This window comes from Gobio gobio, assembly GCF_949357685.1.
Source record: "Gobio gobio genome assembly, chromosome: 8".
Lineage (NCBI taxonomy): Eukaryota > Metazoa > Chordata > Actinopteri > Cypriniformes > Gobionidae > Gobio > Gobio gobio.
Window position 1 is genome coordinate 25,589,204 of NC_137114.1, and position 254,104 is coordinate 25,843,307.

Genomic DNA, 254,104 nt, shown 5'->3' on the forward strand with positions numbered 1-254,104 from the left:
CTAACATTTTGAGGGATATGATCGGTAATTTGATTAGTCGGTATAAAGATTTTGAGATGAACAAGAGCAAACGCTGTAAGCAGCTCCGCTCTGAAGCCCTAACTTCAAAGGAAATTGGTGGACCAGTGAAGGAAATGGGCAGAAATGTTTTTATTGTAATTGGAAAGTTGATCAGCAACTTGACTGGCTACAAACAAAGAGAGAACAAGAAAATTCCAATTTCTAGATTTTTGTGTTTATTCATTAATTTGTAAAATGGGTTAGGTGCAGTACACCCGAAGGGAAAATCCCAGAAGTGACTGAGATATACAATTGAGTAACTAAAAGTGATGTTGGTGAAAAAGCAGATAGCACCATAAATTGCAAGCCATTGTCTGTTTTATTGGACCCCGAGTGAGCTCTGTTGTCAGACAGACTGACACTTTTGGAGCACACAGGTTGCTGAACGTTGCTCCATAAGCTAAAGATGAGAGTGTTTTAATTGTGGTCAGCAGGGCTATCTTGGACGTAATTGTGTTCGAACACCCATAAGGCGTAGAAAGTGTGGCAGATCAGGCCACCAGACTAAATTCTGTAAACGAAACGCATGCAGTAAAAAGAAAGAAACAGAGATTTACACTCTAAGAAAATGAGATAACAATAAGGCTAATAAAGTCTTTGGTGATTATTTTTGAAGGAAGGATTTGAGATAATTTTAATATGAGGTTAAAATTAAAAATAAAGATGATAAAACGTGCTGCAAAGATATATAAATCCTGATTAACTGAGTTTTAAATGAAACCTATATAACAAATATGTTCTTGCTCTTCTCACTTTTGCAAAACTCTGATAATGATGATTTGATAGAATATTGGGTTGTTGAAGTAACTATAGGCAAGTTAAAATGTTGAAAACCCTAGAAGCTGATGTTTTTATCTTTTGGTTTCAAAAGATAAGCTTGTGCTGAGCTAATAAACAATTTGTTATCTGAATCTAGCCACCACGTATATATTGCCATCTATGTGGGGACATTTTGTCCCCTTATTCCCGAACCACACACACACAAACACACAGAGTAGGAACAAAGCAGCAGAATGACAGTAAGCTCAGTTTGAACAGAATTAAATAGAATTTGTGTTGATCGTGGTGACAGATCCGAGGAAGAAAAAAAGCAAAGCTAGTGAATCACACTCATTTAAGTTCCTTTGTGAATTTGATTCTTTTGTTTTGAAGTCTCTTTTCAAACAAAGCACATAAGGATTCTTTTTTATTTTAGTGCATCCTAGTTGATGTGTGAAAAATGTCAGCCTTTGATATTTGAACATTAGATGAAGAGTTTTTATTGCCTTTTGCCTTTTTATTGCGAGTCAAATATTCTATATCATCTATAAACATTTATATCAGTTAGTCTAGATGTTCATATTTTGAAATTACATTTAGATGTTTATATTTTCTCAACCCATTTTTCTTCCATAATCTAACACAAGTAAATGTAGTTATAAAAAAAAAAGAAGAAAAAAAATTCCAGGTGGCTAAAAGTACCATGTAATGCTTTGAATACTTCTTCCGCAGTTTTAAAGGGTTAGTTCACCAAAAATGACATTTCGGTCATTAATTACTCACCATCATGTCGTTTCTTACCCGTAAGACCTTCGTTCATCTTCGGAACACAAAATAAGAAATTTGTTGATGAAATCCGAGAGACTACAACATAATTGCAACATTCAAGGTCCAGAAAGGTAGTAAAGACATCGTTAAATTAGTCAATGTACCTACAGTGGTTCAACCTTAATGTTATGAAGCAATGAGAATATAAACAAACAAAAATAATGGGTGCGTCTCATTCAGTTCCCTAGCTGCTGAGCTTGTGAATCAGTATATTGTGTACACGAATTCGGGCACTGGTAAGGACACTGGCTCTCCACACATTGGGACACTGATGACTCTTATTTGTACCATATCATTACTGGTATTTTTTTATATAACATCGGAGCTGATCTTTCTGACATCACTTGTAGTGTTCTTTAAAGTACATTAGGATAAATACTTGATGTATACGTAGATACCTTATTAGCGCTTGTACGGATCAATAGAATTAGGCATCTACGATTGATATATCTATGACCACGATCGTATTTTGACCTCACTTAGCGGAAGTTATGGCTGATCTCAGAGATGATCACGTTCGTCTGAAAAGAGGTAAAATAATAGCATAAATACTGCTCGGTTTCTTGCAGAAACTGATCGTTTCGCTAGATAAGACCCTTATTCATCGTCTGGTATCGTTTAAAGCCCTTTGAAGCTGTACTGAAACTGTAATTTTGACCTTGAACCGTGTGGGGCCCATTGAAGTCCATTATATGGAGAAAAACCCTGGAATGTTTTCATCCAAAACCTTAATTTCTTTTCGACTGCAGAAAGAAAGAAAGACATGGACATCTTGGATGACATGGGGGTGAGTAAATTATCAGCAAAAGTTTATTTAAAAGTTGTAGCAATTATGGACGCAGACATATAGATGAATTAATCTTTCAAATTATTCGATCAAATAAACATCCCCTTCACAAAAGCCCAATTCAGCTCTACATTGTGACATATACAGTATCAGAGTGAAATGGCTTCTCAAACAAGACAAAGTGTAGGGTGGGATTTGATTTTGTTCATCGGGAATTGATTGGATGTTTGTGGTTTTTTATCAGTTGATCTCATGTGAGTGACAGGTTTTTCCAACTTCGCGCCAGCACACGCCTCTTATCATCAGAGAAGAGAAGAGATGTAACTGCAAGAGGGAGGGGAAGTCATTTCGATTAAAGAACATGAGAGGATGCACATGAATTAAAATAATTAAATAATGATGTGTACAGATAAATTATTTATAATAAATACTGCAATATAATGTAAAAATATTTGATTTCATGGTGACTAAGTTTTAGCAGTACTAACTAGGATAAACCATGGCAGTTGATCCAGTTTAAACTGGCCTTTTCAGCTGGTAGGGCTCTTTGTATAACGATTGATACATAGCCAATTAATCTGTCAGACTAACTGAAGTACTCTTTCTAAAAGCTAAAATGCTGACAGTAGAGAGCAGCTCAAACATCTGTCTAGCCTCAGTCAGTGTGGGCAGCACTTTTTCTGGACAGAGGTAAATTTGTCTCGGTGATAGGCGTGGGTTTACCTGTTCCTATAGAAGAGAGGTACTTCTGAAGCACATCTCATTCCCACAGACGGAGTGGGTGGTTCACCTCAACAAAAAATTATGCTGATTTGCATTTTTATAGTGTTGGTAAGATAATTATTTCAGACCTGAATGAATGACCATTTAGTTCTCCTTGTGGTAATTTATTGTGAGAACCACTGGAGAAGATTCTTATAAGATATAGACTGAGAAATCTACTACTGTCACAGAATATCCTGCTTGGTTCATTGTAATTGATGGAACCAGATCTTGTATTAGCAATGTGCATTTGTGCGATAAATTATAGTTTTGTGAATAATTGACCATTTGATTAAACATGAGTTTCGAGACTGAAAAGAGATTACTGATGGGCTTCATTGTCATTAGATTGGCAGGTAGAAATAAAGCATATCCCTGGATTCCCTTTCAAGGGAACTCGCGCTGTGTCGAATTGATGCTGTCGGAACGCAGTGTCAATTCGACGCAGCATCCTTAGGATTTTGTATTTAACATTTCTTTCTTTTCTGTTTCATGCATAGTGAGCGTTTTACACTGTTAAAGACTTGGATTCCCATGCTAAACATGGACAAAGTTTCTGTGCCAAAAAAACTCCTTCAGGTTACTCATAAGTTTCAGAAAGTTTTTTCCGAGTATCGGCCAAAATGACCCCGACAAGGGCGGAATGTCCTTGTACGGGCCGTACGGGCTCTTCTCCCGGAAGGGTGCGAGTGACTAGAGCAAGAGAGCAAATGCATGCCCATTAACGCGCGGTGTTCGGCTCTAGGGAAGTCATCAGCTGCGCTGCAGTCACAGGACTTAATGAAATCAACAATGTCACCAAAGATTTGTTTTTGGTTGTCAGGGCAAGACAACCCTGCACGGCTTCCCAAAGAACCCAGCATTAATGGGACAGTGGATGGAGTTTGTTTTTCCGGAGCAGCAACGGAGTTGTGCAAGTGTTTTTGATTGTTCCCTGAATTTCGGCGACGATGGTTAATGAACAAGCCCAGGGTCACAACGCAACCATACAGAAACACCCTGCAAACACAAACATTTCCAATTGTGACGTGACATTTGTCTTTATCTACAAAAGGTGCGTTTTTTTATTTTTATTTTAAGACCCTGGTCGTATGTGTAATGTTGCATTGTGAGTATTGTTTGTTTTGTTTTTTTAAACACATGGTTGAACACATTGTTACTTTAATTGATTTTGAAAAAAAAATGACACACATAAAGAAGGTTTTGACTTTCAGATACAATTTGAGGTGCTTTCTAGGAAAGAATATTAGCTACACTACTACACTTTTATTTAGTTTTTGTTCTTTTACGGTTTATGAACCATATTTGCTAAAGTCTTTGGTCTTGATGTCCGACATTAGTGATGATATAGAGCTATAAAAAGATTTTCTAAACCCAAGACTGCCATTAAAAGCCAGGTTGAGTAAAGTGGCAGCTTGCATGTTTTTCTTTAAGACTTTGAACTTTTCCTCATGGAACATCATTAAATATTCTGTTCTGTTTCTCGGATAGTTAGTGTAGGAGTTTATGTGTCCCAGAGTTTCATCATTCACTGATGGCACCTCAGGGAGCAAATCCCTCAAACCACAAAGTGAGACATTTCAACTTCTCCACACAGTCTCTGATCCCCAATGTGTGAACTCTGAGTTCTTACACTTCATTCCGTGTCACTTCCTGTTTGATATGTCAAAGGGTGTTACTGCAGCTATAGTCACCAATGACTGGTTTGTTACTGAGAAAAACAGATAAGCTAAAATGAATAGATATTGTATCTGTTGTGAAATGACACCACTTTGAAGATCTGGAAAACAGCAGAATGTATATGTAACCGTTAACTGCAAACATGGAACAAGTCCAAAGCATTTCCACCTTACAATTATGAGAAATCCCAAACAGTTAGGTTCAGGATACAGGAGAGCAAGATGTTTTTTTAATCATCTGCTAGTTTATTTTACAGAGCAGTCTCTGGGTAGTATCATTTAAAAGGAATCTCCTGCTGCAGGTTGTTTTATGATTCAGTCATTCAAGCAGATGAAAGTATCTCAGGAACAAGATGAGAGATTCACTGCCATTGTGAAGGCTCACTTATGTAATATAACCTATTGTTTATGGATAGAGCAACTTCAGCATAATGTTGTATGCTGCAAAATGGTGACAAGCTTGTTTTAAGAAATGACAGTTCATTTTAAAATTGATTAAGTTTAAACAGTGCCAAGTGAATACATAGAGAATTATGTGAATACTCATTCTGATTGGTCAGTAACTTATGCCACCCAGCTGACGTATTATTGTCACCCATGACAATTGTGCTTATCCACAGTGCCCACCCACTATTACAGTGGCCTTGTTTCCGAAAATAGTTTTCCATTCATTTTTTTTCCCAGTAGGGAAACAACCAGCTACGAGGGGACTCACAACATTACAAACTTTGATTTGTACTAGATGTACTAGATTGTGTGCTTAATGGCTTTAGTGAGGGAAAGAACTACAATCCCATGAAGCATTGCGAATGACATAACCAAAATTAAAAAAGATTGATATATAACTAATGATTTAAAGATTGATTTAAAGAACTATTAATTTAAAGATGATATGAAACAATAATGAAAAAATATATTTTACGTTTACATTACGTGTATTTTATTGGACTGTAATACGTCTACCCCTTTGTGAAACTTGTTTTATTTTTTGAAAAAGTTTTTACCCAATTAAATCAAAATTTACTCTGGTTTTTAGAAGAAAAAATAGTTTTTTTAACTAATTTAGTTATATTTTTTAATAACTAAGTCTCTTGCCATGAACATTGCCATAGAATCTGGCATGGTGTTAAAAAGTAAAAAAAAAAAAATGTTTATTGCAAAATATGCATATACTGTGTTTTTGATTCTCTGAATGGTGGATTTTTTTTTATTTATTTTTTTTACAATTATTTAAAAAAATAAGTTATAATAGTGCAAGCTGAAGGCCTTAACAGAAGCATATGCCATGTACTGTAGCTGACAGTACGCCTTTCTTTACAGGTTTATAAGTTAAAAATCTATTCCCCTATGGGGAAAATGAGAGGGATTTTTACTTACGTAACTCAACTGTTGCACTGTATAGTCATGTCTCTCGTATAACACAGATGACTCACAACTGTTGTCATCTTGCGTCTCAGTAATCGATTGAAGTGAAAAAGACCTCAGAGGACTTCACGATTAATATTACTGTAATATTGTTGCAGTGTTCATCTTGTTGTTGGGATGATTGTTTTGTACATTTAATGGCATATTTAAGATAATGTAGGTATAATTCTAAAATAATTGTAATTCAAATCAATTTATTTATTTAGTGAGTAGCCCTGTAATAAGTGGGTTAGTGATTCTATGTCTTTGAAAAATTGCTGTCTTGCGCACATCATAGGAAATAGCTTCATCCTTTTAAAGCCGCTGTTGTTAGCCAGAGAACTCTCTTTACAAGGAAACGTTGACATGTTACTGCTTTGACATTGTACCTTCCTGCTTACACTGCCTGGTGAGTTTGCTTAAAAAAGACACTGAGTAAAACAAACCACCTGTTCACAGTATCAGTAAAATTCTTAGGTACATTTGTAGATAAGTCTGTATTTAGATTTTTTGTTTTGTTAAAAATAACAAAGCATTCCTAATGTTTCATAATAAGTTGTGCAGCATGGCTCCTGCTCCCACATGACTGCTGTGTCTACAAAGAGCCAATAAAACTGTTAAAGGGGACATAAAACACACAGTTTCTGCCAGTCTCATGTTAATCTTGAGTACCTATAGAGCAGTATTGCATCCTTCATATCTAAAGTCTTTAGTTTTATCAGATTTATAAAAGACAGATACGCTGTACTGATTCTTTCTGAAAACAGCAGTGGGTGGAGCTAAAGAGACATGAGCACACGCACAAAATACATCATGGCATTATCCCTGGATAACTCAACGTTCGTGTTGTTTACATTATATGCACTTACGCGCCGATTGCCAACAAAACAAAGACATTTGATGCAGTTTCACTCACCACCTGTGGTTTCGACTTGTGACCGCGAACAAACAAACACACTTCCAGAACTTTGTTGCTGCTCCGGAAACACAAACTGCATCCACTGTTTCCTTAACGCTGGGTTATTTGAGAAGCTGAACAAGGTTATATTTCCCTCATAACCAAAAACACACTTCTTTAGTGACATTGTTGATTTCGTGCTCCAAAAACAAAATGACAGCGCTGCGGACGGCTACTGTAACCGAGCAAAGCTTGTTGATGGGCGTACTCGTGCTCTCGCTCTGGTTGATGTGTGTGTGTGTGTGTGTGTGTTTGTTTGTTTGTGTGTGTGTATGTGTGTGTGTGTGTGTGCCCATACGAGGAATTCTGCTCTTTATGAAGTCATACAGGGCCATACGTGAAAAAAACTTTACAAAACTTATTCTAATCCTGAAAGAGTGTATTTGGCACAGAAATACGTTGTACATCTAACTCGTTTTTTGAAACGTGACCATGTTTACCATGAGAATCCAACTCTTTAACAGTGTAAATAAGTCAGAATGCATGAAATTGCATTTTTTGGTTGAAAATGATCCAAAATCTATTTTTGAGCAAGTACACAACAAGCCAGTATTCAAAACTATCTCTTTACCTTAGCCCCATTCACAACGGCTTTGTAACAATGTGTTATAATTAGAGTGGTATGGTGGATTTCCATGGGAAATTCAAGCATGTCTTTGCATCATTACGTCTAGGGTTGCCACCTTTGGTGTGGCAAAATAAGGGACGCCCATTCACGACCCCCCCCCCCCCCCCAAAAAAAAAACACGTCATGAAATGATTATTACATATAATGATTATTTTTCATTTGATTATTTTATTTATTTCTAAAGAACTCTAGTAGCCTATTTGGTGCACTTTAAAGGGACAGTTCAGCCCAAAATGAAAATTCTGTCATCATTTACTCGCCCTCATGATGTTCCAGACCTGTATGAGTTTCTTTGTTCTGCTGAACACAAAAGAAGATATTTTGAAGAATGTTTGTAACCAGGCTTCTTTGGGGGCACCATTTACTTCCATAGTAATCTTCCTATGTGTTCAACATTAATGTTATTTGTTTATATTTGCTATCAGTATTCTCCACACTGCAAAATCCTTGTGTGTTTATTGAACTATGTGTGGACCTATGTAAAATACGGAACAAATCGCGTCCCGTATTGGAGTCACGTCTGTATACATAAAGAAAGAGTCCGGCTGGTAGTAATGCATGTGAGGAGCGGATCATTTATAGCCTTGTCTCACAGCAGCTGGAATAAATACAGTCGCCACATGTGGAGACTGTAATGTTCCATTTTGTAATATCTTTTGCTATTTGCTAATAAGGAGCTATCCAATGGAACTCTCTCCCTGCTGAGATAAAGACTCTTACTAAACTGTCTACTTTCAAAAAACTGACAAAATCCTGGCTCGTACAGCAACAATAGTGTGACCATGGGCGTCGGAACCATTGTATGTGGGTGGGACAAGACCCTCCCACATTTTACGATCAATGATATTGGACCCACTCACTTTTATCGTCTCTAACATTCAGCACGTCTGTTTACCTACCCCCTAAATAAACACTTATTATTAAACTCATGTTAGACGCTTTATTTCCACTTTTCTAATATTTTCGTCATTTTTATTGAAAATAAATGCCTTTCCGATCTGATATGTGATGGGAAAAGGGAGAAGATTGAACTCGGCGAAAGGCGGACTCGAACCGCGGGTCGATTTGTGTCAAAACTAGATGCCGTGCATCTTACCACTACTGCCGCTCTCAATGTTATGGCGATTTCCGTAATTTTGTATTTCCGAACTATTTGCTTAGCAAGCAAAGCAGTATATTTGTACTTATTGGCATCTACTCCAGTAAAAAAATTCTGAGGACCCACCCCCATTTTTTTTGCTTCCGACGCCCATGAGTGTGACCATGTGTGATCACACTTGTCAAATCATGTTAATTTGTTTTTCTTTCTTTCTTTTTTTTGACCTTTGTTTGTATTCCTTTCTCTCTTTTTCATTTACATCTTAATACAAAAAGCCCTTCTAGGGACAGGTATTGCGAATTAGCCTTTGGCTATAAACACTATGATACTGGCATGGGATTGCTTAAAGAAGATAATCTATGTTTACTGTATCTGTCCTAAACGTATCATTTTGATGGCAGATTGTAATCCAGAAAGGTTCAAATGACAATCATCGGTGACAACTGGAGATTCGCCCGTAGTCAAAAGCAAAAGATTAGACTGTAACGTTACAGAAATTGAAATCTGCAGGTAACGCTAATAAACACTAAATACATGTAGGCACGCAATGCTAATGCGGTTAACATGAACAATTTGAGAACAAAGTAGGCTATAACAATAATAACAATTTGCAATTTGCAATTTGCAAAGTGTGATGTTAGCCTATAGCCTACGAGTGATTGTTAGATTTAATCACCGTTGGTAGCACGATTTATTGTAATGTTTTGTGTTCCCAAAAGTGGCTGACATGTTACTTAGGCTACTTGTTCAGACATTTTATGGTGAAAATTCTTATTTAGGTTACACTCCAAGACGTAGAATCTGTGATTCTGAAGTATAGTCATCCACACCAGTGCGGTGAATGAATGACACCCACACAAACTCAGCAAAACATTAAATTCATTAGGAGCCATGCTGACGCACATATTGATAACTCCGCAAATAAATGCAATTGCGGGTTTCAAACAGAGATTACATAAAGACATAGGACTCAGTTTGAAGGATGGCTAAGGCCGTTGACCTTTTGAACCAAGTAAACATTTGGTTTCCTGAGAACGTTGTTGTTAATTGTTAACTGCTGATTTAAATGTCACTGGGGTAAAGCAATGCATCATGCAGTTTTCGGTAGTGTTTTGCACTATATGCCATTGTTTTCCAATGATACAAAAAAATACAGTTTCTAGTTCATTCCACTTTTTCAACCATTTAGAATTTGATTACTAATTAAATGTTAAAACTTTGAAAACTCTTAAAATCAAGTATATTACAAGTATATGTAATTATTTGTATACTGAAGCAGATTGTAGAGTAGCCTATGTGCTGTATGTAGTGAACATATATATATATATATATATATATATATATATATATATATATATATATATATATATATATATATATATATATATATATATATATATATATATATATATATATATATATATATATATATATATATGAAGAGTTTCGTTGCAAAACGAGATATATCCATTTTGAGAAATGTTGGATTCATCTTAACATTGTCAAACATGGTTAAAAAAACAATGCATCATTAATATATGGAATAGTACATACAAAGATTGATTAATAATAATAAGATTCCGAGTTAGTTTTGGCCAGAACATACACAACGTAACAACTTTTTATATATACATCTGAACATCTCTCTCTCTCTCTCTCTCTCTCTCTCTCTCTCTCTCTCTCTCTCTCTCTATATATATATATATATATATATATATATATATATATATATATATATATATATATACTCACCTAAAGGATTATTAGGAACACCTGCAATTTCTCGTTAATGCAATTATCTAATCAACCAATCACATGGCAGTTGGTTCAATGCATTTAGGGGTGTGGTCCTGGTCAAGACAAAACTCCAAACTGAATGTCAAAATGGGAAAGAAAGGTGATTTAAGCAATGTTGAGCGTGGCATGGTTGTTGGTGCCAGACGGGCCGGTCTGAGTATTTCACAATCTTTTCACGCACAACCATTTCTAGGGTTTACAAAGAATGGTGTGAAAAGGGAAAAACATCCAGTATGCGGCAGTCCTGTGGGCGAAAATGCCTTGTTGATGCTAGAGGTCAGAGGAGAATGGGCCGACTGATTCAAGCTGATAGAAGAGCAACTTTGACTGAAATAACCACTCGTTACAACCGAGGTATGCAGCAAAGCATTTGTGAAGCCACAACACGCACAACCTTGAGGCGGATGGGCTACAACAGCAGAAGACCCCACCAGGTACCACTCATCTCCACTACAAATAGGAAAAAGAAGCTACAATTTGCACAAGCTCACCAAAATTGGACAGTTGAAGACTGAAAAAATGTTGCCTGGTCTGATGAGTCTCGATTTCTGTTGAGACATTCAGATGGTAGAGTCAGAATTTGCCGTAAACAGAATGAGAACATGGATCCATCATGCCTTGTTACCACTGTGCAGGCTGGTGGTGGTGGTGTAATGGTGTGGGGAATGTTTTCTTGGCACACTTTAGGCCCCTTAGTGCCAATTGGGCATCGTTTAAATGCCACGGCCTACCTGAGCATTGTTTCTGACCATGTCCATCCCTTTATGACCACCATGTACCCATCCTCTGATGGCTACTTCCAGCAGGATAATGCACCATGTCACAAAGCTCGAATCAAATTCAAATTGGTTTCTTGAACATGACAATGAGTTCACTGTACTAAAATGGCCCCCACAGTCACCAGATCTCAACCCAATAGAGCATCTTTGGGATGTGGTGGAACGGGAGCTTCGTGCCCTGGATGTGCATCCCACAAATCTCCATCAACTGCAAGATGCTATCCTATGAATATGGGCCAACATTTCTAAAGAATGTTTTCAGCACCTTGTTGAATCAATGCCACGTAGAATTAAGGCAGTTCTGAAGGCGAAAGGGGGTCAAACACCGTATTAGTATGGTGTTCCTAATAATCCTTTAGGTGAGTGTATATATATGCATTTATTATAATGGGTTTTTGTGAAGATTGGTTTGAGTTCAATTGGAATTGATATAGCTTTTATTTATACTGTAATGTTGAATGTCTATCATTAATGTTTAAAAAGAAAAAAAATTCAGAGACATCAATAGCAGTTTTAGTATCAGTGATACTAGCCTTCAAAAAATATGTCATTACAACAAATGTTTCAATAATACTGTATTTAAGTTGTTTCTACATTAATTTAGAGTGTAACTGTGAAATTATTACAATATAAAAATATTAAAAACGCAGATGTTGAATGTGCGATTATATATATATATATATATGCAGGGGTATGCGGGGGGTTCCACCCCTGCATCTACACTGTAAAAAATTTCAAGTGCTTTCAACAAATTATTATTTAGTAACTAGTTCCACAGATTTTTTACTCAATTTCATGCTACAAATTGTTACCTGAATTAATATTTTTTAATTGGCTCAAACTTGACTTAAACTTTAAAATGTACGTTTACTCAATTCGTTTTAAAATTACTTGAATTAATTATTTTTAATTGGCTCAAACTTGACTTCAACATTAAAATGTACGTTTACTCAATTAGTTTCAAAATTACTTTAATTAATTATTTTTAATTGCCTCAAACTTGACTTCAACATTAAAATGTATGTTTACTCAATTAGTTTTAAAGTTAGTTGAATTAATATTTTTTAGTTGGCTTAAACTTGACTTCAACATTAAAATGTACGTTTATTCAAATTGTTTCATAAATAATTCAACTAAAACGTTTTAATTAGGGTTTTCGTCATTTTTAAATTGTTTTAATCATTACTATAAATTGCTGTGGAACTAATTACAAAATGTAGAATCATAACAATAAAACAGAATTAATAACATACTACCCATATAAACCTCCCACATAATATCAATGAGTTAAGCCAATATATGATGACTATATTTTTATCATCAATCAGCTTGCAGCATCTGATTATATTTTCTCTTGCTGTTCTCGCCATAACAAACAGACACAGCTGTCAAGAGAAAAACTAATGTTAAAAAGTCAAGAGCCGGACTAAAGCACACACTGATCGCCACAATGGTAACATCAAATCAAACTATTACTTTCAAATAAGTAATCAACATCTAAGCCTCTTCTTAATTCTTAATACGAACTTCTGTAGATGTCTGACATAAATAAAGTCAGTCTGGTTAGTAATAAGTGAAGCTAATGTTGTTTGTGGAGTTGTTTAATCAGATCTTGAGAGGTGTAATGTATTTTATCTTCAGTTGATTTCATCCAAGGCTGTGGCTGGAAGTAGTTCTTGTGTTTCTCTTTCCTTCAGTGATTATGCTTGTTAACAGCAGGTGTTCTTCACTAATACAAAATCATTATTCAATCACTTAATTATCTCATTACCTCCAACACTGATTAAGTGATACATTAAACAGCCTGTAGTGTGCACACTAAGCAGTGTTCATTTCATCTGGGCCAATCCATGTGGGGCCTACATGGAAACTGGGTGCAAAACTGGCTGGGTCCCAGTTAGATAGCCCAGGTCAAACCCATTTGGGCCCCACATGGCTCTGTTGGCTGGGATGGTGGGGGTCGGGTGGAGTCGGAATCCCCTGGGGGAGAAATTCTGTGTTCTAAATGTTTATTAATAATGTACTGCTGTCAGGTCAATTAAAAAGTACAGTATGTTTACTGGAAAAAGTTATCATTCATGCTAATACTGTCAAATACACGCAAGGTTTACATAAACACAGTTGGTTATATCTAAAGTGAAAAGTAAATAATACAAGTCTTAACGCCATGGGATCCCTTTAAGAAGAATTAATAGCACACAACATGCTGAGATTAAGACTAAAATACATTATAGTATTACAGTTTTTTAACACTAACATAAGTTGTATTACTTAAACGTGGTTAAAGACCACGTTAACGTAACGTAAAGCCGCGTTTCCACCGCAGTAACTTTCCCCAGGAACTAGGAACACTCGGTGTGTTTCGACCACAGGAACCAGGGTCTAAATTAAGTTCCTGGTAAATATTTCCCCCTCCGAACGGCCCTGCTCCCGAGGTAGTACTTTTTCAAAGTTAGGGAACTTTCGGTGGTGAGACTTGAGCCGCGTTTCCACCGAAATTACCCGGAACAATTTGTACCAGTAACTTTTTTTACAGGAACTTTTCCCCCCCAGACCTGCTACTGTCTGCGTTTCCACTGCGGTCTAAAGTACCGGGAAGATTAGGAAAATTAGTCTGGTGATGTAGGACTGCGCGCGGCTGCTGGTGGAAACGCGGCTTAAATAACGTTCGCTCTCATTGACATGGGACATATCGTTAACGTTACCTCATAAAACGCTGATAAATACTAAAACATCGAATGCTGACGAGACTTGTTTCCAAGTGCTCTAGGGATGGCTGTGAGAAGGAGGATTAATCTTCTCAGCCATCCCGACTGTGTATGCTAAGCCATTGAATGTTATGAAACGCGCTGCAGGCGGGCTGCGGCCGCTGTATTGTTGCGTTAGAGGAGAGATCGCTCATGTTGGAATAAACGATCGTTCTCTCCCCAGCCATAATCATTGGCTCAGTTGGGCTTTCATTCCTTCCTGATCTTCCTAATTAGATCGAGAGGGCATGGAATAACCTATGTTCGGTTCAAGTTCACTGATATCAGCGGTATGACATCAGCAGTATGCCGCTGATGTCGGGAGGATGGTAGAATATGGGTATGTGTCGTTGCCTCCGATTAATGGGATGTTTATCTCTGGGAAGCTGAGCGCTCCAACCCTGCCACTTAAACGATGTCATAGCAGCGGGTCAGCCCGGTGCTACTTCTTACACCATGGCGGTGTTTCATGTGCACCAGGCCGGTTTGCTGAGGGATCTCGATCAGGGAAGGTTTTTTCCTGATGCGGTGGTTGCGCAACAGGCGGAGTATGGGCCTGAGGGCCAGCATCGCCGAGGAATAGCGAACATTTGGCAGCGTCTGAGGACCTGCATGCCACTGAGATCCAGGTCCCAGGCAGGCGGGAGGCGTCACGGTCCGAGGACCGGAGACAGGGCCCAATGGCCAGCAGTGCCTCTTGTGCGCCCCCACAGTCGGGGGTGGGGCACAGAGAGGCGGACTCCCGGGAGAAGTAGGAGCTGTGTATCACAAAACGCAGTCAGCGTTCATGATGGATCTCCTCCCTGAGGGTGAGATGAGAAATTACATTGACCCTCACTCCTCTTCTTATAATAATACATTTAATTTGTAAGCGCTTTTCTAAGTACTCAAAGACACTTTACAGAAAATTGTAAAACAGATGTAACAACATAGAAAATTGTAAAGCAAGATTAAATTAAACCTTAAAAGCAATTTTAAAAAGATGAGTTTTTGTCAAGATTTTGAATTTTGGCAGATCGGTGCAGTCACAGATTTTTTTGGGGTAGAGAGTTCCAGAGGGTGGGGGCGGCGACAGAGAAGGCTCTATCCCCCCAGGTTCGGTGCTTGGTCCTGGGAGGTAAAGTCAAGAAGTTTGCATTGGAAGAGCGGAGGCAACGAGACGGGTTGTGGCGGTGGAGCAGGTCAGTGAGGTAGGAAGGGGCCTGGTTATATAGTGCTTTATGAGTGAGGAGAAGGATTTTGAATTGAATTCGTTGTGGCACCGGGAGCCAATGAAGGTTCTTATGGACTGGGGTGATGTGGTCACGGGTGCAGGTGTGGGTGAGTAGACGAGCAGCAGAGTTCTGAATGTATTGGAGTTTGTTTAAGCTTTTTAATGCTGTGCCGTACAGGATGCTGTTACAGTAGTCGATTCTGGAGGTGATGAAGGCGTGGATGAGGGTTTCTGCAGCGGAGAACGAGAGTGAAGGACGAAGTCGAGCAATGTTTTTTAAATGAAAAAAGGCAGTTCTAGTGATTTGGTTTATGTGCTGTTCAAAGGAGAAGTTATTGTCAAAGATGACTCCGAGGTTGCGACTATGAAGGGATGGAAACAGGGTGGAGTTATTGACAGTGAGAGAGAAACTGTGAGTGGTCTTGGTGATGGATTTGGGACCGATGATGATCATGTCTGTTTTTTCACAGTTAAGTTGAAGGAAATTAGTGTGCATCCAGGATTTAATGTCAATGAGGCAGTTGGAGATAGTGGAGTGGGTAACGGGGGTAATGGATTTGGTGGAGATGTAAAGCTGAACATCATCGGCGTAACAATGAAAGTTTAGACCATGGTGGCGAATGATGTTGCCAAGGGGAAGCAGATATAATATGAAAAGGAGAGGGCCTAGCACCGAACCCTGGGGGACACCTTGAGACAGCGGAGCAGTGGAGGAGGTGCAGTTGTTAATAATAATAATAATGTAATAATAATTAATTTATTTGTCATTGTTAGTACAACGAGATTGCATAAGTGCATCAATCGACAGTGCATTTTCATAAAGTGCCAGAGATAAACAGTAGCACATATCACAACAAAATCAGGGCAATTGTCATACAGTAGATCAAGAGTGGGGAATATGAATGAATACTGCAGCGATGCAAAGTCCAGTTCTCAGGTATTGCAATTGGTGGATAGTGTGCATAGTAAATGGGTTAAGTTAGAGGGGAGCTGTGTGCATTCAGCAGTCTGACTGCCTGCGGATAAAGACTATTAGCCATTCTGGTGGTCCGGGCTTGAAGAGACCTGTACCTCCTCCCTGATGGTAGAAGACGGAACAAGCTGTTTGCTGGATGGAACCTGTCTCTCATGATGCTGTGTGTCCTACGTAGACAGCGGGAGGTGTACACTGTTGAAATCTCCGGGAGGACAGTCCCAATGATTTTGCCAGCAGTTTTTACCACCCTCTGGATCCTTTGCCGTTCAGCTGTAGTGCAGCTGGAGAACCAAACTAACAGCCCATAAGTCAGTACACTTTGGATTGCACAGTTGTAAAAGTTTATCATGAGCCTCTGTGGCAGTTTCACTCTTTTCAGTTTCCTCAGGTAAAAGAGCCGCTGCTGGGCTTTCCCTACCGCTGAAGTGATGTTTCTGCCCCAGGACAGATCCTCTGAAACAGTCAGACCCAGGAATTTAAAGTTGGTCACCCTCTCTACCTCCTCCCCATTAATGATGATAGGTGACTGGTCAGGATGGTTTTGTTTGCGAAAGTCAACTATGAGTTCTTTTGTCTTCTTTGTGTTAAGAACCAGGTTGTACTTTCTACACCACCCTGTCAGAAGTTCGATCTCCTCCCGATATGCTGTCTCATTGTTGTTTATTATGAGGCCGAGCACGGTTGTGTCGTCAGCAAATTTAATGATGTGATTCGTGGGGAAGGAGGCAGAACAGTCATATGTGTAAAGTGTGTAGAGTAGTGGGCTGAGCACGCAGCCCTGGGGGGCACCAGTATTGATGTTTATAAAGTCTGAAACGTGCTCACCTATCTTCACACATTGTGAGCGGTTGGTTAAAAAGTCCAGTATCCAGCAGCATAGTGACTTGTTTAGTCCAATATTACACAATTTCAGCAGGAGTGTATTAGGCCGTATTGTGTTAAAAGCTGAACTAAAGTCAATGAAAAGTAGCCGTGCATAGGTACCGTGCACATTCCATGTAATGTGAATGAACTGTTGTCTGTCAGTGAGATACGATTGGAGCCAGGAAAGGGCGGTGCCAGTGATGTTGAGGGAAGATTCGAGGCGGGAAAGAAGAATGGAGTGGTTTATAGTGTCAAAAGCTGCTGTGAGATCCAGGAGGATGAGAATGGTGAGATGACCAGCATCAACGGAGAGGAGAATGTCATTGGTGACTTTAAGGAGGGCTGTTTCAGTGCTGTGTTGCGAACGGAACTCGGATTGAAAAGGTTCGAACAGGTCATTTGAGCAGAGGTGGGTTTTGAGTTGTTTGGCAACAGTGCGTTCCAGTATCTTTGACAGAAAAGGGAGATTGGAGATAGGCCGAAAGTTTGACAAGATGTCGGGGTTGAGTCCAGGTTTTTTAAGGATGGGAGTGACAGCAGCCAGCTTGAGTGAAGGGGGAATTGAGCCAGTGCGGAGAGAGGAGTTAATGATTTCAGTAATGAGGGAGGAAATAGCTGGTAGACAGTTCTTGATGAGATATGTTGGGATGGGGTCCAGGACACATGTAGATGTTTTCATTCCAGTGATGATTTTGGACAGCTCCCCTGCCGACACAGGTGAGAACTGGGACAGGGACAGAGAAGTGAAGGGGACAAGAGCAAGTGATAGGATGGGAGTACAGACAGTATTGACAGAGGAAGAGGACAGGTTGTTATAAATGGTGTCAATTTTGGTCTGAAAAAATGAAAGAAAAGAGTTACATTTTTCAGTTGTGAAAGAGTTGGCGGTATTATCACTGGGTTTGAGAAGTTTATTTACAGTTGAGAAAAGAGCCTTGGGGTTGGTGGAACCAGAGTGTATGAGGTATGAGTAGTAAGTGGATCGGGCAGTGTTGAGAGCTTCTTTATACTGCTCGAGGTAATCCGTATATGCTTGTAGATGAACAGATAAATTGGTTTTCCTATGAAGCCTTTCAAGCTGACGCTTTCTCGATTTCATTTTGCGCAGATCCGAGGTGTACCAGGGAGCAGAGTGAGTGAATGAAACAGTTTTGGTTTTAATGGGAGCCAGCTGATCGAGACAGATGGAGAGTGTTTCATTGTAGTAGTCAGTGAGATCGGAGGGGTTATCAGTCTGCAGTGGGGGGATGGAGGATATTTTGCTAACAAAAGAGGCTAAAAGAGCAGGAGTAGAAATGGATTTAAGATTTCTGAAGGAAATTGACTGTTTATTCTTAGTGGTCATAATGGGGAGATCGATGTTCATGGTGATTACCAGATGATCGGAGATGTTGAGGTTGAGGCTGGAGAGGTGAGATATGGTGAGACCAGTAGAGCAGACCAGATCCAGGATGTGGCCCCGGCTATGAGTAGGAAAGTTAACATGCTGGGTAAAGTTGAAGCAGTGTAGCATTTCCAGGAATTCAATGGCAGATTTGCAGTTAGTATCGATGTGAAAATTAAAATCTCCCAAAAGCAGAACAGAAGGTGAAATGGCAGATAGCTGAGACAAAAAATCAGATAAGTCAGCGAGAAAGGAAGGATTTGGTTTGGGGGGGCGGTAGATTATGGCAGTGACCAGAGGAGTGGGACCTGAGAGTTTGAAAGTGATGTGTTCAAAAGACAGCAGGGATGGAGATGATGGATGTTTTAATGTCCTTTCTGTACACTGCAGCGACACCGCCTCCCCGCCCCTCAGGTCGGGGTTTGTCCATGTATGTGTATCCTGTGGTTGTGGTTTCGTTGAGTGAGAAATAGTCCAGGGGTTTATGCCAAGTTTCAGTGATACAGAGGAAATCCAGGATATTGTCAGTTATGAATTCGTTTAAAATGAGACTTTTATTGTAGAGTGAGCGGGTGTTAAACAAAGCCAGTTTCAGGTGAAGTTGCTTTGTGATGGGTTGAGAGGAAAGAGGAAGGGGTCGGAGATTTGATAGGAGCGCGTGTTCTTCATCATCTCCCCAGGCGCTTCTTACATCCGGCCTAGGTGGGTCCACGATGATGTGCTAGGGCCCGCCTGGCTGGTTTGTGAGTGCGCCCCCTCAGGCCCGTGGTAGTGGTACACCTAAGCATACATGTGAATTAAGCTTGTGGGTGGATATCATGGCGCGCCGCAGGCGAGCGGGTAAGTCCCCTATAAGAGGAAAAAATATTATATATTTTCTGACTTATGCTCCCTGTAGAGGGCTTCGGGGGTCGCTGTGGATCGTTGGATATTTTTCTAGGGCCTGTAGTTCCCCTGTTAGGTTGGCTAGAACGATAAAATATTATTTACCAGTTGCTTAAGCTTGGTATAAGTGAGCTAGTATTGCTAGTGGAAGCCAGCAAACACTATATATGGTACACGCTGTGAGAGCTGTACAGCCCTTTTTTATTCCCAGACCTAAAAAGCTAAAATGCGCTAGAATTAGCGCTGGGAATGCCACTCATTTCCTGCCGGTGTGTAGCGGTTATATATATTAAAAAAAAAAAAAAAAAAAAGGTTTTTTTTGTGTTAAGGGAAGGCTAGGCATTTTTTCCTCCTAGTATTAAGCCGCTAACTGGTAGCCGCCTCAGGGTAAGGCGGTCTGTATCTTTTCTCAGTGTAAATTTCTGGAGAATACAGGATCAGACCATGCTAGAACTACAGTTAGATCTAGAGCCAGATCTATTTAACGACTGGCACTTCTACCCGAGTGCCCCTTTTGCATGGTGCAATAGTAGCGGCCCTTTCTTGGACCTCGGGTATAGATCTAGATTGGCCTAGGCTTTCTGGGGATTATGGAGTCGCACGCCAAGAAGCGGTCGCGCTCCGGGTAGCTGTTCCATTTTTTGAACTTAGCTTTATTATTTGTCCCTAATGTATTCTCCTCTTATGCAGAGTAGTCCGGCCAAGGCCCGCCCCCTTACCTGCGTTCTGGGGCCTTTGCTAGTAATGCAGGTTGGTGCTGTGCAGAATTGATAGCGACTTAGCCAGTAGTCGTGGGGCAGGGTTAAGGCGTTTTTCATGCAAGTACGAAAATTCCGTATGCATAGCTCAACCCGGCCCTCCAGAGCTAGTTCTAGAGGCCGCCAGTTTTTTGGCAGGCGCTGGCCTTTCTTGTATATGCCCTGGCCAGTTGGTCGTACTCCCCTGACAAGGCAGGGTAGATTTGAGTACCTCCACATCCAGCTCTGTATCATTCTGCCTCACCCATCTGCCTGATCGATTGCTCCTGTCTGCCTGCTGTGTCTGTTGCTCTGTAGCTCAAGTCTGTAGCTCTGTAGAGCCTTGCTTACGTTTGAATCTTTATTTTGATATTTCCTCTTTCTTCTACTGCTAAATATAACTTACTCATCACCATACATTGTTTAAAAATTGCCTATCACGATAAATTTGACATCGCTAGCTTTTAATCTAAATCACCATCACACGTTAGCATTTTGCTAGCCTGTTAGCTTGTTATCTCTGCACCCGGGCCTCCCTTTTTCTGAGTTCATAACTTGGATTAGTAAATTGTGTCCAGCAAACGATTGTGGTAAGTGGTAAATTGGATTAATCAACAAACACGGTAAGTCATGTCTTCTCCTGTCATTATCACCTGCAGTGCATGTCGCATGTTTAGTGTAGGCTTCTCCGCTGGCGAACAGGGCTTCACATGTGATAAATGTAAGGAGATAGTTAGGCTGACGGAGAAGATTTCAGAATTAGAAACACGCATCCATACTTTATCTGAGAGTAGTGAGGATGTAACAGCTTTAGACACTGATTTGGATGCGAATAGCTTTGTGAACTGTACATTCTTCGGTTCCGGCTGCAGGGCCCTCGCAGCAGGGAAACTGGGTAACAGTGAGGCAGCATAGTCGCAGACCAATGAACCGCTTTTCCGTTCCGGTTAGAACATCAAACAGGTTCTCCCCTCTCAGTGAAGCACCCACTGAGTATCCTGTTGAAAGTGCCCTAGTCATTGGCGATTCTATTACACGGAACGTGAAGATAGAGACACCAGCCACCATAGTCACTTGTTTACCGGGAGCCAGAGCACCTGACATCAAAGCAAATTTAAAAGTGCTGGCTAAAGCTAATCGTAAATTCTCTAAGATTATTATTCACGTCGGCACTAATGATGTTCGACTTCGCCCGTCGGAGATCACCAAAATTAACATTAAAGAGGTGTGTGAACTCGCTAGTACGATGTCTGAGGCTGTTTTTTGTTCTGGACCGCTCCCGGCAAAAAGGAGTGATGAGATAGTTAGCAGACTATCATCACTCAATGGCTGGTTGTCTAAGTGGTGTCTGCAAAATAACATCGGGTTCATAGACAATTGGAAAAGTTTTTGGGGCAGACCTGACCTGTTGAAGAAGGATGGCATCCATCCCTCTTGGGGTGGTGCCGCTCTTCTCTCTAGTAATCTGGCACATAGTCTTAGAGCTAAACCTTGACTCACTAGGGCCCAGGTCAGGAAGCAGACAAACTGGCTAAACCGACCGTCTGCTAGCTGTCTCACGTTACCGGAGTCAGATAAATCCCAGCACATAGAGACTCTTTCACCTAGATATTATCATATAGAGACTGTGTCTGTTCCCCGAATTAGTAAATACAAAAAAACATCAAAACCATTCAACAGTAAAAATTTAATTGACGTCCAACAAATAAACAAAATATATAATACAGATGAACAATTGATAAAGCTTGGGTTGCTGAATATTAGATCCCTTTCCCCAAAAGCGCTTATTGTTAATGATATTATTACAGATAATAATCTAGATGTGCTCTGTTTGACAGAAACCTGGCTAAAACCTGACGACTACATTACCTTAAATGAGTCCACCCCCCAAGATTATTGTTATAAACATGAGCCGCGTCTGAAAGGTAAAGGGGGAGGGGTTGCTGTAATTTATAATAATATCTTCAGTATTACTCAGAAGTCTAGTTTCAAATATAATTCCTTCGAAGTTTTGGTGCTTTATGTAACGCTATGTAGTGTACATGATAAAACCCGTTCAACATTTGTGTTAGCTACTGTATACAGGCCACCTGGGCATAATACAGACTTTATCAAAGAATTTGCTGATTTTCTATCAGAGTTAGTACTGGCCGTAGATAAAGTACTAATTGTTGGTGATTTTAATATCCATGTTGACAACGGAAAAGACGTATTGGGATTAGCATTTAAAGACACACTAAACTCTATTGGAGTTAGGCAACACGTGTCAGGAGCCACTCATCGCCATAATCATACTTTAGACCTAATATTGTCACATGGAATAAATGTTGATACCGTTGAAATTCTGCAGCAGAGCGATGACATCTCAGATCATTACTTAGTATCATGTATACTTAATTTAGCTAAGGTTGCAAAGCCGCCCCCTCGCTTTAAAAATGGCAGGACAATCACTGCCGCTACTAAAGATTGCTTTTTAAATAATCTCCCTCATCAGTATCATCTGCTCAGCATCCCAGATAGTATAGAAGAACTCGATGTTGCAACAGAAACTATTGACTCTCTCTTTTGCAGTACTTTAGACACAGTTGCTCCTCTGCGCTTAAAGAAGATTAAAGAAAATAGTCCAACGCCGTGGTACAACGAGCACACCCGGGCCCTTAAAACAGCAGCCAGAAAAATGGAGCGCAGCTGGAAGAAAACAAAATTAGAGGTATTTCGTAATTCGTGGAAAGAGCACATGATCACATACAGAAAGGCTGTAAAAACTGCTAGATCTGCTTATTTCTCAACTCTCTTGGAAGAAAACAAACACAACCCAAGGTATTTATTCGATACAGTGGCTAAATTAACCAAAAATAAAGCTTCAACTTCTGATGATTGTAAACAGCACAGCAGTAATGACTTTATGAACTTCTTCACATGTAAGATTGATAATATTAGGAAAGATTTTTTAACCATGCAGCCGTCTAATACAGCATCACATCAGACAGAGCATTGTAGTGTCACTGAGGAAAAATTACACTCATTCACTGCTATAGGAGAAGAAGAATTGGCTAAACTCGTTAAATCATCAAAATCGACAACATGTATGCTCGACCCTATACCGACTAGGCTATTAAAAGAGATGCTACCAGAGGTCATAGATCCTCTTCTTAATATCATTAATTCATCTTTGTCATTAGGATATGTACCGAAAACTTTTAAGTTGGCTATTATTAAACCACTTATTAAAAAACCGCAACTTGATCCTACAGATTTAGTCAATTATAGACCAATCTCAAATCTACCCTTTCTGTCAAAAATACTTGAAAAGGCAGTGTCTTCACAATTATGTTCCTTTTTAGAAAGAAATGGTATCTGTGAGGATTTCCAGTCAGGATTTAGACCGTATCATAGCACTGAGACTGCTCTCGTCAGAGTTACAAATGATTTGCTCTTATCATCCGATCGTGGCTGTATCTCTCTATTAGTGTTACTCGATCTTAGCGCTGCATTTGATACTATCGACCACAACATTCTTTTGAATAGACTCGAAAATTATGTAGGTATTAGTGGAATTGCATTATCATGGTTTAAATCATACCTATGCGACCGTTATCAGTTTGTAGTAGTAAATGAAGATATGTCACACCGATCGCAAGTTCAGTATGGAGTACCACAAGGCTCAGTGCTAGGACCGCTACTCTTCACCCTGTACATGCTACCACTGGGAGATATCATTAGGAAGCATGGCGTTAGTTTTCATTGTTATGCTGACGATACTCAGCTCTATATTTCTTCACGCCCTAAAGAAACTTACCAATTCACAAGATTAACGGAATGCATAGCTGATATAAAACATTGGATGACTGGTAATTTCCTGCAACTCAATTCAGAAAAAACTGAATTTTTAATTATTGGACAAAAAAGCTCCACAAGTAGTAACCTAGAATACTGTCTAACACTTGATGGCTGTTCTGTCAAGTCCTCGTCGTCAGTGAGGAACCTGGGTGTGCTCTTTGATACCAATCTTTCGTTTGAAAGCCACGTTTCTAGCATCTGTAAAACTGCTTTCTACCATCTTAAAAATATATCTAAATTACGGCACATGCTCTCAATGCAAAATGCTGAACAGTTAGTTCATGCGTTCATGACCTCAAGGTTAGATTATTGTAATGCTCTACTGGGTGGTTGCCCTGCTCGCTTAATAAATAAACTCCAGCTGGTCCAAAACGCAGCAGCTCGAGTTCTTACTAGAACCAGGAAGTATGACCATATTAGCCCAGTTCTGTCAACACTGCACTGGCTGCCTATTAAACATCGCATCAATTTTAAAATCTTACTTATTACTTACAAAGCACTAAATGGTTTAGCTCCCCAATACTTGAGCGAGCTCTTAACATATTATACTCCATCACGTCTACTGCGGTCTCAAAATTCTGGCCAGTTGATCATACCGAGAATATCCAAATCAACTGCAGGCGGTCGATCGTTTTCCAATTTAGCACCTAAACTCTGGAACAGTCTTCCTAACATTGTTCGGGAAGCAGACACACTCTGTCAGTTTAAATCTAGACTAAAAACACATCTCTTTACTGTGGCATACACATAAAACACTTTTTCAATGAAATGATTGTTAGGCTGCATTAACTAGGTCAGCCGGAACCGGGAACACTTCCCATAACACCTGATGTACTCGTTACATCATCAGAAGAATGGCATCTACGCTAATGTTAGTCTCTCTGTTTTATCCCGAGGTTTATTGCAGTTAGCTGGATCCGGGCCGTATCCAGATCAGATGGTGGACCTGCGCCCAGAGAAGACCAACACAGGAACCCGAAGTGTCTGGGAGACCGTGATTAGACTCCCCCTGAAACTGCCTCATCGACACGGCATCTCAATAAACCCGTCTCCAGCGTGTTGCCTCCGATCATTCGAATATTGCACTTTAATAATTATTTAATCAACATCATCCTCAATAAACCCGTCTCCAGCATGTTGCCCCCGGTCCCTCGAATATTCTGATCTATTATGACCTCCGAGCTGTAAAACTGCCAGAATAATAATAATAATACGCTGTTTGTTAATTGGCCAGAGGAGAACTGGCACCCCGACTGAGCCTGGTTTCTCCCAAGGTTTATTTTTCTCCATTAGGTCACCTAATGGGGTTTTGGTTTCCTTGCCACTGTTGCCTCTGGCTTGGCGTGCTCAGTTGGGGACACTAAATTTTTCAACTAAACATCGAAATACATCTAAATAATAAACTAAATTAACCATTTAAACTAAATTACTGATCAAATTATTGATCTAAAGCCCACACTGTCACTGTATGATACTTGAAATTTTTCCAGAATGGCTATACAGCTGAATAAAATTATGCTGCATTATTTTCCTGTTTAACACTGTAAAGCTGCTTTGAAACAATCTACATTGTTAAAAGCGCTATATAAATAAAGTTGACTTGACTTGACTTGACCCATGGCTCGGGTTGAGCAGCACTTCACAACCTTTTGGTTTATGTAGGTTTGGTTGTGAGCTCCCTTGTAGCCAGAGCATTGCCATGGCTGACGCCCTCACACGGTATGATAGGCGCTATTAAAGCTAGGACCTTCATGAGGTGGGTGGCGTATGTGGTACTCCCCCCGCTTAGGGGGTACAAGGCGTTTGGTTTGCCGAGTACCCTGCTATGGACAAGGTGATTAGGTTCCAGTGTTTGTAGGCGCTGCCGATAAGACTGCACCATTGTACAGTTGGCTCCAGAAGGAATTGGAGGCCTCCGGGATGGGTCACCCAGCTAGGCTGGGATGATTTTTTTAGGCCAGCTGGCTGTGGGTAGCCAGCTGGGGCAGTCTTGGCAGTAGACTCCAGGTCAGGTGGTAGGCCTCAGATTTGGGCCTCCTTGCGAGTGAGTCCCGACGTTTGGGGAGGTTGGCAAATTACTAGCTGCAACCTTGAACATAGGTAGTCAGCCTTGGTAGGCCTCTGCAAAGTTCGGCCCCTTGTGTATTGCGGTATATATTACTCCCCAACGATGTAGGCTTTCAAGTAGCAGTTTTTCCCAACTATAACCCTTGTCAGCAGTTGGATGTTAATTTTTGTCAGCCAGCAGAGAAGCTACTGTCAGCCCAAGGTTATAACATCACAGTTTTTCACTCCTGTCACCAGGTAGCCGTCCCTGCAGGCCTGCTGTGAGATGGTAGGCCCCATTAGGCCTCCCTGAAAGCAGGCTCTCATTCGCCAGTCGCTGTGTCAGCTAGCATGGGCTGCTAAGCTGTTGATGGGTGGTAGGCCGCACCAGGCCTCCCTGAAGACTCGGCATGAGGTAGCAGGCCTCACCAGGCCTCCCTTGAGGACGCATTCTTGGGTTCAGTCACTTGGCAGGTTGTGATGAACTGCTGGCAGGTAGTAGGCCTCACCAGGCCTCCCTGAAGGAGGGCTCCTGTTTGCCAGTCGCCTTGTCAGCTAGCACAGGAGTTGCTAGGCTGTTGCTGGGTAGTAGGCCGCACTAGACCTCCCTGAAGACTCGGCATGAGGTAGCAGGCCTCACCAGGCCTCCCTTGAGGACGCATTCTTGGGTTCAGTCACTTGGCAGGTTGTGATGAACTGCTGGCAGGTAGTAGGCCTCACCAGGCCTCCCTGAAAGAGGGCTCCTGTTTGCCAGTCGCCGTGTCAGCTAGCACAGGAGTTGCTAGGCTGTTGCTGGGTAGTAGGCCGCACTAGACCTCCCTGAAGACTGGTCGTAAGGTAGTAGGCCTCACCGGGCCTCCCTAAGGGCATGTTCCTGGGCTCCAGTCACCTGAGAAACAGCTAGCACGAGTCGCTAGCAGGTAGCAGGCCGCACTGGGCCTCCCTGCAGGCCCGCTATCAGGTAGTAGGCCTCACTAGGCCTCCCTTGAGGGCGAGTTCCTGAGTTAGGATGCTCGGGTAGCTAGCATAGCTTGCTATCAGGTAGTAGGCCCCTCCAGGCCTCCCTAAGGCTTGCTATCAGGTAGTAGGCCTCACTAGGCCTCCCTGAGGGCGAGTTCCCGAGTCAGGATACTCGGCTAGCTGGTGTAGCTTGACTTTCAGGTTGTAGGCCTTCACTAGGCCTCCCTGAGAAAACGAGTTTCCGTTTTCCAGCTACTTTGACAGTCGGCTTCAACTGCTATCAGGTAGTAGGCCTCACCAGGCCTCCCTCTAAGCGAGTTCCTGAGCATGACCTCTCAGGCTTCTCTGGCATACACTGGGCCTCACTAGGCCTCCCTAATGGGTCTTTGGTTCTCAGTACAAAGACTATTAACTGGCATGATGCTGACAGCTAGTGGTCACCCTAGCGCGTCTGGTGTCGCTTCTGCTACTTGGTCCCCAAGGAGGGGATTTCAGCCTGCAACCTGGTTTACCTACCGGGCAGCCCCCTTTAAGCTCCCCTCCTTTCGGAAGGGTCATATGTGAGCCAAGGCTGCCTGGGCCTGATCGGGTGGTCGTAGGCCCCTAGGGTGGCCTCCCAATTAGATCAGTTTTTAGGCCAGTCTGGCCTCCTGAGTGTTTCTATCTGATAATAGCTCAGTAGATCCCAGGATTGAGCAGATTACTCCCCTCGCTGGCAAGGGTAGAAAGCGCTATGCTGAGTGCTGCTCTCCGGGATTCCCGTCTCTGAGATCCGGTCCGAGGAGGCCACTGCCATTCTGCAGTCCCTGGGACTGGATGCCTCTTCAGGAGGCGAGTGTCCAGAGGCTCTGTTATCGAACAGACAGGGATGGCCCGGCTGAAGTGCCCGTTAAAAAAGGCACCAAGCTAGGCCTCCTTGGTGGCGGTAGTGGCTGGCTGGGGCGCCCTAGGGCCCCCTAGCCACATTCCCTTAAAGGAGCCCCCTTCTTTCGAATGGGTTGGATCCAGGCCTTTGAGCGGCCTGGGTAGAACTTCTCTAAGTGTTCGAAGCTTCCTACTCAGGCTTATAGCTTGGGCTATGACCGTAGGGAATGCTGTCACTGACAGCCTTATGTGACCAGAGGGGGAGTGGTTCAGGCATTTCAATTGAATTTGCTTGTTCTGACAGTTGTCACTGCCAGTAGGCATGCACTCCCCTCGGCATGGCGGCGTTGGTATTTCGTTCCCCGTAGCGTCAAGCTGACGCAGTGCGAGTTCCCTTTCGAAAGGGAACGTCTCCGGTTACGTATGTAACCTAGGTTCCCTGAGAACAGGGAACGAGACGCTGCGTCGCTTTGCCATGCCTCAGGGTTTGCCTGCCAAACAGTCCCTTCAGACGAAGGGCGGTGTCATGTTGGCAAGGCGCCCTTTTATACTTCCTGGTCGCACCTTGATGACATCATAGGCTGTCGCCGGTCAATAGGATTGCCGTGATTCGATAGTAGTTCAGACACCTGTCACGCTGGAAGCGTTCCCCGTAGCGTCAAGCTGACGCAGCGTCTCGTTCCCTGTTCTCAGGGAACCTAGGTTACATACGTAACCGGAGACGTTTTATATGAGCATTTATTCGGTGACGAGTGAACTTGACATATGGATATATAACTTACAAAACACTTCTAACGTTAAATATCCACACAAATATCATTAAATATAGTTTACGCTTTTATTAACACATTATGCTGCTGAAATGCTGTCTCCTGGTGAAAGAAACCTGCGAACTGCGCAAAGTCCTTTGATCTGTAACAATCCTTCCGCGAAGTCAAACGAGCAATACAGATCCTTCCGCAAAGTCAAACGAGCAATACAGATCCTTCCGCGAAGTCAAACGAGCAATACAGATAATTCCGAGAAGTCAAATGAGCTCTTGTACGTATTTATTCATTAAAATTAGGCAGATTAAATAAAAAAATTAACTACATATGTTAATGAACTATATATTTATATTAAATAGGTATATAGAAGTGTAAAGTGTTATCCATCTTCTCATCATAATGCAGATAAGCCTACCATCATAAAAAAAACATCAAAAATACATCTAATTTCACAAATGTTGTTTTGATATATTATCAAATATTTCTAACAGCCCATTTAAACAGCACAAACTAAAATATATTTTCCATAGTAAAATATTGTGTGTAAAATATTGTGTTGGCCTTAATAGCCTACTTTTATAAAATATTGACTGGATTTGCGTTTTTTAGTCCAGTCAACATTTGCAATTCTAAATGTTAACTGGATTTGAAAATATCAATTAATTGAATGTTTTTCAAATATATTTCTGCAGACTTAATATAATATGTCTTCTTAACTAAGCACAAGAAAGAAAATTAGTTCAACATATATTTTTTTGCTCTTCCAACATTTTATTAATTGGCGTTTTAGAGTGTATATTCTATATTTTAGCCACTCAATAGTCAACAAAAAAAATAGTGAAAAAAAAATATACCTATAGCCTATAATTTATAAAGATTCTGACAGCTTCTTATACTGCAGATCCCATTTTCATTTATCGTGGTTTCACGTTAGCAATTACTGTGATGACGAACTATTGTACTTATAACAGTACACTGTAGAAAAAAAATTTGGGGGAAAAATTGTGCAAATTGATCATTACATATTGGCCCAATAAATGACTTCCAAATAATTATCGCCATGCAAAAAGAGGCATTGTACTAATCATAGATTAAGGTCTTCACTCAAAATTAAAATTGTATATTCACCGAACATATTTAATTGTGCTCAGTCAATCTATGAAGTCAAAGTGAAAAATCCATGTTGGCTGAACAAGTCCTATGTCCGAAAAAACGGTATACGCATGCGCAAAATGCACTTGAAGAAAACCGTTCATGTGGAGATTTCAAATGCGGAGCGCGGGAGCGGCAGCGCAAGCGGAGCCGAACCAGCAGGTGCTGAAGACCGAAACAGACATTCCCAAGAGAATAGAGATATTCATCTCACAAAGACGTTGGTGAGTATTTAGCACTGAAATTATTCTCCAGAGTTTTGCTTTATGACCGGGTATGAAGTTTAAAATACATTTTGTAGAATCACGAGTTCATGCATTCATTGGTTTCATGAGTGTGTTCTCGTTTACCACATAATTATCTAATGGTAGCCTGTAGCCAATAGTTTTATTTTCCTCATGTCTTATGTGTCTAAAACAATAGGTAATAAGGAAATTAAGTCATTTGTGTGATATGTGCGGCATGCGACTGTTGAACAGTGCGTTTGGCGTCTGCCTCTTTCAGGGCTTGAGTTATTGCCTTTTAATATCAAACACGTCAAGCTCGTGATTTTCTGATGTCCATTCATTCGTCTCATCCTCATTATATAATGAAGAAACTTCTGTTCTGTCTCTTGATGTGATGCAGGGGAGCTTTATCATTAATGTTTTTATTTTTATTTGCAGGTTTTTAGCCTGCAGTGCCGCGTTTTCTTCACCACATTAAGACATCCTGTTATGCAGAAGACTTCTTGAATGTATTCAGAGTTTTTCCTTATTGAAAATAAGGTATTTTCACCCAAATATCCTGTGTTGGAATTTACTTGTTAATAAAGTAATGTGATAAAATGTCAACCCTGTTGTCTGTTTCTGTATTTTGCTTAATATATTTGTTTTTAGTCATTTTTGTCTTTTGGGACCGTGAGAAATAAACAATTGTTACTACAATTAAAATATTTAATTGGACCAACCACACAGTTTCACTGTAAAACATTTCTCCAATTCAAAATTTTCTTAAAATTTTCTTACATTTTTTAGTTGGCCAAATTGAAAAATTTAGATGTGATCGGTCACTAGAACATTTTTTATTGGAGAGGCCTGACATTTTTTACAGTGTTGGTAAATTACATTTTTCCATTGGCTCAACATATTATTTCTAATTGAACCCATGTTAACAGACTGTTGCCACAATGGATAAAATTGAATTCACAGAAATTAAATTTGGCCAATTGAAAATTTTAGATGTGACCAGTCACTAGAAAATTTTGAGTTGGGAAGATTATACATTTTTTACAGTGTAAAGGCTCTTCAGTAGATTAGTCATAATCACTGGAGAATGGAAATGGACAGGATGGGAGTATCCCATGAAAAAATGACAATCTGATTCATCTGCTGCTCAATTAAGCTGCTGTTTGGCCAGTTCACTTGAGGTCAAATACTGTTTAGTTTGCCTGATTTGCTTGTTCTTTAAACACCTCTTTTTGTGTTCAACAGAAGAAAAACTCATACAGGAGCAACTTGATGGTGTGTAAATGATGACAAAGTTTTCATTTTTGGGTGAACTATCCCTTTAAGGCTTTCATTCCAGTTGTTGTTCAGAACAACAGCTCAAAACCAGCAGCTGTAAACAGAGAAGATTGGATTATATTCAATCTGACATGAAATATGAAACTAGAATGAGGTTAAAATTGATGTCTGTATATATGCCACTTTTATTGTATTTTCAATTGCAAGCTAATATACATAATACCCACAACAATCCCACATCCTGTATTTAAAGAATGACTTTGGAAAGTAAAGTTAAAATCTTTTTTTTTTCCTTCTAGTAATGCAATGTTTTGTGGTGTAGGCAGTGGGAAATGTGCCATTTTTTTATTAGAGCGCCATCTAGCGGCACATAAATGTTTCTCCTAAATTAAACTCTTCTTCTTGGTATTATTTTGAATAAAAGAGAGCTATTAAGAAGATAGTAAGTAGTCCTATGATTTATGGGTTTATTAGATTGCATTTTGTTTCATATCATTAAAACAGGTGCATTAGAACAAGGGTTTCTATAAATAATTACTTTTAATCAGTTGCATGTCTGTAAAGTAGGCACAAGGGGGCAGTTCATACCTATAGAGTGGAATCAAATGGCACATTCACACCTGACCTGGAGAGGGACAATGTATTATTGCTTGTACTTAAAGAAGGTTTGCATGACCTGAGTGTTTTTCTTACAGACTTATAGCAAATATAAATAATTGAGACAAGGTGATTAATGCTTTTTACAATTTAGTAGGCTTAGAATGACATTCCTATAAGTTACTTTTTCAAGAACAAAGTAGTGATGTAGCAGGATTGAGAACTGAGGAAATCTCTCCAACTTGACTTTCTGTCAACCTACCCAGCAATGAACGATCATATTTTAACAATCCAGACTTACATTTACCTGACATGATTAGCCCTGGTTAAAAGTAATTGCCAGTGGTTTAAATGTGAGTTTTTGTTGATTATGAACAGTGAATATGAGTTAAGGGTGTAAGGTATTCTGAATAATTCCGTAAAACATGAGATACCGGTAATAATCCACTCAACATAAAAATAAAAAAACTTTTTTTCGGACTATATAGTGTCATACCTACTGTTAAGTCTAGTGGAAAAAGCGTAACTTTTGGAACTTTTGAGAAGCTCAATGAAAGATTAACGTTGCACTTAATTAATGCCAATCAGGGAACAGGGGAAATATTTTTGTCAACCCCAAAACAAAGCAACATTAGCTGCCATTGATGTTAACCTTTAGCAGGCAGTTTGACAGCTCTCTGAAATAATTACATTGTAAGAACCCAGAACCCATTGTGAGTGTTTCTTTGTGCACTCAGTATCAAATCTGTTATGAATGTCATACAGTAGCTATATATCGTCATTTGTAGAATGATACACTTAACGGAAAATACATCAGGCATCGTTTTTTTAAAGGATGTGATATGCTGTATTATGTCGAATTTTTGTGGTATAATTTACTCTTCATTCAAAAGTTGTAATTAATTCCAAACAACACTTACAGACCTTGGATTAAAAACCTTTCTGAGATGATGGCATTTGCAAAATGTAATTTCCATTTTTAAGGGGGGAAAAAACAACTTTTTACAGGGAAGCAAAAGACACCAAATAATCTAAAACAAATTCTTCACACTATTATGCAATGTGAAATAAACCACTTGAAATGAAAAAAATGCGTTAAAAGACATTGTAGGCTTTCAAAGCGCTATAATATGAAACATAATTCTGCTAAATAATTTTCTTTCCACAATGTGCAGCAGAGGGTATACACCATGTGCCAGCATGAGGGTCCATCAGGCAGAAATTGTATCGTGCTGGGTGTGGATGCAGATTTGGCCCAAAGCAGGATTAGAACAGGTGACCCCTAATGCGTCTTACTGACCACTGAACAGCTGGAGGCCCTGAGACTTATTAACAACTGTTTAAAAGTTTAGGGTCTGAGGGGTTTCTCCTGAGCGAGCTTGTTTAATAACTGAGTAACTTCTGATGTTAATGATCTATGACTAATTTATTTCTAAGCGCCTCCTCCGGCACATCTTTAATATGAATTTATCTTTCTGCTCATTACTATTTCAGCATCAGTTATAGTTTTAGGCCAAATTTGTCTCAAAACAAGATAGACATGTAGATAAAGCTCATTGGGTATAATATAATAAAAGTAAACTACTTGGATTATCATAACAGTGTTAATTAGAGAATGTGTGATGTACACTCTTATTCAAATATTGGGGTCATTTTTTATACAGCAAAGATGCATCAAATCGATTATAAAAGACAATAAAGAGATTTATAATTTTACAAAAGACTAAATATTACGCAGCACAACTGATTTTAGCATTGATAATAACAGGAAATGTTTCAAATCAGCATATTAGAATGATTTCTGAAGGATCATGCGACACTGAAAATTCCGCTTTGCCATCACAGGAATAAATTACTTTTTAAAATAGGAAATCAACACTTTACAATAAGGTTAGTTTATTAAACATTATTGAATGTATTAACTAACATGAACAACCCAGCAATACATTTGTTACTGTATTTGTTAATCTTTGTTAATGTTTGGTAATAAAAAATACAGTTCATTGTTTGTTCATGTTAGTTCACAGTGCATTAACTAATATTATCAAGATTTTAATAAAGTAGTAAATGTTGAAATTAACATGAACAAAGATTAACAAATGCTTTATAAGAGCAGTTCATTACTTCATGTTAACTAATGAACCTTATTGTAAAATGTTACCCAGTTATTTAAAACTGTAATAATAGTTCGCATATTGCATGATTTACTGTATTATTGATCAAATAAATCAAGAGACTTCTTTCAAATAATAAAAAAAAAAATCGTACCAATCACAAAGTTTGGAACGATAGTGTATCTTCACCTCTAAGTGCATGTAATGGCTGTTTAGAAGCAGATGCAGACGAGAATATGAGTTATATCTTAGCCTAGAAGAATGTAGCATCTTTATAGAAAATCACAGAACAACTCATTAAAGTAATTTTAAAAGCATTTTATGCAAATGCATATGTCTTTATAGCATTTTTGCCGTAGATCTAAAACTATCTTCATAATTATAGATTATACTTTCTGTGATGTTTTCACTCCAAATCCGTTTTCTCAACCCTTTTCTTATAGACTCGAAGACAAGCCCAGACATCTGCACCGCTGACACATTCTGTTTTGACCTCTGTTTGCCGACCTGAACTCGTCTGCCATAAAATTGTGTTGGCATGTTTTAGCAACAAGCTTCCCTCATCCGGCCGGGGAGCATGTCCAATCAAAGACAGAGTGCAGTAAAGAACTAAAATAGCACTAATGAGATATGTGGGCTGCATTGTCACAACCGAGTGCATTTCATGCAAAAAATAGACCTGATAAGCTCAGCAATTGTTGCAGTGGAAAGGCAGAATGACAACTGCGAGGCTGGCCAGCTTTGAAAGTTGAATTCCACATGGTAAATCAGCAGCATCCAAGAGCAGCATGTTTTCTTTATCCAAATGATGTCATAGCTATTCAATTCTCCTGTTAAGCCACTTTAAATTAGGATTTTGATTCCATCACCCAGTTCTGAATGATGCAGGGTAGTGTTTGTGTGTCTTAGACAGAACCTGATGCAGATGATGGCATTGCTGAAAATGGTCTGTAAACCCAGTCAGTTTTAATCTTTTTTTTTTGCTTGATGAAACTCCAAAAATGTATGAAAGGCATTGCGCTAGAGTTATCCGAGTTGCTTTGTTGCAGTCTGTTTGCATGGTTTAATATTTTATGAACCCTAGCCTATAGAAAACAAACTGCTACGTGCTACATCTGTTTAAAATAGGCTACTAAAACAGTCAAATATTAACTTAAAATTGTTTTTGCAGCAAAAGGGGGACCAACACAATATTATGACGGTGGTCATAATGTTATGCCTAATCGGTGTATATGCTATATATATATATTTGAATAAGATCTCTTATGCTCACCAATGCTGCAATTTATGTAATCTATTCCAGTGATGGAAAAGTCACATGATCCTTCAGAAATCATTTTAATATGCTGATTTTCTGCTCAAGAAACATTGTCATTATCAATGTTGAAAACAGTTGTGCAGCGCTGCTTAATATTTTTGTGGTAGCTACATTTTTCTTTCAGGATTCTTTAATCAATAGAAAGTTCAAAAGAAGATAATTTATTTGAAATAAAAGTATTTTGAAACATTGTAAATGTCTTTAATGTCACTTTTGATAAATGTAATGCATCCTTGCTGAATAAAAGTATATATTTCTTAAAAAAAAGAAAGAAACAATCATACTGGTATTATGTGGCGAAGTCTAAATGTTATGTGCGTTTCCAGTCATATTGCAGTAAAATTGATCTAAATGCATGAAGTGACCAGGTGTAAGTACCCCCTCAGGGAACAAATGCCCTGAATAACAATCAACCAACACGTCAAGTCTGGGCACACAACCATGTAATGTTCAGGAAAACTATGCAGCAAAAAGATGATGAACCGCTACTGTCTGGTGTCAAAAGCATGTTACTCATAATAGCAAGGAAGGGGTAGGCCTATTCGTAAATCAAGCCTCGAAGAGAACATAAAATCCTAAGTGGAAAGTCCCCTAGAGGAAGTGCTTTAGATTTGAATGGAGCCCAGGTAATACTGGGTTTATACTCTATAGATAAAGATGTAGAGAGCTCATGCTGTAATTGTCGAGTAGGATCAGACTGAGGTAATGACAATAATCTGGGCTCATGCGAGAGGATGTAGGAGGTATCACAGTCTCTTACATTTTCTTGTTCTGCATGACTTCATCGCCATGATTAAGAGTGCATTTCATGAAAAATTATCAAATTAGCTGTTTTGAATGCACATGAAACTATAGGCAGACTAAATAACGCTCTAACTGCTGACTATTTCACTGCTGTCTTTCATCATTTGAGAACATCTGCAGCTTCCTACACATCCAATAAGACCAAAATAACCATTATGTTAAATACAGGGCAGCAGCAAGACGATGATAAACACTCATAGAGCTTTCACTTTGACCATTTCCCTGAAGTCACAGTTGGAAAACCTTTTTCATTCTTCCTGCAAGTCACATGTGAGAAAACACTATGCCAGATAAAGTCTTGTATAGATTGTGCCATATACAATTAAGATCCTTACGCATACCTTGGGTCTTTAGTGACCCGGGATGCCATTCACTCCCCTCCTCCACATTATTTTGTTTTTAAAGTTAGACATCAACCTTCTTATTATTCCTCATTCAATTCATTGTAAATAATATAATAAGAAAAATATATAAAATGATAAAAGAATGCCTGTTTTCACATTCATTTTTTGGTAAAAACTGTATAGGGTCACTAACGACCCGAGGTGTGTCACAGTGTAAGTATATTTTTTCTGCACAACAATAATTGAATCTTTGATGACTGAATAAGTGCAATACACATTTATTCCACAAGGTGGCAATGTCTGATACACAATGATGAAGTGATGTTTCACTTATTTACCTCAGGCAGAAAACAAAAGAATAGGAAGAGTCAACAGCAAAACTTGAAACGGCTCCACAATTTACTGCAGAGCAAGAACTGAACGCAAGCTAATATTAGTTGATGGATTTGGCGAAGAAGCTGTCAGCAATCAAAAAATGATAGTTTTGAGAATTTGTTTGAGATTGCGAATATGAGCCAGATGCTGAATGTACTGGGAAATTAGCTCTGAATCTTGTTTTCAAGATAACAGAATGACTGGCTTTTATTTGGCCGAAATATATTAAAATAATATGTGGAAAATATTGATTTTATATTAAATCAATGGGGTCTTTTCTTTCCAATGTTAGATTAAAACTAATTCACCTCAACTAACTATATTGCAAAGAACAGAAAAAACTGTTACAATAAGTGTAGTGGTACACTCGCGGTAAAAAAGAGTACAAAAAAGTGGCCGTCACTGGGGTGGTACCCTTAAGGGTACATTTTTGTACCTCTAAGGCCCTGTCCCAAATGGCACCCTAAACCCTTGCGGTCTTCCTACGAGCCCGCACTTTCATGACGTAACGCCGCTTTGACTGTCGTGAAGAAGTCCGCTGCTCGGCAGAAGTGCGCATCGAGGGCGCATTTCGACCGCAAACGGGGCACTCGCGAGCACCCTTCTGAGACCTATAATGACAAATGGGACACCCTACGGCAGGGGCAGGCAATTCCAGTCCTTGAGGGCCACTGTCCTGCAGAGTTTAGCTCCAATCCTAATCAAACACACCTGAACCAGCTAATCAATGTCTTCAGGATTACTAGAAGGCTACAGGCAGGTGAGTTTTATCAGGGTTGGCGCTAAACTCTGCAGGATAGTGGCCCTCGAGGACAGGAATTACCCATCCCTGCCCTACGGTCTTGTGGACTTAACGAAGACCGAAAGTGCACATGAAGTGTGCCATTTGGGACAGGGCCTGAGTCAGGGGTAGGCAAGTTCGGTCCTGAGAGCTGATGTCCTGCAGAGTTTAGCTCCAACTCAAGCAACCATAGTACATAAAACTCATGGTTCCCAGCATGCATTACAGCATTAAGTATGTCACCATTGTTGAGATTCATATGCTAATTCTTGAAATCTGTGTGTGAAAATCAAAATGTAGAATATCTGATTTGTGGCAAGAAAGTATTGCTGGTGAATATTATTTATTAACATTTTTAGTCAAGGAGTTTAGTCAAACATTTTTTCTTTAATTTTGTTTTTGTTTATGGCTTCTTTTGATTTGAACAGATTATGTGTTTTGTTAAAACTGTACCTTTTGAAGAACACAATGAAATTCATGATTTTATTTTTCACCACCAGAGAGAGCTGGCACAATGCACAGGAGCTATAATGCATATTTGAGCGTTATATAAATTAAAAAGTCTAAAAGTGCTGAATGTACTGGGAAATGAGCTCTGACAAGGACAGAGATGATATAAAACATCTGCTCAAAATGAACCCTTCCAAGCTCCAAAAGGTAACAAAATATACTCTTTTTCCCTTCTTTTTTTTTTTTATATCAGGAGAGTTTTATATTATCACGACATAGAGATCCATGCATGTTGCTAAAGACCCGAATATAATAATGATTGGCAAAACATTTATTCAACATTCATGTCTCAAGAATGGGCAATAGGTCCATAAATCAGCACTAGACACCTCTAATCTGATGTGTCTGATTCACACTGGGGGTGTTGACAGGGCTGAATTCCTCTGTGATGTGCATAATTTTAAGCCTTACTGGAAACATCAGCCAAACAGCAGGATGCCAGAATAGTTGGCTGTGTTTGTGTGACTTGTGTGTGTGTATGGAGCATTTATTACACTTCTATTTACTATAGGAGCTGTGTCTATTTTCAATAAGAAGTGTGCAGGGATGTTTAGAAATAAAATTGGTCTTAAGGTTTTTTTTTGTTTTTGTTTTTTTGCAGAATTTTTCATTTGACTTTGCACAAGCCTATGTTGGATGAATTGAAAAGTGTATGTCGACATTTTATATAAATCGGTTTGTGTCTGCAGTATTAATAAACCATCTTAGATGTATGTTTAAGCACTTCAAATGGTGATTACACCTATATAATTCACCATGCAAGCATTACTGTATTACAAACTGTATCACATTGATTGAATAAAATATAAAGATATGGTTTAAGGCCGCTGTTGAGTATGTTCTCTTGTCTTCCTCTCTCTCCAACACCTGCTTTGTTCTCTCACATCCTTTGGCAGCTGCACAGAAAGATGTGCACGTCTTATCAGTCAATAAAACCCATCGCATGTGTGAAATAGAGCTATGGTCCCAAGGAACATTTGACCTAAATAACTGACATGCCTGATTTAGAGTCTTATTTAGAGGGTATCATAGCTGGAGTAGAACAATACAATATTTGATTCACAGAATATATCACCACAGGGTTTTCTTTACATGTTTTTTAATGCTAAGGCAAATATGAGAGACCCCATTCTTAAAATATAAAGGCTGCTGAATATCTTCATGTATTCAGACCAAATATATTTAAATGATATGTGGAAATATTTATTTTGTATTAAATCAATCGGGTGTCTTTGCTTTCCAATAGAGCAATGTTAGATTAAAACTCATTCACCTCAACTAACTATATTGCAAAGAACAGAAACAAAACTGTTACAATAAGTGTAGATACTCAGTGAAGAACACAATGAAGTTCATGATTTTATTTTTCACCACCAGAGAGAGCTGGCACAATGCACAGCAGCTATATATTAGTGCGTTATAGAAATGAAAAAGTCTTTACATCATCATGAAAAAGTCTTTACATCATCTTACATCATTTGTTTTCTGCTTTCTGACTATTTTTCACACTATTTGTCATTGCCTGCCAAAGCAAACTGCATTGCCTCAAAATGAAGAGCACCAGGTATTTATTTATTTATTTATTTATTTATTTAGTTAGTTAGTTAGTTAGTTAGTTAGTTAGTTAGTTAGTTAGTTAGTTAGTTAGTTAGTTATTTATTTATTTATTTATTTATTTATTTATTTAGTTAGTTAGTTAAAAAACCTTTCAATTGTTCCAGAATTAAAATGGTAACATTTTATAAAAAGGATTATAGGTTACACTTTATTTTAAGGTGTCATTGTTAGTGTAATTATGTACTGAGTAATATGAACTACATGTACTTACTATAGGGTAAGGGTAGGATTAGGGTTTGTTTGAGGGTTAGTTGCATGTAATTATGCATAATTTTCTTTTATTACTATGGTAAGTACATGTAACATATAAGGACACTGTAAAATAAAGTGTTACTGGATTTTCTAATAAGGTCTTATTTGTTAACATCATTAACTAACATGCATGTGTTTTCATTGAAGCAATGTGTTTACATCAGTGTATTTTTTACAACATTCATTAATATTTGTTAGTGTTAGTGAATAAAAATAGTTGTTCATTGTTTGTTCATGTCAATGCATCAACTAATGTTAACAAATACAACTTTTGATTTAAAAACGAATTATTAATAAATGTTGAAATGAACATCAAGAAACCTTATGAAACCTTATTGTAAAGTGTTACCAATGTTATTTCAACATATGAGTACCTGTCCAGTGCAAATAGTAATGACTGTGCCCATTTCTGTCCAGAAGACTACACTGTGGTAAAATGTGTTACTGAATGTTTTTATTCTTTCAGTTTTTTGTAGAATAAACAATATAGGCCTAACGTTTACAATTATAGGCTGTTACAATTAAAATAAAGAATATATTCATAAGTGCTTGATTTCATGTAATTGTTATTTCATTTCAAACCTTTAGCACAGGATTCAAATCTATACATTAAGAATGGGCCTTACACTTTATTTAATTCAGATTTTCAGATTTGGACAGGAGGCCATGGGATTCTATAGTGGTATAGTGCTCTAAATGAACCCAGGTGAAAAACTTATTGTAGGCAACAATACAAATATATACTGGCTTAAATGAAGGAATGCTAAAACGGCTTGCCATAATACGCCACAACAAGTCATACCTTCTGAATACATGCCGATCTGTCCCCGCTTGCCTTTGTGTGACAGTGTGTGCGACCAATCAGAGCTTTTCAAGCGAATTCCATCGTAAAGTTCCTCCAATAGCGTGAGAGTGGGATGTGTTTTCCCTCGCACGGCTCCGCGAGCCATGAAGTTTATTCAGAGAGCGAGCTGCTCAGGGAGAATGATGCACCTTTGCGCGGATGCGAATGGGAGATTTTTCTATTGTGCGCTTTAACTTTTCCCACTTTATCATCTTGCCACGGATTGTGCCGAACGTGCAGTATTAATTCTGGCTCATATTACAAATGGCTTGGAGTATAACAGAGCAGCGGCAACGTAGAGCGTGTCATGTGCACTTGTTTCTCTTTATATTGACTTTGATTCGCGATGCATCTACACAGGGATTTGAGAGTTTGGGATTAACCTACGGTTTAAGATCTGAACTTTCAGAGGATGCTATCCTTGTGGCCAATAATGGAATACGGGTTCCCTTCGGCAGATCTGTTTATATTGATCCAATCAATGATCTGGTTATCCAAGTTCAGCCCGGAGACAAGTGCACCGTAACAGTTCTGGAGAATGACCCACTGTCACAGAGACCGGGACAGCTGTCCCCGAAAAAGTTTCCTTGTGAATTTGGTCCCAATGATGTAAAGTACTCGCATTTTGGATCCAGGAGCCCCTCAAAAGACAGAGTAAGACTTCAGCTCAGATATGACACTCAGACCGACACAGTTATCATTCCCTTTATGATGGAAGTGGAGGTGATTTTCACTCAGCTTGAGATTCTCACCAAACACATGCCTGTCGTTGTAGAGAAACTGCTTGGAATGAGTAATCCCATTGATAAGAAAATCCTGGAGTTTACTTATGATAGAAATGCACATTTGTGTAAAGTTACATCTCTGGCCAGTGGCAGCTCATTACCCAGGTATGGAAAGCTGGTTGATAACGGAAAATTAGGGAAACCAGTGAACTGTGATGAATTTGTCAGACTGGACATCCGCTATCAGCACACTTTTGCACATCGCTCTCCAAACCGAGATTATATTCCCATGTATTTAGAGTTACAAGACAAAGAAGCGAATGTACTGAAGCAAGAGTTTTTCCAAATTGTGGTGCTTATAAAAGAGGGCGAGGAAAACACAGCTCCTAAACCGAGTTTTGTAGCAATGATGATGATGGAAGTCGACCAGTTCGTAATGACAGCTATAACCCACGATATGCTTGCTGCTGAGGATGTGGAATCTAATCATGATGATTTAATCTTTAACATCACTTCCCCGCTGTCCTTTGAGGAGGGCTACATTGTAAGCACAGATGACAGGAATTTGCCCATCACGTCTTTTTATCAAGCAGACCTGAAAGATCTTAAAATAGCCTACAAGCCTCCCTCTGTTGATTCAGATGCAGAGAGAATTTTCCAAATTGAATTTGAAGTTGTAGACACTGAGGGGGCTATATCAGACCCTTTTGCGTTTATGATAGTGGTTAAGCCCATGAACACTCTAGCACCGGTTGTGACCCGTAACACTGGTCAATTGCTTTATGAGGGTCAGTCCAGGCCACTGTCCAGCTCACAAAACCTACAAATTAGTGACGAGGACAATTTAGACAATGTCCAAATCGCAGTTATTAATGGGCTCCGCCACGGCGAGCTCACAGTTCTGGGGTCCAAGCGAAAATTTTTCACCCCAGCAGATCTTGATGTAGGTAGCGTCATCTACCAGCATGATGGCAGCGATACGTACAGCGATAATATAATATTCAGAATGACTGATGGCAAAAATGAAGTTGAGTTTCTATTTCCCATTACAGTGGTTCCAACTGATGATGAACCTCCCATAATCAATGCCAACACAGGTTTAGTTTTGCTTAAAAACCAAATGGTGCCCATTTCTCCTTTAATGCTTAGTGCGGCAGATATAGACTCTGAGGATTCAACTATTAAATTCATTATGGTGCCTCCCTACTCTAATATCGGAGAAGTGATACTTCGTCAGTCAGATGCACCAGAGGATCCATCCACATGGAGGTTCAATGCTGAGGACGAGATGTATGAGAAAGTAGTGACCGAGTGGTTCCAGCATGACATCACAGAAGGAAAGCTGTTTTACAGACATATCGGACCACATAATACAAAAACCATCATGGATCAGTTTGTTTTCCGTGTGCAAGATGACAATGACCCACCGAACCATTCAGGTGAGAACACTTTCATCATCAAAGTTCTCCCCATTGATGATATTCCCCCAGAGTTGTACCCCGGGACCACTCTGCAAGTGACCGTTCATGAGTACCATCTCACCTATTTTCGAAAGAAATTCTTGCGCTACACAGACTTGGACTCGGAAGACAGGGACCTGAAGTACACAATTACCCAGCCACCCACTGACACAGATGAAAACAGCCCTGGCATTCTGGGAAGCATCGTTCTAACTGAGAGTCCAAACTCAGAGGTAAACGAGTTCACCCAGGCACAGATAAACCATCACAAGATAGCCTACAAGCCTCCTGATTTAGAGCTCGGAATAACTCCACATGTGGTGCAGTTCCATTACAAAGTTGAGGATATGGCGGGAAACAGCGCCAATGGAGTTTTCACTATATTTTTACAGCCTGTTGACAACAAGCCTCCTCAGATCACAAACACAGGCTTTACCGTGCAAGAACGAGGGGTGCACGTCATCACACGCGCTGAGCTGGACACCACAGATGCAGACACGGACAGCTCACAGATTCTGTTTACAATCATCCAGCCTCCAAAGCATGGTCAGGTTAAGTACACATTCACTGATATGACTAAAGGGAATTCGTTCAATTTGGACGATATATCTAATGGCAGAATATCTTACATTCATAATGGTGATGAGTCGACCAGCGATTTCTTTCAGCTTGATGTCAGCGATGGTGTCCACATTGTCACAATCACAGTCAGAATCAATGTGAAGCCTATTGATGACGAAGCACCGATCATCAGTCTTCCAGAGGGCACTATTGGTTCCTACATAGACGTTTTGGAGAACGGAGCGACAGAGATCACCACCAATGTCATTCAGGGTCGAGACGAGGACACTGATGACCTCAGGTTGACCTTTATCGTAGAGGATCCCCCTGTGTTTGGTGAAATATTAGTGAATGGTGTGCCATCCAATAGGTTCACTCAAGCAGACATCATTAGTGGATTGGTACTATATACACATAGCACTGGAGAAATTGGCTTGGCAACAAAACACGACTTCTTCAATCTGACGCTCACTGATATGTCTGATGAATGGACAGTTGGGGGAAATAAAATCAAAGGGGTTCGTGTGCAGGTCACCATTCTGCCGTTGGATAGTCAGGCCCCGGAGGTCTTCGTGGGCCCCCAATTCGTTGTCGTGGAGGGTGAGAAAAACGTTATCGAAATTTCGCATATTAGTGCTAATGACATTGACACCCCTAATGATGACCTTCTTTGCACAATTATTGTGCAGCCCACCTCAGGATACGTCGAAAACATCTCCCCTGCACCAGGCTCTGAGAAATCCAGATCAGGGATCGCAATTAGTGCTTTCACCATCAAAGACATTCGGGAAAACCACATTTATTATGTGCAAAGTATTCATAAAGGCGTCGAGCCAGTTGAGGATAGGTTTACTTTCAGGTGTTCAGATGGGATAAATTTTTCAGAGAGACACTTTTTTCCAATCGTGATAATCCCATCCAATGATGAAAAGCCAGAGATCCATATGAGAGAGTTTGTTGTGATGGAAGGCATGAACATTGTGATTGACACTCCAATATTAAATGGCGCTGATGCTGATGTTCCAGCGAATGAGCTCACTTTTATTATTTCAAAACCTCCGAAACATGGATATATCCTCAACCAGCTAACCTCAGGCACTATTCCTGTCACAAACTTCACTCTTGATCAGATACGAGAGGCTTCAAGTATTGTCTACGAGCATGATGATTCAGAAAACACAGAGGATAGTTTCGAAGTTCTTCTTACTGATGGCAAATTCACAGTGGAGAAAACCGTCATGATTATGGTCATTTTAGTTGACGATGAAACGCCAAGGATGGCGATTAATGATGGCCTTGAAATAGAGATAGGAGAGGTGAAAATAATCCACAATAAAGTATTAAAAGCAACTGATCTGGATACGGAAGACAGCATTCTGACCTACATCATCCGTTATGGCCCAAATCAGGGGTTTTTACAAAAGCGAACACCATTTGGGACACTAGAAAACATAACCGTTGGAATGAACTTCACACAAAATGAGATCGACCAAGATTTGATCATGTACATTCACAATGGACAAGAGGGAGTCCGTGACCTTATCAAATTTGATGTTACTGATGGCATTAACCCCTTGATTGACAGGTACTTCTACGTAACTGTTGGTGGAATAGACATGGTGTTCCCTGATGTAATCAGCAAAGGTGTTTCTCTGAAAGAAGGAGGAAGGGTGACTCTAACCACAGATCTGCTCAGCACCAGTGATCATAACAGCCCTGATGAGCATTTGGTGTTCACCATCACTCGTGCCCCTATACGAGGACACTTAGAGTGCACTGATATACCAGGGATGCCCATTAGTTCGTTCACTCAGCTTCAACTAGCTGGGAATAAAATATACTACATCCACACTGCTGATGATGAGGTGAAGATGGACAGCTTCGAATTTGAGGTGACTGATGGTTACAACCCTGTGTTCCGCACCTTTCGTGTGTCCATTACAGATGTGGACAACAAAAAGCCTGTGGTCACCATTCACGGACTGGTTGTTAATGAAGGCGAAAATAAGCTAATCACTCCTTTTGAGCTGACGGTGGAGGACCGTGATACAGTCGACCATCTTCTAAAGTTCACGATCACCCAGGTGCCTGTCCATGGCAAGTTGCTGTTTAACAACACCCGACCTGTCACTTCCTTCACCAAGCAGGACCTTAATGAAAACATGATCCGCTACAAGCACGATGGAACTGAGTCTTCTTCCGACAGCTTCTCATTTACTGTCACTGACGGAACTCACACAGACTTTTACGTGTTCCCTGACACCGTTTATGCAACTCGCAAACCCCAGATGATGAAAATCACAATTTTTTCGGTGGACAACGGAATCCCGCAGGTTGTGACTAATAAGGGTGGTACAACCTTAAGAATTATCCCTACTGGTCACCTTGGATTCCTAATCACTAGTAAAACATTAAAGGCAGTGGACAGAGACAGCCCTCAAGGAGCAGTGACTTTTAAAATTACTTTGGGTGCTGAACATGGCTATCTCATTAACATGGGAAAAGGCAATGCGACCATCACCACATTCACCCAAGGTAAGTTTTGTGATGTTAATTTAATGCAATATGTTATATTAATAAAAAAATTAATGGTAGATTAATGCTTCAGAATAGTATGTGAGAGAATACCGGATTAACATAAATGTGAGAATACTATATTAAAGAGATCATGCAAAAATGAAAATGCTCTGATCATTTATTTACCCTCATGTCATCCCAGACCCGAAAGACTTTCTTTCTTCCACGCAACAAAAAAGGTGAACTTTTTGAAGGATGTCTTGGCTGCTCATTTCCATATAATAAAAGTGAATCGGGAATGAGTCTGTAAACCCCTTCATGAAAAAAAAACAAAAAACAAACTTAAACCAGACAAAGTTGTTTGTCTTTCAGCTTGACCAGAAGATAAATGCCCACTAAATTACAAAAATGCACAGTAAAATTATCATACAAATAGTAGAAGCAGACTCAAATTTAAGCAGCTTTCCCCCCAAAAAATAAACCCTTACTTTGTGAGCAAGTCTTTATGGATGAGAAAAATCAGCGCTTTGGATTGTCTCATGACCAAACAACATTGACGTCAATGGTTTGAGTTTGATTTGAGAGCTACTGCAGATTGCAGAGGATTAAAAAAAAAAAAAGTTCTGGCACCTTTTCCATTTTGGAGCTTGACAGCCTAAAGTTTCTTTATTTTTATTATATGGAGAAGAGCAGCCTGGATAGGAGGGTAAATAAATGATGACCATTTTTTGTTGGGTGAATTGTTATACTGTATACTGTCTTATAATATTCTGAACAGCGTTATGAGGGATGATTGTCCTTACAAAGCTGGAATCTGGAAAAGTGCACACATTGCCAAAAAAGAAGGGCATCAGTATCTGTTGTAAGAAGTTTTTGGCATTGATTAAGAACAATAATTAACAAGTCTCTTTTTACCAATAGATAGTACAAAGCAAACAGTTACACAACCGTGTTACACAAGTCATAGAGTTACAAAAAGGGCTTTCTGAGCTTTCAGGCATATCAGGAAAGCTTTAGTATAGTTGTACAAAGTTGTAAATGTCAAAACTAGCAGGGGACATGCTCAACTTGCCACTGTGCTTCCCCTTTCTAAATAAGCTCCTTTTTGAGGATTCTCTTTGAATATTTCAAGGGAATTTAGCACAGTTGGGGGTAGGGGCTGTTGGTGTGGACTACTGACAGTAAATAAAGTTGCTGCTCCCTTGTGGGCATTTGAAAATGATGGGTTTACATTTTTATGAGCGGACCGCTTTGAAGAGAAATGTTTTGACATAAAATATTGAAGATAGGCTAGTGCTGTGGATGTTACACCCTCTCAGAGAAAACACATACATGGAATGCACTCTAAAGTTTGAGCACAAGATAGGGTGATGGAGAAATTAATAGATGTGTGCCAGCTGGATACCTGCTGCTCTGTGTGCTCCTTTCACTCAGAAGGGAATTGATGTACCATGGCTTTTGTGCCTTTGCCTTATATTTTTTTCACTCTAAATGAAACCGCCCAGCAGACGGATCACAGACATAATGCAGCCTGGTGCCTCTGTGAGGGAGCAGATGGGCAAAATGCCCTTATTTGAAAGTGGTTTTCAACCTGGTTCATATACTGTAGACCCGCACCTAAATGGAACCCTGAACCCTTGTGGTCCTTTTCACCTTTTCAAAGTCTATACTTTGCCACATGGGTAGTTGGCTGTTAGGTAAGAGCTCCTGTGGAGTTCACATCAAGTGTGCCATTTGGGATGGCTACACTTTTAGAAAAATGTGCAAAGATGTGCCTTTTCTACCCCTAAAGGGTGTGCAGTGCATTAGTACCTTAAGAGTACACATTAGTCCATTAAGTAAATGGCAACATAAATGGCATTTTTAATAGCACATGTTACTAAAATATATATAACAGTCCAAATTAGTCTTAAAAAATACATTTCAGCGACCTTTATATCTTTGTGATTTTTCTCATGGGGATCATATTTGGGGGTCCTTGGCATCAAATCTTAAAAACTCCTGCCTTATGGTAGAAAAGATACTTAAGGTACAACTAAAGATTAAAAAAAAAAATCCTTATTGCAATATAATATATTTTCCTATGAAATATAATATCATTTCTATATATATAATTATATATATAGAAATGTTTGCATTTGAGTATGTGAACATAAAAATATATTACTGGAATAGATTCAGAAAAAAGTTTGAAATGCATAATAAAATGGATCTTTATCTCTAGTATCCATATAAAGCAATAAAGTGCATAGTTTATTGCTTAACAACTTAGTTTAATATCGTTTAATATAGTTATAAAAAAGTTACTTATCTGTTTGAATGCTTCCTCCTTCAGCTGACATTGATGACATGCATGTATGCTACGTGCTTCGAGATGGAGACAATGCCACAAGCGACACATTCCACTTTTCCATTGAAGACAATGGTAAGCCATTTCAAACATTATTTATTATTTTGGCCTCAGGATGTTTAAAATATGACAAGTTGGATTACAGAAGTGTGCATTCCTATCTGCATCATCTCATCTCTTTGTGTGGTCACCAAGTGCTTGTGAAGGTGTGACTGTAAGAGCAATAACTAGAATCTGTATGAGTTAGTTCTATCTGGGATGACTTTTGATTGACACATTGGCACATTGGGCTGGAAAGCTTTAATACAGCTTTGGTTGGGTTTTATTAATTTATTATTAAACGATTTCAGTCTCAGTCTCTCACTCATGGGTTGAATGAAACTGTCCAATTATAAACCCACCAAGTGCACTTAGTACCCAGTAAGGTAGAAGTTCCAGAATGCAATTAAGGACTTATTGCTTGACTGCCAAATACAATTTGAGCTGATATGTTAGAAACAAGTGTTCCACTTTGAAGATCACTTGTGTGATGAAAGCTTTAGTCTATATTTAGCCACCATAATATCATTTGAGAAGGATGATTGTCTGTCTTAATGACTGCCATTGTCAGGCTAATTAGGTAATGCTGAGTAAGTTTTATGATAGTTTTGTTTGAAACTCTGATTGATTAGATACATTTTCACAAAGATCATCCATGCCTTCATTATTTGATTTTCTTGTAAATGTATGGTCCTACCTGTCTTCCTTTATTCATTTTCGTACACACAGCCCACAGCCCTCGAAAACATTAAAGGCTTCTGCTTTTACATATGCAAATGCAGATTGCTTGTTTTAGTGGGCTTTTGAGGATGCTTTACGTTTCGAAACCCTCCTGACAGCCTGTTCATTGTTCTCCTTTGCCATGGCTTTAAAGAAACATGCTGTATTGTGATGGCGTAATTTCTCCTTTTCCCATGAATATGAAGAAATGTTCTCACCACCCACTTCTAATATTCTGTCGCCACAGTGGAATCATTTGGTGAAAACCAACATCATTTTGCATGGTTCTGTTTGGGAAATGTAGATATTTTAATATTTAAAGAGCGTTTTGCGTTTCGCATGGTTTACTTTGGATCTGCAGTATGAGTTTGAACTCTTCCTGAGTAGGTTAATTTGTTAATCTTTTGCTTTGTATCATAAAAGCAAAAAGATGAAGACCGACTAGTTTTTTTATGAATTTGACATTCTCTGCTGTTGTTCTGTGTGCATGCTAATTAGATTATTCATTTGCTGAGTCAATTGACTGGCACAAAGAGCCTGTGTTTAACAGAAGTTGGCACGAGGTGTGCGTGTCTTCTGAAGTTTGGCAATTATACAATGGGATTCTGCAGAATGTTGTCATGCACTCCGTTCAGAAAGGGCACTAGATGCCCTCATTGTGTCTTATGGCTGTTTATTTTCTAAATGAAGTTTTCTCCTTTCATTTTACTGCTTGTCAAAAGATTACGAGGAATTGTGTGCTTCTTCATTTATTACCACTGTGCCCAGTGGAATTTACATCGTTTACTTGGAATTTACACTGTATAAACTCTGAAACATAATCTCATCTCAAAAGTGTATTCACAAATGTAAACATTGAAAAATATGAAAAACATTTCCTACCCTAGCTTTAATTTCATAACTGTGTATGCTAAGTGCATCTTAAATACACCTAATATTTATCGTTGTGTGTGCATTTAGGATACATTTAAGATATACATAAACTACTACCATTCAAATGTTTGTGATTGGTAAAATTATTTTATATAAGTCATATAAAAGTCATTTCATTTCTTTAATCAAAAATGTAATGTTACTAACAGTTGTGCTGCTTACTTTTTTGAGGAAACTAATACATTTCTTTCTGGGTTCTTTGATAACTAAAACGTTCAAAGCAACATTTATTTCAAATTGATATTTATTTTTTAGCATAAATGTATTAAAATGTATTACAGTTTTTCTCCGTTGGTTTGGCTCATTTCTTGAAACAGAAATTACATTCTCAAAATTGTAAGATCATTTGGCAAAACAGTCTTACAGTTCAGCACAACACTATAGCTCATGTGCAAAAGCTAATATCTCTCCCAAAACTGTTCACTCATGCTTCAGAACTAAATTCCTTTCCCATATAAATAGTCAGTGCCACCAAAATGGCAAAGATCCTTCTCATTGCTTTGGCTCATTTCTTGAAACAGACCGGACGTTCTCAACACTCTTGGTGCTTTTGCCAAAGTAACGTGGATGGTTCGGCAGAACACCATGGTTCACCTGCAAAAGCTCATAACTCTCCCAAAACAGTTCACTCATGTGTCAAAACAAAATTTCCTTCTCATTTAAACAGTCAGTGCCCCCAAAACGCTTTGTCCCTTTGGCATTGTGTAAACACTGCAAGTCAAAATGTTTAGATGTTTTGTCACTATGGCAGAGGACCATTGAAATATCCCTCATGTCCACCTTTCAGGTAGGGTAGGAGTAGCCTCCAAGGTTTGACATCACACATTGCACTCATACTGACAAGGAAATTGTAACCATTATCATTCACACACATAAAGTAACTTCCATACATCAGAGTAAAAAGAAAATTTATACAGCATAATATACTGTAATATAACACACAAACAAAAAACAATGAAAATGACCGTCCTCACCCTCCTGGCCATCCACACGCTGCTGTTCTCAATCTTACTGTAAACACTTGTAATATTGTAAAATTTCTACTTTTCTAATGATATAATCTGGGTTTGATTTTTTTTTTCAGAGAAATTGTTAGAGTAAAGTATATGAATATAATGACCAAACAGTACACACAAGACCAGTACTGCATATTGATGAAAATATTTATTTCTCTCCACATTTGTAAAATCATTCGATTCATTCATGCATTTTCAAAGTTTTGTTTTTTATATCTGCTGAGGTTGGGCTGAAGTCTCTGTCCAGCCTCTCAATGTCAACCCATGGGTACTCAGTAGAATCGCATCTGATAAATTTGGTCCCCGTCTTCTTTGGCCACATCCTACTCCAGGTCTACCTCTTCCTACCCCTCTCTTCCCCTCCCCCTCTATACCCCTCTCTTCCCCTCTCTACCCTCACTTCCCCTCTCTACCCCTTCCCCTCTCTACCCCTCACTTCCCCTCTCTACCCCTTCCCCTTTCTACCCCTCTCTACCCCTTCCCCTCTTTACCCCTCTCTACCCCTCTCTACTCCCTTCCCCTCTCTTCCCCTCTCTACCCCTCTCATCCCCCCTTCTCCTCTCTACCCCTCTCATCCCCCCTTCTCCTCTCTACCCCTCTCATCCCCCCTTCTCCTCTCTACCCCTCTCTACCCCCTTCCCCTCTCTACCCCTCTTCCTCCACGGGCTCCCCCTCTCATCCTCACTCTTCCTCGAGCAGGCAGTTGCCCTTGTTCATTTACTTGGCCAGGTGCCTCCATGTTCAGAAATTGTACTGGTCCTGCATGGTCAAGCTCTTTACATATATGTTTGGCAGCATTCACAGTCATGGACAGCACCTGTCAGGTAACTAAACATACTGTTTGATTGGTCATCTGAGATGTGAGAAAGTACTCCTTTGTTAGTCAAGTTCTAGTTTCACCTGGCTGTCAATTGCTGTAATAAATTTATCAAATGTTCCAAGGGATTCATATATGGTATTTATGGTATTATGTTCTTGACTAATTTTGACAATTGAACAGACTATTGTGCATGTGATGACTTATACAATGAAATGACGCTGATACGTTTTGGAGCAAACGACCATTAGACTAAGAATCAAACAATCAGTTTAGATCAACAAGATCTATTCACTTGCAAACTGTGCTAAATGTAGGCTACCTGTACTAAATCATTTGCAAAGATGTACTGAGACATTGAGACATGTACTTAGACATTTGCAATTTGATGAAATTAATGAGAAATGCTATTCTGTGGTGAACAATTGCCAAGTGGTTTGGAGATTTGTCCATGTTGTTTTGAGAATGTAATTTCTGTTTCAAGAAATGAGCCAAACCAATGGAGAAAAACTGTAATGTCACGTCTGATCAATTTAATGATCAATAAAAAAAAAAAAAGTAAAAAAAAATTCGTACTGACCCCAAACTTTTGAACGGTAGTGTACTTACATAACATCATATTGTGTGCATTTATGTATCATACTGTAGTATCAAATTAGTGACACCCCCCCCCCCCCCCTCTTATATATATATTATATATATTATATGTTGTCTCCTTGGCAAACACGTAAACTAACTTTGTGTCTTAGTGGCAAAATTGTTAGTTGTGTTGGAAATGATGGTACAACTTAGTGTAGGCCTACTTTTAGCATGCATTAGATATGTGCACTGTGCAGCTCCCTATCATGGTTTACACCTTAAATGTATAAAATTGGTCTTCACCCTCATCATGAAACGTCTGTGAAATGGACTTGATAAGATCTAGAGCCTCCCCTGGACCCTTGTGCAGTTAAAATACACATTAAAATTTGCTTATGGCGAGTTACTCATGTTCCTCCCCATGAGAGAGTGCCTCACAAGTTAAAATTGTATCCGCCGGGTGAACCACTGAGCAAAAAGACATGTCAAGGGCTTCAAATCTCCAAATCCAGCCTAGGACTTTGCTTCAGTTTTCTCACCTATAGTGGAAATAGTGGACTTTTTTCATTAACCATTCATTAGTGTAAGTCATTATCTGTATCCCTATTCCCTACTCATTTGAATCATTTTGAGGCTCTTTTCATACTGTGTAGCAGTTAAAGCATACATATTCAGGTGCATGGTTTGTGATTAGATATTCAACCTGACCTGGGGTCAGTTTTGAGAATTTAATTTGTGAATTGTGTGCTTATGAAACTCTAATACTTGCTCATTGATAGCAAGGCCGCCAGGATGCTATTTGTAGGCATGGGAGCCACTGTGGCAGCCACACTAAATTCCCCAGGTACTCCCTGCGGCTGTTTCAGAGGCTGTGTATCAGGCAACCACACTGGATTGTGAGTGCTCAGATACAGCTGTATCCTGTCATGTTCCAGCAGCCAAAATCACTCTGCATGTTGTGTTTGTATAGTAAGAGAAAAAAAATGGAGATGAATCCAAAGAGCTGTTTATTCTTTATCTTAATGCAACAGAAGGTGAGTGAGCTGCAATACAGCTCATACAGGTTGTAAAATAGGGCATTTTTGTTGCTTGTAGAGATTATGTGTTCATATAGGGTTTATTTAGGCTAAGCTGAATGAAGTCGAGAAAGTGCTAATAGATGTGTGGTCAGATTAAGCAGTTTGTTTTATAAGGCATTGCTGTGTTTACAAGTGTATCTGTCTTCTCAGATAAATATATTTTAATCGCAGGCTTGAGCTGTTGGGAAATTCGTAGTGAGAAAAAAAAAACATCAGTATTCTCAGTCAACTTTTTTAAAGGCTTGCTTTCAGAATCATAATCAGATTTCATGTCTATTAGCCAAATAAGTTGCACATACAGGGAATTTGGGTCAAAAGATCACAGTAAAACATGCCATATCAAGTACTCCTGATGTATACATACATCAAGTCTGTTATTCATTGAGTGAACTGAATGAAATGTCTTTCTTGTTGAATCATACAGTATGCTTACATATTATCAGCATTTGCTTTGGGTAAAATTGTATTTTAATTGTTGTTCAAATGTATTTGTAGCCAATAACTTTTGCCCTTCTCCTATTCTAATGGAGGCCAAATTACGTCTAGTGCAAGTAATTAATTAACATCCTATTATGAGAGGAGTTGGAATTGCCCTTCAAAATGATGCTTATATTTGCTGGCAGATTCTTCAGTTTGGCTCATGTTCCCAGTGATTAATATAATTGGTCTCCCAAAGGATTATTAAGTTTACAAACTTTGACACACATCTCAGCAGGTGGTTACTAAAGGAACCAAAGCTGATGATGGTTTTTGGATGATTCCAATTCTTAGTATTTGGGAAGGTGGTTACATTGCCAGCAAAGTTCCTTGATCACTACGCAGGAATGAGAGAATAGTCCCTAGCCATATCGGTCTAGAAAATCATTCTTAGTTTTTTTCTTAGTACACGATGTAACTATACACATCACAACATGTAAATAGGAAAAGGTTGGCGTTATTTTGTCACTTATTGAGCAGTAGGCTAGCTGGAGCCGTTTACCTCAAGGGGGTAATCCAGCCCCCGGAAAGCGTACCTTCCATAGGGACAGCCATTGCTAACCAAGCCATCACCTGCTGTTAGCATCCCATTGACTCCCATTCATTTTGGCCTCACTTTGACAGCGAATATCTTTACATCTGAGGCGTTTAAAGACTCCATTTGTCCATTGTTTATTTCTAAACAAACACGACAATGTATAAAATGCTCCATTACCTTGTATCTTACACTATCGCCCCGTAGAAGCCGTTTTTGTAAAAAGTAGGCTAACGATTGCGTCATAACCACGCGACTCCGTCACGCTGTACCGTATAGACCCGAGGAGAAGCTCGCAGGCAATCTTTTACTGTCTATGAGGCAATCGGGGGAACGTGGAGGCATAAACGGCGATAGAGATGTCGCAAATCCTGCTTAATTCATCAAAAGTTGCTCCTGCTCACCCTCTCTGTCTCTACAAGATTCGGTGATTCAGATTTCACTTTGCACAACTACTAGAAGGCTTACAACTGTCAGACAGGCTGATCACGTCACATCTATGTCGTCAAACTCAGTCTGAGGCTGCGCAGTATGCTCAGCCATCAGGAAGCGAGTGCTTCTAACTGACTTCAATTTTCTCCGTTGAAGTCTATGGGGTCGCTGTGTCCATTTCTTTTACTGTCTATGGTTTACCTCCAGTCTTTTTGCTAAGCTAGGTTAGCGGTGAGTTTGTCAGACAGAGTTATGGCACGCACGGAAATGAGAATGGTATGTATGGACTTATCTAACTCTGGGGGATACAGTGAATAAGCTAAAGTCCCAAAAAGTCGGCGTGTTCCTTTAACTACAGAAATACTATCTGACAGTCCTCAATGCAGAAACAAATAGAAAGAACATTGTGACTAGGTGGTTCTTAATCAAAAATACTTGACTTAAAAAGTTTGAGAAGCACTGTTCTGCCTTGTTCAATTCCATGTTGTTTACAGTTTTAGACTGAACACTATTCAACAATGAACAGATGAATATTACTTGTCATGTTGCAAAATACATGCTCAAATAGCATTTACTTGAAGGCATTTCATGAAAATTCTCAGCTAAGTTTTAACAAAAGTTTGTCTCACGCTCATTTAACCTTCTTAAGGTAAACTACAAAAGCCTGGTTTCCTAACTTTTGAGAAATAATACTCTTTTAATAGGCACGACATTCTTTACCACATTTTTTTTGCATTTCTTTGAATAAAGGAAGCGGCTGGGCTTGGAAAATGGAAGGATAAACTGTGGAATAGGAGACGAAAGGGGCAATAATTGTTATTTGTGAGACCTGTCAGGTTGCTGAATGGAGATTAACAGAGAGTGGATACTTGTGCTTTTCTTTGTCTGAACCCAGCAAACTCCCTCACCTTTCTCACTAAAGATTCGCTTTGGCAGTGGTCAAGCTACAGAGACTGTGTGGATGAAGATACGTTGTCTGGTTTCCGTTTAGTAGATGGACAAGGAGGCCTGGGGGCCACTTTTTGCCATGTTTGTTCACTTAATTGTTCTGTGTAGCCACTTTAACCCCTCCCTTTCATTTTTTGCCTATGATTCTTCTCCTCCGCCCTGGTAAATTGAGCTTACCTGAGCACACACAAGTTCTAGCACTGCCTGTGGGTTGTTTGTGGAGCTTTAGAGAAGCTGTCTGCCTCCAACCTCTAATCCACTCAGTCAGTCAGCGGAGGAGACGTCCCCACTGACAGATTCCCGCCTGCACCTTGCTCTTTGTTTTCAATTCCTGTCTTTTCTTTCTTTCTTTCTTTCTTTCTTTCTTTCTTTCTTTCTTTCTTTCTTTCTTTCTTTCTTTCTTTCTTTCTTTCTTTCTTTCTTTCTTTCTTTCTTTCTTTCTTTCTTTCTTTCTCTCTTGAAATAAGACTACAACTTTTCATGTTTATTTGATTATAAGAACAGGGGTGGAATGATTTGCAATTATTTTTTTTTTGCCTGTTCTTAATGAAATTTCATCTGTCCGCTCTCTAAATTCATGCTATTTTATATGTGAGCAGTCAGTGAAGATTTTATTAATTATTTTATTTTCATTGCATCATGTTTTTCAGGATGAAGAAGTATAGGTTACAATCCAACAATGCAACAAATCAGTTATTTACTTTTAATTTTTACAGCAGGAATAGGGAACATCCAGCTACACAAGGCCGTTTGAGAATACACATTTTAAACATTGATTCTGTTTACTGTCATAAAAAAAATATTATGACAAAAGGAGTCAGAATGCGCATGGGATAATTTCGAGCTACAGTGCAAAATTTAGATTTTGGTCGTATTTGTACATTTTACATTGTTGTAAACTGGCTTTTAAAGGGAATGGGAGATGGGACTCCGATTGGTTTATTGCATGTTAGACCATGCACCAGGCGCGCTGACCTTTTTTCAGTTGTTAAACTAGCAAAAGTGGATTCAGACACGCCCTAAGTGCACTTGTGCCGTGCGCTTAGATCATTAAAATAGAGCCCATAATCTTCTCTGAACACAAAGAACTAAAACCATGACTGTAATATAATATAATATAATATAATATAATATAATATAATATAATATAATATAATATAATATAATATAATATAATATAATATAATATAATATAATATATGCAAAAAATCTACTACACTGCATGTATTCTTAGTGAATTCCTCCGACTTCATTGTAAAGAAATTGTTCAGGTGATGTTGACTTGCAAAACCTGTTCAAGCGTTGGTCGCTCAACACAAACTTTTGTGTACATTCATAACCATTTACATTTGGGGGGTCTCTTTCCAGCTCATCTCTGAAGCACCACCTCACTCCAATCTCAGGTTAGCAAAAGGATTATGTTTCACCACATGCCATGAAGTGCTACGAAGACAGCAAGCTCATACATGCATCGGTCAGGTCAGAGAGTCTCTTACAGGCTTTATCCTTCATCTTCACAACGGATGTGCATAGATCAGCATTTTTTTCCACTCTCTCATCTATTCACATTCCATTATTAATGAAAATACCACCTTTGGCTCTGTAGAATGGCTCTTTAGCAGTGGTACAGATCCTCCAGCGATTAGAGAAAAGTCGTTCATAATTACAGGATAAGCACAATCATAAATCGTTCCAGCCTATTTTGGGCCGTAGACAAAAACATGTGCTATTCAGCACATTCGTTGACGGCAGGCCATGTAAGTAGTGATTTTGACATTATGGACACGTATTCACATAAACCATCTGGTTGCGGATTATAGCCCATATACAGGTAACATCTGCTGCCCACAAGGGTGTCATTATTATTTTTATTGGATCGGCACATAGGTGTTTAACAGGAAAATGTAAAGTTGTTTGATTTTAATATCCCTTTCATTTCCATGTCCACTATTTGGAAATATGGGTTCATAGTTAAAAAGTAAAATAGGGTAAAGAAGTTACAAGCACTACACTTGCTGATGTAACAAGCCTCCCTCATCCTCCTCTGCACACTTGTTCTGCACAGCAGTACCTTCAGTACTCTTGAGTAGGAGTTATGTTTCTCAGCAGTGGAGCTTGCTTACAAATACATAAGGTTAGCAGGTCATGAAAGCATTGTTTGAACTCCACTGCCATACTTTTTTGTTATTTTGCCTCTCCGTGAATTGAATACTTTAACACTGGGGGTTGTAGCACATATCAAGTAAGAATCTTGGAAAGCTGCGATTCTACTGATGGCAGCCCTGGAAATGTTAATGACTTTTGGCCGTATAGTGATTTTTTATTTTGTAGTATCGGCTGATATTGGATATACAAAGTTCTGTCATGAAATTCTAGGTGGCGCAAGCTGATAGGTCATTAACTCAATCTGTATGCAATCACATCATTCTCTATAGGGCACAGCTGATTGGTTCCCGCTGCATCAGTGGCCAATGAGCTCGCTGCTCAACATTCAAATACTGGTCATTTGCTGTAGCAGTTGCAGCTCGCTTTCAGAAACCCTCCTCCTTCCCCAGCTCCACCTGTATAGATCTACTACGGGTAATTCATGCATGTTATATTGTACAGCAGCATCATGTCTTACTTGCTCACAGAAGCATGTCATGTATGTATTGGCAGCAGCAAATCCTATTCTATTCCGCCAAGACCAAACATATTAACATTGGAATATCCACAATGCCAAACACTCCGAGAGTTGTCATGACAGAAATATAATTTTGTGCATGCTTATTTCCCCTATTCTTACATTTGGATTACCTTTGCCATTATTCAATCCTTACTTGAAAAACAGTAATAATTTTGTAATCTTTAGCAAATCTCAATTTTAATATCTGATTTTCATACTGTATATTATGATGTTGCGATACCTTATTTCACCTGAAGCATTTCAATTGATTTTATTTTCATTTAATAACACAAATACACTAAACAGAACATAACATGTATGTTACACATACAGTATCATCATCTATTAATAAATGTTTTGGCTGCTAACAGATAATTTGCAAAGAACTGGGGTGTTACTGAGATCGCTTTATCATATTGTGCCCTAGAGCAAGGCATTTAACCCTAGGATTCTTCGGGTGATACTTGCTGGAGTCCTGTAATGGGTTTTAAATAAGCTTAAAATTAAAATAACTAAAATTGCAGTTGACAAAAGGATTATATACTGTATAACTTGATATGGTAGCTAAATTGGTCAAATTCTAGCTGTGAAGTCAACAAGATGCTAACTCATAATTTTATTTTGTATTACCTTTGTACTGAAATAATGTGTTTTAGGGTCTCTGTCCGGGTTCACGTGCCCGACACACATTCTCCCCATTCTGTCCAGGCTTGCCCTGTCGGATTATTCGAGTGTCGTCATTCCCTCCCTCAGGATGTTGCTCTTGCAGTGGAGGATTTGAAGAGTTTTTACCAGGCTGCACATTCCATTCCAAAATCAAAGTGTACAGAAAACCAGCTATTAAACTGGGTCAGTTTTTCCATGCCAGTGCACCTCAAGACCTGTTCTGCTGTGGGAATTGGCTATTGAAGTACGGAGTAGGGCTGGGCAGTGTTTTTAAAAAAAATCTATATTTTTTATCCTTTTGATCATATGGAAGCACTCTAAAACTCCTGCAATTGTTACCTTAAAAGTGTGATTTCTATTTGATGTAACCTATAAAAATGAGTTTTGTTGGTATACATGAATGTTAATAGGTTGGTTCAATGATATTAAATAATATTTTTGACTTAAATAAAACCAGTTAATTTAGATTACCACTTTTTTCTTTTTTTATATATATATATACAGTATATTTATATAGATAGATATGCTGATTTGGTGCTCAAGAAACATTTATTATTAGTATACAGTTGTGCATGCTTAATATTATTGTGGAAATCATGATACATTGCAACTTATTTTTTACTTTAAACTTTAAAACGTATAAAAGCATTTTAAAATCATATACAAGATTAATTTAAAATCATCTGCTAACTTGCATATATATATATATATATATATATATATATATATATATATATATATATATATATATATATATATATATATATATATATATATATATATATATATATATATATATATATATATATATATTGCCCAACAATAGTTAAATATCCAAGCATAAGTAATAACATTTCCAAATATTTTTAGTCTATAAGCTCTAAAATAGACAATACAAATCACAGAATGACAACTGTGACACAATATATGATACATTGTCAAGCCAGTGATACAGTTTTCATGTTGGCACTGTAAGCATGAATGCTCTTCACGGAAAAGCCAATCTTTCATCTTATTTTTTGTGGGCCTCATGGTTTTCAAAGGTAATATCCTGCAAACAAAAAGACCTTGTTTGCTGTTCTTTCGGATGCCACAGTGCTGCAGACACGCTGTCACTCTGCATCTGTAAGCCTGGCACTATCACTCAATACATCAGGCTGCATAATGCTTCCCTGGCCTTCGGTTTCTCACCGCCTCCTTCCTGCTTCTGTCTTTGAGGAGCTGCTGACAGCGAGGGCCAAGCTGCAGCCTCGCAGTCCCTTCCCGCAGGGCCTGGGTGTCTTGACTTGAATCTGACAAGCTTTCCTCCTCCCTCCCCCCATCTCTCCCTCTATCTTTCTTTTTCTCTCTCCTTCTCACCCTCCTACTCACTGCCACAGTCTGAAAGTGATAGCGCACCTCATTGTAAAGCTCCATCAGAACAGTGTACCGTCTTGAGAGCTCGGAGAGCAATGAGATCCCGTCCAAATTCCTGAAATAAAGATGTGGGTATTATGTGGTGCTGTCCAGTATGGGCTAAAGTTTTTGAAATGTTGGTTTTGGACTGCACAATCTTTGATTGTGGTGTAATGTTTTAAAATGTTTTTTTTTTTTTTTTGTATTTGAATGTTCTGGCATCGTGCTGATAGTCAGATGCAAATATCTCAGGGGATGGAGATGTGAGCAGCCGGTGCTGTTGAGCATCTCCTCCTGGGAGACAACCTGTGAAGCACTACCCACCTGCCCCCACCTCCACCTCCCCTCGGGATAAGGGAATTTTTAGGCTGTGTAATGACTGTGAGGAAGTGCAGGGGGAGATGAAAGATAGAGAAATGGCTCAATCCCTTGGAGTGGTTATGAGTAACTTCCTAAAGCCCTGAGCCATGTCACGCCATTCTTTCATTCTGTTGCCTCAAATAAATTGTAATATCTGACTTCTAGCTATTTACTGTTACGTGGTTCTTCTGAAAAAGTGTTCAGTTGAAAAGAAATGCGCAGTTTAGTTTAGTTCTGGATTTTCTTAAAGGATTAGTTCACCCCAAATTGAAAATTCTGTCATCATTTACTCACTTTGAATATAATTTTAAAGAATTGTACTGGTTGTTTTTTGAAATCATGGATGGGGACTGAGGCTTATAAGATTAAAAGGGAGGATGCAAATGTAAGAATAGTTAAAATAGTTCCTATGACTTTATATTCAAAATCTTATTAAATCACAATTCTTTAGTTTAGTCAAGAAACAGACCACATGTTATGTAATTAATAAACACATTTTTATTTTTTTGTGTATTTGTAGAGAGGCTGACTATAGTAAATTATTTTGCTCTGCTTAAGTAATTTTTTCAAGTGTCTATACTTTATTGAGTGTTTTCCCTTTGAAAACGCTTACATTGAATACATTCCAAATCATATTATCGTACTTTTTACTGCACTACGTTTCATATTGAATTTCATTTAATATTTAATTAAATTAAAAAGCTAGGACTTTCTTACTTTTACTCAAGTTTTACTTGAGTACAAGTGAGAAAGTACTACATTTTTGAATGTACTTAAGTATTAAAGGTAAAAAAACAACAACTTTTATTTATGAAATGTAGTGCATTAAAAAGTATGACATTATGCTTTGGAATGTAGCGAAGTAAAAGTTTTCCCAAGAAAAACACTGATAAAATCCAGATACTTGAAAAATGTACTTGAGTAAAGTTAAAAAACTTCAAGTTAACTCCTGTCACCTTCATTTACTGTATATAGCACTTTTTTTTACAATACAGATTGTTTCAAAGCAGCTTTACAGTGATAATAGGAAATTAATGAAAAAAAATATATTGTTTAGCATCTCTAGTCCAGCTTAAGTATGTTTTTGATTGATTCCGTTGTAAAAATTATTAGTTGATAACTTAGTGTCCGCTTACATGACACATGACATGTTTTCAACTGAAAACCGAAAACTTTTAATGCGTTTTGGTGGCCTGAGAATGCAAGCGTTTTTGTAAACAAGTTTTGAAAATTATATTATCAGAGATTATCATCTCTGTTTAAACAAAAACGTAAATCTGTGAAAACGGTGATGGCATGCACATGCGTGTTACGTGTTTAGTCTATAGGTATGTGTGTTTTAATGCGTTTGTGCGGGCGCGTAGTCTTTCTTTGCAAAGTGACATTGCCAAATGACTTGTCTGGCATGCATAATACAGCGTTTTTTGTCGTTTCCACGAAAGGTCATTCAGTTCACCATGCACACTAGCAGATCTGAATGATTCGTTCATGAATCAGACTGATTGTCAAGTTCATCTTACTGACACCGTGATCCATTTGGTGAGGTTAACAGTTAACACCAGTACAGTACGGCTTTAAGGACCATGAGGGATAAAGTTAATGAAAGGACGGGGCACCAGTAAAGCGAAGACCCCTTTTTCCTTCATTCAATCAATTTATTTATTCATTTATTCATGATTAGTCAATAGATGTCATCAACACTGCATGTCTTTAGCACTTGTCTAATCATCAGTCAATGCCTTTGCCCAGGATTTAGCACTTTTCACAGCTGTCCTCTTAACCTTGAGTTTTACTAGGAACTAAAGGGGATTTAGCGCATGTTGCAGACTGTGAAAGAGCCATCAGCGAGTGCAGCCCAATCCCAGGGGATGAAAGTCAATCTGTCCCGGCTGTGAGTGTAACCTTCGTCCTGTAAATCAATGACACGCACACTGACCGCCTCTTCAAGCCTCAGGACAGCAGCGTGAGCACCTTAGTCTGTAAAAGCTGCAATGCATTTCCTATTAGCTGCTCTTCATCATAGCGCTGCACTTATGTGCAAGCTTCTAAATAAAGTAAATCACTTGATTTATGTGTTTTTACATGTCGTTGGGACTTTAGTCTGTTTGGGGACTTGTCCGGGGCTTGAAAAGTGAAAATGGCCAGCGTTTAGCAATGTATATTTACATAGCCATAAGATTTATTGATATTCATTCCAGTGACTTGGATTCTTCTTTACTCCAAATCATTGAGTTGCAATTACAGTTGAACCCTTTGGATTAATTTCTTGTCACTAGCAAATCTGTGATTGTTTTTATAGGTTAGAGCCAATCACCCCCTGTCTCATTGTTTGACCTCCAGGTTAACTGACCCCTGACTTTAGTTAGCTTTGGCTCAGAGATCTATGTACATTTTCCACCCTGCACTGTGATTTGTTTCACGTTCATTGAAGACATGAAATTGTTTGTTGTTTATTTGAGGAAGAGATGATCGCCTTCACTCGCGCTCTGCGCTGCCTCATGAACGGAGGCGCCTATACAGAGATCTGTGACACACGCCACAAAACAGCATTTTTTGTTTGAATTTCGTGACAAAATGTACAGAATTTAAAAAGGTCACACTTTGTTTCTTTTTGAAAGTAACAAAACACGGAGCTTATTGCGATTATTGGTGGTTAGGCTACAATGCTGTATTCATTGTGTATACATAAGACACGTAACGAAAATTGCGTTGGGTGTACCCTGTATTGCAGTTTTTCGGTGCGGTTTGAATATTGTTACACCCCAAGGGCCCTATTCAACGATCTACGTGCATGGTCTGAAGCGCATGGCGCAGGTGCACTTGTGTCCGAATCAACTTTTGCTAGTTTAACAATGGAAAATATGCCGCATGGTCTAAAAGGGTTGTACCTAGTCTCTTAATGAGTCATGGGTGTGTGTTGGACGTAAAGTGCAATAAACCAATCAGTCTCATCTCCCATTCCCTTTAAAAGCCAGTTGCATTTGCACCATGGCGGATTTGCTATTTACATGGCCGAATTTGTGAGCGAAAAGACTGAATACTTCTCCAGAGAGGAATCCTTTTAATTTTAATATTTAAAAATGTTTGTGTGCTGCTGCGTGTGTGTGTAGGAAGCAGAGTGTACGTGCGTTGTGCACCCGCCTATAGGCTTATATTACTAACGCGCCCTTTAAATAACACAAAAAATACTGAGATATTGGCTATAGGGCACAATCGTTTTCAGTTGCCTCAAAATAGCAAAGCCTGAACACACCTCGTTTTTAGATGGGCACGAGTGCATTTGCTATTTAAACAACATGGAGCTGAACGTGAAAATGACTGTCGGGATGAAGCTAGCACAAAACACTTGCATCAGGCCTGGGTGTCGCATTGCGCCGGGTGAATGATAGGGCCCCTAGTGTTAAGTGAGTGTTGGGTTATGGCAAATGTAATTTAAAAGTAAAAACAGGTACTAAAAATCTCTAATATACGTTGATATTTGTGTACGCTAATTGTGACTTATTTTAATTTCATGGTTGATTTATCCATGTAAATCTTTTATGTGTATCTGATTCTGAAGTATCTTTTTCTTATTCGCAGCACATTTGATTGTCAGTTCTTCCTTTCAGCTGTGTTGCTATTCCACTTTGCACAGCCTCTTAAGTGAAGATCTCTTAGAAATGGCACTCTGAATACCACTTTTCAGTGAAAAGGTCACTGGCTGTGCAGAATGCATCAGCACGGCACTCCAGAACATGGTAGTAGCCTTTCACGCTTGTGCACAGAGAAACTTAAGGGCAATGTTCATTTTTAGGCACATCTTTCAGACTACTCAGGTATGATGCTCACTATGTATTTCCTTCCTTCCTTCCTGTCTTTTTTTTTTTTTTTTTACATGAACCACAATGAAACTCTTACACATCCAAGGATTTTATCTTGTACTTTATTTCTTAACTGTATCTATGGCCTGTAGGGTTTTAGACTTCAGTTTGGTATGAAGATAAAATGATGCCATAAAGAATCACATGCGCAGGGTAAGATTTGTGTACATAAGATTGAAAGCGTAAATTAAATTTGCATGCACAAGAGAAGTTTTGTAAAGGTGTAAATCACCTTTCAAATGTAAGAAAAAAAATATTTTCTGCATTTTACTGTTATTCGTAAGTGTAAATCATGTATTGTGAAACTGCAGCTTCATATTAATACAAAATAAATATGACCTGTATTCTTCTGACTTCCATTTTTCTGTGCTTACACTTTTGACATAGCCTGGATGCCAGCCGAACTTAGTCCCGCCCACAACATTTTTACTCGGGCAGTTCGGTCTGGACTTGATCCATAGAGGAGTAATTATGCCTGAACAGAAACTGTTCGGACCAATGAAATTGTCAGGGCGGGCTTTAGACGATGATGGACAGATGATCAACAGTAACGTAATCATCCACGTCATCAAAGGCTCTTGGGTTGAGTTTGTTCTAATCCTAAACGGAGAACTTGTTCGTATATGCATTCACCTTTACTATTTCTCTCAGAAATGATGATCGTGTAAGTAAGTACTCTGTGTATTCTTAAATTCTTTTTTTACAACACCGGCAAAGATCGTTTACACTCATCTTCTTCTTCTAACGTTAGGCAACTTATTCCAGCGTGCGTGCAGGTACAGGGTTGCCAAGTTTTTACAACAAAACCCGCCCAATTGCTAACGTTCCTCAAAACTAGCCAAAAACAAGCCCAATAGCTTTCCAGGGGCGGTTCTCCGGGAAAAAATGTTGTTATGTTGGCAGGGCTGGCAGCTAAAAATCGCATTCCTGGGTCTGTAGATCACATAATTGGGGTCGCTTCAACCCGCGGACATGGCAACACAGTGCAGTTGAGTTCTGTTGACATTTGACAACTAACGTTGTGCGTCGCTCCGTTGCTCTGATTGGTTGTAGGTCTATCCAATTGAGGTCTTTCCTGGTTCGGTTGAAACACGCCCCATAATCACAGCCCAACGGAGCAGAATCAGACTCATATTCTGACTAGAATTGAGTATGACGACGTCAGGCTACTTTTGACACGTTTCTTGCGCCAAAATACGGCCAAAATTATTGCAAACTGGTGAACATCGATTTGCAGGCGAAAACAACAGAGTCAGGAGCGTAAAACCAACCTTTATGGAAAAAAAAATAAACTGATGCAAATGTCTAAATGACTTGTAGGGCAAAAGAGTCCCAGAAATAAACCGATTTGTACAGTTCCGTCTTTCTTTTAGCTGCGCTTACAGTTTTGGCACGATTCTCTCACTCACTGAGTTTTACAAGCGCAAGGAGGAAGGCGGGTCGACCTTCTTCTGCAGCCAATCAAATTAGCTTCTTGCTGGTTCAATAAACATGCCAGATGCCAGAACACAACTTTATCTTCATTTGACTAAGCATCGTTCTCGTTGCCGAAATGGTACTTTTAATGCACACATACAGTACATGTAAATAAATAAAGCATGATTACTTAATAAGCTGTGCACCAGGCTGACTATACTGTATTTGTTCATACTGAATTTGGTTCAATATTTATTGAGCCAATCAGATAAGAGTAAATCGAGAGTCAGCGAGAAGCTCATTTGATTGGCTACAGAAGAAGGTGACTCAAAACTCAGTGACTGAATCCGTATTCGCCCCCTATAACCTCAAATAGGGGTGTCCAAAACCATAGTGGACGTTATTGAGGACACTCATTCAATCCCACATTGCACCGCAATAACGAGTGTACAGCCGATGTACACAAAGCGGCTGTCCGAATTCACTCACTCGTTTTCATTCACTCTTTCAAGTGAACTGTATTAGTGGACTAACCTAGGGAATAGGGAATGAGGGTTTAGGGGGCGATTTCGGATTCTGCCAGTGAGTGAGAGAATCGTGCCTAAACTGTAAGCGCAGCTAAAAGATAGATGGAACTGTACAAATCTGTTTATTTCTGGGACTTTTTTGCCCTATGTACACAACAAGTCATTTAGACATTTGCAACAGTTAATTTTTTTACGCAGTCAATCTGTTTTGCAGTTCCTGATTCTGTTGTTTTCGCTTGCAAATCGATGTTCACAGGCTTGCAATGATTTTGGCCGTATTTTGGCGAAAGAAACGTGTCAAAAGTGTAAGCGCAGAAAAATGGAAGTCCAAAGAATACAGATCATATTTATTTTGCGTTAACATGAAGCTGGAGTTTCACAATACATGAATTACACTTCGAACAACAGTAAAATGCTGCAAATATGTTCTTCTTACATTTGAAAGGCGATTTACATGTTAACAAAACTTCTCTTGCGCATGCAAATTTAATTTACACTTGCAATCGTATGTACACTTTCACAAAGCTTACCCTGCGCATGCGATTCTTTATGGCATAATTTTACCTTCATAGTTGGTCTCAAGCGAAAGTCTTTGGACATTAGAGATGAATGGGGTATAGTTTCAGGGCAGACAGGGAATAAACTAGGCTTATACTGAATTAACTCTGGCTTTGTCAGACCCTTGAAAAAGTTTTTCTTGGCCTCTGGAGTAAGACTGAAAAGGACATGATGGGCAGTTGGAAACTTTGTTTAGAGCACTTTGTTTGGAGGTTTTTGTGGTGTGCTTTTAACACAAAATAGGCTCATTTAAAGTAAAGCCTCTTTTTGCTGCTCAAAATTCATGTCTTTGCTGATAAGCAGCCAAATGGTTGCATTTAATTAACTACGATTGAAAAAACAGTATATAAAAGCATAAATATGTGCTTTGGCTGCAGATTGCATTAACAGATTAGTGCTAGTCAGTAACTCTAATGAAACATTTAATTGCATCTGCCAATTGACCTTTATATAAAGTAGTGCTGACCAGAGGAACATGTCTGTATACATTAGTTTTTACGCTAGTACGTTTTGATATGACACACATGCAATGCAGATTGCTTTTAGGGCTGTGTATCACCAACAATGTCACGATACGATACGCATCACGATACTGACATCACGATACGATGCGTATCACGATATGGATCAATTTTTAATATGCAAATGACACATATCTGAGCTTGACTTAAAGAGAATGACCCATTTAATATTTTAAAAATGATTTTATTTACAACACGGAAACGCCTGGAACTCAAGGAAGTGTTGTGACGCATGACACAAAAAATAAGACTGACAGTAGGGGTGTAACGGTACACAAAACTGACGGTTCGGTACGTACCTCGGTTTTGAAATCACGTAACAGCACGTGTACAGCAGTTTTACAAAATGGCTTTTTATTTATTTTTTATATTTAACAGTGGTTTACTAAAGAAGAAAAAAAGTGTCTGTCCTTGAATTAATTAAATTATATCTAAAAGTTTATTGAAGATATTTCTGTAAATTATATAGGGAGCCCTTACTTGCACATTAATATTTAAGGTTAACAAAATAGAGCCCAAACTATTAGCCTAAATTCAGTTGCTATTTATTTTTAGGTATAATAATAAACACTCAAATAACACATTGTATGCAAACATGTAAACTTCACATAAGGCAGTTTTTGCATTAACTTCTAAATCTAATTATAAAATAGTTTTTTTCTCCAATTCGTTGTTGAAATATAATAATTTATACAGTCTGTCATTTTCATGACAGGTGTATTTAACATGCATGAAATAATCAAGACATCACTAACAGGTTAAGTAGAATATAATGAATATATAGGCTAATAGAGAGCATATATTTAGTGAAAGAGTTGATTTCTCTAGTGAATAAAATTCTGTGGACACTAAATGACTGCCTGAGGTAAATGTGATGCTAAATGTGTATGTCCAGTCCAGCAATATGTATGTCCACTCCCGCCCGCACCCGCAAAACTCTGAGAATTTATTCCCGCACAAGATGCATTGATTTTGTGTCTTCTCCCGTCCCGCAGGAAAAAAAAACACGTATTTGTATTGATATTATTAAAGAGATTCATGGGGTTGTTTGTTTCGTTTCCCTGGCCTGCATGTAAAAAAAAAAAAAGACAAATACATTCAAATATAATTTCGTTTTTATCAAAAAACTTTGCACATAAAAATAGACTGCTTTGCAAAACAGAAAACAGAAAAACAGATTGAGAAACAAAAAACAGATCCCAATTCGTCGGTCAGTTCCGACGTACGTCGAACGTGACCGACTGAAAGGAAACCTGAGAAAACATGCTTCAACAGAACGTAATGTGAACACAAAATAGCAAACGGACATTTAGAAATCCATTTCCACTCACTAAACTTCTATGTATTGTTTGTCAAAAACACCAAACAGTCAACTTGACCTGCAGGGAGTGCTGAGCGTTTTTGGTGAGGTATGATCAAGTATTTGCCAGCTGCGCAATATGTGGATACAACGTTACCGCATGATTTTGCCTACCAAAACAATTGAGAAACTTCTCCAAATGTCAGACTTTCCTTGCTTAGCTTTTGTGCTGTAAATACCTCGTTTGAGGTTCTTTTTTACATCATCTATTGACATCTTCTCCACCATGTCGTTAGGCAACCTCCCTATCCCGCCGATTCCCGCGGTGTTTTTTTTAGCCGCCCATTCCCGCCCGCAGCAAAATTCAAACCGCCCGCTCCCGCGAGGGACTCAATCTCAATGCAGCCCTCTACTGTAATGTATCCTCAGCATACCTTCAAATGGTCATTCATGTTTATTCTTTTGTAAGAGATGATCGATCGCCTTCACAGATGATCGCGTTCACGCGTGTGCGCGTCGCGCGGCTGCTTGAACTGTGATCAGTGACCAGTCACGCCACATAGAGCGTCAAAACAGCATTTATCGTTTGAATTTTGTGATTAAATGGACTGAATACTTAATATGTTCATGTGGGAACTCGGATTGAAGTGTGTTCCGCGCTTAAAACAAGCGCTGAACTGTTTAAGATTGCGTACGGTAACGTTACACACGTGCACCGAACCATGAATGTGGTGAATGAATGTGAGGCTGCAATGCTCCGTTCATTCATTAACTGAAAACCTCTTCTCCATTGTGAATGTCTTGCACTGCTGCTCGCGTCGCGTTGATTACATTCAAAAGCACACAGTAAGCCTCGATACGGCAGAGCTGTATCGATACGCGCATTGTCAGGAGTTCATGACGATGTATCGCTGTATCGATATTCTGAGCACAGCCCTATTTAATACTGCCCTTAAAATCTCATAGAAAATGCAGCATCAATGTTTTTGTATGTACAAGTAAAATAGGCCTATATTCTTTAATGTGACCATTGCAACTACCATAGTACGCTACGGTCCAAATATATGGGCTTTGTAAGAGCTTGCTAAGTTTCAAGTGTTCGAAAGTCTCTAATGCTGCATTTATTTTATCAAAAATAAAGTAAAAATAGTAATGTGAAATATTATAAACTTTTTTAAATAACTGGTTTCTATTTTAATGTATTTTAAAAATGTAATTTATTCCTGTGATGCAAAGCTGAATCTTCACCATCATTACTCCAGTCTTCAGTGTCACATGATCCTTCAGAAATCATTCTAATATGGTGATTTAATGCTCAATAATCATTTATTGTTATTATCAATGCTATAAACACTTGTGCTACTTAAAAATTGTTTATTTATTTATTTGTTTTTTGGAATTGCAATATCCCTCATGAAAATAAGTTTATTTTAATAAGTATACTTAAGTAATGTTCAAGAATATTTTAAGTATACTTTATGTAGTATGTGTATACTAATTCCAATGTACTAGTAGTAAACTTGTAAGTGTACTATTTCAATACTGCTTGGACTAATTTGGCTCACTTTTTAGTATATAAAAGTATAGGTTTAAGTGCACAGTGTAACAGAAGTACACTATTAATTGCACAACTAGTTCACAACTATGTTTCTCATTTGTACTGCATCTGTACTATAAGTGAACTTATCTATAGGTTTACTAGTAGTTTACTATTTTAATACTTGTTGCACATTTTCACACACTTTCTATGTAAACTACTAGTTTAATAGTTTTATACTGGAAGTATACTTGTAAGTTTTCTTTTAGTGAACATAACATCATACTTACAGTTTACTAATGTTTTGGTTCTTGGCTCGTAATCATACACAGCAAATTTCAGGAGTTGAAAAATCATGAGTTAGACAAAAAAGTGTGAATGAGTTACATTTTTTGAGTTATTTTTAAAATTTTGACTACCGTGTGTGTTATTGGATACTCCCTGGCTGTGTTGTATTTTGGCGTTCATTCATTGGTGTTCAGGAGCGTGTTTTAACACTACATCTGGAGTTACATTTTGAGAAGTGCGTCACGACACGACCCTGGTTCTGCAGCACAAATAATGGACTTATGTGCTTCGTCGTGAGGTAGGTAAAAGTGTGTGTGTGTGTATATATATATATATATATATATATATATATATATATATATATATATATATATATATATATATATATATATATATATATATATATATATATATATATATATATTTCAACATGTTCTATATTTTCTGACAAACACGTTTTGTCATAGCTGTTACGTTATATAGCTACTGTGTACTAACGTCAACGACCATGGCAACGTATGAACGTAGCCTATAACTTGTTTCAAAATTTGAAATGGCTATTTGCGCTGGCTTTTTGTCGATGTAAACGAGCTAACCGTCTTTCCATTTGTAACGCTTTGCAGAGAGACCGGACAGCTGGACCGAATGGCTTCAGCCAAGTGCAAGCAAAACTCACGTAGGCAGGCTGACGTTTCACATGGGGTTTATTATCAGCGCCATTCCCATGCACACATGGAGTAACGTTAGTTTGCAACACTTTATGACAATAGCGTTACTGAGCGGAAAAGTAAACGATAAAGAGCAACAGAAATATATAAAGCATACATGCAGCTCACAGCTCGTGCTCCATCTAAGGACTGCCCACTCAGCGAGTGAGTATAATAAGTGCCTTCCCCCTTAAAGGAGCAGCACAAAATTGTACTTGTTACACATTCACCGTGTTTCTGAAAATGAGTGTTTTGCCGTCAAATTGAAGTTGGGACTCAGCTCAAGAAACCTGTTCAGCTTCCACACTAACTTTAATGCCGACGAGGTAACGTAATTCACTCTGTTAGCTGCCTATATGTTTTGCTGTTAGATTTTACAGTATGACAGCAATTGTTTTCAAAGTGTGTCCATGCATTGAATTTCTGAACCAAATGTATGAATTTGCTCAAATAAAGGCAGTAAATCAAGAGTATGGTGTTCAGTGTAGTCATTTCCACATAACACATATTGTGTTAAATAAATGTTAACTCTAAGAAGTGTTAAATAAAATAAGTTTTAAGTGTTAATTTTTAACACTGGTAAGGAGTTTATATTAAATTTAACTACATTTCAGAGCTACAGTTACTCTCCGTAGGATTAGTATTTTAACTCCAGAAAGAGTTAAATTTTAACTCTGAAAAAGAGTTAAAAATTCAACTCAAAGAGCAGAGTTATTTTAACTCTGCGCTGTAGTTTATTTGATGGTCACGCATGTACACTCAAATTTAGTTGATTTTAACTAACAGGGAGTTTATTCCAAAAAACAGAATTTGCTGTGTAGGGGAACCTTTTTAAGTGCTATATAGCACCAATTTTGGTGCTTCAGTCGTTCTTCAGCGGTTCTTCAGAGGTTCTTCACCGGTTCTTTGACTAAGGTGCTATATAGCACTGCTAACTAAGGTGCTATTTAGCACCGCTACCATATACAGAACATATTAAGATATGGTGCTATAATATAGCATCAAAAGTGGTTCCTCTATGATTACGACGAAGAACCATTTTTGGTGCCATAAAGAACCTTTTTTTTAGAGTGTATAGATATTCATTTCTTATACTTGAAATAACCCTGTTCTTCAACTCTTTCCATATTAAAATCATACATTTTATTCAAGCTTCATTCATCCTTTTTTATCAACACTGTGTGAAAATGGGTAAGTTTCATTAAAACAAAACAAAAGCAACATTTTAAACAAAAAAATCTGATTTTTGTCAAAGACTTCAACCGGATCAGTTTCAGAACGCTGATCAACACATAAAATGGAGTAGATCGAGTCCATCAACACCCCCAAAATGTTCACAGTCGTTAACCTGGATTGACATTTCATTCGGTCATTCGGTGTTCAGACTTTGAGGACAACTCATCATTGTCACTTTTTTGCCAGTTGTCCAATCACAGTGGAGGAGGGGCGGGACAAATACAACGCCGACCAACCGCCACATTCTGCTCGTTCCCCATCAACAGATAACAACTACAAGCATAATAACAATACAAAATCATTTAAAACAAGAGCCAGAGCAAATATTTTACATGTTACCAACATTTTTATATAGAAATAAACTATCTGTGAAATGAGATACTAGTAACACTTAAGCAGATAATCTGTATCAAAGCAAGCAAAGCATCTCAACTAAAAAAAAAAATTTTTAAGCTAAAAAATGTGTTCTATGTGAATGGCTCCAAACTAAAAGATAAACAGCGCATTCTTATTTCAGTGTTCTTATTTAAGTAGGCAGTTTGCCTCATTCAGTTTAACATCATTAACTGAACTATGCATATGCATTTACACTTACATTATGTTCTTGCTCTATGCAATAAATGCACATTCTCAAATGAGCAAGGTTTTCTAGCACATTTCAACTGCTCAGGTAATTGCAATGGCATGACATGGCAGCCAAATAACACTTTAAATTCAGTCAGTAAATATGATGATATTTCTTAAGATACACTGACTGTGCATTAAACTCCCTGTAATTCCAACCCGATCTCACAGCAATTAATACGTATTTTACGAGGTGGCTAATTCGTACAAATTTGTACGACCTCACTCGTACTAACCCCGCCCCTAAAACATACCCATCACTGCAGTATAGAGAAATCTTACGAATCCGAGTAAGGTCGTACGAATTCATACGAATTAGCCAGCTCGTACAAATACATGCGAATTGGTCATGCTATAGCATTGGTAATTCTTGCCTTGATAGAACGCAAATATTTCTTCCCGTTTTCGCTCATGTGATAGTCAGCCTTTGCTTTTCTGCAACAGACAAAAGTGCTTTGTGAGTGTATAACACGCCGCACCATTACTTTCAGCAAATAAAATAAAAATACAGCAATTTTCTGGTGTTATTTTAATTTTAATAAAGCCCTTTATCAAACGTCTCAACACAACCCATTTCAGACTGTCAATGCACAAATCATAAAAAACAGATTAACACTATCTGTGCCTAAATATTGATTGGGTGGGCAAGGCAGACGTTTTGTTGGGCTTAGCCCCCCTGCCCATGCCTAGAAACAGCCCTCCAACCTTTTGAACAGTAGTGTGCAGTGCCTTGTGCTTATGTTTTCCCACTTTTGGAAAGCACAAGCTCCCACAACCCAATTGATTTCAGGCAGTATACTTTTAGCGATGCACCATTATTTTTCATCTTTTTCATCTCCTACATGTTATGCAATAGAATCTTGAATCAAATTTTTCTCCTTTTAATCACTCCCACAACACAGAAACTCACTTTAAAAAGAACTTCAAAATCTTTGTGTTTTTGAAGTGTTATGTGTTTTTATCTTCCCAAAATTTATATGTTTTCCAGTAGCTAGTTAAAGTTGAGAAACATTTTTTCCAGTCTTTTTCCAGTATCTCCCCATGTTACCTTTTTGACAGTTGTTTCAGGCAGTGCAAATTGGCATTCAGGGCTGCTTGAATTTGCAGGAGAGAGCCCTCTTTTTGAGAAAAGATGTGGCAAGCCACTCAAATAAATAAATAAATAACAAGTGACTAATACTGTTCAAACATGTCCTTCCAAAAGAGGCAGCTCAGTTGGATCTCTCCCAGAGGGGAGAATAGGCTCGCCACAAACAACCTGAGAGCTATTAGCATGAAGCTCGACAGTCAGGGGGCCCAGCTTTTACTCGCTGTGTCCTTGCGCTGAAGCCATTCAGCAAACAAGCTGCCATTATTCCGCCTGATGAGCCAGCAAACACTGGGCATTGAGGGGTCAAGAAAATCCACAGTCTCTCTCTCATTGTCACATCCCTCTCATCCTGAATCATTATATGCCTGTGTTGTTTTTTCCTTTCTGCTTCCAGTGTTCTCACTCTGGCCCTTTCGTTGCCTCCTCTTCAAGTCATTGAGGTTTTCACTGGTCCAACAGTAAGGAGAAACGCACTACTGCTTTTTTAAGTTTGGTATATAATGCCTCCTTTCAGCCAGATGAAATGTTAGTGTAGACTTTGAAATGACACATGATTTAAGTAATAACAAATATTTTACTTTATGGGAATGTTGTCAGTGGCATTGCAACAAATACAATTGAGGGAGCAAACAAGATGCTAAATTGCAATTCAGATTTAAAGGAATTAAAAGTTCAAATGAATTAAAATGTAATGAAATTCATAATTTCTGAAGAAGAAAAGCATGTTTACATGTTTATCGATATTACAAGCAGATAGATACAGACATCGATTTTCAGGAACAAAATTCTTAAGTTATACACTATCATTCGAACTTTTGGAGTCTGTAAGATTTTTAAATGTTTTTGAAAGAAGTCTCTGCTCACGAAGGCTGCATTTATTTGGTTATAATAATAATAATAATAATAATGCATTTTATTTTTAATGCGCTTTTCTTAAACCCAAAACAATTTTAATATATTTTAAAATGTAATATATTTCAGTGATGGCAAAACTGAATTTTCAGCATCATTACTTCTGTCTTCAAAAATCATTGTAATATGAAACATTTCTTATGATTATCAATACTGAAAATAGTTGTGCTACTTAATTTTTTTTTAATTATGATAATTTTTTCAGGATTAGTTTTTTTCTTTGATGAATGGAAAGTTCAAGAGAACAGCATTTATTTGATGAGGAAATCTTTTGTAACATTCTAAAATGTTTAACATGTATTTTTATGTTTATAGTTTTATTGCTGAATAAAAGTATTAATTTCTTTGTACTGACCCCAAACATTGATATGATATAATTAATGAACACTTTCATTTCCCAGAATTCATTACCTGTGTTGTATTTCTTTGAATTACAAGAGTATTTCTATTCCTCTTCAGGGGTGCGTTTCCCAAAAGCATCGTTAGCCAACTATGGTCGCAAGTTCCGCTGTTATCAACATAGTTCAACCATTCAGTGTTTCCCAAAACCGTCGTTCGAACGAACGTTCGCAAACAGCATCGCAAACTTGTGTGGTTGCAACGACAGCTCTCGACCTGTGGTTAGAAGCATAGTTTCTTGTTTGCATGACATGTGGACTTAATAAATCCTTATCTTGAGCAAAATAAGCAAGCTGACATTCAGTACAACCTATTCGAATACATACAAATGTCATTAATGTTTTTTAGTTTGTCAAGAGATTTAAAGCACCGTTTTTGAAGAGTGCGCATGTGCGGACGTGCTCTAGTACGTAAAAATAGAGCCTATTTGAATCTGGAAATAAAGCAAAATAACTGAGAAAAATTTGAATTATTCCTCAGGTGCCATATCCATAATGTGTAGCAAAAAATCTAGCATGAATTCGATCTCAAAATAATTAATTAAAAGCATTTATTACTCCACCACCTGCGTGACATCATTAACCAACGTGGTTGAACGACAGATTTGCGACAATACGGTTTCGGGAAACAGTCGTGACTAGCTAGTTAATTTCTTCAACGATGCATCGTACTATGGTAGTTAAGCAGTGAGTTACATCGTTGTACGGGAAACGCACCCCAGGTCAATTCTTTGGTTCAAATAGAATGCTGCGCCACAAATTGATTTATTTTTTCTATGCCAGTATATTATTGTGGCCTGATCTATTTCATATAAACTTGCCATTAAATTTGCACATAAAACAAACAAACAAACAAACTGTGGCCTCTACTCCGTCAGACACTTCCCTACGGGACTAGAAGGTAATGGCAACCTGCTAAAATGTCCATGTTAAACATCTGCATTTGGCGTGCCAGTATCAGCTCACAGTATTTCTGAAATGTTTGATTAATGTCACCTCAATAGAGATGTCCTTGTTGTGCTCAGTGGCTGTGCATAATTGCTACTTTCAATATTTAATCGTCAGTGCCCTTTATGTGTGCACACTAGAGGTTTTGCTGTGCTAATAGACTACACTTTGTTGTTGCTTCCAGTGCCACCATGAATTCCTGATCTAAACATCACAACAAATGTGGTAATTAAACCACTCAGTGGGTGCAGAGGACTTTCCTATGGATATAATAGTTGACAAGGACATAAATGAAAATGTTTGAAGTCTCTCATCTTGAACCGCCTGTACTGACTGCCTGATAATTCCCTTGTTCTATTTCTGCTGCAGTTTTCCATTAGCCAATCAGTGGATCCACAGTGGCATTACAGCGAGTTATGAATACAATGATGTCCACTTTTCAAAGGCAGGGATCGGGAATGCATTTATTGCTATTAATTGTATTTGGTCTTTTTTTAGGGGGAGGAGAGTTTACATTAGAACAGGCTCAATAATGTGGATTACACCTACTATCGCTTACTTGTATTCAAACACTTGCTTGATCCTCAAGAAACTCTTTCAGAGCAGGCCATTCAATCAAAAAGCAGTGAAAGAAAGCACTGTTAAATAATCTTGTGTCCATCCAAGTCTGCGCTCTAATCCTCTTTTTTTAATGAGCAGCGGTCAGGGATAAAACCCGACCTTGGTGCTTTGGAATGACATTCCGCTTTTCTCTGCCTTTAAAGGAGATCAGAGGGAAGGGAGAGAGAACGATTATTCCACTTAGTTTATAGTTTTGTGTGAGGAGAAGCTTTAAATAGCTTTTCGTTTTATGACATTTGAAATGGTGGATGATAATCAGCTGTTACATCTTTTAATGTAGATATACATATACCATTCAGAAGTTTCAAAAAGTATTTGAAATAGATTTGTAGATTTGTCGGCTGCACATCCATGATGTGAATCTCCCGTTCCACCACATCCCAAAGCTGCTCTATTGGATTGAGCTCTGGTGACTGTGGAGGTCATTTGAATATAGTGAACTCATTGTCATGTTCAAGAAACCAGTTTGAGTTGAGCTTTGTGACCTGCTGGAAGGAGCCATCAGAAGATGGGCACACTGTGATCATAAAGGGATGGACATGATCAGCAACAATACTCAGGAAGGCTCAGCTCTGGTCCTGTGTGTCAATTAAATATCCCCCACACCATTACACCAGCAGCAGCCTGATACAAGGCAGGATGAGCCATGCTTTCATGTTGTTCATGCCAAATTCTGACCCTACCATAATTTAATATGGTATATGATTTCTGAAGGATCATGTGACACTGAAGACTTTGAAGAAAATTCAGCTTTGCCATTGCAGGAATAAATTACATTTGAAATATGTGCATTATTTTTCAGTAATTCAATGGCCCGGAGTCAATTATTCCGTTTATACTACGGTTACCACACCTTAAAACATTGTTCAGATGTTGTATTTCAAGACATGCCAGGTTTTTGTCCTTAAAACACTTAGGACTAATTTCTTACGCATCTGATACCCAAGCCTCCATAACGTCATAGAGCTAGTAATGCAGTTATTAAAAAGACACCACCATTATGACCACCTTCCTAATATTGTGTTGGTCACCCTTTTGCTGCCAAAATAACCCTGACCCGTCGATGGCATGGACTCCACTAGACCCCTGAAGGTGTGCCGTGGTATCTGGCACCAAGATGTTAGCAGAAGATCCTTTAAGTCCTGTAAGTTGCGATTTAGGGCTTCCATGGAACAGATTTGTTTGTTTAGCACATCCCACAGATGTTTTGGAGGCCAAGTCAACACCTCACATCACTCATTGTTGTGCTCCTCAAATCATTCCTGAACCATTTTTGCTTTGTGAAAGGGCGCATTATCCTGCTGAAAGAAGCCACAGGTGCACATGGTCTGCAACAATGCTTAGGCAGGTGGTACATGTGAAAGTAACATCCACATGGATGGCAGAACCCAAGGTTTCTCAGCAGAACATTGCCCAAAGCATCACACTGCCTTCTCTTCCCACAGTGCATCCTGGTGCCATGCGTTCCCCAGGCAAGTGACGCACACACACCCCGCCATCCACGTAATGTAAAAGAAAACGTGATTCATCAGACCAGGCCACCTTCTTCCATTGCTCCGTGGTCCAGTTCTGATGCTCATGTGCCCACTGTTGCCGCTTTTGGCTGTGGACAGGGGTCAGCATGGGCACCCTGACTGACATACGCAACAGATTGCAATGTACCTTTCTATCAGAACCAGCATTAACTTCTTGAGCAATTTGAGCTAGAGTTTGATCGGACCACACGGGCAGCCTTCGCTCCCCAAATGCATCAATGAGCCTTGGCCGCCCATGACCCTGTCGCCGGTTCACCACTGTTCCTTCACTGGACCACTTTTGATAGATACTGACCACTGCAGACCGGGAACACGCCACAAGAGCGCCACATTTTTCCTGTTTCTGACACATCAACTTTGAGGATGAAATTTTCACTTGCTGTCTAATATATCCCACGCACTAACAGGTGCCGTGATAAAGAGATAATCAATGTTATTCACTTCATCTGTCAGTGGTAATAATGTTATGCCTGATCGGTGTATATACCATAAGAATTCAATTATTAGTTATTTTGAGTTTTTCATAGGTGCGCACCACTTACTCTTTCTTTAGAAAATATTAAAATCTATTTATATAGCCATATAAATACCTGAGAGAGGGGCTGGTTTATGCTTTTGGTTCAGAGTCTAGCATGAACTTGTGTGAATGAACTAGTGCTAATAGGATTAGACTCCAAATTACAGGATTTAGTTTTTGTGTTCCAGAGTTTTCCAGGCATATAGGGAACACTGACCTTCATAAAATCCCCCTGCCCGGTGTGATAGCAGCACAGCAAAGACCACAATACGAATACAGTGGGCTAAACTAAGGAAATGCCTATTGCACTTTAAAATGTTCAACGAATGTTAAAACACCTTGCACAACCAACATCTCCGGAGAGCTGAGAGGTGAGAGACAACTGCAGACAAGCTTTATGGGTGAAAAGCTTTTACTGACAGGTTTGGTGGAAGGCCATCTCATTTTATTGACAACGTGAAGCCCCGTCATACTTGACTGTCACAGGATTTAGTGCTCTTAGAAGCTTCTACTTCTCTTAGCTTGTTCTTTTTTCTATTTGGAAAAGTGCATAGTGAAAGGCATTTTGCAATGAAAAGAAAAGCAAGGTATTTTCTGGCACTTCTCAGAGTCCTCTGTCAGTATGTGTGTGTATATCGGGGGTTGGGTTGGCGGGGGACTTAAGCCGGTGTGTGAGGGAACTGACCTCAGCAGTGATTGCAAGTGCAGCCATTAGAGCATGGTGCAACTCCCAAGGTTCAGTTTGACCTTTAGCCACAAACACACTTTATTTCTCACTCCCTGTCTCTTTGAGACACACGTAAATGAACTGCGCTGACTTCAGTGAATTCCAGGCAGCTCCTCCTCACAAGAGTGTATGGAAATCCTGCTTTTGTGACCCAGGAAGTGAGCATCAGAATGGTTTCCACAACAACTCTGCCTTGCAATGTGGAATTAAAAAGAAAAAAAAAAATGACAAAAAAGAGAAAGAGTGATGTTTTCTTTATACGTTTGTAAAAAGTAAAAATTATATCTATTTAATATCTCATTTGTTTATCCTACACATGAATGGGTCTCCTTGAGACATTTGTCTTGTTGGTTTGTTTTTTCTCAGGAGGAAAAGTCCCTCTCTTACATTTTTTAAATAATTATTACATTTAAAAATAATTAAATGTAACAGTTATTTAATTTAATTCAAATAATAAAACAACTGTTTTTAATTTAAATGATTAAAAATATATATTTAAACTGCCGTTCAGAAGTTTAGAGTTAATACTATTTTTTTAAAATTAATATTTGTATTAATCTTGGATGCATTACATCGATTAAAAGGGACAGTAAAGACGTTTCAAAAATGTTCTCTAAAAAAAAAATATTTTGAACTGTCTATCACGATTTTTCACAGAAATAATAAGCAGGAAAATTATTTTTCACATTAATAATAATAAGAAAGGTTTCTTGAGAAGCAAATAAGCAGAATGATTTCTGAAGGATCATGTGACACTGAAGCTTGGAGTAATGATGCTGAAAATTCAGCTTTGACATTACAGGAATACATTTTAAACTGTTATTTTAGATTAAACTCTTCACTATATTACTAGAATACTATTACTGTTTTTAACTGTATTTCTGATTAAATCTTGATGAGGCTTCTTTGTAAAACATACAAATCTTATCAACATCAAACATTTGAACAGCGTTTTGTAAGCACATGAAAATAGTAAAGAAAGCAATATCAGTAAAAGTAGAGAAATACATTAACCTCATGTTTGTCAAACAAAAACCTGGAGTAATTGGGTCCTAATTTTTCTTGTATCCAATAACAATAGATACAGACTTTCCATTTTGCTCCAAGCTGGTCCTTAATTTAGGCACAGACAAGTCAGTGTTCAGCACTGATGCCTAACATGCAGGTTTGTCTGATGGAGGGGTAATGACGGTGGGCACCGTGGGCCCCTCGCTCTCCTCAGTGACCAAATAAGGGTAGTCTGCAGACCCAGTGCTTATGGAGGAGACAGGGGGCACAGAGTTGGCACAGATCAGGCTGAGCGGAGCCTCCGGTCTCATTCATAACAAATCTGTCCGTCAAAAGCCGATGTCATGCTTATTATCTTGTGGTGTCAGACAGGACATGCTATGTTAGGACTGTAGTGACTACTAAATCTATATTAGCTCTGCCCAGTGCATTTATCGTCAGTGATCTCATAGGTTCTGTAATGTATAAAGACATGGGCTTGTTCATGAAATGGAAATTCACCTTTTGCATCTTATTAATCTTCCATACATGGTTTTTGTTGTCATTTTGAGCTAGTAATTTTTTTATTAATCTATCGTAACTTGATCTTCCAGTAAAACAACAGACTTCAATCTGGTGACAAATATGCCAGATTTCTCCAATAACTTTGTCCACTTTAAACCCCACCCATTTTTTGACTGCTGGCTCACATTCAGATCTGTTCCCATCAAGCGTGCCGCACACGTCCTGAAAAGTGAGCGTCTCGAAAGCGTCTCGATCGCCCCCAGATGGTTGGCCCCAGTATAGCTCTTAACCAAAACTAAACAATCAAATTATACTTCAAAAAAAAGTTTTTCCAAATATGGTTTCTATCATTTTAGGTAGTTTTTACCACGCTGATGTAAGTGTTTTTTTTTTTTTTTTTTTTTTAAATAAGTTTGGTTTTAGTTATTTGATGCTATAAAAACGGGGGTATGACGTCATGATTGACAACTGAGATTGACGACTTCTCTGAGCGAAGTTGTCAATGAAGCACCAACCGATTTTTTCCGGGATTTTCGGGAGGAGATTGGAGCTTTAACTTTAATTTCTACATTTCCACAACTGTTTATTTCACACCAACATAATGAGTTGTTCTGCAGCTAACAGATACTGTGGGAGTGTGGGCGGGGTTTGATATCTACTTCCTGCTCTGTACTGAGCAGACACGGGTCCCGTATTTACTACTGCACAGACTCGGGTCCCAAATCAGCACCATATTGGTGGCTTCACTTTTCTCCAATAGAAGATAGCGAAGGTGCGTTGTCAATCTTTTTTACAGTCTATGGCAGTGTTTCCCAACCGGGGTGCCGTGTGATGAGAGCAGGGGTGCCGTGTAAAAGTCCTTCAAATATATAATTTATTATTTTTTTTTTCAAATTTTTCAAATAATTATCTCTTTGTAAACTTTGTTCAATGCATGCGAGTGCTGCCGTATGTTCGAATATGACCAGTAATTTTCGCCGTCATCACCCGGGTGTAGTGCCAGAAGACGTGAATGAGAAGACTCGCACGCTGTGAGAAAATTTGTCTCTGTGCACTCATCCGAAAGCGCGCACACGTCTCACAGCGCGCAAATATTGAGTTCTCTTTCAAGTCTTGTTCTTGAACGGACAAACTCACACAAAAAGTATGTCAACATGTCCATCTTGATGAGTATTCTAGCAGACATAGTCTGTATATGCCTTAAGTAAACTTTATACAGTCGAGAAAGACGACGCATATCCATGCTTTAGGTCTTAAAGGGGCAGTAGCCTTTACTGCTGTCTGTTTAATGTCAAACAACAAAAGACAAGGACATCACTCACTGCTCTTGATTGAATAGCTTTTGTAAGTTTAATAGGATTAATCTTTAATTTATACACTCAAATATGCAATGCTATTTTACATTCGATCAATTTCTGTATCTGAAAACTAATGTTAGACATACCTGAAAAACCTGAAAAGCATAGTTTATTTTATTAGTATCTTTACTCAATAGTATTTATTTGTGCTGCTGCTTGTATTTAAATTATTTGTTCTTATTAGTTTTTTTATTTGACATTAGTCCCTTTTTTCCCTGAACATAGCAAATACTGAACAGTACCGAAACCGTGAACCTAAAACTGTGATACAAACCGAACCGTGAGCAATCTGTACCGTTACACCCCTAGCGTAACGTATGATAGGGGGTGCCACAAAATGGAGAACATTTTCAAAGGGTGCCATGACCGAAAAAAGGTTGGGAAACACTGGTCTATGGTATCCATGGATGAACCAAGTCTCCTACATTCTTTTTTTCTTTTTTAATAATCTGTTTCACTTTCATGTACATCACAATATGAAAGAGTCTATATATTTAGGTTGATTTTTGACTTGAATAAAACCATTATTTATTTTATTATTACTATTTCAAGAGGTGATACAGAATGTGCTTGTTTAAAAAACGTGTTTTACAATAATAATTTAGTTTTTGTAACATATCATCATAGAAATTCGAAAAATAAATTTTAAGTTGTTTTTCAAAGCAGTGGTATAGTGTCTTGACAAAGGGGATTCAGAAAATGCACTAGACCGTGACCTAGAAAGTGGGACCTTGAGAAAACATTGGCGTTAACGAAACCCCTGCTCAGCAATCTTAACCTACAGTTATAGATTAACTGGGAGGTTTTCCTTGAACTCTTTGAAGTCGGTTTATCCAGCTGAAACACAACCTCACCTCTAATACCTGAACTCTGGGCCGGATCTAGAACAATGGTAGGCCTACCATATGTTGGTTGAACATGACTTATCATATTGCGTTTAAAACATGTGCATATATGCGCATTAAAATCAAAGCTTGAGGTGGTCTTTCTGTGGGAAACACATGTGGGCTGTATGAGATTGCCTCTAGAAAATGCTCTTTGAAGGGTTCTTGCAGATAAGGTCAAGTGAATGAACTTTTCTTTGTTTTATCAAGCTCACAGACACTTTTGAATGTTTAACTGAATAAACTTCCTATAGCACATGAACTTGCTATTTGATCTCACCCACACACAAAATAAACTCCTATACAGAGGTCATTTTGTGCAACCAAAGGTCCCCTTTATTTCTCAGTTTTTGCACTGAGGAGAATGATAATCATTTAGTTGCTACTTTGACATATATAGTGTATGTTGCCAAACCTCTAGAAACGGAATGAAATTTCCCCTCACATCTTTCCTCAAAAGTAAAGTGGATCCTGTTTATTCGCTGTCACAGAGAGCAGGCTGCGGTGAAGTCCAAAAATCTTTGTATTCTGCGAATCTCGAATTCTCTTTCATCAAAAGCGTGTTGACACAGCCAATTATTCTGCAAAATGTCGGACTTTGAAGATGAGCCAGGTACTTCAGCTCAGATCTGAATCTTCTGTCATTGTCGGTTAATTTCTTCACTCTGACAGGGCTTCATCGAGCTCATTCTCTTGCAGTTTGAAGATGCTTTCTTTGTTTGTTACGTTTCATAAAAGCAGCTCTCGGGAATCCTTCAAATGAAACCGAATCATTGGCAATGTGTCTAGTTATAGTTCTATTTGTTGATCCATATTTGTCAAGTTTAGAATGTGAAACATCAGAGGCGACACACTTTTAGATGGTGTTTGTCTGTGCTGTAGTGCTTTACCATTTTGTGCATCTCCCTCATTGACCATGCTAGATATTTGGATGGGTTTTTTTTGTTGAGAATTATAGGTGTAAAAATACATGAAAAGCTCTTAACAGGTGCTACTAGCAAGCTTTACACACACGCTGATTTATATAAATCATCCAGACTTGTGCGTCTCACCCTTTGCATGAAAGTGAAATAGTTGGACGTGACGGGATTGCAGAGCGTGACAACTGGACAGAGGAGGAAGGAGAGGAGTGTGCAGGGTGGGTAGAGCCTGTGTAATGTTGCCAAAAGCAAATAAGTCGCAGTCCACTGATAGCTCAGTACAAAGAAACCAGAACAGAACAGACCAATGGATTGAAGTCTTGTTTCACTCTTGCTCACTTCCTCTCTATCTCTTATTCTCTCTTAACATGCCAGCTGGACTGGACCGGACAAATGATGCCAAATGCTGATTGGACGGGTCCATCAGACAGATCAATCTTTCTCTTTGTTATACGAAGAATGTTTTTTTGTGTGCAGTGTGTGTGCGTAAGACTCACAATTTTCTATTTCCATTGAAACAGGAAATTAGGCGGAATTTATCATTGTAACTTTTGGGACATTCCACAATTATACAGTTCCACCACTACAGGCACAATTCCCATTTTTTTCTTATGAAGTCTGTTATAAATCAGATAGACTATTATGTAACATAAAATTAACTTAGTATAAAAAAAATCTAGTTTTAAATGCATAAAATCACCCCCCACCCCCTTTTAAAATAGTAATTTTGGCCATAATCTGTTGATTTGATTTTAAATGTATTAATACTTTTTAATGGATAATTATTATTTATCATTTTTAATTTAAACGATTTCAATAATATTTAAGTTATTATAATTCTATTAAAACATAATAATAAAATGTATGTAATACATTTAGTTATTATAATTTTAATTAAAAAACATAATAATAAAATGTATGTAATAAATTGAGTTATTTTATATAATAGCTGTCCCAAAGTGCACAAAATTGTTATGAAAGCTTATAGAATCTTTTTTTTATTTTATTAAACCATATTGTTTAGTTAAAAATCTGAAGTTTGAATATTTAATGTAACATAGTTTGACTAGACATATTGCATTTGTATAATTATGTAATATTATATGTAGTTATTTTCTATAATAGTTGTGTCCTACCTTTTTGTGCACAAAACGGTTACCAAAGCTTACAGACAAGGTCAAAAAGCCACAAAAATCCAATTTTGACATTATTAAACCACATCCTGTATTTACATAATTGTATCTGAATTATGCATATTAAATTTAACATAGATGGACTAGACATATTACATTTTTCCATTATTTGCATTCCTACATGGGAAAGAAAGACCTGTTTTTGTGTGTGTTTGATGTCTGTGTGTGCAGATTGTAACTGGTAGGGATGCCCTCCAGGAGCGAGCCCTCACTTTGAATCGCACTTCAAACGCTGATGATAAAACAGACTAACACCGATAGAAAGCAGACAAACCTTTTTTTATTTTAATTAGAAACGAAGCAATTAAACCTGTGCTTTCTCTTACCGCTGCATCAGAGATTTTGACTGATATCACACTGTGCTTGTTGAGATGAATAAGGTACCCTGTATGAATTGAAGGATTCAGCTCCATTAAACCTCAGAAGGCCATATTAAAGCTATTACTTCAAAGAGAAAGCACTTCTAACAAAAATAGATAGAGTTAAGTCTAACTTTTGTACGTTTGTACATGGATTGATACAATCAGTGCACAGCAAACAATTCCTACCCTTATGTAAGATTGATCCTTTCCAAATCATTACTACACCTTTGATACTAATCTTTACCTGATTGTATGTTCAATATGTTTCTTCTTTTTGTTCTGTAGGGGGCAACAAGCTGAAGAACCAACATTTCCGGCTAAACTGGGCTTGGATCTCCCTCGAGAAAGAGTATTACCATGTGGATGAAGAGGCTAAGTTTCTGGAGGTGGTCTTGAGACGCAGAGGTTACCTTGGCGAGACCTCATTTGTTAGTAAGTGATGTTAAGAAATAATTTAATTTCCCATCATGCACTACTGATACGATTTTTTGAAGAAAAAAGCCTCTCTGATGTGTTAAATATCCGTGACCTCTAATTTGCTGATAGGAGTCTCTTTATAACATCACTATTTTGGGCTCTTTGAACCTCTGTAGATGTTGCTTCTCATGTCATCAGATTTGGTTGCTTGATTTGCATCAAGGCATAGCTACGCTTCCGCCCACATACACAATGATAATACTAGTTTTTCTGACTTGGTTTTAAGTCAGAAACCCACACACATATCTCTTCATTGTTGGTCCCCTAAGGGCAAAGTTGAGTTTCCATATTCAGCAGAGAAAAAAACAATCCCTAGAAATAGGAACCTCACATGGGAAAGGTCATAGATCAAAGTGTAGTTGTTGGATTACCATATTTAACTAATCTCTGCAAAAAGCAGTTAATTAATGGGAGGAGGCCACATAAAGATGATATTCTCAATTGATATTAACATTGGCTGTTTTATGCAGAATATTATGGACTACAGCTTTATATTGCTGCCTATATTGAACAGTAAAACATCAAGTATTTATTTATTTGGTGCGCAGCCATGCAATAAGTGGTACATTCAGCTTTGTTTTGGGGTCAGATCACCCTGTTAGGTTTTTTTTTTTTGTATTCATTTACTGGCTGACATTCATTGTGGTCGATCGAAATATATAGCCAAGGCTGATATACTGGCCGATATTTGATTTTTTTTTAAATATCGGCATTGGCTGATATATTTTTCTGTTTGGCAGATGTGTTGGAGAGGGACTTTTATTTTGACGGTGCTGTGTCTGTTTAACAGTTAGATATTAGATGTAAAACAAATAATAAGTATTATAGCCGACAGGAGAGTTCAGGTGTCATTGGAGACGCATGATCGACAAACTTTAAAGCTACACTGTGTAACTTTTTTAGTTTATTCTTAGCTAAAAACACTTAGTTATTTCAAAAATATATGTGCTCATTAATGTATATTTACTTCTTTCAAGTAATAAAGTATTCTTGTAAGTTTATAATATGCAATTGAAAATACATACGGCTAAGGGGTTCGAATGCGGGTCGCCATGTTGCCCCCCCATTGGACAAGCCGTTGTGCATATCCTGCATTGAACTTGCGAAGATTGTGTAAGTTTTCCTCCGTGAAATGTGCTGCGGGAGCCCCGCGCGCGTCGTGCATGATTCACACTGGCCGTGTTTATCTCGCGCAGCTGACGTTGTGCGAATCCTGTATTGAACTCGCGAAGATTGTGGAAGTTTTCCTCCGTGAGATGTGCAGTGGGAGCCCCGCGCGCGCCTGTTCCCCTCCGTCTCAAACACACATGTGCATATAACATGCTGTATGTTAAACGCTCTGCAACGCACCCCCGTCCCACAAGAAAGGCTGAACAAAGCAAGTACCCAGACCTGCAATCCGGATGAAAATAACAGCGTTTCGTCGGCATTGCAGCAACACCACTCCAGCCTAACTATATCACAACAGCGCCGCGATACAAAATGGCCTCACCCCCCCTTGTTTAATATTCTCGGAGGAGGGGTTTGTGTAAATATTGAGGCTGGTGATGTCACCAACCCTGGAGGAATGTCTGTAGTCGCCTACTGGCTGTTTGCTGTAGTCCTTAGAAATGGATTTCTTTAAAAGCAAATATCTCCCTTTGCTTTAAACTTTGAACGTTGTAACTTTGCAGATGTTGTTTATGCTCAAGCAGCAACATTACACACTAGCTAAAGTTAGAATAGTGAAATCGTGGTTTACCACCCCTTTAACACTCGATGGCACCGTGTCGGATGTGGACGAGGTTGAACTGGAAGCCATGTTAATCTTGAACTAAATCGGCCACCGTAGGAGTTAAAACGAAATCGGAATTGAGAGGAACAGAAACTATTATTCACTGGATGGTCATATACCTTTCCACCACTAGATGGGGGAAAATATCACACAGTGTTGCTTTAAAGGAGTCATGAATTGAGAAATCATCTTTCCTTTAAGCTTTTGATATATAAAAGGTCATTGTAATATAAGAATATACTGCAATTTTCAGAGCTGAAAACGTCCTTGTTAGTCAAAGAGCTTTTATTGACAGCTGGCTCAGCAAACGATCAATCTGCGAATTTCCTTCCCTGTGATGTCAGAGAGCAGCGAAAAGCCACCTTAAGACCAACACCTAATTCTGTAGCCCCGCCCACCGACTTGCACGTGACATGTTAAAGATAAATAACATTGGCCTACGTGGAGCTAAACCGGATCAAACTTCCAAGCAATAAACACAAGAAACAAAATATTGTGCAGTGCCTGGTTGTGGAAGAACACAGTCACTGCATAAGCTTCCTACGGATTCCAATATTAAGAATGCGGTTGAACTTTATTTTTAATGAAGTTCCAGCTCACATGGGTAAGACACTGAGCGTTTGTTCACTTCATTTTACCGTGGATTCAATTGTAAACAAGAGACTGGATTTGCAGACAGAATGAGATTAAAAACTATGTTGTGCCTTCTATATTGGATCTGACAGGAATGATGAAACACTTATGTGAGTAAAACATTTTTTTTTATATGTTATAGTATTGCATTGTTACAGATAGTTTGATATGTACTGATTATGTGTATGTCTAACTAAACATAACTTACCACAGGCTGGAGTATCCTTTGTATTTGAGGTGTTGTTGGTTCATTGTACTGCGATTCTGGATCAGACTCAAACATGTATGGGCCAGGGCTCGCATAGCCCGACGTCCCCAGGCTAATGTGTTTTCCAGTTGGGCTACTAAAATGTATCACCGGCAGTGAATGTCTGTGAATGTCTGCAGTGAAGTTTTGCTGATGCACGTACTTGGCTTGTGTGTGTGTGTGTGTGTGTTAGTGATGCGGTTCGCAGTTATATCCACTGATCGGGCGGGCCAAGTAATAAAAAAATTACATTCCAATTAATTGCTGGTGGATGAGAGATAAATCATTGTGTTTGTTTGATAAAGACATTTTGCAAGCTCTGTGGGCGGATCATTCCGGTTGCCGTTTTTCCACTTTTTCAAAACAATTCCCCATGTCTACTGACGGGGGAGCCGACGCTCAGTATTAAATGCAAAGCTTGTTTACTTCCAAGTCTTCAATGCGGCACGCCCATAAAAACCGAGCGTTCCAGGAGCTAGGCTCAGAAAATAGACTTTTACTTATTCATTATGATGTTTTTGAATGTAAAAATCACGCAAACGTCATAAGTTGACCTCAGACAACGGTATATATATATATATATATATATATATATATATATATATATATATATATATATATATATATATATATATATATATATAAAAGCCAGTTCATGACCCCTTTAAACCCTATAGATTTTACATTTTTATGAATTAATATTCATTACTACTCAAAAGTTTTGGGTCAGTAAGATTTTCTTTTTTGAAAGAAAGGAAGTAGTACTTTTATTCACCAAGGACGCATTAAATTGATCAAAAGTAACAGTTAAGACATTTATAAAAGATACTTTTTTCAGATAAATGCTGTTCTTTTGAACTGACTTGAAATAATTCTGGGGGGGGGGGGGGTCACAGATTTTAAAATATATTCAATAGAAAATTGTTATTTTAGGAATTTTTAACAATATTTACAGTTTCTTTTATTTTACTGTATTTTTCGTCAAATACATACAGCCTTGGTGAACGTAAGTGAGTCCCCTTTCAGTCGGTCACTACGACGTACGTCGGTATTACCGACGAATTGGGATCACTTCAGAGAGCCCCTATCAGCTTCGAGAACTAAAGAACAGGCCAATGGACAATTGCCGTGCGAGATTTGCATCTCGCGCTCCGCCCCGCGCCTCGGGTATAAACAGGAAGCGAGAGCATCGCACTGACGTCATTCACTTCGGAGCCGAATGGCGTTTGAAGTAGCAGACTGCTTCCTGATTCATTCAGCGATTCGAGTCGAGAGAATTCTAAGAAGAGGAGAGGAACGTTGTGCTGGTGTGACGGCTTTCTCCAGCGGGACCGCTAACTCAGCTGCAATAAGTGAAACAACTGCTGTTATCACAGCAAACCTGTTGGTTTCGGTGGGCGTTTCCCAAATTGAGTGCAAACACAGGCTGCACTATTCCCTGTGTGTTGCCGCAGTCTCCCTGGGTGCTTCAGCACTCTCTAAAAGAGCGTTTCCTCACAAAGAGAGAAACATGGGTGTGACACTGCATCTTTCTCAAGATGTCATTCCACCCGTGCGTTTCTGGATGCGGTCGTTCCCTCTCGCCCGCTGACGGCCACAATCACTGCATCACGTGCCTGGGCTTACAGCACGCTGAGGCAGCGTTTGTGAATAGCTCGTGTTCTCACTGCGGGATAATGACTATTGCGGTGCTTAGGTCGAGACTCACCTACCTCCGGGAAGGCGGAGTCCCCCTCCCCATACCTCGATCTAGAGCTATCCCTAACCAGGATAGACTTACTTCGACGGATGGCCGGGGTGACCTGAGGATTACGTTCAGGACAAACCCGCCTAGTGTCCCTACGCAGGTCCCTGAACCCTCACAAGCACCGCTGCCGGTGGCGCCCCCGGAAGAGATCGCTGGTCCCGCCCACGGGCGCCCAGTCATCTCTTTGTGATGGTCCCGCCAGTGGCACCCAAATTTTCAATAAAAGAGCAGTTTCCAACATCTCTGGGTGCCAAGAGAGCGTGTCTGGCGGTATGCGACGCTACCATGCCTCGTACCCGTCAGACACCTCTCCCCTCGCCAACAGGGGGCGTTGGTTGTGCGGACGCACACAGTGTGCCTCCCCACGCTCGCCCGTCCCCTCAGCGGATGCAGGTCGTGTGTCAGACCCAGACCCCTGCACGGACCACTCCCATGTCGTCCTGGGGCCCCTGCGTTCCGCTGCGCTGCCCCGCTCCGGGTACATCTGTGGTGCCGATGATCCCGCTTGTTCGGTCTCTGGAGGCCTGGCTAGCGCTTTCCAGACCGTCTCGCTGGCTCATTCGCACCATCAGACTCGGCTATAGTATTCAGTTCGCCCGGCGTCCCCCGAAGTTCAGGGGTGTCCACTTCACATCTATACCGAAGGAGGGCGCCCCGGTGCTTCAGGCGGAGATCGCTATTGGCGAAGGACGCGATAGAGCCGGTCCCTCCAGCCGATATGAAGTCCGGGTTCTACAGCCCGTACTTCATTGTACCCAAGAAAGGTGGCGGGTTACGGCCGATCTTGGACCTGCGTTACTTGAACCACTCCCTCCACAGGATGCCGTTCAGAATGCTAACGCAGAAACGCATCTTCAGGTGCATCCGTCCCCAAGATTGGTTCAACAAACAGGGTGGTCTACGCTCCCGCCGTTTGTCCCAACTCGCCCGCCATCTCCTCCTGTGGAGTCAGAAGCATCTGAGGTCCCTTCGTGCCATTCACATTCCGGGCCTGCTCAATCGTGCAGCCGACGAGCTGTCACGGTTGCCAGTGCTCCAAGGAGAGTGGCGACTCCACCCCCAGGTGGTCCAGCTGATTTGGAGTCACTTTGGGGCCGCACAGATTGATCTGTTTGCCGCCCACGACACGACCCACTGCCAGTTGTGTTATTCCCTGACCGAGGGGACCCTCGGCACGGATGCACTGGCACACAGCTGGCCCCGGGCTCTGCGCAAGTATGCGTTTCCCCCAGTGAGCCTTCTTGCACAGACACTGTGCAAGGTCAGGGAGGACGAGGAGCAACTCCTCTTGGTAGCTCCGTACTGGCCCAACAGGACGTGGTTCCCGGAACTAGGGCTCCTCGCGACAGCACCTCCTTGGCCCATTCCTCTGAGGCAGGACCTCCTAACTCAGAGACGGGGCACCCTATGGCACCCACGTCCAGACCTCTGGAAACTCCATGTCTGGTCCCTGGACGGGACGCGGAGGTTCTAGGTGACCTACCGCAAGCGGTAGTCGACACCATCGCTTCCGCCAGAGCCCCCTCTACGAGACGGCTATATGCGCTGAAGTGGAACCTGTTCGTCGATTGGTGTTCTTCTCGCCGAGAAGACCCCCGAAAGTGTTCGGTCGGATCTGTGCTATCTTTCCTTCAAGACGGGTTGGAGCGAAGGCTGTCTCCCTCCACCCTCAAGGTATATGTTGCCGCTATCGCCGCAAACCATGACCTCATTAATGGTGAGTCCTTAGGCAAGCACGATCTGATCGTCAGGTTCCTGAGGGGAGCGAGGAGACTAAATCCTCCTCGCCCCTCCTCTATACCCTCTTGGGACTTGACTCTGGTGCTGACCGCACTGCCGAGGGCACCCTTAGAGCCTTTACAGTCAGTAGAGCTTAAGATCTTGTCTCTAAAGACAATTTTCCTGATTGCATTGGCCTCAGTTAAGAGGGTAGGGGACCTGCAGGCATTTTCGGTCGACGAATCGTGCCTGGAATTCGGGCCGGGTGACTCTCAGGTGACCCTGAGACCCCGGTCTGGATACCTGCCCAAGGTTCCCACTACTCCCTTCCGGGACCAAGTGGTGAGCCTGCAAGCGCTGCCTTCGGAGGAGGCAGACCCAGCCCTGGCTTTTCTCTGTCCAGTTCGCGCTCTGCGCGTCTATGTTGACAGAACGCAAAGCTTTAGGACCTCAGAGCAGCTCTTCGTCTGTTACGGAGGACAGCAGAAGGGAAAGGCTGTCTCCAAGCAGAGGATGGCCCACTGGATAGTGGATGCCATCGTCTTGGCGGATGAGTCCCAAGACGTGCCCTGCCCGCTCGGGGTTAGAGCTCACTCCACCAGGGGTGTAGCTTCTTCCTGGGCATTGGCTCGTGGCGCCTCGCTGACAGACATTTGTAGAGCTGCGGGCTTGGCGACACCTAACACGTTCGCTAGGTTTTATAGCCTACGTATAGAACCGGTGGCTTCTCGTGTGCTCGCTTCCCATAGTCAGCTTCACTGAAGTGCCCGTTCTAAGTGTCGGCTTGCTGCGCCATTCCCTTCCCCATGGAACGGATACGTGCGCTTATTTTCTCCAGTCGAGTTCCCCAGGATTGGCGAACCCTGTTGAGTCCTCCGCACCCCTCGGCAGTCGGATGCTACGGAGCGTCCGACGCCAGGTCTGGCACTTGTATGCATTGGTGGAACTTGTGTCAGACTGGGTTCCGTATATTGTGACCCCTACGGCGGTCCCATACGTGTATTCTCCATGGTACAGCTCCCTACGGCGAGCTTGTGTCTTTCCCTTGGCAGAGTTCCTCTGCCGTCTCAGTACGGTGTCGTCCCCCGCCTGCATTAGGCCGGGGCCACCTCTGGGACTTCGTATGTTGAGCTGCCCACGGCCAGCCCATACGTATTCTTTCCACATGGTAACTCCCTCTGGGCATGATGTGGCTCCCGCAGCGTCCTTCGGGCATGCTTTCCCAGCGTTATCCAATCAGTCTGCTGAATGGGTCTTGCGGAACAGCAGTGTGACTCTCCCTGCGTGAGTCTCCCCGTCCGCATCAGAACGGGGTCTGAGGGGCTCTCGCTGGGCGCTGGTAGTGGTAGTAACTGTGGCGCTTTCCATAGGGATCCCAATTCGTCGGTAATACCGACGTACGTCGTAGTGACCGACTGAAAGGGAACGTCTCGGTTACGTATGGTAACCCTTGTTCCCTGAAGGAGGGAACGGAGACGTACGTCCCGTCGCCACAGTTCCTTCCATCACTGCATGGCCGAGTCACTAGTTCGGCTCCGAAGTGAAAAACGTCAGTGCGATGCTCTCGCTTCCTGTTTATACCCGCGGCGCGGGGCGGAGCGCGAGATGCAAATCTTGCACGGCAATTGTCCATTGGCCTGTTCTTTAGTTCTCGAGTTAGCTCTCTGAAGTGATCCCAATTCGTCGGTAATACCGACGTACGTCTCCGTTCCCTCCTTCAGTGAACGAGGGTTACCATACGAGACGTTCTTTCAAAATTATTACAAAATCTTGTCAACCCAAACCTTAACAATAATATGGTTATCTGATATAGGTATCTCAAATTGAAGATTTTTTGAAGAACAGTAAAATTTCATGAATTTGAGAAAGATGGAGCTTGAGTGGAAATCAGGAACATAAATGAACCAAAATACTAAAGAAAGTGACAAAAATGCAACACATATTTTCCATAATATTTCCACAGGTATTTTATGTTATCTTTGAAATATTTCATAATATTTTATTCTAAGTCTAGAATGGTTTATGATCTAGTTTTGAATTGGTTGAATTATTTGGACAAAATATTTTTATATGCTTCGGAAAACATAGCTCTCATTAAGGTAAAAACACCCCTGAAAGTCAGTTCCAATGGGCAAATGTTACCCCCTTAATAGAAAATGTCAGATTCTGGAATGAATGTTTATCCGATTTTAATCTAAATCTGTTCCTGTAGCGCAACTGGTAGAGCATGACGCTAGCAAGGTCATGGGTTTGACTCCCAGGGACCATGAACAGTTCAAGCATCCCCAAGAGGGAATTTTCCATTTGCATGAGCTACAAAGTCAAGTCAAGCCACCTTTATTTTTTATAGCACTTAAAGGAACGCACTGACTATTTGGGACTTTAGCTTATTCACCGTATCCCCCAGAGTTAGAGAAGTCCATACATGCATTCTCATCTCTGTGCGTGCCATAACTCTGTCTGACGCTCCCACCACTAGCCTAGCTTAGCACAAAGACTGGAGGTAAACGGCTCCATCTAGCCCACTGCTCAATAAGTGAAAAAATAACGCCAACATTTTCCTATTTACATGTTGCGATGTGTATAGTTACATCGTGTACTAAGACCGGCGGAAAATGAAAAGTTGCGATTTTCTAGACCGATATGGCTAGGAACTATTCTTTCATTCCTGCGTAGTAAAGGAACTTTGTGCCGGACCATGTGTGCAGCGGCGCAATGATATTACACAGCGTCTGAAAATAGGCTAACTTCCATCAACATAACCAATGTGACAATATGCTTGCACAGAGAGCGTGCTGGGGACTATTTTCAGGCGCTGTGTAATATCGTAATATCAACCCAAACTCCATCAGGGAACAGAAATGGAGTGTTCTCCTATGAGCAAAAAAAAAAAACTGCCATGGAAACGACTGTAAAAACAAGGGTTAAACCTCTGCATAAGACGTGCAGGATCACACTGACAGACCTCCACAAGTTCTCATCTCAATGATGAATATTCCATCCGCATGCTGAGCTTGACCACCATTCCACAACTCACCTCAGTTCCGGTCCAGGGCCTCTCGGTAAGACAGGCTACTGTCCTGCTGTTCGCCTGCCACTCGCTGGGCCTGGATCAGAGACCTTCCTGTATTGAAGTGAGGAGACGAGGAAGTCTTTGAAATGATGATTTTTATTCAATTATTATTTAGATTTTTTTACTCTCTCCCTCAGTTTCTCTTCAAGGACTGATATTTTATGAATAATTGCATTTTATGCTGGCACGTGCGCAGGAAGGGCATGACAGGACCCCTCCTTTTTTGTGATGTACCTTAATATCAAAGCACTTCTTTCTAAATTTGCTTCAAAGTAGTCTTTCTTCTTTTGGCAGCTCAATTTCTCCTCCTTTACCAAAGCTCATCATTATGTGTCCATCGTAACCCTTACAGTCTGGCCTTTCCCCTTGCAGTTTTCCCCAGAAATTCTTCTTCTTTCTGTGTTATTTATTTATTTGTGGGTTATATTAATATCTCTTATGTTGTTGGTGACCTTTGAGATTTCTGTGTTGGAAAGTTAGTGTTGTTATCAGGGACAACGCCCACTTGGCACACCTGCCATGAAGCTCCTGGCTGTTTAAAAACCCTTTTCAACCCAAGTGGCCAGAGATCCTCCAGCGGGACTGTCAGGCTAGGATGAGGATCTGATCTTCTGAGGGATGTTGATGGACTAGCCTTCTGAGTCTTCATCTTATTCTCTTTCCAAAGAATGACACACCGCTCTTTGAAGCCTTTATTACAGAATGGTTGCGTCACACACGCTGCAACTTCTCTACATTGGCTGTTATTCTCTAAGCTCTGCTGTGATTTATAGAAACACAGAAGAGGTGATATAAACAGGAGATTTTGTCAATCCCTTGCAGCAGTTTGTCAAAATGACACTAACAACTGTTTTTGTCAAAAGTACAGTCAAACCAAAAAAAATTCAGACACCAGATATAATTTTTTACTAGTGGATGCAGGACAATATAGTTAATTTATGTAAGTGGGGATAGCAAAATAAAGTAAACATATTACACCAAAAAAAATTTGTACAGTGGATTACCAGTAAAATTGATCAATTTGGGACCAAAAATATACAGACACTTTGACCTGATCATGTTTTGCATAAGTGTTTTTCTTTAATTGCTAATGCAATCTTTTACACCACAGACTGAACAAAATGAAGCATTGCTTGGTTGAGCTAAATTGGTATTATCTAATTGTGTACTTAAATTTAACAACTGACAGCTGATTGGTTGATTGTAATCCATTACATACCTTTCTATCCAAGTTATCTGACATTATCAAGATTCATTTGTTCTGACACAGTTTAACTCTGAGTTCTTGTCATATTTTATGACCATTTTCTAAACTATAGCGAATAAACTGTGATAATATGAGAAAATGTTGAAGGTGTCTGAATACATTTTGGTTTGACTGTATATGTGCAAAACATTATGTTCTTAGTGCTCCAAAGCACCAGAAAACACTTTATTTATTTGTTTGTTTGTTTGTTTGTATAGGTCTAGCAAAATAACCAAATAAAATTAAATAAAAAATAATTGTACATGGAGATTTACATCTCATGTCCCTAAAAAGTTTTTATTCATTTATTTAAAAAATCAAATCTAATAATAAATATTATCAATTAATTAGTACATAATATAATTAATAAATAAAAAATAAAATAAAGCCTACACGTTTTTTGACTCTTTTCCTTTAATCTAGTGCTTAATCTATAATTTAGTGGCAGATTTACTTAACCCTCTTTTGGCGTTAAAAACTACTGTCAGGATTTACTAAAGACATGCAGTGATAAAATAGCGTGGAAAAGGCATGGACACAGTAATTTTTGTGGCTTACCTTATTGCATATGTATTTGCAGGAGTTTCCCTTTCAGGTGCAAATTTATGGGAGGAGATTATTTAAATGAATCACGCAAGGTGATTTACTAACACTTGCGCTCGTAAATGTACTGGTTTGCACCCCAAAAAACACCAGACGTCTTAAACCAGACGCTAACTTGTACATTGTGTTGGTCATTATGTTAAAGGGTTAGTTCACCCAAAAATGAAAATTCTGTCATTAATTACTTACCCTCATGCCGTTCGACACCCGTAAGACCTCCGTTCATCTTCGGAACAGAAATGAAGATATTTTAGTTGAAATCTGATGGCTCTGAAAGGCCTCCATTGGCACAATGGCACTTTACACTCTTTACACTGGACTTTGTAACGATGTCTTTAATACCTTTTAAGGGTCTTGCCTAAAGATGTCGTTACAAAGTCCATCTCACTACAGTGGTTCTAAAATAACTTTATGAATCGGCGAGAATAGTTTTTGTGCGCCAAAAAAACCCTAAATAACGACTTACATAGTGATGACGATTTCAAAACAAGGCATCATGAAGCTTCGTTATTTAGGGTTTTTTTGCGCACAAAAACTATTCTCGCCGATTCATAAAGTTATTTTAGAACCACTGTAGTGAGATGGACTTTGTAACGACGTCTTTAGTACCTTTTAAGGGTCTTGAGAGTGTAAAGTGCCATTGTGCCAATGGAGGCCTTTCAGAGCCATCAGATTTCAACTAAAATATCTTCATTTCTGTTCCGAAGATGAACGGAGGTCTTACGGGTGTGAATTTTCATGTTTGGGTGAACTAACCCTTTAATGATCCAGGTGTGTCTGTGTGCTTTAATTTGTGCGTCATCAGTAGATCACGCGCAGAACTGTCCACTCCCATTTGTGCTTTTATGGAATTGCACTCTCACCCTAATTTGCCATGTTTAGTAAATCTGCCCCATAATCTACTGTTGTTATAAAATACTAAATGCTTCAATTTATGTCCTTTTAAGTTTGTTTACTCTTACATTCTTAAGGTATCGGCACCAAAGATGGTACGGCTGAAAAGGACAAAGATTTCAGAGGAAAGGCCCAGAAACAAGTCCAGTTTAACCCAGGTCAGACCACTGCTACCTGGAAGGTGCGCATCTTGTCGGACAGCCTGTACGAGCAGTCTGAGACCTTCCAGATTGTCCTGTCAGAGCCTGTCATGGGAGCACTGGAGTTCCCAGAGGCAGCAACGGTGGAAATTGTTGACCCCGGAGACGGTGAGCTCACAAAAAGACAAAGCATGGGATCCAGGTGCTGAGAATGGGTTAAGGTAGCAACAAAGATCAGTATGAGGCTTCAAAAGCCAGACTTTTTCAAACAAATTTCATCTTTAAACAAGCAATCTTAGACTTCAGCCAGTCATTAGACATGTTGATTTAACATGAACTATGTTTGGTCTAACATAGGTCATGTGTTTAGTCTTGGGTATTTAATCTAAGGACATTTTAACTGTTCAAAAGTTTGGGAATGGTAAGATTTTCTCTTATGCTCAACAAGTCTGCATATATATTTGATCAAAAATACAGTAAAAAGAGTAATATTGAGAAATATTGTGTATTGTCAGCCTTCAGTGTCACATCATCCTTGCAAAATCATTCTAATACATTGATTTGGTGCTCAAGATACATTTCTTATTATTATCCATGATGAAAACATTTGTGCTGCTCGTGATAAAAAAAAATTCTGGATTCTTTGATAAATAGAAAGTTCTAACAGTGTTTATTTGAAATATAATTTATTTTAACAATATAAAAGTCTTTATTTTTGTTCAATTTAATGTTCATGCTTTTTGGATCTTTAATTTATTGTTCATGCATTCTTGCTGAGTAAAATTATTCTTTTCTTTAAAAAATCTTACCCCAAAATATTGAACAGTAGTGTATATATTTGTGGATTTCTGATATCAGGCTGGCAAATCAAATGACAACATTAAAGTCAACTCAAAACAGCATTCACAACCTATTTTACTGCTGTAAGCTGAATTATTTCTGAGAGAAACAGAGGAAAGAATGTTGGACAGGACTTGATTTTATCAATTAGGAATTAATTGGATTTTTTCAGTGGTTGGAGGGGATGGGTTGAAAAAAAAAAAATAGTCAGGCAAAAAAGGAAAGTCTACACGGACTTTATCACCTACAACAATGAAATGCTCATAATTGTATTAAGTTAGTAAACCGGGTCAGTTTATGTTAGCTTTAATAGTACATTCAATTAATGAAATGAGGAATATTACATTTTATATTTTATTTGCTGAGTGAGTGTTACTTGAATGTAATGCAACAATTTGTGTATGAGACAAAGAATTTGACCAGGAAAAAGAAAAAATGTGGAGAAGGAGTATCGGTGGGGGCAGGCATCACAGCTGTCACCCCTCTGTACATTAATCATAGCATGATATCTCCAGGACATCTGAATAACATCCTGGTTCCTCCTCTTCAAAACAGAGCAGCCAAGCCTCTGATGGCAGGATCTACGGCTGGTTTAGCAGGAGCAGTCCCTTTGTTCTCTTATCTGACTGAATGAGCTTTATCCATAGAGCTTACATTTACACTGCGAATCTCACACCTGAAGTCCCTAAAATATCTTGTGCTCTTTCCTGCTATTACAAAAATTAACAAAATAGTCCTAGTATTTCTTTCTTTTTCTTTTTCTTTTTCTTTTTTTTTTTTTACATATAGTGTTACAGTGGTTGTTGTGGACATTTTAGGCCTATCATACGGCATAGTTAAGAGAATTTAAAGGCACAATATGTAAGATGTTTGGATTAAAATATCCAAAGACCACTAGACAAATTTTATAAATTTTGTTGACTCACATTATCCCAAAACGTTTACAAGAAAATAAGCAATTTTAACCAGGACACAGACTGTGTCCATGCATCGCCCATTAATAACATCATACCTGCGTACCCTTGATTTCCGTATGTATTTTGTAGAAACCATGGAAACACCAAAGACGCTTTAATATATTGTGTTTTTTATTTGACAGGTGAGCAACTGTTTGGATACATTCATCAACAAAAAACAAATCATTGTTAGAGCTCAACACAGTTAGTCTTATTGTTTAAATCTAATTTTCTTGATTTACCGCAAGTACCATATTTTCCAATGCCTAATATCGATCTAGCTTGTGCAACAAGTGTCTAGTAGCCGCCGAGGAATGCACAGAGCAGCATTATAACACACACAAATGTATCTAATGTGATATAACAGCGCTGCGTTACCACACATATGCATGACAGGAAGAAGCGGAAGCAGCCGTCTGTGGCATAATAAAAGCTCTGCGAAATCAAGGCATCAGCAAGCTACTTTGTTTTGAATAAGTGACCTCTAACTGCAAAAAATTACATATTGTGGCTTTAAGTATTTTACCCATACTGAATGTAGGCTCAAGGATGTACTTGTCCTCAACAGCTAAGAGACACGTCAGTGAAAAACAAGAAACAGTTGATTTGTGAGGAGAGCAATCTCATTTTCTAAAGTCAAAATAAAATAGAACTCCACAATAAATCAAGGTCGACACAACAGCCTGTCTACAGACACTCAAGTCTCAGTTAAGCTCAAGTGCTCAAAAAGAGCACAAGTAACCAATATCCTTCAAAAAATGTAATGTAGCCTTCTTGACAAGTTTGGGTAAGAAAATAGCACAATATATAGTACCTTCAATGCTATGTAGATATCAATATTGCTTCTTTTGTAGCAGAAATAAACTGCTGCAGAAGATATTTATATATAAGATACATTATTTAAATATTATTTAAATATTGAAATGTACATAATAATTATACACAGTACACACATATATATTATGTAAACACAAACTTTTATTTTGGATGCAATTAATCGCGATTAATCGATTGCCCATATAAACGGTCCATATAAATTTATATATATATATATATATAAAACAGCAAACGCTCATTCATCAAAGATCAAGTTCCCTTTCAGTCGGTCACGTTCGACGTACGTCGGAACTGACCGACGAATTGGGATCTGTCTTCAGAGACCAGTCTACTTTGAGCGTATTAGAAACGAGCCAATTGTATTGGCATGCGGTCCACGCACCGCCCCGCACCGCGGGTATAAACACGGAAGTGGAGTACCGCATATTGCTTTTTTAACTTCGGAGCCGAACGGTTTGCTGTATCAAGCTGTTTCTGCGAAGAGTGTTTAAACGAGTCTCGAGGAGGATCGCTCTCTTACCTGGGTGCTGGTGTGACGGCGCGAGTCAGCGAGCGGCCGCTGCAACATACACTTGTTCCTATGTTGGTTGGCTGGGCGTTTCCGTTCTTGAGTGCTCACATGCAGGCTTGCAATCGGACTGCTGTGAGCCGCGGTCATCTCCCTGAGCGCTTCAGCACTTCTAAAAGAGCATTTCCTTCTAAAAAGAGCAACACGGTTTGACCCTGCGTCTTTTTCAAGATGTCATTCAAACCGTGTGTTTCTGGATGCAGTTGTTTCCTGTCCTCATTTGACGGCCACGATCTCTCTCGCATATAAACATGTGAGATTGCGTTCGTGGGTGATCCGCGTTCTCCCAGGAGAACGTGGTCACGTCGGCGCGTTGTTCGGGCTCGAGCGTTCAGCGTGCCGTGTGCCGTCTGGCGCCGGCTGACAGCGGGGGTTGCCACGGCAACCCAGCGCGTCACTCGGTCCTCTGGTGTGACTGTGATACCTCAAACGGGGTTGAGTCCCATTGCTTATTCCCCGATCTAGTTCCTTTTCTGGTGCACCGGAAAAGGTCTACTTTGGCTAATAAGTCTTGGTGGCCTGAGGATTATAGTGGGGCTTCCCCGCCGGGTACATTCCCCGTGGGCCCCCACTCCTCTATTGCATCACAAGCATGCTGAGACTTTGTTCGTGGGTGGTTCATGTTCCCTTATGAGAACATGACCACGTCGGCGCTTTGTTCACCGTGCCTCTTCTTGGAGGCTTGAGTGTTCAGCGCGCCGTGTGCCGTCAAGTCGGACGGCCACGCTCATTGTCTCACATGCCTGCTGGTAGCTTACGGATGGGATTGCTGGTCCTTTTTTGAAAAAAGGGGGGACCTAGCGTTTCATTTGGGGCTCTGGCGGAGGACAGATGTCAATTGCTGCATCGGAGAGAGGGCTGTTATGCGCTGGAAATGATGATGCTGAGTTTCCCACTATAATAGTGTGCTCATGCTGAATCAGATTCAGAGTTGACAGCCATGCTTTCTGGGGTGGCTGCCCGGATGTGCATTGGAAAAACTTAGCAGTGTGGAACTATTTGGTGCCAAAATATGGAACGCCAAAAGGGCCATAATGGGCCTGCATGCAAGAGGGTAGTCCCGTCCCAGGGGTTATGCAGGAACTGCGTGTTGTGATGGACCTCGCCCTCCGGGTGACGGAAGTCACTGCACGCTCCCTGGGTCAGGCGATGTCCACACTAGTGGTCCAGAAAGCTGGGGCTAACCTGGCAGATATGCGTGAGCCCGACAAAGTTCGGTTCCTCAACGCCCCTGTCTGTCAGGCTGGCCTCTTCGGCGACGTCATCGAGAACTGTGCCCAGCAGTTCTTGGTGGCCCAGAAGCAGGTGGAGGTAAAAAATAATAATTAAAATAAAAAAATAAAAAAATTAAAAAAAACTTCCTGCCACGACGACCAGCTGCTGCCTCCACCCAGTCGTTGTCCGCAGCACCTCCATCTGCTTGTCGCCGAGGGTGTCTCCCTGCGTCCGCCTCCGCCCCTGCTAAGCCAAGCAGCAGCCTCCACCCCAGCAGCCCAACCCGTCCAGGGTCCCGCAAAGTCCGCTGGCAAGCACAAGGGCAAGCGGCCCTGAAACGGGCAGCCCAGCAAGAGGGGAACTGCTCAGGGAGTCGGTGTCCGCACCCCTCCCGCCCCCGGAGGAGGACCGGGGGGAGAATATATTTTTCGGTTTCGGTCCTGCCGCTGGCTCTCCGGAGTCCAGCGGTACCCACGTTCTCAGAGCAGTTTCCTTTGTCCCTGGGCCCAGAGAGGCTCAAGCCGGCTGTGTGCGACGCCCCCGGGCCTTGCCACTCCTGGCTTCCCCTCTCTTCTTCGCCAGGGGGTGGTGTGAGGCTAGAGGACGCCCCCGGGCCTTCTCTCCCACACACTGCCCCACCCTGGAACGATCAGACCCACTCCGGGTCGCCTCCGGGCCGTCCGGGTTGGGTCTGAGCGTTCCACCTCGCTGCCCCACCCCGGGTACGTCTGTGGTGCCATTGGTCCCGCTTGTACGGCTTCTGGGGGCCTGGCTAAGAGAGCCCCCAGACCGTCTCGCTGGCTCATCCGTACTATCAGACTCGGCTACGCGACTCAGTTCGCGTACCGGCCTCCCAAGCACAAGGGCATCCTCTTCACCTCCGTGCGGAGCAGTGATGCCCATGTCTTGCGTTCAGAGATCGATGTCCTACTGGCGAAGGACGCGGTCGAGCCGGTTCCTCCAGCCGATATGAAGTCGGGGTTCTACAGCCCCTACTTCATTGTACCCAAGAAAGGCGGTGGGTTACGGCCAAATCTTGGACCTGCGTGTTCTGAAACGGGCCCTGCACAAGCTTCCGTTCAGAATGCTAACGCAGAAATGCATTTTCGAATGCATCCGTCCCCAAGATTGGTTTGCAGTGATCGACCTGAAGGACGCGTACTTTCATGTCTCTATTCTCCCTCGACACAGACCGTTCTTATGCTTTGCGTTCGAGGGGAAGGCATATCAGTACAAAGCAGTTGTGCGAACACAGGGACCTGGTGCTCCGTCACCTCAGCCTGTTGGGCCTTCGGGTCAAACGAGAGAAGAGCAAACTCTGTCCCACGCAGAGGATCTCTTATCTCGGCATGGAGCTGGATTCGGTCAATCGGACTGCGCGCCTCACAGAGGAACGAGTCCAGTCAGTGTTGAACTGCTTGAATACATTCAAGAGCAGGACGGCGGTCCCACTGAAATTCTTTCAGAGGCTCCTGGGGCATATGGCATTTGCAGCCGCGGTAACGCCGCTCGGATTGCTTCATATGAGACCGCTTCAGCGCTGGCTACACGACCGAGTCCCGAGGTGGGCGTGGCAGAGCGGCCAGTATCGGGTCCCAGTTACCCCGTACTGTCGCCAAACCTTCAACCCTTGGTCCGACCCCTCGTTCTTACGGGCCAGAGTGCCCTTAAGACAGGTGTCCAGGCATGTTGTGGTATTCACAGATGCCTCAGCCACGGGTTGGGGGGCCACGTACAATGGGCATGCAGTCTCGGGTCTGTGGACGGGGCCCCAGCTGCATTGGCATATCAATTGCCTGGAGTTAATGGCAGTACGTCTTGCGCTAAGTCGCTTCAAGAAGCTGCTTCAGCACAAACACGTACTGGTCCGCACGGACAGCACTCCGGCCGTTGCGTACATCAACCGTCAGGGTGGTCTGCGCTCCCGTCGCATGCTCCAACTCGCCCGCCACCTCCACCTGTGGAGTCAGAAGCATCTGAGGTCGTTTTGTGCCATTCACATCCCAGGTGTGCTGAACCAGACAGCCGACAAGCTCTCTCGTCAATGTCCACTTCCGGGAGAGTGGCGACTCCACCCCCGGAGCGTCCAGCTGATATGGGATCTTTTCGGAGCCGCACAGGTAGACCTGTTTGCCACTCCGGACTCGTCCCATTGCAAGTGGTACTATTCCCTGAACGGGGGATCCCTCGGCACAGATGCACTGGCGCACAGCTGGCCCCGGGACCTACGCAAATTTGCGTTTCCCCCTGTGAGCCTTCTAGCACAGACTCTGTGCAAGGTCAGGGAGGACGAGGAGCAGGTCTTGCTAGTTGCGCCCTACTGGCCCAACCGGACCTGGTTCCCCTCTACGAGGCGCCTCTATGCCCTGAAGTGGAACCTGTTCGTTGAGTGGTGTTCTTCTCGCCAGAAGACCCCCGGAAGTGTTCGATTAATGTTGTGCTTTCTTTCCTACAAGATGGGTTGGAGCGAAGGCTGTCTCCCTCCACCCTGAAAGTGTACGTCGCAGCAATAGCGGCGTATCACGATGTAGTTGAAGGTAAAACCTTAGGGAAGCACGACTTAATCGTCAGGTTCCTCAGAGGTGCGAGGAGACTAAATCCTCCTCGTTCTATCTCGCTACCCTCTTGGGACTTAGCCCTGGTGCTCAGAGCACTTCAGGGCCCTCCTTTTGAGCCTTTGCAGTCCGTTGAGTTAAAAATCCTGTCTATGAAGACGGTACTCCTGACTGCATTGGCCTCAATCAAGAGGGTGGAGGACCTGCATGCGCTTCGGTCTACGAATCGTGCCTAGAATTCGGGCCCGGTAACTCTCACGTCATCCTGAGACCCCGGCCTGGATACGTGCCCAAGGTTCCAACCACTCCCTTTCGGGACCAGGTGGTGAACCTGCAAGCGCTGCCCTCGGAGGAGGCAGACCCAGCCCTGGCTTTGTTATGTCCCGTCCGCGCTCTTCGCGCTTACGTTGACCGGACACAAAGCTTTAGGACCTCAGAGCAGCTCTTCGTCTGTTATGGAGGCAGCAGAAGGGAAAGGCTGTCTCCAAGCAGAGGTTAGCCCACTGGATAGTGGATGCTATCGTCTTTAGCGTACCAATCGCAAGACGTGCCTTGCCCGTTCGGGTTGCGAGCGCACTCCACAAGGAGTGTTGCCTCCTCCTGGGCGCTAGCTCAAGGCGCCTCGCTGACAGACATCTGTAGAGCTGCGGGCTGGGCGACACCTAACACGTTCGCTAGATTCTATAGCCTCCGTGTGGAGCCGGTTTCTTCCCGTGTACTCGCCTCCAACGGCAGGTAGACGTGAAGTGCCCGTTCCTGTGTCGGCTTGCTACGCCACTCCCGCCTATGGCCGGATTCGTGCGTTTATCTTCTCCAGTTGTGTTCCAAAGAAATGGTGAACCCTGTCGAGCTCCTCCGTCACCCCTTCGGTGTCAGACGTTGCGGCCGTCTGACGCCAGGCCTGTACCCGTATGCTTGTGGAACGTGTGTGTAGGCTGGGTTCCATATGTGTTGGTCCCCTCACGGCGACCCCATATGTGTATTTCCACGGTACCTGCTACCCTACTCGGCTAGCCCCGTGTCTTTCCCTTGACAGAGCCCCGCTCTGTCATCTCTGGGTGTGTTCTTTCCCCCCTGGGACCAGGTTGGATCCACCCCAGAGACTGCCATATGTTGCACTACCCTGATAGGTTAGTCCTTATGAGTATTCCACCTTTCCTCCCTTGGAGGACGTGGCTCCGCAGCGTTCCATCTCCCTGAGACTGGCACGCTTCCCAGCGTTATCCAGTAGTCACGCAGAGTGGGTCTTGCAGGAACAGCAGTGACTGACCTTCCCTGCCGGGAGCCCTAACTCCCACTCCAACATAGGAGTGGTCCAGTGAGCTCAGGCAGGGCGCTGGAAGGGCCAGCATCTCTGGCGTGTTGGTAGGGATCCCAATTCGTCGGTCAGTTCCGACGTACGTCGAACGTGACCGACTGAAAGGGAACGTCTCGGTTACGTATGTAACCCTCGTTCCCTGAAGGAGGGAACGGAGACGTACGTCCCGTCGCCAGGTGCTGTGCTTCCGCTGAAGGGCAGAGTCACTTATTCGGCTCCTCAGTTGGAAAAGCAATATGCGGTACTCCACTTCCGTGTTTATACCCGCGGTGCGGGACGGTACGTGGACCGCATGCCAATACAATTGGCTCGTTTCTAATACACTCGAAGTAGACTGGTCTCTGAAGACAGATCCCAATTCGTCGGTCAGTTCCGACGTACGTCTCCGTTCCCTCCTTCAGGGAACGAGGGTTAGATACGTAACCGAGACGTTTTCGATCTTTTCTATTTTTATTTCAGTGTTTAATTAAGAGGATAACATTACATAGTCTAGTTGTGCTTGAGTGTAAAGATTGATGGAGCAGGGTACATAACGTTCATTTGACATTTATAAATTGCTGTGGTAAGCCTGTGTTATTCCCTTGCACAAGGACATAAAATCAACTAAATGCCTCAGTCTGAAAGGTTCAATCTCATTTAATTATCTTCTGCCTCTAAGTGCAAAGAAAGCTTCAGATTTGAACAAAGCATATAATCAAGTTTTTAATGTCGTTTTCTGAAAGAAAAGCCAGTTAGTGTCCTTAGAGAGCTGCTCAGCCATATATTGTCCCAATACTCCCTGAAAGTCAAGTCTTATACGGATAAAGGGGTTTCATTTAATTGAAATGGTGACCGTGAAGATGCCAAATGTTTTTAACCCACAAATACATGGAGCTTAACACACCATAGTATTAACTGTCATGCTTTTCTTCAGGGCTACTCGTATGCCTGCTATTGTTTTATCCATCGCCAACTCTTCTGATAAGAGTTTTTATTTGTATCTCTCCCACTACAATTACTTATCATGAATCTTAGGTCTGTCAAATTATAAAGTTCTGAACTTTTTGACAGCAGCTGTGAGAGATCAATCGCACATAAAAAATACAGAAATAGAAACTTAAGTTACTCATGCATTTTTAAAAGGTTAGAAACTTTGGTGTTTGTTTGAAGACATAAATGTCAAGCTTTGACAGAACTTCAGGTCTGAAACACAGCTGAATCCATCTGGACCCATGAAGCTCCTCACAGAATGAGGATTTCAGTAACTCTTTTCTTTCTTTGTCTATAAAGTTGTGTCATTTTATGTGCATTCATGTTAAATGTGATTTGCTTTTTGCCCTAGAATCCACAGTGTTCATCCCCTTGGCTACATACCTGATTGAGGAAGATATTGGAGAACTTCTGATTCCTGTGCGAAGATCTGGAGATGTCAGCCAAGAGCTCATGGTGGTCTGCTTCACACAACAAGGTGAATTATGATTGGAGCTGAATGAAATAATCAAATTTAGGTTAATATACTAAATACAGTAATATACTAAATATACTAAACTTTCAAGCATCAGATTTCTTCAACTACAGTACACGTTTAGACTTTAAAGTGGCATTCATCCCTGACTAAACCTGTGAGATTTGTTTTGAATGCTCAAAACTTTCTCTAATCTTCCCTTTATCCTCTTCCGTGCAGGTACAGCCAAGGGCACGGTTCCCACCATGGTGCTCTCCTATTCTGACTTCATTTCCCGACCCGAGGAACACCACAGTGTGCTGCGTTTCGATAAGGGCGAGACAGAGAAGCACTGCCGTGTGGTCGTCATCGATGACTCACTCTACGAGGCAGAGGAAAGCTTTAATGTCACCCTCAGCATGCCCATGGGCGGCCGTCTGGGTCAGGAGTTCTCCACCACCAGAGTGACCATCTTGCCTGATGCAGATGATGGTGAGATGCTTTCACTGTGTTGGATTTGTTTGGCATGCTTGCTGTTTATATTTCAGTTTGGTAATATTGTTTCAAAAAGAGAGGGTAGATTGAGGTCGATGATCATTAACAAATATAAGCAACTTTTCCATTGGGATTAAGTTCTGCAGTACATGGAAAAGGAGTTTGTCACAGTTGCAGGACCTTTTGAGTGGGATTTAACTTAATTAGTAGTGTTTTGCACAGCTTAAGCAATGCACACAAAGACTGGATAATTGTTTTAATAATATTCAAATATTTATGAGCTCTCTGAAGTTTTTAGGCAGGGCATCTTATTAAACAAACTATTCTTTTAAATCTTTGGGGCACTAGCAGGTTGAAAACATTTTCTCGACAGGTGCTTCCATTTGAGGCAGCAGTCTGGGAAGCTGTCGGAGGCTTTGTTTTAACACAGTCCCGTTGCGATCTAGCACATAAATTTAAAGGCAAGATCACACTGAATGTTTAATCTAAATTCATAGGATTTATTGAACACCACAGCAAACCTTGAAACGATTTTCCAGCCATAATTCCTGAAGTATGAAAGCAAAGAATGGTGCAGCCTCACCTTAAAGTGGGGAGAATGGATTATTTAGTCTGTAGAGAGAGTTATTATTCCAGTATGTTGTTTTGGATTTCTTTCTTTCTTTTTCGTGCATGAAAGAGCAACCTGTCTGAACCTTTCAGAGTGAAGCTGTGCTTAAAAAAATGGGGTAGATTTTAATTTAATTATAAGTATATAAATTTAATTGTTTGGATTTAAATATTTGAACATAAACAATTCAATTAAATTAATAAAATGAAAATGTTGTTATCATCACTATATGTGTGAAGAACTGACATTGGGTGAGCAATATGAAAGTGAATAGAAGATGGCATCATTTTCTTTTTTAGATGAACTATCCTTTTTTTATGATAAACAAAACGTATATAACAGACCATCATGTATATTTTATCGTTAAGGCTTCTTCACACCAGTGTCATTATCTTCCGCGCTTATCACCAACATTTAACACCTCATGACTAAACAAAGGGCACCAATGTGAGTGTGCACCAGGGCTGGTCTAGGGAGAAAATCTGGCCCTGTACAAATGCAGCCCATCCGGCCCATGAGTTCACGCGTGAATGTTTTGCTGGGGTTAGAGCCTTAAATTGGAGTAAATACTTTCATAAATAAAACAGGACAGAAACAAATAATACTTATTATTGAATTTACTGCAAATACAGTAATATTTAATTAATATTTAATTTGTATCACATAGAAATGCACTTGATAGTATAAGGCACTGAGCTAGTATGCCGTAAAGTAAATTCACTGCTCATTCCAAACCTGTATGACTTTCTTTCTGTAGAACGTAAGATAATTTGAGAAATGTCTAAAAAAAAAAAAAACAGTAACATTGGTAAAGAGTTAAGTTAACTCCTAATTTATGTAAAACAGTGATATTTAGATTTCATCAAGCTCTAATTTAATTAACATTTACTTCAATTAAAATTAAAAAGTTCAACTATTAGTAAGATGGTAGTCAAAGATAAACCATGCTCCTCGTTACCATGGTTTCTAAAATAAATGAATAAATAATATACAATTTGTAATACAAAATTGTGTAAACATGTTGTAACTACGAAACTATGAAAGAGATTTATCTTCCCCAATATTTAATATAGGCCTATATGTAATAACAGCAACATTTTTAAAGCTACACTGTGTAACTTTTTTAGTTTATTCTTAGCTAAAAACACTTAGTTCTTTCAAAAATAAATGTGCTCATTAATGTATATTTACTTCTTTCAAGTAATAAAGTATTCTCGTAAGTTTATAATATGCCATTGAAAATACATGCGGTAATGGGTTCGAATGCGGGTCGCCATGTTGCCCCTTCATCTTGAAAGTACATTAGCCAAAGAGGGTCATACCCGTGAATTCAAGCTTCGCCTTCGCGTTTTAACACTCGATGGCACCGTGTCGAATGTGGACGAGGTCGAACTGGAAGCCATATTAATCTTGGATTAAATCGGCCACCGTAGGAGTTAAAACGAAATCGGAATTGAGAGGAAGAGAAACTAATATTCACTGGATGGTCATATACCTTTTCACCGCTAGATGGGGGAAAACATCACACAGTGTAGCTTTAATAAATACATTTCTGTCAAAACACCATATTTCTACAGTGTTCATAGCTGCAAGGTAAATTATAATAAGGGTGCTGGATTGACAAGTTCCCTCGTCGTCTTGCAGTTTATATGGTCGTGACTGCTTTCAGCAGATTCACCACACAAAAAAAAACTGAATGAATCAAGCGACTTGCACAGTTTATCACTTGAAAGAGTGGCAGAAATGCAGCGCACGTTCCATTTGCATTCAGGCGCGGTATGTGGATGCACGATTTAATCCAATATTAACAGGAAGTAAAGCCATTTCCTCACAAATTTGGAGTTTTTGCCTTTTGTAGTTACACATGCGCTGCATTTTAAAAACAGTACCTAATATAGTGGAGGGGGATCTCCCTCGCTTCACTGATCGGCCCACTACTCGACCGGCCCACCGGGAAAGTCCCGGTGCTCCCTATGGTCAGTACATGCCTGGTGTGCACTGCACACCGACGTGCAAAACGGCAGGCATAAAAGCATAATTAAAAAAGAAAACGCATCAGGTTTGTTTTTTTGGTTTGACGCGCCAACTAATGAGATTGCCGCTTTTGTTCGCGTGCCTGGAGCTGCTGAAATTACAGTAGGCCTAAATCAAGATGGTGGCGCTCCGCTCAAGCACAAAACCGAGCACACATTGATACTTAAGAAGACAACGACGAAGAGGAAGTAAGTAGACAAAAAAGATGCAACGAGGCTAGATGAATGTAGAGCTTTGTCCGAACACAAATGCCAAATGCCACATAATCTACAAAATTCTCGATAAGAGGGAGTTGTTATGGAGAGGAATTGCTGATCAAATAGGATTCGATGTGAGTTTCAATCGAATCCTATTTGATCTGTAATCAAATCAAAAGCGACATCTGCCGCCAGTGAGTGAATTTTCACATTCACTCTGCACATCGGGAGTAGAAAAATGCTTGGGTATGAATACAAAAATGTCTCGAAAAATGCTGGCGATGAGCGCGCGCGATAAGTGCCCCCGAGTGCACAAGGCTTTAAAGTTCAATTTGATTTAATATGACATTAAATGTGCAGCAAAAAACAGGACTATCCAATATGAAGTAGAAAGCAGCTTTCAGTCATGTGCCCACGTGCATCTGTGCCCCAGAAAGCACCTTATCGCTCATCTCCAGGCATAGTTACAGGTGCTGTTCTCTATCAGATCTCCCCACGGTGCCTCTTTGTTCAGCAACACCTCCGGGCCTCCCCTCCCCTCACAGCTGCCCGGCTATCTCCTGAGACTGATGCTTATCCTGCACAGACAGGGTAGACTGGAAGTAAAAGATCCAACAAAAACCGCTGATTTTTAATTTCTACCTACATGAAACTCAGATTCTGTTGGGGAAAAGGAGCCCTCAAGTTTGTGGGAGGTCTGAAATATATTTGCATTTACGCACACACACACACATGCCAGAAGAAAAAACTTCGGCAAATTAAATTTATTCAGTTTGTGTTTGATGTATAACAGCGTTTGAAGTAATTTGGTTTATACAAGCAAATCTTTCATTAAAAATCTCATGGAAAACAAAACAGTAGGGAAATCAGATGATGGACAGCTTATGGATTGAAGCTCCCCTATCTCTGGGCAATTGAATCGTGGATAAGGCTGATTTAATTACTATTTATGGCAACATTTTATGGTGTTTAAAGTGTCCTTCTTTTTAGAGGACAGAGGTTACATGCCTGAAATTCCCACCAGTTGGTCGTTGCAATGTAATTCAAACCGCTGCGTGTCGAAACGGCGTGTTTGAGACTCCAGGGTCAGCTCCGAAGGCGTCAGCACAACTGTGGTGCCACGTTGATATCTCTGTCAGAATTTTTATGAGGGTCGACCTCAGAGACTCTTTTTCAATCTATAACTCTGTCCAGAATGTCACCAAGCCATTCCAAATGTAAGGAAAGTGAAACATTGACAGGAGAGAGGGGGGGGGGGGGGGTGTCAAGTGACTGAAATGGTGACCATTTCATTACAGCTGCTTTACTGATTACTGAAAAGGTGATAATTGACCATGTTTGCAGATAGATAGATAGACAGATAGATAGATAGATCTGTAGATCGGTAGGTTGATTGGTTGACTTTTGCGCCAACAGAAATAGGACACAAAAAATGTTTTTTGCACTTTTTCAGTTTTACTTCAGTTCATGAGTTTCAAGGTGACGTAAATGGCAATTTACGCATATCAGTTCGCAGGTTGATCCTATTTCTTACGGGTGATTTGTCAAGTATAAACACACAGGGTGGAGGACAGCACTGCCTTGTAGAAACTGGCTTTGTTTGCATCTTCATTGTTATCTTGTTTTCCAGTCCAGATTCTTGGCTGATGTCAAGAATTTCAGCAAGGAGAAAAAAAAGAGAGAAAGAGACGAAAACATCGCCTGGAGCTACTGTCTGACAGCAGTGCTCGTTCGCCTTTGCAAATGACGCATACACCTGAAACCTGATCGACTGTTTTTAGAAAAGACAGCACCGTGTCAGCTTATTGAGTGCCACCTACTTAGAGTACTCAGAGCACGCACAGCAGCAACACTGGGTAAAAATAGCCTGCTTACATTGGACTTTAATGTGGTGGGTTTTTTTTTGGTGGTTTTCATTGATAGATAGACAGACGGATGAACAGATGGACAGAGACACAGACAGACAGACAGATAGACAGATAGACAGACTTTAGTTTCAGTAGGCCTACTACTACTCTATTCTGTCTGTACTGAGTTTCTCAAACACGTTTGTTTTACTCTCCAGTTTGGGACGTTCTATTGATTTCTTTTGTTTTTATACTGAGCTTATAGTGAGAAAAGGGTAATTTCGGTTTTCTAACTTTACTTCTGAACCTAACTCTAAAGGCCTGTTCACACCAAGGACGATAACAATGAAGATAACGATAAAGATAAAGTTCTAAAAATCATTCTCAATATTAAAGAATAGCAGAGTTCACACCACAACTACAATGATAAAGAGAAACAATATTGTTGGAATCCTTTTCAGAGCTATTTTATCCAGCTGATGAATGATAAAAACATTGACAGCCAATCAGAATCCATCCTGCTGTAACGAGCTCGAGCATTTAAAGTGACAGACAAACACGAACTTAGAATAAACAGAACGACATCGTCCTCTTGTGTGGACGCTAATATAGTTATCTTTATAGTTATCCTCTTGGTGTGAACGGGCCTTTATACAGACCTTTTCAGGTTTTACTATTCTTGTATTTGGTCCTCACAAGCCTTTTGTTATTGTATTGGTAACTAAAATCAGCTGGCAACATCACATTTAGAAAATCTGCGTGTTGATAACGAGTGTGGTGGGGACGTGTTCTTGCACGCTGCAGTAATTGCTGCTGGATATGGTAAAAATCACCCTCGTGAGCGAAGAGAAAGAACTGTGCGTGAGTTATTGTAACTGTAAAACAAGAGGATACTTGTACCTAAGGATCAGGCTCACTAATATGCTGCTTGATGTCAGGCAGTGAATGTTTGTTGGTCTAATAAAGCTATGATTATGGATGGACCACTTGGAGGGATGGACCACTTGGAGAGAGAGATTGGAAGTATCCGGAGAGAGCAAAATGAATGTAGGTGGCTGTCTGTCTGGAGCCTATTATTAAGATTCAGTCTTCAGCCTGGAGGAGACAAGGCAGATGACCTGTGGTGAAGTTAGTGATTGAGGGAATCCTGTTAGATTCCGTTTCCTTCCTCATCCGTTTGTCCTGGTTGTACATTATTTAAAGAAAAATTTTAACTTTTTTTTTTTTTGCGGTTGAATAAATGTGACCTGCTTTTTTGCAAGACAATTACCTGTCCTGGTGCTTTTTTCAAGAAAATTACCTTTTCAGTCATTTCAGACTCATTGGAGAGCTCCTGTGGAAAGGTGTACAATGTGTTCTCACTGAAAAACACTTAGCGCTGTGCTAATGTGTTCTGCCATTTTCTTCCACCCAGAGGTCTTTGCTTTTTATAAATGCTGTCGCTCTGTGGGAATGCTAAGGAAAGTTCAAGCGCACAAACGTGTCTGTGCGTAGATGTGTGAACCGCTCACCAGACTCCCAGGATACATTCTGCCAAGCTCCCCAGGCTAACACCAAGTGTTTAAATCAGATGTACACTGTGCTATACATGTACATATACATATACATATACATTCATATACATGTGTTTGAGTGTGTACTTGTTTAACCTACATTGTGAGGACCAAATGTCCCCACAAGGTTAATAAAAACTCAGCTCCCCTACTTGTGCACCAGCCAGCGGTCCCCACAAGGTAAACGAATTAATAAACCTGCTAAATATTTTTTTTTTTAAATGTAAAAATGCAGAGGGTTAGGGTTATGGGATAGAATATACGGTTTGTACACTAGAAAAACATTACGTCAATGGATAGTAATGGATAGTCCCCACAAAGAAAACTAATGTTTTGCTGCGTGTGTAAAATGTATTACAATTTAAAAATGTTGTGAAAAAGAGAAATTCCATCAGTGGGAATGTCACAATAAACATTATTTTAGAAATAGGAAGAAATATTTTATGGTTAAGAAATTATAGTCTTTGAAATGATTGTATTTCCCTGCTTTGTTTTGGATTTTTCCACCAGGAGGTTTAATTACAGAGAGTTGAAATGAGGTGAGAGGGAGCTGTGCATTCATGTCTCCTGGTTATGTCCATGTTAAAAGGTTGTTGGCTGTAGTTACTTTATAGAGCAGCTTTTGACCAAAGTGGTCAAATGTGCAGTGAAGTAAAATGCCAGTTAAGAGTGTCAGAGCGTACTAAAGGCTACAGGGCAGATAATTCAAGTTTTGGAAAGATAATGTACCTAAATGCAGATCCTTTAAAGAAAAGAAACCCCTCAGTAGTTCAAATTTATCCCACTAGCACCATGGCAGACTGCCACACGGGTAACCTAATCCACTCTGATGCGCCTGAGTTTGGGTTTGGGTCGTGTAGGAGCCAATGGTTTGCCTTTCAGTTAATGGATGGTGGTGCTTTGAAGCTGACTGTTTGTACCTTTTACAAATGAACCATATCTGATTGTGGGAGCAGTGAGACACACTAAAATGCACCCACGCAACAAGCAAAACCAAAGCACTCATTTTATATCACCTTCCGATCGCCCACAGTACTTTATGTCTCTGCTGGGACAGGCTCTGGCAATGCCAAGACACATCATGCAGTTATATTTAATGTGTCTCTAAGACCTAGATAAAGCTGGAGATAACTGCCTCACTGTTTTTCTGAAGTGTACATTTTATAATGGGATTTTCACATCATGAACAATTTTCGCCCTTGGACACAATGCTCTAGGCAGTGCCTAAAGACACATTAGCCCCCTGTGAGTTTTTACACAACTTCACACGATTGTTTTGCACGTTTTATTGCAGGTGAAGCATGTAAACTTTTTTTTTGTGAGTTTAAGTTTAGCCTTTGATCATTAATGCAAGTTGTTTCAGCACATTAAAAAGGAAATTTGAAACTATTATTACTATTACTCATACTTAAGCAATACTAATCAGCTGCATTGTGATGGCAAGTTTGGAATAGAAAAGCACCACTCTTAAGGGTTTTCAGGGTCATTGTGATTTTTTTTAAAGCTTATTATAGGCTCTTATGCTTACCAAGGCTGCATTTATTTGATCAAAAATACAGGAAACACATTATGTGAAATATTATTACAATTCAAAATAGCTATTTTCTATTTGAATATGTTTTTAATGTATTTTATTCCTGTGTTGGCAAAGCTGAATTTTCAGCAGCCATTACAGCAGCCTTCTGTCTTCAGTGTCACATGGTCCTTCAGAAATCATTCTGAGTATTTATTCATTATGATGATGATTTTTTTAAAACCAAATATTAAATTCTGTCATGTTAACTTACCTTCATGTTATTCCAAACCTGTGTGAAATATTTTGCAGAATGTCCAAGCTGCCCTGTTCATTCACGATCACATTAAATTTGAACTAAACGTTTGAACATTCAGTTAGTTATCAATCAAAATACATGCATTCAGATGTCAAACTTGGGATAATGTGGCATGGGATATTTTGAACTGTTTCTGTCAGTCAAAATTTGACTCTGTCAGTATTTGCTCATAATGAAATAATCATTCTATGATGGGCCCTAACAAAAACTCAAAAAAATCATTCTATGATGGGCCCTAACAAAAACTCAAATTCTGAAGTGGTTCTATTTTAAGCTTTTTAGTGGAAAAAACGATCTCCAAACACCTTGCATGACCTCATAGTACATTCCATCCTAATGCGTCAACAGTTCAGTGTTAGTTTAGGGGTAGTCTCAGCCTCAGATGTCACGCGCACGGACCATTGGCTGAATGTCTGATTCATATGGCACACATATCTGGAAACACTTCTGGAGTTTTGAAGTCGTCATCTGATTGGTTGAATTCTACAGGATGTCCGTGAGACGTGTGTGTTGCGTTCTTTAACGGTCGGCCTAGAAACAAATGCCGTGACTCCAAACTCCCTCGTTGAAGAACACCGTCGTGTTTACAACTTTCACAATGAACACTTACAGGATCAACTAAACGCTGGGTTTTCAAATGTATGTAGTTTGCAGCTCCACTGTTGCAGTAAACTTGCACAACGTTCTTGAATAAATAATTTATAGACGTACGCCGGTCTGTTATTGCAGGGACATCGACTTTACATTTTCATGCCCCTACACATGGCGCGGAACAAAACTAACTGTGATTGGTCGCGTTACATGTCAGTCAAATGTCCTATTGGGCGGTCCTTGACCAATGAAAGCTGCGATGGAGTCCAGACCTTCTGCTGTCAGTCTGAAGCTCTGGCTACGCGCTAGTTTACGGGTAAAAAGGAACCTGCTGTTTTTTTTTATCACATCACCTGTGAGACCTCCATGCCACACAAGAATAAAACGAGAGGAAAAGAGAGAATGTTTATTTTCCTTGTGCTTAGACGTGCTTCCTACTGTGGACGTATAGCAGCTTAAACCCCTTCAACACCCTCAATGTCTTACCCTCAATCAGATTCAGTACATGACACTTTGCCTTCCAAGAAAACACATTCAGAAGCTGAGTGTGACATAGACCTTTCACCAGCAGATAGGGTGTTAGCGAGCTATGAACAAGGATTTGGCACTGGATTCTAAGATGGGTAAAGTGTTAACTGCAGACAGACAGGTCCATGCGAGCCCGTCTGTCTCCACATCCCCGTACCTTTTGTTAAAGTTGCCTCAGTCTGCTCTTCATTCTTAAAGGGATAGTTCTTCACCCCAAAAAAATATGTCATCATTTACTCACCTTCAATACAAACCTTTATGACTTTCTTTTTTCTGTGGGACACAAAATATGTTTGGGTTTCTTTGTCTGTATAAGTAAAGTTATCTAGTGTTGTTTTAGACCCCATTGACTTTCATAAAATTAACAATAACAGTTCTTCTAAATATTTTCTTTTATGTTAAGTCATTACTCATGTGGTGATCATGCTTATATCTAGATTGTTCCTTCCATTAAACATCTCCTGTATTGTCTTGCAGCACCAGTATTTTATTTCGGAGAAATGGAGTACCATGTAGATGAGAGTGATGGTTATGTTGAAGTCCGGGTTTGGAGAACAGGAAGTGATCTTTCCAAAACTGGAACGGTCACAGTGCGTTCTCGAAAGACTGACCCTGTTTCAGCTGAAGGTATGTATCAGACAAACATATATGGTAGTTCTTTGTGCAGATGCTTTTACATAATTACTGTTAACATGCTCAGTAAATATAATACATTGTCAAGCTTGTATTTTGAGAAATCCACACCATACAGACAATACTATGCTGTTACAAGCCCCACAGGCGTTACAACATACACAAAAATAGACAGCGCCAGAAGGCACCCGCTCTTACTGACAAGGTCTTCAGTGCCTCTATCTACCATGATCTAGAAATACTAATGTTGTAGAAACATTCAGGACATGACAGTGTTTTGAACACTTTCCACATTGTTGTAAGTGTCTGTTTATAGGTTGTCCTCATACGATTTACTCGTAGAGTCTGCCTGACTGTCTGATCTGGCTCACATTGTAGCTCATTCTGGCCAGGAATCATTCAGTTTTGTTCAAACAAAGTTCATTTCATTCACCTCTTAACTCTTTCCCCGCCATTGACGAAAATACGGCCATACGGCTTTCTGTGTTTTCACTGTTAAACGGTGGAGGGCAATATAACGCATCTTCTGAAAGAGTAGGCCTACAGAATCTCCTGTTCAAAACACACGCGAAGAAGACACAGAAACAAGCGATATAATCATATGCATATGTAAAATAACACGATTATCAACATTAAACAGCATATAAATTAAAACTGCCTAGTGTTACTGAATGAAATGTCAACCCAGGAAGTGGTGTAGAACAGTGCAAGCATTAGGGCTGTTGATGGACTCGATCTACTCCATCTATGTTTTGATCATTGTTCTCAATTAGATCTAGATGTAGTCTTTGACAAAAACTCAGCTTTTTGCTTAAAATGTTGTGCATAAAATGAATGCATGAAGCTAGAATAAAATTGTTTTTTTTTTTGTTTAAAAGCAAAGGATCTGTTCTTTTTTTGATATATTGCATGTTCATATATTCATACAACAAAATATTCTCAGGGGCCCATGAAAATGTTGTGAAAATTATCAAAACATTGGTGGCCTTTTTTTTTTTTTACGCTGGCGGGGAAAGATTGGTGATGGTGACATTGATTTCCAATTCACAGACTCTTACAGAAAAAATTAAGAGTAATCCCTTATTGTACTTTTTCAAGGGAAAAGTAATTAAATTGCAGTAATTAGATTACTTGGTAATTAACCCAACACTGTTAACCATAAATGTATTATTTTACCAGTCTAATATCAGTATACTTTATTTATTTTGCTTTATCCAGGGCAAAAAGTTTTGTCATTCCTGCAGTCCTGTGATACTGAGAGAGGCATTTATTTTCACATTGTTAATTTACCAGTGAAAGGAAATTGTTCTTTTGTCATTGAACAATTTTGACTTACTAAAACTTTTGCAAACCTTTAACACAGCTGGTGTGGACTATGTTGGGATTAGTAAGAACCTAGACTTTTCCCCGGGCGTCAACATGCAGACATTCAAGGTTACAATCCTGGATGACCTGGGACAGCCGGTGCTGGAGGGGCCAGAGAAGTTTGAGCTGGTTCTCCGTATGCCCATGAACGGCATATTGGGAGAACCAGGAAAAGCTACGATCTACATCAATGACTCCATCTCAGATTGTGAGTGGTCTTATACTAAACCTTAAAAAGGCAAAATAAAGCATGCAAAATCATTTACGTTATCTTAGACAAGACCAAAACAATTATGATAAACAGGATTTGGGTTTAAATATGAGACTTTTGTTTTTTAGTGCCCAAGGTGCAATTCCGAGATCCTACATACACGGGTAATGAGAATGATGGACAGATATCTGCTATTGTGTACCGGAGCGGAGATCTGAGCTACAAGTCAAGCGTGAGATGCTACAGCCGTCAAGGCTCAGCCCAAGTCATGATGGACTTCAACGAGAGGCCAAACACAGACATCTCCACCATCGTCTTTTTACCAGGTATTATTTTTGAGTCTTTAAGCTATAAAAATTTCTTATTCTGAAAGAAAAAATCTATTTATTTTTCCTTAATAATAATTTCGCTGACATATTTTATGCATACTTAAAAACAACTCTCTCTTAAAATTATTACTTGTGTAGGAGAGGTGGAGAAGCCTTGTGTCCTCATCCTTGTGGATGACACTGAACATGAAGAAGATGAGGAGCTGAGATTGGTGCTGGGAAGCCCCAAGAGTGAGTCTCCATTTGGGGCCTCCATAGGGGCTCAGAATGAGACACTCGTCAAGATAAAGGATGATGCTGACAGTAAGACTTTTATCTCCTACTTTCCCTCATTTCTGTACCCACTTGTGTTCACTTGCATTTGCCGTAATCTCTCTGAGTCCTAGAAAGTACTTAACTGGCCTAAGAGCAGAAAATGTACTGTAAGGATGTGAGTTTTTTTTATTATTCAGGAATTCAGAAATGTCGATTTTAAAGAAAAGATGTGGAAAGAGGTAAAACGTGCAAATCGTTCATATAATAGTATGAATAGTATGAATGCATTATTTTACTATAGATATTTCAAACAGGAGAAAAGAGAATGTAGAATTTGAATGCACTTATCTGCTTTATTTAAAGACAAATGTATGATTTTTTCAACATTTACGAGTTCACTCGCAAATAGATTGCTTAAAATCTAATAGACCTGGACTAAAAGCCACAAAACTCCCATTTTGATTTCATCATTTCTGATCTTTAATCATCAGTCTGGTTAAGCTGATTGATCGATATTAGTCCTGATTGAAGTGATAATGCGGTGCTGACATACATCTCAACTTTCTCACGATTCTCCTTCCCCAGAGGCCATTATCAGGTTTGGAGCAACCAAGTTCAGTGTCAGTGAACCCAGTGAGTCAGGGCAAATCTCAGTGGTGAGGATTCCGGTCCAGAGGACAGGAGACATGTCCAAAGTGTCTGTGGTTCGGGTCCACACAAAGGACGGCTCGGCTTCCTCTGGAGAAGATTACCATCCCATCTCTGAAGGTGGGTTCAAACACAACATCATAACAGTTTTGTAAGACAACTCACTGGGGAATTTAACAATAACAATATTTTTGTATCTTTTAAATGATGCTGCTCAAAGAAAATTAAGCTTATTTTATGACCATTAAGATTTTTTTCATTATTTTCATAACAATATAAAAATGTCCCACCCACATTCACAAGTACCGTTATACAACAGAATAGAATAAGATAGAATAAAAAATATATTGTCATTACTGTAAATTTTGTCAAAAATGTTTAATTTTGGAGTGAATCGTGAGCTAGACATTTTTTGTGTTGCCCCTCAGCGGTTATTTGTCACACTTTTAAAAAGTCCCTATCATGTACATACAGAAGGTGATCAAAATCAAACATGAAAATGATAATTTCCCAACTGCAGATGTGGAGTTTAAAGAGGGAGATAGAGAGCACATTGTAGAGGTGGAAATCCTGTATGATGGTTTGCGAGAGATGAGAGAGGCCTTCACTGTCCACCTCAAACCTGATGAGAACATGGTAGCAGAAATTCAGGTATTCCAAAATATGCTTGCCCTGCAATATGGAAACAAATGATTTAATCTGGCTGTGCTGTATCAGTAGTATTAGACCCACACTGTGAGCATTATAGCTTGTCTTCCAAACCTTCAGGTCACCAAAGCCATCATCTACATTGAAGAGAAGAACAGTATGGCTGATGTGACCTTCCCCTCTGTGCCAGTGGTGGTGTCTCTCTTGCAGTACGATGATACAAGCAGGACGAGAGATACCCAGCCATCCGCAGGATATCCCGTAGTCTGTGTCACGGTAGGTTCACTATATAGGAAAAAATATATATATATATGTATATATATATTTATATATATGTATGCTCATTATATATTCATTTATTTCTGTATTTATTATAGTCATGCAACCCCAAGTATCCTGACTTTGACCGGACGGGCTCCATCTGTGTTGCTGAGCACATCAACAACACCTTGACCCGGTACCGCTGGCTGGTCAGTGCCCCCACAGGACCTGATGGTGTCACCAGCCCCATGAAGGAGGTGGATTTTGACACCTTCTTCACCTCCTCCAAAACGATCACATTAGACTCAGTGTATTTCCAAGCAGGCTCACGTGTGCAGTGTGCAGCCCGGGCTGTCAACTCTAATGGGGATGAAGGCCTGGAGCTCACCAGCCCCATAGTTTCCATCAGCCATGAAGATGGTGAGTTTAGTGCATTACAAAATTAGCACCAGTTTTGGACAATTTCTGTCCCCAAAAAAGAGATTTTCAGGGTTTTTTTTTTCTAGAGTTGATCTTGTAAAAAAAGAAAAATCTAAATTTTAGCCTTGCTATGCTAGAGTACTGTTTGGGACTATTGTAATTTCCACAGTAAATTTTTTGACAGTAAGCTCTATGATAATATTTAAAAGTTTATTTACATAAAATGTTTCCCCTAAAGTCCACTTACAATGTTAGTCAAGGTTTATTGTACCAAACTATGACTATTTTAAACCCTATGGAAGCTTCTTTCCACCACCGAATAAAAAATAAAAAAGGTAATTGCGACTTTTTATCACACAACTCTGACTTTTTTTTCTTGCAATTGTGAGTTTACATCTCACAATTCTGACTTTTTTTCTCAGAATTGCATGATAAAGTCGCAAATTGCAAGATAAAGTCGTGTTATAAAGTCAAAATTGTGAGATATAAACTTTCAATTGCGAGAAAAAAGATATAAACTCGTAATTCAGAGAAAAAAGTCGCAATTACGAGTTTATATCTCACAATTCTGAATTGAAGCTGCTTTTCCACAGTCGGGCCGAACGGTTCTCATTGCGTAATCGTTCCATTCCGTGCCGATTCAGGCCAGCGGGTACGGTTCTGGTTTCATTTTCCACTATGGGGCTGATAGCGGCCGCTCTTTTGAATGTAATACAAACGCATTAGTTGTTGCCTTGGTAACACAGCAGTTTATAAGATTAAACGTTTGTTTTTTTAGAAATCTGGAGTATTGCACCGACTTTTAATGGAAGCCTAGCATAGAAACGCACATGATACCAGTCACAGCATATCCTTCATGATAGTAGGATAAGAACACACAAATTAGCCTATGTAATGCAATTTTATTTTAAACGAATGAGGAAAATAAAGTGGGTTGAATCCAAGCAGCTCAGCCGATTTTTAGAATAGATAATCTGCCATCCTTCTGAAGGCTCCATCTGCGCTTGAGCTGTTGAATGCTCTGTTGCTAATTTAAACATGTTAATTACACAAATAAAATGTTTATTAAGTGAAGCAAAGATTTTGCTGAAAGATCCACAACATATAAGAGCGCATGGTTTATCCGTTGATCAGATGTGCGTGAAAGTTGTGTTCATTGCTATAGCAACAGTAGACTCCGGGTGCAGTTTCAGAAAGAAACAGTCATGAGAAAAATAAGTAATGATCACGAGAAAATAAGATAGAAAAAAATATATTGTCCATGGCCGTTTAGGGCTTCCATACTTATGTATTTTATGTCGTAGAATGAAAGTGTCTTGATCTTGTTTTGACCACAGACCTTATTTCAGCCATTTCCCATAAAAATAAAAAAAATAAAAACATTGAGCAGGACGATGCAACCAGAAGTGCTAAAATGCTTATTTCCGCGTTTTGGACTACAAAGTGACGTCGTACCTGCACCACTCTATACACTTTGCTTAGCTGTGTTTAACTCCACTTTTAAACATACACTCTTCCCCTCGGGGGAATCCCCACCACCATTTTGAAGTGTGTTCAACTTCATCAAGTGGGTGAGGGAAGTGTATATGGACAGAGGGAGCGAGTCTACTCAATATGTACACTTCAGGCAGATCCATAGACCACAATGCAACACAATTGTGATGTCACTTCAGATCACGCTTAATTTACCTCTACCCCACACAACTTTAGTGTATGATGTCAGAGTTATTTTGAAATTTAACTGCATAATATTTGTAGCTACTTTAAGCTGACTGTTTTTACACAGTCTATTGTAGTGTTGTCATTTTGGTTTGTGTATTTTTTTATATTTTCTCCAACAACCCTAGCACACATACAGGCCTATACAATGGTGCGTAATACAAATTAATGAGGGAAAACACTGTAAATAATAAATCATAACCATAGCGGATTCTAAGTGATCAAGAGCTTAGGGCGTTCCACCAGTAGTGGGCATTCGTACATTTTATGTTATGTCACAGTCCCTTTAAGCTGCAGCCGTTTAATTTTTCTTCCTTTTGGCATCAGGTATGTGCCAGCCTCGGGTTGTTGGCACAGTTGGAGCTGAGCCTTTCTCTGCCAGACTGCGCTACACTGGAGCAGAAGATCCAGACCATCCAAACCTCATTAAACTGACTGTTACTATGCCCCATATTGACGGTCAGTACACCTACCATAGTGTTAGCAGTACACCTACCATTTTGCTCATCAGACTGTCCAGCATTTTTAGTACATTTGTAATCACCTTTTTTGCAATTCACTTAGTAAATAGTCCTGTGGTGTGACAATTTTTTTTTAAAAGGACGAATTAGTCACAATTACACTCTAAAAAATGCTGGGTTAAAAATAACCCAAGTTGGGTTGAAAATGGACTAACCCAGCAATCGGGTTGTTTTAACCCAGCGATTGTGTTGTTTTAACCCAGCGATTGTGTTGTTTTAACCCAGCAATTGGGTTGTTTTAAGCAAACACTTAACCTAACCGCTGGGTTAAAACAACCCAATTGCTGGGTTAGTCATAACCCAACTTGGGTTATTTTTAACCCAGTATTTTTTAGAATGTAGTTTATAAATATATAGAACATAAAAAAACTGTATTTAAAAGAGTTTGATCACTTTCTGTGTCATATCAGATCAGTGTTATGTTTGTTTTATTTATGGAGTTTTATGGTTACATTTTTAATTAGCTTTTATTTTTATATTTTACATTTTCATTGAAAATTTTAGTTTAAGTTTTAGTTTTATGTTTATTTTGTCATTTTTATAAGTTGTGTTTTTTTTTTATATTTATATTTAGCTAGTTATTTCATTTCATTTTCATCAACATTTCATTTTCAAGGATTTTTTTAAGTGTACGTTTTTTAAATCTGTTAACTGATTTTTGGTACAATCTCACTAACCCTCCACAACAGGTTATTTCTGGCTCTGAGGTGCTTGTGAATAGCTTTTCTCAATTATTTTCAGACAAATTAAAGTCAATCACTAAATTCATTGCCAAAGACACCCCTCACACAAGTGACTCAAATGTTCATTAGATGTCAGCTGACTCAGCTCACTCAACAAACTCTCGCTCTGCTTTCACTCTCACTACTTCTGCTGCCATACCATAAGTGATCTAATTGTGAAGTCTAATTCCACATCCTGAAGCTTGATCCTACACCAACTGCTTTGCTTAAGATGTGTTTTCTTGAGGTGAACCTTTTATAACACATGATAAATTGTAGTTTAGCATCTGCCATGGTTCCAGCTGAATTAAAAATGGTTGCGGTGACCCCCATTGTTAAGAAACGTGGCCTTGACCATCTAAACATGAACATTTACACGCCAGTTTCATATTTGCCATTCTTGAGCAAAATACTTGAAAAGTTTCACAATTGAGATCTTACGTAGATGCAAATGGTCTTTTTGAACCTTTTCAGTCAGGATTCCGTCCATCTCATAGCACTGAAACTCCTCTTCTTGGTTAATGACATTCTTCTGCGCATGGATTCAGGGTTAATAAACATCTTGATGCTTCTCGATCTAAGCTCTGCATTTGACACCATCTTCCATGAAATACTTATCTCTCGCCTTTCTGATATCGGCATCACTGGTTCAGCTCTTTCATGGCTCATTTCCTGGCTCATTTCCTACATCAGCGACAGAAAGTATTATATCACCATTCAAGGGTATACATCTGCCACTGCTCCGCTTTCACAGGGTGTTTCTCAAGGTTTAGTTCTTGGGTCCACTACTGTTCATCATACGCATACATGGACTACAATTTCATTACTATGCCGATGACATTCAGATTTACCTTACCACCAACTCTTATAGGCCATCCATGCCTGACTCACATGTATCAGGGATATCAAGCATTGAATGTCCCTGAATTTTCTTAAATTAAATAATACCAAAACTGAAATATTGATGATTAGCCTTCTTCCTCTACCCTTAATCTTGGGGTGGGTTGCACCAAAACGGATTAATCTTAAATCTAGATTAAATCAAGGTTTACCTAATAATTCTTTTGCACCAAACTTTAAACCTTTTTTAAAAATAAGCAGGTTTACATTTAAACTATCATTTTGATCCTGGATTTAATTTATATTTAAGATAGATTAAGGTTAATCTTGTTGCTCCATAACTTTAAACTCAGATTTGAATCTCAATTAGGGATTAATTTAAAATGTAAATGTGAGGAGGTCTAAATAAAATAAAATGCACATACAATTAAACTATGCCGCTGATTGAACAGAGATAGAAACAGTGGGTGTGTCGCCATGTCTCAGAGAGGTGTTTATTACAAATAAAAATGAAAAATAAAGCGCATTGAGGCAGATTGTGAGGGTCGTGGCGGCCTAGTTTACACCTGCTATCAAGTCCGGGATGCAGATCCGTCACTCATCTCGGTGCACCTTGGTGTTGGACAAAGAAAAAAAGAGAGGAATATATTTAGCATTTAACGGCAGCGGTGATGATGAGATGAATGACAGTGATCGCTGCCGTGCCTCATGTTTCTCATACCCGCTCCCGCTCGTGGCTGCTGGACGCCGATCAAACAGAACGGGTGGTGCTGTCAAGAGCGGAGAAAGTCACTCCGCCAATCATAACAGTTTTGTCATAAGCTATACTGCCACAATATACTCTATTAATTGATTCTATAAATATATTTCCATGCTTATGAAATCCGCACGAGGTGCTGCAATGTTTTCATTGCCTGCTTGATCGTAACGGTCTCTCTATGTAGCCTAGCGCTTTATAAAGACTGCTTACATTTTATAACTTTGTTTCCTTTATTATGAAGAGCTACTTAAGTCAGAAAGAGTTTCTGGTGGTCAATAAAGAAGTAAATGGAATATAACATTGTTGCTGTCAATGACGAATCTATCGTGGCAGCGAAAATTGATCGTAAATGGAGGTTTTAATCTCAGGTTAAATTCAAATCCCTGATTTGTTAATCTGGGTTTAAAATTAAGTGGTGCAACACAACTCGATTTAAAATAAATTCCAGATCAACAAATCCTAGATTAGCTCTAAACTGTGTTTAATTTAATCCTTTATTGGTGCCTTATTTGACTTAATTCTATCTTTTCCCTCTCATATTTCTTCTGTTGTAAAACTCTTTTTTTCCATCTTCGCAATATTGCACGTCTTCGATCTTATCTCACTCTTGCTGATGCTGATGCTGAAATTTTAATTCATGCATTAATCACATCCCGCCTGGATTATTGCAATGCTTTATTTCTTGGTCTGCCCAAAAAACGTATTGAAAGATTACATTATGTTCAAAACTCAGCAGCAAGAGTTCTCACCTCCACCAGATGGTCTGCTCACATTACTCCTCTAATGCTTGATCTTGACTGGCTTCCCATGGCATCACATATTCACTTTAAGATATTACTTCTAACATTTAAGGCTTTACATGGTCTTGCACCTCCATATCTGTCTGACATACTCTACTCCTACTGTCCTACCTGGTCCCTCGGATCATTAGAGCTTGGTCTTTTGTCCATTCCTCGTTTTCGGTTGTCCAGTGTAGGTGGAAGGTGTTAATGCTCCTAAATTATGGAATTCACTACCCCTTACACTTCGTAATATGTAATCTTTGTCCATCTTCAAGACCCAGCTAAAAACATATATATTTAATATGTATTTTGGATAATGTGGCCATATGTTGCCTTAAATTTTTGCATTGTGTATGTGGGTGTGCAAATGTATTGTAATGTACAATGTAAAGAGACCTTGCGCCATGTAAAGACGTTATATAAATAAAACTTCTTCTTCTTGGTAATTTTTATCAATTTACCGCCAATTTTTTTTTTATAGTTTTAGTTAACAGTAACAACACTGGATCAGATACATCTATCTTAAATCATCTGCCTCATTCCCTTGTTAGGTATGTTACCTGTAGTCTCAACTCGGCCACTCTCCAACTTTGAACTGACCCTGAGTCCAGACGGTACACGTGTAGGAAACCATCGCTGCTCCAACCTGCTGGACTACACAGAGGTGCGGACACGCTACGGATTCATCACAGACGCCACCCGCAATCCAGATGCCATAGGCGGGACTGCACCCTACCAGTATAGCACGACCATCAGGGGCCAAAACACCCTACGATTCTACCGAAACCTGCATCTGGAGGCGTGCTTGTGGGAGTTTGTCAGCTACTATGACATGTCTGAACTGCTCAACGATTGTGGAGGGACCATCGGGACTGATGGACAGGTGAGGAAAGAGAAGAAAACTAATCTTTTCTAATCACATTTCATCATGCCTTTAGCTTCAGGCAAATAAAAAGTTAAATACACTACCATTCAAAAGCAATTTTTAAAAATGATAAAAGAATGCATTAAACGGATAGTTCACCTAAAAATTAAAATCACCCCATGATTTATTCACCCTCAAGCCATCCTGGGTGTATATGACTTTCAGATGAATACAATTGGAGTCGTGGCTCTTCCAAGCATTATAATGGCAGTGAGTGGCAGCCCAAAAAAGTGCATCTATCCATTATAAAAGGAATCCACATGGCTCAGGGAGGTTAATAAAGGCCTTTGTGTTTGTGTAAGAAAAATATCCATATTTAAAACTTTCTAGAGTAAAATATCTAGCTTCCGGCGGACCACCTTACATATTCAACTTATGAAGAAAGTGTAACCCCGCTCGCAGTTCAAAATGCTTATGCTACGTCCAACGTCGCGCCAGTTACGCTTTGTTTTCTGTGTAAATTGAATATGGAAGGCAGTCCGGCGGAAGCTAGATATTTGACTTTATAACGTGTTAAATATGGATATTTTTCTCCCATCGATTCGCTTCAAAAGGCCTTTATTAACCCCCGGGATCCATGTAGATTACTTTTATAATGGATAGATGCACTTTTTTGGGCTGTCACTCACTGCCATAATAATGCTTGGAATTTTTTAATATAACTCTGATTGTATTCATCTGAAAGTCATATACACTTAGAGAACTATCCCTTTAATTTGATCAAATTGACAGTAAAGACTTCTACTTCAAATGTTATTCTTTTAAACTTTATATTCATCAAATAATTCTGAAAAATAAAATCATGATTTCCTCAAAAATATTAAGCTGCACAACTGATTTTAACATTGATAACAGTAAGACATGTTTCTTGAGCAGCAAATCATCATATTAGAACGATTTCTGAAGGATTGTGTGACACTCACACTGGAGTAATGATGCTGAAAATTAAGCTTTGCCATCACAGGGATAAATCACATCTTAAAATATATTAAAATAGAAATCGTCTCCGGTTACTCATGTAACCTCGGTTCCCTGAAATGAGGAAACGAGACATTGCATTGCTAACAAAGTGAAGTGAACCGAATCGAAAGGGAACAGTTATTTTAAATTGTAATAATATTTGACAATATTACTGTTTTTACAATATATTTTCATCAAATAACTACTGCCTTTGATAAGCAAAAGAGACTTCTTTCAAAAAAAAATCTTTTGAATGGTAGTGTACGAATATATTCTGTGCCCTTAAAAGCAGCTAACGTGTCTATCCCTGTTTTGTTTTATTTCGGCATCAATTTAGGAATTATTTAATATGTTTCAAGGGTTAGACTCCTTCTTTTGAAATAGCCTATGGATTTACAGTCTTTGTCAAACATATTAAAGGAAAGATTTCACAGTTTTGAGATCACATCAATTATGCTGTGGCTAACCATCTGTTTTATGTAGCCTACCGAGGGACGCCATGAAGAGTTTTACGGGGGGTATGCAAGACAGAATTAGTTAGTTAATTAACTAATTTATATGAGACAACCCTCATTATTTTACATTCATTGTTTTCATCATCATTACAAAAATCATTTTTAACAGTTACAATTATTTTAACAGTTCCCTTTCGAAGGAACTCGCACTGCATCGAAACGACACTTTGGGGATGCTCCCTTAGCATCAGCGAATCTGAAACCAGAATGCCAACTAGGCCAATCCGATTGGCGTGCGTGATGACGTAACCGTGACGGCATACCCGGAAATATAAAAGGGGAGCTGGAACGTAATGTCGGCAGTTATCGCTCTTCAGCAATAGCGCTCTGTGTCAAAAAACTGTCTGTCTATTTATTGTTGTACGTCAGTAAGAAAGTGTGTGAATGATGGAAGAGAAAATGAGAGAGTTCAATCAGTGTGTCCATCCTTGCCCTCGTTATATGTCGGGCTCGCATACACACCTGCTGTGTGTGCACTGTCTGGGCGTTCAGCATGCTCGAGCGGCTCTCGAGGGAGCCGCTTGTGAGCATTGCGAAAAGCTGACGCTCCGGGTGCTCCGCTCTCGGCTGGCCGTGCTCGATGAGGCCGGCCAGCCTCGTGAGCCCCGTGGATCGGTCCCGCATCCGCCGAGGCGGTGCGGCGAGGCTGGTCATGGGGCTCACGGATGGACTGTCAGCGGGACTGGGACTGCTGAGGCATCTTCCCAGTCTTTGTCTGACAGTTCAGATGTTCTCCTTCCCCGTGTGGAAGCCCGCGCTGCGGCTTCTTCCCCCGGGGCGGAGGACCCGATGTGTGAGCTGTCTGATTCTGAGGAATTAGACGTGCTCAGCATCGAGGCAGTCGAAGTTATAAGCACTTCTTAAATATGCAAGATTCCATCTCGCGATTGCTGAAAAAAAGGCAGAGCGCAGGTTATGGGTCTGCAATTAAAGTGAACACACGCGATCGGTGTGCATGAGATACTGGCCGTATAGTACGATAAATCAGTATTGTCTGATATGGCTGCATTTAAGTCTGAGGATTTAGACGAGATATGATCTGACTCTGAGGAGTTAGATATTCAGCCTGTCATTCAGACCATGTTTCACCGTATTGTGTGACACTGTTTGGCTTTTTTTTTTCTCAAGGGATGAAAGCCAGTTGTATTATGTCGGCTTGAACCACGTTGCTGAGGCAACGCGGGGTCTATGAGTCCGTATAAATACAAATAGAACAGTGTCGTCTGATTAAGTACGGCTACATTTAATTCTAGGGAATTAAATGAATATAATCTGACTTTGAGGAGTTAGATATTCAGCCTATCATTCAGACTATGTTTCACCTTATTGTGGCTGCATTTAATTCTGAGGAATTAAATTAAAATATTATCTGACTTTGAGAAAGAAAAAAATAGTTAGATATATTTTTTATTCAGCCTGTTATTCAGATCAGGTTGCACGGGTTTGGTGATTATGATGGCATTTAATTCCGAGGAATTGAGTGTCATGTTATCCGACTTTGATAAGTTAATGATAAGGATACTTTAATTCTGTCACCCAAGCGTGTTTAACTTGTGAACTGGATATTCATCTAAGATGGAGCCCTCCTGAAGTTGATGTCGTTCTCGCCGCCTTGTGGCCTGCGGGACACATCAGTTTCAGGCAATCGCAGTGTCCGCTCTAGTGTTGTGGCCCTGTTGAGCTGCTCCCTTAGATGAGGCCCCTGAAGTTCAGTGGGGTGGTCTGGACGGCAGTGGTCCCTGGGCAGGTTCGGGTAATGGAACAGGAAGTTCACTCCCTGTAGGTAGGGAGGCCACAGAATGTGCTCCTCCGCCAGACAGGGAGTCCGGGTTCTACAGCCAGTACTTCATAGTTCCTAAGAGGGATGGCGAGTTGCATCCAACTTTAGACCTGAGGTACTTGAATCGTTCTCTGAGGAGATTCAGATTCAAGATGCTTAGCAATTCCTCCTTTGTGATTCAGATCCAGTCTGAGGACTGGTCTGTCACGATGGGTCTGAAGAGGACGCATACTTTCCTGTATCCATCCTTCTGTGTCACAGGAAGTTCCTGAGGTTCGCTTTTTGGGGCAAAGCGTACCAATATCGGGTTCTTCCAGGCGGCCTAGCCCTTTGAGACTCTACACGCAGTAGCGTGTTGACGCCTTCTCAGAGAACTGTGTTCCTGGGAGTCGTATGGGATTCTCTACGTTGTGGGCACAATTGTCTCCCGAACGTATCGAGTCCATACGGGCGGTGGTCTCTAAAATGAAGCTAGGCCACAGCATCACTGTGAAGCAGTTTAAGGTCTGCTGGGGCTCATTGCGGCTGCGTCCAACAGAATATCTCTTGGCCTGCTGCATGAGACCCTTACAGTGGTAGCTGGGAATCAAGGGGTTTTCCTCGGGGGGAAAACCATTCTGTATGATCAGGGTAACGCGCAGATGCCTTCGTTCCCTAGTCATATGGAAGAAACCTTGGTTTCTGTCCCAGGGGCCAGTGTTGGGAGCATTCTGTTGCCGGTAATCCGTTTCAACAGGCGCCTCCCTCACTGGCTGGGACGTGGTTATGGGAAGTAAACCAGGTGGCTTTCCTTGAGGGGAAATCCATTCTGTATGATCAGGGTAACGCGCAGTGGCCTTCGTTCCCTAGTCATATGGAAGAAACCTTGGTTTCTGTCCCAAGGGCCAGTGTTGGGAGCGTTCTGTTGCCGGGAATCCATTTCAACAGACGCCTCCCTCACCGGCTGGGACGTGGTCATGGCGGCCGCTTTGCGAGAGGTCTGTGGGAGACCAGGCATTTCTCCTGGCACATCTACTGCCTGGAAATGCCGGCGGTCTACAAAGCTCTGAGGAGCTTTTTCCCGGACCTCCGCGGCCACCATGTCCTGATACGGAAGTAAACCAGGTGGCTTTCCTTGAGGGGAAATCCATTCTGTATGATCAGGGTAACGTGCAGTGGCCTTCGTTCCCTAGTCATATGGAAGAAACCTTGGTTTCTGTCCCAAGGGCCAGTGTTGGGAGCGTCCTGTTGCCGGGAATCCGTTTCAACAGACGCCTCCCTCCCTGGTTGGGGCACGGCAGGGGGGTTTGAGGTTGCGCCCTCTTTGCAGACTGGCGCATCACATCCTCCTGTGGTCCCAAGGGAAACTGTTGTCCATCAGGGCAATGTATGTCCCGGGGGTCCAAAATCAGGGAGCAGACATCCTGCCGAGACAGGGGCTGAGGCCCGGGGAGTGGCGACTCCACCCAGAGGTGGTGGAGGCCATATGCAAGAGGTTCGGCCCAGTGGAAGTGGATTATTTGCGTCTCGAGAGACGTCCCACTGCCCACTGTGGTTTTCCCTCACGCATCCAGCCCCGCTGGGGTTGGATGCCATGGTTCAGACGTGACCGAGGCTGTGTCTGTGCGCATTTCCCCCGATTGCTCTGCTCCTGGGAGTCCTGGAGAGGGTCAGGCGACAGGGGGTCAGTCTACTTCTGGTAGCACCCCGTTGGCCGACTCGAGTCGGGTTCTCGGATATCATAGCTCTGCTAGCAGGTCAGCCGTGGGAGATTCCTCTGAGGAGGGATCTCCTATCTCAGGCGGCGGGTACGATATTTTACCCCCGCCCGGAGATTTGGAACCTATGGGTCTGGCCCCTGAGGGGACCAGGTACATAGAGGCTGGCCTATCGGCAGAGGTGATAGAGACCTTGCTCAGTTCTAGGGCTCCGTCTACGAGGAGACTGTACAGCTTCAAGTGGAATGTATTTTCCACTTGGTGCAAGGAGCGTGAGGTGAACCCAGTTAACTGCCCAGTGGCTTCAGTGCTGGAGTTCATCCAAGATCGCTTCTCTGCAGGGCTTACCCCGTCCACACTCAAGGTGTACGTGGCTGCCATTGCGGCTTTCCACACTCCTATGGGTGATGGGCCTCTGGGTAGGCACCAGCTGGTTGTACAATTCCTCCGTGGAGCTCGGAGGATGAGGCCTGTGGCTCATTCCAGAGTTCCAACCTGGGACCTGGCAGTGGTTCTCGAAGCCTTGGCTGAGGCCCCCTTCGAGCCATTGGAGTCAGCTGAACCTAAGACCTGACCCTTAAAGTGGCTTTTCTCCTCGCCATTACCTCTCTCAGGAGAGTGGGAGATCTCCAGGCCTTGGCGGTAACGCCAACCTGCCTGGAGTTTGCCCCGGGAGGAGTAAAAGCCATCTTACACCCTAGGCCGGGCTACGTGCCTAAGGTGTCATCAAGGGTGGTCAGGTCTTTGGTTCTGCAGGCATTTCATCCTCCGCCTCACGTGACGGCGGAAGAGGGGAGACTTCACCTACTCTGCCCGGTTAGGGCGCTCAGAGTTTATTTGGCGAAGTCTGCACAGTGGAGGAGATCACAACAACTGTTGGTGTGTTTTGGTTCACCTAAGAAGGGATTGCCTGCGTCTACTCAGACAATCAGTAATTGGATTGTCCAGTAAATTACCATGGCCGCAGTTTGCCTTCACCTGTGGCCGTGAGGGCTCAATCCACCAGAGGCATGGCCTCTTCGGTGGCCCTTCTTTCGGGGGTCCCCTTGCAGGATATCTGCGAGGCGGCCGGGTGGGCTACCCCACACACATTTATCAGGTTCTATAACCTGGATCTCCCTACAAAGCCTGGTGCTAGGGTGCTCCAGTCCTAGCTGTGCCCGGTCTCCGGCTTCACACTAGGGCAGGTGCTACCCTTCGGTGTGGCCTAGTGGGTACTCGTTCCCCAAAGTGTCGTTTCGATGCAGTGCGAGTTCCCTCGAAAGGGAACTGCTCGGGTTATGTATATAACCCTTGTTCCCTGAGAAGGGGAACGAGCACTGCATCCCGACGCCACACCTCGGCGCGCCTGGAGCGCATGCTTCAGAGCGATTACTGCCGACATTACGTTCCAGCTCCCCTTTTATATTTACGGGTATGCCGTCATGGTTACGTCATCACGCATGCCAATCGGATTGGCCTAGTTGGCATTCTGGTTTCAGATTCGCTGATGCTAAGGGAGCATCCCCAAAGTGTCGTTTCGATGCAGTGCTCGTTCCCCTTCTCAGGGAACAAGGGTTATATACATAACCCGAGCAGTTTTCCTCAGTAAGACACAATATAGGCAGTAACAAAAGAAATATAAAACCCATCAAAGCGCGCTGAACACCGCAACAAGCACAACAAACACAAACGGAATAGTGGAATAGCTGTTTTAAATATTAAATCGTGCTCTACTGATATGAGTGCCAAAACGGTTTTGGTCCATTGTGTAACGCAGATCATTTTTTATAAGTTTCAGTTTAAAAATCTTTGCAGAGGCCACTGTGACAGGCATGGTAAGAAACACATTAAATACAATAACCAAATTCAGGGATAATCTCTCTGAAGAATAAAGTTACGTTTTTCAATTGTGGTTTTGCACCCACACTGAAGACCACTTGCACAACAGACTTTTTGAATTAGGTCTTTCAACACATCCCGCTACCAACAATCATATCAATATATAGTTCATTCTGATTTGTAAAGACCCACTTCATAAGGGAAACTTTCATTGGTAACACTTTACAATAAGGTTCATTAGTTAACATTAGTTAACTACATTAGTTAACATGAACTAATAATTAATTGCACTTATAAAGCATTTATTTATCTTTGTTAATGTTAATTTCAACATTTACTAATGCATTATTAAAATCTTGTTAACATAAATTAATGCACTGTGAACTAACTTGAACAAACAATGAACAGCTGGATTTTTATGAACTAACGTTATCAAAGATTAACTAATGCTGAACAGAGGTGCTCTGCATGGTAAGTTCATGTTAACTAATGCATTAACTAAGGTTAACTAATACAACCTTATTGTAAAGTGTTACCCTTTCATTCTTTTAACGTCTTCATCCCTATTTTTTTTTTAAGTTTTCACTTTTGTGCTCTTGACAGGTGCTTTCTGTCCATCATTCTTTTTTGTGTGGTTAACGTCATGCGCTGTATTTTTAAGTGACTAGGGCGCGTGCTCACGCACTTCCTATAATTCACAGGTCTTCATTTTATTTTGCTGCAATATTATTAGGTAACGTGTTTGTGTATGTAAGAATGAAAACAACAAAAAAATCTAAAATAATTCCAAAGTCGTTATTTGGGGCCCTCTAGCGTCATGGGTCAATATTCCTGGCATACTCTGCACCCCCCGTAGTGGGGCCCCAGAGCCTACCTCTAGTTTAAGCAACTCACTTTTTGTCTTCCGCCCACAATGAGTCAAAACTGACCTTTAGATCATAAAAAGCCTCTCTTTTTTTCTGTTCTTCCCTTTAAACAGCTAGCTAGGCAAGGGTAGCCTTTAAAACAAGCTTTAGACAACTGTTTACATGCCTGTTTGAGCTAGTCGTTCATCTTCACCATGGACACAGGCTCTGTTGGTTTACTCTGCAGTTAATTAAAGTGGACTAGTGTCATTAAACAGGAATGGATGAGTGTACAGGCCACATTCAAGTTCAGTGAAGTCGAACTGTGAAGTAATTCAAAACACTTTCTTGGAGAGTTAGCCATTGGGACTATGCTGCAGTGCTTCACAGCAAAAGTATTTTTAATTTGAGCTTACTGCAAATCTTTTAGGATGCTTTTATTCTTTTTTTATATACAAAATTGTGATTCTGACTGTTAATGTAATTTTAAGAGTTTTAATTAGTAATTTCTTTCTAGGGAACTGATGAGGCTTGCCATTAAATTAAAGCAAGAGCAACAGCACCATCTGCTGGTGGCACACATGTATATACAGCCATTTCAAAAGCCTTTAGCTTCTCTTAACATAATTCAGATTTTTATTTGTCAACCAAAGTATGTGTAAAAATCAAAAGTGCTAATTCTAATTCTCATGTGCTAAATAATTTTAGACAGTTTACCCAGCAAAGACAGAACGATCCCATAATGTTGTCATGTTTTTTTTGTTTTTTGTAACCAAAAAATAATAATTTCAGGGAGGTTTTTTTTGACAACCCATAGAGAACCTATACAGAACATTTTATAACGTGCGTGCGTGTGTGTGACAACATATAGAGAACTTTCCTAACTAATTAACAGAAAATATTAGGATGTTCATTCATAAAAATTGTTAGCTGGGTAGTTACTATAGTATTGACCTTTCTGTCCTGTGTAGGTGCTGAACCTGGTGCAGTCTTATGTGACCCTGCGTGTGCCCCTGCATGTGTCATACGTGTTCCATTCACCTGTCGGCGCTGGTGGTTGGCAGCATTTTGACCTGCAGTCTGAGCTGCGACTCACTTTTGTTTATGATACTGCCATCTTGTGGAGAGATGGCATTGGTAGTCCACCAGAGGCTGAATTACAAGGCAAGACAGCACGTTTTCTATACATTGCTATTTTAAATGTAATTTATTCCTGTGATGCAAAGCTGAATTTTCAGCATCTTAACTTCAGTCTTCAGTGTCACATGATCCTTCAGAAATCATTCTAATATGCTGATTTAGTGCACAATAAACGTTAATGTTGAAAACAGAGAGAAGAGATACTGTGGGAACGCCCTTGCATGATTGCGTCATGAAGCACATATGAGATCAGTTCAATGGCGTGATGGAAAGTCATAGGTGGGTGACGTCATGATCAGGAAACAATAAAGCATTCCCGGAAACAAACAGCGCTAGCTTTCGTGTCTTCAGCATGTGGAATCATTTGTCCTGTTGGTGTTTGTCTGTTTCCGAAAAAAGAACAGCATATCTCTCTGTTAGTCAGGAGTTATATCACCATTATAAAATGTGACAAATATAAAAAGTGTAAAATGGCGAGCAAACTGCAGTTCAATCCGTGTGCTTCTCCCTGCCCTCATTTCATCACGGGTGGGGATACACACAGCTCGTGTGTTGTTTTTATGGGAGCAGAGCATGCCCAGTCAGCTCTTGAGGTTGCTAAGGTTGCTATCTTTGAGAATGCTTTGCTCCCGTTGGGTGCTCATTGATGAGGGCGCTTCAGCATGTGTTCCCCACGGTTCGGTCCCACTGCCAAGACAGAGCGGAGGCTTAGATCGTGGGCTTCGCAGATGTATCTGGCAGATACCTTCCTCTGCCCTCACCTTCCAGGTCCAGTGTTTTATGTCAGGGTTTGGAAGCACGCTTTGTGCTTTGAGGCTCCGGTATTGCAACTATCCAGCTCTTAGGAGTTGGATGTTGTTAGTATCGAGACAGGAGTTACTGAGGACTCACCACCTCATACTCCTGCATATGAGGAGCTAATGGAGGTTGTGACTCGTGCTGTGGCCAAACTTAACATTGAATGGCCAGCAGAGAAACAGGAGGTTCAGCAAAAAAGCAAACTAGATGAAAGATTTGTTCCATCTAGGTCACAAACTCTTTGTTTGGGATATCAAAGCAAACAGAAACCCGTTTCGTATCGTTTCATACTGTTTTCAGCCCTCAAACCTTCAACTATTCAAGCATCTTGGTGCCTAAACACTATGGCTATGGGGCGATGCCCAGGGATGAAGATACGCTTGCACGCTCTCTCCCCTGAGTCAGCATCGTCCCCCCAATTCCCAATGTTACCAAGCCACTAAGAGCCACTTTAGCGCTGGTGGGTAAGGCGTATTCGGCAGCAGGTCTTCATTCCATATCCATCTTGCAGGCATACCAGGTCAACCTACTTAGAGACATTGATGAAGGCAAGGAAGTTAGCGCTGAGCCATCAGAGAACTGCGTTGCACTTTTTCTCTCCGGGCCACCAAGGAGACATCCAAGTCATTTGGCCGCTCTATGGCAGCCCTGGTGGCCACGGAGAGGCACCTCTGGTTAAATCTTTCAGAAATGAAAAATAGAGATAAGAGCTTTCTTCTAGATGCCCCGCTCTATCCTCATGGCCTTTTCAAGGACTCTGTCACCCTCTGAGGAAGGTTGCAGAGCAGTCAGTTCAGTTGTTCCATGCCATGGCTGTTCGAGTAACACCAGAGGGCAGTCTCGAGAGACTGGTTCCCTTAGTAGATTTTCTGGCAGCGTGGAAACTACTGCTGATTGTATCTCAAAGGGTCCTGCTAACAGTAGAAAAGGGTTACAGAATTCAGATTAGGTCTCGCCCATGCAGGTTCAATGGTGAATCTTGCCCGCCCAACCCACAGTGGTAGATCCTGAGCAAGCTCTGGTCATGGAGCAAGAAGTAAAGGTTTTACAGCCGGTACTTTTTAGTTTCAAAAAAGGATGTGGGGGTTGCGTCCTATCTTAGATCTGCACCATCTAAATCGCTGTGTAAAAAGCTCAAATTCAAGATGCTCAGTCTGAGGACTGGTTTGTCACGATAGATCACAAGGACTTCCACAACACAGGAAGTTCCTGAGGTTCACTTTTAGGGGAGTACCATTATCAAGTTCTTCCTATTGGCCTACCTTTATCACTCCGCACAAAGTGATGTTTTATTAACACATATCGGGAGGAGCACATTCAGATAATTCAACCTAATTAAACACAAGTGGAGCACGCTCAAATAATTAAACCTAATTAAACACCTGTGGAGAACATTAAGCTAATCAATTTAATCAACAATAAGAGGTCGTTCAAACAGCAGATTTACCTCCTTTCGTTGACAGTTTTTATTTTAGCATCCCTCCACCACCCCATCTCCTCACTTTGATTTAATAAACTCTTATTAGACGTCAACACAATCCATAATACAATGCAGTCTAGTTCTAGACTATCTCTATCATGGGGGGTTGTACTCTGGGTTCGGGCTAATATTCCGAGCCCGGAGCTCTCCCCCGGACAGCACGCCAAATACGCTACGCATAATCTTTACTCTATTTAATTTGATGTAAGTATGAACTCGTGAAATGCGTGGATGCAGCTCTGGCTTCTCTGCGACTCCAGGGCATTTGCTTGTTGAATTGATGGCTGGTTGATTCTAGCTCAATCAGACCCATATGGAAATGTAATATATGTACATATATGTCCCTATATCCAAGTAGTGATGTCATATATGTTTCAAATAAGGCAATACATTATTAGCACATATATATACTGTACATCCTCACGATATATGAAGATATATGTTTATACCATGTATGGAATACCCATTGAAGAATTATTATATATACTCGGGATGCCATAATTCTCAATATAATATCGAACTGTTCGGTACGACATCCGTGGTTCAATACGCGCTTGTGAATTGTGTTTCTTTCGGTTTTGCATTTATTTAATTAATTTCCGTGCATTTTATTTCTCTCCGAATTGTCTCTGTTTGTGTGTGCCCATGAGTCTACGCGCTGATATCAGTAAATATCCAATCACTATGCACTAAAGTTAGGGGTGTTGAGCCACGCTCGCAAGGCCAGATTTCACAGCGGTGAAGTGAGGCTGCAGTGCACACCATCATCTTTTTTAAATCTGTGGTGTGGGTGGGGTGTGCGATATCACATGTTAGTGGTAGAGTTCAGCTCACGGGACACTATAGTTATTCGCAATCACGGAAGTTCATTATTTGCATGCGTTTTAAAGCCTTGCCGGTTAAACATTTCATTTGCGTGCTTATGCATGGTTTTAACATGCGCTTTTCTGAGCATGCGCACTAAAAGCCTGTCAAACAGGACGAGATTACTGGACTAAATAATCTTACTGCGCTAATACTGTCAAATGCACACATGGTTAACATAAACACAGTTGGTTATGTCTAAAGTGAAAGTAAAATCAGATGAATGTCTGTATAAGTGATAGCAGCGCAGCCTAATAGTGAACACGCTGTCCTTAAATGTACATTTCACCTCAAACTTAAAATTCTGTCATTATTTACTCACTCTAATGTTGTTCCAAACCTGTATTAATTTCTTCTGTTGAACACAGAAGAAGATATTTTGATGAATGTTGGTACCCAGACAGTTGACGGTAGCCATTGACTTCCATATTATTTTTCCTACAATGGAAGTCAATGTGGACTTATTTATGTGGATATTTTATTGTCAACAGAAGAAATAACTTTATTCAGGTTTAAAACAACTTGAGCATGAGTAATCAATGACAGCATTTTCATTTTTGAGTGAACTATCCCTTTAATGTTAATAAAACAACAAAAGACAAAGAGAAAATCACTCATTGCTCTTAACTGAAAAACTTTAATATAGTAACTTTAATAAGAATCAATATATATTTTATAGTGAAGTCTATGTGGTGTTTTAATTTTACATGTATTCATTCAATTTCATTCTTGAATGCTGCTGTACAGCTAGTGTAGCCAGTGTTAATCATTATACATATATATATATATATATATATATATATATATATATATATATATATATATATATATATATATATATATATATATATATATATATATATATATATATATATATATATATATATATATATATATTATACATAGGAAGGTGTACAAGGGTTTCTTTCTATTAAGTAAAATAGAGCAATTTGCTATAGTATTGCTATAAAATTTTTATTTTTTCTCCTTAACCTTTTGCTGTTCTAGTCGCCTAACAATAGAATAACAAAAAACACTGATGTGAAAAGCCATCAGAACCGAACCAAACCGAAAACTGTGGTTAAAAAAACGAGGTATGTATTGAAACGTGGACTAACTGTATTGTTGCATCCCTAATATATACATATATTGCAATTATTTATATGATGACTTTTTATATGGTACTGTATGTTAATGCCATTAATGTAAACAATATATGTCTAATTTATATATGCAAGTTTATTCAAACAACATATATGCAAACATTCAGTATGCTTATATAGTATTTTTTATGGATTTATTACGTTAACGTTATAATAACGTTAACGTATATATAATAACATAACGTTAGTGACTAACGAATGGGGGTCCCAATATAATCACGCCACTCGGCTGTCTTCCAGTGCCCTGCATAAGTGCGAGTGCCCTGTCGTAAGACTAGTACGGATGAAGGACTCCCACTTAACACATGAATACCAAGATACACTGGGAAGCATATTCCAGTGGAGATATGCCAGAATGCCTACCCATAGGGAGGAATTCGAGAGTACACATATGACCCTCTAAGGGCTGCATATGGAGAACTCTGGGTACCAGCCGAAGGTGGATTTTTAACCCCAGGAATGGCAGGGACTTGCCAAGGGAAAGACACCCGCTCAAGGAGGCTTACGGTGGAAATACACGTGTGGGGGTCGCCAGAGAGGAACCATGCACACAGGGCACCTGGCCGGTAGGGTACTCAAACCTGCCGCGTCCCATCCAGGAGCCACACATGGAGGTTCCAAGATTGGGACGCGGGTGCCAAAGGGTGCCCCGTCTCTGAGTGAAGAGATCGCATCTCAGAGGGATAGGCCAGGGAGGGGCTGTTGCAAGGAGTAAGAGTTCGGGGAACCAGGTCCGGCCGTGCCAGTACGGGGCGACCAGAAGGACCTGCTCCTTGTCCTCCCTGACCTCGCACAATAACTGCGCGAGAAGGGGGGAAGCATATTCGCGTAGGCCCCGCGGTCAGCTGTGTGCCAGTGCATCCGTGCCAAGCCTCGGACGGGGAATAAAACAGGCAGCAGAGGGAAGAGGCATGGGAGGCAACAGATCTACCTGTGCGTCACCAAACTGTTCCCAAATCAGCTGGACCGACTGGGGATGGAGTCTCCAATCTCCAGGAAGTGGCTGAGACCGTGAGCTCGTGGAGTGCACGGTTCAGTTCTCCTGGGAAATGGACAGCACGAAGGGACCTCAGATGCTTCTGACTCCATTGGACGAGATGGCGGGCGAGTTAAGACATACGGCGGGAGCATAGATCAGCCTGGAGGTTGATGTACCCTACTGACCGTGTAGTCTGGCCGGACTAGTACATGTTGACCCTTCAGCAACACTAGGAAGCGGTGCAGGGCGAACCGTACTGCCAGCAACTCAAGGCAATTGACATGCAGGAGGCGCAGGGGTCCTGTCCAGGAGCGCGCGGCAGCACGTCCATTGCACATGGCACCCCAGCCCGTGGAGGAGGCATTTGTTGACACAACAATATACCTGGAAACTCGTCCTAAGGGCCACTGGCCCGTAGAGATGAGGTTCGGCCACGGGGTGAGGGTCTGCAGGCAGGCCCGAATCACTGGGACCCGGAGCGTGCCCGAATGCCATGCCCATCTCGGGACTCGATCGCGAAGCCAAAGCTGAAGCGGTCTCATATGAAGCAATCCAAGCGGCATTACCGCGGCTGCAGATGCCATATGCCGCAGGAGCCTCTGAAATAACTTCAGTGGGACCGCACTCTTGCTCTCGAATTAACGAAGGCAAGTCAGCAGTGACTGCGCACGCTGCTGGTAAGCAGCACGCACATGGCGACCGAGTCGGAAACCATACTGAGAAAGAGATCCTCTGCACGGGGCAGAGTGGCTCTTCTCCCAGTTGACCCGAAGGCCCAGACGGCCTAAGTGCCGGAGCACTTGGACTCTGTGTTCGCACACCTGCTCTCGAGAGTGACCCAATATGAGCCAATATCGTCGAGGTAGTTCAGGATGCGAACCCCGTGCTGCCTGAGTGGCGCAAGGGCTGCCTCGATAGACTACGTGGAGTCACGAGGGGACAGAGCTGGCCCGAATGGGAAGACCGCGTACTGAATGTCCACCCCTCGAAGCAACCCGTAGGAACGGTCCGCGTCGAGGAAGGAGACATGGAAGTAAGCGTCCTTCAGGTCGATCGCTGCAACCAATCTATCGGACGAATGCATCCGAGGAGGCGTACACTACCAACATCCTGAACGGAAGCCTGTGAAGAGATCAGTTCAGGACGGGCCGAAGAGGCCAGCTTGGGATATGGGCGAGTTGAGGAGGGGGGCTCACTCAACCCCCCCACATCACCAGGTAAGGCCAGGTATTTCTCCCGGACCACAGCTGTGGACATCACCCGACCGAGGGAGCGTGTGGCCACCTTTACCGCCCAGAGGGCGGGATCAGTGGCGGCACGCAGCTCATAGAAGAGCCCTTGGTCGGCTCCACCCTTGTGCATGTGGAAAGGGGCGGCGGCCTGCCCCGTAGCTCTGCATGGCCACGCCACCGAAGTAGACGAGCCCACAGGCTTTGGGAGGGTGCTTAGGACAGTCACACCATGTCAAAGCCCTCTGTGGACACCGTAGTGCGCAACAGAGAGTTCAACAGTGGGGGGGGGGGCAGTGTACCCTAGGCCGCGGCCCCATCAAGGGCAGAGTTCAACACCAGCGCGAGGCTCGCGGCTGCCCAAGATAACATGGCTGTCAACTCTAGGTCGGATCAGGCAGCGCTGGCACACCCGAAGGCGGAGCACAACCTAATCGTCATCTCCAAAGGACTCTAGCCCACCTTGGGATGCGGCGATCGACATCTCAATGCTATCTGGAGTGTGAACGAAATGAACGAGGCGTCAGAGATGGGCCGCTGTTTCAGTTCAGCACTCGTGGGAAGCGATGTGCGAGAGGGGGGCGTGGCCCGAGGAACGTATTGTCGGGGTTCTTAATACCACAGCACCGCCCTCAGGTCACCCTGGCCACCAGCCAAAGTACCACCTCTCTCAGAGACGGTAGATTGGGGTGTGGCAGAGGGGACTCTCTCTCCTCACGGAGATCACTGAGTCTCGACCGCGACATCGCGATGGTCATATTCCCACAGTGGGAACATGACACATCCACAAACACTGCCCGAACGTGATGAAGCCCAAACACGTCGAGTAGTGAATGTTCCCATAGACAGCAACGGAGATCGCACCCGTAAGTGCGCGGGCGAGCCGACTTGAAAAAGACGTGCCACGCGCAAGCTCTTTTTGTGAGAGGAAAGCTCTGCAGAGTGCCGAAGCGCCCAGGGAAACACACACACAGCTGTTGCAGATCACTGCACAGATCAGCAGGCAGGCAATGTGAGATCGCTGGAACGCGCTGTCACACCAACACCCTGGAGAACCGCTCGTCTCGAAGACTGAAGAGAGAACTTCAGAATTCAGGCTTGTAGGAGTGAAGAGATGCTCTTGGCTCCAAAGCAGAAACATAATGCAATGTTGCCAGCGTACTTCCTTATATACCCACATGGTGGGGCGGAGTTACGCATGCAAATTCCGCATGCCCATGGCATTGGCACTGCCATTGGGCAGTTTTGAATTCTCGAAGATGATTGGCTTCTAAGTGAAACCCCCATTCGTTAGTCACTAACGTTACGTCGTAGTGACTGAACGAAAGGGAACTGCAAAATATGGTTGATCGCAAATGTTCATAATTTGTATTAAAGGTCCCATGGCATGGCATTTTTCTATTATTTTATAATGTTTCCTGAGGTGTACTTATATTGTTAGTATGATTTTTACATCATAAAATGTCATAATTTAGAAATAAAAGGCTTTTTTTCAATACTGATGTTTGCCCTGTGGCTGAATGCCCTGTCTGCTGTGAGACTTCAGTAAAAACGCCCACTGTTGTGATTGGCTGACATCTTTGCATTTGAAATGAGCGGAGGGGTGTAGTTTAACGAGGTCTACCAGGCACGAGCTGCTGCCAGAGAGACGGATGGACCGGAGTTCACTTCACATCACTTCTCTCAGCACGTCTCAGTTCAGTGAACTGTTGTAGCTACTAGAATATACTTCAGGTTATTAGTTTATTTCTAGTCGGAGGGGCTGTCACTCATGTCAGAAAGTTAGTAACTTTAGTAAATTATGGATCAGCGCTGACTCGAGACGCGAACCCTTTAGAACGATTCAGTCCGATTTGGTGAACTGATTCGGTTCACTAAAAAGAACCGGTTCAAAAGAATGATTAGTTTGTGAACCGGACATCACTAATGTACCAGAGACGGAGCGATTGCTAACAAAGTTATTTATAGTAACTACTGATTTGTGAGAGAGCTGTCAGTGCAAGTTTGTGTTTGTATCTGAGAGTTCTGAATAAACACGAGTCCCAGTCACAGCGAGTCCGTCTTCATCATTATTCTACCAACTTTGTAACACATGCAATGTACCATTACAGCTGTCGAGATGAACGAGTTACGAGTAAGTGATGATTATAGCATTATTTTTCGATATGTTCCAATCATATGAAAAGCGTCAGTGACGAGCATTTAGTACACAGCGCAAACAAAGACACAACAGCAGTAATCGAATGTAATCCAGTTTATTGTGGGGATAGCTGGCTAGCCTAGCCCGGAGACCCTCACGCTTACCCCCCTTCTGCTTAATCTCGCGCCGCGTTTGGCGCCTCCGCTGTGGGCCAGATGCAGTACTGGGGGTCGGTGATGTTGAAGGCCGACCGGCCAGTGCAGCCCGAGCTTCGGCGTGTGTGAGGTTTATCTCTAAAGAGATGGGAGTCTACTGATGTTGAGCAGAAACGACTGTATGCACATTTTAGAACAGATAGACGCGACAAGGATGTACAAAAACACTGACTCACAAGATAGAAAGCACAAAAACACTGTTCTGTCGGGAGAGAGAGAAGCCGCAGTGTGTGCACGAATAATAAATAATTTGCTACACATAAGAAATCACTGATCACAGATCAGAAGGAACTGAAAAAAGACTTCTGTTTTCATTTGTACATCCAAACACTGCGAAACTGCCAGCATTCACACGTTTGCAAGCCATGATCTCTCAAGCGTTTGCATGGGCATGCCAGATTCTCTGGGCGGAGGAAAGGGAGGTAACCGTTCCTGTTTGGACGTCAAAACAGGAGACTTCAGGATTGGCTAGTCTAGCCTGTCATTTCTCAAAGGCAGAGAAAGACAGCCAGAACTCGGTTTACACTGATCAACATTTCTATCCACTTGGGGACAATATTCAGGCTAGGGGAACTCATATTAATGTTGAAATACCTCATAAAATGAAAATTTCATGCCATGGGACCTTTAAATGTAGGCTAACAAATATATGAAGCCATGTTTAATAAAGTATATTTGTATAATTATGCAATTTATATACATAATACAAAAGAATATGAGACAGACATTATGAACATGTATTTTACATATAAATGTTGTCAGGGTTCTGTTACTTGGATACGGTTTTATTCTTGGTTTGGTGAAAGCTCTGACACTCCTATTGTCTTGCGTGTTTGAGTTTGCTCAGATAATGTGCTCTCCTGTCTGCATGAATTGCTTTGTGTGATGTTTGGATCCTGGCATTTCATTCTAGTTTGGTTTTGGTTCAGGCTTCGGCAGTGGCGGACCTAGAAAATTTTACATGGGGGGGCAAAGGGGTGGCAAGAGGTCTTGGCAGGGTGGCAGGGGTAGATGGTACATGGAAATCCCTATATGTGAATTGCTTTAACAAAACAAACACAAAACCACTTTTAAACTACAGTACTTATTGCTTAATCATGCCCTTACACACTACAAAGGTTTTTAATTCACAACAGGAATAAGCCCAGTGTTCAAACAAAACAAAACAGTATAAAAAGCTAAATGAAAATATAAAAAAGTACAATAATTGTGTCCAAGATGCAGTGGACTTCAAATATACAACAGTGGACAATACTCAAGTTCTTATTATAATTAAAAACTTATAATTACAGTCCACAAATGAAATGACCCATGATCACCCATCTTTTTTTAGGAAAGCTCAAGGCGACTGTTGTTGTGCTTTGCAGCAAAATGTTTCACAAACAGCGTTATGTGTTTCTAAACATGTTACAGTGTTTACATGGTACAATTTCTGGTAAGCTACGCTTTTTTGTTATTTCAATTCAATTAAATTATTGTGATTTGATTTAATATTGACTCATTTGGATAAATATTATGCACACATGATATACCTAATGTCAAGAAAAAACAACTCACCTAATGCTGTAAACATACAGAGAGCCCTATCAGCTGGCAGTGTTATTTAAAGGGTTAGTTCACCCAAAAATGAAAATTCTGTCATTAATTACTCACCCTCATGTCGTTCGACACCCGTAAGACCTCCGTTCATATTCGGAACACAAATGAAGATATTTTAGTTGAAAGCTGAGGGCTGAGAAAGGCTTCAGATAGGCCTCCATTGGCATTCAGTACATTTACACTCCCAAGACCGATAAAAGGCACTTAAAACGTCGTTACAAAGTCCATCTCACCACAGTGACTCTACAATAATCTTACGATGCGACAACAGTAGTTTTTGTGTGCAAAAAAAAATCAAAATAACACCTTTATCCAACTTGTTCTCAACTTCCGTGTGTGCCTCCACGATGCATGCGCAAGAATATGACGTAGCGCCGGGGTTCGGGAATCCATGGAATGCACACTTAAGTCCCATTTTGAGCACTACGACGAGACCTAAAGCACGATCAATGTAGAATTCAACAGCTTAGATACGCACGTCTTCCTCTGCTTGTAAACCAATCGCTTCTGGGTCATGTGTCCGAACGCCGGATCTGCGTCATATTCTCGCGCATGCGTCGTGGAGGCACACACGGAAGACAAGAACAAGTTGGATAAAGGTGTTATTTTGATTTTTTTTTGCGCACAAAAACTATTGTCGTCACATCGTAAAATTATTGTAGAGCCACTGTGGTGAGATGGACTTTGTAACAACGTTTTAAGTGCCTTTTCTGGGTCTTGGGAGTGTAAATGTACTGAATGCCAATGGAGGCCTATCTGAAGCCTTTCTCAGCAATCAGCTTTACACTAAAATATCTTCATTTCTGTTCCGAAGATGAACGGAGGTCTTACGGGTGTCGAACGACATGAGGGTGAGTAATTAATGACAGAATTTTCATTTTTGGGTGAACTACCCCTTTAAGGTAAAAAATAACTCAAATTACATTCAATGCGTTTTTTTATTATAATAACAACTTTATTTAATGATATAAATAAAAATATAATAAATATGTAATATGGTACTGAAGGGTCAAGGGTCAAGCCAAACATCACTTGTCTCTTCATCAGACACATATCCTTCAAGAATGATTTTATGTTCAATATTAAAATAAGAATTAATGATAATCAAGTTATAACCATTTCCTACATTTGATAAATCAGTTCTCTATATTCAAGGAGTGATTTTGGATATTGTAGTGTTTTAGTTGCTCTGTGCTTTTGAATCCACATTATTTAGGTGCTGCTCTGAGTCTGTGTCAAGACGTGCTGACAGGCGAATGTCCTGGGTGTTTGTAACAACACTCCAGGGAGTGAAGAGTGCTCAGCATGTGTTAACTGTATGTCTTACTAAAGTGACCCCTGGGGTCATCTATGTCACAGCTATGGGACTCTTTGGGGACTCAGAGAAATGTACCTCTTTGATATACTTTTCTTTCTTTATAGAATAGAATAAAGTCACTTCTGAATTAGAGTTAGTATCAGCATGTTTTGGAGAAGTGCTTTGTTGATAGTTAGTTAAGATGTTCCTGACCTTGATGGAAACTGCTATTCTGTGGAGCTTTGTGTGTGCGTCTCATGATTCTGTGCAGATCCAGTATTGAAGATGGTCTTTTCGGTAGACGATTCTAGACTTGGAGGCATCTTTTCTATGACCTCCGAGGTCACTAGGGACTAATCTGGGCCTGGGCAACATCAAGTCTACGCATTTTTAGTGATATATGCTCATATCTGTCTACGTGTGGAAAGTTGCTTACGTTGCATGTTGTTAGAACCAATCAGAATCATTCCACATGGCAGTAATGACGTGTCTAGACCTTGAAAACAGTATAACTGTTCAGAAAACTGTATGTACGTTAGACGGAGGCGGGGAGACTGTTAGAGGGAGTGCGGCCTACGAACTCCTCTTGAGCTGGCTTCTGCTGATGAAACTGAAAACTATTCTTCAGTAAAATTTTCTTTAATTAATCTGACTCCTGGTCTTCATTTTTCACTACTGGTCCTGGGTCCTAAACTGTTACCCCAACAGTACACTACACATATTTAGCAAAATACTCTCTAGCTCTTTTTTTCTAGCCAACTAATGTGCTATAGCCTATTATGGTCATTAAATGGCTTTCCTGAGGTAAATGTTATGTGACATAATTGTTCTCCAGTTGTTTTATTGACCCCTTTGTCAGACTGATTGGTCGATATTATGTATGAGGAATATACATTTAGGTAAGTTGTAGGCTACTGTTTCATTCAACATTGTCCATTCGTGTTTATTTACTATTAGCTAGAGATGATCGGTCCACGTGCAGCTAGGGATCTGTCACGTAACATATACAAGCGCCAAAACGGCATTTATTGTTTGAATTTCGTAATAAAAGTGACAGAATCTGAGAGCTGAGATTTTTTTTATATCATAAGTAACCTGCTCTGTCTAGTCTGTCGGTGTCGGTGTCCGTGTCCTCTTTGCTTCGCGATTTTTCTGTGCGTGAGAAAATGTATGTGTGGCGTGTGAGCGTGAAAAGTGTCAATTGCGTGTGTCTCACGGTGAATGCGTGAGATTTGGCAGTTATGGATACAATATTTTTATATTTTTTATTAAGCTGTTCTTGTCTTTACTAAAATCAAAATTAGGCTAATCAAAGGGAAGAGTGCTCTTACGAATCACAACCGCTGATTTTGGCTAACGTAATAGACTTGCTGTTTTTGCTGATGCTGAATCGTCTTTAGCATACAATACAATCATTACAAATGTAATTTTAAGTTAAACATGTGTTTAAACTACACCTGGGGAAACTCACTTCACCTTCAGGGGCTCTGGGGCAGCTCAGTTTCTCCAGTCGGTTTGTAGGGCCACCGCACCGCAGCAGACTCGCTGTGTGTGAGCCAGACTCAGCGAACGCCGCTCTGCACGTTTGAATCAGAGACGTAGCTAAGTATTTGAGGGGCGGGGGGAGGGATATTTTATGTATTTAAATTTTAATACATTTAAAATAAAAAATTAAATGGTTTACTTTTGGTAAATGTATTGGACATACTGGCGGGTTGTTTTTACAAGTACAGTTTTTGGATCATCAAAGTTAGGGGGGCAGCTGAGGGGGCAAGGCTCTAGAGTGGGGGGGCACCTGCCCCCCCTTGCCCCCCTGTAGATCCGCCCATGGGCTTCGGACATTAATGCTCCATGTGTTTTTTCCCCTCGTGAGCTTACAGTATTTGCTTTGTCTCGTGTGAGCATGTAATTTTGCTTGGGCAGTGCACACTCTTTTGTCCATGTGTTGTGTGTTTGTTTAGCTCGTGCTCATCATCAGCCGTGTACTTTTATGTTTTGTTCGTTTATTTTTGAAGTCTAATAAAAAGCCCATTAACCTCTGAATCCTTGAGTCCCTCTTCATCCCTTGCCTCACCTGACAACAATATTTTATATTTTAAATTTAATTTGTTTTATACATAAAATCTATACTAAGGCTCTACAACATTTATCAGTGACTTGTCAGTAATTTGTCACATATATAATATATGGAATAGTCAGTTTATGGAATTGTTCTAATTTCTTGTCAGTATATGGAATTGTTCTAATTTCTTATAGGTTTCATAGCTGTGCATAAATATGCATTCATATGTTTACTCTATATAAGCATATTAGGATATTTCATATATGAGACACATGTCAAAATATGTATTATACATACATAAACATATATACTATATGGGATACATTTTATATGTCAATATATGGAATTGTTCCAATTTCTAAAAGGTTTCATATGTTTTTACTTTATATGAGCATATATGGGCCCATATGGAAATGTAATATATGTACATATATGAAATATTAATATATGCAATATATGCTCATATAAAAGTAAAAACATATATGAAATCTATTAGGCTGATGATGAGCACGAGCTGCATGCTAAACAAACACACAACACACGGACAAAAGAGTGTGTACTGCCCAAAGCAAAACGACTAACACGAGACAAAGCTAATACTTGTACTGTACACATGGAGCATTAATATCCGAAGCCTGAACCAAAACCAAACTAGAATGAAATGCCAGGATCCAAACATCACACAAAGCATAAAACATGTTCACAATGTCCGTCTCATATTCTTTTGTATTATGTATATAAATTGCATAAATATACAAATATACTTTATTAAACATGGCTTCATATATTTGTTAGCCTACATATATTTTAATACAAGTTATGAACATTTTCCGTCAACCATATTTTGCAGTTACTCATGTGATCCAATTTCAAACTAAATTAAAAACAATTTGACAGTGTAAGACCGCCCACATTATAGAGAACTCTATGAGCATACAACATGTTTGCATATGTTTAAAAAAAACTTTTTACAAATATGAATAATTAGAAATATATATTGTTTACATATATGATCTCAACATACTGCACAGTACCATATAGAAATTCATAATATAAATATCTGTAATATATGCATATATAATTTTACTCTAGGTATTTTATATGTGGTATACAACTATATTAAAAAAATCCTATATAAGTATACTGAATGTTTGCATATATGTTGTTTAAATAAACTTGCATATACAAATTACTGGGGTGGCAGTGGCTCAGTTCATGTAGGTTGTCTACTAACCGGAAGGTTGGTGGTTCTATCCCCGGTTCCACCTGACCAAGTGTTGCGGTGTCCATGAGCAAGACATCTAACCCCAGCTGCTCCCGACGAGCTGGATGGCGCCTTGAATGGCTGAACATTTCGGACTCAGTGTGCAAAGACCTTGAAGCTTTGCTTTCAGGAGTTTCCTCCAAGACATTTTTGATGCACACGTTTGTCGGGTATTATAACCTGCATCTGGGATCCACTCCAGGTTATTTGGTGGTTTAATCTTGGTGTTCGCTTTCACACAGACATGCACTTGCTAGTGCGGCGGCATGGGTATAAGGTTTCCACAGTGTCTTGACTAGGGTTGGGTATCGTTTGGGTTTTTTTCGATTCCGGAGCCAAACCGTTCCCTTTCGTTCAGTCACTACGACGTACGTTAGTGACTAACGAATGGGGGTTTCGCTTAGAAGCCAATCATCTTCATCGTATTCAACAGCGCCCAATGGCAGTGCCAATGCCATGGGCATGCGGAATTTGCATGCGTAACTCCGCCCCACCTCGTGGGTATATAAGGAAGTACGCTGCGAACATCGCATTATGTTTCTGCTTTGGAGCCAAGAGGATCTCTTCACTCCTACAAGCCTGATCTGAGTCATCGACAGCTTTCGAGACGAGCAGCTTTCCAGAGGCGTTGGTGTTACGGCGCGTTCCAGTGATCATCATACTGCCTGCCTGCTGATCTGCGCAGTGGTCCGCTAGACAGCTGGTGTGTGGTCCCTGGGCGCTTCGGCGTTCTCTGCGAAGCTTCCTCTCATAAAAGAGCTTACACGTGACGCGTCCTTTTCAGGATGTCTCGTCCGTGTACTTCTGGGTGTGGTCGGTTGCTTTCCTCTTCTGATGGGCACGAACACTGTCTGATATGTTTGGGCTTTCAGCATGCTCAGACAGCGTTCGCGGATGAGTCATGTTCTCACTGCGGGAACATGACCATCGCAATGTTGCGGTCAAGACTCCATGACCTTCGTACTGAAGTGAGAGTCCCCTCTACCACACCCCGATCTACTGAGTCCCAGAGGCCCAGTACTTCGGCTGGTGGTCAGGGTGACTTGACGGTTACGGTGTGGAACAAAGCCCCGACGCTCATGCCTCGGGCCACACCCCCGTCTTGCACATTGCAACCCGCGAGTGTTCAGATGCAGATCGCGGGGCCGGCTCCGGCTCCCCCGCGCATCTCATTTGGCGCTCCAGAGGAGGATGCGATGTCGATCACCGCATCACAAGGTGGGCTCGAGTCCTCTGGAGATGACGACTCGGCTGTGCTGCCGCCCTCGGGCGTGCCAGCATTGCCCGAGTCAGATCCAGAGCTGACAGCCATGTTGTCTCGGGCAGCCGCGAGTTTAGGGATCGAGTGGAACCCTCCACCCTGTCCCGAACGCTCAAGGCTCGATGATTGGTTTTTGGGGGCTCGCGCTGACACCCGTCAGTCCTTGCCCTCAATACCTTTCTTTCCCGAGCTGCATGAGGAACTCACGCGGTCCTGGAAGTCCCCGTTGTCTTCCCGTGACCGTTCACTGACTTCCTCCGCCTTCTCCGTCCTCGATGGGGCGGCAGCTAAAGGGTACACTGGGGTCCCTCCAGTTGAACGTTCTGTTGCGATGCAACTGTGTCCTCAGAGCGCTTCAACCTGGCGTGGTGATCCTAAGCACCCCTCCAAAGCCTGTCGATTCACATCAACCTTGGTGGCGAAATCGCACAGAGCCGCGGGGCAGGCTGCCGCTTCGCTGCATGCCATGGCGATCCTCCAGGTCTACCAGGCCAGGATCCTCAAGGACATGCACGAGGGTGGAGTTGATCCGGGGCTCTTAAATGAGCTGCGTGCCGCCACCGACCTCGCTCTCCGGGCGACGAAGGTGACCGCACGCTCCCTGGGTCAAGTGATGTCCACAAATGTGGTCCAGGAGCGTCACCTGTGGCTGAACCTGGCCGATATGCGGGACACCGAGCGAACCCGGTTCCTCGATGCCCCCATATCCCAGGCCGGCCTCTTCGGCGGGGCGGTTGAGGACTTCGCCCAACAGTTCTCAATCGCCCAGAAGCAGACTGAGGCTATTAAGCACGTACTGCCCCGGCGGCCAGCTGCTGCCTCCACCCCGCCGCCGGCGCAGTCAACTCAGTCTGCTCCACGCCGAGGACGCCCTCCTAAGGCTCCCGCCCCTCCCACCCGGTCCAAGCAGCAGCCTTCACCCGGGCCGGGTCGCGGAGGAAGCCGTAGGAAGGCGTCCAAGTCCCCTCAGGCCGCCCCGCGCCCCGCTAAACGCCAGGCCAAGCGGCGCTCCTGAGACGGACGGCTCAGGGATGGGAAATTCTTTCGAGGAGATGGTAGCAGGACCACTCCTTCCCCCGGTGGAGGGCCGGGGGAGAATCCTTTGTTCAGCTGCTGGCCCCCGGGTCAGCAGCACCCTATGTTGGTCAAAGAAAGAATTAACACTCCCATCCCTGAGCCCACAGAGTCCGGTGATGACGGTGCGCGCCACCCACGGGTCCCGCCACTCGCATCCCACTCTGTCGCCAGCCTCCTGGCAGAGCAGACCCCAGTGGAACGCTGGTCCTTCCCTGGTCTCCTCTGTCAGGACGCAGCTGTCAACCGTGCCCCCGCACCGGGACGCCCCACAGCCTCCCATGTCCGGGCCGGTGACGCTGCATCGCTGCAAGCCCACACCGGGTACGTCTGTACACCGTATGACCCCGCTGGTGCAGTTTCTGGATGTCTGGCTTCAGCTTCCAGGGCTGTCCCGCTGGGTCGAGCGGACCGTCAGGCGCGGCTATGCGATTCAGTTCGCACGGGTTCCTCCCTGCTTCCAGGGAGTCCGTTCCACCATGATCGGGGCCAACGCCCCCGTCATGCGAGCGGAGATTGCCACCCTACTGGCGAAGGGTGCGATCGAACCTGTCCCTCCAGCCGAGATGAATTGCGGGTTTTACAGCCCGTACTTCATTGTACCCAAAAAGACCGGTGGGCTACGGCCAATCCTGGACCTGCGCATCCTGAACCGTTACCTTCACCGGTTTCCGTTCAAGATGTTGACAGCGAAACGCCTTTTCGAATGCGTTCGTCCTCACGATTGGTTTGCAGCGATCGACCTGAAGGACGCCTACTTCCATGTCTCCATTTTGCCTCGACACAGACCGTTCCTACGGTTTGCTTTCGAGGGGCGGGCATATCAGTACGCAGTTCTACCATTCGGGCTATCTCTGTCCCCTCGCGTCTTTACGAAGATTGCCGAGGCAGCCCTTGCGCCCCTTCGGCAGCACGGGGTCCGCATCCTGAACTACCTCGACGACTGGCTCATACTGGGTCCCTCTCGAGAGCAGGTTTGCGGACACAGAGATCTGGTGCTCCATCACCTAGCCCGTCTGGGCCTTCGGGTCAACTGGGAGAAGAGCAAACTTTGCCCCGCGCAGAGGATCTCTTTTCTCGGTATGGATATCGACTCGGTCGCCATGTGCGCGCAGCTTTCGAGCGAGCGCGCGCAGTCTCTGCTGACTGCCCTTCGACAAGTCGAGGGCCAGAGTGCGGTTCCACTGAAACATTTTCAGAGGCTCCTGGGGCATATGGCATCTGCAGCCGCGGTAACGCCGCTCGGATTGCTTCATATGAGACCGCTTCAGCACTGGCTACGCGATCGAGTCCCGAGATGGGCATGGCGGTCTGGCACGCTCCGGGTCCCAGTGACTCGGGCCTGCTTACAGACACTCACCCCGTGGTCGAACCTCAAGTTTCTACGGACCGGAGTGTCCTTAGAACGAGCTTCCAGGCATGTTGTTGTGACAACAGATGCATCATCCACGGGCTGGGGTGCCATGTGCAATGGACAAGCAGCCGCGGGCTCCTGGACAGGACCCCAGCGCCTTCTGCATGTCAATTGCCTCGAGTTACTGGCTGTACGGTTCGCCCTGCACCGCTTCCGAGCGTTGCTGAAGGGTCAACATGTGCTAGTCAGGACAGACAACACGGCCGTAGTAGCGTACATCAACCACCAGGGCGGTCTACGCTCCCACCGTATGTCTCAACTCGCCCGCCATCTCGTTTTGTGGAGTCAGAAGCGCCTGAGGTCCCTTCGTGCTGTCCACATCCCTGGAGACCTGAACTGTGCAGCCGACGAGCTGTCACGGTTTCAGCCTCTCCCCGGAGAGTGGAGACTCCACCCCCAGACGATCCAGCTGATATGGGAACGGTTCGGCGACGCACAGGTAGATCTGTTTGCCTCCCAGGACTCTTCCCATTGCTCCCTGTATTATTCCCTGACCGAGGGCACCCTCGGCACGGATGCACTGGCGCACAGCTGGCCGTCCGGGCTACGCAAGTATGCGTTTCCCCCAGTGAGCCTTCTTGCACGGGTACTGTGCAAGATCAGGGAGGACAAGGAGCAGGTCGTCTTGGTCGCCCCGCTTTGGCACGGCCAGACCTGGTTCCCAGAACTCTTACTCCTTGCGACAGCCCCTCCCTGGCCTATCCCTCTGAGACCAGACCTTCTGACTCAGAGACGGGGCACCTTTTGGCACCCGCGTCCAGCGTTCTGGAAGCTCCACGTGTGGCTTCTGGACGGGACACGGCAGGTTTGAGTAGCCTTCCACCTGCGGTGGTCGCTACCATCACTTCCGCTAGAGCTGAGTCTACGCGACGTCTCTACGCGTTGAAATGGAACCTCTTCGTCACATGGTGCTCTTCCCGCCAAGAAGACCCCTGGAAATGCCCGATCGGGTCCGTGCTATCGTTTCTCCAGGAGGGGGTGGAGCGAAGGCTGTCTCCCTCCACCCTGAAAGTGTACGTGGCCGCAATATCTGCCTACCACGATCTCCTGGGAGACAAAAAGGTAAGTCAGCACGACCTGGTCATCAGGTTCCTGAGGGGAGCGAGGAGACTGAATCCTCCTCGCTCTCCTCTCGTTCCCTCTTGGGACCTCTCAGTAGTCTTAAGTGCTCTGCAGAGGCCTCCCTTTGAGCCTTTGCGGTCGGCCGAGATTAAGTTCTTGTCTATGAAGACGGCTCTGCTGACCGCATTGGCCTCGCTTAAGAGGGTCGGGGACCTGCAAGCATTTTCGGTTGACGAAGCGTGCCTTGAGTTCGGGCCGGCTAACTCTCACGTGATCCTGAGACCCCGGCCTGGATATGTGCCCAAGGTTCCTACCACTCCGTTCCGAGATCAGGTGGTGAACCTGCAAGCGCTGCCTTTGGAGGAGGCAGACCCAGCCTTGGCATTGCTCTGTCCAGTACGCGCTCTCCGCGCCTACGTAGACATGACGCAGTGTTTCAGGACCTCAGACCAGCTCTTTGTCTGTTATGGTGGAGAGCGGAAGGGAAGTGCTCTCTCAAAGCAGAGGTTGTCTCACTGGGTGGTGGACACCATTGTTTTGGCTTACCAGCAGCAAGGTCGACCATGTCCCCTTGGTGTGAGGGCACACTCCACCCGGAGTGTGGCCTCCTCTTGGGCTCTAGCGCATGGCGCCTCGCTAACAGACATCTGCAGAGCTGCAGGCTGGGCGACACCCAACACATTCGCCAGATTCTACAATCTCCGAGTGGAGCCAGTGTCCGACTTTGTACTCGCCCCCCCGAGGGGCCGGTAATGGACCACGCTCAGGTGTCTTCGCTTGCTCGCCATTCCACTCCCATGACTGGATACGTGCGATATTTTCCTCAGGTGAGCTCCCCGAGAGCCCTGAGCTCCTCCAGCACTGTCGACGCCGACATCAGTTCAGTCTGCCCTTTCGAGCCCAGACCCTCATGTCCGGCCAGGTGCTCCGTGTGCATGGTTCCCCTCTGGCGACCCCCACACGAGTATTCCCACCGTAAGCCTCCTCAGTGAGCAGGTGTCTTTCCCTTGGCAAGTCCCTGCCACCCCTAGGGTTAAAAATCCACCTTCGGCTGGTACCCTAGAGATCTTCCATATGCAACCCTCAGCGGGTCATATGTGTATTCTCTAAGTCCTCCCTACGGTAGGCATCTTGGCATTCCCTCACTGGGATATGCTTCCCAGTGTACCTTGGTAATCCTGTGATAAGTGGGAGTCCTAGGGCCTTAAGTGGCGGGATCTCACACTTACGCAGGGCACTGGTTGACAGCTGAGTGGCGCTGTTTTACAGGTTCCCCCATTCGTTAGTCACTAACGTACGTCGTAGTGACTGAACGAAAGGGAACGTCCGGTTACGTATGTAACCCTCGTTCCCTGAGGAGGGAACGGAGACGTACGTTTCCTTAGCCACGTCAGCTGTGCTGCCTGGAACGCTAGGAGTTCAGTCTTGGCTCCTGCAGCAGTAACATAATGCGATGTTCGCAGCGTACTTCCTTATATACCCACGAGGTGGGGCGGAGTTACGCATGCAAATTCCGCATGCCCATGGCATTGGCACTGCCATTGGGCGCTGTTGAATACGATGAAGATGATTGGCTTCTAAGCGAAACCCCCATTCGTTAGTCACTAACGTACGTCTCCGTTCCCTCCTCAGGGAACGAGGGTTACATACGTAACCGGACGATACTTTTAAAACGTTACCGGTGCCTAAACGGTGCCTGAACCGATACTAAAAAAAAATAAATAAAGGCCACAAAACGAGGTGGATGACATTACATGGCTTTTTATTTATTTATTTTTTATTTAAATTGAACCATTTTTAAAAAATAATTATGCATACTTAAATGTATGAATATAAATAATTACAAAACACAATTTACTTCTTTACAAATTATTATTGACTTATTTACAAATTCACAGTAAAACCTAAGCCACCTAACCCAACGACAACAGGCCTAATATAACTCTAAATAACAGTTACAGTAATAACAGCAATAGTCTGTATTCTTGGTATGCTACAAACCAGCTTCGAGCTTCAGCTTTATTTTGAAATATGATCATATTCTCTGGCTAAATATTTTAGAATGCATCGCCTTAATGTTTCCATGGCGATACGTCATGTTTCTCATCTGACACACAGCAGCCGCAATAGCGCTGACAGCTCAGCTTTATTTCGTTTTTTCTTTTTATTCAAAATATTCACAAACTTCTTAACTGTGTCACAAACTATCTGATGTTCAAATGTGTGAGTGAATGTGTGTTAGTTGATCTATAAAGCGCAATGGGCAGCGCCATGTTAGTTTGCGCCTCAGAATCGGATCCGTCGGATTTATAACACTTGAGTTCATTCTCGTCTCACGAAATACATGAAAGCTAGTGACCAGTGAACTGGTCGAAGAATAGAGTAAACGATATAGTTACTATATAATGTGCATGTATCTGATGTGAATAAAACACGCAACGTTAGTCAAATTATAACCGTCTGAAAGGATTGTCATTGACATCAGACATCAGTGTGTGTTTTTTGCTAGTAACCTACTTATGAGCATTTAAATGTCTGAAACCTGAAATAAACATGATGTGGTTGAAAACACTGAATAGTTGTCATGAGTTGTGATGTGACCAGCGCTGAGCGTCTGTCTCTGGCTCGGCGCCAGCCAAAGCGCGAAAGCACGTTTGAATTTTGGCACCGAAATGAGGAACCGAAATCTGCGTTCTGATTCGGTCCGGTACATACCGGTTATATAAGTACCATATTGGCACCGGGTTTCGGTACCCAACCCTAGTCTTGACCCAGCTCAAGTTCCCTTGAAAAGGAACGTCTCAGGTTACGACTGTAACCCTGGTTCCCTGAAAAGGGTTAACGAGAAGCTTGCTTCGCCCTGCCATACTCCCTGCATGCCTGTGATCGACTTGCTTCAGCCTATCCGAAGCTAGCGCACCTATAGTATAGGTGATCTCTATGATGTTCCGTCACGCCATTGGACTGATTTCATATGTGCTTCACGATGCAATCATGCAGGCAGGGGCATTCCCACAGCGTCTTGATGCAGCATCTATTTCCCTCCTCTGGGAACCAGGGTTAAAGTTGTGGCCTAAGACGTTTTTTTTTATGTTTTATTTTTTGTTGTTTGTTTTTTTTGTGGAAACTGATACATTTTGTTTTAGGATTCTTTGATGAATAGAAAACAAGCAGTCTTTACTGTTACTTTTTATCAATTTAATGCATAATGGCTGAACAACAGTATTGATTTTTTTCAACAACAACAACAACAAAAAATCTTACTTATCCCACACTTTGGAATAGTAGTGTATGGATTATGTGGATGTGGTTTATTATTATTATTTTTTTTTTTTAGGTGCCCTCTATCCTACAAGCATGCGCATAAACGAACAAGGCCGTTTGGTCGTCAACTTCCGTACAGAAGCACGTTTTCGGGGGCTCTTTGTCACTGCACATTCAGGTGTGTTATTAAGCATATTAAAAATACAACGGGTATAATTGTTTTGCATTTGTTTTTTTGGCTCACAGCTTCATGAAAACATTTAGAAACAGAATAAAAAAGAAAAAAACAAGAAATTATATTTTGAATATAGAAAATTATGCTTATTTTTTAGAACCAGCTATTGTTATGACTGGTATTCTAATAACTGTAATTCATTTAAAATAATAATTGTACCTTTGTAACTAACAGTTGCACATATGTCATGTGTAAAAAAATCTGATCTTATAATTGTTACAAAAAACATTATTTATATTCATAAATGTAATGTTTGAAAATGTTCAAATTATTAATATTTTAATGTTTTTTTATTTTTTGTTTTCTTTTGATTTGGGGATGAATTATGTCCATTTAATGGGTCAATTTACTGAAACTTGTAATGATGAGGCAGTGTGATCTTGTGTTCAATCTGAATAATAACATTCCTGTCAACACAGCCTCCCTTATGACTTCCATGGTCATGTGTGCGGATCACTCTGGGCTGACCTTTAACCTTAGCTTGGTGAGAAGTGAGCCAACATACAACCAGCCAATGCAGCAATGGACCTTCATCTCTGACTTTGCTGTAAGTCTTTACCGTGTCTGGTTGTAACTGTAAAAATGACATTTTTCTGCATCCAATTCAAAATCTGCTCTTAAAGGAACACTCCACTTTTTTTGAAAATAGGCTCATTTTACAAGTCCCCTAGAGTTAAATAGTTGAGTTTTACCATTTTTGAATCCATTCAGCCGATCTTTGTATCTGGCGGTAGCACTTTTAGCATAGCATAGCATCATTGATTCTGATCAGTCCATTTTGCATCTCATTCAAAAAATGACCAAAGACACTTTCAATATTTTTCCTATTTAAAACTTGACTCTTCTACAGTTACATTGTGTGCTAAGACCAACTGAAAATTAAAAGTTGCGATTTTCTACACCTATATGGCTAGGAACTACTTTCTCATTCCTGCATAATAGTCGCAGAGAAAGTTTCAGGCTTGCAAGCCGACAAATTGTGTTGTGGATTTACCTTTGTGATTAGCCATGGTTCAGTGTGTTGTAAATGGCTGTGATAGTAAGTCGAAGATGTATACTACCACCATGTTTCACAGAATACCAACGAATCATTGCGCCGCTGCAGCCATGGTACGGCCGCGAAGATCCTCGACTATTACGCAGGAAAGAGAAAGTAGTTCCTAGTCATATAGGTGTAGAAAATCGCAACTTTTCATTTTCAGTTGGTCTTAGCACACGATGTAACTGTAGAAGAGTCAAGTTTTAAATAGGAAAAATATTGAAAGTGTCTTTGGTCATTTTTTGAATGAGATGCTAATGGACTGATTAGAATCAATGATGTATGCTAAGCTATGCTAAAAGTGCTACCGCCAGATACAAAGATCGGCTGAATGTAATAAAAAATGGTAAACTCTAGGGGACTTGTAAAATGAGCCTATTTTCAAAAAAAGTGGAGTGTTCCTTTAATACTATGTTCATGATGGCATTTGTCATTATTGGGTCCATTACTCTCTCTCATGATAAGTGTTGAAATACTTTCCTTCAGGTGAGGGATTACTCAGGAACTTACACAGTGAAACTGGTTCCCTGCACGGCTCCTCCCAGTGTCGAGTACAGCTTCCGTCCTGTGTGCCACCCGAGAGAGCCAATTACCTTTGATCTGGACATACGCTTCCAACAGGTCATTACTGAATCATAAGCACTCATCAAAGGGTTCACGTCAGTGACTGTATAGCCGAGCTCAGAGTTTCCTTGTGTGTGTGTCTAGTGCATTTAAAGCTTGCAGGGATCACATCATACACACTGTACCTCTTCGCAAAGTCTGCATTATAGCCTGACAGGTTTACAAAAAAGTCCAATCTGAAATGTTTGGCATGATCAGTCATCTTGTTAAAAGTTTTATTTAAGATTAATCAGAGCTTCATGTTAGTCTACAGCCAGCACAATGTTTGGCAGACTCCACCATATCTTTCTTGTCATTTTAAATTGCTGAACATTACATACTGAAATTAGTGGAGTTTATTAAATATCAAGTTCTTACAAATGTACACCACCATTCAGAAGTTTGGGGTCTGTAAGAGGTTATTTTTTTTGGAAGAATCTCTTATGCTCACAAAGGCTGCATTTACAATGCATGTCACAAAAGTAATATTGTGAAATATGTTTTACAATTTAATATAACTGTTTTCTATTTGAATATATCATTACTCCAGTCTTCAGTGTCACATGATCCTTCAGAAATCATTCAGCAAATTGTCTATGCTGATTTTCGGCACAATATTTTTTTTTGTTATCAATCTTGAAAACAACTGCAGCTTAATATTCTTGCAGAAACTATGATACATATTTTGTCAGGACTCTTTAATGATTAGAAATCGTCTCGGTTACGTATGGTAACCCTCGTTCCCTGAAGGAGGGAACGGAGACGTACGTTGGACGTACCGACGAATTGGGATCACTTCTGGGAGCCCCTATCAGCTTCGAGCTATCTAGAACCGGCCAATGAACAATTGGCGTTTGAGATTTGCATGTCACGCTCCGCCCCGCGCCGCGGGTATAAACAGGAAGCGAGAGCGAATGCACGCTGTTTTTCACTGAGGAGCCAAACGTAGTATCTCAACCTGCAGTGATGGTACAGCAACTGTGGCGACGGGACATACGTCTCCGTTCCCTCCTTCAGGGAACGAGGGTTACCATACGTAACCGAGACGTTCCCATTCAGTCGGTCACGTTCGACGTACGTCGGACGTACCGACGAATTGGGATCCCTATGGAAAACGCCATAGTTACTACCACTTCCAGCGCCCAGCGATGAGCCCCTCAGAGCCCGATCTGATGCGGGCGGGAAAGTTCACGCAGGGAGAGTCCAAGCTGCTGTTCCGCAAGACCCATTCAGCTGACTGTATTGGATAACGCTGGGAAAGCGTGCCTGTGAAGGCAGCTGCAGAAGCCACATCATGCCCAGAGGGAGTTAACATGTGGAGAATACACGTATGGGCTGACCGTGGGCAGCACAACATACGGAAGTCCCAGGGGTGGCCCCGGCCAATTAGTGGAGGGGGACAACACGTACCTGGGACGGCAGAGGAGACTCTGCCGAGGGAAAGACACGGGCTTGCCGTAGGGAGCCGTACCGTGGAAGAATACACATATGGGACCGCCGTGGGGGTCACTACATATGGAACCCAGCCTAACACAAGTTCCACCAATGCATACGAGTGTTAGACCTGGCGTCGAACGCTCCGCCACGTCCGACTGCCGCGGGTTGCGGAGGACTCAACAGGGTTCGCCGTTCCGGGGAACTCGACTGGAGCAAATAAGCGCACGCATCTGTCACGCATCGGAGCGTGTCATAGGGGAGGGAATGGCGCAGCAAGCCGACACAAGAACAGGCACTTCGGTGTGACTGACTATGGGAAGTGAGCACACAGGAAGATACCGGCTCTACACGGAGGCTATAGAATCTAGCGAACGTGTTAGGTGTCGCCCAGCCCACAGCTCTACAAATATCTGTCAGCGAGGCGCCACGAGCCAGCGCCCAGGAAGAGGCAACACCCCTAGTGGAGTGGGATCTTAACCCGAGCGGGCAGGGCACGTCTTGGGACTGATAAGCCAAGACGATGGCATCCACTATCCAGTGGGCCATCCTCTGCTTGGAGACAGCCTTTCCCTTCTGCTGTCCTCCGTAACAGACGAAGAGCTGCTCTGAGGTCCTGAAGCTTTGCGTTCTGTCCACGTAAGTCCGGAGAGCACGAACTGGACAGAGAAAAGCTAGGGCTGGGTCTGCCTCCTCCGAAGGCAGCGCTTGCAGGCTCACCACTTGGTCCCAGAAGGGAGTAGTGGGAACCTTGGGCACATATCCAGGCCGGGGTCTCATGATCACATGAGAGTTACCGGGCCCGAATTCCAGGCACGATTCGTCGACCGAAAATGCCTGCAGGTCCCCTACCCTCTTTATGGAGGCCAACGCAGTCAGGAGTATTGTCTTTAACGAAAGAACTTTCAACTCAGCTGACTGCAGAGGCTCAAAGGGTTCTCTCTGTAGTGCAGTTAGCACCAGAGTTAAGTCCCAAGAGGGTATGGAGGGAGGACGAGGCGGATTTAATCTCCTCGCTCCCCTAAGGAACCTGACGACCAGATCATGCTTAACTAGAGATTTCCCATCTACGAGCTCATGATTAGCGGCGATAGCGGCGACATAGACTTTGAGAGTGGAGGGAGACAGCCTTCGCTCCAACCCATCTTGTAGAAAGGTAAGCACAGATCCGATCGAACACCTTCGGGGGTCTTCTCGGCGAGAAGAGCACCAGTCGACGAACAGGTTCCACTTCAACGCATAGAGGCGCCTCGTAGAGGGGGCTCTAGCGGAAGTAATGGTGTCAACTACCGCTTGCGGTAGGACACCTAGAACCTCCCCGTCCTGTCCAGGGACCAGACATGGAGTTTCCAGAGGTATGGACGCGGGTGCCATAGGGTGCCCCGTCTCTGAGTCAGGAGGTCCTGTCTCAGAGGAATGGGCCAGGGAGGTGCTGTCGCAAGGAGCACTAGTTCCAGGAACCAAGTCCGGTTGGGCCAATACGAAGCGACCAACTGGACTTGCTCCTCATCCTCCCTGACTTTGCACAGTGTCTGCGCAAGAAGGCTCACTGGGGGAAACGCATACTTGCTGAAGCGGCTGAGTGCAAGACGAACTGCTAACAACTCGAGGCAATTGATATGCCATTGCATTGAGGCCCCGTCCACAGACCCGAAACTGCAAGCCCGTTGTACGTGGCACCCCAACCCGTGGATGAGGCATCCGTGGAGACAACGGAGTGCCTGGATACTTGTTCTAGGGGAACTCCCGCCCGGAGAAACAGAGGGTCCGACCACGGGCCGAAGGTTTGGCGGCACCTCGGAGTCACTTGGACGCGGAGGGAACCGCTGTGCCACGCCCATCTCGGGACTCGATCGTGTAGCCAGCGTTGAAGCGGTCTCATATGAAGCAACCCGTGCGGCGTTACTGCGGATGCCATATGCCCCAGGAGCCTCTGAAAATGTTTCAGTGGTACCGTTGTCCTGCCTTTGAACGAATTCAAGCAGTTCAACGCTGACTGGACGCGCTCCTCGAAGAGGCGCGCTGTCATCGCGACCGAGTCTATCTCCATACCAAGAAAAGAGATCCTCTATGTGGGACAGAGTTTGCTCTTCTCCCAGTTGACCCCAAGTCCCAACTGGCTGAGGTGACTGAGCACCTTGTCCCTGTGTTCGCACAACTGCTCTCGCGACTGGGCAAGAATCAGCCAGTCGTCGAGGTAGTTGAGGATGCGAACGCCATGCTCTCTCATGGGAGCAATGGCCGCCTCCGCAACCTTCGTAAAGACGCGGGGCGACAGGGACAGCCCTCCTCCGGGGGAGGGAGTGGTGCTGCAGCCATCTCCCGAGGAGCAGTTTCCTCCATCTCTGGGCGGCCCGTCTCAGGGTCGCTTGCGACGACGCTTGCCACCTGGCTTGGCAGCGGCCTGAGCAGGCTGGACATCCTTCCCACGGCCGGCCCCACGCCGTCGGCTGGTGTTAGGCTGCTGCGGTGCCTTGGCGGGGGCGGAGGCGGCGGCGGGTGGACGTCCTCGGCGACGAGTAGCCGGAGGCGGTGCCACCGGCAGCGGGGCGGAGGCAGCAGCGGGCCGCCGGGGTAGGATGATAGTTCTCGGCCGAGAACTGTTGGGCGAAGCTCTCGACCGCGTCGCCGAATAACCCAGCTGACGAGATGGGGGAGTCCAGGAACCGATATTTATCGGTCTCCCTCATGTCAGCCAGGTTAAGCCAGAGATGACGCTCCTGGACCACAAGCGTGGACATCACCTGACCAATGGCACGGGCGGTGACTTTCGTCGCCCGGAGGGCGAGGTCCGTCGCCGTCCGGAGCTCCCGGAGGAGCTCTGAGTCAGGCCTACCCTCGTGCATGTCAAGGAGTGCCTGGGCCTGGTGGACCTGCAGCAACGCCATGCCATGCAAAGCGGACGCAGCCTGTCCGCAAGCCTTGTAAGCCTTCCCGGTCAGACCGGAAGAGAACTTACAGGCCCGGGACGGGAGACGTGGGTCACCGCGCCAGTTAGAGGCGGTCGCCGGACACAGTTGCATCGCGACGGCGCGCTCCACTGGCGGGATCCCCACGTAACCCTTGGCTGGTCCGCCGTCGAGGGTAGTGAGGGGGGAGGAGTCACTCGGTCGGTTTCTGGCAGAAAAAGGTGCCGTCCACGACCTCGTGAGCTCCTCATGCACCTCCGGGAAGAAAGGTGTCGGGGCAGGACGCTGAGAACCAGCGCGACCCAACCCGAGGAACCAATCCTCAAACCTAGAGGGTTCGGGACACGGTGGAGGGTTCCACTCGAGCCCAACCCTTTCGGCGGCCCGGGCAAGCATACCAGCCATCTCAGGGTCCGGGGCAGCCGTTGCCACTCTCCCAGAGGGAGGCAGTACAGCTGACCCTTCATCCTCCGAGGACTGAAACTCCCCCTCCGATGCAGCGATCGACATCTGTTCGTCCGCTGGAGCTCCAAAAGTCACCACTGGTCTCCCGTGGGAGGGTCCAGCGGGTTCTCTTGGAGGCTCTACTGGCTGCGGAGCTGAGGGATTAGGGGCCTGCGGAGGTTCGCTCGGCGGGTTTGCCCTAAAAGTAATCCTCAGATCACCCTGGCCATCCAAAGAAGCAGGTCCACCCGGGTTAGGGGTAGACCTAGTTCGTGGGATGGGTAAGGGGACTCCCCCAGCCCGGAGGTAGGAGAGTCTCGATCTTAGCTCCGATATAGTCATGTTCCCGCAGTGGGAACATGAACTATCCACAAACGCCGCCTCAGCGTGCTGTGTGCCCAAACACGTGAGACAGCGATTGTGACCGTCAGCAGGGGACAGGGAACGACCGCATCCAGAAATGCACGGGTGGTAAGACATCTTGAAAAAGACGCCACGTCACCCGTGAAGCTCTTTTTGTGAGGAAACGCTCTGTGCTGAAGCACTCAGGGGGAAATTGTGTGCAGCCCGTGCCTGTACTCAGCAGGAAAAACGCCCAACCAGACCAACAGTGCTGTTGCTGTGAAAACAGCAGTTTTTCTCTGCTTGCAGAGGCAGCCGATGAGTCAGCGCGGTCCCGCTGAAGTGTGCCGTTCCTCCAACACGCGTCTTCCTCTGGATTCTCCGGTCTTCTTTTCAATAGTCTTGCTGATAGCAGCGAAATACTCAAACAGTGTGTTGAGAGTCTTCTTCATATGCCGTTTGGCTCCGAAGTGAATGACAGCGTGCATTCGCTCTCGCTTCCTGTTTATACCCACGGCGCTGGGCGGAGCGTGAGATGCAAATCTCGCACGCCAATTGTTCATTGGCCGGTTCTAGATAGCTCGAAGCTGATAGGGGCTCCCAGAAGTGATCCCAATTCGTCAGTACGTCCGACGTACGTCGAACGTGACCGACTGAATGGGAACTTTTGTAACATTATAGATGTCTTTACTGTCAATTTGATTAATTGAATAAATCCTTGCTATACTGTATATAATTTTATTCCCCTTCAAAAAAGTTCTAGCCTACTGCCCCCAGACTTTTGAACAGTAGTGTATATATTTAATTGTTGATATTTTAATATTTGTTTTGTTATCTTATATTTAGATTTTCTATTAGAATTGGCATTTACATTTTGGTATTTACATTTATCTGTCTATATTTATGTTTCTGCTGTCAAACTAAGTTTTCCTCCCAAGGGTGTGGTACCTAAGGAAGCTTGTTTCAGGCACAGCATAAAAGTATTAAAAAGATACTTGCAACTTTTTTCTCACATTTCTGACTTTTTTCTCACAACTGTGAGTTTATATCTCGCAATTCGCAAGTCGCTTTTTATTTTTTATCCATTGGTGGAAACATATTTGTAATATTACCCCTTCAAAAGTTTAGTGAAAAAGTAATGTGAGTGTTGTTCCCTTTAGGTGAGTGATCCAGTGTCAGCAGAGTTCAGTCTTAACACACAGATGCTCCTACTTTCAAAGAGGACTCTCTGGTTGTCAGACGGCTCAATGGGCTTCGGTCAGGAGAGTGATACAGCTTTCTCAGAGGGTAAAATGCTAAAAACAACACTTTATTCATATGTGATTTGATCTTGTGACCATAATAAAGATTATGAAAATTAAAGTATGAAACCTCACTAATTCAGGGCAGTTGCTTTTCTCTAGGAGATGTTATCTATGGCCGTGTAATGGTAGATCCTGTTCAGAATCTTGGAGACTCATTCATCTGTAACATCGAGAAGGTGTTCCTGTGCACAGGGGCGGATGGATACATCCCAAAGTACAACCCTGACAACTTTGAGTATGGCTGCCTAGCTGATTCACCGTCTCTTTTGTATCGATTCAAGATAATTGTAAGTATAGACACTGTTTAATAAAGCCCAAACTTTGCATAAACACTTCCCTGCAGTAGCATTAAAGAAATACATACAAACAGCTAATTGTAGTTACAATTAATCATATTTAGGAAACTTTTGCAGACATAGAATGGAATTAAATATAATGGCATAATGAATTAGGTAGGGCTGCTCCCGACTAAGGATTTTTTATAGTCGACTAGTAGTCGTTCAGTTAAGCCATTAGTCTCACATTTGAAATAATTAAATTACTTAAAGCTGCAGTCCATAACTTTTTTGTGTTCAAGATTTACAAAAATTATATAATGAGAATGTACAAGATTAATCAATTTTCCGAACTGTGTTTTTGTCTTACCCTTAATCATTATGGTACACTTATAATAAGTGTTTATATTGGGACTATTTCAGGCCAGACTGGTAGGAACCGCTGCGGAGGAGCACAGTCCCTACGTGACTTGCCATATACATAAACAGAGAGAAGTGTGACTTCGACACTTCCTGTGGAGATTTTTATTTCTGCAAATAACTATTTAAAAAATTTTAATAACATTTTCAGTTTTAAGATGTGTTTTTTATTTATTTATTAGTTTTTGTTCTTAAAAATATGTCTAGTATTTTGTTTTTATCATATCAGATAAATTTGAGTGTGTTGAAAATTATGTTATGACGTTACTCTGTGCGTTCGCTCGGCGGCTGCTATGACACTTGTTGCACACTGCAGTAAGCATTACTACAAAATAAAACTGGAAACTGAGGGTAACGCAATTGGCAGGCGACTCCCTTGCACGTCCCAGTTCCTTGGTTAAAATAGCAATTTTCTCATGATTTACAAATAGTTGGAAACATTTGGGATATTGTAAGTAGTCAACTGAACAAAATATATTACACTGGCCTAGTGGTTTTTGGATATTTTACTGCAAAAATGTTACATATTGCAGCTTTAAGTATTTGGTTATTGTCAGTTTTAGTAATTTTAGTACTTCATCTTAAACTAAATGAAAATTTGAAATGTTGCCTTGGCAAGTAACTGAAATTAAAATGTTTATTTATACTTTATTTTATTTCAGTTATTATATTTCAATTAACATTATGTTGTTGTTTTGTATGCAGTGCCTGCATTTTTGATCATTTTCACAAAATTTTCATGGCCCCCAGAATAATTTGTTGTATGAATATCTAAACATACAATATATTAAAAGAAAGAACTGAGCTTCTGCTTTAAATAAAAAAATAAATAGAAAAAAAACAAAAACAACAAACATTTTATGTGGGCATGTTTAGTAAAAAAAAGCTACATTTTGAACAAAAAGACTACATCCAGAGTGCGAATTACTCCACTATAATTTGGGGGTACTGCTCCTTCACTTCTTCTATGACCATCATGGTCCACTACCATATCAATCCCCACCGTGATCTCCAAGTGCAACATGTGTTGTGCAACACACATACAAGGTCTAAACATGCGACAAACTGATAATCAGTAGGCTACAGAATATCTCATTGTTATTATATATCCAAAAGAGAACTGTTTTGATCAACTCAAAAGTTAGAAGTTAAGTGCACTGAAATACCATTCTAATTACTAGTAAAAGTAATACCTTTAGTGTCGTCTCCCTGCAGCCTGCTCACGGCTTTCATCCTGTGCCTCTCCTGTCTGCTGGCACCCCTTTCCTTAACACATATTCAATGTATAAAACCTAACCGCACTTACACTTTTAATGTAATTGTTTGTAGATCTTAGTGCTAATATTTCCTGCTTATTCTTTTAGCACCAAAAAAGTGCCTGATGTCTGTGTGCCCTTTCCTTTTCCTCATAGTGTCTCTGTGAATAAAATAAAATCCTAGTTTCATTAAGATAGTATTAGGGTTCTCAGATGAAACTGCATTTATCGAACTAAAAATATGAAATAATAGAATGTAAAAACAATATTAACCAATTAAAAACAAATTCAAATACTAGCATGTACTATTTAGCCTAGGCTACTTGGCTCTTTTTATGTTTCCACAGGTTTCACTGGTGTTATGTTTGTTTTCAAATTCAGTTTAGTTTTAATTAGTTTTTAAAGTGGGCTTTTTATTTAGTTAAGTTTTATTTACGTTAAGCCTTTACTAAAAGAGTTTTAGTTTAGTTTTTATTAGTTTTAGTGTTAGTTTTAGTCACATCTTCTATACAGAATTCACACCCTATGTAAATACCACAGCTGTAAAATTTTTACACCCTATACTAAATTTACCCTATACAGTCAATAGCCTACTCGATCTTGATTGAAGCAGCAAACATTCAGTGTAAAAGTAAAAATAAAGGACAACATTATTTAATATTCGAATCACAGTTTATATAGTGTTTTGACATCGACAACCACAACCAAAAAGTGCATTTTACCTCAAACTTGCGACTAGTTAACTTTCTAAAGAAGGCTCAATCGCTTCTCGGGTCGACATTAACACACTGACAAAATTATATTCCGAATTTAAAATATTTTTATACCACTTTTTAATGTGTGATTGTGTAATCACAAGATGTTCACGAGATAGAGATACCAACATTTCGCGAACTTGCTTTCAACGTCGAGCGAACACTCGTTCTCATGGAGATGCGGTGTGCACGGTGGGGAGGGGCTGTGTGTGTGTGTGTGTGCAGGGGCGTTGCACCCGTGGGGGATGTGGGTGTTTTAACACCCACACTTTTCCCGGTGAAAGGGTTCAACACCCACACTTTTCTCCAGTTTTGCACAAACGCTTTAGGGATGCCACGATTCTCATTATAATATTAAACCGTTTGGTACGGCATTCACGGTTCAATACGCGCTTGTGAATTGCGTTGTTTTTGTTGTTTTGTTTTTGCAGTGTGCCTGTGAGTCTACGCGCTGATATGAACAAATATCCAATCACTATACACAGTGCTAGACACGCTTGCAATGCTGGTGTCAGAGTTATACTCACAGAACACTATAGTTATTCACAATCACGAAAGTTCATTATTTGCATGCGTTTTAAAGCCTTGCCGGTTATTTGCGTGCTTATGCACCGTTTTAACGTGCAGAGCGCGCATACTAAACGCCTGTCACACACATGATTACTGGACTAAGTAGTCGTCTTACTGCGCAAATACTGTCAAATACACACAAGGTTAACAAACACAGTCGGTTATGTATGTCTAAATTGAAAGTAAAATCGGTGTGTGTCTGTATATTAGATGCACGTCTTAAATTTTACAGCAGCGCAGCCTATAGAACAAGGGACAGTTCACCTCTGAAATTCTGTCATTATTTACTCATTCTAATATTGTTCCAAACCTGTATTCATTTCTCCTGTTGAACACAGACAGCTGATGGTAGCCATTGACTTCCATATTATTTCTTACTATGAGGACTTTAATGTTAATAAAACTACAAAAGACATAGAAAAGCACTCTCTGTTCTTGACTGAAAAACATGAATACAGTAGCTTTAATAAGAATCAATTTATTTTATAGTGAAGTCTATGTAGAGTTTTTTTACATTTATTCATTAAATGACATACTTAAATGCAGCTGTACAGCTCTGAGCTGCCAGTGTAAATCTTTATATATATTTATTTTATATTATACTATACACTAGGAATGTGTACAAGGCTTTTTTAAGTAAAGTTTTAAGTTTAAGTAAGGTTTTTCAAGTCTTTTAAGTAAAATAAAAAATTAGCTTTTTTTTCTTCTCCTTAACCTCTTTCTGTTCCCGTCGCCTAAGAATAGAATAGCAAAAAACTGATGTGATAGCCATCAGAACCCAACTGAACACCGTGGTAAAAAAAAAACGAGGTATGTATAATATATATATTATATATCTTGTATGTTATACCTTTTGTACCCTTCTGTCATTGTATTCATAGTTTTTATTGTTAACAAACAAACCACATCCATCCCCCAAACTTTTGAAAAGCTTGCTACGCCTCTGTGTGTGTGTGTGTGTGTGTGTGTGTGTGTGTGTGTGTGTGTGTGTGTGTGTGTGTGTGTGTGTGTGTGTGTGTGTGTGTGTGTGTGTGTGTGTGTGTGTGTGTGTGTGTGTGTGTGTGTGTGTGTGTGTGTGTGTGTGTGTGTGTGTGTGTGTGTGTGTGTGTGTGTGTGTGTGTGTGTGTGTGTGTGTGTGTGTGTGTGTGTGTGCGCGCATGTGAGAGACGCATGAGTGACAGAGAGACGGTGGGAGAGCAGGGAAAGGAAATGCAGCTGAACGAATACGCTACATGTTTTAAATAGCATTAAAAAATGAAAGACCTTGACAAAGACAAAAACTAAGGACATTTAACAACAATGTTTTTTCCCACCTAGTTTTCGTTTTTTCATTTGTTTTCATTAATGATGGCTTGGACCCCCACAAAACTGATATTTATGTCCCTTTGGGGGTATAGTACCCCCTGTAATTCTATGACTTAAAAACTATGACTACATCCAGATTGGATTCACAAAGATGATCAAAACATATTGAGTCCATCAACACCTCTAAAGCTTCACAGTCCTATACCTATTCACGGGGCGTCACTCTGTAATGTTAGGCAGTTTTGTGATTATTTTTATTCTGTTTAATGTTTGATGATCGTGTTAGGTTACATATGAGTAAGCAATGCTTCTATCCCTTGTTTCTGTTGCTTCTTTGCTTGTTTTTTGATCCGGAGCTTTTGTACTCTTTCAGAAGATGTAATAGCGCCCTCTAACGTACCTCTAATGTATAATACTGAAGACATGGATTGCCCAGAAAATGCTGTCAATGGTGGGGAAAGAGTTAATAGCTTTAGTTTTAAAGGGGTGGTTGATAATAATTTCACTTTTTTAACTTTTGTTAGTGTGTAATGTTGCTGTTTTAGCATTAACAACATATGCAAAGTTATGACACTCAATGTTTCTTTTAAAGAAATCGCTTTTTAAGGACTACAACAAACGGCTGGTAGGGACTAAAACAAGCTTATTTACGGGTTAGTGACATCACTAACCCTACAATTTACATAAACCCTGCCCCCGGGAACACGGAACAAAGGGGGTGAGGCCATGTTGAGAAGAGGAAGAGTTGTTGTAGTAGAGCACATTTAGGAGTCTGCTCAAGCTGTGGTATCCGTCTTTTCACATTTATTGCAATACAGATGCAAAAGCATGTCATAAAAGCAAGATGAAACTAAACTATACCAGTTTTATCTTCATGCAGCATATATTCTCTGGCTCTGAAGGCATCTTACAACAGTTCCCACACGAGCAATTTATAGATTATCCTGACAGAATATGCTTATCGATGACTTGAAGATAGTTAGCTCCACATCAGCTACATAAATTCATCAACTAACCATTCAGAAATGTCCTGTTGCACTCTACATGTTGTCACTTCTTCCTGAGTCTCTCCATCATTGTCCAGTTTGAACATAAGGCTGAACAGTTTCAGACCTTTTCAGTGCATGTCTGCATTAAGTAATCTGAGCTGCTAACGTGAGCTCTTGAAGCTCCGCACTCTTCTTGAAAGGGGGCTGGGAGCAGCAACTCATTTGCATTTAAAGGGACACATACAAAAATGGCACGTTTTGCTCACCCTCAAAAAGTGACAATTTTAACATTATATGTTGGGTTTTTGAGCTAAAATTCACATACACACACTGGGGACATCAGAGACTTATTTTACATCTTGTAAAAATAAGCATTATAGGACCCCTTTAATTACCTATACCACTGTTCAGGATTGATAATTGTTCTTGAGAGCATGGAGAACAACCTTGCCTTTGTGTTGATTTCAGGATCATTTGACAGTATAACATGTAAGTTTGAACTCATTCTGCTTTACAGGACAAAGCTCAGCCAGAGACTCAGGCGAGAACATTTGGTAGCATTAGTTTCAATGCTCTCCTCGCTGTAGATGATCCTCAAGCACTGGCGCTGGTGAGGCAGCCGGGCTCTGATGGCTTTAGGATGGATTCCACAGCTTTGTTCCAGGTAAGAGGTACACAACAGCCGGCACATTAAAGGGTTAGTTCACCCAAAAATGAAAATTCTGTCATTAATTACTTACCCTCATGTCATTCGACTCCCGTAAGACCTCCGTTCATCTTCGGAACACAAATGAAGATATTTTAGCTGAAATCCGAGGGCTCGGAAAGGCCTCCATTGGCACAATGCACTTTACACTCTCAAGACCTATAAAAGGTACTAAAGACGTCATTACAATCCATCTCACTACAGTGCAGGTTCTACAATAACTTTATAAAGCGGCGAGAATAGTTTTTGTGCGCAAAAAAAACCTAAATAACGACTTATATAGTGATGACCGATTTCAAAATAATGCATCATGAAGCTTCGAAGCGTTATGAATCAGTGAGTCGATTCAGCGGTTTGGATCGCCAAAGTCACGTATTTCAGCAGTTTGACACGCGATCCGAATCATGATTCGACTCGCTGATTCATAACACTTCGAAGCTTCATGATGCATTGTTTTGAAATCGGTCATCACTATATAAGCCGTTACTTAGGTTGTTTTTGCGCACAAAAACTATTCTCGCCGCTTTATAAAGTTATTGTAGAACCTGCACTGTAGTGAGATGGATTGTAATGACGTCTTTAGTACCTTTTATAGGTCTTGAGAGTGTAAAGTGCATTGTGCCAATGGAGGCCTTTCCGAGCCATCGGATTTCAGCTAAAATTTCTTCATTTGTGTTCCGAAGATGAACGGAGGTCTTACGGGTGTCGAACGACATGAGGGTAAGTAATTAATGACAGAATTTTCATTTTTTGGTGAACTAACCCTTTAAGAAACGTTGCGATCATGTTCTGATGATAACACTGTAACACTCCTCCCAGGTGTCGGCAGGCAGGGAGTGGTACATTCACACAATCTACACCGTCCGGTCCAGGGACAACGCAAACCGTGGAATTGGGAAAAGGAGCCTTAACTATCATTCTGTGACACATAGCCACTCAATTTCCAAAAGGTCAGCCAGTGGCGTACCAGATTTGGCTCAAGGTATTGGCGCAGAAAATAACCGCGGCACAAACATCTTGCATATAGAGCTGGACCGCAGCACTCAAAAACAAACCAACCTTCACGAGGAATCCCAAGCAGAGGGTATCGTTCCAAGAGAACTGAATCACAGGGACTCTAGTGACGACCGGCTTGTCTTGATCATAGGAATCTTGGTAGGTCTTCTCTTTACCATCCTCCTTGTCGTTCTCATCATTCTGGTGGTGCGATCCAGGCGGGAGAAGAATGTAACAGAGCCCCCCAAAAGCTCCAACAGCACAGAGCCCATGATGACGCAAGTCCTCGATAGCAATGACAGTTCAGAGGTTTGATTTCCCAAGAGTGGACCCTCCTATTCAAATCACTGTTTGTTTGCAAGTGCCTCTTGTTCATTTGCTTGGGCACACAAAGACACGTAGTGACTTGGAGTGGTTGCTCTACCTCTCCTCGGGATTTTGATGGTCCGAAAGTGTACTTGAAATTCAGAAGCACTTCTGTTGTCACTGCTTTAATAAATGTTTGAAGCCTGAATCTTTTACAGAGAGAGTCTTGTATACTACTACTACTACTACTACTACTACTGTTACTACTGCTTGATGGCATTGATATTCATCCAAATGAAAGTTTTACTTTATATCCAAAGGTGCTAGATGAAAGAACAGTATTTTGGGAAAGGATTATATTGTATAAATTGTTTTCAGTCACTGATTATTTTTAATAGCTTGTTAGTATTATAACGATGAATGAATTGTACTATACTGGTTGCGTGATCCATCCATGGCAAAACAGTTTTTTGTTTTTGTTTTGTTTTATGTAACTTTTTTGTGTTTGTTTTTTTTCACTGCTATTGTATCTACTTTTTAAAAGAAATATAATGTAGTACAATAACTTCAGTGACATCAAACTAGCGGAATTGCTATTATCAATTATGACATTTTTACTTTTTGGCAAAACAAAAGCACATTAGTAGCCTATTCCTTTTCTGTATTTTACATATTTATGGTCACTAAGTGTTTTATTTTTATTTTTTATTTCATTATACTGTGTAAAAATGTATCATAGTGTATTATAAGTCTGATAAATTGTTGGGGAAAATGATCAAATGATTTTGCCTTGTAGCGTTTCTTTGACGTCACACAATAGACCTTATTCACAGCAGCGTCATCTTTGATTTATAAAGGGCTATGAAAGCGGGGCTGTGAGGGATAGGCATGCATCTCTTCAGTGGGTTGCATTGTTATTAAATGTGTTTTTGAATTGCTCTGCTGAAGAAACACTGCAATATCTTTCCAAGAAATGTCAGTTGACAAAAAACTCTAGACAACACAAGCTTTGGAAAATGATTGATCTAGGAGCTTTATACAGCTTTTTACAGTGGATGCCTCGCTTTCATACCTCTCATGGTACTGCTCTGAATAAGGTCTATCCGCCGTAGGGTGACCACCTGGTTATTGCTCTGTTGCAGGACAGTAGTGATTTTGAGTGAATGTGGGACACGTGTGTGAGAGAAAAATGTACTGCTATTATACTATATAAATATATCGATTTTTTTTTTACATTAGTTGGAAAGCCTATTTGCCATCACGTTGGATAATAAAGTTTTAAATCGCCAAATAAACTTGACTGGCTCTGACCGGCTTTGTGACTGGCACTCAATTTGTCCAGGTTTGAGTGATACGGTGTAATTTACTCTATGGTACCTATTCAGTCTACTAGTTCTAAATATAATAAATTGAATAACAGGTTACTAGGTAAAATAGCATTTTATGCTAAAATAAATTCCCAGTTAGTGGCTATTTTATTTTTCTTTATTAGATTATGCAAACAATAAATGCATTTTAGTGCATTTTGAACTTGTTGATTTTAAAGGGACAGTTCACCCAAAAATGAAAATGTGATGTTTATCTGCTTACCCCCAAAGCATCCAAATTCAAATGAAACACGAGGATCGTGACGACACATTGATGTCTTAAGACACGAAATGATCAGTTTGTGTGAGAAAGCGAAAAGTATTTATATAATTTTTTACCTCTAATACACCAATATGTCCAACATCCTTCAGTGCGTGATCACTTCCGATAAGTGAGGTCAATGTACACAATATGGTGTAGAGATATGCGCAAGAGATTACTTCTCGAGATTATTACTTTGTATAGGTAGGTAAAACTGCTTTCTACCATCTTAAAAATATATCTAAATTACGGCACATGCTCTCAATGCAAAATGCTGAACAGTTAGTTCATGCGTTCATGACCTCAAGGTTAGATTATTGTAATGCTCTACTGGGTGGTTGCCCTGCTCGCTTAAAAAATAAACTCCAGTTGGTCCAAAACGCAGCAGCTCGAGTTCTTACTAGAACCAGGAAGTATGACCATATTAGCCCAGTTCTGTCAACACTGCACTGGCTGCCTATTAAAAATCGCATACATTTTAAAATCTTACTTATTACTTACAAAGCACTAAATGGTTTAGCTCCCCAATACTTGAGCGAGCTCTTAACATATTATACTCCATCACGTCTACTGCGGTCTCAAAATTCTGGCCAGTTGATAATACCGAGAATATCCAAATCAACTGCAGGCGGTCGGTCCTTTTCCTATTTAGCTCCGAAACTCTGGAACAGTCTTCCTAACATTGTTCGGGAAGCAGACACACTCTGTCAGTTTAAATCTAGACTAAAAACACATCTCTTTACTGTGGCATAGACATAAAACACTTTTTCAATGAAATGATTGTTAGGCTGCATTAACTAGGTCAGCCGGAACCGGGAACACTTCCCATAACACCTGATGTACTCGTTACATCATCAGAAGAATGGCATCTACGCTAATGATAGTCTCACTGTTTTATCCCGAGGTTTACTGCAGTCAGCCGGATCCGGGCCGTATCTAGATCAGATAATAAACCCGTCTCCGGCGTGTTGACTCAGATTGTTCGAAAATTACAATGAAATAATACTTAAATCGATATGTCATCCTCAATAAACCCATCTCCAGTGTGTTGCCTCCGATCATTCTAATATTGCACTTTAATAATTATTTAATCAACATCATCCTCAATAAACCCTTCTCCAGCATGTTGCCCCCGGTCCCTCGAATATTCTGATCTATTATGACCTCTGAGCTGTAAAGCTGCCAGAATAATAATAATAATAATAATAATAATAATAATAATAATACGCTGTTTGTTAATTGGCCAGAGGAGAACTGGCACCCCGACTGAGCCTGGTTTCTCCCAAGGTTTATTTTTCTCCATTAGGTCACCTAATGGGGTTTTGGTTTCCTTGCCACTGTTGCCTCTGGCTTGGCGTGCTCAGTTGGGGACACTAAATTTTTCAACTAAACATCGAAATAAATCTAAATAATAAACTAAATTAACCATTTAAACTAAATTACTGATCAAATTATTGATCTAAAGCCCACACTGTCACTGTATGATAATTGAAATGAACTGATGACATCAGCGTTTTTTCCAGAATGGCTATACAGCTGAATAAAATTATGCTGCATTATTTTCCTGTTTAACACTGTAAAGCTGCTTTGAAACAATCTACATTGTTAAAAGCGCTATATAAATAAAGTTGACTTGACTTGACTTGACTTGACTATAGGCAAGCAGATTAAATCAGATTATGAACACAACATTGTTCATCACAACTTTTTTCAATGTTAGGCAATTATTTTAGGAAGGTGACGATATGCAACATAGTGCATCTTCAATAAAGTGTAAGCCTAATCAGTTTTAATATCACCGTCCTACTGTATTAAGCCACATTAAGCATTTTCTTTTATAATAGGCTATATGGGAGAATATGGGGCGCCGTTTGTAAAGCGGCTCAAGCTGAAAATAACAGCAACATTTTGACACATTTAGCTTCAAACAATGTTTAAAAAACTGGTATGAATTTTTGGCGGTCACTTTTTTAGCACATTTACAACAATATTTGTCAACTTAGAGATATTTTAAATAGTTAAATCTAAATGTTAAATGTTAAATCTAAATGTTAATTGTTAAATCTAAATGTTAAATCTAAATCTAAATGTTAAATCTAAATCTAAAATGTTAAATCTAAATCTAAATGTTAAATCTAAATCTAAATCTAAATGTTAAATCTAAATGTTAAATCTAAATCTAAATGTTAAATCTAAATGCTAAATCTAAATGTTAAATCTAAACGTTAAATCTAAATGTTACATCTAAATCTAAATGTAAAATCTAAATGTAAAATCTAAATGTTAAAACCGGTTATCTGCATTCTGAATTTGCATATTAGTTAAATATTTAGTTTCACCCGAAACATTTAGATTCAACATTTATATTTAGATTTAACATTTAGATTTAACATTTAGATTTAGATTTTGTATTTAGATTTAACATTTAGATTTTACATTTAGATTTAGATGTAACATTTAGATTTAACGTTTAGATTTAACATTTAGATTTAGCATTTAGATTTAGATTTAACATTTAGATTTAGATTTAACATTTAGATTTAGATTTAGCATTTAGATTTAGATTTAACATTTAGATTTAGATTTAACATTTAGATTTAACTATTTAAAATATATCTCTAAGTTGACAAATATTGTTGTAAATGTGCTAAAAAAGTGACCGCCAAAAATTCATACCAGTTTTTTAAACATTGTTTGAAGCTAAATGTGTCAAAATGTTGCTGTTATTTTCAGCGTGAGCCGCTTTACAAACGGCGCCCCATAAAATCTAGCCTAAATATAACTAACCAAAGCGCACTATAAATCTCACTGCTATCACAAAATCACTGCTATCACAAAATCACTCTCCTCTCACAAAAACCCACGAGGTGAAGATGGATTTACTTCACTTTTAAACTGTGGTGAATTAGGTTTACAGATGTGTGACTGTGTGGCTTGTTCCCGCCCCCTTTAATCAACGCAGTTTCGGAAGGCGCCACCTGATGAAACACTTTGAAGCTTCATTTAGCCATAGTCACGTGACATGGGTGTTTCGAATCACAGTTCGGAGCAGTGTTTCGAAACATCTGCGCTTCGGGATCTCGGCAAAGCCCCGAAACGTCTGTTTCGCGTCTGCCATCCCTAGTGATAACTGAAACCAGGAAGTACAAAACACAACAGAGACAGACAGTATATGTGACAACAACATTGTTCATCACAACAATTTCCTCCCATAGAAAACCATTATTAAATGCTTAATATCATCACCTTCCTAAAATAATTGCCCAAGTCATCAAATGATCTACGGAGGCCTACAGAGTTTGGTCTAATATCACTGTCTTCTCTTTATAACAGGTTTCTAGGAAAAGGCTTAACATAAAACTTTATTCTGGGCTCATCTGTTTTTATGTAGGCCTACATATAGCATACTACATAGCTACTAGCCTATTCTTTATTAGTGAGGTATGTACAGAAATTGTTATTTAATATCACGTCTAATAAAGTCACATTAAGCATTGCCTTCATATTCTGGGCTCATCTGCCTTTTTTGCACATACTTTTACCCCGCTATAAATTTTTCATTCTCAGAACTTCCCTACTGGTGTCAAGGACGTCACCTAGTAACGTTCCCAGAAAACCTGGTTTAATGTAGTAAGACAGTGATATTAAAAGACCAACTCCGTAGGAATACATACCTTATTAATATATAGTAGATAGAAAGAGGCCTAGAAATATGAGCGCAACTGGTTTCACAATTTGTTTTCTTTTTAGCTCTAAGGGAGGAAATGCGTGAAACTTGTTCATATTCTAGTCTGTCTGTACACAGTCGGCTAAGCGTTCTCTTACGAGAGGTTCTCTCGTATTGCGTAAGTTTCCTTACGCATCGGGAAAGTATTCTTTCTTCGAGATTTCTGAAAAACCCAAAATTATCCTTAATTTTGTAACATTGTCAACGCAGTGCGGCAGCCTGGCAGACCATAGCAGGCTATTCCAGCGTGCTATATGCTGCTCTGCTGGCAACTGCAGCAGCCTATCGGTGAGCCCGCGTGACGTGGCGACCAATGAGGGCGCCTCGCGCCCACCTGGCTTCATTTGCCTACAGGTGGGGCGTGGCCACGTGTATATAAGCGGGGCTCACGGGCTGCGTATTCGATTTTCTTTTCTTCAGCGAAGCCCTTCGCATCGCTGGATCTGGAACCCGCCGCCGTGATCGTGCAGACGGACAGCGCCTGAAGAAGCCGGCAGCATCGCGCCACCTTCAGCCATCCGTGCCTGCTCTGCTATCCGGCAGCCCATATCCTTTTACGCTCAAGTGTTGTCGCCGCTGCGTCACACTTTCTCAAAAAGAGCCGAGCGTTTGATACAAAATGTCTCGTTCCACCTGCGGCTCGTGTCACGCGCAGCTCAGTTCCGGGGACCGCCATGTGATCTGCGCTCTCTGCCTGGGCCGTGATCATGCCTCCGCCGCACTACTCGCCGGCGGATGCCCGGAGTGCGAGGAACTGACGATGTCGACCCTGCGGGCTTGACTCAATCAGTTCGATGACGACATCCCTCCAGTCCCTGCTAAGCCGCGCAGAAAGAAGCGCCGCTCGCAGCGGACTCCGGAGTTCGCAGAGGGAAGCTCGCCGGAACCCTTCCCGCCGGCTTCACTCTCGCCTTCCCCGCCCCCACCCCAGGCCGCCATTTCTGTTGCCGCCTCCGGGGATGAGGCGGATGCGGCCGCGGAACGCGCCGACAGCTGCTCCATCATGGCTTCCGACAGCGAGGACTGGTCTTCCGCGACCTCTTCAGTCCGGGCCTCCGGACGCTCTCGAGCGGGTGAGGACGCGGAACTGTTGCGCCTTCTCATCCGGGCTGTCGAGCAGCTAGGCCTCGAATGGGCCCCGCCCAAGATGGCAGCGCCGAATCGACTTGACGGATGCTTCCTAAACAGTCGCCGCCGTGCGCCCACCTCCAGGACTGCAAGAGCTTCACGAGGAACCTGGAACGCGGCATTCTCCACGAGGGTCTCGTCTCAGGCTTCTTCGGCGCTCTGTTGACGGCGCGTCTGAGAAAGGCTACAATGCTATCCCTCCGGTGGAAGAGGCGGTTGCAGTGCACCTTTGCCCGCCTTCTGGTTGGCGCTCAAAGGCTGCCCTCCCGTCTAAGGCCTGCAGAGTGACGTCATCGCTGATCGGCCGCGCTTTCGCTGCCTCCGGTCAAGCGGCATCTGCTCTGCACTCTATGGCCGTGCTGCAAATCCTCCAAGCTAATCTCCTCCGCGACCTGGACGAGAAAAGCTACGACACTGAGTTGGTCACGGATTTGCGAAGCGCGACGGATCTCGCCCTTCGCGCTACCAAGACCGCAGCACAGGCCCTCGGACGCTCTATGGCCTCCCTCACGGTAGCTGAGCGCCACCTCTGGCTCACGCTCGCGGATATGCGAGAAACAGAGCGCGCGGCCTTTCTAAACGCCCCGCTCACCCCGTCTGGGCTCTTCGGATCAGCGGTCAAGGGGATCGTCGATCGTTTCTCTGAAGTGCAGAAGACGACTCAGGCCATGAACCTCTTCCTGCCTCGACACCCCGGCGCTAGCAATAGCGCCGTTGCTCGCGTCCTCGTGACCAGCCAGCACCGAGCTCCGCGCAGCGCCCAGCGCGGCCCCCTTCGTCTCAGCGAAGACCGAGCGGCCGCCCCAGATCGCGCTCTTCCAGCCGTGGTAAGCCGCCTCCCCCTCGGGGCCCCTGGCCTAGGATCGCGCTGAAGTCCGAGCCTCCAAAGTCCTCCTAGCCAGAGGCGAGAAACGACGGTTAAGTCCGGCCACGGCCGGACCAACCGTCAAAACTCTCTTTCATGTCAGCCCCCACCACTGTGGCTGCTGCAGATGGATTTCACACAGCCAACGAGCCGGCAAAACTGCCCTCTCGCCTGTCAATAACCGCCGTTTTTACGGCGAACCAGAGAAATCACAAAAGTTGCATTATTTCTGGTTGCACGGCTCACGCCGTAGGTGTTTCAAATGCAGTAAATGTGCCCACTTTTCTGTGTTCACCCCTGCACACAAGCACTATAAACCCTGTGTCTCTCACTCACATAAAGCGGCCACCGGCCGCTCGAGTGCTAGAGTTAGGTCACGTGTCCGCTTGTTTGCGTCCACGCCTAACCACCACACGCGCTGTCACACAGCCACTCTTAACCGGTCATGTTCCACGCGTAAGAGTTGTGCCCGCTCAAACGCGCTCACACATTTTCGCGAACATTATGCCTCAGGCGCTACGCGCCACACACCATTTGTTCTCCGCCCAGGGTGGCCGGAGCAATGAGTGTAGGGCCACACACAAGCCACTCCCCGCTCGAAGCGGCAGAGATACAGTGTGTAGGGCGGCCAGCCATCGCGAGCGATCGGCTGGCCCACAGCACAGAGAGCGCGCGGACTGCGCCCGCCCCTCCTATACAGGCCGTCAAACCCGCAAAGCGCTGCATTTCGAGCCCGGAGGCCGTTCTATCCCGTGTGGCACACGCGAGAGCGTGGGAAGCCATTCCAGGTGTATCAGAATGGGTGCTGAAAACAGTGAAGCACGGCTACACTCTGCAGTTCGCTCGCCGCCCTCCGCGCTTCTGTGCGCGTACGGAGACGAGAGTGAGCGAGGAAGTAGCACATCTACTTCGAGCAGAGATAGCCACGCTGCTGTGCAAAGGGGCTATACAACCGGTTCCCCATTCTATGAGCGAGTCAGGCTTTTACAGCCGGTATTTTCTCGTGCCAAAAAGGGATGGGTCGCTCAGACCGATTCTGGATCTGAGGCGTCTGAACAGAGCTCTTATGAGAAGATCGTTCAAGATGCTCACGACCAAGCAGATCCTCGCGCATATTCGCCCGAGAGACTGGCTAATCTCCCTAGATTTGAAAGATGCATATTTTCAAATCAAGATAACGCCGCGTCACAGGCCATTCTCACGATTCGCCTTCGACGGCCAGGCTTATCAATACACCGTCCTTCCGTTCGGCCTGTCACTAGCACCCCGTACATTTACGAAGTGCATGGACGCGGCCCTCGATCCCCTGAGAAGTCGAGGGATGTGAGTATTGAACTATCTGGACGATTGGCTCATCCTGGCGCAGTCAGAGGCCGAGCTCCTCGCCCACAGGGCAATGCTGCTCAGCCGTCTGGGGCTCACGGTCAATTGGACCAAGAGCTCATTAGTGCCCACGCAATCAACCTCATTTCTGGGTTTGAATCTGGACACTGTGGCAATGTCAGCCCGCCTGTCACCCCAACGCGCGCGCCAAGTTCGGCGCATGGCTGCGTACTTCCGGCCGGGCAAAATCGCACCTCTCAAGCTCTTTCAGAGGATGCTGGGACGTATGGCCTCAGCTGCAGCTGTGCTCCAGCTGGGATTAATGCGCATGCGCCCGCTGCAATGCTGGTTAAACGCCCGAGTGCCTCACAGAGCCTGGGCGTCCGGAGGCTTCAGGATCAGAGTGTCCCAACCTCTTTGAGCTCGACCTCTTTGCAACAAAAGAGAACGCCCGCTGCCCGAGGTTTCTGTCCAAAAGCGAGGATGCGCTCTCCCAACCTTGGCCCAGCCTCCCGCTGTATGCTTTCCCGCCGATTTCCCTATTGCCCCAGGTCATAGCGAAAATCAGGGAGACGCGCCGCCCGGTGCTCCTTATAGCGCCGCGCTGGGAGAACCAGATTTGGTACCCAGAGCTGGTGAAGCTGTTGCACTCACCCCCCTGGCCAGTTCCGCTGAGAGCAGACCTCCTCTCTCAAGCAGGAGGGTCAGTTTGGCATCCCCATCCAGAGCGATGGTCTCTACATGTATGGGTGACCAACGGATACCCGTTGACCTGCCCGAAGGGGTTATGAACACGATTTCACACTCTAGAGCCCCCTCGACGAGGCGGTTATATAGTTGTAAGTGGTCGGTGTTCACTGAGTGGTGTGTTTCCAAGGGATGGGACCCACAGCAATGTGGGGTCCAGCGGGTGCTCTCCTTCCTCCAGGAGCTTTTGGAACTGGGCAGGTCCCCTTCCACGCTCAAATTGTATGTGGCGGCTATAGCAGCGTTCGCTCAGACGACGCTAGGTAGCACGCTAGGAAGGAACGAGCTCATCATCCGTTTCCTCAGAGGAGCCAGACGGATGAATCCCCCGCGGCCCCCATCGGTTCCTATATGGGATCTGGCCTTGGTCCTAGAGGCCCTGAAGGCTCATCCCTTTGAACCGCTCGAGACTGTGGAACCAAGGTTCCTTTCGCTAAAAACCGCGTTCCTGATAGCTCTGGCTTCAGTAAAACGCGTGGGGGATCTACACGCGCTCTCAGTGAGCCCGACGTGTATGGAGTTCGGCCCGAATGACTCCAAGGTCATTCTTAGGCCGAGGCATGGTTATGTCCCCAAAGCGATAGGCACTCCCTTCAGGGCGCAGATTGTCTCCCTCTCGGCTCTGCCAGCATCCGATGAGGGGGACGGTGGCAATGTCCTCTGCCCTGTCAGGGCATTGAGGGTTTACGTCACACGCTCCGCCGCCTTCAGGTGCTCTGAGCAGCTATTTGTTTCGTTTGGAGGGCGCACTAAAGGTCTCGCCTCCTCGAAACAGACCCCTGTCCAGGTGGATAGTGGACGCGATTGCAGCAGCTTACGCTTCCAAACACCTGCAGTGCCCGCTAGGTGTCAGAGCACACTCCACTAGAGGCATGGCCTCTTCGTGGGCTTGGGCCAGAGGGATTTCCATCCACGATATCTGTATGGCGGCAGGCTGGGCCTCCCCGTCTACGTTCGTGAGATTTTACAATCTGGAAGTTCCTGCCTTACAGGCGAAAGTGTTATCAGTTCAATAGGGCTGTTGGTTCTGCCCAGTGGTTCTGCGCAGACATAGCTCACATACTGGTAGTAAGTTTGGTACTAGGCTTATGTGAATTTGAAGGAGACCGGTGGTGCCGTTCTCTCATTTACGAGACAAGCTGTTGTGAGTTTGAAGGTGACTGGCGGTGCCGTTACCTCACTCATATAACAAGATATTGTGAATTTGAAGGCGACCGGCGTTGCCGCTCCCTCATTCATGAGACAAGGTGTGGCGAATTTGAAGGAGACCGGCAGGTGCCGTTCCCTCATTCATGGGACAGGGTGTTGTAACCACCCGTTGTAACCACCCGTCAGTTCGAATGAAGTGTCGGTATATGTGGTGGCCCGTTTTCCTTACCGGCCACCCTGCCCGAGCAGTGTTATGGTCCCCGGTTCCCTGGGATACATATGCTGTACGCGAGGCGCGCACGGCGTTGACAATGTGTTCCCGATGCGTAAGGAAACTTACGCAATACGAGAGAACCTCTCGTAAGAGAACGATACTCGGTTACTTAACGTAACCTCGGTTCTCTCTAGAAGAGGGAACGAGTATTGCGTTCCTTGCCGTGCGCCCCGCGGGCTTTTATGCTTCAGAACTACGAAAACCGAATACGCAGCCCGTGAGCCCCGCTTATATACACGTGGCCACGCCCCACCTGTAGGCAAATGAAGCCAGGTGGGCGCGAAGCGCCCTCATTGGTCGCCACGTCACGCGGGCTCACCGATAGGCTGCTGCAGTTGCCAGCAGAGCAGCCAATAGCACGCTGGAATAGCCTGCTATGGTCTGCCAGGCTGCCGCACTGCGTTGACAATGTTACAAAATTAAGGATAATTTGGGGTTTTTCAGAAATCTCGAAGAAAGAATACTTTCCCGATGCGTAAGGAAACTTACGCAATACTCGTTCCCTCTTCTAGAGAGAACCGAGGTTACGCTAAGTAACCGAGTATCGTTTTCTCCTATGGGGCGCCGTTTGTAAAGCGGCTCACGCTGAAAATAACAGCAACATTTTGACACATTTAGCTTCAAACAATGTTTAAAAAACTGGTATGAATTTTTGGCGGTCACTTTTTTAGCACATTTACAACAATAATTGTCAACTTAGAGATATATTTTAAATAGTTAAATCTAAATGTTAAATCTAAATCTAAATCTAAATGCTAAATCTAAATCTAAATGTTAAATCTAAATCTAAATGTTAAATCTAAATCTAAATGCTAAATCTAAATGTTAAATCTAAACGTTAAATCTAAATGTTACATCTAAATCTAAATGTAAAATCTAAATGTTAAATCTAAATACAAAATCTAAATCTAAATGTTAAATCTAAATGTTAAATCTAAATATAAATGTTGAATCTAAATGTTTCGGGTGAAACTAAATATTTAACTAATATGCAAATTCAGAATGCAGATAACCGGTTTTAACATTTAGATTTTACATTTAGATTTTACATTTAGATTTAGATGTAACATTTAGATTTAACGTTTAGATTTAACATTTAGATTTAGCATTTAGATTTAACATTTAGATTTAGATTTAACATTTAGATTTAACATTTAGATTTAGATTTAGATTTAACATTTAGATTTAGATTTAACATTTTAGATTTAGATTTAACATTTAGATTTAGATTTAACATTTAGATTTAACAATTAACATTTAGATTTAACATTTAACATTTAGATTTAACTATTTAAAATATCTCTAAGTTGACAAATATTGTTGTAAATGTGCTAAAAAAGTGACCGCCAAAAATTCATACCAGTTTTTTAAACATTGTTTGAAGCTAAATGTGTCAAAATGTTGCTGTTATTTTCAGCTTGAGCCGCTTTACAAACGGCGCCCCATAAGATTTAAATTAGATATATTGACTGATAGGTATAGACAGTGACATATAGTATAGATATAGTGACACATTCATATAGGCTAAGTTAGATAGTGACAGATAGATAGCACAGCATAAGTTAGATATATAGAATTATATAGATATAGATTCATAGGTGATATATAGATAGATATATTAATTGAATATATAAAAATGGAGGCTGCACGCAAGAGATGCCGTACATCTGTGGTGTGGGAGCATTTCCATTTGGAAGCACCAAATAAAGTGAGATGTGTGTATTGTGATAGGCAGCTAGCCTTCTGCAACAATACATCATCCATGTATTTACATCATCCAAAAATATTTGTGCATGCCAGCAACAAGTGTCCCTTGTGAGAGGATTTTTTCAAAGGCTGGAGAAATTATATGTAAAAAAAGAAGTCAGCTGAGTCCTTCAACAGCAGAGCAATTCATATTTTTGAATAAAAATGTTTTGTGACAAATGTGACACATTGTGGCTTTATTTATTTTATTAATGTTCATTTTGTATAACAAACAAATATATATATAGTTCTTTACAATGACGAGGCTACAGGTAGTGATGGGCAGACCGAGGCTTCGTGAAGCACTGAAGCAGTTGAAGCAAATGTGTCATATTGTTTCGAAGCTTCGAATCAATCTGACACCCGTCTCTACGGCGCCATCTAGTGGTCACTTCCATGTGTTGATCTGAAATACCTTGACAATGATCCATGTAAAAAAAATTGTTTTTAACATCTGTCTGACAAGTACATGATCTTGGTTTTGTAACCTGTAGCCTCGTCATTGTAAAGAACTATATATATATTTGTTTGTTATACAAAATGAACATTAATAAAATAAATAAAGCCACAATGTGTCACATTTGTCACAAAACATTTTTATTCAAAAATATGAATTGCTCTGCTGTTGAAGGACTCAGCTGACTTCTTTTTTTACATATAATTTCTCCAGCCTTTGAAAAAATCCTCTCACAAGGGACACTTGTTGCTGGCATGCACAAATATTTTTGGATGATGTAAATACATGGATGATGTATTGTTGCAGAAGGCTAGCTGCCTATCACAATACACACATCTCACTTTATTTGGTGCTTCCAAATGGAAATGCTCCCACACCACAGATGTACGGCATCTCTTGCGTGCAGCCTCCATTTTTATATATTCAATTAATATATCTATCTATATATCACCTATGAATCTATATCTATATAATTCTATATATCTAACTTATGCTGTGCTATCTATCTGTCACTATCTAACTTAGCCTATATGAATGTGTCACTATATCTATACTATATGTCACTGTCTATACCTATCAGTCAATATATCTAATTTAAATCTAGCCTAAATATAACTAACCAAAGCGCACTATAAATCTCACTGCTATCACAAAATCACTGCTATCACAAAATCACTCTCCTCTCACAAAAACCCACGAGGTGAAGATGGATTTACTTCACTTTTAAACTGTGGTGAATTAGGTTTACAGATGTGTGACTGTGTGGTTTGTTCCCGCCCCCTTTAATCAACGCAGTTTCGGAAGGCGCCACCTGATGAAACACTTTGAAGCTTCATTTAGCCATAGTCACGTGACATGGGTGTTTCGAATCACAGTTCGGAGCAGTGTTTCGAAACATCTGCGCTTCGGGATCTCGGCAAAGCCCCGAAACGTCTGTTTCGCGTCTGCCATCCCTAGCTACAGGTTACAAAACCAAGATCATGTACTTGTCAGACAGATGTTAAAAACAATTTTTTTTACATGGATCATTGTCAAGGTATTTCAGATCAACACATGGAAGTGACCACTAGATGGCGCCGTAGAGACGGGTGTCAGATTGATTCGAAGCTTCGAAACAATATGACACATTTGCTTCAACTGCTTCAGTGCTTCACGAAGCCTCGGTCTGCCCATCACTAGTTATCACATGTTTCTTTGTCTGAGTTTCCCGCCACTTGTCTGTTTCCTTAGTTACCCTCATCTGTATCACCTGTGCCCCTCGTTAGTTAGTCATCTGTGTTTGTATTTAAGTTCCTCCCTTTCCTTCAGTCTCTGTCCAATCTCGTTTGCGTTTGTGTATGTATGGTGTGCTACCGCGTTACATTTGAGTCTTCTGTGTATTAAACGTTATTTGAGTATTCTACTACCCGTCTTTGCCTGTTCCTGCCTGCACACCCGTAACAGTTGTGTTCATAACCTGATTTAATCAGCTTGTATGCATTATTAATATTTTTTACAGCTAGCCAACTGTTAAGCTATTTCCTTGTCTTTATAACGAGGAAACATTAAGCGTCTTATAGGCAAAGGAACGCTTACGGTGCCGGTGTCTGTTTTGGCAGGATACTGCCATCTAGTGGTAGGTTTTCTTAGACAGCTGTGTGTGCATGTTTTGCATTACAATTATGTCTCTATTTGTACAAAATGCTGCACATTCATGTAAATCTGGAACAAGTTGTAAACACACAACTTGTAAACACATAAGTTGTAAAGAATTAGTTTAAATGTAGTAATGCACATTTGGTATTTGTGCATACAACAATAATTATATGGGGGCGAAATAGGCCAAAAGGGGACAAATGCACACTGCGTGGACGTTCCTACCCAGCTCTACAGATGTCTTGGTAAGCCAAGGTGATGGCAAGATGGGCCATCCGCTGCTTGGAGACAGCCTTTCCCTTCTGCTGGCCTCCGTGACAGACAAAGAGCTGATCTGATGTCCAGCAGCTTTGCATTCTATCCAGAGCGCAGATGGGACAGAGCAAAGCTAGGGCTGGGTCTGCCTCCTCCAGGGGCAGTGCTTGCAGGTTCACCACCTGGTCCCTGAAGGGAGTGGTAGGAACTGTGGGCACATAGCCAAGCTACGTGGGTGTCACCTGACCTGAACTCTAGGCACGATTTGTCAACCGAAAATGCTTGCAGGTCCCCTACCCTCTTGATGGAGGCCAGTGCAGCCAACAGCAAAGTCTTCATAGACAGAATCTTTAGCTCTGCCGACTGCAAAGGCACAAATGGGGCATTCTGAAATGCTTGGAGCACCAGAGCAAGATCCCAAGAGGGTATGGAGGGAGGTCAAGGAGGATTTAACTGTCTCGCCGCCCTGAGGAACCTGCTGACCAGGTTGTGCTTCCCAACCATCTTACCTTCTATATGATTGTGATAGGCGGATATTGCAGCAACATAGACTTTGAGGGTGGAGGGCGACAGCCTATGCTCCAACCCTTGTTGCAGGAAGGAAAGCACAGATGCGATCAAACATTTTCGGGGGTCTTCTCTGCAAGAAGAACACCACTCAACGAACAGGTTCCACTTCAAGGAACCTGTCTCATAGACGGTGTTTGTGCCAAAGTGATGGTGTTAACTACCTCTTGGGGTAAGTCACTTAGAACCTCCGCGTCCCGTCCAGGGACCAGATATAAAGTTTCCAGGGGTCTAGGATGCCCAATCTCTGAGTCAGAAGGTACTTCCTCAGAGGAATCGGCCAGGGAGAGGGGCTGTCGCAAGGAGCTTAAGCTCTGGGAAACAAGTCCGGTTGGGCCAGTATGGCACCACCAACAGGATCTGCTCCTCGTCCTTTCTGACCTTGCAGTGTCTGTGCAAGTAGGCTCACTGGGGGAAACGCATATTTGCGCAGAGTAAAACCACTGGCAATGCATTTCTGGGGAGGCAAACAGGCCAAGATGTGGCTCCCCGAACTGTCTCCAGATCAGCAGATCACTCTCCCAGGTGGTCAGCTCATTACAGCTCGTCGGCCACAAGGTTGCGCACACCAGAGACATGAGTGGCCCGAAGCGACCTCAGACACTTCTGACTCCAGAGGAGGAGATGGCAGGCGACTTGCGGCATACGACGGGAGTGCAGACCACTTTGTCGGCTGATGTACACAACGGTCACAGTGTTGTCCGTGCAGACCAATACATCTTTGCCCCATAACAGCCTTTTGAGGCGGCTCAGTGCAAGATGTACTGCAAGAAAATCAGGCAGTTGATGTGCCAATGCAGGTGCGGGCCCATCCAAACCCCTGACATTGCATGTACGTGGCCCCCCATCCCATGGCAGAGGCATCCATGAAAACCACAGCATGCCTGGACACCTGTTCCAAGGGCACTCCAGCCCGAAGGAACAAGGTGTCTGACCACGGGCTGAAGGTTTGGTGGCAGGGCGGTGTGATACTCACCTGGTGAGTGCCACGTTTCCACGCCCATCTCGGGACTCGGCCGCGAAGCCAATGCTGAAAGCCAATGCTCATATGAAGCAGACTGAGCGGTGTTACTGCCACTGCGGCTGCCATATGCCCCAGGAGCTTCTGAAATTGTTTCAGTGGGACTGCCATCCTGTCTTGAAGCGTGTTCAGGAAGTTCAGCATCGACTGGACATGCTCCTCTGTGAAGTGCGCCATCTGTTCAACCGAATCCAACTCCATACCGAGAAATGAGATCCTCTGCACAGGGGCTCTTTTCCCAGTTGACCCGATTAAATGAGCCAGCGAGACGGACTGGGAAGTGCTCCAGGCTCGCATAGACCATACAACCGGGACTAAAGGGACCACCGGCGTACCCACCGTGGGGCAGCGAGGTGGAATGCAGGTACCGGGCGGGGTGTGAGTGTGCTGTGCAAAACTTACCTCAACCTCAACTCAACTCAATTTATTTTTATAGCACTTTCAAATCCATTAAAATGGACCAAAGTGCTGTCCATAATTGGACTTCTCAGCAGTCCCGTGTTTCTTGGGAATTTCCCGGACTGAGCCTCCAGCTGTTAGAATCTAACTTTTAAGTAGACTATCAATATATCAATATTCTCAATCATCAGTCGATGTCTACCTCTGTGATGTGTGGCAGCAGCTGCAGCGCAAGATCTTGGGAGAATGCTCAAGGAACCACAGACACAGTGCAATACTATAACATTCTCAAATTTATTAAGGAAGAAAGGTCATATATAAAGATGTAAGTGAAACATGTATGTGCGCAAAATGTGTGTATGTGTATCTTAATGTTTTGTCTGGATGTCTGGGTGTGTGCGAATGTGTCCAAGGACTACTGAATGTATTGTCTGATTGTGCACACGTACCATGGCAGAAAAGTCAGTGTTATACAAGGAAAGTTAGAAAGTGAAGCCCAAGAAATAAGAAAATATTAACAGGTCAAAGTGCAAAACGTAGAGGGGTTACAATAATGGCCCTTAACCCTTTAACTGTCACCCCCCTTTTTAGAATACACATGAAAATGCACTATCCAAACTTAAAGGGCTGTAATTCAAGAATGCTTTGGAATATAGACCAAAGTTTGGTCTCGTTTTAAAGACGACATTCTGCAGATTATTGCTGAAGTGAAAGCAAAATATGAAAGTATGAAATAGTTATGGAAGTTTAAATTTACTGTAAATGAAAAATACTGTACTAAATATTTTTTATTTCATATAAAATATATATTTTACAAAAAAGAATTTACTCTAAAATTAAAAACACTCACATTGGCGCCCATTGTTTAGTCCCGAGGCGTTAAACGTTGGCGATAAACGCGTGCGAAAATCGTCCCGGTGTGAACAGGCCTTTAGTCAGCCCATTCTTGTTGATGGAGAAGTAACTGAGAAGACCGAAAGCAGCAACAGCATATATTTGAAATGGTAAGTAAGTGTTGGTTTGAACTCTTTATCAAGCATTTGTGGTTACTTAAACATATTCTTACAAACCGCATGGCTCAATCAGTAAGAACATATTCTCTAAGTCTTAATAATTCACAAGATTTAACAAGTTGTCAAATTCATATGATACTCTAAAGGCCTGTTCACACCGGGACGATTTTCGCACGCGTTTATCGCCGACGTTTAACGCCTCGGGACTAAACAATGGGCGCCAATGTGAGTGTTCACACCGACGCGCAAAACGCCAGGCGTAAAAGCGTCATTTAAAAAAAAACGCCTCGGGTTCGTTTTTTTATTTTGACGCGGCGCGTAAAAAACTGTCCGACCAATGAGATCGGCGCTTTTGTTCACGTGCCTGGAGCTGCTGAAGTGACAGTAAAACACGACTTGGTGGCGCTCAAGCACAAAACGGTCTTGCCGAGCACACATTGATACGACGAAGAAGTAGTAAGTAGACAAAGAAGAAGATGAACTGCTAATGCTGCTTGCCAGTTAGCAAAAAGTGCGTGAATGGTTTTGTCCATATACATAATATGTCTATGGTTTTGGCAAGCACGTAAATACTGTCTCTCTTCTCCTTCTGTGTGACAAGCGAGTGTCAGAGGCTTAAAGTGCCGCAGCACCATCTTGTGTACCGGGAGCGTATCGACTGAATGTGCACGTTCACTCGGCGCAGCGCCAGTGAAAATCGTTTGGGTGTGAACACTCAAGACGCGCCGAAAAACGGCACGAAAAACGCTGGCGATAAGCGCGCGCGATATTCGTCCCGGTGTGTACAGGCCTTTAGATATACTCGTACATAATCCTGCAGCTTTTACTCCGACTCCTGCCACTGGCTACTGCCTCAATTCCTGTACATATTTATCATGATTTTTGTAAATGAGTTGCTCCCCTTCTTGGAAAGTAGTCGGATGTCCCACACACTGTCAGAAAGTTTATATTAAGTCCAATGTTTTCTTTAAAATTATTACATATTGGGCCCTGTCTGTTCATGTAATGTTAGATGTCTCTTCAGACCTCATAACCTACCTCTGTTTGCAAGAGTAGAAATGCTCACATGACATCAGATATTCGATTATTTTGTCATAATCAGATCAGTTGTACTGCTGATAATGTCCTGTTTGCATGTAAATCATTTACGTGATCAAAAGATCAAGTGAATAATCAACATTTTTAAAGGTCCCATGGCATGAAATTTTCATTTTATGAGGTTTTTCAACATTAATATGAGTTCCTCTAGCCTGAATATTGTCCCCAAGTGTATAGAAATGTTGATCGGTGTAAAACCGAGTTCTGGCTGTCTTTCTCTGCCTTTGAGAAAATGACAGGCCAGACTAGCCAATCCTGAAGTCTCCTGGTTTGACGTCCAAGCAGGAACGGTTACCTCCCTTTCCTCCGCCCAGAGAATCTGGCACGCCCATGCAAGCGCTCGAGAGATCATTGCTTGTGAACGAGTGAACGCTGGCAGTTTCTCAGTGTTTGGATGTACAAATGAAAACAGAAGTCTTTTTTCAGTTCCTTCTGATCTGTGATCAGTGATTTCTGATGTGTAGCTAATTATTTATTATTCGTGCACACACTGCGGCTTCTCTCTCTCCCGACAGAACAGTGTTTTCTATCTTGTGAGTCAGTGTTTTTGTATGTCCTTGTCGCGTCTATCTGTTCTAAAATGTGCATACAGTCGTTTCTGCTCAACATCAGCAGAGAAACATCTTTAGAGATAAACCTCACACACGCCGAAGCTCGGGCTGCACTGACAGCTCGGCCTTCAACATCCCCGACCCCCAGAACTGCATCTCGCCCACAGCGGAGGCGCCTTACGCGGTGCGAGATTAAGCAGAAGGGGGGTAAGCGTGAGCATATCCAGGCTAGGCAGCTTTCCCCACAATAAACTGGATTACATTAGATTACTGCTGTTGTGTCTTTGTTTGCGCTGTGTACTCAATGCGCGTCACTGACGCTTTTCATATGATAGGAACATATCTAAAAATAATAATTATCAACACTTAACATTACTCGTAACTCGTTCATCTCGACAGCTGTAATGGTACTTTGCATGTGTTACAAAGTTGGTAATAATGATGAAGACGGACTCGGTGTGACTGGGACTCGTGTTTATTCAGAACTCTCAGATACAAACACAATAAACTCGCGCTGACTGACAGCGCTCTCATAACTCAGTAGTTACTATAAATAACTTTGTTAGCAATCGCTCCGTCTCTGGTACATAAGTGATGTCCGGTTCGCGAACAATCTTTCTTTTGAACCGGTTCTTTTTAGTGAACCGAATCAGTTCACCACATCGGACTGAATCGTTCTAAACGGTTCGCGTCTCCAGTCAGCGCTGATCCATAATTTACTAAAGTTACTAACTTTCTGACATGAGTGACAGTCCCTCCGACTAGAAATAGACTAATAACCTGAAGTATATTCTAGTAGCTACAACAGTTCACTGAACTGAGACGTGCTGAGAGACCTGATGAGAAGTGAACTCAGGTCCATCCGTCTCTCTGGCAGCAGCTCGTGCCTGCTCGTGCCTCGCGTTAAACCACGCCCCCTCCGCTCATTTAAAATGCAAAGATGTCAGCCAATCACAACAGTGGGCGTTTTTACTGAAGTCTCACAGCAGACACGCCTCTTGAAACAGGGCATTCAGCCACAGGGCAAACATCAGTATTGAAAAAATGCCTTTTATTTCTAAATTATGACATTTTATGATGTAAAAATCATACTAATATATGTACACCTCAGGAAACATTATAAAATAATAGAAAAATGCCATGCCATGAGACCTTTAAACAAATTCATATGTGCTATTAAAGATACACTTTCAATAATGGAAATGCACACATATCAGTGAACTTATTATATAAATGTATTTAACATTATTATGCAACACTTTTTACAGAAAGAAACAGAGTTATGCATGAACTCACAACTTGCATGCAAGGTAATGAAATGTCCTTTCTTTATGTCTTGCAGGAATACATGCAGATTACTTTTATTTATTTATTTTTTATTTTATTTTTTATTTTTTTTAGATCTCTACAATATCAAACTCAACAGTTATTTTAAGAGCCAACCCTCACAAGAGCTACTAGTGAGTTGGAGCGAATCAGCCCTTCAGGTAAAGTTTCTAGAATATTTTACTATATCAGTATTTACTCATCAAATGCTCCCCTGAATCGTATTGTAACTGTCTTAATTGATATGTTTCAAAAACAATAGTAATTGCACATAGAGTAAGTGAGACTTTCTTGTTTTGCAGCAGAGAAGAAAGACCAGACCTTATATCGAAGCAAGCTAATCGAGTCAGTCCTTTGTTTAGGGTGAGGAAGGAACATGGCCATCTTGTGCCCGAAGAAGACAGAAAAGTATGCAAGTCCATTGGTATGTCTTGTATTGATGTATTGTCTTGCTTTAATATGTAAAGAATTTGATGTTGATTTCTCAAAGAACTATTCATTTCAGCAGTGATCATTCTTTCTACTCTGATAAAATATGCACCATTATTCATGTCTAAATCTTTTTATAAATCCTAAAATGAGCAAATGAGGTTCTGTATCTTGGATTTATCTAAAATAGTAAATATCTGTTTCCCTTTTTGTTAAAATTATTATTACAATGATTGCCTTTTAGCATAAAGGCTGGAACTGGACTTTTGGCCTTCAATTCTTAAAGTGTGATAAAAAGCATTTAGTTGGTATAAACTCCAGGTATTTCTCTGTTTTGTAGACCATGGATGGTTCTGGGTAGCTTTGGAAGATAATGAGTTGTGGCATATATTAGGAATCAAATAGTAGATGTTCTTTGAATTATGTGAAATATCTGGTTATTTTTTTATACTTATTTCTTATACTCCACAGACTAAAACACATTGCATTTATGTTTTAAGATGGATAGCAAGAGAATGCACACACTTAAGAAGATTCTACAGGAAAAGACTAATGTGCAGCCAAGGAGGAATACAAGAGGCAAAAACTCCAGTCTCTGAGAACCATGCATGCCATGGGTGCTTCATAAGCATGATAAGTCTTGTGCCTCTGTACCTATTTCTTAATTTTTCCATGCCGTATTTTAACAATTTTACATTGTACAGGCTATCACAAGTGATGCTCTTGAAACAAGTGACAGAAGAGTATGTTGTCTTAAAATAAATCTAGCATCACTGGCAAAGGCTAAGTAGAGACCATGCCTTTCTAAAATATATTTTTAAAGATCTGCTGTTTAAAAGGTTGCTGTAGATATGGGTAAAATAGTTTTTGTTCAGTACTTGGCTAATATTATGTGCTGCAATATTATATCCATAATGCTTCAATGTGTATTATATAATGTACTGACTGCTGCTTTGTAAAATTAAATCAGGAATGGGCAACTCTGGGACAACTGAAATGGAGAGTTTACCTCCAAGCCTAATCGAGCACACCTGACATTTGTAACTAAAGTCTTCAGGTTTACTTATAGATAATTATAGGCAGATGGGTTTGGGGTTGGAGCTAAATCTGCAGGACAGTGGATGCTGAGGGCCAGAGTAGCCCACCACTGCTTAAATCATGCAGAACATATGCTAACCTGACTGTACATTAAACTTAATTTGAATTGTGTTTTTGTTTTACTTTTAGACCAGGACTGGAGAATGCCTGACTATGGGATGTTACAACTTCTTACTCTGGTTGAGAAAAGGCTACACCACATCAGTGACCACATCATCTGTTTATCAATTATACACTGTAGAGTACAAGTAAGCTAATTGTTTAGAAGAAAAAGAACAAGATAGAACATGGACAAGATAGAGGGAAGAGAAAGAAACCAGTCTAGCTGTGATAATGAATCATTATTTTTCAACACAATATCAAATCTGTTTTTTCTATCATAGTTGACAGGATGGGATTCAGTGGCAACTCATTTGTGTGGCTTCAGCAGCTGTAAATGGATTAATATGATGTTAATGTATTTTTGAAGACCCATTTTTATTTATCTTGAATCTCATTTGTCTTTATGCTACTGTATCAACTTTATACTGTATCCTCCAATAAAGTGTTGAGTGATAAAGTATGGTGAATATTATGTATGGTGTTTGGAAAGTAAATGCACATTTCACAAGTTTATTTAGGTTATCTAATTAATTACCAAGATTCTTTTACTTGAGACATAATTTTTTTTATCTGGTTATATTATATTTGGTACAACAATACACCAAAAAGTTGCATATACTTGCATGCTGTGACAATTATGCCAGTTTTAAATGCCAGAAATAAAGGACAGGATTACAAACACTTCAAGCTTAACTGAAGATGATCCATGTTGATAAATCTGGTACATCTACTACTGCAATAAAAATTAAAGCATGCACATTACCGATGTCAGGTATGTGAAAATACATGAAATTTTGGCAATGTCTCTATTGCTATTGGTGCATTGTCCTATATTTAATAATAATAGTGAAGTGTACATATATTAATAGTTTTTGTTTACACTGGAAACGTCTCGGTTACGTATGTAACCCTCGTTCCCTGAGGAGGGAACGGAGACGTACGTTAGTGACTAACGAATGGGGGTTTCGCCTAGAAGCCTATTACCTTCGAGGTATTTAACAGCGCCCAATGGCAGTGCCAATGCCATGGGCATGCGGAATTTGCATGCGTAACTCCGCCCCACCGTGTGGGTATATAAGGAAGTACGCTGGCAACATCGCATTATGTATCTGCTGCGGAGCCAAGATCTGAACTGCGTGTTCCAGCAGCGCAGCTGACGTCACTGCATGAAAAGTGGGATTTTCGTCAGTATGTGGCACTGTAGATTGCCGTGGAACTTCAGGTTTACGACTGTGCACGGCAATTTGCAGGCAACACCGAAAACTGGTGTAAATTGACGGAAATTGATGTGGGCCTTGCTTGGCAGTTGTCCCCCCATGACCCCCCTCCCCTTAATTCTAGGGGAGGCTTTAACATGTAAATGAACATGCTGTGAGCTACACAAATGCAAATCCGAGTATAGCAGCAGGGGGAGTTTTATCTAGGTTCTGAATTTTTTTAAACTAAAACATTTTAAGTTAAATGTACTCGTTTTAGTTCACATTACTACATTTTTAGGGCAACCAGTTTGCTCCAATTTTTTAAGTAGATTCAACTTGTCCGGGCTAACAGAGTAGATTAATTACTCTGTATGTCATTAGCAATAACCAATGTTATGTAAAAAAAAATATACACAAAATAAAAAGTTACGGTGTTATGCCTATATGTAATTGAAGCACATTTGCCACACCCATTAACTTAAATAAAGTGAAAATAAATATAATAGGTTTTTCTGGAGCTCCTTGGTGGTCTGAAACCTCAATTGTTGGTTGAAGAATATAGGGATAAATTAAGCCCCTCTGTGGACTGATTTCTTGACTCTTGTGATTCTCTATCTCTCTCTCTCTCACACACACACACACACACACGCACACACACACACACACACACACACACACACACACACATCTGTGCAGGCAGACACACACACACACACACACACACACACACACACACACACGCACACACAGCCAAAATACATCAACTTTTTTTATTTTATTCACCTCTTAACATTCTTTTGTTTCATTTTCTTGTTAATTTAATACATTTCTTAAAATCAGTTTGTTGTTAGACTCCCTTCTTTGTAAACTGTCATAAACTGACGAGATCTCTCGTTCAGACTCAATAAAAGCAACTCGGTCAGTGATGGACGTGTTCGTTACCTCCAATAATATCGCATTTTTAATTTGTTTTACAGTTTTTGGAGAAATGTATGACATGACTCGAACGTAATGAAGTAATTTGTATTCATTTTATAAAACAACAACAATGAAAATGAATAATACAAACACAATACATCAGTCCTTAAGTAATCATTTAACCATCAGCCTGCATTATTACACTGTTTTCATTAAAATGGTAAAGTGTACATGTCTTTCTTTGCTGCATACCGTATATGCCTAACTACACAAGCCGAGCTCTACATGTTCGCTATCAGTATCGTTCAATAGCTGGTTCATTTCGTTCACGAACAAGTCGAGGAGGAGATCAGTCTTTGGTTCAGAGTCAGAGTCGGACTCAAAAGCATCTCGGTCAGTAAAAGGCGTATTCGTTTACTGAATTCAACAAATCACATGCTCCGTCACATCTTATACTCGAACGCTATTGGCTCGAAGTTTTGTCATTGACAGGATGATCTCCACAGAGCTGCGCATGCGCTCGCTCCTCGCTGCTAAAAGTGCCACGCTGCTGTGGAGGGAGGAATTTCATTGAACGAGAAATATGAGTCAGTGGACCACTTGAACGAGAACGATTCGTTCACCTAAAAGATTAGTTCAAAAAGAACGATTTGTTCACGAACGTAACATCACTACTGCTTTGCTTTTTCGTGATCAACAATGACGCCGTCTCGCCTTCAGCTCCTCTTGAACTTCTCTGCATGGACGCGACCAACTTTTTCGACTAATTTTCAGGAGGCTGTCTTCGTCTTCACAACTCTGAGGCAAACTGCAGGCGCTATGAATAAGGGCATGGGTAATGTAACGTTACGATTTAAAGAATATGCTTTTATTCAGCTGTATAAGGAAATGGATGCGTTAATAGATCCGAGCTTAAAACTGCACATTTTGTTTACACAGACTATCCTCGCCTCATAACGAAGCCGTGAGCTCTTATCTGCTTGGAGCGATTTCCGCTAGTTCAGATTTAACCGCTGATCACGACGAAATCGTGTGTAAGTATAACTTCTAATGTGTTTCTCCTTCCTTGTTTAATTTTACCGTGACTGTTTTTATTAATACCAGTCTCATGTAATTGTTTTCCAGCTGCCTGTAAGACGTATTATGAATCGACACGCCGGAGCTTCAGATACAAACAACCTGAACTTACATCGCAGGCGGAAACTGCGAAGTTTAGCTCGGAGTCGATCAAGAAGAAAAAGGGTAAGATTTATTAAATTAGATCCGTTTTTTGTCAATGTGAGTATTTTTCAGGTTGCTTATTGTCTTTATGGATTGTATTACAGTTGCTGGAAGCGAGAGTGTGCTGGGTGAGGATGAGATGGACTGGAAGTGCGCGACCATTGAACTCATATCTGATGAGGAAGACGGCATTGTTGACGGGGTGTCTGGATGGATCGTGCGGCCACCGCCCTCTCGCAGCCTGGAGCTCGCCGAACTTTACATTACGAGACATTACTGCTGCACTGTACATAGTTGTGTGTTTAATTATAAAGCTCTTTCTTTGAATAAACAGCTGTGTTTTATAAATGAAGCCCTTTCTTTGAATGAACAGCTGTATGCTTATAAATGAAGCTCTTTCTTTGAATAAACGGCACGGTCCGTATAATTTTCCCATACATTCCTTGATGGTATGAATACTTCATAGCACAATAACATTAATATAAAACAAATTATTACAACATAAATTATATATTTATTATTATTATTGGGGTTTACATTTATAATGAGCCAGGGGGGCCAATAATGATTGGTTTGCCGTGATTTTTCTTTTTTAAATGTAGTGGCTTCAGCCAATAGTGAGTGAGTAAATTCAAGTCTGGCCGTTGACTCTCTGGTTTCGCTGCTATTCATATGCTAATTAGAGGCGTCGCACCTCCGCGCTGTCTCTCAGCGGGGGGGGGGGGGGGGTCTCTCCACCTACGTCATGGTTCGTTTACGACAATTTGTGGCACAGACGAACGCGACGTTCGCTGCCTCTAAATTGTCGAAAACTGCTGAAAATTAGGGAGATTTCCGGGAGTCTACAGGCGTTTACGGGGTCGAAAATCCCACTTTTCATGCAGTGCGTGGCAGAGGAACGTACGTCTCCGTTCCCTCCTCAGGGAACAAGGGTTACATACGTAACCAAGACGTTCCCTTTCGTTCAGTCACTACGACGTACATTAGTGACTAACGAATGGGGGTTCCAATATAACCGCGCCACTCAGCTGTCATCCAGTGCCCTGCGTAAGTGTGAGATCCCGCCACTTAAGGCCGTAGGACTCCCACTTAACACAGGAATACCAAGGTACACTGGGAAGCATTTCCCAGTGAGGGAATGCCAAGATGCCTACCCATGGGGAGGACTTAGAGAGTACACATATGACCCGCTGCGGGCTGCATATGGGAAACTCTAGGGTACCAGCCGAAGGTGGATTTTTAACCCTAGGGGTGGCAGGGGCTTGCAAAGGGAAAGACACCTGCTCACTGAGGAGGCTTACGGTGGAAATACTCGTGTGGGGGTCGCCGGAGGGGAACCATGCACACGGGGCACCTGGCCGGACATGAGGGTCTGGGCTCGAAAGGGCAGACTGAACTGATGCCGGCGTCGACATTGCTGGAGGAACTCAGGGCTCTCGTGGAGCTCACCTGAGGAAGATATCGCACGTATCCCGTCCGTGGAGAGGAATGGCAAGCAAGCGAAGACACCTGAGCCTGGCCCATTAACGGCCCCTCGGGGGGGCGAGTACATAGTCGGACACTGGCTCCACTCGGAGATTGTAGAATCTGGCAAATGTGTTAGGTGTCGCCCAGCCTGCAGCTCTGCAGATGTCTGTTAGCGAGGCGCCATGCACTAGAGCCCAAGAGGAGGCCACACTCCGAGTGGAGTGTGCCCTCACACCAAGGGGACATGGTCGCCTTGCTGCTGGTAAGCCAAAACAATGGTGTCCACTATCCAGTGAGACAACATCTGCTTTGAGAGAGCTCTTCTCTTCCGCTCTCCACCATAACAGACAAAGAGCTGGTCTGAGGTCCTGAAACACTGCGTCATGTCTACGTAAGCGCGGAGAGCGCGTACTGGACAGAGCAATGCCAAGGCTGGGTCTGCCTCCTCCAAAGGCAACGCTTGCAGGTTCACTACCTGATCTCTGAAAGGGGTGGTAGGAACCTTGGGCACATATCCAGGCCGGGGTCTCAGGATCACGTGAGAGTTAGGCGGCCCGAATTCTAGGCACGCTTCATCAACCGAAAATGCCTGCAGGTCCGCGACCCTCTTAACGGAGGCCAATGCGGTCAGCAGAGCCGTCTTCATCGACAGGAGCTTAGTATCGACCAACCGCAAATGCTCAAAGGGAGGCCTCTGCAGAGCATGTAAGACTACTGAGAGGTCCCAAGAGGGTACACTCTGGCCCGGAGAAACGAGGGGTCTGACCACGGACTGAAGGTTTTGCGACAGTAAGGAGTAACTAAGACCCGGTACTGACCGCTCTGCCACGCCCATCTCGGGACTCGGTCGTGCAACCAGCGTTGAAGCGGTCTCATATGAAGCAATCCGAGCGGCGTTGCCGCGGCTGCAGATGCCATATGCCCCAGGAGCCTCTGAAAGAATTTCAGTGGGACCGCTGTCCTGCCTTTGATCGTATACAAGCAGTTCAACACTGACCGGACGCGCTCTGGAGTGAGGCGATGTCCGGCTGACCGAATCCAGCTCCATACCGAGATAAGAGATCCTCTGTTAACATTTTGAACGGGAGCTTGTGCAGGGCCCGATTCAGAATGCGCAGGTCCAAGATTGGCCTTAACCCACCCCCTTTCTTGGGTACAATGAAGTAGGGGCTGTAGAACCCCGACCTCATATCGGCAGGAGGAACCGGCTTGATCGCGCCCTTCGCCAGCAGGACATCGATCTCGGACCACAAGACATGGGCATCGCTGCTTCGCACGGAGGTGAAGAGGATGCCCCTGTACTTGGGAGGCCGGCGTGCAAATTGAATCGCATAGCCGAGTCTGATGGTACGGATGAGCCAGCGAGACGGCCTGGGGAAACCTAACCAGGGCCCCAGAGACCGAACTAGCAGGACCAACAGCACCACAGACGTTCCCGGGGTGAGGTAGCGAGGTGGAGTACTCAGACCCGACTCGGGAGGCCCGGAGGCGGCCCGGAGTGTTGCCTGAATACTCCAGGTGGGGCAGAGAGTGGGTGAGAAGGCCCGGGGGCGTCCTCGGTGCCCACTCTGCTGCCCCCTGGCGAGGGGTGAGAGGGGAGGAAAGGAGTGGCAAGGCCCGGGGGCGTCGCACACTGCCAACCTGTCCCTCTCGGGGCTCAGGGAGGGAAGAAACTGCTCTGAGAATGTGGGTACCGCTGGACTTCGGGGAGCCAGCGGCAGGACCGAAACCAAAAAATATTCTCTCCCCGGTCCTCCTCCGGGGGAGGGAGGGGTGCGGACACCGTCTCCCCGAGCAATTCCTCTCTCACTGGGCTGCCCGTTTCAGGGTTGCTTGCCCTTGTGCTTGCTAGCAGACTCGCGAGACCCTGGACGGGTTGGGCGCCTCCCTTGCGCCCGGCCAACCGCTGCCTGGGTGGAGGCTGCTGTTTGGCTTTTTTTTCCTCCGTCTGCTTCTGGGCCACCAAGAACTGCTGGGCGAAGTTCTCGTTGGCGTCGCCGAAGAGGCCAGCCTGACAGACAGGGGCGTTGAGGAACCGAACTTCGGGCTCACGCATATCTGCCAGGTTTAGCCCCAGCTTCCTGGACCACTGGTGTGGATATCGCCTGACCCAGGGAGCGTGCAGTGACTTTCGTCACCCGGAGAGCGAGGTCCATCACCGCACGCAGTTCCTGCATAACCCCTGGGTCGGGACTACCCTCATGCATGCAGGACAGAGGGCAGTGAGAGAGGGAAAAACTTATACAGGTTATGGCCCTTTTGGTGTTCCATATTTTGACACCAAATAGTTCCATGCTGCTAAATTTTTCCAATGCACATCCGGGCAGCCACCCCGGAAAGCATTGCTGTCAACTCTGAATCTGATTCAGCATGAGCACACACCATTATAGTGGGAAACTCAGCATTATCATTTCCAGCGCATAACAGCCCTCTCTCCGATGCAGCAATTGACATCTGTCCTCCGCCAGAGCCCCAAATGAAACGCTGATCCCCTTTTTCCTTTTTTTTTTTTTTTTAAAAAGGACCAGCAATCCCATCTGTAAGCTACCAGCAGGCATGTGAGACAATGAGCGTGGCCGTCAGACTTGACGGCACACGGCGCGCTGAACACTCAAGCCCCTATGAAAGAGCAAGGTGAACAACGCGCCGACGTGGTCATGTTCTCGTGAGAGAACATGAACCACCCACAAACAAAGTCTCAGCACGCTCGTGATGCGATAGAGGAGTGGGGGCCCGAAGAGATGTACCCGGCGGGGAAGCCCCACTGTAATCCTCAGGCCACCAAAGCTTATTAGCCAAAGTAATCCCTTTCTGGAGCCCCAGAAAAGAAACTAGATCGGGGAATAAGCGAAGGGACTCAACCCCGTTTGAGGTTTCATAGTCTCGACCGCGCATCAGAGCGCCGAGTGACGAGCTGGGTTGCCGTGACAACCCCCGCTATCAGCCGGCGCAAGACAGCACACGGCGCGCTGAACGCTCAAGCCCTTACGAGAAAGGTGAGACAAACAACGCACCGACGTGACCACGCTCTCCTGAGAGAAAATGGATCACCCACGAACGCGATCTCACATGTTTATATGCGAGAGAGATCGTGGCCGTCAAATGAGGACAGGAAACAACCGCATCCAGAAACACACGGTTTGAGTGACATCTTGAAAAAGACGCAGGGTCAAACCGTGTTGCTCTTTTAGAAGGAAATGCTCTTTTAGAAGTGCTGAAGCACTCAGGGAGATGGCCGCGGCTCACAGCAGTCCGATTGCAAGCCTGCGTGTGAGCACTCAAAGAACGGAAACGCCCAGCCAACCAACACAGGAATAAGTGTATGTTGCAGCGGCCACTCGCTGACTCGCGCCGTCACACCAGCACCCAGGTAAGAGAGCGATCCTCCTCGAGACTCGTCTAAACACTCTTCGTAGAAACAGCTTGATGCAGCAAACCGTTCGGCTCCGAAGTTAAAAAGCAATGATGCGGTATTCCACTTCCGTATTTATACCCGCGCTGCGGGGTGGTGCGTGGAATGTGTGAACCGCATGCCAATGTCCATTGGCTCGTTTTAATCACTCGAAGTAGGTCGGTCTCTGGAAACAGATCCCAATTCGTCGGTCAGTTCCGACGTATGCCGAACGTGACCGACTGAAAGGGAACTACATGTTTCCCAGAAGACAAAATAAGTACAATTTACCCTGTTCATCCAATTCAAAAAGTGTACACACCCCAGATCTTAATGCATTGTGTTGCCTTCTTGAGCATTAATTTTTTTTTCTAAGAATGTCTGCATTTTTTGCTTCAAGAAATATTGTGGAAAACTGGTTTTGTTTCAAATAATATGCAGAGGAAAACCAAGTCCTGTTTTGGTGGCCCCTTTGTGTTACTATACAGTGGTGGTCAGAATTATTGGCACGAGTGGTAAATATGATCTAAGCTGGCTGTAAAAATAAATCTGCATTGTTTATCCTTTTGATCTATCAAATTCGCAAAAACCTAACCTTTCATTGAAGTAAAAGAATTGGAAGTCACATTATGAAATAAATGCTTTTCTCCAAAACACGTTGGACACAATTATTGGCACCCATTTATTAAAGGGTATTGCAGGTTAAATTTTTTTCGAGATTAATATATAACCTTGTATGAAAATACCATATGAAAAGGTGATGCAGGATTTAAAATGTTTTAAAAAGACATAAGAGCACAAATTTAGTAGATAAAGTGGCCATTTTGCTGGCTTTTTTTTCAACATCGCGTCATATTACGTTGGCTCAGTGCAGAAAAGGTTGGTATTCAGTATGAGTCTGTGTATTTTCGGTAGTTTTTCTATTCCAATTTATCATTGTCATGTTAAATTATTATCCAGCCTGTCAGGACATCGTGTCCACAGGTTTCCTAAAAAAAAAAGTTAGGAATTCTGCATGGTGGCGTTTTGTGCAGGTGAAGAAATGAGACTTCCCTTCGCGCATCTGCTTCGAAACATGTGGTTGTGTGTATAGTGCTTTAGACCTGAGGATTATCATCCCGGTGATATGATGGAGTCAAACATTGTTATACTCATGTAAGGCCGGCTACACACTGGCTACGTGACTTGAGTGTGGCGTTTTCTATCTGTAGGCCGGCTACACACTGCAAGCGTGGCGTACTCATAAACAATTCTAGGGGTGCCAATAATTGTGGCCAACGTGTTTTGGAGAAAAACATTGATTACGTAATGTGAGTTTCCCCCCACTTCCAATTCTTTTACTTCAATGAAAGATTAGGTTTTTGCAAAATGTTTGAATGATAGATCAAAAGGATAAACGATGCAGATTTATTTTTACAGCCATATTTGATCATATTTACCAGGGGTGCCAATAATTCTGACCACCACTGTATTAGTATTCCAAAGTATTTAAACTGTTGGGGTAACAGTCTAGGACCCAGGACCAGTAATGAAAAATTAAGACCAAGAGTCAGGAGTGCAATTAATTAAAGAAAAATTTACTGAAGAATAGTTTGCAGTTTCATCAGCAGAAGCCAGCTTCAAGTCTCACAAGGAGTTTGTAGGCCGCGCTCCCTCTACCAGCCTACCCGCCATACATACAATTTCTGAACAGTTATACTGTTTTCAAGGTCTATCAACGTCATTACTGCAATCGGATGATTCTGATTGGCTCAGAGAAAATGCGCAGTCACTGTAAATTTCCACACAAGGATAGATAGCAGAGCATATCACTAAACTAGACTAGTTGTCACCCCATCACTAGAATTAGATCATTGTTGACCTCGGAGGTTGCAGAAAGGCGTCTTCTGGTCTGGTGTCGTGTGCAGAAAATGTCCATCTTCAATATTGGGCCTGCACAGATCATGCAACGCACACACACAAAAGCTCCCTAGAATCACAGCTCTCCCAAGGTTGGAGAGTCTTAACTTACTATCAACAAAACACTTCACCAAAACAAGCTGATACTACATCTAATACAGAGTTGATTTCATTCTATTCTCTCAAGAAAGATACATTAAAAAGAGGTACATTTCTTTAAATACTGGTCAGGTAGGACGAATACACAGGTGACCCTAAGGTCAACTAAAACAGACATATCATTAACACATGATGAGCGGTCCTTTCACTCTTGTGATCCTAGATACAGACATCAGAGTTGTGCCTTAAGATGTGGGTTCAAAAATACACAGCAAGCTGACTACTAAAATCATCTAAAATCATTATAATTATATAGGAGGATAAATAGTGATTAAGGCTTTGATTATAAATTGAATTAAGATATAATATATATACAATTATATTGAAGCGGCAGTGGATTTCAGAATCCAACCTTTCAAAAGAATTTAGATTAAGTTACAAAACGTGTGTAATGTAACACAATACATTACAAATGAATTTTCAAAGCATGTATTTTGTAATCTGTAGTAAAATTAACCTTCTCAATCCTGCATATATGTAGGGTGTAAAAATCCTTTTAATGTGGCAGTACCAGCCTCTGTATATCAGCAAATCAGGGACGACATGTACTAATTAATATTCATGAGCCAAGCAGTCACAGTTTAGTTAACATGCAGACTAACCATTTAAGGAAAACTCCCTTGGACTATCAGGCTACTTTTACAATTGCATATCTTCTCAAAATGGTGCTCGAAACTCAGAAACAATACTGTAAGTTATTTTTGAATACTTCTTGGCATTTGTTTTTCATGGAAATAATATAAAAATAACATATAAATAATGTATAAATATAATTTCATTTATGGCTTAATAGTGAATTGGGTCACTGATCAGCAAACTGATCAGCAAACAATTATTAAATAAAAATTGTCCATTTCAAACAACAGAATGGCTCATCAACAGAAAGTCTAACTTATAGTACAAAACAATTAATGTCCCACTAAATATTAATAAGATATAAGGACACAATAGCAGTAAAACTATCAGCACATAAGCTGCTTTAACATTTAATGCCCCCCCCCCCCCCCCCCCCCCCCAAAAAAAAAGAAACAAAACAAGAAAAAGGTAAAATCCCCATAGACACTGTTGTAGTAGTATCAGTGAACCCGTGATGACTTGATATGCTAACAACCACTGTAAACAAAAATGTTTTATATTATAGGCCTATCTCTATATGTGAAATATTATTTGTTTGGGGAAAAATATTTGTTTGTTGAATGTTATATCACATATCATGTATCATAGGCCACAGGCATATATCTTGCAATTTTACATTGTTGGTTTACTTAAAAACATTACTTCAATCTTAATAATAATAATAATAATAATAATATTATTATTATTAGTGCTATTTAATAATAAATATTAATCATAAGCATTAAATGGGTCATATATTTTTAAGTTACAAATGTGTATTATTTAGGTATTGTATATAGGCTAATAGATAATGGAAAGTGAAAAAGTTTGTTCATAACAAGTAATGTACAGTGATGACATCATGCTTTTACAGTTCACAGGGAAAGATCATTACGGAAGATTTTTATCGGGCTGTGTCTACTGGTAATCATGTGTTGTCTGGTAAGTTCATTTATCACAACTGCATCTTTTAAAAAGGCCTCCTTAATTCTTCAAATTAAAATCAATGATGCTTAATCAAACTAAAAAGCATACAACATATTGGGTACAATGCGGATACTGTAAAATTGTGTAAATTAATTTGAGAACAATATTCTCCATGATATGCTATATACTAACATCTATTAAGTAGCCTATGTAGACTTACAGGTGTAGCAGGTTATTGTTGGGTACTATAAATTATTCGGAACTTCTCAATGTTGTCTATGACTATAATATTTTCCAAATTGTAGATGTCAGAAAGATGCATTGAAAGCATATTATTATTATTATTATTATTATTATTATTATTATTATTATTATTATTATTATTATTGTGTGTATGCATTTCTAGTTCTCAGGGATTAACTGTAGATAGATTTGAGGTGGATGTTATACTAAACCACCTCCTCCCCTGCCACGTATAACTTTGTGGGCCTTCATTTCTCCCGTATATTCATATTGAGGTGTCGGAATCGTGAAGGTGTGTGTATTGGCATGTATTGTCCAGTGGCGTAGGCAGAATTTTATTTTTAGTCAGGTCGGGCCTGAGCAAAAATGAGCGAGCACTTTCACGCGTACGGGTGTCACTGTCAACAAAAACCAAAACGTCTCGGTTACATATATAACCCTCGTTCCCTGAGGAGGGAACGGAGACGTAACATCAGTGACTGACGAATGGGGGTTTCGCTTAGAAGCCTATCATCTTAGAGATGTAACAAAGCGCCCAATGGCAATGAAATGCCATGGGTTTGCGGAACTTGCATAGCGTAACTCCGCCTCACCTTGTGGGTATACAAGGACGTACGCTGGCAATGTCGCATTATGTTTACCTGCTGAGGAGCCAAGACTGAACTCCCGGCCATTCCAGCGATACAGCAGAAGTGGCAGAGGGACGTTACGTCTCCACACACACAGCTGTTGCAGATCACTACACAGATCAGCAGGCAGTCAATGTGAGATCGCTGGAAAGCGCCATCACATCAACTCCCTGGAGAACCGCTCGTCTCGAAGAACTGGGGAGAGAACTTCCGAATTCAGGCTTGCAGGAGTGAAGAGATGCTCTTGCTCCGAAGCAGAAACATAATGCAACATCTTCTTCTTCTTCTTCTTCTTCTTTCTTTTTATTGGCGGGTGGCAACCGACTTTAAGGTGCATATCCGCCACCTACTGTGCTGGAGTGTGGGCCAGAAATGTAACCATCACAAGAGACAAAAAAAAAAAAAAAAACACCTCACTTTACCTTCTTTCTACCTTTACACTAACTTCAACAATCAATTAAATCCTTTTCATTAAACCAGTTTCTTTCAAAAAGTTCAACAAAGCTCCCATTATCTGCTCTCCAATTTTAAAAAGATTTTTAAGGTTCAACACATTTTCCCCAAATTTCAGTAATTCCTCTTTTAATTTTATCCTTTGATTTTCATATTTAACACATTCACTAATCACATGTTCAGCTGATTCCTCTCCCCTTCCACAATCACACAAACCTGAAGGGTGCTTTTTCAATAAATACATAGTTTTATTTAATCCAGTATGTCCTAATCTCAATCTCGAAATAATGCTACTTTCTCTAGTACATCGATCTATAGATTTCCTTTTCCCTACTTCTTGCACAATATTGTATAGATGTCGCCCTTTCTTCCCTTCATCCCATTGTCTCTGCCATGTCTTCATAATATATTCCTTTATTTTTACTTTGACTTCAGCTTTACTTAGTGCCACTTTTGTAATTCTGTCGAGTTTCAAAGCTTGCTTAGCCAACATATCTGCTGTCTCATTTCCCTCAATCCCCCTATGAGCCGGAATCCACAAAAATCTGACCGCTGCATTAATATGTTGCAGTCTATATACAGTCTCATAGATTTCGTACACAATATCAAGTCTACTATTAGATGATAACGACTGAAGAGACATTAATGATGATAAACTATCCGAGCAAATTAGAACCTTGGTAATTTTGTTTTCCTCTACCCACTGTAATACCCTTAAAATAGCTAACATTTCCACAGTAAATACTGTCAAATGATCAGAGGTTCTTTCCTTAACATTTATCTTTAATTCTGGAATAGTGAATGCAAAACCTGTAACACCACTCTTAGGATCTTTTGAACCATCCGTAAATGCAGCTATAAATGAATTATATATAGACCTTATTCTGTCCTCCACTTTTTCTACCCAGTTTCCTTTCCCATTAAGTCTTTTTATTTCTCCTTGAATATAGAAGTCTATGATTAGTGGCGAAAACAACCAAGGCGGCGTACTTGAAAAAGGAACATTAGGACTGAACTTATTCTCCTGCAATTTCATTTCACTTGCTATTTTACTAGATGCCCAAGCAAAACGTCTCGGTTACGTATGTAACCCTCGTTCCCTGAAGGAGGGAACGGAGACGCCACGTCGGAGTACCGACGAATAGGAATCTCGCTCGCGAGAGCCAATCTACTTCGAGTGTAACTAAACGAGCCAATGCACATTGGCATGCAATGATTGCACCAGGTGCTCATGCCACGCCGTGCGGGTATAAATGAGACACAGGTGATTGCATCAAATCAGCCTTTTGCTGAGGAGCCGGGTAGGTAGACAGGCACCCCAGCAGGGTACAGAGGACATGGCGACGGGACGTGGCGTCTCCGTTCCCTCCTTCAGGGAACGAGGGTTACATACGTAACCGAGACGTTCCCATTCAGTCGGTCACTCTCGACGCCACGTCGGAGTACCGACGAATAGGAATCCCTACCAAAGCGCCATGGCTTCTGCCCCCATCCAGTGCCCTGTGTGAGCCACCTGAGCTCTCTTACCTGATGAGACGGGGCTCACACCGGGAAGTCCATCACCGCTGTTCCGCATGACCCGCTCAGTGATTATTGGATAACACTGGGAAAGCGTGCCCTAGAGAAGGGAACGCTGCGGAGCCCACATTGTACCCCGAAGGAGTTATGTGGAGTACAATGCTGAGCCGTAGCCCGCCAGGAGAAGGGGGCTCAGTCCCACTGCAGGGGAAGGCTCTCCCAAGGGAAAGACACGGGCTTCCCGTAGGAGCGACCGTGGAAGAAAATATGGGATCCCTGCAGGGTCACTCATATGGCCCAAGCCCAATACCGGTTCTCAAGGATTCAGCGGCAAGGGGCCTGATGCCAGACGTTCCGCCACGTCCGGCACCGAGGGCGGTGGAGGACTCACAGAGTTTGCTTCTGGAGAATATAAGCGCCGTAGCGCAGCAAGCCGACAAGAGCCGGGGCCTCTCAGTGCTTTTACCCGTTTGAGGTGAGAACACAGGAGGAGACCGTCTCTACACGTAGGCTATAGAATCTAGCGAACGTGTTGGGTGTCGCCCAGCCCGCAGCTCTACAGATGTCTGACAGCGAGGCACCACGTGCCAGCGCCCAGGAGGATGCAACACTTCTAGTAGAGTGTGCTCGCACCCTGAGCGGACAGGGCACACCTTGTGCTTGGTAAGCCAAGGTGATGGCATCCACTATCCAGTGGGCCATCCTCTGCTTGGAGACAGCCTTTCCCTTCTGCTGGCCTCCGTGACAGACAAAGAGCTGAACTGAGGTTCTGAAGCTTTGAGTTCTATCCACGTAAACCCGCAGAGCGCGGACGGGACAGAGCAAAGCTAGGGCTGGGTCTGCCTCCTCCGGGGGCAGCGCTTGCAGGTTCACCACCTGGTCCCTGAAGGGAGTGGTAGGAACCTTGGGCACATAGCCAGGTCGGGGTCTCAACACCACGTGGGTATCACCCGGCCCGAACTCTAGGCACGATTCGTTGACTGAAAATGCCTGCAGGTCCCCTACCCTCTTGATGGAGGCCAATGCAGCCAACAGCAAAGTCTTCATTGACAGAATCTTTAGCTCTGCTGACTGCAAAGGCTCAAATGGGGCATTCTGAAGTGCTCGGAGCACCAGAGCAAGATCCCAAGAGGGTATGGAGGGGGGGCGAGGAGGATTTAACCGTCTCGCCCCCCTAAGGAACCTGACGACCAGGTCGTGCTTCCCAACCGTCTTACCTTCTACATGGTCGTGATAGGCGGATATTGCAGCAACATAAACCTTGAGGGTGGAGGGCGACAGCCTACGCTCCAACCCCTGTTGCAGGAAGGAAAGCACAGACGCGATCGAACATCTTCGGGGGTCTTCTCGGTGAGAAGAACACCACTCGACGAACAGGTTCCACTTCAAGGCGTAAGCCTGTCTTGTAGACGGTGCTCGTGCCGAAGTGATGGTGTTAACTACCTCTTGGGGTAAGTCACCTAGAACCTCCGCGTCCCGTCCAGGGGCCAGGCATGAAGCTTCCACAGGTCTGGACGCGGGTGCCAAAGGGTGCCCCGTCTCTGAGTCAGAAGGTCCTTCCTCAGAGGAATCGGCCAAGGAGGGGCTGTCGCGAGGAGCATAAGTTCTGGAAACCAGGTCCGGTTGGGCCAGTACGGCGCCACCAGCAGGACCTGCTCCTCGTCCTCCCTGACCTTGCACAGAGTCTGTGCAAGTAGGCTCACTGGGGGAAACGCATATTTGCGCAGCCCCTGGGGCCAGCTGTGCGCCAGGGCATCCGTGCCGAGTGTACCCTCGGTCAGCGAATAGAACCACTGGCAGTGGGACGTTTCTGGGGAGGCAAACAGGTCGACCTGTGCCACCCCGAACTGTCTCCAAATCAGCTGAACCACCTGGGGGTGGAGTCGCCACTCGCCTGGGAGCGCAGCTCGTGAAAGCTCGTCGGCCACACGGTTGTGCACACAAGGGACATGAATGGCCCGAAGCGACCTCAGACTTCTGACTCCAGAGGAGGAGATGGCGGGCGAGTTGCGACATGCGACGGGAGCGCAGACCACCTTGTCGGTTGATATACGCAACGGTCGCAGTGTTGTCCGTGCGGACCAGTACATCTTTGCCCCGTAACCGCGCTTTGAGGTGGCTCAGAGCAAGATGCACTGCTAGCAACTCGAGGCAATTGATATGCCAATGCAGGTGCGGGCCCGTCCAAACCCCTGACACTGCATGCCCGTTGTACGTGGCTCCCCAGCCCATGGCAGAGGCATCCGTGAAAACCACAGCGTGCCTGGACACCTGTTCCAGGGGCACTCCGGCCCGAAGGAACGAGGGGTCTGACCATGGACTGAAGGACTGGCGGCAGGCCGGTGTGATGCTCACCCGGTGAGTGCCGCGTTGCCACGCCCATCTCGGGACTCGGCCGTGTAGCCAATGCTGATGCGGTCTCATATGAAGCAGGCAGAGCGGTGTTACTGCCGCAGCGGCCGCCATATGCCCCAGGAGCCTCTGAAACTGTTTCAGTGGAACCGCCATCCTGCCTTGAAACGTGTTCAGGCAGCTCAGCATCGACTGGACACGCTCCTCCGTGAGGCGCGCTGTCTGTTCGACCGAATCCAACTCCATACCGAGAAAAGAGATCCTCTGCACGGGGGCGAGTTTGCTCTTTTCCCAGTTGACCCGAAGACCCAACTGGCTGAGGTGTCTGAGCACCAGGTCCCTGTGTTCGCACAACTGATCCTTGGACTGTGCTAGAATGAGCCAGTCGTCGAGATAGTTGAGGATGCGAACGCCCTGTTCTCTCATGGGCACAAGGGCCCCCTCCGTGACTTTCGTGAAGACACGGGGGGACAGGGACAGCCCGAAGGGCAGGACTCTGTACTGATATGCTCGACCCTCGAACGCAAAGCGCAGAAACGGCCTGTGTCGAGAAAGAATCGAGACATGAAAGTACGTGTCCTTCAGGTCGATCGCTGCAAACCAATCTTGGGGACGGATGCATTCGAAAATGCGTTTCTGCGTGAGCATCTTGAACGGTAGCTTGTGGAGGCTCCGATTCAGGACTCGCAGGTCCAAGATTGGCCGTAACCCACCGGTTTTCTTGGGTACAATGAAGTACGGGCTGTAGAAGCCGGTCTTCATATCGGCTGGAGGGACCGGCTCTATCGCGTCCTTCGCCAGTAGGACAGCGATTTCCGCACGCAGGACATGGTCATCTGCAGCATTCACCGAGGTGAAGCGGACGCCCTTGAACCTGGGGGGGCTCCGGGCAAACTGAATCGCATAGCCGAGCCTGATGGTCCGAATGAGCCAGCGAGACGGACTGGGGAGCTCTAGCCAGGCTCGCAGAGACCGTGCAAGCGGGACCATAGGGACCACCGGCGTACCCACGGTGGGGCAGCGAGGTGGAATGCAGGTACCGGGCTGGGGCGGCTGTCTCGTGGAGGCGGCCCGCAGCGAGGTGAGAGTGTGCTGTGCAACACTTACCTGATTCCACAGGTGGGCAGGAGGAACGTGAGGAGGTCGTCCACTGCTGCCCGCTGGCGAAGGGGGAGGATGAGTGTGGTCCGGCGTTTGACCGGCCACAACTATCCGAGCCCCCTGAGGACCCAGAGATGGAGGAAACTGCTCTTTTATTGAAAATTTGGGACAGAACAGAACAGAAACAAAACGGAACACAAAATTCTCCTCCCGGCCCTCCTCCGGGGGATGGAGCGGTGCGGTCACCGTCTCCAGAAGAGCAGTCCTCCCCATATCCGGGTCGCCCGTCTCAGGGCCGCTTGCCCTTGCCCTTGCCTTTGCCATCTCTCTTGGCAGGAGCCTGGACGGGCTGGGCGGCCTGCTTGCGCCCGGCTCCACGACGTCGCTTGGGTGGAGGCTGCTGCTGCGACGCGGGAGCGGAGGCAGACGCAGGCGGCCGCCCTCGGCGACGAGCAGACTGAGGTGCTGCCGGCGGCGGGGTGGAGACAGCAGCTGACCGCCGTGGCAGGATGTGACTGATGGCCTCAGTCTGCTTCTGTGCGGCCGAGAACTGCTGGGCGAAGTTCTGGACCGCGTCACCGAAGAGGCCGGTCTGGGAGACGGGGGAGTTAAGGAACCTGATCTTGTCGGTCTCCCTCATGTCTGCCAGACACAGCCAGAGATGGCGTTCCTGGACCACCATAGTGGACATCGCACGACCCACGGCCCGCGCCGTAACCTTCGTCGCACGAAGCGCGAGGTCCGTTGCGGTTCTCAGTTCTTGGAGAACTGCGGGATCGTGACCACCCTCGTGCAGGTTCTTCAGTGCCTGGGCCTGATGAACCTGCAACAACGCCATAGCGTGTAAGGCGGAGCCTGCCTCTCCACAAGCCTGGTAGGCCTTTCCGATCAGATCGGACGAGTACCTACAGGCTCGGGAGGGGAGACACGGGTTCCCCCTGGATGTGGAGTTAGGGCACAGTTGCATAGCAACGGCCCGTTCCACGGGAGGAACCTGCGTGTAACCCTTTGCAGGTCCGCCATCGAGGGTGGTGAGGGAGGAGGATCCACTGGGCCGGTTTCGGGCAGTAAAAGGTGCCGTCCACGACCTAGTGAGCTCCTCGTGCACCTCCGGGAAGAAAGGAACCGGGGTGGGGCGCTGAGAACCAGCACGGGCCACCCCGAGAAACCAATCATCCAACCTTGAAGGTTCGGGACACGGTGGAGGGTTCCACACGAGCCCGATCTTCTCGGCGGCCCGGGAAAGCATGGCCATCATCTCCGGATCCGTATCGGGCACAGCGGATCTTCCTGAAGGAGCCCCCTGCGCCGACACGTCATCTCCAGAGAAGTCTGACCCTCCCTCCGATGCAGCGATGGACATCTGATCATCAGGGGGAGCCCCGAAGGATACGGATGGTGCACATCTCGAGGACGGCCCACCACGTTCCGACGGCAGCTCTACTGGCTGCGGAGTGCGTGAGGGATGAGGGTTCCCCGGGGGTTGGTTCCCTGGGGGAAGCGCGCTCACCGTAACCCTCAAATCACCCGTGCTACTGCCTGAAGTAACCCTCTGTGGAGGGTTAGATCGAGGCAGAGGCACGGGGACTCCACCCCTTGCGAGATGGAGTCTAGACCGCAACTCCGAGATGGTCATGTTCCCGCAGTGAGAACATGAGTCAACCACCAACGCTGCCTCAGCGTGCTGAACGCCCAAACACGAGATACAGCGCTGGTGACCATCCCTTGGTGACAGGTAACCACCGCATCCAGAAACACACAGATAGAATGTCATCTTGAAAAAGACGCAAGCTCTATCTGTGTTTGCTCTTTCAGAAGGACGCTCTCCTTGGTGCTGAAGCACGCAGGGGGCGGGGTCGCGGCGACACAGTCAGGGGGTGGGTGCAGCCTGACGTGCCCTCTCTCTCACACGAAGGCGCTCTCTTACCAGCCGTAAGAACGGCTTTTCAGCGCTCTCCACCTAGCGCACCGAACCAGCTGTGAGAACAGCCTTTGTGATTGCTCTAAACAAACAACACAGAGAGATGATCCGAGAACCACGCGACCGCTGCTGTGCCGTCACACCAACACCGACTGAAGAGATCGCTTCCGAAAGGCGGCTTCCGTCAGGACTGCGAAGTAGTGAGTGATATCTGGCGTTACCATCTACCACCCTTCTCCGAAGCAAAAGGTTGATTTGATGCAATCACCTGTGTCTCATTTATACCCGCACGGCGTGGCATGAGCACCTGGTGCAATCATTGCATGCCAATGTGCATTGGCTCGTTTAGTTACACTCGAAGTAGATTGGCTCTCGCAAGCGAGATTCCTATTCGTCGGTACTCCGACGTGGCGTCGAGAGTGACCGACTGAATGGGAACATTCTATCTTAGCCTTCCCACTTTCCCAACAAGGGATAAGACACTTAACTGTAGGATGCCATCTTTCATTATGACCTTTTAGATTAGTCCAATAGTTCATCATCAGTTGCTCAAATCTTAAACTTAATGGAAGCTCGCCCACCTCAACTTGCAATGCACAAGCCGGAGAGGACCTTATGGCTCCACAACATATTCGTAGTGCTTGATTTTGTATAATTTCCAGTCTCTTTAATGATGTTTTCGATGCAGTTCTAAACACTATACTTCCATATTCCATCACTGGTCTTACTAAAGCCACATATATCCCTCTTAAGGCTCCTTTACTAGAACCCCACTCTATCCCAGTTAAGCACCTCATTATATTTAAAATCTTCTTACACTTTTCCTCTACTATCCTTACCTGCTCTGTCCAAGTTAGTTTAGAGTCAAATGTTACCCCTAAAAACCGAAAGTAATTTACCTGCTCAATTTGATTCCCATACAATAACACCTTAGCCACCCTATCCCTCTTTTGAGTAAAAACCATCATCTTTGTCTTTTCCACTGAGAATTTAAAACCCCATGTATAAGACCATTCTTCAATTAAACCTACAGCTTCCTGTATCTTCTCTTGAACTAACAATAAGCTCTTACCATTTTTCCAAAGGGCAGCGTCATCAGCAAATAATGACTTCCCAATATCATACCTTATTTTACTAAAAACATCATTAATCATAATAGAAAAAAGTAATGGGCTTATCACACTACCTTGCGGGGTCCCATTATCCACTTTGAATTTATTAGACACTGAAGCACCAATTTTAACCTGAATATACCTTTCAGATAAAAAACTTTTGATCCAATTAAAACCTCTTCCCTTAATACCCATTTTATCTAATTTAATCAATAGCCCCTCTTTCCATACCATATCATAAGCTTTTTCCACATCCAAGAAAACTGCCATAACCGATTCCTTATTTATCATAGCTTTTCTAATTTCTGTTTCCAAGCAAACCACAGGGTCCATTGTTCCCCGTCCTTTCCTAAACCCACTCTGATAAGGGGATAAAAGATATTTACTTTCTGTATAAAATGTCATTCTTTCTACAATCATCCGTTCCATAATTTTCCCAACATGTGACGTAAGGGCAATGGGCCTGTAGTTTGCTGGATTCGTTGAATCCTTACCTGGTTTTGCTATAGGTATAATAATAGCCTCTTTCCAACTTATTGGTAATCTCCCTTCTTCCCAGCTCTTATTATATATACCTAAAAGTTTCATTTGCATTAAAATTCCAAACTGTTTCAACATACTATAACTAATCTGATCTTTTCCTGGAGCAGTTACCTTAGCTTTATCTATTGCCCGTTTCATTTCACTTAATGTAAAAGGGGAATCCATAGCATCCTCTTTACTTTCCTTTCTTATTAGTGCCTCTGGGTATGCATCTCTAGTCACTTCTCTTCCTCTTTTCCCAGCCTCTGACAGATTATTAGAACTATGAATTTCAACCAAGGCCTTAGCTATAATATCAGCTTTTTCCCTATTTGTTACTGCTATGGTTTCTCCTGCTTTTAAAACTGGAAACTGCCAGTCCTTTCTAATTCCCTTCATTTTCCTTATCATTCCCCACACATTTCCTAATGGAGTCGTTCTACCTATTTTATTACAATATTCTCTCCAACTGTCTCTTTTTGCCTTCTTTACTACTTTCCTAACTTGAGCTTGGGCCTTTTTGTATTCTATTAATCTTTGAAAGTTAAGATTACTCTTCAGCATTTTAAATGCCTTATTTCTTACTTTAATGCTTTTCCCACACTCTTCCGTCCACCATGGGACTGGTTTCCTATTCATTTTTCCTTTGCTTTTTGGAATACATACGTTAGCCACTCTAATCAGTACTTCTTTAAATTTTTCATCAATTTCATCTATATCCTGGCTTAAATCAATTTCACTACTCGCCTCCTCACATAGATATTCAAATGTACCCCTCATAGCCTTATTTAATATCCATTTATCCTCTCTTCCTTCTTCCCTCTCATCCTTTCTCACACCTACCTTACATAAAACAGGAAAATGATCACTACCCATAGTAGAGTCCTCCCATAACTCCCACTCACAAATACCTGCCACCTCCTTTGCCACTAGTGTTAAATCAAGTGCTGAACTTTTACCTGTGTGAACATCTATTCTTGTGCTTCTCTCATTAATGCATACCAGATCAAACTCATCCAACAACTGTCCTATTATTAGACCATTTAAATCAGTTTTCCCCCCTCCCCATAATGAACTATGGGCATTAAAATCTCCACATAAAACAATGCGGTCACTTGCTAGTTCAACAATCTGATTTAATTTATTACCATCTAATCTTCTACATGGATTATAATAATTTACCACAGAAAACTTCTCTTGCTTAGTCCATATTTTAACAATAATATACTCTTCCTCCCTTCCTTTTGATACAACTTGATATGTAATATTCTTCTTGATAAATGTAGCACACCCACCCCCTACACCATCTTCCCTATCATTCCTTACACTAACATAATTATATATACTAAAATCTAATTTCTGTGATAACCATGTTTCTTGTATACAGATTACATCAGGTGTAGTTGGTAACGAACTGATAAAATACTTAAATTCCTGCCCATTTGCCACCAAGCTTCTTGCATTCCATTGAAGAATAAGAACCATAATATCAGCCAACAAATAAAAAAAAAAAAAGCTTCCTGACTGGCCTGAGCACTTAGCTCATTGCTTACCTCTTCCCAGGACAAATCATTCAGGCTAAGATGGTTCACTGCTGCCTTTACTATTATTTGTATCCTTTCTGTTTTTGACTTTGCCTCAGTGGTAGCATTGATGACCCCTGCTATAAAGATGACTAATTTCCTTAAATCAACCAGAACTTTACCCCCTTTTATCTGTTCATGCTGATCATTATTCAGGTTCTCACTTGCCTCATTTACTACTTTTTCCTCCCTGTGATTCACCAGTCCAGCGCCCTCTGCATATGATACTTTATTTTTCACTCTGACCTGCTGAATCTCAACCTGCCTTTTCATTACCTCACATCCCCCATATGCCACACTGTGATTTCCTCCACAGTTACAGCATTTCGGTTGCACATCCCTTCTACATTTCTCATAATCATGGTCCTTACCACATCTAGCACACCTTCTTTTCCCTTTGCAATTCATGGCTGTGTGACCAAACCTCTGGCATTTAAAACACCTCAACGGTTTAGGAACGTATTCTCTCACATTATACATCATATATCCTAGGGATACTCGGTTAGGAAGCATTTCATCCTCAAATTCCAACAACACACTTTCACTTCCTTGTCTCACCTCATTCTTAAAGCTGGTCAATCTTCGGGCATCTTTCACTTTCCCTCCTTTTAAGTTTGCTTTTATTTCATCCACATTTACATCAACCGGGATCCCCCAAATCACCCCCCTATTCCACATGTTTCTCTTCTCCACGCGACTAACGCTACTTACTTTAAACCTTCCTATCTCCTTCATTCTACAGGCCCTTTCTCTTTGATCTTCATTTTTGCATATTATTAAAAGGTTTCCATCCCTCAAAACTTTGGCCATTTTGACATCTCCCACTTGGTTTTTTAATATTGTAGTCAACTCCACTGGATTCATACCAAGCACTCCATTTTCTTCCTCAAATCGAAGTATTACTTTACACTCATCATCTATCTTCAGATTATCATCCTTTCCATCCACTTTAGTCATCATCCCTTTGAATTTCTTTGACCCCTCTTTTCCACTTTCACCACCCCGTTTCTCTCTTATTCTATCTCTCTCCTGACTAAACTCCATATGATCTTCACTCTCAGTGTCATCCGAGTTAGCCCATTCTGACCCATTTCCAGCACAGCTTTGTCTACCCGACATCGTTTTCACTCCTTTGTCACGTTTCCCAATTTCTTCCAATAAAGTTCCTTAAATCAATTGTCTTCTCTTCATTAGGTGACAGCCCAGAAGAGCTCCCACACTCACACTCCTCTCCCACACTCCACTCGTAATGTTTCTCGGTGGACTCGGCGCTTCTTAACCAAAATGCCTCCCAAACCAACTGATCAACACCCAGTCTCCCGTAGGCTACCTCCACACTCAAGCCCACACTCACCATAATGCAACATTACCAGGGTACTTCCTTATATACCCACAAGGTGGGGCGGAGTTACGCTATGCAAATTCATTTAATTGCCATTGGGCGCTTTTTTACGAAGATGATAGGCTTCTGAGCGAAACCCCCATTCGTCAGTCACTGACGTTACTCGGAGTGACTGAACGAAAGGGAACTGCAGCTACAACCTGTCCACATACAAAACATGAGCAGTGGTAACAACAAACGTTAAACACTTTCTTTCCACTTTTAAAATATTTTCTTAATTTTTAATTGAAAATAAACGCCTTTCCGATCTGATATGTGATGGGAAAAGGAAGTACAGCGAAACTGTCAAAACTTAGTGCCACGCACCTTTCCCCACCCTATCACGACTGACAGATACCAATGGATTTTTCCCGGCTTTACAGAATTAACCTGTGCTTGGAATTGAAAAGTCTTATCGTTATTTGGTGGATGGGTTCTCTCCCGTGTTAATGCAAGTTTTTTAAAAGTCCTTTTTATAGAATTTTGCATCGCTGCTGTTTATCTATCACACAACTGCAAATTATAGGCTAAGTGAATAGGTAAACACACTTCATGAACTCACAGGCGCAAGCCGCGCGACATGCATGAGGCAGCCTGACACCTAATGGCCTAACGCAGAACTCATCAAGCATTATGCAAAAACCATAGACTGTAAAAAAAAACACATTTTATTTATTTCAGTATTTGAGATGTTATAATAATTTTGTAATTACGTTAAAACAATTTAAAGCCTAGTCATCATAGTGGGCGGGCCTGTGCCCGTCAGGCCCGCCCACTGGCCACGCCCCCTGATAGTGTCTCCCACATGTATGTGTGGTGAAGCTGCGCAAGTCAGCGAAGAGCGGGTGTGACCATGCAATGTTCAGACAAGTGTTATACGCAGCAGTCATAACTTTTCTTTACAATACGCTCGGTTTTGAACAAGGGATGGTCATTGCAAATACTGTAGGACTAATACATATCGGCAGAGGGTGGGTAGCGATGATGGTGATTTTAAATTTTACTGTAACTGTAATCAGAACCGCGGATCAAGGAGATGACTGACAGGACGATAGCGGAGGCAAGCACAAGATAACTTTTGTTAATAAAAAATATTGTTTTTTTTTTTATTGTAGGCCTACAATTTTTTTGTAGTTGAGTTTTCATTAAAAATGGTAATGCCGGTAATGATGGAAATTCATGGTATGCGGGTGTATCATGTAATTTGCTTATTCGTTTTGTTAATAACGATATATATAATACTAGTATATAATGTTAATAATGTTTGTTTTGCTCAAAGAGTGGAGGAAGATCAAAATAACCACTACAGCTGCTGAACGTCATTGACAAATCTTTTCTTGATAAATGTATGGATAACACAAGTTATGGTGTTGTCACAATTAATGAAAATATCCAACTTTAACGTTGCTAAATGGCATCTATAAAATTATGATTTTCTCTTCTATTTAAATGCACATTTCTTTTTACAGTTTTTCTCTACTTTTCTAACAAAAATAGCTTCAAAAGTATAGGTTTCTTTCTTGCATAATTCACCGTTTTTGAACAGTTGGATGATTCTAGAATCCATTACGCTGCCAACTATAGCTACTGGCAGTTTTATAATTTCATAGGCCTGGAATAATAAATTTTTTCCCCAAATTTCATATTTCTATAATTAAAATATTATATTTAGAACATAAATCTAAAAATCTCATTAGCCTACATTATTTAGGCAATTGTAATTACAGTGTAAGTGGATTTTGATAAATGGTAAGACAGATTTTGTTGATATTGATTTCATTTAATTCTTATAACAGCCATGTATCGTGGTAAATAGTGTAATTACTTAAAAAGATGGTCAACAATATGTAACTTTACTTTATAAGAGGTGTGCCCTAAAAAGTGAGCATGCAATTTTGAAAACACCAACGTTCTTTAGTCTGTTTGGATACTTCAAACACAAGTTTGCACTGCCTGTTTGGTTTACCTGTGTAGCCTACACATTAGTAACATGCGTTTTGTCCGACTCATAGCGCGCGTCCTCGATGCTTGATTTACCATAGCCTAAGCGCGCGTTCTTAACGCGTTTTCCTTGACCCCGAAGCCCATGTTAAGAAAGCGCGTTTTTGTGGTAGGCTAAACCACGCGTCAAGGACGTGCGTTTTGCTGTCAAATCGCCGGCACCCACGCAAGGCGCGCCCGCTCGCGATATTCCATTATTATCCAAAATTCTATTATGGAATCTTATGAGGCATAATGAGGGCGCCTACTCTATCCTGTTAGTCACACAGAGTCATTGTTTGAAGCTATTTTTGTTGGAAAAATAGAGAAAACTGTAAAAAGAAATGTGCATTTAAATAGAAGAGAAAATCATAATTTTATAGATGCCATTTAGCAACGTTAAAGTTGGATATTTTGATTAATTGTGACAACACCATAACTTGTGTTATCCATACATTTATCAAGAAAAGGTTTGTCAATGACGTTCAGCAGCTGTAGTGGTTATTTTGATCTTCCTCCACTCTTTGAACAAAACAAACATTATTAACATTATATACTATTATTATATATATCGTTATTAACAAAACGAATAAGCAAATTACATGATAGGCCTACACCCGCATACCATGAATTTCCATCATTACCGGCATTACCATTTTTAATGAAAACTCAACTACAAAAAAAAATGTAGGCCTACAATAAAAAAAAACCTATATTAAACTTTTATTTTAAAAAAAAAACGGATGACAAAATAGGCTACTCACATTAATAAATAAAAAATCTTTGGAAATTCCTCTTTAAAACGAATGCTCAGTTTGTGGTTCACTATTATTTGATTGAAAACAACAACAATAAAACAAAGACAAACTCTTACATTAAACAAATCAATATTTTTTATTAACAAAAGTTATCTTGCGCTTGCCTCCGCTATCGTCCTGTCAGTCATCTCCTTGCTTCGCGGCTCTGATTACAGTTAGGCTATAGTAAAATTTAAAATCACCATCACCCATATGCCGATATGTATTAGGCCTACAGCAATGACCATCCCTTGTCCAAAACCGAGCGAATTGTAAAGAAAAGTTATGACTGCTGCGTATAACACTTGTCTGAACATTGCATGGTCACACCCGCTCTTCGTTGTCTTGCGCAGCTTCACCACACATATTTAGCCAACTCCACCAATCTAAATAAATCAGGCTGGGTGCAGATTAATATTTAATATTTCTGATATAACTTTTTCTGTGAAACGCGTTAAGTTGCACAGAAGAAAGCCCATGCCCTGTACAGTTTAAGAAGACTATTATTTTTTTACACAGAACTGGAGAAGGGCTGATGACGTCACATGCTCAGATTTGCTTGACCAATCAGCGGAAAGGGGCGTCTCATGACCGCCCACATGTGGAAAACGTCTCGGGTTATGACTATAACCCTTGTTCCCCGAGAAGGGGACGAGACACTGCGTCGTCGAGTGACAACACTCTGGGAACGCCCACAGCGTTACGCATCTGAAGTATGAATGAAATCAAGCCAATCTGATTGGTGTTGCGTCGTGACGTAGTAGATGACGGCATACCCGGAAGATACAAAAAGGAAGCTGATGCAAACACACACTAGCTCTTTTGCGATGAAGCAAGCGCTCTAGCCGTGATAGGTGTGGCGACGAGACGCAGTGTCTCGTTCCCTTCTCGGGGAACAAGGGTTATAGTCATAACCCGAGACGTTCCCCTTCGAGGGAACTCGCACTGCGTCGTCGAGTGACAACACTCTGGGAACGTTAATACCCACTAGGCCACACCAAATCACCCCACGTCCCAGTGTGAAGCTGGGTACCCAGGCACACTTAGGACGCAAGAACTCGAGCACCAGGCGTCACCGGGAGGTGCAGACTGTAGAATCTTATGAAGGTGTGCGGGGTGGCCCACCCGGCCGCCTCGCATACCTCTTGAAGCGAGACGCAGAAAGGAGGGCCACTGAGGAAGCCATGCTCCTGGTGGAATGGGCCCTCACGGCCATGGGTGAAGGCAAATTGCGCACCCTATAAGCCGTGGCTATAGCCTGGACGATCCAGTTACTGATCGTCTGAGTTGACGCAGGCAGCCCCTTCTTGGGTGAGCCAAAGCACACCAACAACTGGTCTGACCTTCTCCAATGGGAAGACTTCTCTAAATAGATACTCAAAGCTCTGACCGGGCAGAGCAGATGAAGTCTCCCCTCTTCCGCCGTCAGGTGGGGAGGGGGATGGAAAGCCTGAAGAACCAAAGACCGGGCTCCCTGAGATGGAACCTTGGGAATGTAACCCGGTCTAGGGTGAAGAATGGCCCTTACTCTGCCAGGGGCAAACTCCAGGCAGGTTGGCGTGACCGCCAAAGCCTGGAGATCTCCCACTCTCCTCAGAGAGGTAATGGCGAGTAGAAAGGCCACCTTCAAGGTCAGGTTCTTAGGCTCAGCCAGCTCCAGTGGCTCGAAGGGGGCCTCAGCCAGCCCTTCCAGAACCACCGCCAGGTCCCAGGTTGGGACTCTGGAGCGAGCTACCGGCCTCATCCTCCGAGCCCCACGGAGGAACTGTACAACCAGGTGGTGCTTCCCCAAAGGTCCATCACCTAAAGGTGCGTGGAAAGCCCCAAGGGCAGCCACGTACACCTTCAGGGTGGACGGGGTAAGACCAGCGGAGAAGCGATCTTGGAGGAACTCCAGCACTGAAGCCACTAGGCAGTTAACTGGATCCACCTCACGCTCTCTACACCAAGTGGAAAATACATTCCACTTGAGGCTGTACAGTCTCCTGGTAGAAGGAGCCCTGGAGCTGAGTAAGGTCTCGACTACTTCTGCTGACAGGCCCGCCTCTAGGTACCGAGCCCCCTCAGGGGCCAGACCCAGAGACTCCACAACTCTGGCCGGGGGTGAAATATTGTGCCCCCTGCCTGAGAGAGCAGATCCCTCCTCAGAGGAACCTGCCACGGAGAGCCGTCTAGCAGAGCTATGATGTCCGAGAACCATACTCGAGTGGGCCACCGGGGTGCTACTAAGAGCAGGCTGATACCCTCCCGGCGGACCCGCTCCAGAACTCCCGGGAGCAGAGCGATCGGGGGAAATGCGTACAGACGCAGCCTCGGCCACGTCTGCATCATGGCGTCCAGTCCCAACGGGGCTGGGTGCCTGAGAGAGAACCACAGTGGACAGTGGGACGTCTCTCGAGACGCGAACAAGTCCACTTCCACTGGGCCGAATCTCTCGCACATGGCCTCCACCACCTCTGGGTGGAGTCGCCACTCCCCGGGCCTCAGCCCCTGCCTCGACAGGATGTCTGCTCCCTGATTTTGGTCCCCGGGAATGTACATCGCCCTGAGGGACGATAACTTCCTCTGGGACCACAGGAGGATTTGATGCGCCAGTCTGCATAGAGGGCGCGACCTCAAACCCCCCTGGTGATGAGATACGCGACAACCGAAGTGTTGTCTGAGCGTATCAGGACATGGTGGCCGCGGATGTCCGGGTAAAAGCTCCTCAGAGCTTTGTAGACCGCCAGCATCTCCAGGCAGTTGATATGCCATGAAGAATGCCGGGTCTCCCCCAGACCTCTCGCAAAGCGGCCTTCCATGACCGCGCCCCAACCAGTGAGGGAGGCATCTGTTGAAGCGGCCCTCCGGCAACATGATGCTCCCAGCACTGGTCCTTGGGACCGGAACCAAGGTTTCCGCCATATGACGAGGGAACGAAGGCATTTGCGCGTTACCCTGATCATATGAAACGGATTTCCCCTCGGGGAAAACCCCCTGGCCCTCAGCCACCACTGTAGGGGTCTCATGTGCAGCAGGTCAAAAGGTATCACCTTGGACGCTGCTGCCCTGAGCCCCAGCAGTCTCTGAAACTGCTTCACAGTGAGGCTGCGGCCCGGCTTCACTCAGGAGACCATCGCCAGTATGGTCTCCACGCGTGCGGGGGACATTTGTGCCCGCATCGACGTGGAGTCCCATACAACCCCCAGGAACGTAGTCCACTGGGAGGGCGTCAACACGCTCTTCTTCGTGTTGAGTCTCAGCCCCAAGCATCTGATGTGGGCCAGAACGACATCTCGATGCCGAACCGCCACCGCGAGGGGAGAGTGCCAGGCCGAAGGGAAGAACCCGATATTGGATACGCTTCGCCCCCGAAAGCGAACCTCAGGAACTTCCTGTGACATGGAAGGATGGAATATGGAAGTATGCGTTCTTTAGATCTATCGTGACGAACCAGTCCTCGGACTGGATCTGACTCACGATGGCTGGAATTATGAGCATCTTGAACCTGAATCTCCTCAGAGACCGATTCAAGAGCCTGAGATCTATTATCGCACGCAACCCACCATCCTTCCTTGGAACTATGAAGTACCGGCTGTAGAACCCGGAGTCCCTGTCCGCCAAAGGAACCCGCTCTATGGCTTCCTTGGCTAACAGGGCTTGTACTTCTTGTTCCATAACCCGAACCTGCTCTGGGCCGACCACAGTCCGGACCACCCCGTTGAAACTCGGGGGAGGAGAACCGAACTGCAGCCTGTAACCCAGCTCTACAGTCTGCAGGACCCATGTAGATACACTCGGAAGGCATGACCATGCGCCAAGATAATCTACTAAGGGAACCAGCCTCTCGAGGCTGGCCTCGGGTGTCAACCGAAACTCGTTCCCGACCCCCCTGAAGCGGCTAACCGGCAGGGAGCGGTCGAGAATGATTTTCGGTGGGCGCACACGTTCGCTGCCCAGTCGCAAGTCCCCTTGGAGGCGACGAAGGCAGCGTGTGTGCGCGGGAAATCAGTGAGGCCCGAAGCGTCTTTGACGGCGGGAACACAGCACTGATTTCCCGAGAGCTCCTGGGGGAAAACGACCTCGGTCGCTCCTACCCGGGAGAGGGGGCTGGCCAGCAGGGGCCTCATCTAAGGGAGCAGCTCGACAGGGCCGCAACACTAGGGCGGACACTGCGCCTAGCAACCGCCTGAAACTGATGTGTCCCGCAGGCCACCAGGCGGCGAGAACGACATCAACTTCAGGAGGGCTCCCTCTTAGATGAATATCCAGACAAGTCAAACACGCTTGGGTGACAGACTGATTAAAGTATCTAACTTATCAAAGTCAGATAACATGACACTCAATTCCTCAGAATTAAATGTCATCATAATCACCCAACCCGTGCAACCTAGTCTGAATAACAGGCTGAATAAAAAATACATCTAACTCCTCACGTTAGATAATACTTTAATTTAATTCCTCAGAATTAAATGCATCCATAATATGGTCTGAATGATAGGCTGAATATCTAACTCCTCAAAGTCAGATCCTATATTATTTAATTCCTCAGAATTAAATACAGCCCAAATCATCAGACGATACTGTTTTATTGTATTTATATGGCTCGTAACCAACGTTGCCTCAGCAACGTGGCTCGAGCCGTTATAATACAATTGGCTTTCATTCCTCGGAAAAAAAGTCAAACAGGCGCGAGGCTGAAACACCCGAAAAGCGCACGGTAGTACGCGTCGAGATATTTCTCAATGAAAACAGCCAGCACTCTCAGGCGCTGACCGCATGCCTCGCACCCAACAGTATCCACAATACAGTGAAACATGGTCAGAAATGACACCAGACGATACTGCTTTATTGTATTTATACGGACTCGTAAACCACACGTTGCCTTAGCAACGTGGCTCGAGCCCTTATAATACAATTGGCTTTCATCCCTCGGGAAAAAAGCCAAACAGGCGCGAGGCTGAAACACCCGAAAAGCGCACGGCAGTACGCGTCGAGATATTTCTCAATGAAAACAGCCAGCACCCTCAGGTGCTGACCGCATGCCTCGCACCTAACAGTATCACATTTCACCGTATCACGTTGTATCACTTTACTAGCAGACTCGAACCTACGCGCTGCCCTCTTTTGGCAACGCGAGATTGAATCTTGCATAGGAAATGGCGAGCCTCGATACGGAGCACGTCTAATTCCTCAGAATCAGACAGCTCACGTATCGGGTCCTCCACCCCGGGGGAAGAAGCCGCAGCGCGGGCTTCCACACGGGGAAGGAGAACAATGGAACTGTCAAACAGGGAAGGAGAAGATGCCTCAGCACCCTCTCAATTCCCCTGACAGCCCATCTGCGAGTCCCATGATTGATCAACCGTGCTGTCTTTTTTTCGACAGACACGGGACCAGCCACGGGGTTCGCGAGCCCTGCTTGTGAACAACGTTGGTAGACAAACAACATCAAATAAGACTGACAAACTTTACACAGAGCGCTTCGCTGAAGAGCAAAAAAGCTAGTGTGTGTTTGCATCAGCTTCCTTTTTGTATCTTCCGGGTATGCCGTCATCTACTACGTCACGACGCAACACCAATCAGATTGGCTTGATTTCATTCATACTTCAGATGCGTAACGCTGTGGGCGTTCCCAGAGTGTTGTCACTCGACGACGCAGTGCGAGTTCCCTCGAAGGGGAACGAATTTTTAAGTCAATAGGCTTGTTTGAGATGAGCGAAATCTGCGCAGAACCGATCACCGGTGATCAGCGCGAGATGCATGCCGGTTAGAAAAGTGTCCGAGGGCGGTCCGCCTTGCTCTGATGTCATGCCGACGTATGTCAAAAAACTCTCGCGAGCGAAAGGCGGATGTGTCGGATTTTGCAGTCGAGCGCAGCTGCTCTCCACAGACTGCGCGGAGCAAAAGCATGATGGGAAACGACTTGCTGACGACACAGCTTAATGCTTATTGGTTTAAACAACCGTGATGTATGGTTCTTTTTCGAAATGTTTGATTTTAAAACTCTGATATCATGTTTTTATGAGTGAATATTCCCAAACTCTCTAACAAAGGCGATCTCTCTGTGGGTTATGTGATTGTTGTCATATTTATATAAAAAAATATATATATACAAACATGTATGTAGGCCTAATTAAAGTAAAAATGATTGATAAACACGTCTTTCGAATGGAAATAAATAACAAAAACTTTGGGTGTCTTGTTCATAATATTTATTTTCATATAAAAGTAACAGAACTTAAATTACATCCAGTTTATCAGCAACAAAGCGCACGAGTGTGAATCCCGCGATATCCGCCTTTGATCTCGCAGGTGTCGGATCCACTACGAGAAGAGAGGCTTGCCTGCACTTTTTTCACTCCTCCCCTCACTGCAGCCGCCTAGTCTCGGCTGAATTTCAGGCGAGGCGAGGCGCATCTCAAACAAGCCTATTTATCCGTTTTTTACCCGTGAAACGAGAAACGAAAAATCAAGCCGAAATCTCGTTTTTTCTTTTTTTTTTAACGAAAAAACGAATAAAGGAGCCATTTTCTCATTTCTGCTTATTTAATTTCAAATAGGAAATCAAACGATCAAAACGTACACGGACCGACTATCAGGCCACTTTTACAATTGCAAATCTTCAAAAGCATGCCTTCAAAAAATAAAATGGAGCTTGAAACTCAGGAACAAAACTGTAAGTTATTTTTTAATACTTCTTGGCATTTGTTTTTTTCACTGACATAATATAAAAATAATATATAAACATCCTATAAATATAATTTAATTTATGCCGTAATAATGAATTTGGTTACTGATCAGCAAACAATTATTATATTGATATTATCCATTTTAAACGACAGAACGGCACATCTTTCTACGTATAGCTTATAGTACAAAACAATTGCAATGTCACACTAAATATTAATAAGATATAAGGACACAATCACAGTTAAACTCTGTGGATCAGCACATATGCTGCTGAATTAAACCTTAAAAAAGAAAAAGAAACAAGAAACCCCACATCTAGGCTATATAAACACTATTTGGATTGTTATATTATCAGTGATCCTGTGGTAATTTGCCATTGCTAGCAACCACTGTTAACAAAAAAGTTTTATTCTGCCCTATCATGGGGCCACAGGCAAATATCTTGCCCTTTTACATTGTTGATTTACTTCAACATTAGTTCAGTCTTATTATTATTATTAATGTTATTTAATAATAAATAGTAATCATTAGCATTAAATGGGTCATATATTTTTAAGTTACAAATGTGTAGCTATATATTTAGGTAGCTATTGTATGCTAATAGAAAATGGAAAATGCTATTTTTTCATAACAAGTAGCCTAATACACTGTGACGACACATAATGCTTTTACAGTTCACAGGGAAAGATCATTATGGAAGTTTTTTATGGTTCTGTGTCGACTGGTAATCATGTGTTGTCTGGTAAGTTCATTTATCTCATCTTTTAAAATGGCAGCATTTTATTTCTACAGGCCCCTTTAATTCTTAAAATAAAAAATCAATAATGCTTAATCAAACTAAAATAGCATATTTAATACAAAATATTGGGTACCATGCGGATGTAAACAATTTTGACAACAATATTCTCCATGATATGCTAATAAATACTCTATATTAAGATGGACTGACAGGTGTAAGTTAGCAGGTTATTGTTATTGTAGGCTACTATAAATTATTTTGAACTTCTCAATGTTGTCTATGGCTATACTATTTTCCAAGTAGCAGATGTCAGAAAGATGCTTGTTTGTCTTGAGAACTATAATTTGCTTGCTTTTAATCTGGTTACTCACAGTATTCTGCAGATGTATATGTTAGCTTTACATTGCTTGATATCGTTGAAAACGTTTTATGATATGAAAGTAATTAAAATGATTTCAAATTAATTATAACTATCCTAAATATAGCCTATTAAATTGTTGCACATATGGCGTGAGCGCACTTTAGAGCAAACAGCTCATGTCTGGTCTATTAGCCTACCTTTTGCGGGGACTCTCCATAGACGTAATAGTTTTTTATACTGTAGCCTACAAACTGTATATTCTATCCCCTAAACTATCTTTGTACCCCCGACATACCTCAGTCATACCTCTAAATGGGTATCACAGAAACGTTCTGAATTTTTACATTTTCAAAAATCATTCTGGGGTGCGTTTCCCGAAAGCATCGTTGGCCAACTATGGTCGCAAGTTCCGTCGTTATCAGCATAGTTCAACGATTTGGTGTTTCCCGAAACCATCGTTCCAACGAACGTTCGCAATTTGCATCGCAAACTTGTGTGGTTGGAACACATGCAACACATGCAGTGCTTAGCGCTAAGGAAACGTTGGCAGATTCAGATTTATTTTATTCTGACATTTAAACATTTAACAAATGATGACATAAATCAACATAAAGTCTGAAAAGGAATAGGCAGAAGCATTTATTTTTTGGGTGATTTCTGCCCAGGATTTTTTTTTTTATCAGCATTTGTTACACAATTTTTCAGCTTTGAAAATAGCTGGGTTTTTTTATTCTCCACCTCCTCCAAAAGAACTGTAACTTCATTTTGTGAAAATTGTGGTTTTCGCGTCATTTTCATATAGGTCATATGAACATAGCTTAATGGCAAGGGGACTTAAATAGGTAGGCTAATGATCTTAAGCAAAATATGCAACAGGTGTACAAAATAGTATAACAATCACAGTGATCATTGATCAACAGTAAAACCCATCATTTATTTTCATTTTAATTGTGCTGATCTATCAATATTCAATAAGAAATTAATAAATATGAAATTGTGAAATTAATAGTTATAGATTTTTTGGGATCAGAGAAGACAACATTGTGTTTATATATGTTTATATTTTATTGTTCAAAGAATGAATGTTGAGTTGTTAACGTAATTACTCCACATCGTCACTAAGAAAGCGCAGTCGAAAAGAGAAAAGAACCAAATTTACAGCAGGTGGCGATATGTGCTCATAGCACCAGTCCGCCATTAGATCGAAGAAGAAGAAGAAGAACGTCATAACGACAGCTCCAACCAATGTGGTTCAAACCATGGTTTTGCGACACAGGTACCATGGTTTCGGGAAACAGTAGTGACTAGCTAGTTGATTTCTTTAAAGATGCATCGTACTATGGTAGTTAAACCAGCGAGTTGCATCGTTGTACGGGAAACGCACCCCTGTATGATTTATAAGCTTGTTTCCTCATGGGGACCTCAATTTAGGTCCCTACGGTGACACGAGTCCCCATGTGCATACAGGTTCAAGCCCTCACCTAGGATAGAAAAACATGTATAGCCTACATTTTTAACAATTTATTTAGGTCTACTTAAAATAAATGATTTACAGGGACATAAATATTATAGATGCAGTTAAATACATGTACAAAATCATGGACCTGTGGCATACAACAGGTCTTCACAATATTAAGCATATTTCTCAGTTGTTATGGTTATAAGAATGCGGAAAAATGGATGGTTTTACACAATATTTTTTTTTGTATTTTCACTGAAGGTGAGAAATGGTTTGATATGTCTTTCACTATAAGGTACACTATTCTGTCGTGGCGTGCTATGTACATTCCCTTGTAAGCATGGCAGCCATTCAAGATGTGTGGCAATGTTTCAGTGATCTTTTCTGTCGTGTGATGCAAACAATGATGGACCTGGGTTGTAAGAAACCAGATAGAAAGGCTGTGATCTAAGAGTCTGTAATCTGGCTTTTACTGTGAAAATGGCAATGTCCTCACTGAGTGCAGTATTCTTAAGAAACAAGTGAGAAACAGATTTATCAGCAGAGGAAAGACATGCAAGTTTTTCCTGAAGTTTCAGTGCAGCCCAGTGTTGTTTTTGATGATGTTGGTGTAAGTCCAAGAGAGTTTTCCGGGCATCTTTGGATTTTAGCGGGTGGCTATGATCACCGTTTGTGGCTATTGCTCAGGGGGTCAGTAATAATATCCTCTGAGACCCTCACAGTCCCAGAGTCAGACCGCGCCCACTCCAGTGATACTACAGTTCAGACACAAAGGTCGTTCAGGTCCAGCCAGTTTGACCAGACTCCAAAGGCAGAATGGGTGTCAACTGTCCCGCTAGGTTTTCTTTTGAAACCAAGGAAGAGGGGCTCTAACTCCCTGGCCAACCATATTGTAAGTGTATGTCTCATGAAGACAATATACACGATACAGGTTTTGTTGCTACTGTGAACACTGGACATTTATCAGTTTTTTAACTGTACCACCTGTTCCTTCCACTCCTCCTCTCATACAGAACAGCACCCAGGATAGAAAAACATGTATGTATGTATATAATATATATATATATATATATATATACACACACGCACACACGCACACACACACACACACACTAGTAATGGGCGATAGAAATTAAAATACATTATACAAAATTGGCCTACGATAGATTTTTTAATTCTATTGCATAATCGCGATAATGCATGTTGATGACGCAATCTACCCGCACAATTTAGAGCCACGAGCTGCAACTGGCTGCAATGCATCATCGTATTCGTCATCTTGAGTAAACATGGCTGAAAGCGGAAAAAAAAAGACTGGTGCAGCATCCATTATTTGGACTTGGTTCGGATTTAAGCCGTCCGACAAGCAGCAGCAAACTATACTCTGTAGAATGAAAATATGTTTTTATTTAAAGTATCTGTGCATTACACAAAATAATATTATTCGCCTAATATTGAAAGTATTGTCAGTACAGTGTCAGTTCCTTATCTAAAAATTTAAAAGTTTTTCCTTTTCTCTGCATCTTGGTGGCATTTAAGAACCAAGGACTGATTTCACCTGTATCTCCATCATTTAAAAAAAAAAAAAGCACCCCAGAAAAAGGGCAGGTGCTCAAGCCCCCTTTGATGTCCCCAATTATGCTCCTTGTGTTGCTTCTCATCCCCAGGCTACTCAAAGGCACTTCCTTTGTATCACCCCTCCAGTATGAATCTGGAGGTGATAGGGTGAAGGTGATAGCATCTCTGTCCTACTCGCTAGAGCTGTAGGAATAGGCAACCTTTAGCCAATTAGGCTAAGGTTATATAGCTTGGCCCTCCCCAATTATTAATTGGGTATTGAAGGACACTAATAAAAGTAACGGGGTATGATGACGTATGATGACGTGTAATGGTTTAGTAGTGGTGTCCCATTTCTTAGGTCCAATCCCAATTCTATTTTATACCCCTTCGCCTACCCCTACCCTGTAGGGGTGAAAATATTCCCCTAAGTCTGGACATTAGTCTGTTGAGGTGTTACCTCGGTAAGGCTGTTCCTAGAGTTTAAGAGGTAGTAACGGATTAAGAGTGTGTTGTGTTGAGATGCCATATCCATCCGTTGTCTGGTTCAGCTTAATGCGCTGTTACTGACAACCTATAGCTACGTAAAACAAGAGGGTAACAAACTCCTCTTTAATTTACAGCCTGTAGATTTATACTTATCCTGTAACTACATGTGACGCCTGATGGCATTCCCAGAGCGTCAATGTTATGATGAAGCGTCTTTTCCCCTTTTCAGGGAACAGGGTTATATATATATATTTAACCCTAAATGCTGGTTTAATTTACAAGCATGATTCATACGAAGACCATCTTTTGATTAATAATAATCTTTTGTTTTTGTAGGTTGTATGGTCTTATATAGGTAATGAAAGGAAGAAACACCCTCCACCCAGCTTTTTGTCTCAGCACGTTGCAGGCCTCTATACAAACTCCACTTCTTCAGTACTCAGTTCAGAAGAGTCAAGCTTATTTTACTCTGAATTTGGAATCAATTTAGACGACTACTCCAGGTTACAGAGCGATGTTTACTGGGCCGGGCCTGACAGAGCAATCACAAGTGTGTCCATGAGTACTAGTCCAGGCCATACCAAATTCATCATTCAGGACCTGAAAGAGAGCTATCAAATTGGTGAGGAGCTTTATGTTACAGTACACACAAAGGATTTTGACAACGAATCCAAAGGTTATGGAGGCGACTTTTTTCAAGCCAAGCTATTCTGGTCTAAAACTAAGGTCAGTTATTGTACACATTGGATTAACTAAAACTACTTTACTGTTATATTTATCTCCCTGGGTCAGAGAGTTATACTGAGAATGTTCCTTTGTCACAGGCCAGTGTTTTTGGGGAGGTGGTGGATCTGCTCAATGGCTCCTACTCTGTGCGTTTCCTCCTGCCGTGGGTTGGCGAGGCACAGGTGGCTGTGCGTCTAATTCACTCCAGTGAAGCTGTGCAGGTCCTGAAGCATCACAGAGATACTGACTCTGACAGAGTGTTCTTTAATGGATATTATGAGGGACCAGGACCAAATAAGACCAGGCTAAGTGAAACAGTGAAGTGTAATGTAAAGTGGGACAAGAATGGACTCGAGCATATGGGAACAGGAGACTGCTGCTGTGAATACAACGATCCCCGAACCGGAGAAACTTGGCACTGCCAGAGACCCAAATCGCTGCCATGCAGTGCCCTTGTGTACCACTCTATGGGTGGTTATAGAAACCGCCTGACTGTTGAGGAGAAAATGCTTATGTGAGATTAAAGAACTCTTGATTGACTGTTAATTTGATCTATTTGATGCATTGATGGAAGGAACTATGACAATCATGTTCTCTTTGGCAGGACTCAAACTAACAAAGATATCAATGGAGATAAAAGAATCATCAAAATTTTCCATTCCCAAGCAAATGGAACTATTGGTATGTTGTTCAATTTAACCAAGCAAAATATTACAGTACAAGAATGCAGAGCTGCCGGGAGTTGTTATAGTTGTTACATTATTCCTTTTCTTACATTTAGACAATGCAAGTCAAATAAAATTTCCAGTTCAGGCACATTTTTGAAATCTTTCTGAAAACATTTGACATAGAACGTTTTTTTTTTTTCATCTTGCAGATGTTACTGAGAAATGTCGTCCTGGTTTGCACACTCCAGTTCCGGCTGGCTTTTACCTGAATGATGTGTGGACATCATTTGTCTGTAGCACCCGCCATTTTACAACCCAAACGACAACCGAGTGCCTGAAAGACAAACATATCTACATGATGGGAGACTCTACTATGAGGCAGTGGTTTGAGTTCTTTGTGAAAGCAGTACCAAGTGAGATAGTTGTTTATTTTTTACTATAATTATACTGTATATACAGTGTATAGACAGTAATTGTGGATCTGTGTTTCAGCCCTGAAGCAGATGAACCTGCATGTCCAATATCAGTCAGGTCCGCTCATTGCAGTGGATGTGGCGAACAACATTGACTTACACTGGAGGGCTCACGGCGTTCCTTTGCGGACTCTGAAATCAGCAGTTGCTGATCTGCACTACATCAGTAATGAGATCGATGACCTGTCTGGAGGATCCCACACAGTCATTATGTTCAATCTGGGGCCCCATTTCACCACATACCCTCTGGATTTCTTTACCCATAGAGTGTTGAGGATCCGCAAAGCTGTTCTAGCATTGTTACAGAGGGCACCTGCTACTACTGTTGTAATCAAGACTGTCAACACTGGCTATAAGGTAACGTTATAGGCCTTTATTACACTTCAAAAGCGGAAGCTTTGTTAGTTAGTTCACGGTGCATTAACTAATGTTAACAAGATTTTAATAATGCATTAGTAAATGTTGAAATTAACATTAACGAAGATAAACAAATGGTTTATCAGTGCAGTTCATTATTAGTTCATGTCAACTAATGTAGTTAACTAATGTTAACTAATTAACCTTATTGTAAAGTCACATTAAAGAACATTAGAATTAGACATTTAGATTGCTTTGCAATATTGATGTTTATCGTAAAATTCTCAAAGTTAGTTACATTTTCTTGACAAAACTGACAACTACCCATTGACAATAATACAGGTGGAAAATCAATTACGCTACTAATTGGAACTGGATGTGACAACATATGGACTGTGATAAAGGTCTATAGAGTGCTCAAACACAACACTCTAAAAAAAAAAATCTATATGGCACTAAAAGTGGTTCTTCGTTGTAATCATAGAGGAACCACTTTTGGTGCTTTATAGCACCATATCTTAACATGTTCTGTATATGGTAGCAGTGCTATAGCACCTTAGTCAGTGGTGCTAGCACCTTAGCAAAAGAACCGGTGAAGAACCACTGAAGCACCAAAATTAGTGCTTTACAGCACTTAAAAAGGTTCCCCATGATTACGAGCCAAGAACCACTTTTAGTGCCATATAGAACCTTTTTTTTTTTTTGAGTGAATGAAGCCACTCTGATGCAAGTTTATGAATGATATTGTGTTTTTCTGTCTCTATAATAGGATATTTTTGGCAGTGACTGGTATTCTCTACAGTTGGACAGAATTCTGCGCTGGGCTTTTCAGGATGTTGGTGTTTATATTCTAGATGTGTGGCAAATGACTGCATGTCACTACAGCAAAGAGAACATTCATCCTGGCCCTATCGTCATTCAAAATGAGATTGACATTTTACTCTCTTTTATTTGCCCTTACTGAATTTAAATTAAATTATCTTGACAATTTGTTTGGTCAATAACTCTTACTACAAGATAAAAATTATGTTTGAAAAAAAGAAAAACTGAGAAATATTGTTTGACTTCCCTAAGCTGTATTTAAATTGTCCAATTATAAACCACTCCTTGAATCTCCACTACAATCTTTTTTTAAAGAGTGGTTTAGTACATGTACTCATTTCTATATCATCCTCAAATTCGAAACTTAACTTCTTTAGGCGCTCATACTCCAAAAAGTCCATAAAAGATATGGGGGTGGGGGTGTTACTGGTAAGAGGTTTATTTTCTGTTTTGGGTTTGTCACGTGTTTTAGTTATGTTTCCTTGATTTCAGTTTGTTTCCATGGTTTTTGATTGAGTTGATTATCATTTGCAGCTCATTTAGTTAATTTCTCTGTGTATTTAAGCCCTGTTTTGTTCAGTTTGGTTGTCCATTATCGTTGCACAATACCCGGTTGTTTTGTTTCTTTTGTGTTAATAAACCTTTATACTGCTCTATTTATATCCATTTTCTCACCTTTATTTGCAACCGGCTGTGACAGTGTGGTGTCCAAAAGGTTAAGACGTTTTAGTAATAAAAATAAAGTTACACACTGCATTCTCTTTCCTGCTGCATTCTCTCCTCCTCAGGCGCGGGGCCTGCACGGGTTGCAGGTTGCACCGCCCTAAGGACAGCCCTGGGTGTGGTCAGATCACGCCATGGAGCCCTGCAGACCATAGGATGCAGCTTAACCTCACGCACTGCAAATACAGAAGAATATCGTCCATTATGCCACCTTTTTCAGGTGTTCTCCTCCGACCACTGGCTTTCATGTGCTTTGATTTATGGGCAATATACTCAATGCGATGCGACCGTGTTCTCGTCACACTGTCCCACACATATGCATACAACATGCTGCTGTATATGTAACATCTTAAAAATAATCTTAAAGTTAAGATATATCATTAGCTTTAATAATTTAAACAGGCCTTTGAAGTTTGGGTAAATACTTTTTTTTTTAATTAAAAAAAAAATCACAGCGCTGAATGTGACATATGACTAATGGTGAAATGTATTTTTCGTGTTAACTTGACCTAGACCAAGATTTACTTCTCACCTACCGCAAAGAGATTAGCCTGGAAGTGCTTGCATGTGTTTACATGTAGGGTGAAATCAGGGTAAAGGAAAACGTCTCGGTTACGTATGTAACCCTCGTTCCCTGAGGAGGGAACGGAGACGTACGTTAGTGACTAACGAATGGGGGTTTCGCTTAGAAGCCAATCATCTTCTTCGTATTCAACAGCGCCCAATGGCAGTGCCAATGCCATGGGCATGCGGAATTTGCATGCGTAACTCCGCCCCACCTCATGGGTATATCAGGAAGTACGCTGGCAACATCGCATTATGTTACTGCTGCAGGAGCCAAGACTGAACTCCGCGTTCCAGGCAGCACAGCTGACGTGGCAAAGGAAACGTACGTCTCCGTTCCCTCCTCAGGGAACGAGGGTTACATACGTAACCGAGACGTTCCCTTTCGTTCAGTCACTACGACGTACGTTAGTGACTAACGAATGGGGGATCCTATTCAACAACGCCACTCAACTGTCATCCAGTGCCCTGCGTAAGTGTGAGACCTGCCACTTAAGGCCGTAGGACTCCCACTTATCACAGGAATACCAAGGTACACTGGGAAGCATATCCCAGTGAGGGAATGCCAAGATGCCTACCGTAGGGAGGACTTAGAGAATACACATATGACCCGCTGAGGGTTGCATATGGAAGATCTCTAGGGTACCAGCCGAAGGTGGATTTTTAACCCTAGGGGTGGCAGGGGCTTGCCAAGGGAAAAGACACCTGCTCACTGAGGAGGCTTACGGTGGGAATACTCGTGTGGGGGTCGCCGGAGGGGAACCATGCACACGGAGCACCTGGCCGGACATGAGGGTCTGGGCTCGAAAGGGCAGACTGAACTGATGTCGGCGTAAGCAGTGCTGGAGGAGCTCAGGGCTCTCGGGGAGCTCATCTGAGGAAAATATCGCACGTATCCAGTCCTGGGAGTGGAATGGCGAGCAAGCGAAGACACCTGAGCCTGGCCCATTACCGGCCACCCGTAGGGGCGAGTACATAGTCGGACACTGGCTCCACTCGGAGATTGTAGAATCTGGCGAATGTGTTGGGTGTCGCCCAGCCTGCAGCTCTGCAGATGTCTGTTAGCGAGGCGCCATGCGCTAGAGCCCAAGAGGAGGCCACACTCCGGGTGGAGTGTGCCCTCACACCAAGGGGACATGGTCGGCCTTGCTGCTGGTATGCCAAAACAATGGTGTCCACTATCCAGTGAGACAACCTCTGCTTTGAGAGAGCGCTTCCCTTCCGCTCTCCACCATAACAGACAAAGAGCTGGTCTGAGGTCCTGAAACACTGCGTCATGTCTACGTAGGCGCGGAGAGCGCGTACTGGACAGAGCAATGCCAAGGCTGGGTCTGCCTCCTCCAAAGGCAGCGCTTGCAGGTTCACCACCTGATCTCGGAACGGAGTGGTAGGAACCTTGGGCACATATCCGGGCCGGGGTCTCAGGATCACGTGAGAATTAGCCGGCCCGAACTCAAGGCACGCTTCGTCAACCGAAAATGCTTGCAGGTCCCCGACCCTCTTAAGCGAGGCCAATGCGGTCAGCAGAGCCGTCTTCATAGACAAGAACTTAATCTCGGCCGACCGCAAAGGCTCAAAGGGAGGCCTCTGCAGAGCACTTAAGACTACTGAGAGGTCCCAAGAGGGAACGAGAGGAGAGCGAGGAGGATTCAGTCTCCTCGCCCCCCTCAGGAACCTGATGATCAGGTCGTGCTGACTTACCTTTTTGTCTCCCAGGAGATCGTGGTAGGCAGATATTGCGGCCACGTACACTTTAAGGGTGGAGGGAGACAGCCTTCGCTCCACCCCCTCCTGGAGAAACGATAGCACGGACCCGATCGGGCATTTCCAGGGGTCTTCTTGGCGGGAAGAGCACCATGTGACGAAGAGGTTCCACTTCAACGCGTAGAGACGTCGTGTAGACTCAGCTCTAGCGGAAGTGATGGTAGCGACCACCGCAGGTGGAAGGCTACTCAAACCTACCGTGTCCCGTCCAGAAGCCACACGTGGAGCTTCCAGAACGCTGGACGCGGGTGCCAAAAGGTGCCCCGTCTCTGAGTAAGGAGGTCCGGTCTCAGAGGAATAGGCCAGGGAGGGGCTGTCGCAAGGAGTAAGAGTTCTGGGAACCAGGTCTGGCCGTGCCAAAGCGGGGCGACCAAGACGACCTGCTCCTTGTCCTCCCTGATCTTGCACAGTACCCGTGCAAGAAGGCTCACTGGGGGAAACGCATACTTGCGTAGCCCTGACGGCCAGCTGTGCGCCAGTGCATCCGTGCCGAGGGTGCCCTCGGTCAGGGAATAATACAGGGAGCAATGGGAAGAGTCCTGGGAGGCAAACAGATCTACCTGTGCGTCGCCGAACCGTTCCCATATCAGCTGGATCGTCTGGGGGTGGAGTCTCCACTCTCCGGGGAGAGGCTGAAACCGTGAGAGCTCATCGGCTGCACAGTTCAGGTCTCCAGGGATGTGGACAGCACGAAGGGACCTCAAACGCTTCTGACTCCACAAAACGAGATGGCGGGCGAGTTGAGACATACGGTGGGAGCGTAGACCGCCCTGGTGGTTGATGTACGCTACTACGGCCGTGTTGTCTGTCCTGACTAGCACATGTTGACCCTTCAGCAACGCTCGGAAGCGGTGCAGGGCGAACCGTACAGCCAGTAACTCGAGGCAATTGACATGCAGAAGGCGCTGGGGTCCTGTCCAGGAGCCCGCGGCTGCTTGTCCATTGCACATGGCACCCCAGCCCGTGGATGATGCATCTGTTGTCACAACAACATGCCGGGAAGCTCGTTCTAAGGACACTCCGGTCCGTAGAAACTTGAGGTTCGACCACGGGGTGAGTGTCTGTAAGCAGGCCCGGGTCACTGGGACCCGGAGCGTGCCAGACCGCCATGCCCATCTCGGGACTCGATCGCGTAGCCAGTGCTGAAGCGGTCTCATATGAAGCAATCCGAGCGGCGTTACCGCGGCTGCAGATGCCATATGCCCCAGGAGCCTCTGAAACCATTTCAGTGGAACCGCACTCTTGCCCTCGAGTTGTCGAAGGGAAGTCAGCAGAGACTGCGCGCGCTCGCTCGAAAGCTGCGCGCACATGGCGACCGAGTCGATATCCATACCGAGAAAAGAGATCCTCTGCGCGGGGCAAAGTTTGCTCTTCTCCCAGTTGACCCGAAGGCCCAGACGGGCTAGGTGATGGAGCACCAAATCTCTGTGTCCGCAAACCTGCTCTCGAGAGGGACCCAGTATGAGCCAGTCGTCGAGGTAGTTCAGGATGCGGACCCCGTGCTGCCGAAGGGGCGCAAGGGCTGCCTCGGCAATCTTCGTAAAGACGCGAGGGGACAGAGATAGCCCGAATGGTAGAACCGCGTACTGATATGCCCGCCCCTCGAAAGCAAACCGTAGGAACGGTCTGTGTCGAGGCAAAATGGAGACATGGAAGTAGGCGTCCTTCAGGTCGATCGCTGCAAACCAATCGTGTGGACGAACGCATTCGAAAAGGCGTTTCGCTGTCAACATCTTGAACGGAAACCGGTGAAGGTAACGGTTCAAGACGCGCAGGTCCAGGATTGGTCGTAGCCCACCGGTCTTTTTGGGTACAATGAAGTACGGGCTGTAAAACCCGCAATTCATCTCGGCTGGAGGGACAGGTTCGATCGCACCCTTCGCCAGTAGGGTGGCAATCTCCGCTCGCATGACGGGGGCGTTGGCCCCGATCATGGTGGAACGGACTCCCCGGAAGCAGGGAGGAACCTGCGCGAACTGAATCGCGTAGCCGCGCCTGACGGTCCGCTCGACCCAGCGGGACAGCCCTGGAAGCTGAAGCCAGACATCCAGAAACTGCACCAGCGGGGTCATACGGTGTACAGACGTACCCGGTGTGGGCTTGCAGCGATGCAGCGTCACCGGCCCGGACATGGGAGGCTGTGGGGCGTCCCGGTGCGGGGGCACGGTTGACAGCTGCGTCCTGACAGAGGAGACCAGGGAAGGACGCACGTTCCACTGGGGTCTGCTCTGCCAGGAGGCTGGCGACAGAGTGGGATGCGAGTGGCGGGACCCGTGGGTGGCGCGCACCGTCATCACCGGACTCTGTGGGCTCAGGGATGGGAGTGTTAATTCTTTCTTTGACCAACATAGGGTGCTGCTGACCCGGGGGCCAGCAGCTGAACAAAGGATTCTCCCCCGGCCCTCCACCGGGGAAGGAGTGGTCCTGCTACCATCTCCTCGAAAGAATTTCCCATCCCTGAGCCGTCCGTCTCAGGAGCGCCGCTTGGCCTGGCGTTTAGCGGGGCGCGGGGCGGCCTGAGGGGACTTGGACGCCTTCCTACGGCTTCCTCCGCGACCCGGCCCGGGTGAAGGCTGCTGCTTGGACCGGGTGGGAGGGGCGGGAGCCTTAAGCCTTGTTTATACTCGCCGCGGCCGCAAGAGCGCGAGGGTGCGCGCGGCAAAAATGACGTCAACGCGGAGGGGGCGGTCTCGCGCGTTGGCTCCGCAAGACCCCATTTCGCCTGGCGGTGCGCAGCGCATTTTTTGTAACTCCGCGCGCACCTCCGCATCCGAAGATGTACGATTTTGAGGCGACTTTGTCCGAGCTGGTGCGTCAGTACCGGCACATTTATGACCATTCCATGAGGGATCATCGCGACAGCCAGATGGCACAGAATTCATGGAAAGTTTGCATTGATGGCCATCCATCCGTCCAACCATCCATTCCTTTTGTGAATAGGACTTTAGAATACATTTGCATTAAGCACCCAGTTTGCACTTGTCTTAAGTAACTGCTTACATTTTCAAAATGAGCCTACACTAACTGAAATAGAACCTTTGATAAAATAAGGCATGTTTTATAAAAAGTAACTGTACAAAGAGGCTTCATTTAGTACATTAGTTTACAAGACACTTTCTGCAGCATTTATTGTGCTTGTTTAGTGTTAATTTCAGAATGTACAAACAAAATCAGAAATTAGTTGTCATCTTCAGTTAATGCACTGTGAACTAATATAGTTAATATATATATATATATATATATATATAAACCATCTGCAAAATTTGGGGGAATGTACTTGTACTACGATCAACGAAACTGTGGTCGAGCCCAACTTGTAACTGTAGGCAACACATTTTTGGTTACTGCCAGACGCAAGAAAACGTAGTGTGACGGCCAGTCTCTCTTGTAAAGTTACGGGGCTCATGTGGGTTCGTTTATGTTCCACGAACGGCTTGCGGGACGCCATGTTCACCTGTTCCGGAGCGGTAAACTACTTCTTCGCTCGTGCTTTCGACGGATTTAAGAACAATTACTCCAAGTCGCCCCCTGTCGTTTCACAGAATACTACAACGGCGCGCGCGTCGACTATAAACGCCTCGTCCGTTTGGGGGAGGAGCGCGCTCAGTTTGCGGAGCTCGCGCTGCGGAGCCAGGCGCGAGTATAACAGGGCCTTTAAGGAGGGCGTCCTCGGCGTGGAGCAGACTGAGGCGACTGTGCCGGCGGCTGGGTGGAGGCAGCAGCTGGCCGCCGGGGCAGTACATGTTTGATTGCCTCAGTCTGCTTCTGGGCGATTGAGAACTGTTGGGCGAAGTCCTCAACCGCCCCGCCGAAGAGGCCGGCCTGGGATATGGGGGCATCGAGGAACCAGGTCCGCTCGGTGTCCCGCATATCGGCCAGGTTCAGCCACAGGTGACGCTCCTGGACCACATTTGTGGACATCACTTGACCCAGGGAGCGTGCGGTCACCTTCGTCGCCCGGAGAGCGAGGTCGGTGGCGGCACGCAGCTCATTTAAGAGCCCCGGATCAACTCCACCCTCGTGCATGTCCTTGAGGATCCTGGCCTGGTAGACCTGGAGGATCGCCATGGCATGCAGCGAAGCGGCAGCCTGCCCCGCGGCTCTGTGCGATTTCGACACCAAGGTTGATGTGAACCGACAGGCTTTGGAGGGGTGCTTAGGATCACCACGCCAGGTTGAAGCGCTCTGAGGACACAGTTGCATCGCAACAGAACGTTCAACTGGAGGGATCCCAGTGTACCCTTTAGCTGCCGCCCCATCGAGGACGGAGAAGGCGGAGGAAGCCACCGAACGGTCGCGGGAAGACAACGGGGACTTCCAGGACCGCGTGAGTTCCTCATGCAGCTCGGGAAAGAAAGGTATTGAGGGCAAGGACTGACGGGTGTCAGCGCGAGCCCCCAAAAACCAATCGTCGAGCCTTGAGCGTTCGGGACTGGGTGGAGGGTTCCACTCGATCCCTAAGCTCGCGGCTGCCCGAGACAACATGGCTGTCAGCTCTGGATCTGACTCGGGCAATGCTGGCACGCCCGAGGGCGGCAGCACAGCCGAGTCATCATCTCCAGAGGACTCGAGCCCACCTTGTGATGCGGTGATCGACATCGCATCCTCCTCCGGAGCGCCAAACGAGATGCGCGGGGGGGCCGGAGCCGGCCCCGCGATCTGCATCTGAACGCTCGCGGGTTGCAATGTGCAAGACGGGGGTGTGGCCCGAGGCATGAGCGTCGGGGCTTTGTTCCACACCGTAACCGTCAAGTCACCCTGACCACCAGCCGAAGTACTGGGCCTCTGGGACTCAGTAGATCGGGGTGTGGTAGAGGGGACTCTCACTTCAGTACGAAGGTCATGGAGTCTTGACCGCAACATTGCGATGGTCATGTTCCCGCAGTGAGAACATGACTCATCCGCGAACGCTGTCTGAGCATGCTGAAAGCCCAAACATACCAGACAGTGTTCGTGCCCATCAGAGGAGGAAAGCAACCGACCACACCCAGAAGTACACGGACGAGACATCCTGAAAAGGACGCGTCACGTGTAAGCTCTTTTATGAGAGGAAAGCCTCGCAGAGAACGCCGAAGCGCCCAGGGACCACACACCAGCTGTCTAGCGGACCACTGCGCAGATCAGCAGGCAGGCAGTATGATGATCACTGGAACGCGCCGTAACACCAACGCCTCTGGAAAGCTGCTCGTCTCGAAAAGCTGTCGAAGACTCAGATCAGGCTTGTAGGAGTGAAGAGATCCTCTTGGCTCCAAAGCAAAAACATAATGCGATGTTGCCAGCGTACTTCCTGATATACCCACGAGGTGGGGCGGAGTTACGCATGCAAATTCCGCATGCCCATGGCATTGGCACTGCCATTGGGCGCTGTTGAATACGAAGAAGATGATTGGCTTCTAAGCGAAACCCCCATTTGTTAGTCACTAACGTACGTCGTAGTGACTGAACGAAAGGGAACGGTGTAATGTTTTTACAGGACCTCATGCATTGTCGGCTTATTAAGAATAATCGGGTTAAGAAGGTGCATGTAAACGCAAGCAAATTGGCCTTTTGAGCTGTTTATGCACGCACTATGATGATTCGTAGGGAAGAAGCTCTGCTCTCGCTTGACTCTTTTTGACCTCGCGGTTCAGACCCTGTGTCTGCTGAGGCACTGCGAGTGTTGCAATCGCGGCGATCATGAATAAACTGGCGGGCGATTTTGACAAGGGAGTTACCTTTGTCAAACTTTTCCAGACAGCTCCATTGCTCCCAGGTCGCAGTAGCCCGCCGGGAGGCCACTTTCAACCTGACTGAGAGCATGTGCAAGTATTTCTAGTTCTGAGGGATTAGATGTAAAAAGAGCTGAGGTGGATGTTGTAATAAACCGCCTCCTCCCCTGTCTCACATATAACTGTGAGCCTTCATTTGTAAAATTGCAAAAACTGGTTCTGGCAACAAGTTAGGGCAAAGTATGGGCCAACAGGTCAGGCCATGGGGTCCTGCAGACCACATGATCCATCTAATTCCATTTAGCAATGCTGCCGACAATGGCCCCTCCCTGTTAAATCAAGGAGGGGCACAGGCGCTCCAGGCATACCGGCCAACCTATTGGGGGGTATTTCCTGAGTCAGAGTTTAAAAAAAAACTGCATAGCCAAAGGCAACATACATCTTGTTGGTTTCAGAGAAATGAGGCGTGAATGCAACAGATAACCTGTTGTGCTCAATAAAATTAAAGTACAGCGAAAATCATGTATCTTATGGCTTGCAATTAAATGTACTGTACGTGCAGCTAAAAACATGTATCTTATGCTTTGCAATGCATTTTGCTGTAGTACTCCAAAAAGTGATGGCCAAGGTGAAAAGGAAATATATTTAAATGTGCTTTTTGGACATACTTTATATATTTAAATCATACTATACGTAGTGTGTATTAAATGTATTATTTTGAAACAACTTTAAGCATATTAAGAATATTTCAAGATATGCTTAAGATCAATTTTAAGCTATTTGCAATATATTTTAATATATTAAATTGTGTTAAAATGGAACAACTTCTAGTGCACTTAAGTGTATTTCTTTACAATTTGTTTAAAATATACTTGCAGCTAGAACATATTTGAAGCTTCATTTTAATGTGCTTCAAGAACATTTCAATAGCCTGTTCTCATTAGAAATGTATTAGCCTTGCACAATTAGTTTATTATAAAGCTATTTTTTTCAGTATTCAAATGGTAAATTAAAAATTATTAAATATATAAACTATAACTATGATAGAAAACTTGAATATAGGCTACTATATGTATTTATTTTGTAATGTACACAAGAGAGTACTTTGAAAAAGTACAGCAGAATATATAATCTCTTGACCAAAATGCATTCAGTGAAATTCTATGGCAGAGCTATTTTTATATATCTTTTATAGAACATTTCACCTGTATTGAAAAGTACACTTTGAGTATTACATCACTGAATAAATAAGAATAAGCCTGCAAATTGCTGAACCAAACAAAGAAACAGAAGAGTTTAAATGTTAGACCTTCATCCTCAAGTGGACGGTCACTTCTTTGAGTACGACTCACATTTTCTGCAACTGAGGGCTTGCGATTCAGACACTGTAGTATTTAAAGACCGCTTTATCACAGGATCATGCGAAAGGGAAGAGTTTTTGTATCCATGTTTGAATATACATTATTATAATTTACAAAGACATATGCATTAGAATTTCGTTGACTTCTCAGTTTACCTTTCAAAGCTTTAGCTATATCCTCATCAAGCTTGATATGAGTGTCCCTTTTTATCCTCTTGTCTGTCATCACTATACAGCACTTGCTGTACTTTTGCTAAACAATGGAACTCGCTAGAGTGCACACTATTGGGAATCTGTGTTGCAGATTTGGCACATTCCTCAGAAGGAAGCCCTTTTAGAGTCTAGAAACTAAATAAGTCTCACCATGTATTTCAAATCTGAGGATGATGAAATTATTTTTTAGATGATGTTATGCAATTTTTTTTTTAGATAAGGCTTTATTTTTGTGCAAACCAAAGGAAATGTGAGGTATGAACTGAAACTGTATTCAATTAACTGTATTTAAGTTCTACTTGTTGAACAGTATAGGCCAAGATACAAGTTTACAGGACATGTGTTTTGAGTTTCAATGATTTTTGATCTCAACCTTTTCAATCATTTGCCCACACATCTTCAACAAACCTGTCTCCTGGGTGATGACTCCGATCTTCAACCAGATGGAACTGGACAACTATTCTGAATATTCCATTTTGGTTTTGGTTCTTTGCCACCGTCGCGTCTTTTGACTTTGGCTTTTGGCTTGCTTAGTTGGGGACACTAAATATTTTACTGATCTGCCTGCATTGACACTATATGATATTTGAACTGAGCTGGATGACATCATTGTTTTCTCCTGAGTGGTTGTACAACCGAATCAAATTCTGTTGCATTATTTTCCGGTTAACACCGTGAAGCTGCTTTGAAACAATCAGCATTGTAAAAAGCGCTATATAAATAAAGGTGACTTGACTTGACACACTTTGAATATAAGGTAGGCTATTGTTTAATTCAATTCAAATGTATTTCTCACTTCCCACAATTTTTCATGGTTGCAAAACCGCCACAACAACATAATATATGTAGACTAATTATGACAAAATTAAAGAAAACGGTAACACTTTAAGAGAAACGTTTGGGGCCTCAAGTTTTTGTGCGGCCGAGTCTGTAGCCATTTTCAAAAAACGTCTAAAGACACATCTTTTCCAGCAACACCTGACCAATCAAGAATAGCACTTATCATTCTATTCATTGTCAGTCTGTCTAATTTATTTATAAAAAAAAAAAAAAAAATTATGTTCTGTGCTAGATTAACTGAGACTGGTTACAGCACTTGCATATTTTTGCCCTTGACTGCTCTAGTTGCTTCTATTGCCCTCATTTGTAAGTCGCTTTGGATAAAAGCATCTGCTAAATGACTAAATGTAAATGTAAACTTTAAGATTATTTTTAAGATGTTACATATACAGCAGCATGTTGTATGCATATGTGTGGGACAGTGTGACGAGAACACGGTCGCATCGCATTGAGTATATTGCCCATAAATCAAAGCACATGAAAGCCAGTGGTCGGAGGAGAACACCTGAAAAAGATGGCATAATGGACGATATTCTTCTGTATTTGCAGTGCGTGAGGTTAAGCTGCATCCTATGGTCTGCAGGGCTCCATGGCGTGATCTGACCACACCCAGGGCTGTCCTTAGGGCGGTGCAACCTGCAACCCGTGCGGGAGGAGAGAATGCAGCATGAAAGAGAATGCAGTGTGTTACTTTATTTTTATTACTAAAACGTCTTAACCTTTTGGACACCACACTGTCACAGCCGGTTGCAAATAAAGGTGAGAAAATGGATATAAATAGAGCAGTATAAAGGTTTATTAACACAAAAGAAACAAAACAACCGGGTATTGTGCAACGATAATGGACAACCAAACTGAACAAAACAGGGCTTAAATACACAGAGAAATTAACTAAATGAGGTGCAAATGATAATCAACTCAATCAAAAACCATGGAAACAAACTGAAATCAAGGAAACATAACTAAAACACATGACAAACCCAAAACAGAAAATAAACCTCTTACCAGTAACACCCCCA

At 42.5% G+C, this 254,104-nt stretch overlaps 2 protein-coding genes across 2 annotated transcripts; both read left to right on the plus strand.

The window, feature by feature from the left end:
- The first annotated feature begins 41,390 nt into the window (after window positions 1-41,390).
- frem2b (FRAS1 related extracellular matrix 2b) lies at window positions 41,391-178,978 on the plus strand. Its single transcript, XM_079823951.1, has 24 exons — window positions 41,391-46,317; window positions 48,635-48,724; window positions 87,147-87,293; window positions 99,352-99,582; window positions 109,025-109,150; window positions 109,367-109,618; window positions 119,291-119,440; window positions 120,810-121,019; window positions 121,151-121,348; window positions 121,490-121,654; window positions 122,192-122,374; window positions 122,775-122,905; window positions 123,023-123,178; window positions 123,280-123,583; window positions 125,630-125,761; window positions 129,479-129,810; window positions 138,442-138,634; window positions 161,849-161,953; window positions 162,430-162,557; window positions 163,536-163,670; window positions 169,942-170,068; window positions 170,185-170,372; window positions 176,173-176,319; window positions 177,181-178,978. Exons 1-24 carry the CDS (start codon window positions 41,745-41,747, stop codon window positions 177,670-177,672), a joined length of 8,895 nt encoding a protein of 2,964 aa, XP_079680077.1. The 5' UTR covers window positions 41,391-41,744; the 3' UTR covers window positions 177,673-178,978.
- Window positions 178,979-206,360: 27,382 nt separating this feature from the next.
- LOC307131126 (NXPE family member 3-like) lies at window positions 206,361-242,055 on the plus strand (the record flags this gene model as incomplete). The annotated part of the gene is made up of 8 exons (XM_079824615.1): window positions 206,361-206,452; window positions 238,489-238,552; window positions 239,204-239,593; window positions 239,692-240,107; window positions 240,198-240,274; window positions 240,471-240,674; window positions 240,754-241,091; window positions 241,861-242,055. The coding sequence occupies 8 exons, from the start codon at window positions 206,361-206,363 to the stop codon at window positions 242,053-242,055; spliced, it is 1,776 nt and encodes a 591-aa protein (XP_079680741.1).
- Window positions 242,056-254,104: the final 12,049 nt, after the last annotated feature.

Bases quoted from the DNA above. Each gene is read 5' to 3' on its own strand.
- frem2b (XM_079823951.1), top strand. From the start codon at position 41,745: ATGATGGAAGTGGAGGTGATTTTCACTCAGCTTGAGATTCTCACCAAA. The intron at 109,151-109,366 runs GTGAATTATGAT...TCTTCCGTGCAG, and splicing joins GGTCTGCTTCACACAACAAG to GTACAGCCAAGGGCACGGTT. The intron at 121,349-121,489 runs GTATTATTTTTG...TTACTTGTGTAG, and splicing joins CACCATCGTCTTTTTACCAG to GAGAGGTGGAGAAGCCTTGT.